We start from the raw sequence: 288358 nt of genomic DNA on the forward strand, positions 1-288358 counted from the left end.
ACCATGATGTGAAAAAGATGTTGAGACTCTAGAAAGAGTGCAGAGAAGAGCAACAAAGATGATTAGGGGACTGGAGGATAAAACATATGAAGAACGGTTGCAGGAACTGGGTATGTCTAGTTTAATGAAAAGAAGGACTAGGGGAGACATGATAGCAGTGTTCCAATATTTCAGGGGTTGCCACAAAGAAGAGGGAGTCAAACTATTCTCCAAAGCACCTGAGGGTAGAACAAGAAGCAATGGGTGGAAACTGATCAAAGAAAGAAGCAACTTAGAACTAAGGAGAAATTTCCTGACAGTTAGAACAATCAATAAGTGGAACAACTTGCCTTCAGAAGTTGTAAATGCCCCAACACTGGAAATTTTTAAGAAAATGTTGGATCTGTCTGAAATGGTGTAGGGTTTCCTGCCTGGGCAAGGGGGTGGACTAGAAGGCCTCCAGGGTCCCTTCCAACTCTGTTGTTGTTGTTGTTGTTGTTGTTGTTGTTGTTGTTGTTGTTGTTGTTATTATTATTATTATTATTATTATAAAATTTGGATTTAGGCATCTCTTTGTTTCTAAGTTGAATCTCTCCTAGATCAATTTTTTTTTTTTTTACATTTATATCCCGCCCTTCTCTGAAGACTCAGGGCGGCTTACATTGTGTAAGGCATTAGTCTCATTCTATTTGTATATTTATATACAAAGTCAACTTATTGCCCCCCCAACAATCTGGGTCCTCATTTTACCTACCTTATAAAGGATGGAAGGCTGAGTCAACCTTGGATTTCCATTTCCATCCATTATTCCTTCTCTTACCTTTGGGTGCCTTGGCAAATAGTTTGACCCCTTCCTCTCTGTGGCAGCCGCTCAAATATTGGAAGACTGCTATCATGTCTCCCCTGATCCTTCTCTTCACTAGACTAGCCATGCCCAGTTCCTGTAACTGTTCTTTATATATTCTAGTTTCCAGTCCCCTAATCATCCTGGTTCTTCTTCTCTGCACTTTTTCTAGAGTCTCAACATCCTTTTCATAGTGCAGTATAGTATAGATGCAATTAATAACTGCCTTACTTAGCAACAAGAAATTCTGATCCCACTTAAGCAGAGGATCACCTGTATTCAATACTGAGAACCTATCTTGATCTCCAAGGCCTCTGGGAGATGTATAAGCTCCAATAACAACAACAGCAAGAAGACAAAACATGGGGGTAATAAATACCGGTAGCTAAAATCAGAACAACTTCAAAACCAAAAGCAAGCATAGAAATCAGAGTTAAAACCCACAGAGAGCTGACCAGTAAGCAGGGATTGGAAATATATTGATAGCAGTTTGTCTTCTTTTGGAGTTGTTGCAAGGTGGGGCAGGGGTGGGGTCTACTTACTTTTACTACCAGTTTGCAACGGGCATGCACTTCTGCGCCTGCGCAGATCATCCAATATGACGTTTGGGTGGGTGGGCCTCCCGCCACTTTTACTACTGGTTCACAAGAACTGGACAGAACCAGGAGCAACCCACCACTGAGGTGGGGCCTGTGAGTATTTTGGGAAGGATGTACTCTCTGGGGCAGAGGCTATTATTTTACAGCCGATTATTTCCATGGTGTTTGTTTGAAACAATCTGTGTGGCCTTTCCCTCTACCTCAGGGGTCTCCAACCTTGGTCCCTTTAAGACTTGTGGACTTCAACTCCCAGAGTCCCTCAGCCAGCAAAGCTTAAAGACCAATTCTTGAATACAGCTCGCCTGTCTGGAACCCATACCACATTTCAGACATCAATACAATTGAACATGTCCAGAAATATTTTACAAGAAGAGTTCTCCATTCCTCTGAACACAACAAAATACCTTATGCCACCAGACTTGAAATCTTGGGTTTAGAAAACTTAGAATTCTGCCGCCTTCGACAGGACCTGTGTTTAACTCATAGAATCATCTATTGCAATGTCCTTCCTGTTAAAGACTACTTCAGCTTCAATCACAACAATACAAGAACAAACAATAGATTTAAATTTAATGTTAACCGCTTCAATCTTGATTGCAGAAAATATGACTTCTGTAACAGAGTTGCTAATGCTTGGAACACACTACCTGACTCTGTGGTCTCTTCTCAAAATCCCCAAAGCTTTAATCAAAAACTGTCTACTATTCACCTCATCCCATTCCTAAGAGGTCCATAAGGGGCATGCATAAGAGCACAAACGTGCCTACCGTCCCTGTCCTATTGTTTTCTTTCATTATATCCAGTTAATATAGTTATTACATGCTTATGCTTATGCTTATATGCTTATATATTATATAGTTACTTTCATGCTTATGCTTATATACACTGTTGTGACAAAATAAATAAATAAAAATAAAATAAATAAATAAAGGGACCAAGGTTGGAGACCCCTGCTCTACCTCCAGCTCTTACTGAGTTTGAATACCCTTGTAAGGGGAGGAGGGCAGGGAAGAATTGCATTGTTTGAACATAGAGAGAGATCAGGTGTAAAAGTTGGCTGCTTTCCAGGAGCAGCAGGCCCTGAGAATGGTTCAGTGTTCTTTGGAGAGGGGAAAAAAAAATAAAAGTTTCATATTATATCCTTGAATGGAGAAGAATTAGCTGTCACACAGGAGGAAAATGCCCGACAAAATTAACACCAGTTGTCAAAAAAGGAGATATGTTTTCTCTCCAATTAAATGAGAAATAATTTGGTTTGTCAGCCTGGTTTTGCAAGGGCTATCTGCTCTAATAGTGTAGTACTATCATATTTACCTGAAATAATATAATCCTAAATTTAAAATTTTCTCCACCCCCCCCAAAGAAAAACAACAATTCGACACCTAAGCAACAATCTCATGCTGTCCCCAGATTCTTCATCTTGTCAGACAAGCCTTGATACCTTCAGTTAAAACCAGTCTTGGAGAACACCTACTTTCAGAGGTGAGCTTCACATAATTTAACAGCCGCTTCGCCTCAGCACTGAAAATGGGAGTGTACCTATGCGCACGCTCTCTTTGCTCGAGCACATGCCTTCTGCACATGTGCTTTGCTTGCGTGCGTGCTTGGATGCGTGCGTGTGGTTTAAAAAATGCAGCTAAATAGGACAGCATAGCGCTGGGGCAGGTGGGCAGGTGGGCAGGTGAATTCCACCCCTGCCTACTTTCCATTTATGTGTGCAAGTGACAAACAAATATGGCTAGCTCTGTGTGCCTATATTATATATACACATCAGTGGTGAAATCTAAATTTCTTTCCTACCGGTTCTGTGGGCGTGGCTTGGTGGGCATGGCTTGGTGGTGGTGGGTCATGTGCCTGGGTGGGCGTGGCTGTATAACCATGTGACTTGGGGCTCAAAAGACAGAAACTCACTAACAATGTCCTGCTGGAGCAGGGTTGGACTAGATGACCTCCAGGTCTCTTCAAACCCTGGATTATCCTCTGAAGCTGCGTCTAGTTTGTAGTAATTCCTTCTTCTCCTTTTTCTTTCCTTCCTTCGCTCGCTCCTTCCTTCCTTCCTTCCTTCCTTCCTTCCTTCCTTCCTTCCTTCCTTCCTTCCTTCCTTCCTTCCTTCCTTCCTTCTTTCCTTCCTTCTCTCCCTCTCCCTCTCTCTCCCTCTCTCCCTCTCCCTCCCTCAAAAATGAACCCCCCTCCTTTTTTTGCTTAGCAGGCTTCAGGGACGCCTGCTGGGAGCAAAAACGGACTCCCCCCCACCCCCACCCCCGTAAAAAAAAGGCTCTGATGATCACAGCTGTGGTACATCGTCGGAGCCTTTTTTTAACCTTTTAAAGCAGGAAGTAACGACACCCGGGTGGGTGGACGGAGCCTTGCACCACCATCGCTACGAGTTCTTCAAACCACCTGCCACAATCGCTACCTGATCGCTCGATCTGGTCCGAACTGGGAGCATTTCATCCCTGATGCACATACAGAGAAGCTGAACTTCTCTGTAGGCTAAGGGCAAGGTAAATTTATGGTCTGTAAAAGGAGATGCTTTGTAAAATAAAAAGAAATCTGGAAGACAACTAGTCAATTTTGCAATGATACCTTCTTGCACATTAACAGAAAATACATTAGATGAGAAAGATCCCTTCATTTTGTAGTTGTTAGATCTTATTTATTATGAAATCAAGTTTTACAGTACAGTCAACACTTGGGAAAATATGTGGCATGGATACTTCTGGGGATGAAGACCTAACCCTCATTTCCCTTCAGCCTCCAATCCTGCTGTCAATACTTCACTTGTTTTTCCTTCCTTTTTAAGAAATCTGAGCCGATTAAAGTTGTTATGGAAAATTCAGGAACCTTGTGAAAGTAAGCAATTCCCCCACCCCCCCATTTGAAACTGTCTTAACATGTCAGAAAATGAAATGCCCAAAACTCAACATTCTGGGAATGGCTTACATGATGGAAGAAAATGAAGATACCTCAGTATAACGTGACAAAACAGAAACATCACAAAAACTTTGGCTTTGTATGCATGTGGGTATTGTGTGTATGTGGCTACATGCATGAGGGGAGGACAACGAAGGTCCTTGAAGGTCTGGTGCAAAATGAAATGGGCCAAAAAGTCGCTCACTCCTGACATCTACAGAATATGTAGAAAGGTGCCTAAGATTTGATTGATGACCTTCTGTCGAGATCTGCTGACTCTCCCAGCTCTCTCCCGAGCTTATTGTAATTCCGCTGCTCCACAGTGCAAACACCACACATTAATGAGGCCTGATCAAAATGGATGGCATTTCAAAATGCCAGCGTGATTATGGAGTGACTTCCTGAAAAAGCTAGGCCTTGTCTTTTGATAGGTTCATTAGACCAAAGAGGGCACTAATTGTGCTTAATCTTTATGCAGCACATTATATCCTAGACAGCTACCTTGTCAGCAACTAGAGTTCCTTCAGGATGGAATCACTGCTGAGGAAGGGCTTCATCGGCCTATATCTTGCTGCTGGATTTGAGATGGCGGATCAAAGATCACCCATAAATTGGGGTTGGTTCCTGTAGAGTTCGATTTACGGCCTCCTTTTGAGTGTCTTCAAATTGCAGTGCTTGGGATTGAAGGAAGGTGCTATTTGAAGCTTTTTCCTAAATAGAAGTTGAGGTTTAGATTTGACTAAACCTTGACTGACCCTTGTAGCTTATTTTCCTAACTATTACATAGCCCATGCTTTATCACATTAGGTAGTGTGATGAAGTATACCACAAAAAAACAACAATGAAGAGGAATCCTGATCTCAACATGGAGACCAATATTTCAGAAGATGTGGGCTTTGTGTGAAAATGACTCTGGAGCATTTTTCCTAGAGCCAAAAAGGTCAGAAACATCTGCAGAAGCTGATGCTTTTTGTCCAAATGAAGACAGCTGTGGTGCAATGTCAGCTCTGCTTTGGGTGAGTGTTCATTTGGCATCACAATACAATGGACGAAAGGGACAAAGTTTGCGTTGTGCTGTTGCATTCATTATTGCTGTCTTCCAATTCCTGCTTCCCCATGGATGCCTCTAGAGTAGGGGTCCCCAATCTTTCGGACCCCAGGGACCACTAAATTCATAATTTTAAATCCTGTGGACCACTAATATGATCTGCTTAATGACCGGCTGGGTGAGTGTGGCTAGGTGAGCATGACCAACTTAATGTCACTCACACTGAAGGGCGCCTCACCGGCCTCTACTTGCCCCATCCCTCCTAGTCACTCCTTGCTCCCTGCCCGGGCTCCAGCTTCATCTTACCTTTAGCCTTACTTTCTGCAAGGGTGGATTCAGAGCCTGCTTCTTTTGAAAGATACAAGGATTGTTCTTAGAATCTTTCTTTCAGTTCCATTTTGGTGCTTTGATATTGTCTGTCTGGCTTTTCTCAGAGCTGGAGATCCAAAATGGACTTTGTCTTTAGATAAGACTTCTGTTGCTGAAGAGACAATTGCTATTTTTGACCTGATCATCAAGAACCATGTTTTAAAGCTGGGACATTTGCATAATTATAGCCACTTCCCAAGATCTGCAGGGCTGACGGAGCACTGGTTCGACTTAAATGTCCTCATCTTTAAATTTACTTTATGATAGAAAGCAAATGGGGATTAAAGGCATTGGCTAAGCAAAAACAAGAGCAGCAGTCATGAATGAGAACACGACCCTTCCTTCCTTCCTTCCTTCCTTCCTTCCTTCCTTCCTTCCTTCCTTCCTTCCTTCCTTCCTTCCTTCCTTCCTCCCTCCCTCCCTCCCTCCCTCCCTCCCTCCCTCCCTCCCTCCCTCCCTCATACGGGAAGGATCATTTTCAGCACTTCTTGCATCTGCTGTGGAAAAACAGGAGTCCGTGGCATTAGTTTTCTCCAGAAAACTACTGTGGTGGGGGTACTGAGGCATATTTTCCTCAACCTCTTCCACACTCCCTTTTTGTTTCCTGTATGGTGTCCTTTTAGATTTTAAGTGTGGAACCAGTACAACTTTTGTCTGCGGAAATTTTCAGTCATCCAGGTCATGATTGTCTCAAATGTGCTTCCCCAGACCTCCCCCACCCCCACAAAAAAGCAACTGGACTGTTTTTTGGGAAAGAAGAAGAAGTTTCACTTCTCATCCAAAAAGCTTCATCAGTTGGGATTAAGTACGGCTTCTGTAGCCACAACATAATTGCGTATAATGACTGACAGGATCTCATGCTTCCTTCTCTGCTGTGTAGCAGCCTATTGGTAGCAGCAATGAAGCAGAAAGCACAATTCAAGCCGGCCAAGGGAATTTCACTTGATATGCTGTAGCAAAATGGAGGGAGCTCCTTTTACTCTTCAAGGAAGTTCTGATGGAGATGAACTGGTCTTAGGTCTGCTAAAGCCATGCTCACATCATGCAGCAGAACATCTTTTAAAAACGTAGCATGGTTTGCAAGATTTGTGACATACAACCATAAGGGGAGAGACGTTACCGACCGGTTGCTGGGCACTCAAGCTAGTAATATTTATAGTGCTTAATAGGAAATTTATGTTCTAGATCAAGGGTAGTCAACCTTTTTATACCTACCACCCTCTTTTGTATCTCTGTTAGTAGTAAAATTTTCTAATCGCCCACCGGTTCCTCAGTAATGCACCATGTATCATCGTCTGCGCATGCCTCTCGCGCATCGTGGATTGGGTTTGGGGGTGGGGGTGCCGGCTACCAGCTCTGCTTGTCTGTTACAGCTGGGTAGTGTGGGGGGAGATGCGCGAGCTATTCTGGGACGAGGCTCTTTTGTTTGCGGTCGCACTATAGCGCCATTTAGTTTCACTTACATAACGTGAAACTTATGCGCGGGTAATAACATAACATAACATAACATAACATAACATAACATAACATCAGAGTTGGAAGGGACCTTGGAGGCCTTCTAGTCCAACCCCCTGCCCAGGCAGGAAACCCTACACCATCTCAGTCAGATGGTTATCCAACATTTTCTTAAAAATTTCCAGTGTTGGAGCATTCACAACTTCTGAAGGCAAGACGTTCCACTTATTAATTGTTCTAACTGTCAGGAAATTTCTCCTTAGTTCTAAGTTGCTTCTTTCTTTGACCAGTTTCCACCCATTGCTTCTTGTTCTACCCTCAGGTGCTTTGGTGAACAGCCTGACTCCCTCTTCTTTGTGGCAGCCCCTAAGATATTGGAACACAGCTATCATGTCTCCCCTAGTCCTTCTTTTTGTTAAACTAGACATACCCAGTTCCTGCAACCGTTCTTCATATGTTTTATCCTCCAGTCCCCTAATCATCTTTGTTGCTCTTCTCTGCACTCTTTCTAGAGTCTCAACATCTTTTTACATCGTGGCGACCAAAACTGGATGCAATATTCCAAGTGTGGCCTTACCAAGGCATTATAAAGTGGTACTAACACTTCACGTGATCTTGATTCTATCCTCTGTTTATGCAGCCCAGAACTGTGTTGGCTTTTTAACAGCTGCTGCACACTGCTGGCTCATATCTAAATGGTTATCCACTAGGACTCCAAGATCCCTCTCACAGGTACTACTATTGAGCAAGGTACCACATATACGGTACTGGTGCATTTTGTTTTTGGCCTAAATGTAGAACCTTACTTTTTCACTGTTGAATTTCATTTTGTTAGATAGCGCCCAATGTTCAAGTCTGTCAAGATCTTTCTGTAACTTGAGCCTATCTTCTGGAGTGTTGGCTATTCCTGCCAGCTTGGTGTCATCTGCAAATTTGATGAGTTCCCCATCTATCCCCTCGTCCAAGTCATTGATGAAGATGTTGAAGAGTACTGGGCCTAAAACAGAGCCTTGGGGTACTCCACTGCATACTTCCCTCAATGTGGATGTAGTTCCGTTGAGGACTACACGTTGAGTGCGGTTGGTCAGCCAGTTACGAATCCATCTGGTGGTGGTGCTGTCTAACCCACATTTTTCTACTTTATCTAGTAGTAGCTTATGGTCTACTTTATCAAATGCTTTACTGAAGTCCAAGTAAATTATATACACAGCATTCCTCTGGTCTACTAATTTTGTCATTTTGTCAAAGAATGCGATAAGATTAGTCTGGCATGATCTGTTTCTGACAAACCCATGTTGGCTTTTGGTTATTACTTTGTTTGCTTCTAGGTGTTCGGTGATTCGTTGTTTGATTATCTTTTCCAGAATCTTCCCCGGTATTGAGGTCAGACTGATAGGTCTGTAGTTTCCTGGATCTGTTTTTTTTCCTTTTTTGAAGATGGGAACTACATCAGCTCTTTTCCAGTCCTCTGGCAGCTCCCCTGTGCTCCAGGATCTTTGAAAGATATAGTTCAGGGAAAATACAAATAGTATATTTTCAGAAATTTAAATTGTCACAGGGAATTTTATGAAAACCTAATGAAAACCCCTACCGCCCACCATGAAAGCTGGAACGCCCACTAATGGGCGGTAGGGACCAGGTTGACTACCACTGGTCTAGAAGTTCTAAATGAATATGGCTCTTTCTTACATTACGTTAACATGGACATAACACAAAGCCCTCTCAAATGCCCTTTTAGTGATGGTGTGGTTGGTAGGTGGTGGCATTTTACTCCTGGCTTGGTTTCAGAGGTATGGATTGTTTTCCCATTTGGAGTAAACTCCGCCGATTTCTTGTTGATTTGAGACTGCAATCTAAATGAATGTGTTACATTGTTACAAAGCCTCAAAATATCACCCAGAGGGGAGATGCTTATTGCCATTAAAAAAACAATAACCCCTCAACAACCCAGTTTGAATAACTAATCAAAAAGCACAGCTGTTTAAGGAAAAAAGCAATTACAAAATGGACAGAAACGTAAAGTTAACCCATCTGCCACTTATTCCCATTTGCAGGAAACAAGAGTTCATGGGTTTTCCCCCCTGCCTTTTAGAGCCATCCTTTGATTTCAGAATGAACCTAAAAAAATAGAACAGTGAGATCTATTAGTACCATGTTGGTATTTATTTAAAAAAAAAAATGGGGAAAAAATGGGCTAGCTGGGAAAGCCAGCCTTTTTAACCATAATCCCATTTCTTCAAGGCATCTCTCTAAGGATTTTATTAAACTTCTGCTCTTCCTGCTTCCTTCTCCTTCCAAAACATTTAATCCAGTCCTTCAAATATTCATCTGTATCTTTTAAAAAGATTAGTACAGTACTTTTTTGTTGTTGTTGTTTCCTTCTTTCTGTTAGCCATGACCGTTATTTCTCAGAGGAGAAAAACTCCTCCATGGTGTATTTGCATTTGCATTTGATTGCATTTTAAAAAGGTTCCAAGAGAAGCAGGGAGATCGCCAGAGCGACTTCTCATGCTTATTGTTACAAACCACCAGTTCCAGAAGGTTTGCAGACACACAAAATCCACCATCAAACTCTCTCCCTTGTCATTTTTCAGATGCCATATGCCAAGTGAGCCATGGCGCCCAGTATCCAGTCGCAGCTGGTGTGACATCCTGTAAGGGAAACTGTCACAAAGTTTGAGAGTTTGTCAGATGAGATCATATGTTCGGAAGCGATGCTGCACTTGCCTTGTTGAGAAATCGGCTCTAGGTAAGAATAGAATAGAATAGAATAGAATAGAATAGAATAGAATAGAATAGAATAGAATAGAATAGAATAGAATTAAGGCCAAGTATCTGGTGACTGAAGCCATCTGTTGAAGTCCTTGAGACCACATGGAGTTCAGCGAGCGTTAAAAATCAAGTGTGGGAAAATAAGGCAATCTAAATGATGGGAAGATTTGATCAACTTGCAAGCACTCAAAATTCAGCGGTGGTGGAATTTTAGCTTTAATTTTTCTATTGCAGTTTGGAAATATTGCTATTTTTGATCACATGAGTTTTTGGAAGCCAAGTTGAGTCTGTCATCTGCATCTCTATAACTGTCTGGTTTGGTTCTGCAACCCAACAAGACAGACACAGACTTCAGAGGATAATTAGAACTGCAGAAAAAACAATGGCTACCAACCTGCCTTCCATTGAGGACCTGTATACTGCACGAGTCGAAAAGAGGGCTGGGAAAATATTTACAGACCTCTCGCATCCTGGACATAAACTGTTTCAACTCCTACCCTCAAAATGACGCTATTGAGCACTGCACACCAGAACAACTAGACACAAGAACAGTTTTTCCCCGAATGGCATCACTCTGCTAAACAAATAATTCCCTCAACACTATCAAACTATTTACTAAATCTGCACTATTAATCTTCTCATCATTCCCATCATCCATCTCTTCCCACTTATGACTGTATAACTGTAACTTTGTTGCTTGTATCCTTACGATTTATATTGATTGTTTCCTGATTGCTTATTTGTACCCTATGACTATCATTAAGTGTTGTATCATAAGTGTTAAATCTGTACCCCATGACTATCATTAAGTGTTGTAAGTGTTATACCTTGATTAAGGTATCTTTTATCTACACTCAGCATATGCACCAAGACAAATTCCTTGTGTGTCCAATCACACTTGGCCAATAAAAAATGCTATTCTATTCTATTCTATTCTATTCTATTCTATTCTATTCTATTCTATTCTATTCTATTCTATTCTATTCTATTCTATTCTATTCTATTCTAGAATTGGACAAGATTCAGGTGAGAATTCAAACACGGTTAATTTAACCATGCATTTACTTTTGATAAAAATCACAATCATATAATGAGATTATTCTGCGTTTATGTATTCCATAATGTTCTATAACATTAAAAAAAATGACCATTGTTTTAGATATCTGGAGTCATATCTGAGGGAATCAAGGGCTGCACGTGGCTTGGGACCTCAGATTGTGCCCTTGTGTTGTGAGGGTGATCAGATAAAGAGGTTGCTCATCCTTCCACTTTTAGTACCGTTTTCTACCTTTCACCTCAACATTGGCATCTTTTGGTGTTAACGCAGAAATTAATCTCGTATGGCTTTAATAAGTAGGACTGGATAGTGTACCATTTTCTGTCTCTAGTTAGCATGTGGGAGAGCCAGTCTGGTATAGTGATGATGGCATTGGGCTAGAAATCAGACGACCATAGCTTCTGGTCCTGCCTTAGTCTCTCTCAGCCCCAGGAAAAAGGCAATGGCAAATGGCTTCGGAAAATCTTGCCAAGAAAACTCCAAGCTTTCCTAGTCCGGTAGTCACCAGGACTCCACACTGATTAGAAGGTTAAAAAAAAAAAGAGATAAATTAAGTATGTGCAGGAATCCACTACAACAGTATTCCCAGAGAGTATCTACTACACCCTGAAGCAATCTGTCCTATCGCTGAACAGATCTCCCCTTAGAAAATTCTGATGTTCAATCAGAATTCACTTTTTAAAAATAATTTAAACCCGTTCTTTCTTGTCCTGTTTTCTGAAACAAGTCTAAAAGACATCCCAGAGGTGCTTTTTCAAGGAGGCAACTTGTTTTTTCTTTGAAGATGTTTTGCTTCTCATCCAAGAAGCTTCTTCAGCTCTGACTGGATGGTGGGGAATGGAAGGATTTATTGTATATTCCTTGCAGACAGCGGTCATTTGCATCTTTTTAGAGCAGGGGTCTCCAACCTTGGTCCCCTTAAGACTTGTGGATTTCAATGCCCAGAGTCCCAGAGCTTTGCTGGCTGAGGAACTCTGGGAGTTGAAGTCCACAAGTCTTAAAGGGACCAAGGTTGGAGACCCTTGTTTTAGAGAGCCATTGAGGTACTTGGAGGTTTATCTGTGTCCTCAGGGTCACCTGAGTAGTGCAAATGTTCCTGTAGTCTACAAATTTTTCTCTGGAAATCTGTTCATACTCCCACACAGTGGTGGGATTCAAGTAATTGAACAACCGGTTCTCTGCCCTAATGATTTCTTCCAACAACCAGTTTGCCAAACTGCTCAGAAAGTTAACCGGTTCTCCCGAAGTGGTGCGAACTGGCTGAATCCCACCACTGCTCCCACACCATTTGAAAGATGTTCATCCCAAAATGCATGGCTAAAAGTCCACAGAGATTCTGTTATCCAGGTCATGGTTGTCCCAAAGGTGCTGTTTCAGGAGGCATGTGGATTTTTCTTGTTCTTTCTTTGAAGACGTTTTGCTTCTCATCCAAGAAGCTTCCATTCCCCACCATCCAGTCAGAGCTGAAGAAGCTTCTTGATTGAGAAGTGAAACATCTTCAAAGAAAAGACAAGAAAAGTCCAGTTGCCTTCTGAAACAGCACCTTTGGGACAACCATGACCTGGATGATTGAGAATCTCCATAGACTTTAAGTCTAAAAGATCTGGTCTCTCTTCTACGATAGCCATTCAGATTCTCAAGACAACCATTATGTCCCCACTCCCAATGTTTTTTCCTTCCCAGGCTAAACATGTCCATACTCCAACCATTCCTCATTAGACTTTTTTCCTTTATCTCTTTCGAACATGCTCCTGGTTGTCACTAGCTTTCCTAAAGTGCTCCACACAGACCTGAATATAGTATTCTGGGTGTGAGTTAGCCAAAATACAAGAGAAAGGAATGAGGATAACTTCTCTTGATCCTGACTCTATAATTCTTTTGAAGCAATTTAAGATTACATTTGTTTTTCTTTGCAGTTGCATCCCACTGCTGGCTCATTTCAACTTGGCATCCACTAATACAGGGGTCTCCAACCTTGGTCCCCTTAAGACTTGTGGATTACAATGCCCAGAGTCCCAGAGCTTTGCTGGCTGAGGAACTCTGGGAGTTGAAGTCCACAAGTCTTAAAGGGACCAAGGTTGGAGACCCTTGTTTTAGAGAGCCATTGAGGTACTTGGAGGTTTATCTGTGTCCTCAGGGTCACCTGAGTAGTGCAAATGTTCCTGTAGTCTACAAATTTTTCTCTGGAAATCTGTTCATACTCCCACACAGTGGTGGGATTCAAGTAATTGAACAACCGGTTCTCTGCCCTAATGATTTCTTCCAACAACCAGTTTGCCAAACTGCTCAGAAAGTTAACCGGTTCTCCCGAAGTGGTGCGAACTGGCTGAATCCCACCACTGCTCCCACACCATTTGAAAGATGTTCATCCCAAAATGCATGGCTAAAAGTCCACAGAGATTCTGTTATCCAGGTCATGGTTGTCCCAAAGGTGCTGTTTCAGGAGGCATGTGGATTTTTCTTGTTCTTTCTTTGAAGACGTTTTGCTTCTCATCCAAGAAGCTTCCATTCCCCACCATCCAGTCAGAGCTGAAGAAGCTTCTTGATTGAGAAGTGAAACATCTTCAAAGAAAAGACAAGAAAAGTCCAGTTGCCTTCTGAAACAGCACCTTTGGGACAACCATGACCTGGATGATTGAGAATCTCCATAGACTTTAAGTCTAAAAGATCTGGTCTCTCTTCTACACGATAGCCATTCAGATTCTCGAAGACAACCATTATGTCCCCACTCCCAATGTTTTTTCCTTCCCAGGCTAAACATGTCCATACTCCAACCATTCCTCATTAGACTTTTTTCCTTTATCTCTTTCGAACATGCTCCTGGTTGTCACTAGCTTTCCTAAAGTGCTCCACACAGACCTGAATATAGTATTCTGGGTGTGAGTTAGCCAAAATACAAGAGAAAGGAATGAGGATAACTTCTCTTGATCCTGACTCTATAATTCTTTTGAAGCAATTTAAGATTACATTTGTTTTTTCTTTGCAGTTGCATCCCACTGCTGGCTCATTTCAACTTGGCATCCACTAATACAGGGGTCTCCAACCTTGGCAACTTTAAGCCTGGTGGACTTCAACTCCCAGAATTCCCTGCACTAATACACCCAAATTAGACCCCTGCACTAATACACCCAAATCACATAATAGGTTCCCTTAGTCTTATATACAGGTAGTCTACCACTTATGACCATATTTGAGACTGGAATTCCGGTCGTAAGTTGTGCCGGTTGTTAAGTGGGTCACCAGGACCGATTTTACGATCTTTTTACCGCAGCTGTTAAGTGAATCACCATTGTGGTTAAGTGACTCAATTATCTGCACACATGCATTTTTTTTTTTTGCCAGAAAATGGAAGTAAAACTGGTTTCTTGAAATAAATGTCATAATTGTGGTCATGTGACTGCAAAGACCTGTAAATGTGGGCCCCAAATGCAATCATGTGACCACGGGGTTGGGGAAGGCTTGGCTGTTGAAATTTTGAATCTGGGTTGTAAGTAGCCCCATTGCAGCTCTGAATGGTTGCTAAGCAACTGGCCTTAAATCAAGGGGTTACTGGTACTCATAGCTTTGACTTTTCCTATTCAGACGTAGGACTCTGCATTTGTTTTTGTTGAAATTCATTGCCCTGTATTCTTCCTGTTGTTTTATTTTGTCAAAATCCTCTTGAATCTTGACATTATCCTCTAAGGTGTTTGCTATCCCCTAATTTTTTTTTAAAAGGAATGCTGTTTTAACAAATAAAAAAGAAAAGACAATTGATGGAGGAACTTCTTTTTGAACCTTGTATTTTTAAAGTACAAAGATGCAATATATTTCTTGAAACGACTGGGGATAAAAAAAACACGACTAGGTGAAAAAAAAATATGTAAGCAATTACAGATTAAATCCAGGACATAGCTTTGATTTGGTGTAATTCAGTTCACATGTAGGAATCTTTCACATTGCAAATAATAGGAACAAATTAAAGGTGTACGAAAGTCAGAAAAGCTTTCTACGCACTCTGGTAAAAATAGCAGAAATGGAAAAAAAGAAACAAAATATGAAATAGTCTTTTCAAGTGTTGCTCCGTTTTTCTTTGGAGCAGGGAGAACAGTATTTGCCAAGGCTCTCAAGTGCCGCAGAGTTTGTGTTCTTTGTGGCGTTCTGTATCTCTTCATGTATCTATGCCAACTCGTAATATTTTCCAGTCTCAGGATCAAAGTAGCAGTTTAGGCATGGGTCATATAAGAGAGTCAGAACTTCATCTTCTTCCATCCCTTCACGTTCACCTAAAGGGAAAGGCAAAACAACACATGATGTTTGAAAGATTTGCTTTATTTGCAACAAGAAAGAAAGAGAAAGAAAAGAAAAGAAAGGAAAGGAAGGAAGGAAGGAAGGAAGGAGGGAGGGAGGGAGGGAGGAACCCAAGTAGAATGTTTTAAAGTGAGACAATATGCTGCCTCACTTTAAAGCATTCTACTTATTGAGGACTACCTGTACTCTATACCAGGGGTCTCCAACCTTGGCAATTTTAAGACTTATGGACTTCAACTCCCAGAATTCCTCAGGCAGTGAAGCAGGAGTCTCCAACCTTTGCAACTTTAAGACTTGTGGACTTCAACTCCCAGAATTCCTCAGCCAGCAAAGCTGGCTGAGGAATTCTGGGAGTTGAAGTCCACAAGTCTTAAAGTTGCTAAGGTTGGAGACCCCTGCTCTATACCACAGGTCTATTGAATACAGTAGATATTCTCTTAGAAGGTCAGAGCAGATGGTCTGGGAAACTTACAAGCAAGCAGGAAATTGAAATATTAGAAGAAATTTCCTGAGTACAAGAAATGCCTGCCAGTGGAATTGTTCTTCACAAAATAGTATCTTTTGCTTCATTGGAAGAGTTTAAACAAAGATTAGATAGCCATCTGAGGTGAACTGGGACGAGAAAGAGTGACTGGCTCAAAGTCACCGAGCTGGTTTCTGTGCCTAAGACGGGACTAGAACTCATGGTCATCTTATTTCTATCTGGGGCTTTAAGCCCACTAGGCCAAACTGTTCTCAAGGGTGTTGCCATTTGGTAAAAAGAGCACTGGCTTTTTGTCATGCCGTTGTTCACAGTTATACTTGTTTTACTTAAAAGATAACTTCAAAATAAATCCCTTAAAAAACTAAGATAAACCAATGCTGCCAGGTATTTTTCATATCAGAGAGTTCCAACCGTGCTGCAGTTCCTGCTTTAATTTATTTGGATTGGATTTTAAACCCCAATTAATCTTGAAAGCTTGAGATGGTTTCCAGAGCTGAAAAGTCTAGTGCGGTAAAGGCTAATGTAAAAGCATCTTTCTGATACCTCATAAATTGGAAAGCCATGCCTCCTCCAAATGTACAAGGAAAAACAGCAACATTATAAGTGGAATTGTCCAAAAACCAACCACCCGATTTCTATTGGCTTTGGAGCCACTATCATCTTCTATCCACTCTTCTTGATCATCATCGACAGTCAAAGGGAAGCAACTGACAGGTGGCCTGGGGATTACAACATGTGTAGAACTCTGTTGTGTCTCGTCCGATCTCACCACAGCCAGGGCCTTCTTATCTGCTTCCGAACACGGAGGAATGTCCTAGTATGCCTCCCAGCCCCAGCCCTGGCTCCATGCCCAGACAGGCTGAAGAGGAGGAAGTATCTCCAGCCCCCAGCTCTGGCTCCATGCCCAGGCAAACGGAGCAACTAGACCCCTCCCCCTCCTCCACAGCATGTGAGCCTGAGGGAGGTCAATTGCCAACAGCTGCAGACTGGAGTGACCCTCGCGTCAGAAGACTTGATAGACGGAGGCAACAGAAGGAAGGGAGGGGCAGGCCTGAATAAGTGCTGAGTCATGGAACCACACCCCATGGCCTATATAAAGGACCTGCTTTCTGGCATTCTCTGAGTCAGGCAAAGTCTAAACATATCTTGCTGAAGTCACTTTCTGGTCTCCTGCCTGCCCTGAGGACTTTGCTAGGACTTTGGCAGAGCTGCAGAGGCACGCCTGATTCGGATTTCCCTGACCCGGCCGTCAGCGGAGGAGTGGGACACGACAAACTCCAGCACAGAGGTTGCTATGTAAACTGTGTATGCATATTGGAGCACCATCATATTTGTATATATTGACTATGTGCCATTAAGCAGTGGTGGGATCCATCAATTAATTTAACAACCGGTTCGCCCAGGGTCAGGTTGGTTGTCGTGGGAGGTGGGGCCCATCCCCATCTTCCAGCTCCGCTACACATGCAGGATGAGTCTCCTGCGATGGCCAACCTGGCCCTGGGCGAACCAGTTGTTAAAATTACCCTCCCACACACTATCAAAGTAGATCCTGGGTGCTGTACTGCAGTGGAGAAATGGGAAATGAAGCAGCTGGCTTGAAGGAAAGAGGAGGAGCAGGGGGAGGAAAGAGGGAAAGCGGCCTTCTTCTTCCCTTGCGCTGGCCACTCCGTTTCCCACTTCTCCATTGCAGCACAGTGCCCAGGATCCACTTGGATAGCGGGTGGTGGTAATTTATCAACTGGTTTGCCCGAATTGATGCGAACCGGCTGAATCCCACCACTGCCTTTAAGTCATTTTCATTTCCCAGTGACCACATAGTTGTTCTCCATGATGATCTATCCCTAGCCTGTTCTTTGCCACTGGAACTGAGTCTGTCCATTTTGCTGCTGATCGTCCTCTCCTTTCCTTTCCTTCCATCTTTCTGTCATGGCTGACTCGCCACGTATCCCTGCTCGCAACCAAACAACAGAAACAGGGAGGAGGGAAGGAAAGTACTGGAATGCAAGGGACGCTTGGGAGAAGGGAGCCGATGCAGCCTGGGACAAAGCCCCAAGATCATACAAGCAAATGAAACTCCTGGGACGTTATTTTACCAAGAACACTCCGAGCTGCTCAGAATGTCCCCAAAACAAAATGAATACAATTGATTGGTGGACAGTGAATTGTGGGGAGGTCCAGGGGAAAAAGGAGATTTTACCTATGCTCATTTTCACGCAAAAACTTTAGAACTGGCTTTGCTACTTCTGTGCCCATGTGGAATTATCAGGAAAGTTACACTCTTGGTAAACTAATGTCCCATGAGTTTCTTTTGCTGCCTTTACCAATGGGATGGTTGACACTTCCCCAGCATTAGAGCATTTTCCAAAGAGCTGGATCTTTATATAATGTGCCCCAAATAGGATACTTAGAGCCTGGCCATTTGCACCTCAGATGAGAACGCTGGATTGAGTTGTTCAATCATCCATTGGTTTGTTTTCTTGGCTGCCCACGGCACTTTCAGGAGTCTTCTCCAATGACACAGTTCAAGGGAACTTCTTTCATTTCCATACAGGAGACCAGGGCATTTTACAGTCCTTGGGACACATTTGGTTTATGGGCAGTCCCAGTCCCGCCTGCTGTGCTGGCAACGGGGTGGGGAGGGAGGGTGTTGGCGGTGTCAGGGGTGGGGCAGCAGTCGTGGGCAGTCAGTGCAACGTCAGCGTGTTGGGTGGAGGGTGTGCAACAGCAGTGTTGGGAGCAGGGTGGCAGCAGCACTGGGGGCGGGGCAGCAGTGGTGGCACTCCACAACAGTCCCAATTTCTCATCTGGCCCCTTGCCATAGAGTGTCACAGGAACCCCATGGCTTGCATGATTCTTTTTTTTAAAGTTTTTTTAAATTAAATATACAGTTCAAAACATTGGGACATAGTACGACTTCTCTGGTTCCAACATTTCCATCAATTTTTTCCTTACAACAACTACAATTCATGTTCAATATATACACCTTTGTACAATCTATCAAAATTCATTTTCAAGTTCATTTTCTTGAGATTTAATCATATTTTTAACTAACGTTTTAGTTTTTTCCTTGTTTACCCTCAAACTCAAATTAGGGGCCGTGGTAGCTCAGGCTGTAAGAAGCCTGTTATTAGAACACAGCAGCCTGCAATTACTGCAGGTTCAAGCCCGGCCCAAGGTTGACTCAGCCTTCCATCCTTTATAAGGTAGGTAAAATGAGGACCCAGATTGTTGGGGGGGCAATAAGTTGACTTTGTAAATATACAAATAGAATGAGACTATTGCCTTATACACTGTAAGCCGCCCTGAGTCTTCGGAGAAGGGCGGGATATAAATGTAAATAAAAAAAAAACTAAAAAAAAACTTGCTACTTCACCATATTCTCCCAGTACTCCCATTAGCCTCACACCAGACTGTAATGGTTCTTCTATAATAAACACCAAGTCATCTGCAAAAGCTTGTACTTTAAAAATGTCTTTCTTAATAAGAGGAGACCAGGGCATTTTACAGTCCTAGGGATACATTTGGTTTATGGGCAGTCCCAGTCCTGCCAGCTGCGCTGGCAATGGGGAGGGGGAAGAGTGTTGGCAGTGTTGGGGGGTCATCAGTAGTGGGAGGTCAGTGCAGCATCGGCAGAGGCGGCAAGGCGTGTTGGGTGGAAGGTGTGCAACAGCAGCATTGGGAAGCAGTGGTGGCACTCCACAACAGTCCCAATTTCTCATCTGGCCCCTTAATTGCTCATCCCTGCCATAGAGTGTCACAGGAACACCATGGCTTGCATGAGTCTGATCTTGTAGGTAGAGGTACATCATGGCATTTGAATATCTTTTCCAAGGTCTTCATGGCTGCTTTACTGAGTGCTGGTCTGCGGTGTATTGTTTTGACTGTTTGTTCCTTTACTGCTGATAGGAAAGGATCAACAGTAAAGGCAGAAGTTATCCAACTCTTCAATATCTTCATTGTCAATTCTAAGATTGTTTGTTCTACCTTCTGTCAGGAGTTTGGTCTTCTTTAAGAGCTGCAGTGGTTAGAATGCAGTAGTGCAGGCTACTTCTGCCGGCTGCCTACAATTTGGCAGTTCAAATCTCACCAGGCTCAAGGTTGACTCAGCCTTCCATCCTTCTGAGGTTGGTAAAATGAAGACCCATTGTTAGGGTCAATATGCTGACTCTGTAAACCGCTTAGAGAGGCTGTAAAAGCACTGTGAAGCGCTATCTAAGTCTAAGTGCGGTTGCTATTTATATTTAGTCCCATTTCTTCACTGTTCTCTTCACTGTAATATTTGTAAATATACTGTGTCCCAACACACGCATGTGCAATTATAAAAATATTAAAATGAGAGCAGCAACGTGGCAATGTTAGCCACTGGATGAACAGAAAGTAGATTAAAAAAAGGGAAGAAAAAGAGCCTTAGTAGAGAAGATGACAAGCCTTCGTCCTTGGACCAGATCTGTCCGTTCCATTATTCAGTTCCCATCTGCAGCCAACCAGATGTTTCCAAAAATTTACAAGGTGACAACCCTCTTGCATTCTTTTATCCCCATTAGTGGGGTGTTCATTAGTATATTGATGTTGCAGGTGGTGATTTCATTAAACTATCATGGTTAAAGACTGTTGATAGACCCATCTATACTTTTCAAGGACATTAGTTTTTCAAAAAGTTGTGTTGCTTTGCTATTAAATTACTCAATACCCTTTCTGCACTCTGCATTCAACAGCATATTGTCTAGCAAGGGCTCCCTGCTCCCTGCCGAATTGTAATCTCCAACACTGATCCAAGAATCAAAAGAGTAAATAAATGGGAGGTCTGTGTGTGTGTGTGTGTGTGTGTGTGTGTATGTATGTGTGTATACACACACACACAGTATATGGTGGGTGATAAGCTTCTCATCACTCTGCTCTAACTTCTATTCTGTATTGTATCATCAAGGCACGTAGAGAAACTAGACTAGGAAATTCTTCACTCACTTTGTGTCTAGTGGTTCTCAGCATTTTCTAATGGAACAAATTCGTTAAAGTGATGGCAAAGAGCTATGGGCTTACTTGACAAGAGTCTTTTTATAAGAGCTAAAAAATAATGTGAATGATACCAAGCCACGATTCACAGTTGCATGTGAACAGTTTTCTACATTTCATCCTTTCCTTTCAGCGAGTACAGAGTAACAATATTGTATGCTTAGCTTCTTCAAAGTAATGGCCTGTTATGCTAACAACAATGGCTTTACAATGTTTGAAATGTATTATTTAGTTGGGAACCTAAAAGCTATGGGTGATGTTAGATAAAGAATGCAGATGGTGCATAGATAACCCTACGCTACACATTCCATTGTTTCCTTCCTCTGGAAAAATCTTTCCTCTTTCCTTTCCTTTAAGGGGCTACACTTTGTTTCATAACCTATCTTTCATACAATCTCATTTTTTAAAAAGGAGATGGAAACTGCCAAAAGACATTCCGCTATATATCCTTGGCACATAAAGATGGCATTGCAAAGTGGCAGGTGACCAGTAACTTTTCTGGTCATCTAGCTTTTTTTTTTAACAACCCATACAACCAGACTAATATGGATTTTAGCCCATGCATTTTCTGTTAAGTGGCTCTGTGGGTCAAGCTCTAAGAGTGAAAGGGAGGATTGATGAGGTTCTTAGACCACTGCTGTTTTCGTAGCAAAAACCAGCCACCTGCTTAGGAATATTAAATGCAAAAAACTGCTCAAAGGAGACTTATAAGACTTGTATTTGGGGGCTATGAGTGGTTCATATAGGTGTCTATAACTTTTTAGACTGGACAACCATTTGTCTGAAATAGTATAGGGTCTCCAGGTTGAGCAGGGGAGTTTGACTAGAAGACCTCCAAGGTCCCTTCCAACTCTGTTAGTCTATTATAACAAGGCAGCTCAAGCTTGACTGGCTCCAAAACAACATTCTTATTTGCGGTACGGCTATTCTAAATACCAATTTATTTCTCTGTGAGATAGAAAGTGCTGATCATGATGAAGCTACTTAAAGCCTACTGCTTGGGCCTATATGACTTTGGGAGCGTGCTAGAACCCTTTCTTCTCTATGATTAACCCATTAACACAACTTTGTTTCTTAAAGAGAAATGTCTTATTATGGGAGTGTTGTTAGGGAACTCTGCACATTAAAACGGCTATATAGGAAAGGTAAGTGATCTGATATTCTCCAGATGCTGTGGACATCAGTTCTTATCTGCCCCTGTCATACAGCCAATGGCAAGAGATTATTAGAACTGTAATTCCAGCCATCTGGAGATGCTCAATTGCCAGCTGTAATACATTAAGAGCCATCTTCTTTTCTCAATTTTTTTTGTTTTGGGCGGTGGGGCGTTTATTTTATTCATTGATCAGAGAGAAATGGAGCATTTGTCAAAATTATGTGTCAATCTGAAACGCCTTTTGAAAGCACAAACTGATGTGATTGTTCTGGGGTTTGCATGCAAACTCTAATTCCTAAATAAATACCTTGCTTATTTTTACATTGGATGTCTTTGTAACACAAATTATATGTAATTATATTGCTTTGATAACTGGATGATGATATTGGCCAAATTGTCATCATCGTGCTTTCCTTCCTCCTCCTCCTCGTAAGTAAATGACAACACATAAAACTGACTTCTCAGGGACAGCACAACCCCTCCTCTTACACTCCCCTATTGCATATTACTGAATTAAGTATGGGAGTTGATCCAAGGCTACTTTCCATCATACTTTTATCAATGTCTGAGTAATCTATCACCTAGCATGAATCCACCAAGCCACCATTGTATTACACTGTATAATAAAGGCAACTGTCAGACTACCATTACTTTTGCTTAGGGGCTAATTGAAAGGGTGCAAAGGATTTACAGAATCAAGTCATTGTCACTGGGTGTTAAGAAACACTGAATCAGAAAATGGTACCAACCATCTGACAATTTCCCAAACGCCATCACTTTGCTAAACAAATAATTCCCTCAACACTGTCAAACTATTTACTAAATCTGCACTACTACTAATCTTCTCATCGTTCCCATCACCCATCTCCTCCCACTTATGACTGTATGATTGTAACTTTGTTGTATCCTTACGATCTATATTGATATTGTTTCCTGATTGCTTATTTGTACCCTATGACTATCATTAAATGTTGTACCTTATGATTTTTGATGAAGGTATCTTTTCTTTTATGTACTCTGAGAGCGTATGCACCAAGACAAATTCCTTGTGTGTCCAATCACACTTGGCCAATAAAAATTCTATTCTATTCTATTCTATTCTATTCTATTCTATTCTATTCTATTCTATTCTATTCTATTCTATTCTATTCTATTGATACAGAGAGTTCTAATTCAACAGGAAAGGACTGAGGGAACTGCAGCCTAAGGAATAAAACAGAATTATCTTACAAAGCCAAGCTGCATTTGGCTACTGCATTACAGGAGCAAATGGCAGGATAAGGAAATCACTACTTATTCCATTGATGCAAGCTCAGAAGTATTAAAGTGGACTTTGCTTCAGGAATAAACCTGACTACATGGATTTGGGATTCTGTTTGAGAAAAACGGCTCCTTGGTATGAAATAAAACTAAAGAAACATGACACACATTTGAAAAGGGGATTGGTTTTTAAAAAGAACGTTATTCATTCCTTCTCCCATGAGTGCATTCCTTCAAGGCCTAAAAAAAACCCATTTTGGAAGAAACAAATACTTCACAAACAGCCAAGAAACTATAAAAGGGAGGAAAAAAAACCCCTCGGTCTTTTGTATATTCACAATGAATTACATTTCAAATAAAAGATACCACAGAATTCTTTTACTAGCAGTAAATGAAACTGGTTGTTTTAGGATTTCATTAGAGTAGCATATAAAAATCGACAGGGATAGTCTGTCCAGTAGTAAATAATCATGGGTTTTTATGGCTGATTTCGTTATTTTCAAACTTATCTTTCTGTGATTCAGGAAGTACTGCACTTTCAGGTAACAACTGTTGTTCAAAGCACTGATTCTCCTATGGCTATAAAGATAAAGGTAAAGGTTCCCCTCGCACATAGGTGCTAGTCATTCCCGACTCTAGGGGGCAGTGCTCATCTCCGTTTCAAAGCCAAAGAGCCAGTGCTGTCCGAAGACGTCTCCGTGGTCATGTGGCCGGCATAATTAAACACCAAAGGCGCACAGAACGCTGTCACCTTCCCACCAAAGGTGGTCCCTATTTTTCTACTTGCATTTTTTATGCGCTTTCAAACTGCTAAGTTGGCAGAAGCTGGGACAAGTAACGGGAGCTCACCCCGTTATGCGGCACTAGGGATTCGAACTGCTGAACTGTCAACCTTTCGATCAACAAGCTCATCGTCTTAGCCACCACGTCCCTATGGCTATAATCCCCAATAATTCCTGGAAAGCATTATTGGTCCAGGTAAAAATACAATCTTCTTGTTAGGAGACACAGAATTGGTTTGTACTAAAAGATCATAGTGTTTCATATAAAAATCTGCTCTTTGCTCCTTGCCCCTCATATACAAGTAGTCCTTGAGTTACAACCATTTGTTTAGTGACCGTTCTAAGTTACAATAGCACTTTTCAGGCTTATTTTTAAAAATTTTTTAAAATGTTTTAAAATTTTTTAAAATTTTTAATTTGATTTTATGGGTTTTAAATTTTTGTCAATTTTATAGGGTGTTATTGTATTTTAAATTTGGCCATTTGAATAAGTTTTTTAAGGGTTGTTCTTAGTATTGTATGTATTGTTTCTTTTGTATTTTATTTTGGCTGTTCACCACCCTGAGTCCTTCGGGAGAAGGGCGGTATACAAATTAAAATATTATTATTATTATTATTATTATTATGACTGGTTTTTACACTTACAACCATTGTAGCACCTCCATAATCACATGATCAAAATTCAGGCGCTTGACAACTGGCATGTATTGATGACAGTTGCAGTCATGCTCTCGTGACATCTCGTCTGGACTACTGCAATGCTCTCTACATGGGGCTCCCCTTGAGGAGCACCCGGAGACTCCAGGTAGTTCAGAATGCGGCTGCGCGGGTGATAGAGGGAGCCCCTCGTGGCTCCCATGTAACACCTCTCCTGCGCAGACTGCACTGGCTACCTGTGGTTTTCCGGGTGCGCTTCAAGGTTTTGGTAATGATCTTTAAAGCGCTCCATGGCATAGGGCCTGGTTACTTATGGGACCGTCTGCTGCCACCGAATGCCTCCCACCGACCCGTGCGCTCCCACAGGGAGGGACTCCTCAGGGTGCCGTCAGCTAGGCAGTGCCGACTGGCGACGCCCAGGGGAAGGGCCTTTTCTGTGGGGGCTCCCACCCTCTGGAACGAGCTTCCCCCAGGACTTCGTCAACTTCCTGATCTTCGGACCTTCCGCCGCGAGCTTAAGACACATCTATTTATTTGCGCAGGACTGGACTAGATTTTTAAATTTTAATTCTTTAAATTTTAGATTTGGTTTTAACTTGGGGTTTTATTATTTATATCTATTTTAAATATTCGGCCTATTTAATAAGTTTTTTAGATTAATGTTTTATTGTGTATATTTATGTTGTTTTTAGATGGCTGTACACCGCCCTGAGTCCCTAGGGAGATAGGGCGGTATAAAAATATGAATAAATAAATAAATAAATAAATAAATGTCATGTGATCACTATTTGTAACCTTCCCAACTGACTTTGGGCATGCAAAGTCAAGGGGGTGGTGGTGGAGAAATCCAGATCTGCTTAACAACCACGTTTCACTTAATAACTGCAGTGATTTGCTTAACGACGATGGTACTATGTAATAAAATGAGGCATAATTCACTTAACAACTGTCTTGCTTAGCACCAGAAATTTTGGGTTCAATTGCAGTAGTACATTGCTGTATTTCTGCTGCATTATTCAGGGTGGAAGAAAGTCAATCGACTGTCAGAAATTCTTGCTGATTTATTTCTTGTATGCCTTTATTTTTTCATTTGTTGCTGTTTTTGTCCTCGGGTTTTATGATACTAACTCATAGAGAACCCCTATATAATATGGAAGCCACCACGAGTCATTAAGACTATGGCAGGGCAGAACTCTAATCAATTAATAAATTCAGGAAACTCCTCTGGATAGAATTGCAAATCACTTTTTAATATGAAATAGTTGAATAGGATCTTCCATGCAATTTTCTTGGCTTTTAAGATTTCTGAGGACTGCAACAGAGCTTCAGAAGAAATGGAATTTTCATTAGATTGATATTAAATGTTTTCTCAGTTCCTCATCTGAAATAATTATTTACTATATGTTTGAATAAAAAAATTACAATGATAATTAAAGTGGTATATTTAGCATCTTTAACATTATGTAGTCAGACCTCTGAAATTAATGCCTGATCTTGACAGTTATTCTGCTATCATAACGTATTGTAAATTTACATCTTTCTGGAAAAAACTCCCTGTTTTAGCATGATCTGTGTTAAGGAATCCATTACTAAATTGCCTTCACTCCTATAATAACTATAAAGTACAGTTAAATCTTGATTTTACGGAGTCCTCTTCAGCAAACATCTGATTTAATGGAAAAAAGTGACTTCAGTCTTTGCCCCCGCCCCCCAAAGTAATGTGGCCAAAGTAATGTGGACAACTCTCATAAATATTAAAACATTCATGTTTTCATAAATAATATATTAATTGCATGTAAATTACATTAATTTTGTGAATTTTGTAATTGTGAATTGGGTTTAATGGACAATTAGATTTAACGGACAGCTCTTCCTCCACGTATTTGCTGCTTGAAAATACACAGTAAGTTCTCATAGGAACCATGAAAATGATAGGAATTCTTGGTAGGTTGTAGGGTGGAAAAGGTGAGGAAGGAGAACAGAAGTGGAATCCTTAGGCAAACGCCAGCAGTTTAAGATTTCATTCACGGCAGAATTGCTTCATTAACCCCTTTGCTAAGAAACAGGCAGCACAGCTCTTTCTCATTAGATATAATATGCAAGAACAGAACAACGGGGTGTTGGTGGGTTCCTGTGTAGGAACGCTTAAAGAAGGATTATCTGAGGTATTTGGGAAGGCACAACTTATATACTACTAGAAGACAAGATATGTAACTCAGGGATGAACTGTGGAGTCCTTTGTGCTCGTTGAGGTTAGGTTTTTTTTCCCCCTGCAGGAGTTTCATTACCCAACTAGGTAACATCATCAGTGCTATAAGGAATGGGATTTTCTTAATTTCATAATACATGGACAGGTTTAACCATAGTTTTAATTGGGAAACTTGAGCATCCTAGATCAAGCTAAGTCCAAAAATGCCTGGAATTCCTGGAAGCCTGGCACTTAGGCAAATCAGCCAACAACAGGCACATAGAGATAAAGAACATTTATGTAACCTTTAAAAGAGACAATAGAAAAGTTAGAAAGGGAAAAGTCTAGAACCTCTCTGGCCAGTAATCAACACTCAGACAAGCAGAGATTTATACCTGGATTAACACCAGACAATCGAGCAATAAACAACAGTTCTATTAAGGAACTATCAATAATAAAACTTCACACCCATCAACACCGACAGGATAAGCTCCTACGTATAAATAGAGAGCAAAGTCTTTTCCCTTTTAGCATTGAAGATGTCGCCTAGCTGCGTAATGAAATGTCTGCACAAAAATAGCCAAGCTCAGAGAGCACCAAGGACTTCACAATTTGTATACTACCTGGCAAGAATTGGTCTAGCAAACATTTGCTAGACCAATTCTTGAATACAGCTCGCCTGTCTGGAACCCATACTTCATTTCGGACATTAATACAATTGAGCATGTCCAGAAATATTTTACAGGAAGAGTTCTCCACTCCTCTGATTACAACAAAAATACCTTATGCTACCAGACTTGAAATCCTGGGTTTAGAAAATTTAGAACTCCGCTGCCTTTGACATGATCTGAGTTTAACTCATAGAATCATCTGTTACAATGTCCTTCCTGTTGAAGACTACTTCAGCTTCAATCACAACAATACACGAACACACAATTGATTTAAGCTTAATGTGAACCGCTCCAATCTTGATTGCAGAAAATATGACTTCAGTAACAGAATTGTTAATGCCTGGAATGCACTACCAGACTCTGTTGTCTCTTCCCAAAATCCCCAAAGCTTTAACCAAAAACTATCTACTATTGACCTCACCCCATTCCTAAGAGGTCTGTAAGGGCGTAAGAGCATAAGAGCACCAGCGTGCCTACCATTCCTGTCCTAATGTTCCCTTTGATTGTATCCAATTTCATATAATTATTACATACTTATGATTATATTTATGCTTATATATCGTATAGTTATTTCATGCTTATGCTTATCTATACTGTTGTGACAAATAAATAAATAAATAAATAAAAAAGTAGAGGAGTTAATGTCATATTGTTGCAGTTTCTAATATTCTTTTGATCTCTCTTCAATTCAGTGGCAATTTTTCCACTCATTCTTACCTTGGGCATTTATGTTTGCTGAAGCTTTGGTATATTCTGCCACCTGTTGGCTAGGAGGAATGATAGGAGGGCTGAAGACTTGTAGCCAATCCCTGAAAAACACGATTTAAAGCATCATATTTCTGAGGAAAACACAGAAATGTTTATGAATTATTCAATGCAAGTTGGCACAACGTAACAGGTCTTTCTCTCCTTCTTTTCCCCTATGACTTCTGACACACACACACACGCGCACACACACACACACACACGCACACACACACACACACTGTCTCCCTTTATTTCTTTATCAGCAAATATATATTACACATACACACACACACACACACACACACACACACCATTTTGTAGCTTTCTCATCATGGCCAGGCAAGGGTGGCCTGCTGTAAATCTGCTTTATATTTGGCAGACTAGCAATTTATAATCCTGTATTGTGAAAAACATCATAATCAATAAATTATATTAGGTGCACTGCATTACCTGTTGTAATATATGGAAGGATGGGCTGGGTCTTATGGTGAGATGCATAAATACACATTTATGAGACTTATGAGTACTCCATAAAAATGTTCTTAGCAGGGCATATTTAAAAACATCTGTAAACAAGTAAGACCTTTATGCATATGTGTACACATGAATTCAAATTAACGCCAAGAGTGATATATAAAAAGTCGAAAGTCCACACAACAGCTCAGTTCATAAAATACAACACATATGGAAGGAATTACAATACGATGCTAAAGCATACGGCACTATAAAGTGTTGTTCTATCATTTGTTTCTAACTCATTATGAAAAGGATGAAAGAAGAATGATAGAAACTAAGGTACAATGATAGTCACGGAGTAAAAATGTGACAGTAAGGGTTCAGGTCTCAAAGGAGGAAACCCAACTGAGATGTCCCAAACCTTGATATTTCCGGAAGAATACTATTCGAAATTGTGATAAAAAAATCATTTATCAAGAAAACCATCAAGTTGGAGCAAATTCAAATGATTGTTTTATTACTCCAAAGCTAGCAAGGTCATCACGTCATTAGTCTCTTCCCGGAAGTGCCAAGAACAAGAATCAAGGTCACCTAAATGTCATGTAGTAAGACTGAACATTTGTATACACTAGAAGAGCGCAAAGAAAGAAGGAATTGTTTTACAACCAACGAAGAAAAACATACCCACGAGTATGAGGTATCTTTATCTTGTAAGCATTTACTCGTAGATATTAGAAGAGGTGAGCTGTGTTAGCTGATGTCTTTTAATAGACATTCATTTGTTGGAAAGGGTACAACCAGGCTCTTCTGACACCACTGAGGGTGCAACATAGCAGCTTTGATGTATAAGTGCAAACTTTAATTCTAAAAATCTGACCCTTATTTACAGCAGAAAGAGACAAGAAGCTATGGCAGTTCTGCCTCCTCTAAAGGTATTTGATGATTGATTGGAACACACACAAACACAAAAACCTGTAAAAGCACAGAGAGAAGTGGCTTGATAACACTATCACACTCAACCTCTTAAGAAACCACCTAAGCAACCTTGAGAGCTTGCAAGCATTTTTAAAAAAAATGAAACCTAAGTCATTCTCCTCTCCCTGTAAAACAAGAAAAACAATTGCCAGTTCACTACATGATGGTGGCATTGGAAAGAATTAGGAGTCTCTACTACTGGATCAATCCATCAATAAAAGAGCATTATAACATCCTCTCAGCACTTTGGGGCAGTGTCTGACCTAATCCATCTAAAAAGACAACTTGAAGAAAGTGGCTGTTTGAAAAAAGAGTGACCTTTCCTGTAGAAAAAATATATATAATACTGACATTGGCTCTGTAGAACGTACAGTATGTAGAACGTACAGTAAGATTGATTCACCAAATAATGAGGCCAAGTGCTTTCAGAACTGAATCTTGGCTCATTATTGAAGAATCAGATTCTTAATCATAAAAATATATACAGACCTGTTTTGCCAACCTTGGAAAGAGGAGAAGCATCAAATGATGCAGCAAGGAAGCATCAAGTAAACAAATACCTGGCACATAATGGACCTCACCCCATTCCTAAGAGCTCTGTAAGGGGTGTGCATAAGTGCACCCGCGTGCCTACCGTCCCTGTCCTAATATTCCTTTTTTACTTACTCTTTTCATGTATCCAAATTATGTTTATACTTTTACCTGTTATCTTATATATGATTGACAAAAATAAATAAAAATAAATAAAACCTATTACCACATGTGGTGGACCTGTATAAAGGCAAGGAAATTTTGGATATAAATTCATATATGGTTAGAAAAAAAAATGACCAGACAACATATAGAGTTTAAGCCAGAATTATTTTTATTAGGCATTATATCAGATGGTTGATAAAGGGACAATATACCTAATATTGCACATCCTGACCGCAGCAAGAATTGAGTATGCGCAGCAGTGGAAGAGCGAAAACACCCCTTCAGAGGAGGAGACGATAAGGAAGATATTAGTTTGTGCAGAAATGGACAGACTAACGCTAAAAATAAAAGATAAAGGAGATACAGAATACTATGCTACATGGAATAGATTCTATCAACGGTTAGAAACATGAGGTAGAAGTTGGAATGCGAAAGAATCAGGTTAAGTGGACATGGAAAGAGATACTATGTATGTATTAGAATGTAGGTATTAGAATGATAGATAAGTTGACATTCTAGAATATGATGGTCAGAAATAACTGTACAACACTAGCACTGTATAGTATATACGTTATTTTGTTTTTACCTTTGTTTCATGGCAAGTGGAATGCCAGGCCAATTACACTGTATTCAATATATTTATATGCCATATATATATAAAATAACAAAGTTGGAGATAAGAAACTTGATGCTTCCTCTCCAACTTCGTTATTTTATGAAACATTTTACTTTATGAAACACCTTTCACTTCAAAATGTGGGGTGAGGTAACAAAGGAAGACACCGCAAATTGTATAGAAGCTGAAATTAGTACTAAATGCGTAGTCAAGAAAAGACATAATGTTAATAATAGGGGACTGGAATGTATAAATTAGAGCAGTTTTCCAAGCATGGCAAATTGAAGGTGAGTGGACTTCAAATCTCAAAATTCCCAGCAATGGCTATGCTGGCTGTGGAATTCTGGGAGTTGAAGTCCATATAATTGGAAATTGACCAGATTGGGAAATCCTGAATTAGCAAAACAGACAATAGTATTGGAGATAGGTCAACAGAATTTTCTGAAAGGGTATTTTTTTGTTCAATTGCAACATCTCTCTGGAGCAACATAGCAGATATTGTAGAAGAAGAGCCATGCTAGCCTATGGTGGCCCAAAAGTTATGCCTTTTAATAAAAGTTGTTAGTTGGAAAAGGTGATACCAGACTCATTCTGTTTTTAATAACATAAACAGAACTACATCTGGATATTGGATGGACAGCATTAGAATCAAATTTACATAAAAAACAGAAGAAGGAAAAGCCCAATTCAGTAACTCATAATTATTCACTGCAAATTGTGGAACAGAACATGAATTATTTGTTATATATTTGTTAAACTTGGAAGTATAAGAATTTTTTTAAAAAATAAATAGATGGGCCAGAAAGATTTGACCTAGACAACATGTAGCCCCAATATAAAAGGGTCTAGGAGTAGATTTAGTATACTTAATATAGATTTCACTATAGGAAGAGATATGAGACATTGCAAAAAACGAAGTGGGAAAAAAAGTCCCCAAATATTAAAATTCTATCATCATAGCCAAAGTTGGTTGTAGATAGAAGATGAAAGATTTGAGCAATAAAAATGCATAATGATTGAATGCCACCTTACAGCCCCAAGCAAAGAAAGGCAAGTTAACTCAATTGTGTCAACAAATATAAGAAAATAACAAGAAAAGGAAAATGATAGATTTCTTTTATAGCATCAGAGAATTTGCATAACTATTTATAACAAAGTAGAAATACTTAAGAGTAAATATGGGCAAGAATATAATAGAGACAGATTAAGGTGAAGGTGAAAGGGCTATGGGCTTACAGAAACGCTTGCAAAACTTGTTTGCCTATTTATCTATACATATCTATACATATTGAACCTATCAGTGGTGGGTTTCAAATTTTTTTACTACTGGTTCTGTGAGTGTGATTTGGTGGGCATGGCATGGCTTGGTGGGCGTGGCAGGGGAAGGATACTGTAAAATCTCCATTCCCTCCCCACTCCAGGAGAAAGATACTCTAAAATTCCCATTTCCTCCCGATCAGCTGGGACTTGGGAGGCAGAGAACAGATGGGGGCGGGGCCAGTCAGAATTTTTACTACCAGTTCTCCAAACTACTCAAAATTTCCGCTACTGGTTCTCCAGAACTGGTCAGAACCTGCTGAAACCCACCTCTGGAACTTACTTAATTAGAAAATGAAGACGAACCAGAATAGAACAGCAAACACAGATTAAACCCTCACTGAACTAAAGCTGCAGGAGAAGAGGCAGCTGAATTACTAACAATTATGCCAATCAGTACAGAAAATTGTGTGGTGTAGACCAGGGGTGTCAAACTCGCAGCCTCACATTGTCATCACATGACATCTCATGACTCCCCCCCTTCGCTAAACTGGGGGTGGCTGTGGCCAGTGAGTGATGCATCTGGCCCCCGGGCCGTGAGTTTTACACCCCTAATGTAGGCTCACCCTTTCTCACACCATTGTCATTCTGGTTTCTGACATGCCTATTGGAAAGCTCTCTGAAGAGTATTCCTTCCGTTTCTACAATCCTGGGGTTCACAGTTTACCACCCGAGGATACCCAAACTGCTTGCAGAACTTTCTGATGTGCCTCCCAGCCTCCCTATTCCATCTCACTTATATTAAAAATGTTGTTTTAACAATTTTTAGCAAGTTGGAATGCTGCAAAGCAAGTTATCTGTCTCCATTGTTGTTTTGATGTCAAAGAATATTTGTTGGCTTCAAATGGGCCTCTGAGCTTCCTTAAATAATAATAATAATAATAATAATAATAATAATAATAATAATAATAATAATAATAATAATAATGCTCTACCATGTAATTGAGATAATGTTCTAGCCCTTAACTCACTGCCAGACCATGGATGGGATTAAAAATATGAGTGCTTAGCAGTAAGGGAAAAGTAGAATAAATCTGAAGCCAAGTTCAGGTTGTCAGGAAGAGGAAGTCTTCTCATGCAGACTTCTCCTCCTCCAGGGCTGAGGATAATGACAATTCTAAGTTAAATTGAATGGAGGGAGCTGGGACAGTGTTTAAAAATTGTTAAGAATTGTTTTAGTGGATGATGCGAGGTGGGAGGAGGTTCTTGCCTATTCTCTTTGCCGGAATTTGTTTATTTATATTTATTTGCTAAATTTATATGCCACCCATCTCACCATCCAAAGTGACTTCCATTCATGGTCAATACGGTGGCTGCAAACTGTTTGAAATAGACATTGAAGCTGGGCTGTCGGAAACCAAATCAAGAGATATTCCGTTTTTTCTTATAATAAAATCAAACGGCACAATTTATTGCATAATTTCTCATATTCCCTTCTTTAAAACAAAATCAAAAATCCAAAAAATAGCTTCTGAGGCTGCGTTCTTTGATGTGTGTCCAATGTGAGCGCCTTAGTCTTTTTTCTCCTTCATTTCCCATATTCAGATTGGGTGCCTTTAAGCTTTTACAGTCCCATGAGTGGAATAAGAAGAGTAAAGCATTTGAGACAGGCAATATAGAGGATGAAAACAAAACACATGGAAGGTTTAATGAATTCTCACCCAATCCTTCCCCACACACTTAAGTACTCAAAGGAAGATGATAACTTGGATTTTAGGTTACCCCCCAATCTCCAATAATGTTAGCAGAATTTGGCTTAAACTTCTTGTCACCACCGCAGGAATAAAGTAATCCAGCCTCATTTTCATGATTGCACAGAGAAAATTACAGAACACCATGGATAATGGCTCCTCTAGGAAATAGAGGAAGTGTTTTGCTCCAGTAAATAACACAATTTGTTGGGGAATCCTATAATTAAGAAGGGAATTTGGGTTGGCTAATCCATGATTCTTCATACTGCTTACTTATTACCTTATTCAACCTGATCTACTTCTTGAAACCTGTATGCAAAAGGTTTTGAATAAATGTTTGAAAAAATATTAAAACCACGTTCATGAGGCACTTCAGAGAATGACAAAGTTATGTTGCTAAACGTCAGCACTGTATTGATGGCACAGAATGGGCCAGTCAATGTATTGTGGAATAGGGGAATTTAACTTCAATGAGACACAAGTAGAAATATATTTATATATTTATTTATTTTGAAATGTTTGTTGACAGAGTAGAGCACGTAACATTTCTACGAAGAATAAGAACTTAAAGAAAAATGCCACTTGCTACTACTCTAATATTAATATTCCTAAACTGGTGACATATATAGGTGAACTTAGCTGATCTCAAAAACTAAAAGGAGTTAGACCTAATTAGTGCCTGGCTGGAAAGCCACCAGGGTATTCTAGGACTTTAGATTAGATTGAATAGTTGAAAAATGTTCTGGAAGAAGGCAATAGCAAATTTTCAAGTGGTCACCAAGAAAACATGGACGTTATTTATGAAATACGTTCATGTTTTACACCCAACAGCCCTTTGAGGTAGACCACACTAGGAAACCAACATCATGGAAGCTAATATGACTTCTGGCACTCTTGGTGCTCTCCGATGTTGTTTCTTTGCCTGTGAATGTTTCATTAACCTACTTAAAAACACCATCATGCAAGTAGTAAGGGGCTTGCTGCCTGTTTATATGCTACTCTTTTAATTATAAGGTTATATTAACAGGATCTTGCAAGTCTGAATGTCTTAATAGCGGCTTTTCCTACTGTTCCTCACAGTCATTCCTTCTATCCATTACATCATCAGTCAAAAGCATCTCAAAGAAGACTTGATTCCCACCCCCTTTTCTAGATTATTCTCAACAACCTGTGCTTTCCACTGCTGTGTTAAATTCTTCTGAGTTGTCAGAAAACTGTTAAGAGCATGACATTTGCTGCCCTGTCTCTGTGGATCCTTATCCTGCCTAGCAAATAATGCTCTCCTGATTGCACACATGGAATGGCTGATCGGTAAAATGATTTGCTGAGAACTCTGCTGTGTTGTCTTTTTCAGCTGATCACCGGGTGGTAGAAGAATTTCAGTTACAAAGTGATGCTATCATTAAGCGAGTCATCACATGACCGGTTTCTGATTTTACTTCCATTTTTACCATGATTAAGTGAATCACCTGGTTGTTTTTTCTTTTCTTTTTTTTAATGGGCCGTGGTGGCTCAGGCTGTAAGATAGCCTGTTATTAAAACACAGCTGCCTGCAATTACTGCAGGCTCGAGGCCCACCAGGCCCAAGGTTGACTCAGCCTTCCATCCTTTATAAGGTAGGTAAAATGAGGACCCAGATTGTTGGCGGGGGCAATAAGTTGACTATGTAAATATACAAATAGAATGAGACTATTGCCTTACACACTGTAAGCCGCCCTGAGTCTTCGGAGAAGGGCGGGATATAAATGTAAATAATAATAATAATAAAAAAGTTGCAATCATATGACTGTGTCGATGATGTGACAGTTGTAACTTTGAGGAGAGATGGTAAATCACTTTTCTTGAAACCACTGTAACTTTGAACTACCATTAAATGAACAATCGTAAGCTGAAGACTACTAAGTCAATCATTCCACTGAGCAGAAATGAGGATGACTGCAGAATATTATCCACCTTCTCTAAACTTATATTTTGCTCCTCATCTTCCATCACATTCTGCCAAAACTCAAGAAGAATACCAATAGCAGCTAGACTTATATACCACTTCACAGTGCTTTACAGCCCTCTCTAAGTGGTTTACAGAGTCAGCATATTGTCCCCAACAATCCTCATTTTACCCACTTCAGAAGGAAGAAAGGCTGAATCAACCTTGAGCCTGGTGAGAATCGAACTGCTGAACTGCTGGCAGTTGGTAGTCAGCACAATTAGCCTGCAATACCCCATTCTAACAACTGTGCCGCCCTGGCTCTTAAAATAAAATTAGAAAAACAAAAGAGAAAGGGACACATGATGGAGCACTATGGGCACAAGGGAAGCCAATCTACTTAGGAGAAAGAAGTCTAAAACCAAACCCAGAAAAATGCTGCGTAACATCGATAGAAGAGAGTCTTTGTAGTTCAGGGTTGAACTCTGGGGTCCTTGCTGCTCTCTGGGCTTAGTTGTTTTCTCGCAGATATTTATTACCTTACTAGATAACATCTACCTCTAGCTGGGTAATGAAATACTCGCAAGAAAACAATCAAGCCTAGAGAACACCCAGGACTCCAAAGCTATGTAAGCTACTTCTATATGATTGCCAAGAAAATGTGAGCACATCTATACCCTCATATGGACTCAACTTGAAAGAATGATTACACTTTTACAATATGATTACCGTTCTCACTGTTCCATCTGTTACCTGTTGGTTGTGACAGAGGTCAGCACCCGAAAGACAGCAGCTACCATAGGCACGCACCATGTGACAAAGATTTACAGAAGTTGTACTTGAGAAAAGCTCCTGGAGATCAATAAGACTTACGGATAAGACCTCTGCTTAAAGCCCAGCCGTGCAGAGTTACATCTACGGTTGACTGACAGTAAGATCCTAAATGGTCCACTGGGTAGTATCAAAATAAAGCGCATAAGTTGTTTGTCCTTTGAAAAATAAGATGCTTGGGCTGCTTTTAGAAAAGCTGTGCTGATTCAAGACAAGATTTGCTCTCCATGAACAATCTTGGCATGCCCTGAGAAGTGTTGAGGCAGATAAAACTTTCTCTGGCTTGTTTTTCTCCGTTGGCGCTTCTGCTGCTGATGGATGGGATGTTCGAACTTCCACACAGACAATCTGGGGTGAATCAAGGGACAAACACCTGTTCTTTGTCAGCCCAGATAGCGGAAGGGGAAAACAACTTTAATTTTCTGCTTCGCTACATAATGCCGCTGATGTGGAAATGCCTCTGTGTGGAGTTCATTGTGGAATTTGGGAAAAAAATGTTTATGAAAAATCCAATAAGTTCCGTAAGAGCAAAAATAAATACAAACCGCGTCCTTTTCCTTCCCCCTATTACTGACAACTAGCTATGAGAATTAAGAAAGCAAAGAAAACATTTCCATCAAGTATTCCCTGCAGTGATAGGTTTCAAAATGCCAGTCAACCTCTAGATCAGCGTTTCTCAACCTTGGTAGCTTTAAGGTGGGTAGATGCTGGCTGGGGAATCCTGGGAATTGAAGTCCATCCACCTTAAAGTCACCATGGTTGAGAAAAACTGACCTAGAGGTGCAACTGAAGTATCAATAATGAAAGGGGTACCACAGGGAGGATCAATGCTATATAACTAGCCGTTATATAAATACAATGACATCCCAGTGAAGCTTTACCAGGACCTCTATGTGAGGTATAAGACCCAAATATTTTAATCCTCACAATTCATAAACAAGTCTGGTTCACAAAATCAAAGGTTTATTGGAGATAAAATGAAGAAAAATAAAAAGCGGTTGCAAGTGCAGCCTCTTAGACCCTTCCCAAATGCATTGAGTTCAAAGAGCGCAAGAAGCAGTTTTCAAGCTACACATTTTATACTCCTACACAATGCACGCCACGCCTAAGAAACACCCCACAAGCACCCTTATTCTACTAAGTCATTTCTTTAAGTCATTTCGTCTTCTAAAGAATCATCATGACAATTTCTCTGGAGGAACAGATATTTTATTGTGTTTACTAGTAGCTTCATCCTGGGCGGATGTTCCTATCTAACTGAATTGTGGCCTTGCCTTGGATGTATGTTCCTGTCTTCCAAGAAAGATTTTTAGCAAGTCATCACGTACTGTTTCACTAAATACAATTTGTGCTCATTTTAAGATAGCTTTTTAATACATTACACTTTATAAAAGAGTAACCTATTATTCATTTCCTTCATCTACGTAGCAGCCCAGGTTACACCCTCCATAACCCAAATGATGGAAGAGTCTGAGTTAGATAATGTACCATCAAGTCCCTTCTTGGGATGGGCCAACCAGATGATCTAGTGAACCCTACAATCAAGGCAGGAAGTCACCCTCTTCCTGTTTTTCGCTTCCCCCCTAGCAGGTTTGAATGAGATGACATCTCATCATCCCCCACTGATTTTAACTAACTTCTTTTAAAGACATGTAAGCATGTGCTATCGCTACTGTACTAAAGGATTGGCAATCCAAGGCCCATAGGTTCCATGCTGCTCCCAGTTTTATACTGTGAGTCTCTAGAGCATCTACACATTATAGATACAGTAGTCCTTGTGTTACGACCATAGCAGAGCCTTCCCATTCTGGCTGTAAATCATAATGGTTGTAAAAACTGGTTGGCCATTTGACAAATCCGGTTCTGTGACTTTTTTTGCAATAGTTGTTAGGCAAATCACCATGGTTGTTAAATGAATCCCTGACTGTTAAACAAATGCCGTGGCATTAAGCAAACCAATGATTCACGATGGGCATGTTTTTGCCAAAAAACCAGAAGTAGTTGCTAGGTTTTGGTAAAAGCACCACAAAATAAGGTCATGTGATCACAGGATGCTGCAAACGGACATATATGTGGCCATGTTGTCAAGCACCTGAAATAATTGGCCATAAGTCAAGGACTACCTGTACTCTGCAAGAATAACACCGATTTTCAGCAGCATACTTTTACTATTTTGCCACACGTGTAGCTTTAGATTGTTTTCCCCAATAAAGAAATGAACAAGTATGATGTCCATATGTTTGGTTTTAGGACTTATGCTGAGAAGAGATAATGTATATGTCATATTTGTACAAAAATATTGAAAATTCAAAAAGGTTCACAGATTTTTAAGCACCACTGGACACCCCGCAGGGTATCCGAGTGACAGGTGGTTTCCTGAAACCAGTGTCTTTTGTGCTTTCATGCTCTACTAAACCACTGGCATTAACTATAATCGTACATTGCTTTTCTCGCAGAGAAAACTAAACGATCCACTTGGATAAGCAATCTGAAGCCTTAAGTTACAAGGGGCCATTGGCTTAATTCCATGCAGTGTTCTGCAAACCATCAATCCAAGCTTCTCCCAAGAGCAAACTGTCCAAGCCTGCCATGAAAGGCAAGGAAAAGTAGAAAGGGTGGTTGGTGATTTTTGACATTTATTTTTTCTTCTTCTGACATGTTCACTACCATAGTGAACAGTGAGCACCACCACAGTGAGGAAAAAAAAAAGAAATGTCAAAAAGGCAGACAATGGATGATCCTATAAAAGTTTAGCTCCATTGTTGTTAGTTGTGAAGTCATGTCTGACCCATCGCGACTCCATGGACAACGTTCCTCCAGGCCTTCCTGTCCTCTACCATCCCCCGGAGGCCATTTAATCTCACGCCGACTGCTTCAGTGACTCCATCCAGCCACCTCATTCTCTGTCGTCCCGTTCTTCTTTTGCCCTCAATCTTTCCCAGCATTAGACTCTTCTCCAGTGAATCCTTCCTTTTCATTAGGTGGCCAAAGTATTTCAGTTTCATCTTCAGGATCTGGTCTTCTAAGGAGCAGTCAGGATTGATCTCTTCTAGGACTGACTGGTTTGATCGCCTTGCAGTCCAAGGCACTCGCAGGAGTCTTCTCCAGCATCATACCACATTTCTGACATCAATACAATTGAACGTGTCCAGAAATATTTTACAAGAAGAGTTCTCCACTCCTCTGAATACAACAAAATACCTTATGCCACCAGACTTGAAATCCTGGGTTTAGAAAATTTAGAACTACGCCGCCTTTGACATGACCTGAGTTTAACTCATAGAATCATCTATTACAATGTCCTTCCTGTCAAAGACTACTTCAGCTTCAATTGCAACAATACACGAGCACACAATAGATTTAAGCTTAATGTTAACCGCTCCAATCTTGATTGCAGAAAATATGACTTCAGTAGCAGAATTGTTAATACTTGGAATACACTACCTGACTCTGTGGTCTCTTCCCAAAATCCCCAAAGCTTCAACCAAAAACTGTCTACTATTGACCTCATCCCATTCCTAAGAGGTCTGTAAGGGGCGTGCATAAGAGCACAAGTGTGCCTACTGTTCCTATCCTATTGTTTCCTTTCATTATATCCAATTAATATAGTTATTATATACTCATGCTTATATATATGCTTATGTATTGTTTAGTTATTTCATGCTTATGCTTATATATACTGTGTGACAAAATAAATAAATAAATAAAATAAAATAAATAAATAAATAAATTCAAAGGCCTCAATTCTTTGGCACTCTTAGCTCCATTGATTTGAACTAAAGCGACACACATCCCAGAAAACATAACCCATACCTTAAAATCCCTCTCCCTGGTAATCCTACTTGATAATACTGGTAGTCCTCGACTTACAAGTTTATTTAATTAACATTCAAAGTTACAATAGCACTGAAAAAAAATGACTTATGACTTGTTTTTCATAGTTACAGCCATTGCATCATCCCCATGGTCACATGATCAAAATTCAGAAGTGTGGCAAATCTCATATATATATATATATATTTGTTTTCTGAGGTTTTCACGGGTGTTTCTATGTAGGTCTTTGGTTGTTCGGGTTTTCTCCCGAAACGTTGCCAAGACATTTCCAATTTTACACGGGAGAAAACCCGAACAACCAAAGAATTGTTCTGGGGTTAAGCGATCACCATTTATGGCAAGCAAAGTCAATAGAGTATCCAGATTCATTTAACAATCGTGTTACTAACAACAACTATGGCAAGAAAGGTTGTAAAATGGGGCAAAATTCATTTAAGAAATGTCTCACTTAGCAACCAGAAATTTTGGGCTCAATTATAGTTGTAAGTCGAGGACTACCTGTACTGATTTGAAGGTGCACATACCCTTTTAAGCAACCTAAACTAGAGAAACAGGAATTTTTCCTGTTGCGGGGAAAAGTTATGTATTTATTTATTAAATTTATATGCCACTCATCTACTATTGAAGTGACTCTTGGTGGCTTCTGAAAATATCTTCAGAAGTGTATTTCAGAAGTGGATGCTTTGCTAATCAAGTCAAAGACTCCTTCAGAAATATTTTAACCAAGGTGAGCATAGTTTAACTGCATGACTGGTGAATAATCATCATACTGTGTGCATCTTAAATTTAAATACCAAAACACCCAAAGGTAGTTTTTGCTTTTAGTTTCAATCCCTCTGTGTTAGTTATGGCAATATTTGCTCTGGGAATAGTCATGCATCTCTATCCCCAAAGGAAATGGGTTTGGGTTTTTTTTCCCCCCTTGGATAACTGATAGATTATAAGTTCTCTTTCAATTTATTATCCTTTCTTTTTCTCTAAAATTGTTACCTTGATGAGAATGAAAGCAGCTCCAAGAAGATAAGGTAGATCTGCAGAGTTATGAATGAGGGATGTTATATAGATAGTGAAAGTAGTCATTATTCACTAAAACACTGATCACATGAGGTTAATATTCATAATCAAAACAGTATTGTCATATTCTACATTTAAATACAACAGTTCAGACATGATAAAGGACTATAAAGCAGAGCCACTGCTTGTATATTTTAAATATTGTATATTAACGTCAATGAAGTAGGTACCCTGTATTAATCAAAAGAGGAGACCTAGCTGGTAAAAACAAGTAACTTTAAAGCAAACCTAACTATTTGATATTTGCTTTCTTCTTTTAAAAAAAATCAGTTTTCTTATGTGTCTGCCAACTGCCTCTGTAATGTTTGCCGAGCTATTTTTGCCATCTTACTTTTTGTAAATACAAGGATTAAACATGCAATCCATGTCTTGGAAAAATCAATAGAAATGATATCAATATAGCTCAGCTACAGTTTTATTTCTCAGACCAGAGCAAATTGCCAGAGGTATTAATTCTCCAGGATCTATAAAGAGCTGTGGTGCCTGCATGTTCCCTCTATTCAGTGTAAAAGAGGTTGCAGTTTTACGTGTCTTCCTTTGCATAACCAGTATTGTCCTTGCCACTGAGAAATCATACTGATCATGAAAGGAAAATAAATATTAGTAAAATTAAATTAAATTCTACAGGCACACTGGGGCTCAGCCACATCTCTGGAGAAGGATATTGATGTTTAAATTTTGCATATATTAACAATCTATATGCCTGAAATCTAATATTAGAAATGAATGGGGGAGAAAGATTCAGGGATATTAGTGCTCTGACAAATTAAGCTGAGCATAGAATTATAATTAACACATCATTGGGGAATACTATATTTTTTTCTATAAAAAATCATGGGAAAAGTCCAGATGGATGACCGTGATGTGATTTCCTCAAAATCAGACTGAATAAGGTCTAATAATTCCCCAGTAAAAGTTCCATCTTGACGTAGCATCTCATTTCAGAACTGTGCTGCTCCTCTGGACTAATAGCAGCCCGGAACTATTGGAGGTGCGTGTTTAGAGATTGGCTCCTGGATTTGCATGAACAGTGGGACTTTTTGGGGAAAGTTGGAACAATAAAAGGGAGTTAAGCCTTTGTTCCAGCTGTGTTGCTTCCATGCCCAGCCCAGGGTCATCACAAGTATATATTATTTTGATCAAAAAGCCATGCGTTCTAGAATTCGGTACAGCTTTCTATATGAATATAACATCATTCAGAAAGCTTATGACACTTCCAAGGTGAAAAAAGATTGCGACATAATCTTCTGTGGATCGCTTCATTAAATTTTGGATTGCCTACAGCAACTGATACTTTTAACAACTGCAGACATTATTTCATATGTTAAAGGTGAAAAATAAAATCTTCACCAGGTTGAGTTTTAGTGCTTCTGACCATATGGCTAAGCCCATGTAGTTTTCTTGGTAACATTCCACTAGTGATTTTCTATTGACTGTTGTGCTAATTAATGACTGCAATAAAGTTAAGTAAGTACTACTGCCTGTGTCTGGTTTTATTTATTTATTTAATCTTCCCAGTCTAAGTCAACCTTGGGATTAACCAGGTTGCTTAGATTTTTAAATTTCAGTCAAGGTCAACTAAGTCTTCCCACTTGTGATGATCAAGCTTTGAAGGGGGCAGGGAGAAGTTTGAAACTGAGGTCATATTCCACGAAAAACCATCTCTTAAATATTATTTCCGTAGCCCTAAGAGAAAGAAATGTATATATTGAAAATAAAGAAAAAAGATTAATTATTATAAACTAGGCTGCAAGCATTTCTTCTGGGACTGTATGCAACCAAAACATCCAGAACTGAATGTACACAATGATAAATTCTCTTATGTTTAAACTGGTATGAAGTGGAATTAGAGAATAATTTTCTAATCCAGATAATTATATAGTTCCATTCAATTCCTGATCAAAACTAATGGGATCAGGTTACGGAATGGATAAATAAATAAATAAATTCAAAGGCCTCAATTCTTTGGCACTCTTAGCTCCATTGATTTGAACTAAAGCAGTTATTTGGATCAAGAGTAGTAAATTTGCATAAATAAATTAAGAAAGTATTACTACCCTGAGTCCCTTGGGAGATAGGGCGGTATATAAATATGATTAAATAAAATAAATAAATAATAAATGATTAAATACTACCAAACTATGATTTCTTTATAGTTTTAAAATGCAGCAGTCATATATGATGTTTTGGAAGAGAGCGACAAATACTGTTTAAAATTATTTTAAGATAAAACCGGAGACCTTTGAGGATTTAAAAATGCAATGCAAGTATGACAATATATTACTCTTTACTCTTCTGTAGTGCTATTGTAGTGTTAAAATATCATTAAATCAGCACAAACCAACACTTAACATTTCCTGCACATTTTTCACAGTAAACTGCATTCTGACTATGAGTAATCTGTTAATCTGTTCCTTGCCTTACAATCCATCAAATTGAGAGATTCTTTCTATTCCTAATACATAATATCCTCATTTACTGTATATGCCCCTTTCTTTCTTTCTTTCTTTCTTTCTTTCTTTCTTTCTTTCTTTCTTTCTTTCTTTCTTTCTTTCTTTCTTTCTTTCTTTCTTTCTCTCTCTTTCCTTCCTTCCTTTCTTCCTTTCTTTTTCTTTCTTTTCTCTTCTCTCTCTTTCTCTCCCTCCCTCCCTCCATTCCTTCCTTCCTACCCTTCCTTTTCTTTCTCTCTCTTTCTCCCTTTCCGTCTCTTCCCTCCCCTGGAAATACAACATTACAATCCTTATTCTTGCACCTTCCCACAGCCTTTCAAATATCCAGACAACTCAATTCAAAGTGCAGTTACCTAGCTGAGATTTGCTTATGTGGCACTTTTTTAATCACTTACTCCACAATCCCCAAACCACTTGTTCTAAAATTTTTCAGAATTCACAATGGGGCTGATTTGCACTTTGAAGGGGTTTGATAAGTGCAGCCTGAATAACTGGAGGCAGCAAAACAACCCTCTGTGGGACCACTCTAAATGCACACTGCCAGACTGTCCCAATTTGAAGAGATCTCCTGCATGTATAACCACAGCGAACTGAGATGAACAGAGCTTGCTTATCATCTGAAATCAGCTCCGACACAATCAAAAACAGCCTTTTAAATTATTGTATATAAATACATCCATTAGCCAATAAGGGATGAATTCACAGGGGCTAATTAAACTGATAGGGAAATGACAATTAATATTTTTCTTTTTTGAGACAGAAGTCTGTCTCGAAGAACCAGCATTCAGAGTGGGGCAGCCTTCCCAAGGGCAGCTTAGCTAAGCCCCCAACTTTTAGAAAAGTTTCCAGTACAAGTTAATGTGGTACCACAATATGAGAAATTGTCTTAACTTCAGTGATTATTCCCCAAGTTCCTAATTTGAGATTTTGAAGATCTTAGATGGCACACATTAATTATGAGCCACAGTGGCGCAGTGGTTAGAATGCAGTACTGCAAGGTACTTCTGCTGACTGCTTGCAATTTGGCAGTTCAAATCTCACCAGGCTCAAGGTTGACTCAGCCTTCCATCCTCTTCCAAGGTGGGTAAAATGAGGACCCAGATTGTTGGGGGCAATAGGCTGACTCTGTAAACCGCTTAGAGAGGGCTGTAAAGCACTGCGAAGCAGTATGTAAGTCTAAGTACTGTTGCTATTGCTATGCAATTCAGTTTCCAAAAGCAAATGGCCATTTCATCCTTTTGTAAATTCCATTTATTCCAGAATACCTCCAAGTCTCTGTTATAGATTCTGTAGGTAGAGTACATATTATGGAAAACAGAGGAAAAAAACAAATATTGCGTAAGCTTAAGCCAGCTCATGAAATATTGATTTTGAATGAAGGATTCATTGCTATGTGTAGCTCCCATGTAACACCGCTCCTGCGCAGACTGCACTGGCTGCCTGTGGCCTTTCGAGTGCACTTTAAGGTGTTGGTTACGACCTTTAAAGCGCTCCATGGCTTAGGACCTAGGTACTTACGGGACCGCCTGCTGTTACCACATGCCTCCCACCGACCCGTACGCTCCCATAGAGAGGGACTTCTCAGGGTGCCGTCCGCCAAACAATGTCGGCTGGCGGCCCCCAGGGGAAGGGCCTTCTCTGTGGGGGCTCCTACTCTCTGGAACGAGCTTCCCCCGGGTTTACGTCAAATACCTGACCTTCGGACATTCCGTCGCGAACTGAAGACACATCTTTTTATTCGCGCGGGGCTGGCTTAATTGGATTTTAAAAGTGAATTTTACCAATTTTAAATGGGGTTTTAATTGACGATGATTTTTAACATCAGGCTAATTTTGAATAAGTTTTTTAAGGGTATTTAAATTGTGTTATATTTGTATTGTTGGTTTTATTTTGCCTGTACACCGCCCTGAGTCCTTCGGGAGAAGGGCGGTATAAAAATCAAATAAAATAAATAAATAAAATAAATAAATAAATGCTAAGGTAAAATCGGGGTAGCACATTACTATTTAAATCATACATTTAAATTTCACCTTTCTTTCTTCACGCATGGAACTCAAGCTCTCATACATGGAGTCTCCATGTAATTCCCCCTCAGACACTGATCAGACCTGGTCAGACTTTCTTTCTACAAATTAGAGAATCAGACTTTCTTAGACCAAACGTGGAACTATATCTAGCAGGGCTTGCACTTGTGACTTGGTCTAACATGGTATTTTAATATCCAGTAAGCAGCAGAAATGTCTGAGATTGCTATGACAAACTTCAATTGCTAAGCTACCTCACAAGCCCTTAGATCTACTTACGAAACCTGCCCATGATTTAATGCTGACAGAGGGGAGCAGATGAGACTTTGCCATTTTATTACCAGAAGAATTTTCCGTCTTTCTCTTCTGTGAGTGCTAATAACAGAAGAATGTTATTTGTAAAATCCTTGAAAACAAATATATTTCAGGTCATAAAGGCACCATTCATAGCACAGTGTTGGAGGGGAGGAGAATCCGCGTACCTGTCTGCCCATGCAAGAAACAATTCTTTTTAAAAAATGGTCACATACAATTCTCAGTGCCTTGTAGTTATATTTTACTGCAACACCTACACTACAGATTGACAAACAGTAATTTGGAGAAGTGCCTCGATGAGGTTAGGGATCGCCCACAGCGATTTCTTTGACAACGAAATCAGAGTTTCTTTATCATACTGAAATTTCTCTGAATCTTTGCAAGAAATCTGTCTTACATGTAACCTGTATCTGAATAGCCCACCTATCTCACTCTCCTTTCCCCCCTCACATTTCCTCTTACACCTCACCCCAATTTAAATCCTGTATGAGTCTAGCCGCTCTGTGCATCTGATGAAGTGAGCTGCTTACAAAAGTACATGCCTATTACTGAGGGGGCCTCTGAAAAGCTGACAGCCCAGGTTCGAGACCCTAGCACTGCGCGAGATGGGGTGAGCTCCCATTACCTGCTCCAGCTCCTGCCCATTTAACAGTTTAAAAGCATGTAAATGTGAATAGATAAATAGGTACCACTTTGGTGGGAAGGTAACAGCGTTCCATATTCCTTGGGGTATACTCATGCTGGACACATGATCACAGAAGCATCTACGGATAATGCTGGCTCCCTTGGCTAAGAAACAGAGATGAGAACTGCCCATTGGAACTGGACATGACTGGACAGGGGAAACCTTTACTTTTATTAGTAACATTTAGTAACATAAATATGTAACATATATTCATCAGAAAAGGTGCTCTGAGATTCCTGATCTTATGCCACCCAAGACTAATATAGCTTTTCTCCTATGAGAATTACTTAGCTGCCACTTAACTTTCAGTGATCACCTGTGAATCCACATGTAGGGATATCGAAGTAAACCCTGCTTCTTTCCTTTGCTTCTGTGATTCACACTTGAGTGAGTGGCAAGCTTCTATCTAGAGGAGGGTCTGGTGGTCACAAAATGATGAAGGAGAGGAGAAGTTTCCAGAGCTTATACTGAGAGTGCTAGTCCAATTCATCTGGCTGAATTAAAGTGGAAGGATGAGACTACGTTGGCTCCCAGGCACAACTCTGCCAGGCAATTATGGCAGAGGAGAGCTGCCAATCCCGCTGTTGTTCTCATGGTGTGAGAACAAATTGGATGGGGCATTGCTTGATTGATGCTTGCCATTATCTATTTGGAGAAACTCCCTTAAATGAGCATGGAAGGCCAGGAATAAATGCTCCTCGGGAGAGCAACTGCTGTGAGTTGAATAATCTGTGAGTGCTGAAAGGAAGATATCTTATAAATGATATGAAGGCTCCTTCTGTAGAAGCAGCAGGATTGGCACAGGGATGTGCAACCTGAAGCCAGTTCTCTAAATAAAGAAATGAAATGATATCTTGGAGGCTTAGGAGTTCAGCCAATGTTACCATGTTATTTTAGAAAAACTCTCAAGGCTGTGCATGCAAACTTGAGAAACTGATATATCTACTATAAAACATAGGAAGGATAACTAATACACGTACAATACATGAAAGTATATGCTCCATACATCTAGATGCAAGCAGTGTTCTTTTCTGCAAGGATGAAAGCAACTGATATCCTGAACGAAAGCATCTTAAAAAATACTTGAGGCAGCAGAGGTTTCTTATAAATCTAAGCCTGGTATCCTTCTTAGTAACAAGAAGGATCAAGATGGATTCTATTTTTTTTATTTATTTTTTGTCTTATCAGTATATATAGGCATTAACATGAAATGAAATAGGTACATAATATATAAGCATATATATGAGCATAAGTATGTAATAACTATATTAATTGGATATAATGAAAGGGAACAATAGGACAGGAACGGTAGACACTTTTGTGCTCTTATGCATGCCCCTTATAGTCCTCTTAGGAATGGTGTGGGGTCAATAGTAGACAGTTTTTGGTTGAAGATTTTGGGATTTTGAGAAGAGACCACAGAGTCAGGTAGTGTGTTCCAAGTGTTAATGACTCTGTTACAGAAATCATATTTTCTGCAATCAAGCTTGAAGTGGTTAACATTAAGTTTAAATCTATTGTTTGCTCTTGTATTGTTGCGACTGAAGCTGAAGTAGTTTTCAACAGGAAGAACATTGCAATAGATGATTCTATGAGTTAAACTTAGGTCCTGTCGGAGGCAGCGGAGTTCTAAGTTTTCTAAACCTAGGATTTAAAGTCTGGTGGCATAAGGTATTTTGTTGTTTTCAGAGGAATGGAGAACTCTTCTTGTAAAATATTTCTGGACATGTTCAATTGTGTTGATGTCAGAAATGTGGTATGGGTGCCAGACAGGCGAGCTGTATTCAAGAATTGGTCTAGCATATGTTTTATATGCTCTGGTTAGTAGTGTAGTGTTTTTGGAAAAGAAGCTATGTAAGATTAGGTTTACAACTCTTAGAGCCTTTTTTGCTATGTAGTTGCAGTGGGCTTTGGCACTTAAATCATTTGATATTAAAACTCCAAGGTCTTTAACAGGGTGGGGGTCATCTGTAAGGTAATGTCCATCAAGCTTGTACTTAGTGTTTGGGTTCTTTTTTCCAATATGTAAGACTGAGTATTTGCTGGTTGAGATTTGGAGTTGCCAAGTTTTAGACCATTCTAGTCTCCCAGAGAAACACCCTATCAATCCTTTTTGCAGGAGAGAGGAGCATTTCCTGGTATAACTCTGGACATGTCTTAGAAACAATGTGATAGTTTAGTTTAGAACAGGGGTGTTAAACCCAAGGCCCACGGGCCACATCCGGCCTATGGGGCCACCCTGGAAACAGCGAAGGACTGGCCCGTGGTGCTTCTGCCAGCGAAAACGGAGCTCAGCAGGGCCATGCACGCCTCCCGGCTCCATTTTCACTGTAAGAGGCCTGCAGGAGGCCGTCACAACCAAAAAGGAAGTCTGGGTGGGCCGCGCACAAGCACTGTTTTTGCTAGCAGTGTGCTAGCAAAACAAATTACTCATGAAAGTGGATCCCCCCACCCAGCCCTGCCTGGGCCACCACAGGTGCCCCTAACATGAGTGATGTTGAGCTGGCCATGCCTCCCCTGCCCCTCCAGCCCCTTTGAGGTCAAACACAACCCTGATGCAGCCCTCAATGAGATTGAGTTTGACATCCCTGGCTTAGAGTATTATATAGTACATCCACAAAACAACCGACAAGATATTAAGGTTGTTATGGAAGCCCACAAATCTTCAATGTGAGCCATATGGTCTCCATAAAAACTGGCAAGGGAGAACATCAAGACCAAAGACTTGGAATTTGGAGATTGATTCCGTTAAGTGCGTAGGGTGGGGTCAATCTCCACCATAATTCCTGGAACAAGGAATTGTAAACATTTTTTATTTGAAAGACTGGTGACCTTTTAGTTGAGAAGTGAGAGTACTGTAACAAGAAAGGTGAAAAGGGTTGCAACAGGTCCCATTTTCATGCAGTCATGTGAAAATTTTGAATCCTATCTATATGTCATATTTATATTATTTATATTTATATTTATTTGATTTTTATACCGCCCTTCTCCCGAAGGACTCAGGGCGGTGTACAGGCAGAATAAAACCAACAAAGAACAATATACAATATACAAAATTAAAATCAGTTAAAAACTTATTAAATGAGCCTGAAAAATTTAAGAAATTTACCATAAAACCAATAACCCCATTAAAATTGCTAAAAATTTAAGTTTAAAATTTCATTCAAGCCAGCCCCGCGCGAATAAAAAGATATGTTTTCAGTTCGCGACGGAATGTCCGAAGGTCAGATATCTGGCGAAGCCCGGGGAGTTCGTTCCAGAGTGTGGGGCCCCACAGAGAAGGCCCGTCCTGGGCCACCAGCCGACACTGTTTGGCGGAGGGCACCCTGAGGAGTCCCTCTCTGTGAGAGCGTACGGGTCGGTGGGAGGCATGTGGTAGCAGTAGGCGGTCCCGTAAGTACCCAGGTCCTAAGCCATGGGCGCCTTAAAGGTCGTGACTAACACCTTAAAGTGCACCCGAGAGGCCACAGGTAGCCAGTGCAGCCTGCGCAGGAGAGGTGTTACATGGGAGCTGCGTGCAGCTCCTCTATCACCGCGCTGCCGCGCTCTGACTAACTGAAGCCTCCGGACGCACTTCAAGGGAGCCCCATGTAGAGAGCATTACAATAATCCAAGCGAGAGGTAACGAGCGCATGAGTGACCGTGCATAAGGCATCCCGATCAAGGAAGGCGCAACTGCGAACCAGGCGAACCTGGTGGAAGGCCCTCCTGGAGCGGCCGTCAAATGATCTTCAAACGACAGCCGGTCATCCAGGAGGACACCCAAGTTGCGCACCCTATCCTTTGGGGCCAATAACTGCTCAACAGCCAGCCGCGGTTGCAGCTGGCTGAATCGGGATGCCGCATCCACAGCCACTCCGTCTTGGAGGATTAAGCTTGAGCCTGTTTCTCCCCATCCAGACCCGTCGGCCTCCAAACACCGGGACAGCACTTCAACAGCTTCATTGGGGTGGCCCGGGGTGGAAAAGTACAGCTGGGTGTCGTCAGCGTACTGCTGGTATCTCACCCCAAAGCCACTGATGATCTCACCCAGCGGCTTCATATAGATGTTGAACAGCAGGCGAGAGGATCGACCCCTGCGGGACCCCACAAGTGAGGCCCTCGCGGTCGACCTCTGCCCCCGTCAACACCGTCTGCGACGGTCAGAGAGATAGGAGGAGAACCACCGATATACGGTGCCTCCCACTCCCAATCCCTCCAACCGGCGCAGCAGGATACCATGGTCGATGGTATCAAAAGCCGCTGAGAGGTCTAACAGGACCAGAGCAGAGGAATAACCCCTGTCCCTGGCCCTCCAGAGATCATCCACCAATGCGACCAAAGCCGTCTCTGTGCTGTATCCGGTCGGAAACCGGACTGGAACGGGTCCAGATAGACATCTTCATCCAGGTACTGGGGTAGCTGTCGAGCCACAGCACTCTCTACAACCTTCGCAACAAAGCGAAGATTGGAGATCGGACGATAGTTACTTAAAATAGCTGGGTCCAGAGAAGGCTTCTTGAGGGGGGGTCTCACCACCGCCTCTTTCAAGGCGGCGGGGAAAACTCCCTCCAACAAAGAAGCATTGATAATCCTCTGGAGCCAGCCTCGTGTCACTTCCTGAGTAGCCAGTACCAGCCAGGAAGGGCACGGGTCCAGTAAACATGTCGTGGCATGGAGCCTCCCCAATAACCTGTCCACGTCCTCGGGAGCCACAGGATCAAACTGATCCCAAACAGACTCAACAAGACGTGCCTCCTCTCCCCCGCTTGGATCATCCCAAATTCGGTCCAGATCGTCCCGGAGCTGAGCGATTTTATCGTATAGATAACCACTAAACTCCTCGGCACGTCCCTGCAAGGTCATCCCGCACCTCCTGATGAAGGAGGAGCGGGTCACCAAACAGGGCGGCCGGGCGGTTATCTGCCGGCGCAATGAGGGTGGAGGCGAGATACGCCTCGCCTCCCCCATTGCCACTAGGTAGGTCCTAGTATAGGACCTAACTAGTGTCCGATCAGCTTCGGAGCGACTGGACCTCCAAGTGCTCTCTAGGCGTCTTCGCCGGCGTTTCATCTCCCTCAGCCCCTCGGAGAACCAAGGGGCCAGACGAGACCTACGCCGGGTCAGAGGCCGCAAAGGCACGACACGGTCCAAGGCCCCCGCCGCGGCCTGTTCCCAGGCCGCGACGAGTTCCTCAGTCGTGCCGTGGGCCAGATCCTCAGGGAAAGGCCCAAGCTCCGTCAGGAACCTCTCAGGGTCCATCAGGCGCCTGGGACGGAACCAACGTATAGGTTCCGTCTCCCTGCGATGGAGAATGGCGGTTCGAAAGTCAAGGCGAAGGAGAAAATGATCGGACCATGACATTGGTTCTGTTACTAAATCATCTTATCATCAATCTTAGTGCAGAACAATCCACCCATATCAAAGGGAAGGCTCTCAGTTCAGCGTCAATTCAGTGGAGCAAAGTCAGGCATCACAATGGAGGGCAACCAAAGATACCCTGCCTGATAAGATACTATATTTAATTCCTGTTCCATAGCAACTGCTGCTTCTATTTGAAAAAAAATGGTACAGTTGCTTCTTGTCCTTTGCCAAATGAGATAGGAATGGGCATATCTTTTTCCACAAGAAATTAGGGCATTTTGTCATACATATTGATACTTGGCTATGCAGACAGAGAGCACTTATAGCAAATGCACTAAAAACAGCGTTGCTATCCTGTCTGGGTAGATGAGGCCCTAGAACCATGATGGTGAACCTATGGCACGTGGAGCCATATTGGTAGGCACAGGAGCTCAGCTCTGGCACCATGTGTGCACCGGCCAGCTGATTTTTGGGCCTTCTCGGCCCACTGGAAGTCAGGAAATATGCTGTTTCCGGCCTCTGGGAGGTGGGGAAGGCCATTTTCGCCCTCCCCAGGCTCCTAGAAAGGCTCTGGAGCCTGGGGAGAGCAAAAAACGGGCGTTCTGGTCCCACCAGAAGTCAGCAAATGGGCCGTTTCCGGCTTCCAGGGGGATGGAGGCCTCCCCAGGCTCCTAGAAAGGCTCTGGAGCATGGGGAGAGCAAAAAATGGGCCTACTGGGCCCTCCGTGCCATCACGTGCCAAGCAGGGGGAGTGCACCGGCATGCGCATACCTGGTGGGTGGGGTACACAGAAGTATGGGTGTGGGCACATGCATGCACGACCCCCCCGCGCTCCCCCGCTTTTGGCACAAGATGGCAAAAAGGTTAGCCATCGCTGCCTAGAGTGTGGTTTGCAGGGTTCTTATCCAGAGCATGTATACTTGTACATGAATGACATAGGCACCCAGAGCTGGATCACTATCACAGTTTGATCCTGATCTATCTTGACAGCTTGGCAGTTGGGTTCAGATTTTCCTGCAGAGAGCATATGTGAATTCAAAGTGAGGGTAGGACAGTGATGAAAATGGTTCTTTTGAAATTAAGGGAAAAAATGGGGGAATCAAGCCAAAGACAATAGGTTCAAGGTTAAACAGGCTACTGTTATGGTAGCTAAAAGTCACAGAGGGAGCTACAGCTCACAAGGTGCACTCAAAGGTGGGTCTTCCACCAATTTTCTAAGTTCTACAATAAGTGTTTTTTCACAGTGAAACCGGTCTGTCAGGGAAACCTGGTCTTCCCAATTATGGGGCAGAGGATACTGCTTCCGCTTTCGCCTTTCAGCCCCAATCCAAGAGCCTTCGCAGGCAGTCGCTTCTGTGACAAACTATTTTTGTGTTGAATTATTTTTTTGTCGGTAAACATAAATTCAATACAAAAATAAGTTCGGGAATGTACTAAATATGCATAAGCACAGAACTGGGATGTGTCATTGACAAACTGACCTCTGTAGCAGGGTGGTGAAGGGGCTTCACAGGGACGAAAGAGGCATCACAAGCACATTTAAGAAGGGTGGGAGCTTTGAGTTATGGATGGTTACAGTAGAGTGAGACTTAAGCACAATTGCTCTGCTACCAGCTACACAAGATAAGGATGCCTTGCAGACTCCCAGATGTTTCTGTATAGCGTCTCTCATGTTTGTTAGGGAAGATCTGGAAGGTTTTAAAATAATAATTCTACAACTATCTTACATCTTTTACAATAACCATATTGTACTCAATGACTCCAGCAGAAATGTCTGAACTAAGGAAATACATTGACACTAACCTAGCCAGAGGGTTCATTGAACCAGCAAAATCACCTGTAGCTGCGCCTGTGCTATTTAAACAAAAAAGATGGTTCACTCAGATTATGTATTGACTTCAAAAATATCAATGCGATTTGCATACAAAACACTTACCCGTTACCACTTATGCACGACCTGTTGAACCACCTATCAAAAGGAAAAATTTTCACCAGATTGGATTTAAGGGAAGCCTATTACCGTGTCCGTATCAAGGAGGGTGATGAATGGAAGACAGCTTTCAATTGCCCCTTGGGTAGTTTCCAATACCGTGTCATGCCCTTTGGTCTCCAAGGGGCCCCAGCTGTCTTTATGCAACTGATTAATGAAACCCTGCACCCCATCTCTACAATGGGGTTCTTGTCTACTTAGATGATATTCTTATCTACTCAGACAATATGCAACAACACATCAAATTGGTCAGACAAGTTCTTAAAAACTCCTAGCCAAGCTATATGTCAAACTTTCCAAATGCGAATTCCATAAGGAATCCCTCGACTACCTAGGTTACGGATATCAAACAAAGGTATCGAAATGGACCCAGGTAAAGTGAAAGCAGTATTGGATTGGCAACCGCCACGCACACGTAAGCAACTTCAAAGTTTCTTGGGTTTCGCAAATTTTACCGCAAATTCATTCCTTCTTTCGCGAAGTAGCTCTACCATTAACGGACTTACTACAAACTGGCCCATCACCCACCAAACCCAAACCTCACCAACCCCTACCTTGGACAATGGACTGCCAACGTTCCTTTGAACACCTGAAACGCCTCTTCTCAATGGAACCCACTCTTCAACACCCGAATCCAAATAAACCTTTTGTGGTCCAAGCTGATGCAAGTGATGTAGCAATAGCCGCTGTCTTATTACAACGGAATACGAAAACAACCTTATGCCCTGCGCGTACATATCTAAAAACTGACCGACGCTGAACGCAGATGGGCAGTTTGGGAAAAAAGCCTTTGCAGTCGTTGGGCACTCCTCTCCTGGAGACACTTCCTTGAAGGGGCAAAGAACCTTCGAGGTATGGACGGACCACAAAACCTCGAATACTTGAAAAACCCCAGCTTCCTCCCAACCAAGTCCGATGGCCCCAGTTTTTCAAGCGCTTCCATTTCACCCTCAAATACATCCCAGGCGACCAAAACCTGCTGGCTGACGCCCTATCTAGGAAACCACAATTTGACAGCAAACGCGAAGAGGTGATACATGCAATGATCCCCGATAGCGAACCGGTCAACCAAGCACTTACTCGACCGCGATCACACCGCAGTACCAACATCCCACCAAATAAACTACTAGCGGACTTAAAATCAGCACTCACTAATGATGCTTGGTTTAAAGAAAACTCGCAAGACCTCACCTTAAGGGATGGGATACCCTGGAAGGGACCAAAATTTATGTACCCGTCGCTATCGGTTGCCAATACTACAGAGAAGCCACGACTCTCGCCTAGGAGGCCACTTTGGATTTTTAAAAACTCTCCACTTGGCTAGAAGACAATTCTGGTGGCCAAAAATGAAATCAGATGTCGAAGACTATGTCAGGAGCTGTGCTACCTGTGCCACCATGAAGTCCAGACCAGGGAAACCCCCTGGACTCCTGCAACCCGTAGCCGAACCGACCAGACCCTGGGAAGAGATTGCCATGGATTTTATTGTTGAACTCCCACCTAGTGGAGGAAATACAGTGATATGGACCGTAGTGGACTTGTTCTCTAAACAAGCCCACTTCACTGCGTGCAGCGGATTACCATCGGCTAGAAAATTAGCAAAGCTCTTCCTCAAACACATCTACAGACTGCATGGAGTCCCTAAAAGGATAATTTCCGACAGGGGTGTTCAATTCACAGCCAAGTTCTGGAGAGAGTTCCTACGGTCCATTGGGTCGTCTCAAGGACTTAGTTCTGGATTCCATCCGGAGACTAACGGAGCGGCTGAAAAATTAAATTTGATGGTGGAACAATACATACGGTGTTACGTAAATTACCAACAAGAAAACTGGTCCGACTTGTTACCATTTGCAGAGGTTGCATATAATAATGCCGTACACAGCAGCACGGGATTAACCCCTTTTCAAATAACCAGCGGCATGGACTTCGTTCCAATGCCTGAACTCCCCGTGCAACCCCCCACTTCGGTTTCCCTAATGGACTGGATGAATTCCTTGAAGAAAGGTTGGGAAAACACAAAAAAGGCCTTAGCTGTCACAGCTCGGAATTACAAAGCCCAAGCTGACAAACACCGTTCCCTTCAACCCCCTTTTCGCATTGGAGATAAAGTCTTTTTGTCTACTAAATATCTAAGATTAAGAATACCCAGCAGGAAACTCGGTCCAAAATTTTTGGGCCCTTTCCCCATTGTAAAAATTATTAATCCCGTTACCGTCCAACTTAAGCTCCCTCGAATATTGGGAAAAATACACCCGGTATTCCATACCAGCTTATTAAAACCTGCTAGACAGTCTGGTCTGAGACCTCAACCTGCTGCTCCCCCACCACCCTTGATAATCCAAGGTGAAACCCACTATGAAATCAACAAAATCCTTGACTCTAGACTATATAGAGGTCAGTTACAATATTTAGTCCACTGGAAAGGATATCCATTATCTGAATCTACTTGGGTCAAAAGTTGGAAAGTACATGCGGACACTTTGATTAAACATTTTCACGACACTTTCCCTGACAAACCTAGGAAACCTCTTGGAGGGGGGAGGGGGGGGTAGAAGGGAAGTGTGGACCACTGACACTCTTCTTTATCGACTTTTTGTTTTCTTTCCTAGGATATAGCTTCTTTTCCAAGGGGGGACGCCTGTCAGGCCTGGGAACCATATTGAACTTTCGGTTTCCAGACGCTGCCACATTTTTATCTTAAGGGGAGAAGGGGGGGTGTTGAGGGGCAGGGTAACATTCTTCCGGTGGTCAAGGTCGGATAGCGTTCACGTCTGCACGAGGAGTGGCAAGAAGTTACTCGAATGAACTGGAAGGACGTGGGACCGTGTGATCATCAGAGGGGTCAGGGGGGTGGGACTACTGGGGTTTGTATAACTGGGGAAACGAATCCGGAACTTCAGTTTTGGGAATTGCACTCATCGTGTGCCAGTCTCCTCATGCTAGTAAAGGACTTTGAGAAAAGGAACGGATGCCTCCGAGTCTTTTTTTACGCAGAAGAGGTATTTCTGGAACCTTGACACCTATGGCACGTGGAGCCATATTGGTAGGCACAGGAGCTCAGCTCTGGCGCCATGTGTGCACCGGCCAGCTGATTTTTGGGCTTCTCGGCCCACTGGAAGTCAGGAAATATGCTGTTTCCGGCCTCTGGGAGGTGGGGAAGGCCATTTTCGCCCTCCCCAGGCTCCTAGAAAGGCTCTGGAGCCTGGGGAGAGCAAAAAACGGGCGTTCTGGTCCCACCAGAAGTCAGCAAATGGGCCGTTTCCGGCCTTCAGGGGGATGGAGGCCTCCCCAGGCTCCTAGAAAGGCTCTGGAGCATGGGGAGAGCAAAAAATGGGCCTACTGGGCCCTCCGTGCCATCACGTGCCAAGCAGGGGGAGCGCACCGGCATGCGCATACCTGGTGGGTGGGGTACACAGAAGTATGGGTGTGGGCACATGCATGCACGACCGCCCCGCGCTCCCCCGCTTTTGGCACAAGATGGCAAAAAGGTTAGCCATCGCTGCCTAGAGTGTGGTTTGCAGGGTTCTTATCCAGAGCATGTATACTTGTACATGAATGACATAGGCACCCACTATCACAGTTTGATCCTGATCTATCTTGACAGCTTGGCAGTTGGGTTCAGATTTTCCTGCAGAGAGCATATGTGGATTCAAAGTGAGGGTAGGACAGTGGTGAAAATGGTTGTTTTCAAATTAAGGGAAAAAATGGGGGAATCAAGCCAAAGACAATAGGTTCAAGGTTAAACAGGCTACTGTTATGGTAGCTAAAAGTCACAGAGGGAGCTACAGCTCACAAGGTGCACTCAAAGGTGGGTCTTCCACCAATTTTCTAAGTTCTAGAATAAGTGTTTTTTCACAGTGAAACCGGTCTGTCAGGGAAACCTGGTCTTCCCAATTATGGGGCAGAGGATACTGCTTCCGCTTTCGCCTTTCAGCCCCAATCCAAGAGCCTTCGCAGGCAGTCGCTTCTGTGACAAACTATTTTTGTGTTGAATTATTTCTTTGTCGGTAAACATAAATTCAATACAAAAATAAGTTCGGGAATGTACTAAATATGCATAAGCACAGAACTGGGATGTGTCATTGACAAACTGACCTCTGTAGCAGGGTGGTGAAGGGGCTTCACAGGGACGAAAGAGGCATCACAAGCACATTTAAGAAGGGTGGGAGCTTTGAGTTATGGATGGTTACAGGAGAGTGAGACTTAAGCACAATTGCTCTGCTACCAGCTACACAAGATAAGGATGCCTTGCAGACTCCCAGATGTTTCTGTATAGCGTCTCTCATGTTTGTTAGGGAAGATCTGGAAGGTTTTAAAATAATAATTCTACAACTATCTTACATCTTTTACAATAACCATATTGTGGCATTGACTGGATGACAATATAAAAGGTGTCAGTGGAGGAAAAGTAACGTATTGTTTTATTACTAACAGCGGCAGCCAAAAAATCCTGCGCTGCCCTTTTTGCTAACTTTGATTCATGTGTTTATCAGCCTATTAGCTACATACAAATTGCAATAAGAGACCCGCACAGGGGAAAGCAGCTACTCGGCAAGTTCCCAGCATATTCTCATTTCATCTCAGTCCAACAGGCAATAATGAAGCCTATCAGTTACGAGCTGTCAGGACTTGGATGTGCTTCTCTGCAGTTTCATATTCCCATGCATTTAACCAAGTGTCAATTAGCTGTTTTCTTATTTCTTTTTCTTTTTTTTTTTTAAAAAACCCACATGAAAAGCTGAGCACAAGCAAACCATTCATTATAGGAATTATGTTTTAATGCTTCAGCAATTCATAAAACACCTGAAGCTGACTTCCAATAACTGGCTGTCTCGCATTTAATAACGCTTGCCTTCTTTCTTGCAGACGGCTGCTGAAAGCTTTCTCTTATTGCGTGCTACAGATTGCCATCCATTTATTCTTAATGGATGACTCGTGAACAAGGGCTTTAAAGAACACAAACAGACTAAATCAATGGACAAGAGTCAATAATAGTATCTTAGAGTGGCATAATCAGATCTGTGGAAGGTACTGTCCAGTAATACAATTAAAAAAGTCCTATATTTTGCAGAATTATGGGCATCCAAGCTCACATTTGTTTAGGGCTTCAATTGCTGAAGCTGGTTCTACTTTTATGGCATACCTTTTGGGGAGCTTGAAGCTGTGTTTGGATTTCATTTAGGGAGATCAGGAAGGAGATTAGACAATCCAGGTAAATCTTCAGTATACTTACAGTTAAAGAAATCTAAGTGGGATGGAATGCAATTTAGGATGCTTCCATATGGTTACTCTCCTTTCAAAGATTTTTGGAGAGGTGGAGGACTGAACTTAGAACTTTTTGGGTGGCTATGGAACATTCATGGTGGGGTGCTGATGGGAATGTACAGGGCTTAGATTCAAGCAGTGTTCCCCCCCCGCCCCCGTGGGGGGTTTTGCAATTTGAAAATATTCTGATGATGTTAGTACAACGATGTTGTTTTGAAGTGCTATTCTACCGCACTAACCACATGGCCACTCACGTTGGTTCTAGATTTTCAAATGATATGAAGCTGCTTTGACGGCTAATTTCAGCTACTTTTGATTGCAAAACAGGGGAAACCCATGCTGCTGGTTTGAAACAACTGAGATCGGAATTGGCTCCAGGAGCTGACAAAATAGAGTCCAGAATTTCCCTAGTGCCTTGAGGTGGTGATGATGAATTGTTCAATTGTGTCCTATGTTCTCTTCATTGTAATGATATAGTAAGGCCAGCGATTGTGGGGAAGACAAGCGAGTGTTGCACATGACATTCTGGGAGTATAAGATGATGAGTATAAGATGATTGCACCCATAGGCAAATAAGTGTGGTGACTGCACCTATCTGCAGTATTAGTGACGGGATAGTTTCTTCCTTTCACAGGTAAGGATAACAGATAAAAGTATCATCTTCCAACAGAGAGCCGCTCAAAAGTGTGTATTGCTGTGTGCTCTTCCTTCATCTCCTCATTTCCAATTGTATTTATATTTTAATTTTGAAGAGAAAAAAAATCCAAATAATCGTAATGCTTGTAACATTAGTACCCTAAATTGCAACTAGTATTGATGGAATATCTACTTTCCCCTTTTTCTTCTCTGTATGCATTCCTCCAAAAGTGCCTAAATAACAGAATATTAAGAATTTAAATATATTATATAAATATCATTGTACTGTAATAATGTATTGTATCATAATTTATACTAACATAACAAAAAGAAAAAAAAATGTATTGCTCACTTTTACAAGCACAGTGGGATGGGAGGGTGGTGGCAAACAGAGGTGGTAGGTTCCTGACCAGTTCTGGAGAACCGGTAGCGGAGATTTTGAGTAGTTCAGAGAACCGGCCACTTCTGACTGGCCCTCATCTATTCTCTGCCTCCCGAGTCCCAGCTGATTGGGAGGAAATGGGGAGGAAATGGGGATTTTGCAGTAACCTTCCCCTGGAGTGGGGTGGGAATGGAGATTTTACAGTATCTTTCCCCTGCCACACCCACCAAGTCACGGCAACAGAACTGGTAGTAAAAAAATTTGAATCCCACCACTGGTGGCAAAGAATTATTGGCAAATATTTTGGAGTCAAAAACTATTGACTGCATTTCACTCAGAAATCTCTCAGGAAATTCTAGTGTACTTTTTGTTGATTTAAAAATAAGACTTTTGAATGTCTGCACTCTGCAACTGAAACCTGACACAAAAGGACTGAGGCATGGCTCATTTCTGGTTCTGTCAGATAAGTTTTCAAATTATATTTGAAAAAAAAACCCCACATGTAATGGATGTTGGGACAAGAAACACAACTGTTGAAGAGCCTACTTCCCAGGGAAATGTGAATAAGGATTGGGGGCCGGTAGTTTTATATTTAAAATTGGCTTAAAAACCTATTTTGAAGCGGTACTTCTTTTGTCCACATCATGTTTATATTCCTGACAGCAAACAGGTGAGGAAGCAGTATACAAAACCTGTTTTGAAGAATTTTATTCAGAACGTCTATCCTTATAGAAAAAATGGGGACATTCACTTGGACCTTGCTCCTGGGTCATTAGAACTGATTTTTGCTCAACATCCTTTGGGGAATGAGGAACCCTTGTTCATACTAATCACTGTGTTTTTCATCTCCCTTGATAAGATGGGGAAAATGGAGAATCTGAATTCTCAAACAGGGCTACAGACAGAGCTATGTTGCTGAATTCCATTAAATTGCATATATCAACATGGAAATCATGTCGTTCTTATTTTTTTTCTAAGATCATGAGGAGAGAATCCAGAGTCAACACACACCTGTAGAACAGCAAACAACTCTCTGGGGTATCCCACATTTTCTGCACCATTGGATTTTAATTTCTGTTTAAAATGTTCTTTTTAATCTAAAAAGCAACAACAAAAAAGACGTGTATCTACTGCAAAGCAAAGCACCTGCCTCCACCATCAACTTTATATTCCTGGATGAATAATTGCTGCCAAGTCCTCTGTTTGGAAATTTATTTATTATTACTTATTCAATGGGTAAGCTGCCTGAAGGACCCATGTAACTTTATGTCAGTGTACAATATATTAAAACAATAATAGAAAACACACACACAAACACACAGAGACAACTTATAATGAGAAAAAGAAACATAAAAATCAAGGGATATAATCCCAGTATCAGTGTGGGATCACAAATTATCCTGGCCCAGGTCCTGCTAAAAGAACCATGTGTTAAGGGCTTTCCTATACGCAGACTTTGGAGCAGATGTGACAACCTGCCCCCACGCCCCCAAAAGCAAGTTTCTGAGGTCTGACAAGCTGACGTAATTTTCACAATGAATGAAATTTAAATGGTGGGTGATGTTGTTCACTGTACTAGATCTCTAGGATGGGCACATATAACTAGAGTAAGGCAGTTCCATAGATAACCAGACCCTGACCGATGAAGGATTTCATAGACAATGATCAGCATCTTGAATTCTACTCCAAAGCTAAAATGCATCACTTTAGGGGGGGAGGGGAAGGGAGGAGAAAATGTAAGCTTGGGTGCAAGGGATAGTGCAAGGGTAAGCCACCTTTTTATACCTACCGCCCACTTTTGTATCTCTGTTAGTAGTAAGATTTTCTAACTGCCCACTGGTTCCACAGTAATGCGCGGTGTATTGTCGTCTGCGCATGCCTCTCGCGCATCATGGATTGGGTTTGGGGGGGTGCCGGCTACCAGCTCTGCTTGACTGTTACAGCTGGGTGGTGTGCGGGGAGATGCGCGAGCTATTCTGGGACGAGGCTCTCTTGTTTGCGGTCGCACTATAGAGCCATTTAGTTTCACTTACGTAACATGAATTAAACTTATGCGCGGGCGATACAAATAGTATATTTTCAGAAATTTAAATTGTCACAGGGAATTTTATGAAAATCTAATGAAATTTTTTTTAAATAATGCTATGAATTTTTTTAAAAAAGTCAATTCAATTAAAAAAAAGGAAAGCGCTTCAGTATCGGACAAAACCCCTACTGCCCACCATAAAAGTTGGAACGCCCACTAGTGGGCGGTAGGGACCAGGCTGACTACCACTGGGATAGTAGGAAGTGCTCCAAACCTCATGTTAGCCATTTTATGATTGCATCAACAACACGCCTTCCAAATTCCAAATGTGCCAGTAGAATGTGCCCACCAGTGTCAAGAGGCTGCCTATTAGGCTATCTTGAGTGTGAATCATAAAAAACAAAATTCAGTGTGATGCTATAACTCTTTTCCTCCAGCAATATGGTCAATAGAATGAAGATTGGTTTTGCAATTCCAAACGAATAAATAAGGAAAACATGCAGTAACAAGCAGCTGCATTTCCCCCCCTTATGGACAAAGATAGGCTGTCTTGTCTGCAAAGGACATGAGCGATTGGATGTGACAGATGAAAAATAATGGAAATATCAGTGTTTAACAATATAGATGTTACTTGGAGGGAAATCAAGAAAATTACTGAGGCTGTCAACATATATGTTAAAGACACTCAAGAATGAAGTGAAGCTAAATGTTCCATTGCACAAATGTTCACTTGAGGATGAAGAGATTGACCTTCCCTCTGGTCTGTTTCTAGTCATAAATGGGAATGATTGAGTTTACTGGGATTTATTCCCAGGTATAGAGAGTCATGTTGCTGCAAATCAATGGAAATGATGGACTTGAATTATTTCAAGAAAATTATGGTAAATATTTTTTTGCTGCCAGATTCATGTGCAGAGCACAACGTTTTAGTGTGAGATATTTTTAACCTTTAAAGGCCTATATGACACAGAGCCAAGTCATTTGTGGGACCGCCTTTCTCTATGGACATGTATCTATCCTATCAGGTCAGAAAAGGTGGCCGTACTCCTTGTCCCTTCCCCTAAATATTGCCATTGGATGGGAGCCAGGAAGCATGCCTTTTTAATGGCAGCCCTGCCCTATGGAATCCTCTGCCCACTGAAGATCAGCAGGCGTTTCATAAAACTTTGATGACCCCAAAATCACCATCCTGCCAGCTGGTAAAGGAAGATGCACAGTCATCCTGAACACAAGATGACTACAAGGCCCAGGTGAACAATCTTCTGAAGGACACTATGAGACTCTGAAGAGAGATCCCACCAACAGTTACAAGAAAAAGGACATTGATTTCTTGCAACAATCAGAGCTGAAGAAGCTTCTTGGATGAGAAGCGAAACATCTTCAAAGAAGAACAAGAAAACCCAGCTGCCTCTTGAAAAAAAAAGCACCTTTGGGACAACTATGACCTGGATGACTGAGAATCTCCATAGACACTTCAAAGACTCAGGAATTTTCCCCAAATGCTGGGATAAGATTAGATAACTACACATTAGAAGTTTGTCTTGGTGCCAGTTTTTTGTTGTTTTTAATGTTTTAAAGTGTTTAGTTTAGTAATTTTAATATGGTTTTTTTTGTTGTTTTTAACTTTTAACTGGGAGCCGCCCAGAGTTGGCTATAAGATGGATGGCTATAAAAAATGTTTTAAACAACCAACAAATAAATAAATTCTGCTTTTTCTGATCTGTAGTAGCTAATCTGATCTAAATGGTATAGTGAAGGAGAGGGTTTATTCCTTTCTAGTTTCTAGAAAGAAACTTCTGCTAACCTAAAAAAAAAGTTCATACCTTCTGCATTTTTATTCTAAATTAATTACATTTAGAAGCACTGTAATTCTTAAAGTTGGGAGGAGGGCTCTCTCAATCATTACAGTAATTTAAGATTGCAAAAGTGGGAACCTTCTACTTCAAAGTTATTGAGAGAGTGACTTCTTCTCCTAATTATTAGAGACAATTCTCATTTACTATCCCCTTTATCCTTTTATTTTCTTTTGATGCAAGAGCAAGGCTGATGAATAATGAATAATGTGTAACAGAACTAATTTTGATTAAGTAGAATGTAAGTCCCTTGGAAATTTACTGAATTCCATGAAGTAGTCAATAAATCCAAATAAAAATCAAAGTACCGTCATCAATGTTGCTCACTTAGTTTCGCACTGACAAGATAGTTCTATACTTCTTAACGTTGTGCTGTCAACTGGGTATGATCAGTGAAGTGGTGTGATCTTGTTCTTCTAATTAATCAGAAAAATAAGTCTTTCCTGAACATGCTTTGAACAGGCTTTATTCATTTCTTTTTTTAAAAAGTACTTATTTAAGTTATTTTGGAGTTAACCTCTCTCCCCACACCCTTAGGTTGATGAACATGCAGATGAACATGTGCCAGTCCTTTGAAGCAAGCCAGGTCCAGAACAGAACACAACCTCTCCTGGAACTCTACTATAATAAGGTATAAGATCAGAACCTTGAAAGTCTACCATAATTTCTCCTCTGCCCTAACCCTAACTTTGCATTTCTTTCTCATGCCTTCTTCTTCTGAGATGTCTTGCATTCCTTCATTAAGGTCCTTTCTCTACTTCTCTATAATATGTGATGGCATGTATCTGCAATGTAGAGCCACACTCTGAAATATGGGGTACCTCTACTGCACATACAGGATAGGCACATTCCAAAACAGGTAGTCCTTGTGTTATGCCAAGTCAATGAAGAAGCTGGCAGGGCAAGTTGCAAGTTGCTCTTGCTGCTTTTCCTCCTAAGGATCATTTCTACGAAATACGAGATCTCTCTACCTGCCTGCACTCCATAGAGTCTCCGTGACTGAGACACCCATCTCTTCCTGCTTAATGACTAGAGTAGTCCTGGGTTATGATGACAATTGGGACTATTGGGATAGCCATTGCAAAGTGATGTGGTCTCATGACATCAAACTTAATGAGCACATCACTTAGTAATGATAATCCTGACAGTCCTAATTGCTCTCATAATCCCAGGGCTACCTGCAACTGGATATTACTCTTATATAGTCCTTCATGGAAGGACTCAAATTATCTGAAGAAGGAGCTAATCTCTTTACAATATGCAGAGAATATTTAAGAATCTATTAGTGAATATTATTTAGGTTGCAGAAGAGTTTTTTTCCTTGCAGCATAAATTCAAGTTCTCTTCCTATCAGCCCTTAAATCCAGGCAAGAAGCATAATCTATGAGTACTAACACTATTGTAAGATTACAGCAACAGATTCTTAATTGTTTGAAACTTAGTTGTTTGAAAGCACTTCTTTAATTTTACTTTCTTGCAAATTAGGGAGGATCCTTCCTAGATGATACCTATGTCTCTTTTTCAAATATGGGCTGGGAGAAGGACAGAATAACAGAGTTGGAATGGACATTGGAGGTCGTCTATCTAACCTGATGCTCAAGTGGGATATCCTATACCATTTCAGATAAATGGTTGTCCATTCTCTTCTTGAAAACTTCCAGTGCTGGAGCATTCACAACTTATGGAGGCAAGCTGTTCCACTGATCAATTGTTCTAACTGTCAGGATATTTCTCCTTAGTTCTAGGTTGGTTCTCTCCTTGATTAGTTTCCATCCATTGCTTCTTGTCCTGCCTTCAGGTGCTTTGGAGAATAGTTTGATCTCTTCTTTGTCACAAAACCTTAGATATTGAAACCCTCCTATCTTGTCGCGCCTAGTCCTTCTTTTCACTAGACTAGACATAACCAATTCCCAACCATTCTTATGTTTTAGCCTTCAGTCCCTTAATTACCTCTGTTCCTTATGCATGAGAGTTGACTCTTCCTCCTGTCTCCCACTGTCATTCCCATATACCATTATAATTTGCAAGTGGTCTACATGGCTTTCTCTATCTTGAAAACTGATGATCTACTGAGCATGTGGAATACTGGCTGTTGACTATAATAAAGGACGGACTGACTGACTCTTTAGTATGTTTTAGTCTTAGAGGCCCTGAAGCCTATGAGGACGAAGAATAATAATAGCTTCTGCCTTAAAATATGTGGCTCCTATTTCTAAAAAAAATTATGCTATTATCATTTAAGACTTTGAATAAATAGTTTTGTGTTGGTCTAGGCCAGCGGTGTCAAACTCAAGTCTAGGAGCTGGAGCTGGCTGGCAGGGTATTTAGATCTGGCCTGTGGGGCCAGCCTGGAAATAGCAAAGGACTGCCCCGAGGTGCTTCTGTCAGCGAGCTCCATTTTCACTGGCAGATGGTTGCAGGAGGCTGTCCCAGCCAAAAATAGAGCTTGGGAGCCTGTTTTCACTGGCAGAGCACTCGGGCCACCACAGGCGCCCCCGACAGAAGTGATGTTGAGCTGGCCATGCCCATCCTGGTCACGCCCACCCCGGCCCCCCAAGGTCAAACACAACCCTGATGCGGCCCTCAATGCAATCGAGTTTGACACCCCTTGTGTAGGGTTGTGTAGGGTTTTGCGACTGCAAAAGCAGGATGAACTCAAATTCTCAAGGTTAGTAATCTCACCTCTCACGTTGTCAAGAGATGACTCCATCAAACAAGTGATCCTCAGCCCATATTCAAGTTCATTTAATAATTTAGGAATGAGATGGATATGTTCTAATACAGTACCATAAATAAACTGAGCAGTAAAGATCTGAAGAAGTCTGTGCAGTAGCAAGCTTTCTTGTGCTGCTTTTTAAAGTGCAGCTATAAAAAAGCAACTGCAAACAACTTGCCTGACAAACCCAAGGGACAGCTGGATATCCCTATTAGCAGTAATAAGGTCAACTACTCATGGCTATGTTCACTTGCCTCTAACCATCTGCTTTTGCCCTACACCTATGTAGGCAATAAATTCAGCTACAAGGAAAACAATGAAATATTGAGTTATGTAATGTTTGCTGTTGAGGTTTCTTATACATTTCTACTCTAATTCAATATTGAATTATACTAGCAGAAATGGAAGTTGGGATGATATATAAATCCTTTTCTGTCCCCTCCCTCCTATTTAAAATGATTCTAGCAAACACATTCTGACCTTATTTTGAGGCCATTAATGTATTTATAACAGGAAGTGTTGCAACTATAACAGGTTATCATATTGAAAAACAAATGGCACAGACTCTTTGTCATAAATATAAAATGGATGCTTGTCAGTGATTCATAAATGCATATCAGGCAGCTTTTGTTCTGTTTCATATTTTTATGACAGGTTTTTACCTTTTTTTGACTTGTATTCAGCTGAAATTCAGTCTTATTTAAACAGATTGTACACTTTCCCATAATACCTGGGTCAGATAACATTTACTAACTTTCTAAATAAAAAGAATGGAACAATTTGAACTGTTGAACAAAAGCAGGATATACATTTAACATTTAACGGTGTCATCTGTACGCTGATGATACACAGCTGTACATTTTCACCCCTAACCACCCCAGTGAAGCCATTGAAGTGATGTCCCGGTGTCTGGAGGCCGTGCGGGTCTGGATGGGGAAAAACAGGCTCCGACTCAACCCCGCCAAGACCGAGTGGCTGTGGATGCTGGAATCCCGGTATAATTAGCTGAGGCCATCGCTGACTGTGGGGGACGAGTCATCAGCCCCCACAGAGAGGGTCCGCAATCTGGGCGTCCTTCTGGATGCACGGCTGTCGTTGGAAGAGCATTTGACGGCCGTCGCCAGAGGAGCTTTTTATCAGGTTTGCCTGATACGCCAGTTGCGTCCCTTCTCAGACCGGGATTCCTTATGCACAGTCACTCACGCCCTCGTCACCTCCTGTCTGGACTACTGCAATGCTCTCTACATGGGGCTCCCCTTGAAGAGCACCCAAAGGCTCCAACTGGTTCAGAATGCGGCCGCGTGGGTGATAGAGGGAGCGACTCGTTGCTCCCATATAACACCTCTCCTGCGCAGGCTGCACTGGCTGCCGGTGGTCTTTCGGGTGCAATTCAAGGTGTTGGTTACCACCTTTAAAGCGCTCCATGGCATAGGACCGGGCTATTTACAGGACCGCCTGCTGCTACCGGCGACCTCCCATCGACCAGTGCGCTCCCATAGGGAGGGTCTCCTCAGGGTGCCATTGGTCAGACAATGTCGGCTGGCAACACCCAGGGGGAGGGCCTTCTCTGTGGGGGCACCAACCCTCTGGAACGAGCTACCACCAGGTATCCGCCAACTCCCTGATCTCCGGACCTTCAACACGAGCTGAAAACATTTCTGTTTCAGCGCGCAGGACTGGTCTAATGGTTTTTAAATGGGGTTTTTATTGGTTTTATAGTGTCCAGCCAACTTTGAATTTTCTCTTTTTAAACTGGTTTTAATTTTTGTAACAATTGTTTTATTCTGGCTGTAAACCGCCCTGAGTCCTTTGGGAGAAGGGCGGTATAGAAATTTAAACAATAAATAAATAAATAAATAAACAAACAAATACATTTTAAAATGTATTGTAAACTGCCCAGAGTCACGTAGCTGAGCTGGCCAGTGTAAAATTGTGATGAGTGAATGAATAAATAATAAATAATAAAACTGTATTTTGTCTTATTCATGTAAATAAAATATTATAACAGGTGATTGCTCAAATAGAATAGTCTTTCCTTTGACAGAGTGACAAAATCTTCCCGGTTACATCTACCCATCCCATCAGACCTGGCAAAAGGGATATATAGCAGGTGCAGTTTGAAAGGCAGTTCCATTTGATGAGACCTTGAAGAGGAGTCTTTTTTGCTGGGGCATCTGCCCTCTGGAACATCCGCCCATCCGAAAGAAGGTTAGACCCAACCCTTGTGACTTTCAAGAGAGCCCTTCAACCTGGTTACCTGGAGATCGCCCTAATAAAAAAAATCCTCTGTTTGCCTTATATGTAATATCTTCCCTCTTGTGATCTTATTTATGTTTGTTGTATTTAACTGGACTTAGAGAATTATACACACACATATTTTTTTAAAAAAATATAAAACGTGTGTGTGTGTAAAATATTTTTAAAAAGAAAATTAAAAAAAACTAATACAAATTAATGTAGGAAAAAAGGAAAGAAGATTTTTAAAGACTTAATAGTGCAAGAAAGAAAAAATAAAAATAATTGCAAGTAAACAAAAAGTACAATTTTAAGTTTACCTTTTATTCTATGGTTACCACACATCTCTTTCTATAATCCAATCATCAAAATCATAAATTATAAATTTGATGAATACATTGCATACATACATACATACAGGCTTAGACTGTATACAGGAGGCATGCTAGGCATTGAACCACTTCCACACGACCTGCCTCCATAGAATTCTGAGGATCCAGTGGCAGGACAAGGTGCCAGGCACAGAAGTCCTCTCCAGAGTAGCCTGCTATCAGTACACACCCTGCTGATGAAAGCCCAGACACGCTGGGCAGGCCATGTTGCAAGGATGTCAGACCATCGCATCCCTAAACAGCTCCTCTATGGTGAGCTGTCTCAAGGAAAGCAATCACACGGGGAACAAAGGAAGTGATACAAAGACATGTTGAAAGCCCCCTTCAAGTCCCTGGATATCGATAACACCTCCTGGGAAACCCGGCAGAAGATCGATCGACATGGCGCACGCTGATCCACCAAGGCTGTCCGACATCAGAGGACAGAAAAACAACTATAGCACAAGAGAAGTGAGCACTCCACAAAGCCAGAGTTGCAAATGCTGCCACAATGGTGCCCACAGGTCTGCCCAACATGTGGCAGAACATTTTGTGCTCGTATAGACCTTACCAACTACCTCCGGACACATCATGGACAGCTCACAACCTGTTAGATGTCAAGGTCCTCTTCGAACATGATGGACTAACACAGGGGTGTCCAAACTTGGTCCCTTTAAGACTTGTGGACTTCAACTCCCAGAGTTCCTCAGCCAGCTTTGCTGGCTGAGGGACTCTGGGAGTTGAAGTCCACAAGTCTTAAAGGGACCAAGTTTGGACACCCCTGGACTAACATCATCAATATACATACATACATACATACTTACAATATGCACTGAAATACTGAGGTTATATATATTAATACTGAGGATATTGACTAAAATATCTGAGCTGCAGATATTTTAGTCAATATCTTGGGATGTGCTTGGAAAGATAGTATTCAGTTGTGGGATATCTGGTGAGATGTACACAGAAACAAGTTTTAAAAATACATGTTTCTAAATTACACTGTTTTGACAAACATACTGCAGGGTTCTCTTCAACTGTTCCCTGTGCTGCATCTTTTAATAAAAGAGGGGTAACTACAGGTAGTCCTCGACTTACAACCACAACGGAGTCCAAAATTTCCAAGACAGTTGTTAAGTGAATTTTGTCCCATTTTATGACCTTTCTTGCCATAGATGTTAGGTGAATCACTACAATTGTTAAGTTAGTAACACAGTTGCTAAGTGATTCTGGCTTCCCCATTTACTTTGATTGTCAAAAATTTGCAAAAGGCGATCATGGCATGCCAGAACACTGCAATCGTCATAAATACATGCCAAATGTCCGAATTTTGGTCACATAGGAATGCTGTAATGGTTGTAAATGTGAAAAGCAGTTTGTTGTTGTTAGTCACGAAGTTGTGTAAGACCTACTGTGACCCCATGGACAACATTCCTCCAGGCCTTCCTGTATTCTACCATTCCCCGGAGTCCATTTAAGCTCACACTGACTGCTTCAGTGACGCCATCCAGCCACCTTGTTCTCTGTCGTCCCTTTCTTCTTTTGCCCTCAATCTTTCCCAGCATTAGGCTCTTCTCCAATGAGTCCTTCCTTCTCATTAGGTGGCCAAAGTATTTGAGTTTCATCTACAGGATCTGGCCTTCTAAAGAGCAGTCAGGGTTGATCTCTAGGACTGACTTGTTTGTTTGCCTTTCAGTCCAAGGGACTCGCAGGAGTCTTCTCTAGCACCAGAGTTCAAAAGCCTCGATTCTTTGGTGCTCCGCCTTCCTTATGGTCCAACTTTCACAGCCATACATTGCAACTGGGAAAACTGTAGCCTTGACTATACGCACTTTTGTTGGCAAGGTGATGTCTCTGCTTTTTAGTATGCTGTCTAGATTTACCATAGCTTTTCTCTCCAGGAGCGACGTCTTTTAATTTCTTGGCTGTAGTCCCATCTGCGGTGATCTTGGAGCCCAGGAAAATAAAATCTGTCACTACCTCCATTTCCCCCCCCCCCATCTATTAGCTATGAATTGAGAGGGCCGGATGCCATGATCTTAGTTTTCTTAAAGTTGAGTTTCAAGCCAACTTTTGTATTCTCCTCCTTCACCCGCATCAAGAGGCTTTTTAGTTCCTCTTTGCTTTCTGCCATTAGAGTGGTATCATCTGCATATCTGAGGTTGTTGATATTTCTCCCCGCAATCTTAATTTCAACTCGTGATTCATCTAGCCCTGCCTTTCTCATGATGTATTCTGCATATAAGTTAAATAGGCAGGGTGACAGTATACAGCCTTGCCGAACTCCTTTCTCAATTTTGAACCGATCAGTGGTTCCGTGTCCAGTTCTCACTGTTGATTCTTGATGTGCATATAGGTTTCTCAAGAGACAAATAAGATGGTCTGGTAGTCCCATCTCTTTAAGAAATTGCTACAATTGTTGTGATCCACACAATCAAAGGTTTTAGCATTGTCAATGAAGCAGAAGTAGATGTTTTTCTGGAATTCCCTACTTTTCTCCATGATCCAGCGTATGTTGGCAATTTTTATCTCTACAGGAAAAACAGTTACAAGTCACCTTTTCAGTGCAATTGTAACTTTGAACAGTCTCTGTAATCAACTAACCATAGTCATGTTATATTTGTGAATCAACTTGATGATCTTGGAAATAGCAACTGCTTGCCTCAAACTCCACTTCCATGGCATACCTCAAGTGTGTGGTAAGAAGGAAAGACAGTAGGTTAAAGAAGGGTGAATAGAAGTTGAGGTAAATTTATTTCAAGGGCAAGCATGCTTAACTTGGGAAATCTTTTTTACAGTTAACAAGATACCAAGGAGAGTGGCAAGTACAAGGCCTTATGCCACAGTGATTCAGATTAAGCAAGGTTATAATTCCTCTGAGAACCCTGAGGACAATTAGAGCAGCGTCTCTCAACCTTAGCAACTTTGAGGTGCGTGGACTTCAACTCCCAGAATTCCCCAGCCAGCATGCTTTTGGGCAATTCTGGAAGTTGAAATCCATGCATTTTAAAAGTTACCAAGGTTTAGAAACATTGAATTAGAGCATGGAAGAAGAAGAAAAATAATTTGCCTTTTTAATCCCCCCTCCCTCCCCCCAGTAGGCTCTTTTATATAATGATATGTGACATTAACATGGCTTCTTTTAGCAAGCTACATTGGTGGTCAGAATTATTTCTTTAAAACTAACCCATGTTGGACATTGTCAGCTTTGGAGACACAGAAATGAAAACAGCTGGCTTTTGATCATAAAAAGTAATGTATTGCTATTCCAGAAAGTTTTATTCCAAACATTTTGCTCCTAACTTAATCTCCTGTTTGAAACTCTCCGAAATTGTTAGAGTCTCTAAATTGTTGTCACAGTATTTGTAAATTATATTAAAATCTTGACACCAGTTTCTATTAATATATAGGCATAAGCCTCCTCGCATCCTGGACATAAACTGTTTCAACTCCTACCCTCAAAACGACGCTATAGAGCACTGCACACCAGAACATCTAGACACAAGAACAGTTTTTTCCCGAAGGCCATCACTCTGCTAAACAAATAATTCCCTCAACACTGTCAGACTATTTACTGAATCTGCACTACTATTAATCGTTTCATAGTTCCCATCACCAATCTCTTTCCACTTATGACTGTATGACTATAACTTGTTGCTGGCAATCCTTATGATTTATATTGATATATTGACCATCAATTGTGTTGTAAATGTTGTACCTTGATGAACGTATCTTTTCTTTTATGTACACTGAGAGCATATGCACCAAGACAAATTCCTTGTGTGTCCAATCACACTTGGCCAATAAAATTCTATTCTATTCTATTCTATTCTATTCTATTCTATTCTATTCTATTCTATTCTATTCTATTCTATTCTATTCTATTCTAAATGGGCAAAGTTGAGAAAGAGAAGGATCAGAGAAAAGGAAATAGGTTGATGTACGATCACATTCACATTCCTCCTGGAAAAGAAATCCAGAAGACAGAAAGAGTATTATGCTGAGTAACTGTCTTCTACAAGATTAGAAATCTAGCATGTATCCATCTTGTTTAAACTTAGTTAGACAGAGAACTTCCATAATAACTGTCTCTATTTCATTCCACTTGTCTTTCTGAAGCCATGAAGAGACAGAGCGTACTGTATATTTTATAATCTGGAGCACCTCTGGCTCATTTTATTGTCCATATGGCTTCCACTAAATCTTGCCTTTTTTAGTATTACAAATTGGTAAGTTCATATTATTATCCTTCTGGAAGCAAGCATGCTTTATTATTCTGACAGGATTTTAGAATGTCAGATTTTTAGCTGCTGTTTGGAATACAATTGGGTGCTATCTGTTTTATCAATGTGCTTTTAATGGTATTTTAATTAAGTTTTTAATTCAGATTTTTATTAATATGTTTACTATTTCATTTTTATTGCAAGTGTTGAGGCTGGTGAGGCGGGAATGATTAGTTTAGCTTGATAGAGATGTTATGCAAAACTTAGCTTAGCTCTCCTCTAAGACCATCAAACCCGCCAGGTATCTGTTAATTTGGAAGGATAAAGGAAAAGAAGTCTAGAGTTTAAATTCTGGAAACTGGACCCACATATCTATGACTCCTTTGTTCTGCAATGGACAATTGTCCTCTGTGTTTTGCATTCATTCTAGACTACACTTCCAATCTTGCCAAGCAATGTCTAGGGATCTAGGGATTAAGTGTCAGGAGACCTACAATTTACTGCTGTAGCCTAGTAGAAGCCAGTGTATCTTAGAATAATAATTTGTGTTCAAATATATGATCTAGAGGGAGATTCTTTGTTTTCTCTCGGCCCTCTTTTCGGAGAAGAAGGAGAATTGCATCACATTATCCAGTTGTATGCTGTCCCTTCCTTGAAGAAATATAAGTTGCAGCCTGTGATGTAGCCAGCCAGCTGGGCGTTTCACTATGTGTTTAAAATGAAACATCCTCTTCTATGTGATTTAAACAGATGTCAGGACCTATGTTTCTTCACAGCCCACTTGTTGCGATTCTAGTCCTCCGACCAGCAAACCGTCTGAATTGTTGTGTCTCCTCTCTTCCCTACAGGAGCCTTGGGAAGCAGTTTCCTTGAATTTTTTTCAATGACTTAGTACATGTCAAGAGCCCGGAGGCCATTTTAGTAGCAATTGATTTATTTTTTCAGATGGTCTATTTCATGGATGAGAATCTCTCTCTCTCTCTCTCGGTTTGTTTTTCCATTCTTCCTTTCCTTCTTTTTTCATTTCAGTTATTTATTTTCCCATTTTGTTTTGATAAATAAATAAATAAATAAATACCCATTTCCTTTCCTGCCATGGCTTCCCATGCATCCTGAGATGTCTTGTCTTTCCGTTCAATACATAATCCAGAGCCACAATTTACTCAAAGCCTACAATTTATGATCCATTTTTTAAAAGCCCTATGTTCTACTGCATATAATGTTCAGCATGTCCTCTATTGGATTGCAAAATGGAGAAGATAGATCTCATGTTAAAGGAACACCCTTGCTGCTTTGTAAACTAAAAGCAACAATTGGTCTGACTTCTACCTCTGCCCAGGTTCACTGAGAATGACTCATTTCCTATTTCCACTAAGATGTTACTAGAGCTCACCTAATACCTGAGCCTATTACTTTCCAGCCTTTCAAGCATTTTCCCAATCAAAAGCCTCCTAGTTTCTTCAAAAAGAAAGAGAATGGGATAGCATAAAAGCTACGGCTTGCAAAGTTGCTAACTAGTAGTTCCTAAAGACTGCCATTATGTTAAACCTATTTCATTTGATCAATGCATCAAGTGATCCACCAGTCTTTTTGCTATCCATTTCATATCTACTTATTTAGAAGGTGCGAGAAAGAGAAACAATGAAAAGGAGGGTACATGTGTATATGTAGTTTCCTTTGCAACAGGCAATTGACTTATGTATGTGTGGTATTATTCTTGTCTGCAATAAAGTTTCTAACCTAATCCTGGTATCTGCTGTCAAATCAAGCTGAGAATCAAGCTAAGGGTTAATTGTCTGGAGACTTACATTTTATTGCCAAGCCTGACTCTTATTAGAGTCAGTTAGCCTTGAGTGCCATCCTTCTGCAGAAAGGCAAGTTACTAATTCAGTAAATACATTAAGAAATCAATCAATCACATCTATAGACGAGTCTTCCTTAACTTGGCATTCTCTATAACTGTAACTTTGTTGCTTGTATCCTTATGATTTATATTGTTTCCTGATTGCTTATTTGTACTCTATGACTATCATTAAGTGTTGTACCTTATGATTCTTGATGAACGTATCTTTTCTTTTATGTACACTGAGAGCACATGCACCAAGACAAATTTCCTGTGTGTCCAATCCTACTTGGCCAATATTCTATTCTATTCTATTCTATTCTATTCTATTCTATTCTATTCTATTCTATTCTATTCTATTCTATTCTATTCTATTCTATATAAGTTAAATTACCACTTCTATCCTTCCAGTGCTTTCTGCGGATGATGGAACTGTACCTGGAAGGCACCAGGTATGGAAAGGAGGTTTAAATGAAATAGCATAAATGTTGTCATACCTCACAGGGAAAAGGGAGAGATTGTGCAATTGGGTTAAGGAAATAAAATGGCAGGATGATCGTGGTATCAAGAAAAGTTAACATTGATGAGAAGAATACATCACCTTGGAAGTGTATTTCTATACTGCAGGATTAGAATTAATGGAAATGTATATGGGGACTACATCTGCACAGCAATGAAGTAGGGTAAATTTTTCAAAATTAGAAGAAAGGCCCAATAACTTCATGGTTGGGCATTTTAAATCAAAGTTTCTTATGTCTCTTCTACCTTCAATATTGTACTGACTTTATAAGGGGAGCAAGCAGAAACAAAGGTAACAGCCAAAGAAGTTACCCCTGCTTTAATTATGATTAGGTGTATGATCTCTGCCAATTATTTTTCTATTGGTTAAATTATACTGTCTCCTCTTAAGAGGTTCATTTCCATTTAGGAAAGGAAATGGGTGGCACTGCATTTTTCCCAAGCTTTAAGCTGCACCTGATTACTCTCCCAGGAGTTATTTGTATATCTGGTCAACTCACTTATAACAGAGATCCCTGGTCCCCAACTCCCAACCCCTGGGCCATGCACCCATCCCGCCACGTGGTCAATTAGGAACTAGGCTTCACAGCTGTAGGTGAGTGGCGGGTGAGCGAGCGAGTGAAGTTTCATTGGAATTTGCAGCTGCTGCTCAGCTCTAGCGTCACTGCCTCGGCTCCACCTCAGTTCATCAGGCATTAAATTGTCATAGGACCATGACACCTGTTGTAATCTGCACATTCAAAGGATCCAGGTTGCATGCTCCTCCTTCCCTCCCCCCCGCAGTCTGTTGAAAAATTGTCTTTCACAAAACTGGTCCCTGGTGCCCAAAAGGTTAAGGACCATTGATTTATAATACATCTTGTTAGGCTTTTTCTTTAAAGAAAGGCACTGTTTAGCCCATGTTTGTAACTTTGCTTTGGATATCATTAGAAATAAGTGGCTGCTATTAAATTCTGTAGCTTCTGAATGCAATGCTAATGTTACATATTATTTAAAAATCTCCACTGTCTCTTCCAAAGTTGGAAATCCTATTCTTATGCTTCTTTTTCTAAATAGGCATATTTCATAATGATGAACATGTTTCAATGTCTCCTGCTAATTCATATAAATTATACTGAATTCCCAAATGCTATCTTACTTGATGAGCTTAAATGGATTCCAGTGGATGGTAGAAGACAAGGAAACCTGGAGGAACATTGTCCATGGAGTTGCGATGGGTCATACACAACTTCGCAACCAACAACAACCAAATCTTACCTGATTTTTTCTGAATTAGGTTTATTTTTGTAAGAGGTATAGTATTTATTAAGCAATCAAATTTTGGTTTCTTTCTTAAAGGAAGCAAGTTGGTGAGTTTATATATTAAAGAATACTTCCAAATAATACTAGAGAAATGATTCATATTTTCTTCTTTACTTTACTTTTGTTTTTGTTTTTTGTTAGAATTTCTTCATGTTATCCACTCTCTTACAATTTGTCGATCTTTTTAAAAGATCAACAAGATGGGCCAATCTTTCTTAGGCTATATATTGCACTTTACTACATCTACCAGTATTTGTTATAATGCTGTAGGTTGATCTCATAATCACATCTTTCTATATTTATAGCTTAGTAACACCTTTTTGGCAGGCTGCTGAATTCATTGAGGAAATAGCAAGTGACATATTTTATAAATTGCTTGTGCATCTTAAAATGAAATTAAGACTTTAAAGTGTGTGGATCTTGGTGTTTGTATTTTCATTAAGATAAATTTTAATTTTCCTTAAACAAATAAGAATCTATTAATTAAATTGAAGATAATGTCTTATCTTCATCAATGACTTGGACGAGGGGATAGATGGGGAACTCATCAAATTTGCAGATGACACCAAGCTGGCAGGAATAGCCAACACTCCAGAAGATAGGCTCAAGTTACAGAAAGATCTTGACAGACTTGAACATTGGGCGCTATCTAACAAAATGAAATTCAACAGTGAAAAAAGTAAGGTTCTACATTTAGGCCAAAAAAACAAAATGCACCGGTACCGTATATGTGGCACCTTGCTCAATAGTAGTACCTGTGAGAGGGATCTTGGAGTCCTAGTGGATAACCATTTAGATATGAGCCAGCAGTGTGCAGCAGCTGCGAAAAAAGCCAACACAGTTCTGGGCTGCATAAACAGAGGGATAGAATCAAGATCACGTGAAGTGTTAGTACCACTTTATAATGCCTTGGTAAGGCCACACTTGGAATATTGCATCCAGTTTTGGTCGCCACGATGTAAAAAAGATGTTGAGACTCTAGAAAGAGTGCAGAGAAGAGCAACAAAGATGATTAGGGGACTGGAGGTTAAAACATATGAGGAACGGTTGAAGGAACTGGGTATGTCTAATTTAATAAAAAGAAGGACTAGGGGAGACATGATAGCTGTGTTCCAATATCTCAGGGGTTGCCACAAAGAAGAGGGAGTCAGGCTGTTCTCCAAAGCACCTGAGGGTAGAACAAGAAGCAATGGGTGGAAACTGATCAAAGAAAGAAGCAACTTAGAACTAAGGAGAAATTTCCTGACAGTTAGAACAATTAATAAGTGGAACGACTTGCTGCAGAAGTTGTGAATGCTCCAACACTGGAATTTTTAAAGAAAATGTTGGATAACCATCTGACTGAGATGGTGTAGGGTTTCCTGCCTGGGCAGGGGGTTGGACTAGAAGGCCTCCAAGGTCCCTTCCAACTCTGTTGTTATGTTATGTTATGTTATGTTATGTTATGTTATGTTATGTTATGTTATGTTATGTTATGTTATGTTATGTTATGTTATGTTAATGTGTTATTACTAAATAAATATTTGGTCAATTGGTTCTTGCTAGTGAGGGCCAATCCCTTGTCCATAACAGCTTCTGAAAGATATATAAGTGATAAGAGGTTATCAATAGGGGGGAGAGATAATTTTTGGGGATGGATTTTGAGAGAATGGATTTTGGGCAAAATGGCCATGGGTTATAGGAGAAAATAGGCATTGAAAAAAGGGAAAATTTGGCATGGAAGAAAACAAAAGAAATGAAATGAAAGTAGGATGACTGCTAAGAAAGCCTTATATGAAAAAGTATTAGAAATTGGTACCCATGAGAATGAATGTATGTCAAATGCAAGGAACCAGATCCATGTAGGTTCATATAGAGTTCAAGCTAAGTATTTTATTATATTCTGCCTATTTTTTACTATTTAATTTATTAAATTAAATTTATTTACTATTTAATATTATTACAATGTTTTTCCTCTCGAAGACTACTTGAGCTTCAATTGCAACAATATGTGAGCACACAATAGATTCAAGCTTAATGTGAACCGCTCCAATCTTGATTGCAGAAAATATGACTTCACCCCATTTCTAAGAGGTCTGTAATGGGCGTGCATAAGAGCACAAGCGTGCCTATCGTTCCTGTCCTATTGTTTCCTTTCGTTATATCCAATTAATATAGTTATTACATACTCATGCTTATATATATGCTTATATATTGTTTAGTTATTTCATGCTTATGCTTATATATACTGTGTGACAAAATAAATAAATAAATAAAAATAAATAAATATTTTACAGAAATTTCCCCAGATTGCCTGCCTTTTCTTGGCAGCAGACTAATAAAGCTCTCTGGAGTTTGGGGTGGGGGTCAGTCCAGTGGTGAAATCCAATTTTTTTTTTACTACTGGTTCTGTGGGTGTGGTTTGGTGGGCGTGGCAGGGGAAGGATACTGCAAAATCTCCATTCCCACCCCACTCTGGGGTGAGCCAGAGGTGGTATTTGCTGGTTCTCCAAATTATTCAATATTTCCGCTACCGGTTCTCCAGAACTTGTTGGAACCTGCTGGATTTCACCCCTGAGCCAGTCCTGAACCTCTTGTGGCTGCGCAAGGTTGAATTAGAGGACCTTCAAGGTCCCTTCCAACCCTACTATTCTGTTATTCCTCTTCCTTGCCTGGCTGAGTGTTTCCCAATGACAATATAAGAATGCTTATTGTTCTAAATGAAGGACACAATTAATTAATTGGCTTGAATTATGGAATATTTTTATGAGTGTGAAATTGAAGGTTGGTTACTGTATGAATTAAGAAAGGTACAAAGCAAGTGTGAGAATAAATGGATCGACACTGAGCAGACAAGGATAAGATTCTTTTGGTTGCTTTATGTATTTCTAGGCAACAAGGAATGCTTGCCATGACTATAGATGCGTTTTGGGGCTTTTCCCCATAGCAGTGTCAGTATGCTTTTCTTCAGTCCATCTGATGTGGCAGAAATATGTGCTGATATGCTTTGCACTGCCTGCATTGGGAAGTCATATTGTGTTTCAGTAATAAGGTAACAACTGGTGCTGTCCACCCACATATAAAGCGGGACAACTTAAGGACAGTGATTGATGGATTTCCTGCTGGTAGGAAAATCAACTAACAATTGCTCTCCCTATGGAGAGAAAAATGGTTACATCAGTTGTCAAAATGTAGATCTCGGCTAGCTCATCTACATGTGTTCATTTGTGGGCACATCTGTGTGATAAAATAGGCAATGCAACCCTGCTTGTCCAGGTAGAATCTTCATGGATCAAGCACCGTACCAATAAAAATGTGCAACCCATTTTGGAGGGGATCGGTTGTGTATTTTGTCCAATAAAGCAGGTAACTATATAGCTGCTCATATCTCTTAAAGCTTTCTAATTCTGCAGGGAAGAAGCAGTGAAACACCTGATCCATAGGAAGAAGGATGGGCAAGGGGCTCTTTGATGCTACTACACCCCCGCATCCAGCCCTGCCCCACCTATTAAGAACTGCAGCTTTCTTCCATTGGGAGAGCTAAAGAACACCCTCAACTTTCTCTTCTCATGCAGGGTTTGCAGGGCAAGGTGGGGTTGGAGAGAAACAAGTAAGATACTTGTTGACAAAAGTCTTACTTTCTTCTCATTACTTTCTCTTCCCTGCTTCCTGGAAGGCAAGAGAAATGTGAGAATAAGAGTGGCTCTTTAGATAACCACCCCTGCTCTTGTATGGTTCAGATACATGCATAAGGTAAAGGTAAAGGTTCCCCTCGCACATACGTGCTAGTTGTTGCCGACTCTAGGGGGTGGTGCTCATCTCCGTTTCAAAGCCAAAGAGCCAGTGCTGTCCGAAGAAATCTCCGTGGTCATGTGGCCGGCATGACTAAACACCAAAGGCGCACGGAACGCTGTTACCTTCCCACCAAGGTGGTCCCTATTTTTTCTACTTGCATTTTTACGTGCTTTCGAAACTGCTAGGTTGGCAGACCTGGGACAAGTCACGGGAGCTCACGGGAGCTTACACAGCACCACTAGGGATTCAAACCGCCGAGCTGCCAACCTTTCGATCAACAAGCTCAACGTCCTAGCCCCTGAGCCACTGCGTCCTTGCATGTATGTATGGTTCAGATACACGCATAGCATAATATATATATATAAGTAGATTTCCCCTATCCAGTCATGTCCAACACTTGGAGGCAGTTCTCATCTCCGTTTCCTAGCCAAGGGAATCAGTGTTGTCCAAAGATGGTTCCAATATCATGTGACCAGCATGGCTATAATGCCAGAGGTGCATGGAACACTGCTATCTTCCCACTGAAGTGGTACCTATTTATCTACTTGCATTTGCATGCTTTTGAATTGCTAGATTGGCAGGAGCTGGGGAAAGAACGGGAGCTCATCCCTTCATGTGATACTTGAATCTCGAACTGCCAATCTTTTGGTCGACAAGCCCAGGGTCACCATAACCCTATAGCCTAATGCATTGGTGTCCCAAAGGTGCTTTTTTTCCAAGAGGCAACTGGACTTCCTGGATTTTCTTTGAAGACGTTTCACTTCTCATCCAAGAAGCTTCTTCAGCGTCTGTCTTCAAAGAAAAACCAGAAAGCCCAGTTCCCTCTTGGAAAAAAAAAAAGCACCTTTGGGACAAGCATGACCTTCATGACTGAGAATCTGCATAGACTGGTGTGTATTTTCAGGGGTCTAGTGGTTCCAGAGAACCACTAGACATGAGTCAAAAAAGTTATGTGTCATGCATCAGATTCTTTAGTACCACTCGAGGTGGAACGGGTTGGTTTGTAGGGAAGAGTGGTTAGTGAGCCATTTGCCCTACTTTCCTTCCCCTCAACAAATGTATGATTCTACAGATCATCTGCATGGAATCAGATAACGTGTGGCTAAAGATCAAGTTCTTCCCTTTTCTTGTCATTCTTCCAAACACCAAAGGTCAGTAAAGTGCTTCATGTGTAGATTTCTGAATTTGGGAGGTGATGGTGAGGTGACAGTGGGGAGGATGAAGCAAGATTTTCTTATTAGAGTTTGGTAGTTGAGTCCTTTTCCTTGATATCAGTACCTTCTAGTTAGCTAGAATTTATTTAAGAAACTGTCATCAATACCTTCTAGTTAGCTAATCCTAGAATTTAAGAAAGAAACTGTCAGAGATAAAAGAGTTCTACAAGTGCCTAAAAATGCAAAAAGTGACCACTGGAGAGAAATAACTTTTCAGTTGTGATCTGTAATGGTTGTGGTATGTTTGGACTCTTACTACAAAATTAGAAAAAATTAATCACTTCCCTATTGTTGCTAACATTGTGCTCAATTCAAAGAAAATGCTAGCATTTTATACAATTGCCTGAAGAAAAAGCTAGATTGGAGCAATGAGTAGCCACATCTCAGGTGCTGAGAGAAGGAAGTTTATCTAATCAAACAAAGGAGGTTTTTGAGGAAGACCATCAAAAAGAGGTAATGCCAGTGAGTAAGAATGTCCATAAGCAGATTTAGAAGCTATTCTGCAGTAAGGAAATTTAGAAAGATTTAAGAATCTGACAGAACAAAAAAGGGTTTGAGTCTTCAGGGAAAGAAAAATGTACCATGGAACAGGAGACAAGATAGTGGACTCTCAAGGGGAAATGAAATGAAATAAAAAGTAGAACTTTTATAAACTTAGCAGTCTTTGTTGCCTAATGTATAGAGCCGTGATGGCAAACCTATGGCATGCATGCCACAGGTGGCATGTGGAGCCATATCGGCGGGCACGCAAGCTGTTGCCCTAGCTCAGCTCTAGCGCGCATGCGCGCACCAGCCAACTGATTTTTGGCTGTCCCCTCCTATGCCGCCCCTCCCCTCCCCTCCTAGGAGTCTCCACATGGCCTATTTTGGATGCCAGGTAGGTACAGGGCTCATATGAATGTTCTGGGAGGGCGTTTTCGGCTTCCGGAGGGCCTCCAGGGGTGTGGGGGAGGCTGTTTTTGCCCTCCTCAGGCTCCAAGAAAGCCTCTGGAGCCCGGGGAGGGCGAAAAACAGGCCTTCCAGTCCCACAGAAGTCAGGAAATGGGCCGTTTCTGGCCATGGAGGCTTCAGGGACGCCTAATAGGCCCAAAATGGGGTGCAGGTGGTGGTGGTTTGTGTGTGCATGCGCGGGGGGCATGTGTGCACATGCGGGGGGGTGGGGCACGGGGGGCATTGAATTATGAGTGTGGGCACGTGCATGTGTGACCTCTCCCCCCGCTTTTGGCACACGATGGCAAAAAGGCTAGCCATCACTGGTATAGAGTATGGAAAATAGATGCAATATGTCTGAATTGCTATTACAAAAAGGTAACTTTGATTTAATTATGTATGGAAAGCTGGGTCAATCACAGGAGGGCTCTTAAAAAAATCAAGGTGTATTTACCTTCATCTACCCATGGATAAAGAAATTAATTCAGTTGTGGGAATTCTCATAAGGCCACTCTTATCTTCTTAATAATCATGCTTGGAAAGAACTAATTTTAGTTTTAGGCAGCGGCCAACAAACTTTCTACTATGGGACAGCAAAAACTGAGGTCCAGCCAGTACCAAAGCCCACTGAATATGCTGCTGTCTTCAGTAATGCACTGTAAGCTTATCCTCCCCAGTTCTCAGTCCTCCCACAAATTTGGAAAAATTCTTGCAGCAAAGATAAATAAAGGATAAGAATTTTCTTAATTCTGAAGTCTTCGTACAAAGTGCTTTTGGTTCCTAAACTAGGTTTTCCTTGAGCTAGCTTTTTAAAAGAGTTTTCTAATAGCCATAGCAATTGTTTTGTCAAGAGATTATTTGAAGATCTGTCTCTTAGGTAATCTAGAAAAGGGAACACAATGCCCTTGCCCTATGGAAGAAAGCCTGAGTTGTGAGAGTGTCCTGCAGGTAGATAGATATTCCACCTTAGCCTGTGCTTAAGAAAACAATCTCTTTAGTTAAGAAATCAGCTTCAGTTCAGATAGGATGTAAAAAAACAAGTTCAATGTTTTTCAATCTTTGCCTCTTTTCTAAGGGGATTATTACTGAATTCTTGAAACTACTTTCAAGACATAGGAATACAAAAAGATAGTAAAGCACTGTTCTAGGTTCAACACAGCCACTTCTGAATTCCAGGACTTGTGATGATAAATGCTTTCCAATTTATTTGTTTCCAGTCTGTGGATACTGCTGTTTGCGGTTGCTGAAAATGAATGCACCGGTCCAAATACACTCAACTGCTGAGCCACATATCAGCAATCATTTCCATTCCTCAGGTTTCTACTTATGCGTGAGTATAAATGTGGTCAAGGCTGGAAATACACATTTCTTTTTAAGATGGAGAAACTGGCTGTAAGATTTAAGAGTACGCAAAAGAAAAGTTACACTGACTGGTTCTTCCCGTATTCTCAAAACATCTGTTTTGCCTGAGCTGTAAACAGCATCTTACCTTGGGTTGGACTGAGAAAGGGGGTTCATTTCTTTCTGATAGTGACTTCCTTGATTAACAGGCTGTGAAAGATACAAGAAATAAGGAGTCAAATAGTGATTTTGCCTGTGTTCTTTTAATGTACATAAATCTGAACTGTCATTAACTATTTACAAAGTACGGTATATTATGTATATTTAATTCTGACAAAAAATATAAAAAAAATTACTTCCTCGGGTCCAAAAATTCCCCAAAGAGGTTGGTGGAAATGTGGAAGGATAGCAAGGCACACATCTGTATAATACAAACTCACATTGTCAGAAAGATAATATATTTTTGTACTGAATGAAACTGTGACAGGAGGTTGTGATAGGTAAGTATCTCCTTGCATACAGGTTTCACTCTCCAAAACCTCAGAAATACTTCAAATCAGTTCAATGCTCAATTGTCCTTCATACAGCTGATTCAGAAATATGGAGATTCTCCATGTATCAGTTAGTGCAATCTAACTGATCAACAAGAGAGCATAAAAATATCACTCAGACAGCACTTTCCCCCTTCTATGCTTTGTTTACTTGTTTAGTGAGTTGTAATAAATAATAGTGCTGAGTGCACTTGTTAAAAGGATTTAAATGCCATGCCATTATACTTCATGTCCCAAATTTAACAGAACAGTGAAAGGTGAAAGATAGCATTTTCCCCATAGAGGTTCATCATCAGTCTGGCCGAACCGCTGTGGGAAAGGAGGAAAGCCCCAGGGAGAAAATTCCTAGCATATCCCAGAAATGTACTCCTGGACTTCCAGCTGTACCTTTAGACTAGCAAAATACTTAAAAATATGACAGCATCCAAGCTGAGAAGGGCTTTAACATTGGCCTTTTTTAATGGTCCTCCTTTGGCCATTTTGAAAGGCAGATACAAAACAATTTTATTTGCTGCTTTCTTATGTCTATTATGCTACAGGCACCACAGAACCATTTGCCCACATTTTACTGTACTTCTGATCTTATATCAATATTAGAATCTGTTTTATTTCCCCATACCTGGTAAAAGTAGTTTTCTCTGTCACTCTAATCCAGGGGTGAAATGCTCTCAGTTCGGACTGGATCGCCTGATGGATCTCAGTGATGGTGGTGGGTGGTTCGGAGAACCAGTAGCAAAAATCTCTGCCCTCTCCCCACTATGCCCAGCTGAGCCGCACGATCATCAGAGTTGTTTTTTTTTACTCTTAAAAGCATTTTTTCTTCAGCTGAAAAAAATTTTTGAAATTTTTTTTATTTTCAAAATAAAAAAAGCCTGATGATTGCACAGCTCAGCTGGGATCATCAGAACCCTTTAAAAGCATGTTTTCTACAACCTCTTTGGCTGAAGAGGTTGTAAAAAAAAAGCTTTTAAAAGGCTCCTCTGGCGATCCCAGCTGAGTTGCCTGATCTCCAGAACCTTTTAAAAGGATTTTTTTACAACCTCTTCAGCCAAAGAGGTTGTAAAAAAAATGCTTTTAAAAGTTAAAAAAAAAATTTGGTCATGCCCACCCAGTCACATTACCCCACCACACCCACAGAACCGGTAGTAACAGATTTTACATTTCACCCCTGCTCTAATCTCTGATTTCTATATATAAATTTCTGACCAAACAAACTTTAAGCTTCTGGATGTTGCCATATTCTCTTATGCTGCTAGTAAGCAAAGATTAAAGCTGACCAATCTTCATCCCTTCATATAAAATAGCTGGCCTAACTTTTGAACACTATTAAATACGTATACAGACAGCTGTCACATCGCTCTGTTTTACTTTAATCCACTCCTGTTTTAGATTTTTAGATTTTTGCCTTAATTTCAGACAAATAATATTCAGGGTTTTTTGGGGGGGGATGGGGAGGAGGTCCTAGAAACACAGTTTCCAATGGTAAAATAGTGACAGTAATATTTTGTATTATTCTTTTAGTTTGTGTTTTATGTTTGGTCTTCCTCTTTTACTTTTAAAGAGTTTGCTATTTGTTTCATTTGATACTTTTTTTGTTTTTGTTTTTGTTTTTACATTTATACCCCGCCCTTCTCCGAAGACTCAGGGCGGCTTACAGTGTATAAGGCAATACTGGTCTTTGACCAAAATTTAAGTATTAAAAAAAAATCCTATCCTGAAGAGAATGGCTTATCTCCAATGTGTTTGGAACGTCACTGTTTTGTATGTGGAAAATCAGACTTGAAATGCTTCTAGATGCATCACAGCTGGAAATAAATTGATTAGCTCCTGAACGTGTAAGGAGATTACCTCATTCTCTTCTTTCCTCAATTCCCTTCCTTCTTTGCAAATTCCAGGGTTGGATTTGATGCAAAACAGTCACTTTAAAAAAGTGTATTAAACTTGACAGCTAAGCAGAATAATATGTAATTCTCAAAGCTGTTATATCTTTTGGAGCATCTGCTAAACAATTTATATTTCAGTAATATTTCCTGACACACCTAGTTACTACATTTCATTTTTTGGTAAACTATCTTTGACTGCAGAGTACAGCTTTAGTGCATTGTTGTTATTAATGTATGTAAGCATCTGCTCCTGCTTGCTTGCCTATAGGAATTCTGAACCTTTGTAGCTTGAGAGAAATCCCTCTCTTCCATCCAATTTTATTAAAGCTACAACAAAACTAGGAGGACATCATGCCACAGTAGCATATGGTTGAAGCCAGGCTAGTACAGAAGGAAGGTCAAAGTAACTCTGTACATAAATATGAATATTTATATTAAAAATGTGAATATTTAAATCAAAAATGTACAAAGCGTACATTCTAAACAAGAAAGATAAATGATAGACGAAGAACAGCCTTCTGGTGGTGCTGTTGCCCTAGATTAGACCTAGGGATAAAGAGGTTACCTCAAATTCAGCCAACATCTATTCTAGAACAAAAGCATTGCTTTCTAGTGAGAAGTTGACTATAATCTACAAAGCAAAAATTAGCAAAGCTCAGATGAGTAAGTAAGATTGGAAGAAAGTAGGATTGATTGCAACAAGTCTAGATTGTATCATTTCCCACAAGAAATGTTATGTATAACATATACCTTTCTCCCTCAAAGCGAGGGAAACTAAAATTAAGCACCTGTTTTTTAAAAATACAAGCCTTAGGATATTAACATTGCAGAATATTGAAAGAAGAAATAAAGTTGGTCACAGAAGTTTTGTTTCATTCACTATAGAAATGTTCTTATGCAGGGCCTAATTTTTATCAGCCCTGGAGCTTAGATGGTAACATACTTCTGGAAATCTAAAGCAGACCAAGTGAATACATGCCTTGTTTAATGTCAAATTCAACTTCTAATGATAGAGTGGAAGAATTTGACATATAAATTCCTACAAGAGAAAATATACCATAAACTAAGTTAAGAGACCTTCAGACACATAAAGGAATTCTTAATTTACAGTATAACAGATATCACACTCTGAAGGACTATAAATGACCACCGTCTCTCTAACTGATCGTTAGAGAAGACAGTGGTAATATATTACAATGTATTACAATATTCAGTTTACATATGTTGTTTAAGGTTTCATGAGAACCTCACATATTTTTTAAATGGATCAATGGTTTGAACATCATGTATTTGGGGCATTTATAATGTTCACACTCCCAGAGGAACCATCTATTGTGCTTAGCAAACATAAATGGCTTTTTAAAAATAATCAGGAAAATCTATCAATCACAGAAAATACAGAAATAACCAAAAACCTCCATGTAAAAACCATTAGAAACGTGAATATGGTCAGTGCTGCAATAAAAGCCTTCTTCCTGTCTCTGTATTCATAATTGGAGAAATTCTGAGTCAGCAGCACCATTCTCTGAAAAGAGCCCTATTGTATAAATTGACAGCAACCATTTTAGCCTAGCAACTCTGAAGAAGAATAAAGGGAGGCAAGCAAGTCCTTAGATATGGCAGATGACTTTCACTAGACAGCAGATGACTTTTTCACTAGACGAACAGCTGACACTGTTTGACAGGACAGGATTTTTTTTAATAGATTAACAGAGTTGGAAGAGACCTTGTAGGTCATCTAGTCCAACCCCCGTCCAAGCAGGAGACCTTACATCACTTCTGACAAATGGCAGTCCAATCTCTTCTTGAAAGAATCCAGTAATGAAGCTCCCACAACTTCCGAAGGCAAGCTGTTCCATTGGTTGATTGTTCTCACTCTCAGAAAGTTCCTCCTCGTTTCTAGGTTGAATCTCTCCTAGTTCAGTTTCCATCCATTATTCCTTGTCTGGCCTTCAGGTGCCTTAGAAAATAGCTTGACCCCCTCCTCTCTGTGTAAACCCCTCAAATATTGGAAGACTGCTATCATGTCTCCCCTGGTCCTTTTCTTCACTAGACTAGCCGTGCCCAGTTCCTATAACCGTTCTTCATGCTTTAGTCTCCAGTCCTTTAATCATCTTGGTTGCTCTTCTCTGCACTTTTTCTAAAGTCTCAATATCTTTTTTATAATATGATGACCAAAACTGGATGCAGTATTCTAGGTGTGGTCTTACTAAGGCTAGAGTGGTTACTAACCACCAGAGTGGATAAGGCAGCCTGACTTTCAGTTGGGCTTTTTCCAATAGCCTTGAAAACAAATCAAGAATTTCAATTGCCAAAATATCAACTTGACATTGCCTAGAACTTATATTTTTTTTTCAAACTACAGGAAAACACCTCAAAAGTATATACTGTAAGGATCAGAATAGCCAGAGCCAAAATCTACTGAGTGATTACCTCAACAGAAATATAATTCATTGTCTGAAAACATTTATTTTTAAATATCGGTTCCAAAATATAAACAGGGGAATGGGGACTCTAATGAACAAAGATTTCTTCACAGGTTCAGATTTTCAAACAAGAGAAGCAACTAGAAAAGATAGTTGCCCAGCTACTTTTGATAATGCCAACTCATTGTATTTCAGAATAAACAAAAGAGATATGTTAGGCTGCAGTTTTTATAGCAAATATAAAAATGGTATGATTGAAAAAGCTGAGAGCCAGTTTGATGCAGTGGTTAAGGCACCATGCTAGAAACCAGGAGACTATGAGTCCTCCCTCTGCCTTAGGCATGAAGCCAGGTGGGTAACCTTGGGCCAATCTCTTTTTCTCATCTCCTGGAAGGAGGCAATGGCAAACCCCGTCTGAAAAACCTTGCCAAGACTACTGCAGGGATTTGTCCAGGCAGTGACCGAGAATTGGACAGGAATGAACTAAAGAACAAAAAAATGAAGAAGATTGTTGCAATAATCTGTTATTTCTCCCGTATTCATTTTTGGTAATTAATCTCTTATTTGTATTCCCCCCCTCATCCATTTCTTTTATCCAACTGTACATCCTTTTCAGCCTTCTGATTAGCATACTTGCCCATAGTCCCTATGGCACTCTGTGTCACAATTATTTTACTCTGTTCCAGACACCTTCTATACATCACATCTAGTTTATATTCATTTTGCTGCAGGATTAATATATCTTTTAATATTTTTTCATACATGACTCGTACTTTTTCTTCCTGCAATTATTCTACCATCCTTCTCAATTTTCCTCACTTCTTTCTTATCTTTACTTTTGCATGGATTTTTTGCCAAGAACCCCTCTGGACACTATCAGAATATCCTTATATCTTTCACCAATTCTCTAACTCTTTTACCATAAGCAATGAAATCAATCAAACTTTTAGGCTGATATTAATCCCTTTGCCGCATATACCTTTCAATAGACATGCTCAAACAATATATTTGGGGGGAAAACAACAGATTTTTCTCCAAGCAAACAATTGTCATTGCCACTGATTCAAGTCTTCAAATTCTCTAGACTTCCTTGTAGAGTTTCCACTCATCCATTCATGTTACCCGTTTTACTAATTTTTCTCCCAAATCCCATTTATTCAGTATATCAACAGTGAGATGGACAGCATATAAATTTAATAAAAATAAATAAATAATCTCCCCTCCCTCCAAACTCAGCATTCACACAGCAACTGAATAGGAATTCTATGGATGCCTGGTTTCAAATTCACCCACAACAGACAAGATGAAAGCAATTCACACAATACTTTCTGATCTATATCAGATTTTTGGTTCATGTTCTACAATCGGTTATGTCTATGGAGATTCTCAGTCATCCAGGTCATGGTTGCCCCAAAAATGCTTTTTTTCAAGAGGCAACTGGACTTCTGGATTTTCTTTGAAGACATTTCACTTCCCATCCAAGAAGTTTCTTCAGTTCTGACTGGATGGTGGGAAATGGAAGGATTTATGCTCCTTGCAGACAGCTGGTCATTTGCATTTGACCTGCTAAAAGAATGCAAATAATCAGCTGTCTGCAAGAAGTATAAATCCTTCCATTTCCCACCATCCATTCAGAGCTGAAGAAGCTTCTTGGATGAAAAACAAAATATCTTCAAAAAAAACCCAGAAAGTCCAGTTGCCTCTTGAAAAAAGCACCTATAATCGGGTTTCTTTGCTGATTTGAAGATCTGGAATCTTCACTAGAAAGTGAATACTTCCCTTTAGTTCTGAGAATGTTCCCCTTAATCAGTGATGCAGAATGGACAAAATGAATGCCCTTCCAATATTCACAATATTTCCAATAGCAGTATTGTAATATTTGAGGGATATCACAGAGAAGAGAGAGTCAACGTATTCTCCAAAGCACCTGAGGGCAAGACAAGAAGTTTGGTTGAAAGCTTATCAAAGAGAGAGCCAACCTGGAATTAAGAGGACATTTCTTGTCAGTGAGAACAATTAATCAGTGGAATAGCTTGCCTTCAGAAGTTATGGGGTGCTCTATCACTAGAGGTTTTTACGAAGAGATTGGACAGCCATTTGTCTGGGATGGTATAGGCCAGTGTTGGCAAACCTTTTCGGCACCAAGTTGCTCTTCCAGTGTGTGCGAAGACCAGTTGGCGCACCGGAACCTGGAAAAGCAATGGCTGATGGCTGGTGTGCCCAAAGAAATGGCTCTGTACCACTTCTGGCACGCGTGCCATAGGTTCGTCATCACTGGTATGGGGGTCTCCCAAGAATTATTGAATTTTTGAAAAAACAACAATAAAAATCTGTCTTGGAGGAGAAGAACAAACCCCATAGCGAAACATGACCATTGTTTGTTCAGCCACCCAAGGAAAGCCAGTGGTATTGGTAGAACCCGAAAGAATGCAGACAAATCAGCTTTTTATAGAAGCATGGGAACAGCCTTTCAGAGCTTTATGTGCAGATTTCAACATAAAACTGAACAAAGGTGCTCACCGTTTTCTCCTTATGAAGTCACTGGGTAATGATTCTTGTCCTAGCTGAAATAATTAAAATGACCTTAGCTTGCGGGATACATCTTTGTTCACCTTCATCAATCCAATAGGACATATTGTCAAGGATTGGGGATAATAAAAGAGATCTGACTAATTGTGGACCTACCAGCCTTTGCAGTATAATAAGCAAACGATGTGCTAAACACTTAAACTGAACGCTCCAAGACTAGCTAGAGCTTAAAGGTGTAACAGGAGACAAACAAGTGAGATTTAAAGAGGCCTTGGTGTCTAGTGATATTCTTGTACCACTTAATGAACAACCAGAACCATAAAGTGAAGTCTGCCAAAGGCTTTCCTCGATTTAACATTTCCTTTACATTCACAATGATATTGTGGGAAAAGCAAAAAAAATACATTCATTATAAGAGTCTTCTTTTCCGGATTCAAAAGCTGTACTTCCATGCCCCTTTAAGGTGAAATGCAATCCAGAATTGTTGTTCTAAGAAATGGTAAATATATGGAGAGAAGTGAGGCAAGGATGTATTTTAACCCTTTAAATTTTACATTAACTCCATGTAAAAACAAAAACGAGATTTTCATGCTCCCCAAATTGTAAGATGTAATATTCTCCTACTTTTGCTCGTAGATGATGCAACCAGACATCATCTTATATATGCTCACTGTGCTCAGAAGGACAATAAGATCTATAATTCTGCACTTTAAGAAGAACAAGCTGGTTACAAATTAAGCAGAGTAGAGTAGAATAGTGAGTAGAGTAGGGTAGGGTAGGGTAGGGTAGGGTAGAGCAAGGTAGGTAGAATAGTAGGTCCATCTTTTAAAACAGGGCTCTCCAACCTTGGCAACTTTAAGACTTGTGGACTTCAACTCTGGGAGTTGAAGTCCACAAGTCTTAAAATTGTCAAGGTTGGAGACCCCTGTTTTAAAATACCTTAAAATATTTTAGTGTTTTATTCCATGAAGATTTGAAAAACACATGATGAATATGTTACCCAGTTGGCATAAACTTCTTCGCTGGATACTGGAAGCTTCTTTTATTTATCTTTTTTTTTATTTTAACAAAAAGAAAAGAACTAATGGCAGCAGCTTTAATGTTTTTTGATGCCAAACTTTGGTTCCAAATATTATATAGTGCCCATGTGGGAATTTAGACAAAGGAGAGCTAGTGCAAACCAAGTTCTTAAAGGCCATTCTTTCTTTCTGCCCCTAAGGACATATCTATTATATTATTCAGGCTTAAGATTAGGATGCGTAGCATTCAAGTGAGCCTTAGAAGCAGATAAAGTTACTGGTTTAAGACCAGTTTTCCCAAGAGGTTTATTACTCTTAGTTCCGGCAGATGATCAACTATTGAGTTTGAAAACAACAAACGAACTAAAATAAATGTCATGTAGACTGGATATTCTAAATTTATATAAGCTGAGTGTTCTTGCCTGTGTGAGTCTGGGAGATTGAAATAATACAATACTTTAGGCAAAGTATAAAGTGTATTATTATACAGTACTTGGAACAGGGATCTCTATGTCCTTTCTGCACCAATACACAGGCAGAAGGATGAGTTATAATTTCCAATGTGAAAAATTCTATACATGTATAGTAGCCAAGTTTTATGTACGAACAGTGAAAATAAGATAGCAGGTAATGATGATGCAAACATGAACTGAGCAGTGTTTATCAATGTAGTTTTGTAAACTTGCTGATTGTATATTGTAAATGAAGGTTGTCACTTTTTTGGTTGGACTACTAGATTATTGCTAGTTGTGGTACTATGGAAACATTATGATTTTAGCTCTGAACTCTCATTTGAGGCCCTGCTTGGTCTGTTCCAAGAATTGAGATTGGCTTTTGGAAAAAAAATTATATAGGAATCTGTGGTTCAGCCTTAAAAAAAGCAACTGTAGGAAAATGACAGATGACTATTAAATTTGACGGATTTCTAGAGAAAAAACCCGAACTGATAAAGACATAGAATATAAAATGATCTATAAACTGAAAACTCTAGTGCATTGAAATGAATGGAAAAGAAGATGAACCTTGTCTTGTATTATAGGGCCATATTAAACTTTCAAACAAGCTTAGCATCTTAGATGTTACTGCTTTGCTTTGCTTTCCTTCCTTACTAACACTTGCTATAGTGTTCATCCATGTAAATCTACTGCAAGTGTGCATCACTTAGCAATTATGGTATTTATATCTTTTCAATCCTTGTAATGTTTTAAAAAAATTGAAGGATTGGAAGTGGAAATGCAACAGATCTCTCAGTCAAATAAGCATTTAGAAGACAAAATGAAAGGTGTTCAGAAAAAAGTGGATCAAAATGAAGATCAGGTTGTGATATTACAATATAAACTTATGGAAGGAGCTCTTAGAATTCGTGGTATGCAAGAAGAGCGTGAGAAGACTTAAGAAAAATTATATCAGAAGCATTGGCTGAATTTATTGAAGCGGACCCCAAGAGGTAGCTTACCAAATTGATAAAATATATAGAGTTAATTCTTGGATTGCAAGACAGAGAAAGCTTCCTCGGGACATTGTGGTTTATTTTGTGAAAAGGACTATGAGAAATCAAATTCTTGCCAGTCCAGCTTTTTCAATTCAATGGCAAGAGAACATATTAAACAAAAATGTCAAAGAAAAGGAAAAAAATTATATCAGAAGCATTGGCTGAATTTATTGAAGCGGACCCCAAGAGGTAGCTTACCAAATTGATAAAATATATAGAGTTAATTCTTGGATTGCAAGACAGAGAAAGCTTCCTCGGGACATTGTGGTTTATTTTGTGAAAAGGACTATGAGAAATCAAATTCTTGCCAGTCCAGCTTTTTCAATTCAATGGCAAGAGAACATATTAAACAAAAATGTCAAAGAAAAGGAAAAAAATTATATCAGAAGCATTGGCTGAATTTATTGAAGCGGACCCCAAGAGGTAGCTTACCAAATTGATAAAATATATAGAGTTAATTCTTGGATTGCAAGACAGAGAAAGCTTCCTCGGGACATTGTGGTTTATTTTGTGAAAAGGACTATGAGAAATCAAATTCTTGCCAGTCCAGCTTTTTCAATTCAATGGCAAGAGAACATATTAAACAAAAATTTCAAAGAAAAGGAAAAAAATTATATCAGAAGCATTGGCTGAATTTATTGAAGCGGACCCCAAGAGGTAGCTTACCAAATTGATAAAATATATAGAGTTAATTCTTGGATTGCAAGACAGAGAAAGCTTCCTCGGGACATTGTGGTTTATTTTGTGAAAAGGACTATGAGAAATCAAATTCTTGCCAGTCCAGCTTTTTCAATTCAATGGCAAGAGAACATATTAAACAAAAATTTCAAAGAAAAGGAAAAAAATTATATCAGAAGCATTGGCTGAATTTATTGAAGCGGACCCCAAGAGGTAGCTTACCAAATTGATAAAATATATAGAGTTAATTCAGTGAAACAGAAAATAAATCACTGTTCACTGAGCTTAGCATAATCTCTGGGTGAAAGAGGTTATCAGAATTGTGGAAGAGTGGCAGGTCTGACAGGGGGTTTGCTCTCAAGAGCGAATTTTCCTGGATTTATGACCCCACCGAATTCCACTCCTTCCAACTTCAGCACGCCCTGTTTTTATCAGGAAAAGGAGAGGAATGTCGCTTCTGCTCTAGAGGACTTATTAAATTGATTGATATTCCAAGCAGGCAGAATTTCACAAGCGTTCGATCTTTGATGCAGAATCAGCACGGCAAGTACCGACTCCCTTTTGAAACAGAAAATAAATCACTGTTCACTGAGCTTAGCATAATCTCTGGGTGAAAGAGGTTATCAGAATTGTGGAAGAGTGGCAGGTCTGACAGGGGGTTTGCTCTCAAGAGCGAATTTTCCTGGATTTATGACCCCACCGAATTCCACTCCTTCCAACTTCAGCACGCCCTGTTTTTATCAGGAAAAGGAGAGGAATGTCCCTCCTGCTCTAGAGGACTTATTAAATTGATTGATATTCCAAGCAGACGGGAATTTCACAAGCGTTCGATCTTTGATGCAGAATCAGCACGGCAAGTACCGACTCCCTTTTTGAAATTTGAAACCTTTCTTTGTCTTTGATTAATTGACTTTTAAAATGGCGTCTAAAAGTGAAAGTAAAAAATTTTTAGTACGATGAAGCAGCGTTACTTGTGGATTGTTACAAGCGGAGTTTTTATACTGAAAGGAGGAAGGAGAGTTATTAAGTTTGAATTCCTGATTCTTTTGAAGACAGAATGGCAGCTAAACCTTTAAAGCCTTCTGGAAGAAGGGATCTGAACCAAGTCTTGAGGAAATATTGAAAGAACAATTAAAACTTTCTGAAGATAGGCAAAAAAGAGATGATGGAGAATTTTAATGCAAAAATAAGAGAAGATATTCTTATGGCAGTTCAAGGACTGAGTAAAAAAATTGAAGGATTGGAAGTGGAAATGCAACAGATCTCTCAGTCAAATAAGTATTTAGAAGATGAAATGAAAGGTGTTCAAAAAAAGTGGATCAAAATGAAGATCAGGTTGTGATATTACAATATAAACTTATGGAAGGAGCTCTTAGAATTCGTGGTATGCAAGAAGAGCGTGGAAGACTTAAGAAAAATTATATCAGAAGCATTGGCTGAATTTATTGAAGCGGACCCCAAGAGGTAGCTTACCAAATTGATAAAATATATAGAGTTAATTCTTGGATTGCAAGACAGAGAAAGCTTCCTCGGGACATTGTGGTTTATTTTGTGAAAAGGACTATGAGAAATCAAATTCTGCAAGTTTCATATCAGACAACTTTAAAAATTGGAGAACAGGAGTTGAAGGTGTTGAAGAGATTCCTTCAAAGATGTTAAGAGACAGGAAGGAATTTGCTTTTTACACAAGAACTTAAAAAACATCAGATTCAATTCAGATGGGAGGTGCCAGTTGGACTGACACTATTCTATCAAGGAAGGAGATATAGAATTGACACTGTTTTAAAGGCAAAGGATTTTCTTTCTACAGTTTTGAAAGTCGAAATAGAAGTGATAGAAAAACTTCAAGAGACTCAAGAAGGCGTGGTGACCCAAGAGCCTTTATTGCTGCCAGTATTAGAGGAACCACAAGAGCAAAGGGTGACAAGAGGAGCCCTTAAGCGTAAGAAGAGCAACAGTCTCAAAGTAAAGTCAGGATCCCTTTATGGAAGCTGTGGGAGCAGCTAGACGGAAGATACCGGAGGAGGAGCTTCGCTTGTCTCCTTCAAGGCTTCAGGAGGCCAAGAATGACAAATAGAATCTTGTCATGGAATGTTAATGGCTTGAATTCAGCTCAGAAAAGAAGGAAAATATTTCACTACTTGAAACAATTTAAAAATGATGTGATTTGTTTGCAAGAGACACATATAAAATTATCAGACCAAAAATATTTAATTAATTCAAAATTGGGTAACCATTTTGTTGCATCAGCTTTGGAAAAGAAGCATGGAATTGTTGTATATATCAGGAAGGATATACCAGCTAAGCTAATTGAGGCAGATATTCAAGGAAGATTTATTGCTATTGAACTGGTGATAGATGCAAAAAAGACTTTGTTGATAGGTATTTATGCACCTAATCAGCAACAAGAAAAGTTTTACAAAATGTTACATGAGAGGTTGACCCTCTGGGATTATAGTTCGTTTATTTTATTAGGAGACTGGAATGGAGTAATTGATACAAGAAGGGATAAGAGAACCTCCTCCAAGAAGATACCTATACATGCAAAATTACCAAAATCCTTTTTTGAAATGATGGAAGACTTTGAGTTTAGAGATATATGGAGGTTACGGAATCCAGATGAGAGAGATTTTACTTTTTTTTCTGATAGGCATCAATCTTTTTCACGCATTGATTTTATTTTAATTTCTAATGACTTGCTTTCTAGGGTGAAGAAAACGAAGATATTTCGAGGTGTTTAACTGACCATAGCCCAGTATGGATGGAATTATTACAAGGGAAAAAAGGTGGTAGAACATGGAGGTTGAATGAAAATCTGTTTAGATATGAGGATAATGTAACTTATTGTAAGAAACAGTTAAAAGAATTTTTTGATTTTAATATGTACAAAGGGACACCTATAGGAACTGTGTGGGAAGCGAGCAAAGCGTTTATTAGAGGATATTGATTTTATTTGGACAACAGGCAAAGGAATAATAAACAAAGGCAGCGTAGATATTTGGAAGAAGAAATTCAAGGAAGCAACAGTTATTAATTCAAAACCCACAAGATCATAAACTTAAAGAGGCTAGAAAAATATTACAGAGTCAATTTAATATGTTAATGGCAGACCAGGTGGCAACGAATATACAATATGCTAAACATAATACCTTTTGTAATGCAAATAAACCTGGGAGATGGTTGGCATATAATTTAAGGAAGAAACAGAAAGCACGTGTCATACAAAAATAGAATATAAAGGTAAAGAGATATCAACAGGATAAAATTAAAAGGCATTCTCAGAATTTTATACTGCACTATATGCAAAAAGACAAAATATTGGATAGGGACATTTATGATTATTTGAAAGATTATAAGGTGAATATTCTAACATTAGAACAGAGGAGGAGCTGAACCGGCCGATAGCTACTGGAGAAATAGTGGAGCCAATTAATCAATTAAAAAAAGGGAAAACCCCTGGTACAGATGGTCTTACAGCAACTTATTATAAAAAAACACAGGATGAAATATTAGGCCCACTTAAAGAATTATTTAATCAGATACAATTAGGGTGGGAATACCCCGTCATGGAAAACATCTTTTATTTCACTGATACCAAAGAGGAGCAAGACTGCTCTAAACCTGGTAACTATAGGCCGATTTCACTTTTAAATAATGATTATAAGATTTTGTAAAAATAATAGCAAATAGATTAATGTTAGTTTTACAACAAAGAATTCATACTGATCAATCTGGTTTTATAAAAGGGAGGCAGATGAGGAATAATGTTAGACAGATTATTAATATATTGGAATATTTGGAAAGAAGAATACTTCAGCGGCACTTATTTTTTGGATGCAGAGAAAGCCTTTGATCGATTGCATTGGGATTTTTATTTAAATTAATAGAAAATGCAATTTGGAGACTGTTTTATTAGAATAATTAAAGCGATTTATGGAGAGCAAACAGCACAGATTATAGTAAATGGTAGTTTGACAGAAGTTATTAAGATTGCGAAAGGAACAAGACAGGGATGTCCCTTATCACCATTATTGTTTGTTTTGACTCTGGAACCATTATTAGATAAAATACGAGAATTAATGAAAATAGAGGAATTAAGATTAGACAATATGAGTACAAAGTTAGAGCTTTTGCAGATGATGTAGTGGTTACGTTAACGAATCCTATAAATTCAAGTAGATTTTTGTTGGAAGTAATTGATAAATATGGAAAGGTATCAGGATTTAAAATAAATCAGAATAAAACAAAAGTGATAATTAAAAATATGTCTATACAACAGAAACAAAAACTAGAGGAAATGACAGGATTTGAGGTAGTAAAAAAGGTTAAATATTTAGGGGTCTATATTAGCTCATCGAACAAGAAACTTTATAAGAATAATTATGACTTGCTATGGCAAAAAGTTCAGAATGATATGAGTGGCTGGAAGAAATTGCAGTTATCCCTATTGGGAAGGATTGCGGCTATTAAAATGAATGTGTTACCTAGATTTTTGTTTCTGTTCCAGATGATACCTATAATTAAAAGGATAAAAATTTGGAAGATTGGCAGAGTGGGATTAATAAATTTATATGGCAGGGTAAAAGGCGAGGTTAAAATGAAAATAATACAGGATTCACGGGAAAGAGGTGGTTTAAGAATGCCTAACTTTAAACTATATTATGAAGCAGTAACCCTTTCAGTAATAAGTGACTGGTTTAACTTAACAGAGGAAAGAATTTTGAATATAGAAGGTTATGACTTGTTATATGGATGGCATGCGTACTTATTTTATGGAAAAAAGTGGATAGGGCTTTTAAGAATCATGTGTTGAGAAGTGCTCTTTTGCGGGTCTGGAATAAATATTCCTATAAATTAGATTACAAGATTCCTATATGGGCGAGCCCTAGACATGCAATAGAGAATATAAATATAGAACAGAAACAGGAAATGATTACATATAAAGAACTTTTGTATGCTGAAGGAGGTAGATTGCAATTAAAATCATTACAGGTATTAAATGAAGAAGGGAGGAATTATACTTGGTTTCAATATGGGCAAATAAGTGCTAGATGGAAAGAAGATCAAAAAATTGGTATAATGCAGAACGAGGGAAATTTGGTAAAGCAAATTAGAAATCAGACCCAGGAGCATATAAAGAGATTGTATAATGTGTTGCTTGAAATAGATTCGGAAAAGGATTTGGTAAAGGATTGTATGATAAAATGGGCACAGAATATTCAGGAACCAATAATGTTGGAAACATGGGAGAAAATTTGGGTTAGAAATGTTAAGTTTACACAAGCACAGAATTTAAGGAAAATTTTTATAAGATGTTTTATAGATGGCATTTAGATCCCAAAAAATTATCATGTATGTATCCTAATATCCAAGCGAAATGTTGGAGGTGTGATTGTGATGATGCTACATATTTTCATATTTGGTGGACTTGCAAGAAAATTAAGGTCTTTTGGATAAGAATTTGGTGGATTATTCAAAATGTACTGAAGAAGAAGATAAAGTTCCTGCCACAATTTTTCCTTTTGGGAATTATAATGGATTGTACAGGGATTGAGACTAAATTGATTTTGAACTTAGTAACAGCAGCAAGACTGTTGATTGGACAATACTGGAAGAAAGAAGAGATACCTACAATAGAAGAATGGATATTGAAAGTTATTAATTTGGCTGAGATGGCTAAAATCTCAGCGTTTTAAAAGACAATACAGGAAAGATATTTAATTGAATGGAAAAATGGATTGATTATTTACAAAACAGATATCAGATTAAGAAATATCAGATTGCCTTTGAATAATTAGAAAGTTATTTTATGTAATGGGGAGGGGGTTGGGAGACAAAAAGCTTTGGATGTGGTTATTTGGATTGGAAGGGAAAATTTTATTCTATGTTTGGTTTATGTATAACTTTACCTTGTGATTGACCGGGAAGCCGGGGGTGGGGAGGAGGGGTGTTTTGTTTTTTTTTTGGGAGGGAGGGGGAAAAAAGGGGGAAAAATGTTTTTGTTTTTTTAAAACTCTTTCAATAAAAAAAAAAAAAAATCAGATCCTTGGCAAATGGCATATATTTATGACGGTTGCAGTGTGCCAGGATCATGTAATCACCTTTTGCCACCTTCTGACAAGCAAAGTCAATAGGGAAGCCAGATTCACTTAACAACCATGCACTAATTTAACAGCTGTAATGATTCCCTTAACCACTGTGGCAAAAAAGGTCGTAAAATGGGGCAAAACTCACTTAATAACTGTCTTGCTTAGGAACAGAAATTTTGGGCTTGATTGTGGTTGTAAGTCAAGGATTACCTGTGATAGGTGAGCATATATAATTTTAAAGACAAAATATTAATGGATACATTTGCTCCAAATTGTGGATAGTAATTTTCTTTGTCTTAACAGAAAGGAAACTGCAAAAAAAAAAAAAAGTATAGTTATGTACAACACTCTGCGTTTCAAAAGCTTAGCTCTCTCTTCTATAGTTTTATGGAAGTGAAAAAAGCATTAAAAACTGTGATTAGTACTATATAAAAGGAGAGGAAAATTAAAGCTAATTTAAGTAAGCTATCCTACGAACACAGAAAGAATCAGTAATTATAATCCAATGAATTCCACCGAACTAGAGCATCTGTTACAAGGTGGATCTACATAATTTTCATACTAATTTCAGTACTTGGTTATTATCTCTATGGGATAAAGAAGAGAGGTCCCACGGCTTAAATAAAGAAGATGTATTTTATGCATAATGCATAATGCCTGGGTAGGATATGGCTGGAAAAGGCTTCCATCTGAGATCATAAAAGAAACCCCCACTAACAGCGGACATTATTGGTTTATATATGCCAGACCCAATGGTTTGACTCAAAAATTATTAATATTCATAAATTGCTCCTAATTTATTTATTTATTAAGCATTTTAATCTGCTTCGCTGCAGAGGCTATAGGCTCTGGTTATTGCACAGAGCATTAAGAAGCCCTTTAAAACAAAACAAAAAAAACCCTTGATAAGCTTATGGAAAACTAGATTGCTGGTTGAAATCTTAAATCTTTGATCAAAATCCTGCTGGAAGAGGATGTTTTTTAATGCTTTGAAACATTTTATAGAGTATGGGCTATGCATTCTCCTGAGATAAAGTGTTCCACAGTTCAAAAGTGGCTATGAGAAAAATCTGTTGAACACTTACTTCATTTGCAGTTGCCGCTCTCTGCAAGCCTTCCATTGTTGATTGAATCGGATGGGATGGGTTGGGACATTAGCTAGGCAATCTCTGATCTAATTCTATGTGAGATAAAGACTATACAGCCAATATCCAGCACTCAGAGCTGAGCCCAAAAGGCAAGCTAGTGCAGTGACTGCAAACTTTCATAGTTCATAGAACTTTCATAGTTCCCATCACCAATCTCTTTCCACTTATGACTGTATGACTATAACTTGTTGCTGGCAATCCTTATGATTTATATTGATATATTGATCATCAATTGTGTTGTACATGTTGTACCTTGATGAACGTATCTTTTCTTTTATGTACACTGAGAGCATATGCACCAAGACAAATTCCTTGTGTGTCCAATCACACTTGGCCAATAAAAATTCTATTCTATTCTATTCTAAAACGTGCATAACACAACTTAAAATAGATCTCCTGGGTAGGACTAACTGCTACCTTCGATACTAGTTGTAATTTCTGTCTTTGCTTCAAGGATAGGAACCCTTTGCTCTAGGACAGGGGTCTGCAAACTTGGCTCTTTTAAGACTTGTGGACTTTTAACTCCCAGAGTTCCTCAGCCAGCTTTGTTGGCTGAGGAACTCCAACTAGAGTTCCTCAAGTCCACAAATCTTAAAAGAGCCAAGTTTGCAGACCCCTGCTCTAGGACAACTGCATGGCGTGATCCACCAATGAGATGCCAAGGTTTCTCAATCCCAGTAGGGCTGTAACATGGTGTACTGAACAAAACCTCCTGGCTATGGCCTCCATCTGCTGTTTAACAGGTGTTGTGCCTTTAGGTGGATCCTAAGGTCCCAAATCAACCCCTTCAAGGATGTGCTCCTTGTCTGGAGTAATCAACGGGCCTAAACATCTACACTATGGAGATTCTCAATCATCCAGGTCATGGTTGTCCCAAAGGTGCTTTCCAAAAGGCAACTGGACTTCCTTGGATTTTTTTCTTTGAAAATGTTTCGCTTCTCATTGAAGGCGTTTCAGAACTGAAGAAGCTTCTTGGATGAGAAGTGAAGCATTTTCAAGGGGAAAAAAAAACTAAGACAGTCCAGTTGCCTTTTAAAAAGCACTTTTGAGACATCGAACCTAAAGTTAATATATAAACAGCATTCCCATCTTGTTACTTTTGTTTATAGCCTTCAGGCAAAGGTTCAAAGCTCTCACAGAATTGCTGGTCCAACCTGGGCTGGTGACATACAATGAAATATCATCACTATGTTCTAATGGCAGAAAGTGAAGAACTAAAGAGCCTCTTGATGCGGGTGAAGGAGGAGAGTGCAAAAGTTGGCTTGAAACTCAACATTAAGAAAACTAAGATCACGGCATCCGGCCCTCTCAATTCCTGGCAGATAGATGGGGAAGAAATGGAGGTAGTGACAGATTTTATTTTCCTGGGTTCCAAGATCACTGCAGATGGGGACTGCAGCCAAGAAATTAAAAGACACTTGCTCCTGGGGAGGAAAGCTATGGCAAACCTAGACAGCATACTAAAAAGCAGAGACATCACCTTGCCAATAAAAGTGCGTATAGTCAAAGCTATTGTCATGTCCCACTCCTCTGACGGCTGGGTCGGGGAAGTCTGTATCAAGCGTGGCCACAGAGCCTCTGCAGCTTTGCCAAAGTTCTGTCAGAGTTCTCAGGGCAGGTAGGAGTCCAAGATGTAACTTCAGCAATCCAAATTAGACTTTGTCTGACTCAAAGAATGTCAGAAAGCAGATCCTTTATATGGGCCATGGGGTGTGGCTCCATGACTCAGCACTTATCCAGGCCTGCCCCTCCCTTCCTTTTGCTGACGTCGCCTCTTCATTCTCCGGAAGCGTGGATCCATCCACCCTCCAGCTGCCGGCAATTCCAGCTCATGACTGGCTTCATGTTCCTCATGTTCACATGCTGTGGGGGAGGGGTTTATTTGCTCGGTTTGTCCGGGCATGGTGCCAGGACTGGGGGCTGGAGGCATGCCAGGCCATTCGTCTTGCTCTGTCTGTCCGGGCATGGTGCCAGGACTGGGGGCTGGAGGCATGCCAGGCCATTCATCTGCACTATCAGTCCCTGGCTGAGATAACAGGAGATGAGAGGGGCCCGGCTGCGGAGAGGGGGGCGGGCGAGGCACAACAGCTATGGTTTTCCAAGTTGCAATATATGACGGTGAAAGTTGGACCATAAGAAAGGCTGAGCGCCAAAGAATTGAGGCCTTTGAATTATGGTGCTGGAGAAGACTCATGAGAGTCCCTCGGACTACAAGGCAAACAAACAAGTCAGTCCTAGAGGAGATCAACCCTGACTGCTCTTTAGAAGGCCAGATCCTGAAAATGAAATACTTTGGCCACCTAATGAGAAGAAAGGACTCACTGGAGCTTAATGCTAATGCTGGGAAAGATTGGGCCTAATGCTGGGAAAGATTGAGGGCAAAAGAAGAAGGGGATGGCAGCGAACGAGGTGGCTGGATGGCGTCACTGAAGCAGTCGGCGTGAGCTTAAATGGACTCCAGAGGATGGTAGAGGACAGGAGGACCTGGAGGAACGTTGTCCATGGGGTTGTGATGGGTCGGACATGACTTTGCAACTAACAAGAACAACAACAACAATGCTCAACCCATTCAATAGATGAGCCTTCCCAGCAGTTCTTTAAAGATGTTGAATAGCCTGAAAGAACTTCCATTCTTATTTTGCCAAAGAATGGGTGAAGAGCCAAGTGTTCACAGCTCTTCTGAACAAGAACAGAGTGTGGATCATCTGGATTCTAGGGTGGGAGGGGACCAAGATTCTATTATCTAAACCCTTCTTCTCACCTTTAAACTTGGTTAAAGAGACTCTGAGATAAATGTTTCTTCCTTGGTTGGACACTGTTGTTAGGGGCCTGACAATTATTTTAAAGCTATCCTTCTTTAAGCTTGCAACTCTATTGGAAAGACATAGGGTGTGTGTTTGTCTGTGCTTCAGAGTCAGGAGTTATCTGTACAAATGAAGGGGGGAAAAACTTCTTCCAAATTTAATAGTACCACACTAATAGCAGTTAGGTTCTTTACTGTTTACGCTGCTATTTAAGTGAGAATATAGCAATTGCTGTTTTGGAACTTTAAAAAAGGGCAATTTCCTTTTAAGAAAATTGTATTTCATCTTCAAAAATATCGTTTTACTTTTTTTTTTTTAAAGTAGGTGTGTACTAGGCCATTCTCAGTTTTCAGTGACATGTTTTTGGCATTTCAAATAGATCATTTACAGGACCTATATGAATAAAAGCCTCCTTTGTTTCCTCTCCAGCACCATAAAGCAGGCTGTTCTGCACATGAATAGCAACACTGTTTGATCTGTATAGATTTAGAGTCAATAATGGGGTTGCTTTATATTTTTAAAAAGGAATAGGTTGAATGAAGGTGGGGGGGGAGGAGAATGACAAATAATTTAAGAAATTCCCTAAGTGTGCTCTGTTCTTTAGGAAACCAAATGTGAGCTCATATGGCGAGACCCTTTTGTTCATAAATAACAACGTGCACTCAACATGTTTAACCACAATATTGAAACTGAAAATAATACAATGAAAATAGCACATTGGAAAAAATAGGGGAATGTGCCCATTATAAGTTGGCTGGTATTCCCTCTAATGAAATTTGAAGTGCCCAAAAAGTCATTGTGTCATGGATTTGTAAAGCCAAGCAAATGGATTTGACTTTAAGGATCTGCAGATTTCTCTAATGCAGTAATTCTGTTCTGGATTTGCATGGATTCTCTCTCCCCAAAATCTTTATAATCAGGTTTTTCCGGAAAAGTGCTCATCTTTACAAAATCTGAACTTGTGATTGTCAATTTCTATAAAACATGGACTCATACTTTGACAACTTAAATTTGTAGTGGTTCATCAGTTCTGATATTACCATATTCCTTCCACTCAAGGCCTTTCATATATTGTTGAGGAGATAAGACCTGTCAATCAAATTAAGCACTAGGGTATCTGCCTTGTCATTGGCAGGTCTGCTGTCCAAGTTGACATTTTCCCTGACATAGGAAACATTTTTAAGGCAGGCATTCCACACTATATGAAGATGGGTATAGATAGAGATCTATCATTGTTCCCTAAACTCTCAAAGATGCTCAATTAGCTAATCCCATGTTACAGAAGAAAACAACCTACACCCGTTTTCTGCTACCAAATATCCACAGTAATTCAGATCCAAGAATATTACTAATATATAGTGTGTGGTTTGCTGTTCATCTCATCTTTTCACAGGAAATAATTCACTTTTAAGCCGAAGGATGGAGAATTTATATTCAGCTAATGCATAGGCTTGATATGAAAATCAATAATGAATATATGGAAGCAACCTTTATATTTCCAATGTAAAGGAAGGAAGGAAGTCAAAAACACAAACAGAATTATTCCAGCTATTGTGGCCTTATTACTTAGGCTAAATCCTATTCCCGAATGAGTATTTGTTCCTTTTTTTAAATAATACATCTGTAAAAGATTTTTTTTTAAAGTTCCCAGATCTAAACTCTTTTGTGAACATTTTTCTCATTTTTCTTATTTTGATGGCAACATCTAGCTGACCTCATCTGTATTTGGACTATGAAGGTAATTATGTACGGTTAAGACTTAGATATGGGGGGGCATGATCGTTCAGCGGTTAAAGACATTGAGCTTCTCAGCTAGAAAGCTGACAGCCTGGGTTTGAGATCGGGTGAGCTCCTGTGACCTGCGCCAGTTCTTACTCACCTAGGTGTTTGAAAACATGCGAGTAGATAAATAGGTACCATTTCAGTGGGAAGGTAGCTGTCAGCCTCCACTCCAATCTTCATATAGTTTTGAATGATTATATCAGTAGATAGAATGTAAAATGTTTATTTCTGTATTATAAACTGTTAAGGAGATGAGATGTATCATGCCTCCGTCCAGGGTGAGGGAAAGGAGCCTATTATGAGTGTCGGCTGACATAACAGGTGGGAGGGATGATTAATTACTGAGTGTTATCAGCGCGCGCTTTTCTAACCGACACTTCATTCCTAAATTGACTGACATCCAGAGACCTGTGGAAGAAGATTACCACGAGGGGCCGTGAAGGAGTTGGCATTGGACCAGACCAGCCTGACCTCCTGGAGGAGGAGGGACAATTGGGGGGATATGATATGTTAGCCATATTTTGTCTCAGTTCCAGCTTTGCTTGGCTGCCCTCAAGACTGTAAAAGTAAAAGTACTTGTTTTCATTCCAAATGGAGTCAAGGTGATTTCTTTCCTATTTACCGTCGGAGGTAGCCTGACATTAAGCTGGTAGATCTCTATGAACTGTGTCGAGCACGAGCCTCTCCAACTACGCTGTATGGCTGGTACACCCTGGCAGCAGAGATGGAAATCGAGCTAGTGAAGGACCGCGGCAGAAGACAGCGCACTGGAGGGCCATCCCTTGGCCGTTTTCCAGAAGGCACCTATAGGGACATCCCTAGATTAAAGGGAGGAAGACCACGTTCGTCTGCGTGCTACAGATGTGGAAAAGAAGGCCACCGAGCAGCCGACTGTAGGGTTAAGTTGATACCAAGCGCGACCCCTGGTGGTGAAAAGGAACCAGTGAAGCCAGCAGCTAAGGCGCGTAAACCAGCAAAAGTGGGGGAGGGCGTTGCCAAGAAGGGCACGCCCATCAAGGAGGATGGCGAAGTGTCGACTGATACTGACGACAGCAAAACCACGTCAGAGTCCGATGAAGACCTTCTGGTGAGTTGGGCACGGGCCCTTGGACATTCCAGTTAATCTACATGTACCCTCTTCGGGTAATAAGGGGAACTGCTAGCACTACTCGATTCTGGATGCACTAGATGTATGGTCAGTCCCGAACTAGTAGAAAAATGGAACTAAGGTTGAGAACCTAAGTAGGCCCATAGCGTTTGCCCAGTTAGATGGCTCTGTGGCAGGGGGAGGGCCCGCCCATTTCGTAACGGAACCCATAGAAATGATAATAGGAGACCACCGCGAAATTCTGAACTTCATAGTAGCCCCAGGAATGGACCAACCCCTGTTGTTAGGTTTGTCATGGTTGCGGAAATGGAACCCCATATTAACTGGAGAACGGGAGTCCCTCGTTTCCGTTCAAAACCTTAAAAGGGAAAAGGAAACCCAAGAAGGGACCTACCGTGACCTTGCACCAGGATAAGTTAGGGGCAATGATTGAGCGGATAGACGGGAAGAGAGAATACCCAAGGAATACTGGGACTTGCGACAAGCCTTTAGTGAGAAAGCATTACACGTACTTCCTCCCCATAGGCCTATTGTCTGTGCCATAGCCATCCTTCCGGGCGTAAAGCTTCCAAAACCAAAAGCTTATCCCATGACCCAAAAGGAATTGGGAGAACTACGTAAATTCATAGACAAAACCTAGAGCGGGCTTTATCCAACCGGCTAGGCCTCGCGTGGCGCCAGTGATGTTCGAGAAAAGAAAGATGGCTCCTTTCGTCTTATAGTTGACTATAGGAACCTAAACGCAGTGTGCGCCAAAACATATACCCATGCCACTCATGAAAGATATGTTAGCACATTTAGCGAAGGAAAATTCTTCACCAAACTGGACCTCGAGAAGCCTACTACAGAGTTCGTATAAAGAGGGGATGAATGGAAAACCGCTTTCAACTGTCCACTAGGATGTTTCCAGTTTCGAGTACTGCCATTTGGACTGCAGGGGCGCCGCAGTTTTATGCAACTAATAAATGAAATACTCCATCAGCATTTATTCAAAGGAGTTCTTGTCTACCTTGACGACATACTTATCTATACAGAAACAATGGAAGAACATATTAAACTAGTAAGAGCTGTACTCAAAAAGTTATTATCTGCAGAACTATATTGCAAGCTATCCAAATGTGATTTCCATCAAACCAAAATAGACTACTTAGGGTATCGCATTTCGCTGATGGGTTAGAAATGGATCCAGAAAAGTGAAAGCTGTCCTGGAATGGGCCCCCCCACGCACACGCAAGCAACTCCAAAGTTTTTTAGGATTCGCAAATTTCTATCGTCAATTCATCCCCTCCTTTGCTCAAATTGCTTTACCAATCACTAACCTCTTAAAAACTAAAGGAGACACGAAACCCAAACCATCATTACCTCTCGAATGGACAATGGAATGTCAGGCAGCATTTGAAAAATTGAAACGACTCTTTGCCGCTGAACCTATTTTAAAGCACCCTGACATGGATGTTCCTTTTGTAATACAAGCTGATGCAAGTGATGTAGCAGTCGGAGCCGTCCTGCTCCAAAACAATGCTGATGGTAATTTACAACCCTGTGCTTTCACTTCTCGAAAATTGACTGAAACTGAAAGACGATGGGCTATTTGGGAAAAGGAAGCATTTGCAGTTCATTGGGCTCTACGGACATGGAGACAATTCTTAGAAGGTTCAAATCATCCTTTTGAAGTTTGGACTGATCACAAAAATCTAGAAGCTCTAAAGACTCCTAGAAAACTTTCACCTAAACAAGCCCGCTGGGCTCAATATTTTAACCGCTTTAATTTTACTTTACATTATATTCCTGGGGGAAAAAACTTTAGCAGATGCTCTCTCACTCTTACTCCAATACAATTGCACTCGGTCCGAGGTGGTTCAACCAAGACTTCCCTTACAACAGTTGGCGGCCCCAGCAATAACTAGAAGCCACTCCAAAGCTGACCCCTCACTCCCAGATGAACTAACCAAGTCGTTTAAAGAAGCTTTAAACACCGATGACTGGTACTTAACCCATTCCCATGAATGCACACTCCGTGATGGACTAGCTTGGATTGGAACAAAACTATATGTTCCTCTATCACTCAGAGAAACCATCCTACAACGATGCCATGATGCCAAAATGGCAGGGCATTTTGGATTTGTGAAAACTTTGCATCTTCTTAAAAGACAGTTTTGGTGGCCAAGTCTTAAAAAAGACATTCAAGCATATGTAGCAAGTTGCCCTATTTGTGCATCATCCAAAAGGCCTCCAGGAAAACCTCCTGGACTACTTCAAACTGTAGCCAGGCCAGGAACCCCATGGAAAGAAATATCCATGGATTTCATAGTGGAATTACCTGAAAGTTCAGGCAATACTGTTATATGGGTTGTGACTGACCTTTTCTCCAAACAAGTCCATTTTATTCCATGTTCAAAATACCCTCCTCAAAGACTCTAGCAAAGTTGTTTGTACAACACATTTATAGACTTCACGGAGTTCCTGATCGCATCATTTCAGATCGAGGAGTTCAATTCACTTCTCAATTTTGGAAAGAATTTTACGACTCATTGGCTCCGCCAAGGATTAAGCTCCTCCCATCATCCTCAAACTAATGGAAGCTGTGAACGTCAACTCTGTACTAGAACAATATCTGCGATGTTATGTTAACTACCAGCAAGACAATTGGTCTGATCTCTTACCTTTTGCTGAAGTTGCCTACAACAACTCAATTCATAGTAGCACAGGATTTACTCCCTTTAAAATAGCTTCAGGTCAAGATTTTGTTCCTATCTCGGAACTCCCAAAGGAAGAAACTACTGTTTCCTCTTTGTCAGAATGGATAGATCAAATACAAAGCACATGGAAAATGACTCGCAAAGCGATCGACGATGCTCACCGTGCGCATAAAAAACAAGCAGATAAAAAAAGGTCCCCTGAAAACAAATATCAAGTGGGCGATAAGGTTTATCTTTCCACCAAATATCTTCAAACCACTCAGAAATCTAAGAAACTTGGACCCAAATATGTGGGACCTTTCCCCATAGTAAAATCATCAACCCGTGACGGTACAACTAGATTTACCAAAATACTTAGAAGAATCCACCCCGTTTTCCATGTCAGTTTGCTGAAACCTGAACACACGTCTACTTTCCGTCCTAACCGTACACCCCCTCCTATACCAATTCTCATAGAGGGAGAACAACACTTTGAAATAAAAGAAATTTTAGATTCAAGAAAACATAGAAATAAAATTCAATATCTTATTTCCTGGAAACATTTCCCGTTATCCCAAGCTGAATGGGTGAACAAAGAAGATGTTCGTGCATCGGAAAAGATAGCACAATTCTATAAAAAATATCCTGACAAACCCTAACTTCTCTTTTTTCTTTCTAGGACTGACGTCCTTGTTGCAGGAGGGCCGAATGTCAGCCTCCACTCCAATCTTCATATAGTTTTGAATGATTATATCAGTAGATAGAATGTAAAATGTTTATTTCTGTATTATAAACTGTTAAGGAGATGAGATGTATCATGCCTCCGTCCAGGGTGAGGGAAAGGAGCCTATTATGAGTGTCGGCTGACATAACAGGTGGGAGGGATGATTAATTACTGAGTGTTATCAGCGCGCGCTTTTCTAACCGACACTTCATTCCTAAGTTGACTGACATCCAGAGACCTGTGGAAGAAGATTACCACGAGGGGCCGTGAAGGAGTTGGCATTGGACCAGACCAGCCTGACCTCCTGGAGGAGGAGGGACAATTGGGGGGATATGATATGTTAGCCATATTTTGTCTCAGTTCCAGCTTTGCTTGGCTGCCCTCAAGACTGTAAAAGTAAAAGTACTTGTTTTCATTCCAAATGGAGTCAAGGTGATTTCTTTCCTATTTACCGTCGGAGGTAGCCTGACAGTAGCAGCATTCCATGCACTTTGGCGTATAATCATGTTGGCCACATGACCACAGAAGTATCTTTTGGACAACAATGGCTCCCTTGGTAAGGAAAAGGAGATGTGCACCACCACCTAGAATTGGACACAACTGGCAGAGAAACCAATGATGATTAGGGGGCTGGAGGCTAAAACATATAAAGAACAGTTTCTGGAATTGGGTATCTCTAGTTTAATGAAGCAAAGGACTAAGGGTGACATGATAGAAGTGTTCCAATATATAAGGAGTTGCCACAAAGAAGAGAGAGTCAACCTACTCTCCAAAGCACCTGAAGGCAAGACAAGAACTATGGATGGAAACTAATCAAGGACAGAGGCAACCTAGAACTAAGGAGAAATTTCCTGACAGTTGAAACAATTAATCAGTGGAACAACTTGTCTCCAGAAGTTGTGAATGCTCCAACACTGGAAGTTTTTAAGTAGTGACTGGACAATCATTTGTCTGAAATGGTATAGGGTTTCCTGCCTGAGCATGGGGTTGGATTTGAAAACTTCCAGGGTCCTTTCCAACTCTGTTGTTATATTATTCTATCCTGTTATATCTTTTAAGACTTGGTTACTACTAGGATAGGTAATAATTAGGTAATTTTGGGGCTGTTGGCTACCCTGGGAAACTATAAAAACATTTCGTATTGTTGCTAAGAAAATTATATGGTTATATCCAGAAAGTTCCATTTGACAACAAGTTAAAAAAATTTGATTGGAAATATAAAGGTTGCTCCTTGGTTCAGTCTTAAAAGTTACCTTGATACACTGTGAATGATAGTTTTGAGAGCCCTCTTATGAAACCCAGTTTTTTATTTTTATGTTGTGAGATAACATAAATAATATCAAGTAAAAATGGCAAGGTGATGTAGATACGATACATCACTAGGAGCCAAATAACTTTAAACCAGCTCAAGGCAATGTATATGCTTTTGGAGGACAGAATTTGGGCAGATCTTTTAACATTTTTAATGGTTGTACAAAAGTATACAGAGAAAGTGTGAACAGGGAAATGGAACGCCAAGGTCTTAGCTAGAAGAAACAAAGCAACTTCTTTTCCAGAAGAATAGAAACTTTGCCCCACCTAAGATTTGAATGGTAATCTAACAATATTTTTAAGGAAATGTCTTCAATTTCTGAAATGAACAATTTCCTAGAAATGTACCTAACTAATGGTACCTAGAAACAAGATTTCTGATCATTTAAAAAAAATATTCTGGTTTATATTTGCATTGTTTGCGACAACCAAATAGAAATTGGAAATTTAAAAAATAGTTGAACTGAAATCATTTTTAAATTTTTAATGGGGCATTTAATGCAAAATGTAATTCCATGTAGCATTCATGGTTCTTCTGAATGCAATACTTTTAGCTGACAATTAAAAACTTATCATCTCTCTCTCTCCTTATGATAAGCATTTTATTAAGCTCTTAAACATTCAACAGATAGACAAAGCCTGTTATCAAAGATATTTTTTCCAGTTTAGAGATGCACATAATGACATTTGTATTCTCCCATGTTCAAATGATTTATTCAGATTTCTTTAAATTTAGTTGCATGTGCAGGGAAGTTTAATTACCCAGCTATCTACTTGGTTGCAATATTACCCAGAGGACTGCACTTCTTTCTTAATTAAAAATATTTGAACTTAATAATAGAGGCCTCTATTAAAACATGAATAAATCATTGCAAGTATACAAGTCCTTAAATTTTACTAAGTAAGTAAGAGTTGTTTGATCATTTTTGCCAGTCATAATGCAGGAGGGGATTAGGAAGGATTTTTTTTTCTTTTGAAGGTCTTCGTGCATATGAGCTTTGACGAAAAAGCCAATGATGGAAATCTCTCTCTCTCCCCCCGCCCCTCTCTCCACATACATACTCTTCACACTTTACTCTAGTACTAAAAGAGAAGGGAGATAGTAGAGGAGATATAACAATGCTTGTAAACTGCAACTGTTTGTTCAAGCAGGAACTTTTATGAATTAAAGAATTGTATTTTTTTCTGTCTTTTTTTAAAAAAGAATGTTAATACACTAATAATTACTAACAGGTTCATTACTAGATTCTGAGGTCTCAAAACCCATTCATGTTAAAAAGACGAATTTGTTTTGGCTTAAAATATGTGGCTGTCAAACTACTTTGATCCAGGCCATTGTAATCATTTGAAACTAACAGATCGAGGTATAATTGGATAGGTTCAGTCCAGCTTTCTCAAAAAAGATTCCTAACCAAGAGTCAAATGCTTCATTGGAGCTTTCTTTGGATACTGATTGCTTCAAAAAAGATACTAGAGGTCATTCTTGTCCCACAACTGGTCCCTATCTGGTCAATTAGTTTGTCCATTGAAAGAAAAAAAAAAGAATGCTGCAGTTGTGTAATATGTCTGATAATTTCTGCTTTGTCCATTCACAGGGGTGTCAAACTGGCAGCCCGCGGGCAGGATGGGTCACGCGCAGGCCATGCTCACCCCAGCTCCGCAAAGGGGAAAAACATCGCAAAATGTCACATGATGGCAACGTTACACAACAAGTTTGACACCAGTGATTTAAAGGAACAGATTATAGAATAATCTTCCTGGAGCAAGCCTCCTTATAATGTATGATGATACAGAAATACATTTATTTATTCAGAAGTTATTTTACAGTTTTTACGTTTATTTTTATTTGTTCCATATTTTGCATTTTTGAATTGCATTATTATGGAACAGCCTAGAATCACTGATGGAAGGCATCATGGAAGGAAACATGGAAGGCATGTTTATTTTCAAAAATAAATATAAAATAAACATTTGTTAGCTGTAAAGAGTATCACCATATGCAGATGGACTTCGATGACGAATTTCTGTTAAAGACTCAACAAAGAGTAGACATGGATCTAAAGAACAACAGAGACGACTGATACAATTAGGCCTGTATTTGGGATGCTTATAGAATCAAAACTCCAGTGCCTTGACTTCTCGGCACCAAAGTTATGGATGGAATGCACATATAGCCAAATAGAAATGGAACAGGAAAGTCAGGAGCTATTGTAATGATACCGTAAGTTCTAGACAGGAAAATATCATACAAAACTGATAGTTTGTATTATCAGAACGCAAACCATTTAAAAATTCTGTAAAGTTCCTGGTTATTGCAGACTATTTAACCTATCACTTGAGAAAGGGAAATCTAGATATCAGGAAAACCTAGATATTAGGTAAGAAAAATGTAAGACTAGATGAATCAGAATAGAGCTGGAAGGGATCTCGGAGGTTTTCTTATCTAACCTCCTGCTCAAATAGGAGATCCTATACCAGGGGTCTGCAAACTTGGCTCTTTTAAGACTTGTGGACTTCAACTCCAAACTTTGCTGGCTGAGGAACTCTGGGAGTTGAAGTCCATAAATCTTAAAAGAGCCAAGTTTGCAGACCCCCGCCCTATACCATTTCAGACAGGTGGTTGTCCAGTCTTTTCTTAAAAACTCCCGGTGATGAAGCACCTATAACTTCTGAAGGCAAGCTGTTCCATTGGTTAATTTCCATTAGGAAATTTCTCCTTAATTCCAGATTGCTTCTCTCCCTGATTAGTTTCCATCCATTGTTTCTTTTCTTGCCTTCTGGTGCTTTGGAAAATAAGTTGACCCCCTCTTCTTTGTAGCAGTATTCAAATACTGGAATACTGCTATCATGTCACCCCCAGTCCTTCTTTTCTCTAGACTGGCCAAACCCAATTCCTGCAACTGTTTTTCATATGCTTTCTTTTCCAGGCGCTTAACCAGCTTAGTTGTTCTTTCCAAAGTGCACTTTTTCCAAAGTCTCAACATCTTTCTTGTAATGTGGTGACCAAAACCAGACGCAATATTCCAGGTGTGGTCTTTCTAAGGATTTATAAAATGGTACTAATACTTCATGTGATTTTGATTCTGTGTCTCTGTTTATACAACCAAGGATTGTATTAGCTTTTTTGGCTGCTATATGGTGGGTAATAAAACCAGGAGAATAAGAATTAAATTGATGGACATGAATACAATCCCCCACCCAAACGGCTTGGGGATTTGGACTATGACATTTTCTATTATCCTTCAATCACTTCATTTTCTATTTGGGGAGAGGGATGGCTGCAATGATGTTCTGAAGTGCAGAGAGGAATGATCTTCATCCACAGATTACTATTGAAATTCTGTCAATTTTCCTTTCCTTTAAACTGACTTGGTAATGTACCGACCTCAGCAGTTTGCTCTTAAAATTACAATAACCTTGCCTTTTACCTTGTGTAGACGCTTGAACCATTGCTTGATAATGAAACTTAATTTTCTCTCTCTTTTTCCCCCCCAAAGAAATCCAGTTTGATAGCGATTGGAAGAGAAATTAAATACCGACTTAAAAAATCAGAATAAAAGAGCTGAAACTCAACCAGACCTTGGGGATTATCCATGCCAGTAAGTGCTTTCCCTACTTGAGAAGTCTAAGCAGCTGTCTATTATAACTTAGGAGAGAAAGGCTTGTGAAAGCTGCTGTGAAAAGGGCGTGTTTGGCACACTCGTTTTGGTCTTTCCTCTCTCTTTTGCTCAAAAAAGAAAACATTCAAACAAAGGTTTGAACATTTCAGATAAAGGACAACCAACTATGGGGCTGGTATTTTGCTCACCTCTTTATATAGATTATTAACAAGCAGAAGTTGCTTGGAAAATGCTATTCATTCCTGAAAGCCTCATAAGAAAAAAAAATGCTATGAGCCAAGAGTTGAATTACTTGCCCATTTTTTAACGCATGTGGTTGCTAGATTTGCATTTTAGCAGACAGACACTTATTTCCAGTCTCTACTCGCTTAGCTGAAAAACATGCAATCATGCTTGCAGGGCAGACAGCCCCAAGTGCTAGAAACACAAAAACAAAATCTGGTATTTCAGAGAGACAATCAACCTGTCAAATTCCATGCCTGCTATTATTCTAACAATTGGGGGAAAAAGTTCTTCTTATGTGGAATTCAGTCAGAGAGCAAATAGCTTTGCAAAATCTTTTCCAAGGGAACATTACTATGGCATGTAATTATTGATCTGATATCTCAGTTCCGTAAGACTTTAGGGTGGTGCTAAAGGTAAATGTTGATATCTAAGGATTTCAATTAAAAAGAAAAATAGATGAAACAGATCAGGTGGTATGAGAATAAATGTCATACATCACACTAAAGTGCAATCTTTCCCAGCATTTATATTATATTAACCTAATAGCCAGAGAAAATCCATAAGCAGGATACAAGTGTGGAAACATCTTTCATTGTAAAAATGAACAAAATTCTTCAGTGTCTGCAATTGTTCCAAGAAACTTCTTTTCCTCCAGCTGCTAGAAACTTTCTGTAGATATACGAGCCATATTTAAAACTGGTTAATAAAAATTCATTAATTTTTCTGCTCTCTTCTTTCACTCACTATTTTAAGAAATGTCAATTTACAATTGGACAGATTGGAAATAAGTTGTTTTTGTAGAAAATGTTTCATTATCCCAAACAAGACTTTGTCAGCCTCTGACAAATCCTGGCATATAGACTGACAAACCATGGCAGATGAGTAAGTTTTAAGTCTGATTTTCATTAAAAAGTTTTGATATTTGCCTCTCTTTGCTATTAAAAACATATTTTCTATCCAAGGTCTATTTACTTACATTTATCTTCCAACGAGATTTAGTGTGCCTGGGAGACTATGTACTTACATTGCTAACTATTCTTGATCCTAATTAGTAGTCCTATTTTGCCATGAATGTATCTTGTCTTTTTTTAAAATTTATAATTAATTAATCTTTGTATCATGGATCAATCTGGCAGCTTTCCTCCTCTTCCATATGATTGATCTTTGCTTTATCCCTTGGTAACACTTTCTAAAATGCTAATGTTATTAACAGATGCAAAGATGCAAAAGCTTAAATATCCTTTTTATTCCAACAAGATTTATAAAAATACTTACAGGAATTTGGACTATTGGATTTGAGTCCTCCTGCTGGATTTCTTTTAGGGATTTTCTACTTATGGAACTTCTTAGTGCACTGATGGAGAAACCTTTTGAGACCCTAGATATTTCCTTACAGGGTTCAGATGGGTTTCCGATCGGGGATAAACAAGAAGTGGGCAACAAGTTTCTTTGAATGTTATTTGCTTTGTCCATTATCGCAAGAGCATCTTCAGTACATTGTGGAGATACTTCTTCAATCTTTTTTGTACAGAAGTTGTATGTCCTACTTTCAGGACTCTTGGATGCCCTTTTGGGAAGAATCTCCTTGGATATTACTGGCTGAGGTAATCCCGATACGAAATAGTTATTTGGAAGATTATGAGTCTCTTGCACGAGGTCCATGTAACTATCATCCTAGAATAGGAAAACAAGACAAGATGAATTATTTTAAACACTGCTTATTGCCATACATTTTCTAGCCTCCCCAGAATATTAGAAAAACTACAACCCTTCTTCTCTTGCCTGAGAGGTAACTTTTACACTGATATTATCTGGAAGGAAAAAGAAAGGAATATTTATGAAAAATAAAGCAAGCACAACTAATATTCTGAAATTATGAACATCTAGCCTGAAAACAATTATGATCTGAAGGTCTATTTCTATTTTATAATCCAGCCTTATTTCTATTGCAGGAATTGTTACACAATTATTTATTTGTTGATTGGAAAAATCAATTTCAAAATAAAAACTGTTGTTATGCTAAATCAAAAACTGCTCTGAGACTGAAACATTCTGAATAATGAAGAAAAATATTTCTTGTTAATGGGTATTTAAAAAAAGCAAAATGTTTAGAATAGGAAAAGTCTTGGAAGAAATCATTTCTATTTCCAATTATATTATTTAGATTATCATCTCAGTTTAATAAACTCTGATATGAACAAATCCTTTGGCTGTGCTGGAAGCTTCTTAGTAGGTGGAAACCAAACTAGGAAGCTTTTAGTAAACTATGTATAATGTCGTCTATTTTACTTTTTTTCATCTCAGTGAATAATCCAATCCTTCTGGTTTGTAAACCATGTCTTATTATTATATGTGAAGCAGGCCATTAGTTTTGGTCAATACACCATGGTTAAAGCCAGCATACTTTAACGTGATATTGAATTCAACCAATTATCCTCTTCCTCTAACCTAGACAACCATAATTAATGCCTTTTCCAAATTTGTAATGTGTGTTTTTTTTTAATTCAGATTCTTTTTTCAGAGGAAAAAAGGAAAGTATTTTTTCATTAAATTTAATTTCATAACTGCCCACTGTTGCTTCAAAACAAGATGGATAGCAAATAAATTTAATAAATAAACAAATACTTCCTAGTTTATTTGCCAAACTGTGAAAAGATTTAGGATCGACAAAATACTTCATTTATATCTCATTTTATTAAGAATGGCCAAATTCCTCTGTTTAATTATTAATCTATTGAAGTAAAGAGGTTTCCAGTTTTTTTTAAACTGAAGGGTAAAAATATAGCAATTATGTTTATGTGCCATCAAGTAATTTTATAGACTTCTAGTGACTGGATAGATTTTTCCCATGAAGATGTTTCACTAATTCTTTCTTCCAATGGTATATTCATCTACCTTGCTGGTGGTTACCCTCTTCTTCTCTTTCTATCCACCTTTCCTAGCATTAGACTTTCTTTGCCAGTGAGTTGAATCCTCATATAATGTGTCCAAAGTAAAATAATTTAAGCCTGGTCATCTGTGTTTTGAATGAGAACTGTAGGTTGATTTGTTCAATGATTCATCAGTTTGTTTTCATGGCTGTCCACGATATACTTAGAAGTTTTCTCTAATGTCAAAATTCAAACACATCAATATTCTTCCTGTTCTGTTTCTTTAAAGTCCACCTTCCACTTCCATAGAGTATCATGGCTTGCAAAACCTTTTTGTAGGTGGAGACACATCATAGTATTTGACTATCTTTCCAAGGTGTTTGCAAGTTGCTCTACCCAGTGTTAGTCTGTGTCATATTTCTTGACTGTATGTTCCTTTTCAGTGGATGGTTGCTTCTAAAAGGCAGAAGCAGAAGCTAGCTACTGTTTCAATATCTTCATTGTTAATTCTTAGGCTGGTTGTTCTATCTGCTATTGTTAGTTTGGTCATCTTTACATTTAATTTTAGTCGCCTTTTTTTCTCACTGTGTTTTTCGACTTTTAGTATTAGAGCTTGCAGATACTTTGCATTTTTGGTATCAGAGTAGCATCATCAGCATAGTCGGTTGTTGAAATTTCTCCCTCCAATTTTAAAACCATGCTCATTTTCTTCTGACAAAACTTCCCCTAAAATACACTGCTCATATGTAACTAAGTTTTTTTTTCTAGATTGCTTTCTCTTTCCAAGTTCAAATTCCAATATGATACTCTTTTCTTCAGGTTTTGTTCCACAAAACAGCCCTTTGAATAAGATGGGCTAAGAGACTGTGACTGGCCCAAAGCTTTCCAGTTTGCCTTCCAAAACTAATTGTGGACCAGGGCCTTAGTTGCCCTGAACCCAGCCTCCTGGCCTAACCACTACAAAATAATAACTTTTCTAACTGACAATTCAACTTTCTTCTGAAGACTTTTTTTCTACCTCTATCACACACATCACTTTTTAACGTATCCATACATGAGGAGGAATCCCAGGTGTATTGCCAGTGGGAATACAGCAAAATAACAGCAAGCCTTTAAACCTCTGGTGGCTCAGACTGCTAAGACAGTCTGTTATTAACACAGCTGCTTGCAATTACTGCAGGTTCAAGTCCCACCAGGCCCAAGGTTGACTCAGCCTTCCATCCTTTATAAGGTAGGTAAAATGAGGACCCAGATTGTTGGGGGCAATAAGTTGACTTTGTATATAATATACAAATGTAAGCCGCCCTGAGTCTTCGGAGAAGGGCGGGATATAAATGTAAAACAAAACAAAACAAAACAAAAAACCAGATGAAGACTATTGCTTAACATAGTGTAAGCCGCCCTGAGTCTTCGGAGAAGGGCGGGATATAAATGCAAATAAAAAAAACAACCATCATGTTACCTCTCCATTGCTCTCATTTCCATAGAAATCATCTTCCATTTGAGCTCCTCGCCAGTCCTTGCTAATTTCTTCCTTCAAATCCAAAGAAAAAGTGCAATCTTCTGAAGAAAGACTCAAGGGCTTTCCATGAGGTGCTGATCTAGGTTTTGAAGAGTAGGTGAAAATATCCTCAGGGACTTCAGCTGCTTCTTTGTTTTCATATGTCTGGTCGTCACCTGGGGCAGAGCATGAAACATCATGGGATGTTTCATAGGCTATCGGCAGAGGACTGCTGGACCCCAATTGAGAGTTTTCTTTGTCAGGAAATATCCATTCATCTGCAAACGTGAAAAGTTGAACAATGCGTATTAATGATTTCTGTATGTCTCTTCAGGAAAAAGCAACAATTCATACTGCAATATAGATAAGTAGGTAGAAACTGTAAAAAAAATCAAAAATATTTTAAAAAATGGTAGTAATTCATCTGTTGGACAAGAAGTGGGGACCTCCAGGTTCAAATCCACCATTAACTATGGAATTCACTGGGAGACCTTGGGGCAATCAGTAAATTGAAAGTATGTTAATTTTCTTATTCATTTACTTGTTCATCCATCCATCCATCCATCCACTCACTCAACCCACAAGACATGTAAGATCGTTCAACTCAAAACAATATGACTTTGGCTGAAGTATAGCATAAAAATCAAACAATAAATCAAGCACACTCCCACCATTTAACATTAATATACAGTATTTACAATATACAGTATAAACACAAAAACCACCCTATAAAAAGGGTTGTTTTGGTGGGGAATAAAACAAATAGAAATTGCCTTAGACTCCTTGGGGGGAAAAAAACCCCCAGAGAAATAAATCTACTAAGTAAGTAATAATAATTCTAACTTCTCAGAATAGAACAAAATGAAAAGTCTTACATAGACCTTTAATTCATCTGTCTTGCACTATATATTTGGAGCAGTTCTGCTGAACAAGGTCCTGGTTGCATGGACATATTGGGGACTTCAGTATGTAGTATGGTGAGAAACCATAGGACCTATCAATGAGGAATCCTTCCTTACAACGGTACCAGACTATTGCATTTTCTACTTTACTGATCCTGTCTTTAGTGTTATAATTTTTAACCACTCTTCTCAAAAGATTTCCAGATAAATTGTTTATAGCTAGAAACACATATTTTAATTTCAGTATACAGATGATTTTGGAGAAATATTAGGCATGATGTCCTCTCTTAATGTAGCGTTTTGGTGTTTATTTTGCTAGATCACTGCAAGATTGTTGATCCCAACGTTGCAGGTGTTTTCAATAGTATAGAAGTACAAGCTTTTATTGTAATTAATTATCTACCGATGACGTTCCTCCACTTTTGTTCCTCCAGTTTCTACACGCAGTGTGTCTTCCAGTTTATTGCAAGGGCCTAGGCTCTTTATGTTATAAATCTTTTTAAGATGTGGTCACAGAACTACTTTGCACCTGAAACACTAATCGGTGTAGGAGTGGTGGTAAAAACATCCCTAATGAGCAATATTGTTCTCCATTGTACAAGAATGTCAAACATTCTTCTGGATAAAGTACAAAGATGTACCTGGTTATACTACAGTGTGTATCAATAAAGTATAATGTAAACAACGAACAGCAAAATAGTTCCTACAATGTGTATCTTCTGAAATCTTCCCTAAATCCATTTTAGGGGATTCATTGTTACAATAATAATAAAAAATCATTCTTAGAAATGATTCAAGTTTGTTCCTATCTGTTTAATCATATCCCTTCATCTACACATCCCCGCTGTATTCTGTTTCTTAGTTATGCTGGAATGTGACTGAAATAATTATCATCACATTTCTTAAAAAGTGAATTTACCTTTCTTCTCCAAAGAGGATTTCTTAAATATTCCATCTTTTATTTTCAGCTAATGTTTAATTCATACTTGAATCTCAACTCTATAGCTCTGGGCTGGGGTAGGGTGGGGTGGGGAACATGAATATATCCATTTTACCAGCTTCCCTTGTGATCAGGCAATACTAATCTTTTTATTTTAGAACAAACAAAAATCCATATCCACTGATATGGATTTAAATAATGGCTGCCAGATCGGCCAGAAGCAATTTTTTAACCCTTTCATTACTAAATTATATTTTGTTGTTTGAAATGATGCTAGGGAAAATGATAACATGATTAAGGAAAATGTGAAATAACATCAAGATGTGTTCAAATATGCAACATTCAATTATTTTCATTGAAAGTAACACCATATACCTTGCTTGCTAGAACCTGGAACACCTTCAGAAATTAATAATATCACCAACAATTTTTTTTAAAAATTCTTAAGTTTAATCTATTTCATTATTAACAGCAGACAAATATGAAAAGTATAGAAGTTTTATCTCTTTCTATATATTAAACAAAAAAGCATAAAGAAGTCCCTGTAAATTTTATTCTGCTAATCGCTGCCAACTATAGGAGGTGGTACTCAATTCCATTTCAAGGCCATTTATTCAGCATTGTCCAAAGATGTTTCTGCGATCATGTGGCCAGTATGACATTGTGCAGCACTGTTACCTTGCCACTGAAGGGGTACCTGTTTATCTACTCGCATTTGCATGCTTTTGAACTGCTAGGTTGGCAGGAGCTGGGGTGTTGTGCCTCGCCCGCCCCCCTCTCCGCAGCCGGGCCCCTCTCATCTCCTGTTACCTCAGCCAGGGACTGATAGTGCAGATGAACGGCCTGGCATGCCTCCAGCCCCCAGTCCTGGCACCATGCCCAGACAGACGGAACAAGACGAATGGCCTGGCATGCCTCCAGCCCCCAGTCCTGGCACCATGCCCGGACAGACCGAGCAAATAAACCCCTCCCCCACAGCATGTGAACATGAGGAGCAGGAAGCCAGTCACGAGCTGGAATTGCCGGCAGCTGGAGGGTGGATGGATCCACGCTTCTGGAGAATGGAGAGGCGACGTCAGCAAAAGGAAGGGAGGGGCAGGCCTGGATAAGTGCTGAGTCATGGAGCCACACCCCATGGCCTATATAAAGGATCTGCTTTCTGGCATTCTTTGAGTCAGGCAAAGTCTAATTTGGATTGCTGAAGTTACATCTTGGACTCCTACCTGCCCTGAGAACTCTGACAGAACTTTGGCAAAGCTGCAGAGGCTTTGTGGCCATGCTTGATACAGACTTCCCTGACCCGGCCGTCAGAGGAGGAGTGGGACACGACATGGGGTGAGGACAAGAGCTCACCCTGTCACATGGTGCTCAGGTCTTGAACCAGGGCTATCAGCTTTCCAGCTGACAAGCCCAGCATCTTAACCGCTAAGCCATCACCATCCATGTACACACACACACACACATATAATATATACTTATTTTCAATTTCTCACTGAAATTTTGTTGTTCTTTTGCTTCTGACTCATCATGACCTGATGGCCATCATCTTGGTAGGATTTTCATTAACTATTTTTGTAAAATTCTTGTTATGTTTTTTTCATCAGTGATCCAGCCACTGTGCCTTCTGTCCCTTTTTTATTGTCATTTATTTTTCCATGCATCAAAAGTCTTTCCCCAAGATTCTTGCCTCATCCTGGGTGCCCATAATATATAAGCTAGAGCTTCAGTATTAGAGCTTCCAGTGAGCATTATGACTTTACTTGGTCTAATATTGAATAATTTGTTCTTTCTGCCTTCCAAAGTATTCTCAACAGTCTTCTCTAGCACCATTTAGCCACACAAAATTTCCACATTTAGATGGATGGTTCCATTTTCACATTAATATACTACATCTTGGAAAACCTTGACCCAGACAATAGATACCTTTGTCATTGTGATATCTCTGGTCTTTAACGTTTTCTTTAGATTTGCCAAAGTCTGTCTCTCGGGTAGGATCATGTCTATTCCTTTGTGCAGAGAAAAAGGGGTTGTGGTTCGGGGAGTATCTTATTTAAAATGCTTTCTAGGTTCCTTCTAATTTACAGAAAGCCAATTTTTCACTATGTAAGCAAGGTGTTTTTTTGGCCTCATGACATTGAGGATTGGAACTGGGCAACCACTGAACCATTCACAAATGCAATTTAGGAAGGTTTATAACAACACTCTTGGCAATTTATGATGTTGCCCATCCAATAGAAAGTGAAGAACCCCCTTCCTAAACTGAACTTGTGACTGGTTCTATCTTTGCCTGGGGAGGATAGATTTTGTTCAGCTTGATACTTCTGAAGAACTAGATAAAAATTTATAAATTTGACTGAAATATAAACAAGTGGAAAAAGAACCTAGTGAATAGTATTGCAGAGCTGTGTTTCACACCAATTATTGCACAGTTCAAAATTCATGTAAATTGTGACCATGGCAGCATTGATACTTGCTTACAAATTAAAGAGACACATGTTCTAGAGCAAACAAAATTTTATCAGCTCTGAGTCACAAGAAATGATGAAATTCTTCTATGGGGAGTCAGGGGAGGCTATCAAATGTTTCAATATCAATTGTAATGAATAATTTTGTGTAACTTCTTAGGAAAATATGTAAATTACTGTGTAATCATGGTAGTGCAGCAAACATGATAAATACAAGAATGATCAACTAAATGTCTAATTACTTTCACTGCAGAGTCAGATTTATGCTGAAGCCTCTAATTGCAGCCTCACATTTTAATGAAGGTTTTAACACGACATAAAAAAGCTGACAAATGATATACAATATTCATTTGTTTTATTTCTTTCTTCGCCACCAATTTCCCTTTTGTAATGACATTGCGCACCTGCTAGAGAAGATATGTTTATACATTTTCTATGCTGCCAGTATAAAGAATTTCTGTTTGTAACTGGAACAAATCTAACATAAAGCAGTGCATATTATCTTTGGATTATAGATCAATTCACAACGGAGACAAATACATATTCTGCACTTCCCTTGCATTATTCTGTATCTCCACAATTCCCTCCACATCTTTAATGTTAATAGACACAAGGATATTTGTTTTCTTTTTTGCAATATTTCAGCATTTATTTCAATTGCATTTATCTGGGACTAGAATCTTTAGACTACCATATATTCTCCAGGAAGGAGTCAAAAGCTAGTTAAAAAGGAACTAAACAGTTTGGTCTTTTCCCCACTTCCTCCTACCTCTTTTGTATATTTGACTCAGTATTTGTTACAGTCAATTTTGACAAAGAAATTATTATTTACCTTAGCATTAAGTTATATGATCAAATTTTGATTCGCCTCACTATTTTTCCATCTGGTTTGCCCGATTTCTGTGATGGGATAGTGTAATTCTTAGTTAATAAACTCAACATATTAATTTGAGTGACAAATGAGATTTAGCAATCAACACATTCAACCTCTGCTGAGGGAGCAAAATAATTAGTAGTTTTCTTGAGTCTTGATTTTAGATGGGGTGGTGTTGAGGTAATGATTTCACCTCAGGAAACCCCAAGAGGAATTTATTTACAAAAATTGAAAATCAGAAATCCATTTCCTCAGTTTTATTCACCAAAAGAGTTGAAAATATTTTTAAAAGTTTATATTTAATGTCTACTGCTGATGCTTTTATAACCTTGAAGCTGAACTACCATGATGTGCTCACTACTTTGGACTATACTGGTCACCCAATGAAATAAGTATTTTGAGGGCAATGGATTGAACTATATGTTGTAAAATAAACAGTGAATGAAATTCCATATGGTGTAATGGTTAAAGTCTTTATCTGGCAATAGGGAGATCCAAGTCCACTTTTGCCCATGAAAGTTTGCTGGGTAATGTTGGCCCAAATACTTTCTGTAAACTCAACCTACTTCATGGGGTTGTTGCAAAAGAAAAATAAATGGGAGCGGGAAGGCTATGGATGCAGCCTTGAGCTTCTGAATACAATACGGGATATAAGTATAATAAAAGAGAAGATTATAAAGATTGTTGATGGCATACAAGATATAGAGAAATATATGCTACAATGGTCTTACTTGTTGTCTCCACTTTTCACTTTCTTGCTCACCATGTTATGAATAACTGACAGCTTTTTCTAGTATATTTTTTTATTCCCTTAATTGAGTTAGATTATTCTGAGAGTGGTCAGAATGACTATTAGTTAGCCAGTATTTGATTTAACCGAAGTCTAGGAGAACAACTGTTCATTAAGCAACTGTTTCAATATCCAGAATATAAACTGCAGATATAACCACTTGGGTTTTTAATTTTTTTAAAAAAATAATTTGCTCCACAGAAATACTGAATACAGTAACATTTAAAAATTGGCATTGGCAATTAGTTTTGCTGAGTGTCACTCTTCTGTTCACTGGTTTTTTTTAGTATATATAAAGGCTTACAAGGACAATTTCTTCTTAGTTTTTCTCCTTTGTTCTAAAAGCACAAGGAATTCTTTATCTATACACACTTTGTGTAATTCTGCAAAACCCGATTAATGCTCAGAAGGAAATTCCATTCTGAAAATTTTGATTTTCATAATCCCTGTAATATTCCCTGAAACACAAGAGATCTACTATCTTACACCGAAAGAGCTGTGATATTAAAAAAACATAAAATTTACACTGTGCTGCTGACTGTTTCTGGGCCATTGTTGTAAATTTTTTCAATGGCACAGATAGGTAGGTGCCTAGAAGAAAAAAGTTATAAAAATAATATTGGCTGTTTACAATACTAAATTGTAAAGGAATATTTTTCTTTTGAAAATCAACAGGATTTGTTTTTAAATTTGCAAGACGGCTTTAATAGGCAAAAGCTGATCCATACATGTTGATGAAGATTCTCAGCCATCCTTGCAGAGTTGCCTGTAAGTTGAGTCATGGCAACTGGAATACTTTTTCTTTTGGATTTGAAATGTTTTGCTGCTTTGTTTGTTTAGTCTGCAGTGAAGTCTAGTTGCCATGACTCTATACAGGTTTACTCAGTGAATTTTAATTAGGTTATTATACCATAATTACGTCATTACAGGTATGATTTACACTATGATCCCGTTTTTGAATTCCACATTACATTGTTCCTATAGAATGAGCTCATATATTCAATTGCTAGTTATCAAATACACCACAATGAATTTAAATAAACCAAGTGATATACCTGCATATGTAAACCTAAGGTCAATTACAAAGTGATATGGATACATATATGACTAAAACTTTTGCAATAATTTCTAAATATAATATAGTTTTTGAATGATTCTTGGCTCTGGAAATATTCTGAAATCAAATCATGAAGCTCATGGGCTGACATGATATGGCTTCTGTGAACTCAACCTGACTCGCAAGAATATTGGAAAACAATTTAGTAATAAAAGAAAATATCCTCTCCCCAAGTATCTGTTTCCATTGCAATGTCTTATTGCCATCTCTTACATACCACTTGACAGCCTTCCTAATTTTAAAATCAGGTCACTCACCTGTTGTTGAAAACATAGTTGTCTAAGCAGTAAAGCAGAGAAAAGTGTTATTAAATTTACTATATAGTTTCTTGAAGCAATTAATAAAGAACAATTTTAAAATGTTACAGTATCAGTTTTTATAACTATTGTGTCAGAATCTTACCCTTGTCCAGGGAAACTTGATTTGTGTTACAGATATTTTGTATATTTTTTTCATCTAAAGCTGTATCGATAGATGATGGAGACTGTTCAGTCATTATAGTATCTCGTACTGGTTCTGTTCTCTTTTCCAAACTTGGCATTTGGCATGACCTTTTTGTCCTAATGCTTGATTTTGTTATCTTTAAAAAAAGGACATTTTCTGATGTTATATCAATTCAGTATAAAGTACATTAAGAAAAACAGACAGAAAAAACTGAATTGGAAGTTTAATTAAAAGGCTAAATTTGAACCAAGTGATATTTTATCTAGATGTAAGCTTATACTATTGAGTGTCAGTTAGTTTTTTTTCAAAATAAACTGTATTTCTATAATTTAAAAAAAAAAGCTAAATAAATAGTAAATTAGGAAATTTAAATTTCTATTACAAATATTATATTTCATTATCATATATAACAAAAAGAAGAAAATGTGAGCTCAGCAGGACAAGGAGGGCCTGTGTTGTCTTACTATACAAACTATAGCCCTAGCCCCTTGAGTACTTGCGCAACTTAATACAGGTAGTCCTTGACTTACAACAGTTTATTCAGTGACCGTTCAAAGTTACAACAGTACTGAAAAAAGTGACTTATGACCAATTTCACACTTACGACTGTTGCAGCTTCCCTATGGTCACATGACCAGAATTCAGATGCTTGGCAACTGGTTCACGTTTCTGATGGTTGCAACCTTCTGACAAGCAAAGTCAATGGGGAAGCCAGATGCATTTAACAACCATGTTACTAATTTAACAACTGGAATGATTCACTTAACAATGGTGGCAAGAAAGGTTGTAAAATGGGGTCAAAACCTACTTAACTAATGTTTCACTTAGCAACAGAAATGATGGGCTCAATTGTGGTCATAACTCAAAGACTATCTATAGCCGTGATGGTGAACCTATGGCACGTGTGCCACAGGTGGCATGTGTAGCCATATCAGTGGGCACTTGAACTCAGCTCCGGTGCACACATGCTGATTTTCGGGCCTTCTGGGCCCACCAGAAGTAGGGAAACAGGCTGTTTCCTGCCTTCGGAGGGCCTCGGGGTGGTGGTGGGGAAAGGCCCGTTTTTCTCTCTCACCTGACTCCAGAGCCTCTCTAGGAGACTGGGGGGGGGGCGGCAAAAATGGCCTTCCTTCAGAGGCCGAAAATGGCCCATTTACCAACTTCTGGTGGGAATGAAAGGCCCATTTTTTTGCTGTCCCCTGAAAATGGCCTTCCCCACCCCCCCCGGAGGTCCTCCGGAAGCTGAAAACGGCCTGTTTGCCAACTTCCGGTCCCACAAGCTTCCTCCCCCAACAACATCAAAGCTGACATCAGCCAGAGGATAGAACAATTCAAAGATTTAGTGTTAGATCAGAAGACATGGAGAGACCTGGCCATAGAACTGCCAAGAGTGGGACACAACTGGATCACTTCATTACCCCCAGAAACTCTAATCATAATTACAGACAGGAGCCTTGTGATGGCGCAGTGGTTAGAATGCAGTACTGCATGCTAATTCTTCTGCCCACTGCCAGGAATTCGATCCTGACCAGCTCAAGGTTGACTTAGACTTCCATCCTTCTGAAGTTGGTAAAATGGGGACCCAGATTGTTGGGCAATATACTGACCTTGTAAACGGCCCAAAGAATGCTGTAAAGTACTATGGGGCTGTATATAAGTGCTATTGCTATTTGCCGTAACAATGAAGACTATCGTAATGACAGTGATGTGCTCAAAAAAGTGAGAAGTCAGGTGGCTACACAACCAACTATGATGCAATTATACTTCCCAGGCCACTATATATAGAACAAATAACTGACAGCATCCATACTGGAGATGACCAATCTAATAAAGAAGATTCTATTTGCAACCATAGGACAGTTTTAACTCATTTCCCCAATCTGTCTCACCTTTATCTTGGACTAGATACTTGAAGTGTGGAGAATTAGATATGATTGACTACTGACTGACAAGTGATAAATGTTTGTTCATCCTTCAGATTATGTTGACTTAATGATGCATATTTATATATAAACGCATGCATACACAAAGGGATATGTATTGTTATGACTTGGAATAATACACTGTGAAATATTTGGGTATTGGTCTGTTGTGTCTCTCCATTAATCCCAAAGAGCAGGTTATTTAAAAGTTGAATATTTCTTCCTTTCTTCTGTAATAGAATTATATTGTTTGGGGATAAAAATCTCTTTCAGTCATTATTCAATATAGTTCAGTGAAGATAGCATTCCTAATATTAAGAGTTATAAGAGCTATTCATGACTGTGAATTTCTTGACTGTTACCTAATCTGCCTGTCTAAACAGTGGAAAATCTCTACTCTCCCACTATCAGAAAAATGTTAAAACATTTACATCTTACTGAAATCAATAACCAATAAAAGTGATACATAGATGCCCTGTCACACAGGTAGCAAAAAATGTAGCAACATTTTTCACGCTTCAATAATTATTAAGACAAACACTACAAACATGTGAAATTGGATAGAATACTGTTTTTATTAGTATTAAAAACCATAGTACTTTGTACTTTAAATACAACAGTTTTCAGTAAAATATATAAAGTGTGTGTCTGTGTCTACACATATGCAAACACATTTTTGCTTAGCACTATCAACACCCAGCAATAACTTCTATTTTTTTCCAAATGTTGATGGATCTTAATAGAAAGCATTACATTACAAGCACATGTTGCAATCTCTCTGTTGTACTTTTACATGGGTTATAATATGAGAAATTGGAACTGTGCATTTTAAATTTGATCAGAAAAAAACATTGAAGGTTTGAATTCCTTTTTTCATTTCACTACTGTCAAAATAGCCAAATGATATGCTTGGGAGGCTGGAAGGTAGACACAGAAATAAGAATATTCATGAAATGTAATACAGTAGTATGTGGGAAACACCTTGGGAGACAGGATGAAGAGATACTGCCTTGGGTATGGTCAGATAAGAAAAAGCATAGCCCACAGCTGAGTAGTGGGCAGGGCAAAAGGCTTCAAAAGGACTGTCCCTAAGATCTGGGATGTAAAGATGATGGAGTGAGAATTGTATTTGTACACCTGTAAGATTCTGTTAATGTAGCTTTACAATAAAGTAGATTTAGTTTATCTGGTCATGTTCACGTCTGGTCTACGTGGTAAGGTTGACATCTACAGTGAGCTAAATATTTCTTACATAATGAATTCTCCCTGTGAAAATTTGACAAGGTAAGCGAATGTCAGAAAGACAATAGAAGGTAAAGGTAGGAGCTGATCACTGAAGATCAGCTTTATGATGTCACTAATAATAAAATCTGATTGACTGCATAGCCCTGTGACATCACTATCCTGACAATATATGGACAGAACAATACTTTAGTTTAACACACAAGAAAGTTGTCAAAAGGCAGTAAAAAGATATCCCAGATAGTCCCTCTGCAAAATGATAATGAATGGTTCTGATATCATATGTTCCACATCTTTTAGCATCCTACAATCCATTTACTCCTAAATTTCTGCAACTCCTAAACAGTCTCTCTTTGCACATTTGTCTAAGATGCCTGAGAAAATAACAAAAAACAACCCAGCCCTGTTTCTGTTGGTCATTCCTTATCTGAGACTTCCCAAGTTTTTTTAAAATCATTTATTCTATTTGTACAACTGCCCTCTCAACCAAGTGACTCTGAGTGGCTTATGTAAAGCCATAAAAGAATTAAAAACAATAGAACCATCCAAAAAATAAATACATTCAGCAGCCAAAATAGTTAAACGATTGACAGTAAAACCAAGAAACAGGACTCTTTACACATTACAAGGTCTAGGCCTGGGTATATGGCCATGTTTATAAAGCTTTGTGAAAAGTCAACAGGGTTGGGGCCATTCTAATCTCCAAGGGGAAAAACATTCCACTAAGCAGGGGCTACAGCCAAGGAGGCCCTTCTTTTAGTTTCTATCAGTTGACACTGTACTATGCCCAATCTGCTGGACTGAATTGGACAGGTAGAGACTCTAGGCCAGATGCGTCACGTACAGGCCTTGCCCACCCCAGCTCCGTGAAGGGAAAAAACGTTGTGAAACTTCACGTGATGGCAAGATGACGCCACAAGTTTGACACACGTGCTCTAGGCCAAGCATGGTCTAAGACAGGTGGAGTCTCCAAATTTGGTAACTTTAAGACTCGTGTACATCAACTCCCAGAATTCTTCAGCAGCCAGGTCTAAGAGGAAGTACAGACTTCAGCTGATCCTTTCTACACAGGTCTGCCATGTCTTCTCCTATGAGCTGCTGCCAATCAACCAGCTGTTTCCTTTTGCCTTTCAGTTTCATTTACTACCAAAGCTATTAATCTGGACACTCAATGCTACCTAAGGATTTGGGCAAATGCCTCCAAATACCAGTTACAAGGATACTATCACAGGACAGGCGCAGTGAGTAAGGAGGAAGATCTTGAAGGAAACATGGAAGTTCTGTTATCAAGGCAAAGCATACCATATCAGAGAGAAAATAATAGCCAGCTCTCTAATTCAGTATAGAACGTATACTAAGTATAAGAAAGAGGATGAGATCTAACGTAATCAGACTGGCAAGATTTTGTAAGGATAGTCAATTGTAATGAAAATAGTTTTAGGCTTCCTGTGGAGTTGATTTCTTGGTCTACCTAGCAGAAATGACAGGTATATCTTTAACTCCTGCTGTCAAGTACCCAGAGGCATCTGATTCACAAATATAACAACATTTTGAAATAACATAGGCTTCAGCCTGATTTACTTGGGCCATTCCTATGCTCCTTTCTGGAGCTCCAATGACAAACAGCATTAAATTACAGCTGCCCAAGATTTTCATTTTCTAAAAACACTTTTGGGGCTCATTTGGGACCAGAGGCATTTTTTTTTTAAATGAAGCGCTGGTGTTTTGTTTTGCAATATTCGAGCCTCTATTGTTCTTGATCAGATGTTTTTAAGATATATGAAGCCTGATACATGCAGAAAGCAACATCTGGGGACACACTAGCATCTTTGGATGTGGTACTGAGGACTTCAAACTTTATTACACTACCAATTATGATAGATGGCCAAATCATAGACTAAAGATGGGTACCTTGGAGAGATTATGCACCACAAAGCAGCCCTGCCACACTTTTTCCGAGGGAGGGAAGGATGGTATCAATTTTGTTTGTTTTTCTGTTTTAATTTTATTTTCTGGGTAAGTATGGGAGTGGGAGGCCTATGGGAAGAAAACCGCTCCCATTCCTACCATTAATCCCCTATATATTCTGAATTTTTTTTCTGGTTTAGAAAGGCAAGTGACGGTTGGAATAGGAAGGAGTTGTTTTTCACAGGCTTTCTGTTCATGGGTAGTTCTTGAGTTAACAACCATTCCATTCCATTCCATTGAATGGAATAGGGAAAAAATGACTTACAACTAGTCTTCAAACTTCCAACCACATACAATAGTATCAATAGTATCCCTATAGTCACATGATCAACAGGATCCCCATAGTCATGTGATCCCAGCCACTTTACAGCAAGCAAAAGCAATGGGGGAAGTTGGATTGCTTAACAACCACCTGAATCTTTTTACAACTACAATTATTCACTTAATAACCATTGCAAAAAGGTTGTAAAATTGGGCATGACTCAATTAACCACCGCTCTGTTTAACAACAGAAATTCTAGTCCCAAATGTGGTTTTAAGTTTATTTATTTATTTATTTAATTTATTTAATTTGTTAAATACGTATAAGATAACAGAAATAAGTATAAACATGATTATGAATACAGGATAAGGATACAAATAAATGGGGACAGTAGGACAGGGACGGTAGGCATGTTGGTATACTTATGCATACTCTTACAGACCTCTTAGGAATGGGGTGAGGTCAACAGTAGACAGTCTAAGGTTAAAGTTATGGGGGTTTGGGGAAGAAACCCAAACAAAGTTTGACGACTACTGTATTTTAGGTCTTAATTTGGGGGGGGAGCATACAGTATTGCCACCAAAACATTTGTTCTTAAGAATCTTACCTCCCCAGATGCCCTTGTTGTGACCCTTCGGCCTGAGAGAGGAGGTGGCCCAAGGACTTTTGATCCAAATGCAATGTGGGATATATCCTGACTCTTACTGTTACGTATAGTAGCTGATGCTCGGGTTGTTGGAGGATCTACTAAATAGCAAAATAGATAATTTAAAATTAATTACTTTGTACGATGATAAATAGTAGTTAATACATTTTTAACAAGTCAAAACACAAGTACTACCACAAATATTCATTCTAGCTAGATAATGCAAAGAGAAAATGTGCCAATGATCTCTAGTTTACACAATATTCCTACGATTTCCAAATTATTTTATGTGGAATGCTAATATACAAAATTGATTGTAAGATGAATGGCCGTACATATTTGTATAATAAATATGTAAGCAGCTATCCTGAAATCATTCTCATGTAGTTTATATTTGATAGCAATCCTTACAACATGGATGATGCCCCCTCAATATAATAGCAAAGAAACTACTGATAAGTTTATCAGTCAGCAATTTGTATGCTAAATAGAAAAAGTGGCCTTGCCGAATGAATATGTATCTACCTAGTCTATTCAGAACATATTTCTCTGGTAATTCTCTTTATTGCATAAACAAATAAATAGATAACAATAGATACTAAAATTTGTCCCAACTTCCAACTCTGAGACTCATTGTATTTGAAGGAACAAAAAACATTTCACTGAGAATGTGATTTTATTTCATTAACATAGCTGGGGTTGAATTAATAGACCAGATCTTTTTGTAGTGCTGAAAACAAAGAACTTTACACTAGTATGCATTTAAAACTGTCTCGGTTTCATTGCTTGATATGCATTCCTATATTTTTTCAGTTATTAAATATACAGTTTAATAGCATTAGGCTTCTGAATCATCCTGTCGAGCTCAGCTCCGGCTCGACACATGATGCTGCAGGAATCTGGATCATGGAAGCAGCCCCTAATCAAAGATCCAGGGGGATGACATATCAGGGACCTGTACGAGGGGTGCAGGGATCTGCGTTTGGGAAGCATGGGAAGGGAATCAGCACACTGGCGGCTGGGATGTAGGGAGATGAGGGCTGGGCGTTACGAAGAGCTGTTTTAGTTCCGGGATTTGGCAGATGACGTGGCAGCTGGGGCTGTCAGACGAGGAGGTAGAGAACGGCCAGGTGTCCAATCAACGGAGCAGTTCAGCCATGGGGCGGGGCATGAGCAGCGCGGGATGTTTAAAAAGGGGCTGAGAGGCAGAGGCTCTCAGCGCTGACTTTGTACAGAGAGACCTCGACTTTTACTGAGACCTGGTTTGTAGCAGACCCAATAAACGAAGTCACTATCGGAAAGAAAACCAAGTTGGCTTGTTTCTTCTCATGTCGTCTGACACAACTGTGGCTGAGAGAACCAAGACATTCATTTTGCATTTTTTCTAACAAAAATTCTATTTGGTTTAGTTTTGGTTAAATAAGATTTTTTAAGATTATACTTGTCACGTCCCACCTTCATATTGTGCTGAGAATCATGTCCTATTTAGTCAAAACCATTTGCCTAGTTTTTCTTTAAAAGAAAAAGGGAATTGCAAGCTATAATGCAGGATCTCCCTTTGCTCTTTATTGTTGTTAGTTGCGAAGTCGTGTCCGACTCATTGCAACCCCATGGACAACATTCCTCCAGGCCTTCCTATCTTCTACCATCCTCTGGAGTCCATTGAAGCTCACGCCTACTGCTTCAGTGACTCCATCCAGCCACCTCATTCTCTGTCATCCCTTTTTTCTTTTGCCCTCAATCTTTTCCAGCATTAGGCTCTTCTCCAGTGAGTCCTTCCTTCTCATTAGGTGGCCAAAGTATTTCAGTTTCATCTTCAGGATCTGGCCTTCTAAAGAGCAGTCAGGGTTGATCTCCTCTAGGACTGACTTGTTTGTTTGCCTTGCAGTCCAAGGGACTCGGCAGGAGTCTTCTTTAGAACCAAAGTTCAAAGGCCTCAGTTCTTTGGCGCTCAGCCTTTCTTAGGGTCCAACTTTCACAGCCATACATTGCAACTGGGAAAACCATAGCCTTGACTATACACACTTTTGTTGGCAGGGTGCTGTTTCTGCTTTTTAGTACGCTGTCTAGATTTGCCATAGCTTTCCGTCCCAGGAGCAAGCATCTTTTAATTTCTTGGCTGCCGTCCCCATCTATGGTGATCTTGGAGCCCAGGAAAATAAAATCTGTCACTACCTCCATTTCTTCCCCATCTATCTGCCAGGAATTGAGAGGGCCGGATGCCATGATTTTAGTTTTCTTAATGTTGAGTTTCAAGCCATTATTCGGCCATCTGTAATAAGTTTTTTAATGGATGTTTTATTTTGTATTTATATGTATATTTTTATCTGGCTGTGAACCGCCCTGAGTCCCTAGGGAGATAGGGAGGTATAAAAATACGAAAAATAAATAAATAAATAAAATAAATAAGCCAACTTTTGCATTCTCCTCCTTCACCCGCATCAAGAGGCTTTTTAGTTCCTCTTTGCTTTCTGCCATTAGAGTGGTATCGTCTGCATATCTGAGGTTGTTGATATTTCTCCCAGCAATCTCAATTCAAACTTTTGATTCATCCAGCCCTGCCTTTCTTATGATGTGCTCTGCATATAAATAGGCAGGGCGATAGTACACAGCCTTGCTGGACTCTTTTCCCAATTTTGAACCAATCAGTGGTTCCGTGTCCAGTTCTCACTGTTTGTCGTGTCCCACTCCTCCGCTGACGGCCGGGTCAGGGAAATCCGAATCAGGCTTGCCTCTGCAGCTCGGCCCAAAGTCCTAGCAAAGTCCTCAGAGCAGGCAGGAGACCAGTAAGTGACTTCAGCAAGATAAGTTCGACTTTTGCCTGACTCAGAGACTGCCAGAAAGCAGATCCTTTATATAGGCCATGGGGTGTGGCTCCATGACTCAGCACTCATTAAGGCCTGCCCCTCCCTTCCTTCTGTTGCCTCCGCCTATCCAATCTTCTGATGCGAGGGTCACTCCAATCAGCTGTTGTTGGGAGTAAACCCTCCTCAGGCTCACATGCTGTGGAGGAGGGGGAGGGGTCTAGCTGCTCCGTTTGCCTGGGCATGGAGTCAGGGCTGGGGCAGGGAGGTGCTCCTTCTTCTGCAGTTTGTCTGGGCATGGAGCCAGGACTGGGGCCGGGAGGCATACATTCCTCTGTGTTCGGGAGCAGATAAGAAGGCCCCGGCTGCTCTGAGGGCGGGCAAGATACAACACTGTTGCTTCTTGACCCGCATACAGGTTTCCCAAGAGACAAATAAGATAGTCTGGTACATCCATCTCTTTAAGAACTTGCCACAATGTATTGTGATCCACACAATCAAAGGCTTTAGCATAGTCAATGAAGCAGAAGTAAATGTTTTTCTGGAACTCCCTAGCTTTCTCCATGATCCAGCGTATGTTGGCAATTTGGTCGCGTTGGTGGATGATCTCTGGAGGGCCAGGGATAGGGGTTGTTCCTCTGCCCTGGTCCTATTAGACCTCTCAGCGGCTTTCGATACCATCGACCATGGTATCCTGCTGCGCCGGCTGGAGGGATTGGGAGTGGGAGGCACCGTTTATCGGTGGTTCTCCTCCTATCTCTCCGACCGGCCGCAGTCGGTGTTGACAGGGGGGCAGAGGTCGCCCCAGGCGCCTCACTTGTGGGGTGCCGCGGGGTCGATCCTCTCGCCTTCTGTTTAACATCTACATGAAGCCGCTGGGTGAGATCATCAGTGGTTTCGCGTGAGGTATCAGCTGTATGCGGATGACACCCAGCTGTACTTTCCACACCGGACCACCCCAACGGTTATCAAGTGCTGTCCCGGTGTCTGGAGGCTGTACGGGTCTGGATGGGGAGAAACAGGCTCAAGCTCAATCCTCCAAGACAGAGTGGCTGTGGATGCCGGCATCCCGGTACAGTCAGCTAAATCCGGCTGACCATCGGTGGCGAGTCATTGGCCCCGATGGAGGGGTGCGCAACTTAGGCGCCCTCCTGGATGAACGGCTGTCTTTGGAAGATCATTTGACGGCCGTCTCCAGGAGAGCGCTTACCAGGTTCGCCTGGTGCGCCAGTTGCGCCTTTCTGGACCGGGATGCCCTGTGCACAGTCACCCACGCACTCGTGACGCCTCGCCTGGATTACTGCAATGCTCTCTACATGGGGCTCCCTTGAAGGGCATCCGAGGCTGCAGTTAGTCCAGAATGCGGCTGCGGGTGATAGAGGAGCCCTCGTGGCTCCGTATAACACCCATCCTGCGCAGACTGCACTGGCTGCCTGTGGCCTTCCGGGTGCGCTTCAAGGTTTTGGTGACCATCTTTAAAGCGCTCCATGGCATAGGGCCGGGTTATCTACGGGACCGCCTACTGCTACCGAATACCTCTCACCGACCCGTGCGCTCTCACAGAGAGGGACTCCTCAGGGTGCCGTCAGCGAGGCAATGTCGTCTGGCGACGCCCAGGGGAAGGGCCTTCTCTGTGGGGGCTCCCACCCTCTGGAATGAACTGCCCCCAGGACTTCGTCAGCTTCCGGACCTTCGGACCTTCCGCCGCGAGCTTAAAACATATCTATTTAACTGCGCAGGACTGAGTTAGATTTTAGTTTGTGGGTTTTATCTTGGGTTTTAATTTTTATATTTTTAATTATTAGGCTTTTGAATAAGTTTTTTAATTGTTTTTAGAATTGTATTTATTGCTTTTAAATGCCTGTAAACCGCCCTGAGTCCTTTGGGAGATAGGGCGGTATATAAATATAAACAATAAATAAAAAATAAATAAATAAATTTGATCTCTAGTTCCTCTGCCTCTTCGAAATCCTGCCTGTACTTCGGTAGTTCTCGATCCACATACTACTGGAGCCTAGCTTGTAGGATTTTAAGCATAACCTTACTAGCATTACTTTTGCTCTAAGTCTCCATAATATAGCAGTGTATTGTGATGCTTTCCACTGGCTTCTATTGGTTAGCATTTCCTGAACCCTGGGCTGTTTTTCACTGTTGACATTTCTCTCAAAGGAGATTTTCAGAGAAATTCTTGAGGGTGAAATGTGGTATTTTTTCACTCATTTAATTAGAAGGTAACCAAATGCTATACACCATGAATCCTTTACCATGTATTTATGTATTTGAGTCATATTCCATATTTCTGCCCAGGAGGTAAGTATAATCTTTTTTCTAATGGTCTACTTTCTTTGGTTTCAATTTTATCCCAAGAAAAGACTTCAGGAACAGTTTCCATTTTCAGAGTGGAACGTGGCATTCAAAAAGGCTTTAGAATAATCAGCAGTAGCCAGCTCATTCATCTCTAATGATTACATCTAATGAGATTACATCTCTAATGAGAAATTTAAAAGAAATTACTAAGTTCCCTGAAAATAAGGTAGAAAAATAGAAGTATCTTTTCCTGAAAAAGGAAATTTGTGAGAAGCTGAAAGACAGGTTTTGGCACACTATTTTTTCTACCAACTCTGCTTGTATTCTTTATTGTGTGTAAAGAGTGCCACTGTGATTGTGTAAGCACTAGGAACTAGAATTAGAGAACAATTATGTTATAGCAGCATAAATTTGGAATACATTTTGCTGCATTAAAGTACGTTTGTTTTCATTCTGAATCTAGTGAAAATAAGACATATTAGACAAAAATATTATTGTTGTTGTTGTTGTTGTTGTTGTTGTTATTAATAGCTAGAATATTCCCAGGCTTGATCATTTCCTTGCATTTTTTGTTCTTTACCCCAATATCCAGGATTTTTAAGTCTTTATCATACAGATAACAATTAATAACAACAACAACAAAAACAATAATAATATTTTTGTCTAATATGTCTTATTTTCACTAATTCAGAAAATATCAATACATATAAGTCTTTTCTAACAATTATATTTAGGTAAAAATTGGGGGAAATGATAAAAAAATGGTAAATGAGAGCCAGCTTGGTCTAATGATTAGGGCATCAGGCTACAATAGCACAGAGGGGAAAAAAGGAAGCCTTCCCAAAAATAATGAAAAGGTTATGGAGGAGCATCCAAACAATGCAGCAGAAGGAGATAAGAGATAAGATAGAGGGAACATTCAGATTATGTAAAAATGCTAGAAAGAAATATATGATACCAAGAAAGAAATATAAAAGAATTAACAAAAAGTCAATGAATGACAAATTCAAAAAAGGCTGAGAGATGACGGATAGAGATACAATATTTTGTAATACTGGGATGATATTGAAAATTAGTAGAAGAAAATAGAAATATAATTTGGGAAAATAGCAACATATATATAAATATATAATAGAATTTACTATACTCATAAACATACTAAGATTAGGAGGTGGAAGATTGTGATTAAACATATTTAAATGTATTATTATGATTAATAATGAGCAAAATATTTTGGAATTTATAGCTTTAAGCTTTAAGGATTACAAATTCAGGGGATTTAGAGACATAACCTTTGTTATTAATAAATGGTTTTATTGGTGTCTACAGAAAATCGAGATATCAGAATTTGAGTAATATTTAAAATATTTAAATATTAGTGATCTAATAGGGGTCAATAAACACATTGTAAGACATGTAATTAATGTTTAAATATATATTTGGAGAAAGCGATAAAGAATCATTAAGAGAGAATACTACTGTTTAAAGATAAATAGATGAATAGGGAAGAACCCCAATAAGTGGGGAGGGGGGAGAGTATAAATTGGGAAAATAGTATTATACATTTTGATATATAAAAGAATATTTTATAATTATAATGAGTTTATTAAGGTTAAAGGTTGGAAGACAAAAACTATATATGTATAATTGTATTATTATTGTTAGCACTGTGTAAAAATGTATAGACCCAGTCATTACACTGTCCACAAAATATGTTGGTTGTTAAAGGAAAACTGCAAATAAAACATATACAAAAAAAGGCATCAGGCTAGAAACCAGGTGACTGTGAGTTAGGTGACCTTGGGTGCCCCCGCTGCCCCATCCCTCAAATCATTTCACAGGGTGTTGTGGAGGAAATAGGAGGAAGGAGTATTAGATGTGTTTACCACGTTGAGTTATATATTAAAAAGTCTTTAAAAATGTGGGTTTTTGAGTTTAACTGGAGTATTAAAATGGAAAAGATGAAAAATGGAATTTCAAAATAAATTGAAGCTTAAAATTATCAAAGCACTTGTTTCTAGAAAGGTCTGGTTTGGGGTCTCTGAAAGGAAGCGAATGGCATAAGAATTCATCTCTTATTCATACTGCCAGATTAAAAATAAAGATTAAACTCTAAAGCTCAAGGCATTCATTTTCTTTAGTTAACAAGAATTTAAAAAGTGAGCTCAGGGATATAGCCACTAATTATTTTACCACTTTACCAACCAAGCCTAAAGTTGTGCTAATTTAAATGCTGTTAAAAAAGGATTTGTTTTGTTTTGCTTTAACATTCTCATATTATGGGTTTCCAGTGTGAATCATGATTGATTGAAGATGTCTATGCAAATGAGCGGAGATGACTGATGTGCAGAATGCAAGACTGGCAAACAGACCAGTCCCTCAAACTTCTCCAGAGTAGGTGACATCAGGAGATTGTCCAAGAGTGCTTTGAAGCTGCTGCTCATGGGAGCATGTAAAATAATGGTCTCCTGTGGCTTTGAGTGCCAGGAGCCAAGGGAGATGACATCTTTGTTCTCGGCAGAGACGGAGTCCTCTATAAGGGCACTAAGCCAGTCGAACTCTTTTGTTTTAATCCAATCACTTTTGGAAATGTTCAATTTAAGCACTATATTAGAGGCCTTCAAAACAGTAAGTTCAATTTAACACCTAGTGAGTTTTACTTTAAAATAATATAAAATTGGGGAAAAGCATAAAGAGAGCGAGAGTGAGCCAGAGAGAGACGAAGGGAGGGGGGAAGAGAGAGAGAGAGAGAGAGAGAGGGAGGGAGAGAAGATTTTGATTTAAGAGAGTTTTAAACTTTGGGAGACCAGAAAGGTTTGAAATATTGGTTATTTTTATTGCAAGATTTGAAAAATTATACAATTAAACAATATACTCATGGAAAGAAAGTGAAATGGAACTAATTTCATATTTAGGAAGAGGCTTGATGGAAGTATCTGCTTTTTCTGTATTTTGTGAACTTTTTCTTACATTCTTTTAGTTTCTATATTCATTTCCCACAAAAGGCCATATATCCTCCAATATGCCTACATTCAAAAATTTCTTCATTTTTTCATCTTTATTAAACTTTCTATCAAGGTATTTATCTACTTTGATATGGAAATATGGAAATTAGATATATTTGTAGGAGCAACCTTTACTGTGGAAAGCTGTTTCTATAGAATAGAATAGAATAGAATAGAATTTTTAATTGGCCAAGTGTGATTGGACACAAAAGGAATTTGTCTTGGTGCATATGCTCTCAGTGTACATAAAAGAAAAGATACGTTCATCAAGAATCATAAGGTACAACACTTATAGTATTGTTTATACTATAGTATTATTTTACCACTATTCTTCATGTCTCGTGTTTATTCAAAACTCATAAACTCATCATTTCTAACAAGTGAGGAAGCTTTTGAAATCCCTAGAGGATAGACAAGTACAATGAGTGAACCGGGATATGATTTGCAGTAAATTGACAACAGGGAATTAAAAAAGAAAAAAAGAAAAACCTTAAACTTAAGGCAGAAGTGGACCAAGATGCATTTTTAGAGATCAAATCAGTGCAAATTGTATTTTGCATAAGGAGACAAGGTACTTTACACATAAACACATCTATCTGTCCTTAATAATGTAATAGCAAAAAATTGAGGATGCTGCTCCTGTGGAAACAAAAGTATTTGGGCAAGGACTATTAGGGAGGTTTTTTTTAATAAATTACCAATTTTGATTTGTGTTTAGTGGACCACTGCATATTGCTCTTTGCAAGGTGAGCTTTTCAATTTAAATGACCAGACTTGATTCTGTGTTCAATTAAACCACGGTCCCTTTATTGGAGGAGGGAAAAGCTTTCTACATTCCTACATTGACTAACAGTCAGGACTTAATCTGGCCTGGGAATTGAAGGAATTAATAGTGTAAAATGGTAGTCAATTTACATGTATAATGATTAAGTGGATACATGTGGGTTTTATTAATTTTGTTGAAAGCATTCAGAGCAATGAATTGCTCTTTGATAGAACAAAATTACATTTGAAATTCAAGGAAATTAGTTGTAAGCAATGAATTAGGAACTTTCAGTCAAGAAAGGAAAACAAAAATGCATTGAGATAGAAGGTTTACCATGGCCGTAATCTATGGTTTTATGATGACCAATGTATTGCTTTGTCCTTATAAATAATAAAATTGAAAATAGCAAGATATGTGGAAAAACATACACTAATACCTAAACATTTGTGGACCCTTTTGAATTTTCAATATCTCTGCATAAATATGCAGACCAAAACCATGATAGATCATAGGTCATGCTTAAATCATATTTATGTAGCAATACTGCACTGCCATGGCCACTGGAGAGTGATGTTGTGCAGGGCAGCTAAAAGACCAGAGATGGGGTGGGGAGATAGAAAGGTGGGGCAGTCCCTTACCTTACTGAGGCTTAGAGTTGGGAGTTTACAAGCCAGAATGGCTTGGATTCTGTGGGTCCCTACCTAACAACCAGTTGGATTTGATTAATCAGAGTAATGGGGAGTAGCAGGATTTCTGATGCTAAGCAATGTGGTCACATTTACGATCGCATCGCTTAGTGATGAAAATTTGGGTCCCAATTACCCTCATTCACCCAAAATTACTTGTAAACATGTTTTACTTATTACTGAGATAATGAGGACTGGTTAATTAGCTAGGTGGAAGCATCTAACCAACTTTGTGAGATCCCAAAAAAGATAGGCAGGATCGGATCTCAGGAGACCACAAGAAAATTTCAGAGCTGTATACTGGACTTTTTTGCATGTGCACGTTCAGTTAATATTGACTCCTAGTGAAGTCCATGTAGTTTTCTTGCCAATATTTTCAGAAGTGGTTTGCCACTGCCTTCTTCCTAGGAAAGAAGAGCTCTTCTTGAGGAACAGGGAGTGGTTCAACATCATCTAATTAGCTTTGTATCTAAGGCGGGACTAGACCTCAGTCTCTAGGTTTCTGGTTTGATGCCTTAACCACTGCATCAAAAAATTAAATAAAGAAGGTGTTTCATAATATTCTAAATTAAATTATTTCCCCTTTTTAAATTTTGTTGCAATTCTTATTAATATTTTGGTGTATGGTTTCATAGGCAAAGATTTTTTTGGGGGGGGGAATGAAGTATCTTGATGGAAGAGCACACATTTTTCAAATTTTGTTTTGTTTAAAGAAAGCAAAATATAATGTGAAATTATTCAGTTTTTCAAAGGGTAAGAAAATTTGACTTTAATAATCTTATGCTCTGCTGAAACTGTTTCCAAATCAGTCCAACAGCAGCAATTCTCCATTCAGAATTCCCCAATGTCATCTTCAACCTGTTGAATCCCAACAGCAGTCTATGTTGTCATTCCTGACTGCACTTCTCATAAGATTATACATATAGAGCATGTGTGTCAAACTCGTGGTGTCATGTGACATTTTCCCCATTTGTGGAGCTGGGGAGGATGTGGCCTGTCCATGACACATTTGGTCCGTGGGCCACCAATTTGACACCCCTGATTTAGAGGCACATTCTTGCAATAGCCTCATTCTTATAGATGAGCCAGATTTTGCAGTAATACCGTAAGAACATGTTTTATGAAAGAATTTTATTGGCAGGTAATTCTTTGATCACACTCTGATCAAAGGTCATACATCTGTCTCTTTCTCAAAAGCAGTGCCAAACTTCACACTATGCCATTTCCAAGAAATGTATTCTAAATTCAGACTGAAAGATGACACAGTGAGGTCCTGATAATTTGGGAGCCAGATACAAGGACAACTAATAATTCCATCTTCCTATTCACTCTACTAGTGAAGTTGACAAGAGGAAAAGGTTTACAAGTAGTCCTTGTTTAATGATTGCCTTGGACAGAGATCACAAATAAATGGTAATAAAAAATCATTTTCTGTGGGCATTTATGACAACAAAAATCTTCAGTATGAAACTGATTAAGGCCTGGTAAGTTTCAAGGAGCAGCTGTCAGCCAGCCCAAGGGTTCTAATCAATTAAAGAAGCTCACAGAGCTGAGCTTATTAACTTGCAGTTGGACTTTTTAAAGAAGTGCTGTGCTCTGGAGAGAAACAGCTCAGGAGAAGACAGCTTGTTTAGGAAATCTCTCCACCCTATCTGGGAGCAAAAAAAAGGGAAAACTGTCAGTCACAGACTACTCCATGAGGAAACTTTATCTGAATGAGAAGGCAACAGACAATGATCTTCACAGCATTTCTCTCTCACTCACCTGCTTATTTAGTGACCATGTTGTTAAAGACCGAGTTGCCAGAACCAATGGAAGTCACAAAATAAGGTCAACCTGTACTAATTTCTATCAACCCCCTCGTTGCTCATGTATGTGAGTGGCTGTCATTTCTTTACAGAGAGATAGTCCAACAGGCCCTCTTGAAGCCAATGTTCTACACAGGAGGTAGTTTATTAAGTCCATCCATCCACCCACTCCCATTTTAAAAGAGGAATATAGGCCATTTAGGAAAAGAAATATTCCGGCTATTTACAAGTCATTTCTTTATATTGTCCCAAAGGTGCTTTTTAAGGAGGCAACTGGACTTTCTTGGGGATTTTTTTTGAAGACATTTTGCTTCTCATCCATGAAGCTTCTTCAGCTCTTACTGGATGATGGGGAATGGAAGGATTTATATTCGTTGCAGGCAGCTGATCTTACATGAACAGATTTCCAGAGAAAAAAAATTGCAGACTACAGGAACCAGAAGCACTACTCAGCTGACTCTGAGGACACAAATAAACCTCCAAGTGCTTCAACAAACTTCTAAAAGGATGCAAATGACCAACTGTCTGCAAGGAATATAAATCCTTCCATTCCCACCATCCAGTCAGAACTGAAGAAGCTTCTTGGTTGAGAAGTGAAATGTCTGCAAGGAAAAGACAAGAAAGTCCAGTTGCCTCCTGAAAAAGCACCTTTGGTGCAACCATGACCTGGATGATGGAGAATCTCTACAGATAATTTCTTTAGATTGATTTTATTTATACTTACCTTGTAGTGAGCACTTAAGACTACTACAATTTAAAAAAAATCAGATTATAAAAGTTAAAACTACTAATAAAACTAGCAATAAATATTATAGACTCTGAGACCGGACGATATGCATCTCCCTTGAAGAGGATGGATGGGTTAAACACTGTTTTTGTTTCTTGAATAATTCACAGTATCTGGGTTTCTACAAAAGCTATGTGAAAACGAACATGACATTTTATAGCTTAATACTATGAATGAATATAGGTAATGTCATCTGATTAAAAGTCCTTGGCCCAAGTAGATATAATAAAGAAACATTAATCACAAAGAGTACCTAATTCTGGTGAATTTAAAATTCGGCCTCTACATTTTTGTTCCGTTTGGCGCAGCTTCTTCATGTTCAGCAGCTGTGTGACTTGCGGCACATCCGCATTTAACTGACAGGCTCGAGGAATCGTATCTCTTGGCCCATCAGCTGTAACAGAAGATTAATACAATCTGAGTGAACTATAGCAAAGACTTCACCTTCCTATTCTGACTATCTGAACAAAGAATCAAAACTAACAACAGCATCAGTGTGCAGTGGAGATACTAGAACTCTGTTTTAGTTCCTGTATTTATATAATGAGAAGAACCCTTCAGAGGTCTCAAAGATCAAAAAGCAAAGAGAAAAAAAGTCCACACATCTGTTCAATTTCAGTACCTTTTGAAGCCATTATTTCTTCTGGATGAAACTCATTATTTATAGATTAGAAATTAGCAGCACCAGACATCATCTTTACTTTACCTGAACAGAAGGGTTTAGTTGTTAAATAATGTGCCACAACTCCCAACATCAAAAAGGATACGGAGACCATTATATCTGCATCTTAATTCTTTCTTGCCAATAAAAACATTTTGATGTTATTTTTTTAAAAAAATCAGTGAAGTTCATGTGAAGAACCTGATGCGCTAAATAAGTTTTGGGATGAATGCATAGGGATGAGGGTGGGAGGAAACTTTCTGGCTAAAGGGAAATAATTTGTGTGTCTGTCAGTCTGTCTATATCTATCTATCTATCTATCTATCTATCTATCTATCTATCTATCTATCTATCTATCTATCTATCTATCTATCTATCATATTGCATATGAAATTATGATTGCATAATTTTCCAGAACAACCTCCTTTTGTGGCTGAAGAGAAAAGTTTTCAATCAGTGTGTGCTGCCTGCTGTCAACCCTGAAGTAAACCTGGCTGAGGCCATCTTGGAGGCTTCAGGGTGCCACAAAGCAGAAGAAGGGACAGGGAGGGGGAAAATAGCTAGATGGGGGTTTGATAGCTAAAACAATAACGTTTTCCTGTGGGAACCAAGGACATTCTAACAGGTGACTGGCCAGAGAAGGAGTGAAATAACCAAGCAACCAGCCAGGACCTTGGCTGGACAGCGTGACCTGTGACCTGGGGGAAAAGGGGAAACTTTTCTTTTTAATTAGGTGAAAGCCATGGGAACTTTTAGAGTTTTTAGAACTCTTAGAGAACTTTCACCAGTTGTGCCAATATGATGTATCCAATAAATTGTTATTTGAGGAACTTGCCTGCCTCAGAGTTTTTCTTTCTATGGGTGCATTACTTGGAAGGCTGACACCTGCTCTAACATACTGTATACCAGTGAAACATGAACACTAACCTCACAAGTGGCTCTAAGAGCCATGAAACAATACATGCTTGCCATTACAAGACAAGATAAAAAGACCTCAACATGGCTTAGAAAACAAACAAAAGTATACAATATGTTCAAGAGAGTAAAAGAACTGAAATGGAAATGGGCTGGCAAGAAGAACTGATGGCAGGTGGACCAAGGCAGTCATAGAATGGATCCCACTTGATAACTCCTTCAAAACCTGTCTAATATAGCTAACTGTAAGAGAGTAAACAGGATAAAACTGTTGTGGGGGGAACAAGCTGTAGGAGCATAAATAAATAAGGCTATACAAAATTTCAAATTTAAGGCAATTTGATTAAATCATCCTTTCAATCTGAAACTTTCAAGTTATTCAGGGCATCAAATCAAATCAGACTCTTCTGAATCCGTGTTGAGATTAAATTGACTTTTATACCTGCAAACAAACTTTTTAATCAAGTCAAATAAATTATCTGAACTGATGATTCAAACTGAAAATTCAAATAAATTCAACTCACGGAAATGCAAATGCAAATCTGATCTTTAATAATTTACATACTCCAAGTGTTAATATGATTATACTGATACATTAAATTATTTTCCCTTTTTGACAGAATCAAAATTACAGTTCAGCAATGCATTTTAGAGGGCAATGCCCCTGGCTTTGCAAGGTTGCATTGGCTATGATACTGTCCACTGTGGGAACAGATAATTAATTTCTACCTTGTTAGAATGGTTGGTCAAGACAATGATCTTAATTTTTTCAGTTGTACAAACCTACAACTAGTCACCAGCGGTGTCCTTTCCAGAAATCCTAATTGTATATGCATGATTGCTTTTAGCCCCCTCTTAAAATAATTTATGTGTGCAGATAAGAGTTAATTAGATTTCAGGGTAGTAGAATGTCACAATTAAAAATACTCAGCAATTAGCTGGTCTCACAATTTAGATTGTACAGATTGTTCTGTGATCTCTAAAGCAGTTATGCTATCCATAAAGCTCCTCTTGTAAGTAAGTTCAGAGAGGTCAATATATTTGAGTACTCAAATACTTTGGCCTGGTTTTCATCTGCTCTGTGTCGCTAGTATGTTGTTCCATTTATTAAAGTGAAAAACATTCACTGCAGTTCCTTTTAACATCAGAATGAACTTAACACCTTTGGCACTAAAATTATATGACGTCTTTGTTCTTTGCTCACTGAATCTAACCCACACAATTAAACCGTGCAATCTGCTTCCTCTACAAAAAATATTTTTAAGCATATAGGGGTTTGTCCTGACCCTGCAAAACCAGTCTGCTAAACATTCATGGTATTTGATAAGCCCAGAGAAGGCTGATTATCAGTAATGGAGAAGGACATTATTGCAAAAAACAAAGAATTGGTTCATGTTATTGTATACAATTGGTTATATTAGGAAAACAAAACAAAACAAGAGAACCTCTGAATGGAAAAAGGGGAAGACTCTAGGAGTCTGCAATCATTTTGTATCAGAAAGCAAATCAACGTCCTAGTTTAATAAGAAGTGAAAAAGCTAAAACAAAACGTGAGGATACAGCTCAGTCTTCAGAAAAATATTCAAAGAGCTTTACAGTAAGAAATTGACTTATCCATTAGATTCCCAATTCTGTGTCTCACCCCAAGGCTCTGCCCCATTGCTCCAATCCTGATTAAAATGAGTAGAAAGTTTCTGAGTTTCGGGTGAAATAATTAGCCTCTATTTATGAAGGAGACAAATTTCTGTTCATCGCTTTTGTAAAAATAACTAGGCACAATTACAGTTTCCTCTGCAATTCCTCTTCTGTATGAATGCTCAAGACATAACAGGCTAGTTTTTTCACTAAAACTAAGAAATGCCTCCCTAGTTTATATATGCATTTCTCCCGTTTATCCAAAAAGATAAAATCGCATCTTCACCGCTTTGTTTCCTGGAGAAAATGGGTATCAGTTCACAATTCCTGGTCTGAGGGAGAGGCAGTATCGGTACTGTATCGAAAAGAAAACTGAGATACCGCCTTAGATAGCTGAAGACTATTTCATAAAGTGTCTCAGGTAATGGTGCTGGAAGATAAGAGAGAAATACAACTCCTAAAGTGGTCACAGTCCTTATAGCTCATGGACTTGAAATGAAATAGTAATAGCTGTCAAGATGCTCTTTTAAGAAGAAGCATGCAAAAGAGAAGCCGAGCATCCATACTTCCCATAATGTCTCTTTAGAATAGAATAGAATAGAATAGAATAGAATAGAATAGAATAGAATAGAATAGCATAGCATAGAATAGAATTTTTTTATTGGCCAAGTGTGATACAATGACACATATAAGAAGCAGATCAGAATGGCCAAACAAATAGTTAAAAAGGTTCTCTGGATTTGGAGGACTGGTGGAAAACATAGAGGTGGACGGATGGATGTCAAACCTTGCTTAATGGGGCCTGAGATGCTACCCTAAGGAAGCACTCTTGCATAAATCCCAATAAAGCAGGAAATGTTATATTAAAGCAAGGTCATGCTATAGCATTCAATGAGTCTTAGATAATTAGCAATTGATGGGAATAAAGAAAACCAAGTTCATTAGGTCAGGCCAATGCATAACAGTGAATTCTGCTGTATGCAAAAATATGTATTAAACTGCTCATCTCTACAGCAATTCTAGAGCAAAGACCAAGTTAAATAATACTGGCTCAGCTAGACTTCAATTACAGCTGCCTTGTTCCCTTCCATTTTGAAGGGCCATAGAAATTGGAATGGCTTCTTTATACATTGTGTTTGCAATCTACCCAATAATGAAAGTCCTCTGGGAAGATATCTAACTTACTGTCTTAACATAACATTGATTATGAAGTAACTTTGGTAAGATTTTTTAAAAAAGGAATTTCAATGAAATCTAAGGCAGAACATGTGTCACAGGTTATCAAACTCTCAAAGATAGAAAGTCTCATAACTCTTAATGGTTTGTGACCAATCTGGCAGGCAGTCCTTACTTAACCTAACAATAAGAAACATTTATAATTCTATGTCCCATACAGCATATCATCTGCATGATTGGGAGCCACTCAAAGTTTGGTATAAGACAGGCTGCTATATACAGTAAATGTTTTAAATACATAAATAAAAATAAATAAACACAAAGGAAATGCCAACTTCCACGTCAGGCAGGCTGACTAGAAAGCAATGCCACATAATTCAAAATCATTGAAGAGCCGTGGTGGCACAGTGGTTAGAATGCAGTATTGCAGGCTACTGCAGGCTACTTCTGCTGACTGCCAGCTGTCTGCAATTTGGCAGTTTGAATCTCACCAGGCTCAAGGTTGACTTAGCCTTCCATCCTTCTGAGGTTGGTACAATGAGGACCCAGATTGTTGGGGGCAATAGGCTGATGCTGTAAACCGCTTAGAGAGGGCTGTAAAGCACTGCGAAGCAGTATGTAAGTCTAAGTGCTATTGCTATTTGGTTGTCACTCTTGTATAGACCCTTAAATAAACACTTCAATATCACAGATTATTCCAGACTGACACATAACCGATTAAGGAGGTAAGGCTGGCAAAGGTGGCCTGTGTAAAGGCTACAGGTCTGCAAAACAAATTGCCAATCCTTGAAAACCACAGCCATACACATTTAAATCAGACCTAGAGAGAATAAATGCACAATTAAAATGCTATCTCCATGGCAACATATTTTCCTTTAAGAACCGATACTAACATATTTGGATCAGAGTGCAGGAATTTAGCCCAGGAAGAAAAAAACAAGAAATGGGTCCTTGGTGTTCTCTGAGTTTGTTTTTTTCTTGCAACCTTAGCTAGATAACATCAGTGCTTCAAATATTCTCCTTTATCGGAAAAAAGAACAATAATAACAATCTGTTTAGATCATGATAGAATCTTCTAAAACTTTATCTTTTTCCTCTGATAAATTATACGTAGTGCTTGACTTATGACCACAATTGATTTGAGAGTTTATGCTGCTGAGAAATTTGTTAAGTTAGTTTCGCCCCATTTTACAACTTTTCTTGCCACATTTGTTAAATGAATCACTGCAGTTAAATTAGTAACACGCCTGTTAAGTCAATCTCACTTCCCCATTGACTTTGCTTGCTTGAATGTCACTTGAATTTGATTTTGCTTGAATGTCACAAAAAGATGATCACATGACCCCAAGATACTGTAACTGACATAAATATGAACCAGTTATCAAGCATCTGAATGTAAATCATGTGACCATGGGGGATGCTACAACAATCATAAGGGTGATAAATGGTTGCAAGTCACTTTTTTCAGTGCAGTTGTAACTTCAGCAGTCACTAAATGAACTGTTTTAAGTCGAGGACTACCTGTACCGAGTGCCTGTAGCACGTGGGCTGCAACCAAGTGGAACCACATTTCATAACGTTTGTGAATCTAAGTTAACACAATCACAAAACAATTTTCCAACTGTTCCTTCCTTTCTGACACCATTCCTCTTGGAACAGGGGAATTCTTCACTGTCAAAGTGTCTATGTGTTTAAACTAAACACATTTTGAAGTGGAGGACTGGGGTGGAATGTAGTTTGGAGACTCAGAAAGGAGGGCTGCTTCCCAGAGAGCAAAGAGGCAGGGGAGCTTAAAATACCTGGTAGGCAGGAAGAGGGCAAAGATCCTCCTTAATGATTCACAGAATATATCTATAGTTATGTAGAGAGTTGCTTTAGTGTGGCAAGATTCTGTATGTATGAGAACAACAATAAAGAAATTTCTCAGAAATAACTCCACACGTTGTTCTTGGTTTGTGGGGCCTGATAGTTGAACATTAGCTGAATCTATATCAGCAGTACAATAAGCCTACAAAAAAATAAATAAATCCAAATGCACTTTAGGGTTTCAATAAGAGAATTCACTTTCGTGTATTTCAGGAAGTAAAAGTTCTTTTCTGTTCTCTCAAGATCTGATCTAATGTTTTAAAAAGGATTTTGCCAAAATGGAACACGTACAAAAAGAGTAATGAGGATGACAGTGGACTGGAAACTAAGTCCTGAGAAAACGGGGCATCTTTACTTATGAAAAAAGACTCTTGACAAAAGATTTTTTTCCCCACGAATTTGAAGAGACGTTGATAGAAGGCAGCCAGGGTTTGTTCTCTATTGCTGTAGACTACAGATATGAAAAAATAATTATGTTATGTTATTGTTGTTATTAGTTGCGAAGTCGTGTCCGACCCATTGCGACCCCATGGACAATGTTCCTCCAGGCCTTCCTGTCCTCTACCATCCTCTGGAGTCCATTTAAGCTTATGCCTACTGCTTCAGTAACTCCATCCATCCACCTCGTTCTCTGTCGTCCCTTTCTTCTTTTGCCCTCAATCTTTCCCAGCATTAGGCTCTTCTCCAGTGAGTCCTTCCTTAGGTGGCCAAAGTATTTCAGTTTCATCTTCAGGATCTGGCCTTCTAAAGAGCAGTCAGGGTTGATCTCCTCTAGGACTGACTTGTTTGTTTGCCTTGCAGTCCAAGGGACTCGGCAGGAGTCTTCTTTAGAACCAAAGTTCAAACGCCTCAGTTCTTTGATGCTCAGACTTTCTTATGGTCCAACTTTCACAGCCATACATTGCAACTGGGAAAACCATAGCCTTGACTATACACACTTTTGTTGGCAGGGTGATGTCTCTGCTTTTTAGTACGCTGTCTAGATTTGCCATAGCTTTCCTCCCCAGGAGCAAGCGTCTTTTAATTTCTTGGCTGCAGTCCCCATCTGCGGTGATCTTGGAGCTCAGGAAAATAAAATCTGTCATACCGCCATTTCTTTTCCATCTATCTGCCAGGAATTGAGAGGGCCGGATGCCATGATTTTAGTTTTCTTAATGTTGAGTTTCAAGCCAACTTTTGCATTCTCCTCCTTCACCCGCATTAAGAGGCTCTTTAGTTCCTCTTCGCTTTCTGCCATTAGAGTGGTATCATCTGCATATCTGAGGTTGTTGATATTTCTTCCGGCTTTATTTTATAGGAGGATAAATTCCAACTGAATGTGAACAAAATCTTCCTAATGTTAACAGTATTTCATCAATGGAATCAGTGACTAAGGCAGAAGACTGCCTGCATTTTATTGGATGTATTCAAGCAGGAATTGAACAAACGTGATCAAGGATGCTCTAATTTGGATTCCTGCAATAAACAGAGAGGAGATGGACCAAAAAAACTCCTTCTAACTTTACGATTTAACATTTAGTAAAATCCTAAAGCAAGCATCATTTTCCTGCAAAGATTTTCTTCTTTTCTTAAATAATTTTAGCTAGACATCTTGACTGTTCAGCCGTCTTCTTCCCATTTACCCAGCAAGGAAGTGATTGATGAAAAATGGAAATTTGAGGACTGGAGGATCTTCTCACATCCTACACTGGTCCTAAAGGCTATGACCCCCACAAATACCTTGAACTTCATCTCTTGAAGTCCCTGCCTGAAAATAGCATTTCAGGCATCCATGTTACCCAAGATAAACAAATTATAACATTCCAGATGTTGCTGAACTACAACTCCCAACATCTTTCATTAAAGTCTGTTTCTTAAGGATTCTGGGAATCGTATTTCAATGTGGGTCCTTGAGTGGCTCAGACTGCTAAGACAGTCTGTTATTAACAGCAGCTGCTTGCAATTACTGCAGGTTCAAGTCCCACCAGGCCCAAGGTTGACTCAGCCTTCCATCCTTTATAAGGGAGGTAAAATGAGGACCCAGATTGTTGGGGGCAATAAGTTGACTTTGTATATAATATACAAATGGATGAAGACTATTGCTTGACATAGTGTAAGCCGCCCTGAGTCTTCGGAGAAGGGCGGAATATAAATGCAAATAAAAAAAATGTCTACAGTACTACAGGTTGCCTGTTGCTCATTTCTCCGTAATGGCATAGCTGCTCTCAGTTCTGATACAGAAAGGCAGAAGTAGATGGTGGAGACTGTATTTGGGGTTTGGAGGAAGATTAGAAATTCCATCATTCCATCAAAAACATTTGATCTCCATTACAGAGCAGGATTAAAAAACCCGAAAGGTTTCTAAAAAAAAAAAAAAGTTCAGTTTGCCAACCTCAAATCAAACCACTACCATGTTAACATTCTCTTGTATGCTCCATTTGAAGTAAAGTAATTGAAAGACTGTTTGCAAAATTTCTGAGGACAAGTAATCCATAAGGGTGATACATTCAAAAAGGAAAAAGTTACAGGATCAATAAGTTAGAGTTGGCCCCAAAATCTAGTCTCATCTACCTAAATTTTTCCTGAAAATGATCTTGTGCAATCCTGAATATAGGGCAATTAACAGGGAGTAATCACAAATAGCTTTGGATGAACTACACAAGACAACATAAAAAAAGGATAAAAGAAGCAAAGCCAACTACAAACAAGAAAGAAACATTATTATTATATAACACAACAAAAAGAAGCTTTTTAATTATTGTTTCCTGGAACCTTTTATTACTTCCTTTTGTAGAACATATTTGAAGATTGAAATCTCTGGTCTGGGTAGAAAACAATGAAGAAGGGAAAGAATCAACTGGATGATATACAATTCAAATTTTGATAAGTAGAGCTGAAGGATGGAAAAAAATGTTTTTTTTATTGTTTAGTCTAGGAAACGGTGTACAGTTCAAATAAAATATGCAGCTGATGAATAATAGGAATTCATGAATACACTTTATTAGGAAGATACTTAACGTGCAGTTTATCATCAACTCTCTTTTCCTTCCTCAAAAGTCCAATTTCCATAATGGCCAGATTTTACAAGGGAAGTCTTTGCACTTTCATTTTAGAAGCTGCCTTGAGAAAATGACATATCTCAGTAAAAAAAAAACCCCTTTGATAATTGAATAACAAGCTTTCTTTCAAAGTGTTTAATGAAACACTTACCTGAAGGTAGATTATTAGCAGTTTGTATGCTAATTTAAAGTTGAAACAGTATCATCCGTGCAGTTTTAATAAAAGTGCTGTTTTATAAAAATGTAAATGCTGAACCACATTTGTAACCACATTTAGAAAAGGTCACTTACTATCCAACGAGTCAGAAACATGCCTAGGTTGTCTTATGTACCTATTAATTGCCAGGAAACCATCTAAAACCGTTTGGATAATGCATCACAAAGATCAGAAAGATAATCCTGGAATCAGGAAGCACATCTTAGCCATCTGGAATCCCAGGAAGCCAAGCTTAACATACCATCGTCATCTGCGGGGTTCAGGGGGTTTGACTTCAGCGTGAAGATTTTTCGCAGTTTACAGTTGGCTGAAACAATAATGCCATCCAAAGACTGAAAAACAGCACCTTTGAATATCTCACTGGTAAATGCCACCAGGTCAATGCACAAATTGCACCACTAAGGAGAGGGGAAAAAATGTTTAGAGACATATTTGTAAAAACTAATTTTCAATAAAATATATTATTAAAAACCAATTGTATTTATTGCTTGGTTTATATGCCACTCCAGCCTCATCTAAATAGCCCAAAGGCATAGACTTAGTAATGTAACAGGTTTGAGTTCATGCAAGCAAAAAAAGAGAGAATAAGTCATAATTTTGAAAAGTGTCTCTCAAAATTTCCAGAACAATAAAAAAAATTAGCTTCTTCGGTGCTGACATTTTTAATGGAGAATAGACAATCCGTGACTGTTGGGTCACTGTTTTAGAGATATTTCCATACATAAACAGAAAGACCATGTGGACACAAAAGTAGAGGAAGCAGTAGCAGCTTTTTATTGGCTTCCCCACTGGCTTTCCCTGAGGGAAGCTGACAGGGAGTGTTGGAAATGACAATCACGTGACTGTGGCTGACCACACCAGCAGTGCAGAGGCATTGAAGTGGCCACAACTTTGTCAAATTTCAATCCCATAAGAGTCATGGGTCCTTGATTTTGTCCACATTTTTTAAATTATTCCATCTGAGGTAGATTGATTCAAAAATGTTCCCCTATAGCCTCTAGGTCAGGGGTGTCAAACTCAAAGCCCGTGGGCCAGATGCAGCCCGCGGGGTGCTTAGATCTGGCCCACAGGGTCGCCCTGGAAACAGCAAAGGACTAGCCAGTGGGACTTGAAAAGAAAAGGAAGGAAGGCTATAAAGACTGGGAAGGAGGGTCTGAGGGAAGTCCTACCTTGGCACTTGGCAACCACAGGTACCCCAAACACGAGTGATGTTGAACTGGCCATGTCCCCCACCCCCCCAAGGTCAAACACAACCCTGATGTGGCCCTCAATGAAATTGAGTTTGACACACCTGCCCTACAATATACTGTTTTGCCCAACTGAAGGTTACAAACAATCAAACAGACAAGATTTTTAGTATTCTATAGATATTATGCAAAAATCCCAAACGGAAATATCAAATCAAATCATGAGCTATGAGTTATTATAGCTTAATAAAGGCAAGTCAAAATAGCGCAGATTAGACTGTATAGTCAAAAAGTGATAAAACTCAATTCATTGGGATATAAGTAATTAAATTAAATTAAATAATTTATTTTAAGAAGTAATTTAATTTAAGGTTGATGTATCAGATGTTCAGGTACTTTTTAAAAAGCTAATTATTCTGGAACTGATTATTTTTGGTGAAATTTGAGCTCTTTTTCCTATAACTGCTTACTATAAGGCCATTCTGAGATGGCTTACTATCGAGTTCTTAAAATGAACCAAGTTATGTGTGTCAGTTATAATAACTAAAATTCATTTATTCCAAATATGCCACATGTCCTGCTCTGCAAAGTAATGCTAATTGTGGATATAAAGCTGTAGGTTACATAATAATATAGAAATTCCACATCAGTGAAACGTTATTTTAATGATTGGTTTGCCAACCCCTCCAATGAGGTTTAAAGGCAGGGTTGAAATGTAAAATTTGTTACTACCGCCCCCGCCCCCCCGGCTTAGGGAGGGTGTTTAATATGACTGGATGGGCGTGGCCAACTTTTTTTTTTTTAAGCATTTTTCTACAATCTCTTTGGCCGAAGAGCTTATAGAAAACATGCTTTTAAACGGTTCTGGCAATCAATTTAGAAAAAATCTTTTTAAAAGGTTCTGGCAATCAGGCAACTTCAGCTGGGATAGGCAGAACCCAGGTTTTTTTCCTCTGGAGATCCCAGCTGAGTTGCCTGATCATCAGAACCGTTTAAAAGCATGTTTTCTACAAGCTCTTCGGCTGAAGAGGTTGTAGAAAAAATGCGTTTAAAATAAAATAAAATAAAATAAAAGTTTTAAAGGAGCCTTTAAAAGCTTTTAAATGGTTCTGACGATCCCAGCTAAGCCTCGCGATCATCAGAGGTTTTTCTTTTACTTTTAAAAATATTTTTTTGGCCAAAAAAAAAAAATGCTTTTAAAAGTAAAAAAAAAAAAAACCTCTGATGATTGCAGGGCTCAGTTGGGGCAGGGGGTGAGGCCAGGGATTTTTGCTACCAGTTTTCCGAGCCACTCGCCACCATCGCTACCAGATCAGGTGATCCGGTCCAAACCGGGAACATTTCATCCCGTTTTATGGGATCATTTGGGTTCATTAATAATAATCCCCCAGATTACATAAACCTCTGTGTGCCATTGTGCTCTGTTGAAATGCCATTTATTTGACAGAAGAGGCTAATTTTTCTATCGTTTTTTAATAACTGACCAGGCCTAAAAGAATTTGGTGATCGCTTATGTCATGACTCCCAGATGATCCCAATAGATACATAGATGTATCAGTTGTTCCCAATTTTCTTAGTCCTTGACTCAAAGAAAATACAAGGCCATCAGTGCTCTGTCAATGGCTTTAAGGATGGTCTGAATGCATCTTTCCAAAATTTGCCCAAATGATGAGGTTAAGCCAGTAATCAAATATATGAACATATGCATGAACACAATACAATTTTTGGATTATCTCCTTTTTTTTTCTATGCAACATTTCTCCTCAGGATGTAATTAAAACCATTTCTCCTTTGAGGCAAAACTGACTCTTGGTGACTTTATAAATACATATATGTAGTTTTCTTCACACCAATGAACAAATGGCTCACCAATATCTAGGTTTTGGGATTTTCTTTTTCTAATTTCTCAGTTTCACCTACAACTTTAGTTTTTCCTGGAAGTTTTCAAGCTACAAGATTTAGCTGTACTTTGCTTTTAAGAAAGGGAACTATTTGTTTTAAAGTAGATTTAGTTTTAGGTAGTTTTTAGATATTATTCACACTGTGATAGCACTAGCAACAGCACTTAGACTTATATACTACTTCATAGTGCTTTACATCCCTCTCTAAGTGGTTTATAGAGTCAGCATATTGCCACCAACAATCTGGGTCCTCATTTTACTGAAATGAGGATGGAATGATGAGAAGGCTGAGTTATCTTTGAGCCAGTCAGAATTGAACTGCCGGCAGTTGGCAGAATTAACCTGCAATACTGCATTCTAACCACTGCACCACCACAGCTCTTAATGAAGGGTGCATTAAGAGAATAAAGATGTTTTGTCCTTTGGCCATTCCCTACCCACATGTACTGACTTGTTTATGAATTGATACCTTGGCCAGTATCAAATATTATGTTTAACCTCTCATAAATGTGTGTCTATAATTTTAAGTGTTAAAGATGCACGTGGTAAATTGTATGTGGTGCTTTTTGTAGCCAATGATTACTTTTCTTTTTTCTTTTCTTGATCTAAAGTGGAAGACCATCACTGGAATTTGTTGTTGTTAGTTGCAAAGTCATGTCCGACCCATCGTGACCCCATGGACAACGTTCCTCCAGGCCTTCCTGTCCTCTACCATCCTCTGGAGTTCATTTAAAGTCATGCCTATTGTTTCAGTGACTGGAATTACTGGAATTAGAATGCTCTAATTTAGATTTTATATGATCTTTTGGCATGGCACCATTTCCCCCAGAGTCTTAAGTAACATTCCCAAATTGGAATGTTGGACATGGCAGTTCTGCACCTCCATATGGTGATCCAGCTTTATTTGTGCAAACCAGAATTCTGTAAATGATCTGGAGATGAGATGCTAGTTTGCCCAGACTGAGTAGGAAGACGTTTTGAGAACTGATAGCTTGTATGGACAAACCAGTTTTAAAGTCAGAACTCAGTCCCACTCCATTAGGGCAAAACAACAGTGAGTCCAAGTTCTGATAGGGCCCTGGCATGGCATGTATAAAGACAAAAGGCAATGGAATAAGGAACCCATATGATATTAAACTGATACCTGGCACACTAACTAGGACCAACAAGAACCTTATTTCTTCTACTCATAGGAAGGCCACATGTATTCTTTTCAGATAGTCACAGCACCACAAATTTTGAAAACCGCAACATTATATGTTTTTATATTTTAAAAAGCTGGTTTCTGTAGCCAATAAACATACATTATAAGCTGCGGGGATCAAAACTGAAACCATTAATTTAATGTGTTTCAGAAGTACATTCCAATCTATCTTAAGAGAAGTAAAATATAACTCACAGTATGTACAGTATAACTCACTGTATGATGTTTTATTCCACTGAGGATGTTTGCCCCCCATTATTAGTTTAATGAAACCAAAAAGAGTTCCAGTAGCAAAAATCAATACATTTCCTGGAGCATTTTGTTTATTTGTTCATGTCACCTTCCCCCTGGTTTTCAGAAACACAACTGTTAGGAGCATGAAAATTCATCTTCCTAGATCATTATTTATTATTGCCTCAACAGATTTCACTGGCTGGGTCCAAAATCTATCAAAGGCAAGGATTAAGGTCCTTGCTTTTGCTTTTTGAGTACAAAAAGGAAACTGTTGTGAGTGAAATGAAGGGACAAGTTTATATTGTTTAGTAAAATATAACACTAGAAGATAAGATTAATTGAGAACAAATTCTGCAGTAAAAATTAAAACCCACATAGCAAAATTAAAGTTCCTGATTGCTTATTTGTACCCTATGCTTATCATTAAGTGTTGTATCGTTAAGGGTTAAATTTGTACCCTATGACTATCATTGGTGTTGTAAGTGTTGTACCTTAATGAAGGTATCTTTTCTTTTATGTACACTGAGACCATATGCACCAAGACAAATTCCTTGTGTGTCCAATCACACTTGGCCAATAAAAAAAAATTCTATTCTATTCTATCTAATCCCTGACTTCCGACTGTAGACAAGAGATTTAAAAATTAGACATTTTATTAATTTGATAACATTTCTAAGGGATGCCTAAAACATACCAATTTCAATTTTTTTAAAAAACAAAGAACTATTCTTATTCCTGGGTGTTTGGTTTTTTTTCCTTTAATAAGAAGACAGTATCCCCAAATTACCTCTACAAGAAAACATTGCATATGTAAATAGTCTGGGGGATTATATGACACACACATTCATATTTGATTTGCATTTAAGGATATCCGAAAACATGGACATCATCAACAAGGGATATGATAATTAATGACATAATGTACCCAAGAGAAACTGATGACAGTGGAAGTGAAATTATAAGCCTGTTGTGGTCCCATGATGTTTTACTCAGTAACGGTGCTGCTTAGCAACCGAGTTGCTGGTTCCGACTGCAGTCACTAAGTAAGTACTACCTCTTTTTACTACAGACTGCACAAATGAAAGGAAATGCATGTTTTCCAGGATGTCTTAATTTTGTAAATTAAATCTGAAGCTTATTTCCCTATAAACATGAATCTAAGAACTCTCTGTTGTTTTCCTTACCTCCCTCCCCCAAAAAAATTTCAGACAGAAATCTGTAATCATCCTGAGAAACGCACTAGTTCTAGTTATTAATTGCCACTGATGTTATTGCAGAGGTAACAAAATCATCTTATAGTACAGGATCCTTTCTCCTAATTCTCCTAATCTTTGGCATACCATGTTCAGTGTTTTTTATTTAATTTCTATTGTATCTTTTTACTCAAATCAAGCAGTTAAGGTGCTATGCATATAGAATTAATAACATAGTATTATTGGAATGCTTGGCATGAAATTGTGTTTTGGTTTTCATCCACTGAATAGGAATGGGAAGAACAAACAGCACCTGGAAATTGTCAGTATGATTCATGATTGATCTCGTGTTCCACCAATCTACTTAATCTTCATGCCACAGAAGTGCCTAATGATGATCCAGTTTGTATGTTTTTATCTGGTTGTGAACCGCCCTGAGTCCCTAGGGAGATAGGGCGGTATAAAAATATGAAAAATAAATAAATAAATAAATACTACATTGTGTGCATTGCTGTACAATTAATTCTGAAGAAATATGTGAAATTAACCAGAAAAACAATTTCTTGTAATCATGATATGCTGGATCGCTGGTAGGAATGACCAAATATTTAAGCACTGCAATAGAAAGTAGAAGAGAATCACACATGACAGTAATCATTTGAACAAGGAAGGAAATATACTTACAATTTTGCGCTTGATCATAAAGAGAGGGATTTTTGCATGCAGAGGGGTTACAGATAATTCTTTGTGGATCGTTGATAAATACAATCTTCTTTTAATATTTCCTAAATCAGTTATCCTACAAGAGAAAAAAGGTGAGATGATAGAAATTGATCTCCATCAATTCAAAAACCTTTCTCTTTGGGCAGCCACAAAAAACCATCATTCACATGTAAAAGCTTTATATCAAGGACAGCAAATGGAGAAGTTAAATATTATCCTTCTACAAGATAAGTAATGAGATTTCTCTTTCAAATTCATAGTCGCTTCAAGCTGAATACATAAAATCACTTTACATGTTAATTTTATTTCAATGCTATGCACTCTTCACTTGATTTCCATAGCATTTCAAACTTACGAAAGAATTCAATTTACATGAATTGAGAAACCACAAGTCTTCAATAATCATGCTTTTCCCCCAGGCTCCCTTCAGCTTGTGTAATCTTGGAAAATTCTATCACATCTCTAAAAAGGAAAATCGTTGTGTTTTCATTTTCTAAAAATGCATCTGTAATATCGTATGGGCTTTGTTTAAAAATATATGCAAAACATTAACATGTCAGTTTCCTCTTCTGATCGCCTAACTCCAAATATCAAACCCACATGCTTACTGCTATTTAAGCTGTTCTCCAATGATGCCTGAGACACTATAAACATCACTAGTAGGTTAGAGCAGGGGTGCTATTCTGACAGGTTCTGGAGAACTGGTAGCGGAAAGTTTGAGTAGTTCGGAGAACTGGCAAATACCACCTCTGGCTGGCCCCAGAGTGGGGTGGGAATGGAGATTTTGCAATATCCTTCCCCCAGGAGTGGGGAGAGAATTTGCAGTACCCTTCCCTTGCCATGTCCACCAAGCCACGCCCACCAAGCCACACCATGCCCACCAAGCTAGTAGTAAAAAAAAATATGAATTTCACCACTGAGTTAGAGTCACAAACAGTTTGGTCTCCTATATGCTGCTTCCCGTTTCCAAAAATTTCATACTAAGTTTCTAATTTCATAATTGAAAAGTTTTGTTCTAACTGGAATGTAAAGTTTTAGATCTATAGGTTTATTCAGTTTCCTTTTCCATCATTTTTCCCTTTCTGATAAACTATTTTAGACAAGTCTTCAAAATTAGAATATTTCCTTTATTTTGGATACACAAGCTAAAAGGGCTGTTTCTTAGTCTGAATGTCACCAGTTGGTAGGTGGCAATGTTCTTGGGACAGCTTATGGGAAAATTAAAAAAAAAAGTTAGGAAAATAATCCTTTAAATGCATGGCATAACGTAAGAGAACAAACACATCATGGCAAGATTCAGCAGTCCATCTGCATTTCAAAGACAAAGGTTACTCTTTTGAAGACAGCAAAGTCCACATTCTGGACAGAGAAGACCACTGGTTCGAAAGAGGGGTCAAAGAGGCTATCTACATTAAGACTGAATAGCCCTCACTCAATAGAAGGGGGTGTTATGACACCACCTATCCTCTGTTTAGAACATAGTCCTTTCAACAGTTCCAACAGTTCTGCTTTTTCCAGAGCTTTCTTTTGATACCCTCCTATCAGCTTTACTGGCAGGAAGATTTTATGGAAGTCCTTATTTGCACAACATTTGGCCTTGTGGATCCAGGGAGGTAGAAACTCTTGCTCATGTCCTCAGATGGTGTCCTTTTTTGATGCTACAAGACGTTCTTTGATCTCCTCAATCATTTCCAAATATGAGTGTCAATACTAATCAATCGTATTACTTTTTAAAGGATGCTAACCCCACACTCATATATCAGGTGGCCAAAGATCTTCAAGTGCAAAACTTTCAAAAAACTATGATGTTTGCAGGGTCTGTCTCCTAAACTGACCTGCCTTTCAAGGCTAATAAATTCGTATCTTCTGCTCAGTTAGATGGACAAAAGTAAACAACTGCATTATTGATTTTGCGAACTTGTGGCATCAGGAAGATTATCCACCCAGTAAATGGTCAGTTCCATCTAGTTGCCCAGATTCTACCCCAAATTAAGGAATTACAGGGTAGTAAAAAGGGAGTTATTTAAGACAGCTGCATTCTACAGTATCAGGTTCATTCACTTAGATTTCTGAGCAGGTATAGGTATTTCTGACATAAAATGCAACATCTGTTTCCCTTTTATTACTTAATTTATTCCTTGTGAATTATTAAATTATTAAATTATTCCTTCAATTGCTTTATTTTAATCAAGGGAGACATGTGACCAGATTTATTAAATCATATTTGTCTCTCTGAACTTGGAGTTCATGTTAATCTCTTCGTGCTCTGAACATTAGTATATATAATGAAGATAATGGCAAAAGTGTTCCCATTTTTTTCAATGCTTGGCTAAGTAGGCCCATTTTACCAACATACTCACATGTTTCACCTAGATATATTTTCTAAGTCTTTGTGATGCACAGGCCACACCGAACAAGCACTGGATCATCACTGGCTCCAGATGATTACTTAAACTATGACTCTCCCCCCACCCCCCAAAAAAACTAAAACAAATTTCTTCTATCAATTCTGTTTATAATATTTTTCCTTTTCTGGTTTTCTTCCAGGGAGTAGAATGGAAGGACAGAGGGATGGATAAAAACACCTGAGTCTAAAATGCCCTACTACATAAATCTTCAAATCCCATGAAAGCACAGTTGCAGCTGTTGGTTTTTTGTTTTGTTTTGTTTTGCAATGCCATTTGTTTCTACAGTGATGCGTAGAAGTTTGTGAACCCTTTTTAATGTTCAATATTTTTGCATTCACAAAAGGAAACTTTTGTAGAGAACTTTAGTAGTACATCACATTTTATGTCACATTTATTCAGAAATATTGAACAAGTTCCAAAAATTTTTAAGCATCACTGTATATGAGTTAAAAGTAAGAGGTAAATTTTAGTAGACTTGTTATCAACTTAAAAGTTTTGTCAAACTTCTAGACCTCACTCCTGGCAAACTCTAAATTTCATAAGCCAGTAGGTTTGATTGGAACAGATTTATTTGCTTCTTTCTGAATCACAACTATCTTTTTTCTAACCAGACACTGCTAGAAAGGTTTTGTCCTACAGATGTCGACTATTCTGTCTCCCATCCCATAGTGCTGTCAGTCTTCCAAGATAGACTAGAAAACCCAAATCATGATTGCTAATACTACTTTTTTACTACTTTTATGATAAGCTTACCGTAACAGAATCTTTTAAGTCTGAATGAACCTCCCCACTTCCTTCACCTTTATCAGAAGTAGGACTGGTCTCATCTGAGATGCTTACTTGGGTTACATTTTTATATGTTTTTTTTACCTGTTGTCTTGGCTGTGTTACTTCCACTGTTTTTCAATATCACTCCTTCTGTCCCTTATAACTGTCCCTTTATTTTCTTCCCCTTAAGATTGTATAATTTTTTACAAGGGCATGAAAACTGTTTTTGTGTACCAGGGGTGCAAAACAACTCTTGCTTCAGGTATTCATATTCATTCACTGGCCTTCTCCTCCTTCTGGAGAGCTAGTACTTCTAGCAATTTGCTGTACGATATCCTATTTTCCTTCTTTTTCATTGGGGGAAGTGAAGGTTTTTTGAATATCCAATACTTGTATTTGTCAGGATTCCAAGTAATACATCCATAATGAACAAAACTCTGAGGCAAGTAGATTCCTCAAAGGGTAGTTTTAGTGGATATATATTGACACAACTGGTGAAAACCAACTCTAAAGGTTCCCACTTTCTAAAGGTTCCCACAATCCTGTGGCAGTTTACATTCCAATTCCAAAGAAAGGCAATGCCAAAGAATGTTCAAACTATCGCACCATTGCACTCATTTCACATGCTAGTAAGGTTATGCTTAAAATCCTACAAGCTAGGCTCCAGCAATATGTGGATCGAGAACTACCAGAAGTACAGAATAGAATAGAATAGAATAGAATAGAATTTTTTTATTGGCCAAGTGTGATTGGACACACAAGGAATTTGTCTTGGTGCATATGCTCTCAGTGTACATAAAAGAAAAGATACGTTCATCAAGGTACAACATTTACAACACAATTGATGATCAATATATCAATATAAATCATAAGGATTGCCAGCAACAAGTTATAGTCATACAGTCATAAGTGGAAAGAGATTGGTGATGGGAACTATGAAACGATTAATAGTAGTGCAGATTCAGTAAATAGTCTGACAGTGTTGAGGGAATTATTTGTTTAGCAGAGTGATGGCCTTCGGGAAAAAACTGTTCTTGTGTCTAGTTGTTCTGGTGTGCAGTGCTCTATAGCGTCGTTTTGAGGGTAGGAGTTGAAACAGTTTATGTCCAGGATGCGAGGGATCTGCAAATATTTTCACGGCCCTCTTCTTGATTCGTGCAGTATACAGGTCCTCAATGGAAGGCAGGTTGGTAGCAATTATTTTTTCTGCAGTTCTAATTATCCTCTGAAGTCTGTGTTTTTCTTGTTGGGTTGCAGAACCGAACCAGACAGTTATAGAGGTGCAAATGACAGACTCAATAATTCCTCTGTAGAATTGGATCAGCAGCTCCTTGGGCAGTTTGAGCTTACTGAGTTGGCGCAGAAAGAACATTCTTTGTTGTCCTTTTTTAATGATGTTTTTGATGTTAGCTGTCCATTTGAGATCTTGTGATATGATAGAACCCAGAAATTTGAAGGTTTCTACTGTTGATACTGTTGATACAGGCAGGATTTCGTAGAGGCAGAGGAACTAGAGATCAAATTGCCAACATACGCTGGATCATGGAGAAAGCTAGGGAGTTCCAGAAAAACATCTACTTCTGCTTCATTGACTATGCTAAAGCCTTTGATTGTGTGGATCACAACAAATTGTGGCAAGTTCTTAAAGAGATGGGAGTACCAGACCATCTTATTTGTCTCTTGAGAAACCTGTATGCGTGTCAAGAAGCCACAGTGAGAACTGGACACGGAACCACTGATTGGTTCAAAATTGGGAAAGGAGTCCGGCAAGGCTGTATACTATCACCCTTCCTATTTAACTTATATGCAGAACACATCATGAGAAAGGCGGGGCTAGATGAATCAAAAATTGGAATTAAGATTGCCGGAAGAAATATCAACAACCTCAGATATGCAGACGATACCACTCTAATGGCAGAAAGCGAAGAGGAACTAAAGAATCTCTTAATGCGGGTGAAGGAGGAGAGTGCAAAAGTTGGCTTGAAACTCAACATTAAGAAAACTAAAATCATGGCATCCATCCCTTTCAATTCCTGGCAGATAGATGGTGAAGAAATGGAGGTAGTGACAGATTTTATTTTCTTGGGCTCCAAGATCACCGCAGATGGGGACTGCAGCCAAAAAATTAAAAGACGCTTGCTCCTGGGGAGGAAAGCTATGGCAAACCTAGACAGCGTACTAAAAAGCAGAGACATCACCCTGCCAACCAAAGTGCGTATAGTCAAAGCTATGGTTTTCCCAGTTGCAATGTATGGCTGTGAAGGTTGGACCATAAGAAAGGCTGAGTGCCAAAGAATTGAGATCTTTGAACTCTGGTGCTGGAGAAGACTCCTGCGAGTCCCTTGGACTGCAAGGCGAACAAACAAGTCAGTTCTAGAGGAGATCAACCCTGACTGCTCTTTAGAAGGCCAGATCCTGAAGATGAAACTGAAATACTTTGGCCACCTAATGAGAAAGAAGGACTCACTGGAGAAGAGCCTAATGCTAGGAAAGATTGAGGGCAAACAAAGAACGGGACGACAGAGAACGAGGTGGCTGGATGGAGTCACTGAAGCAGTAGGCATGAGTTTAAATGGACTCCAGAGGATGGTAGAGGACAGGAAGGCCTGGAGGAATGTTGTCCATGGGGTCACGATGAGTCGGACATGACTTCGCAACTAACAACAAAGGTTCCCACAGTTTTCACCTAGTTAAAAGTAACAGTTTTTCTCCCTTTCCCAAACAATCAGTCACATGGTCCAATCAAGGTGTCGTCTGGTTCACTCCTCTCTCATAGGACCACCTATGGGAATGTCCTTGATTCCCAGGAGAAAGCATTTTGTTTTGACTATAAAACCCCATCTATCTCTATTCCTCCCTATCCCTCAGCTCCAGTGTGGCAACACTGAAGCCTCAAAATGGCCTCTGTCAGATCAGCTTCAGCCTTACAATATTCTTTTTTTGAAGGACCACTACAATTATGGTTTCTGCAAAGACATGATAACTTGTTTTCAGACAGGATTACACACATGCTACAAAATGGTGAATCATAACTGGCCATCTTTTCTTTTTTTTCTTAAGAACCTTTTTGTCCTTTTTGAGTGCCAGTGGTACAAAATATCTTCGACATCTCTTGTTTCAAGTATTGAAGTTTTGGATTTCATTAGAAACTTTTGCAGCTTATTCAACATTTTGAGATCAGCTGAAGACTTTGATTTTTTTTTCTTTTCCCCCCCAATACCTCAGTTACCATATATACATTTTTCACTTAAACTAGAAATTTATTGGGATCTCCCCCTTCCTATTCCCCTTTAAAATGCTAACCGTTGTCCTGTCCTATTAACTCACTCAAACTTATTCTATAAAATAACACTCTTCTCTTTGATCACTCTTCTCTTTCTGTTCTGTTTTTACTTTCTGTCCTCTCAAAATACTAGAATTACTATAAAAGTTTGGATTTCATTAAAAAACTTTAGGAGCATATTTAACATTCTGGGATTGTATAGTACCGTAGACACTTAAAACCCTATTCATAAAATGCTGTCTCTGTGGACTAGGCTAGTCACACAAAAACAATATTCCCTGCCATCTTTTCTGATAGTGACTATCAGTGTTAGCTTCTATTTACTTTTCCTTTCCTGACAGCAGGCAGATTTTTAAACAATGCTCCAGAATTCAGTTGTATATATTTTTATTTTCTCAAATAAATGTTAAATAAAATCCAAGGTTATGTTTGGAAGAAAAGCACATTATTATCATTTATTGCATTTTGTTTAAAATTAAAATGTTGTAAAACCTTAACACTGAAATTAGCCAAGAAACCTGAAGTAATTCCAGGATTACATTAGTAATACTTTAAGGTTCCATGAGAGCTAACAGTTCCATATTCAATCTGGGAGAAAAAACAAATATATTTTGAGTCTTTTAAAGTTCTCTTTTGAACAGATTATCCTAATGCCAGTTTCCCCAAGTTTAAACTATTTTGTACATTCAGTTTCATGAAAAGATTATCTGTTTAGCCAAGCTTTAGAAAACTGTGCCAGATGATACAGAACCAAATATGTAATCCGCAAAACAGCTTTTAATTTGTCCAATATGGTTAAAGCCCTGTAATGAATATAAATGTGCACAATGTTTATCTAATGAACCTTTTCCAGGAGCAGCTTATTTATAACTAAGATTTAACTATTTATGTTTCTAATTAATTTTGTTGGCTTGTCTTCCTTAATTTATTGGCAGGTGTCCGTTCCATTTTGCTCTTATGTTTATAAGGTGACCTGTTGCAGATTAACAATCTGTTCATTGACTATAAGACTGGCATAAAGTTTCACTGAATGTCGTACTTACTTATACAAGTAAACTAATACACTTTTATAAATGTATTCAAAAATATACTTAGAATACCGACATATATTAGACATACTGAAAATTTAATTTGACAGTAGATGTTTTCTTTATATAGGTAGTCCTTGACTTACGACCACAATTGAGCCTAAAGTTTCCATTGGTAAGCAAGGCATTGTTAACTGAGTTTTCCCCCATTTTATGATCCTTTTTGCCACAGATGTTAAACAAATCTCTGTAGCTTTTAAGTGAATCGTGAGGTCATTAAGTGAATCGTGCTTCCCCCGTTGACTTTGCTTGTCAGAAGTCTGCTGGGAAGATTACAAATGGTGATCACATAACCCCGGGACAGTGCAACTGTCATAAATACATGCCATTTGCCAAGTGCCCAAATTTTGAGAATGTGACCATGGGGATGTTGCAATAGTCATAAATGTGAAAACCGAACATATGTTACTTTTTTCATTATTGTTGTAACTTCAAATGATCACTAAACTAATGGTTGTAAGCCTCATGTTTCTGTCATACTGCCATACCGCGGTAATGACGCAAAATGCGATCCTCAAAATCTCATATAAAATAAATCTGTAGGTCTTTTAAGTGCCACAAAATTCTTTGAAGATTTCAGAAAAAGGCTTGCAGCTAAAAGGCAGGGAGGGCACTGGCATATCTCTTTGAGACAGAGAACACTGTTGTAGTCCGCCAGCACCCTGCAGAGTTGGCAACGGAGTCGGACAGCGATGAGGCTGAGGAAGAGCCAGTCCTGGAGGCTGGGGAAGGCCCAGATGAGGGCTCTGCGTCAGAGGCTGAGGTGGGGCCAGGGCCATTGGGGAATGAGGTGTGGACTCCAGAGCCACCAGAGACTAACAGTAGTGAGGCAGAGGAACAGGAGGAGCCTGTTCCTAATGCATACATGAGAAGAGCTGCCAGAAGGCAAGAGCAGCTCAAGCAAAGAGGACAACTCGGGAGTAGGAGCCAAGAGATGATTGGCCCCTCCCTTAAGGCTTAAAAGACTAGCAACAGCGTTTGAGCTCTTTGCCAGAAAACAACGTTGATCGCTTCATCTTGTTGCATTTATTTTGTATCGGTGTCTTCTGAACTTTTGCCAAGAAAGGCCTTTGGCAGTTTGCCTAATTGGGTGGTGATAGGACTGAGGAATTGTGTTGGGAGGAATTTGCTTTAATTTAGTTGAACTATGTTGAGAATGAAGTAATTCTCAGCTGTTCGAATAAAGTTTGTTTGTTTTTACACTGACTGAGTTTCCTACTACCTACTTGGGCCTGGGTCACAACACACACATTACTCTCTTGTCTTGGAAAAACTTTACTTTCTGTTTCTTTTACCCTCCATGGTCTAATTATGACTTCTTCCTAGTCCACTGAAACTATTGGAAACCAGAATGGGCAATGCTTCAGTTAGCCTCCTGCTTCATTTAAACCAGAAATCAACTGGCTTGCTTAGGCTAGGGGAAAAAAAAATATCACTCCAGACAGGCAGTCTTGCTCATTACCACTTAGTCAAAAGAAGTTTATAAAGAGCAGCTACAGCCTCCAGGCAGGATATGAGTATTGCTTGGCTGAAAAATTTGTGTGGTGGTGGTAGTGGAGGATGGGGAGAAATAAATGAGTGAAAGGATCAGGCAGAACACTCTTTCATCGTTCACTGGATACAGGTAGTCTCAGATTTACAATGGCACTGAAAAAAGTGACATGGCCATTTTTCACACTTAACAACTGTTGCAGCATCCCCCACGGTCACATGATCAAAATTCAGATGCTTGGCAACTGGTTCCTATTTATGATGGTTTCAGTGTCCCGGGGTCATGTGATCACTTTTTGAGACCTTCTGACAAGCAAATTCAATTGGAAACAAGTTTCACTTAACAGTTATGTTATTAACTTAACAATTTGATTCACTTATCAAATGGGATAAGGTCGTAAAATGGGGCAAAACTCACTTAACAAATGTCTTGCTTACCAACAGAAATTTTGGGCTTAATTGTGGTCGTTAAGTCAAGAATTACCCATATTTTTTCTGTGTGTTTCAACCCCTACAGTCCCACTGTTCTCCTGATTTCTATGCTCTTCTTGAAGTTTTCTTTAGGCAGGAGTTTCAGGCAGGAATGTTCTTACTGATTCTGGGGCTGTGAACAAGTAAAATCTTCAAACTGGAGAGGATGGATGGACAAATGATAAAAGGAATGAAAGGCCAGGCCTATGACAAGTTCTGTAGCTAGTGGCTCTAGCGGGAAGGTGCGGAAAGGCATTTCATGTGGCTTGGAAATAACGTTCAGAAATAAAGGAAGAACAGTCTCCACCTACATGTCCCTACTAGTGTCTACTTATAACTATTTGTTGGTTTTGCTTGTATTTTGCCACAAAGCATTCACACTTCATATTGAACAAAGAACCAGTGAGCTCATCCGTTCACTCATTTATTTCCCTTTTCAGCCACCAAGACACCCCCATACTGAGTAAACAAATGAGCAGATAAAACAGCCACCATAAATATAAATTAATAAGCGATTAAGTTGTTAAGTTAAAATCAATTAAAAAGCAGAAAAATAAGAGATTAATTGCATGATGGTATAGAGCAGCGGTCCCTAACTTTTCCAGTTTGGTGGATCAGTGGAAGTGGGAGGTGGGGTGGGGGAAGAGAGGGAATGATTTTGCATGTCACATATGCATGCACCGTTTTCACAAATGCAGCTTTGTGCACACTCGCCTACCACTTCTGCAGTCCGGTTCCGAATGGGCTGTGAACCAGCACCGGGCCGCAGACTGGGGGGGTTAGGGACGCCTGAAAAGAATAGAAACAGTATCAACAAATCATGCCTTCTCACTCAGCAAATGGTTTCTGGAAATTTCAGTTTTCAGCAGCTTCTTAAGAGATCTTCTTAAGGTGGCAAAACTCATCTCTGAGGGAAGCTATCCCAAAGAGTGGACCCACTAACTAAAAGCAGTGCTGCCAAATCTTACTCTTCCTCATCCCTCCGAAGTAGTTACTACCAGAAGCATCTTTCAAAAGAAGTAAATTGAATGGGTCCTTTCTGATTGGACTATGAGTTAACTAGAATGCCAACTGTTAGTCACCCAGACCTCTGCCCCTCCATCATTGGGCATGAATTGTCACTGGTTGATTTGGGGCAATTATTCCTCTGGCAGCTATGTAGAACATCTCAAAAGTCAATTAAAACATTTTGCAGTTTAATATTCAGTAGCTTCTTTGATATTAAAAAACAAACACGTATTTAATTGAGTGTAGAAGTTGAATTTTCTATTTGTTTGACATGAAAACTTCTAGAAACTGAGTGGGCTTCGGTCATGGGCTATTTTTCTAAGCATGTAATTACAATTTTCACCCTTTCCAAACAGCAATTGCTTTGTATAATTATATATCCAAATCGAGTTCACACATTTGCAAAAATCATTGCTGTGATTATTTTTCCAAGCCCTCTTTTTGCAAATTTTCATGTTCTAACCTGACATACTAACATCCTGACAAACCATCTTGATTGCAGCTTTGTTTTCACAACAGTTTGGTACTAAAGTGACAGAATAGAGAACAGTAAAAAGCCAATGGCACCAATGAGTTTCTAATAATTTCAAAGTTACTCTTGGTAATGGTTTGTTACAGTTTTACTTTGTGAACATTTTTTTTGCCAGTTAATAAAGGATAAGGGAAGGCGGCATATTTGCTAAAGTTAGTATTTCCATTTAAAAACATAAGAGCCTTTCTGCTGGATCAGGCCAACAATACTTCTAATCTAGCATTTCTGCCACTTGGTACCCCAAAATCAACAGGGTGCTGATGGTCCTTGGGTAACTATCCAGAAGCCACCTCCAACTCAAGAGGCAATAAACAGTAATTAAAATTAGTTCACTAACTAGCGTTAACAGTTAAATAATTTCCTGACAGTTAGAACAATTAATAAGTGGAACGACTTGCCTGCAGAAGTTGTGAATGCCCCAACACTGGAAATTTTTAAGAAAATGTTGGATAACCATCTGACTGAGATGGTGTAGGGTTTCCTGCCTGGGCAGGGGGTTGGACTAGAAGGCCTCCAAGGTCCCTTCCAACTCTGTTGTTATATTATATTATAATATATAGTTAATTAACATTAGTAGATTGACCAAACTGCCATTAATATGTCCAGTCCCTTTTTGAAAGTATTTAAATTCGGGGCTCCTGTCACACCTGACGCAGCAAATTCCACAGCAATAATAAAATAAGTATTTCTTTCTAACAATATGTATTTGTTTGTTTGTTTGTTTGTTTGTTAAATTTATTTCCCATCTTTCTTGCCGTGGGGCTACTCTGGGCAGCTTACAACAATAAAAGCAGAGAAGTGAAAACATAACAGTACTGTAAACATAACAGCACCAAAGTAATGGAACAATAGAATAAACAATGAAAAAAACCACAAGGATAATACAGCAATATGAGAATAAAAGATGGGTGGGTAGGAAAGCAAGGAGCGAGGGGGGATTTTCTATCAGTCTAGTATAGTAACCATCTCCAATTTATCAACTTAGTTTTAATGGATGATCTTGAATTTCAATACCACGAAGAACAAAATGTTCTTTGTAGTCACATTTTTTTATAATACATGTATATATCTCTACTGTATCTCTCATCTTTTACTCTAGTTACAAAAAGCTGTAGTTTTTCCTCCCTGGGAAGCTGCTTTAATTGGTTTTGTCTCTTTTCTACCACATTCATCAAGCGTGCATGCAGAACCATACAACTACTCTATGTCTGGTTTTCACATTGATTTGATATAAAGTTGTTATTATATGGTTTTTTTTCCTAATACCCTTCCTAACTGTTCGTAACAAGTCATTATGGCACAGCATAACAAGGCATAACAAGGCATAACAAGGCACCACACTGTTTGCTGGCGCAGTGGTTAGAATGCAGTACTGCAGGCTACTTCTCCTGACTGCCCGCTGCCGGGAATTTGGCAGTTCGATCCTGACTGTCTCAATAGTAGTACTTGTGAGAGGGATCTTGGAGTCCTAGTGGACAACCATTTAGATATGAGCCAGCAGTGTGCAGCTGCTGCTAAAAAAGCCAACACAGTTCTGGGCTGCATAAACAGAGGGATAGAATCAAGATCACGTGAAGTGTTAGTGCCATTTTATAATGCCTTGGTAAGGCCACACTTGGAATACTGCATTCAGTTTTGGTCGCCGCGATGTAAAAAAGATGCTGAGACTCTAGAAAGAGTGCAGAAAGATCAACAAAGATGATTAGGGGACTGGAGGCTAAAACATACGAAGAACAGTTGCAGGAACTGGGTATGTCTAGTTTAATAAAAAGAAGGACTAGGGGAGACATGATAGCTGTGTTCCAATATCTCAGGGGTTGCAACAAAGAAGAGGGAGTTGGGTTGTTCTCCAAAGCACCTGAGGGTAGAAGAAGCAATGGGTGGAAACTGATCAAGGAAAGAAGCAGCTTAGAACTAAGGAGAAATTTCCTGACAGTTAGAACAATTAATAAGTGGAACGAGTTGCCTGCAGAAGTTGTGAATGCTCCAACACTGGAAATTTTTAAGAAAATGTTGGATAACCATCTTTCTGAAATGGTGTAGGGTTTCTTGCCTGGGCAGGGGGTTGGACTAGAAGGCCTCCAAGGTCCCTTCCAACTCTGTTGTTGTTGTGTTGTTGTTGTTGTTGTTGTTGTTATTAAGGTTGCCTTTCATCCTTCCAAGGTTGGTAAAATGAGGACCCAGATTGTTGGGGGCAATATGCTAACTCTGTAAACCGCTTAGAGAGGGCTTAAGTCTAAGTACTATTGCTATTTGCCTTTAAAAGAAAAACAAAAACCAGAAGCTGATTATCACGTGGGCATTTTCATGGAGCTATCCACCATGAAAGATCATTTTCCACAATATGAATTCACTGCATAGGTTTTCATAATTAGCATCACCAGTTTGTTACAGATGCTACTGTCCCTTTACCCATCAGTTACTTCCTGTTCATTCCCCCAAAATATGTATAAATATTGGATTTAATTATTGATTTGGTGTCAATATGCATATTACTACACTTAGGAACACGTTCAATCAGTTAAAAACGAATTTTTTGGCAGTTCTTCACAAATTCTTCTTCATTTTATTGATCTTATCAGTTTGGCATTATAGCAAACATGGTCACCATGCTGCTCATCCTGAACTTTGGACTCTTCTGGCATTGATCCTGGGGACCTTTATTTTGAGTTGCAAACTCTTCACTTATTCCTACTCTTCACTTTCTACATTTTATTCTTCAGCAAGGTACTAATCCATAACCCCACCTGTTGCTTTATTTCATGGCTGCTAAGTTTGTTTGAGAGACATTTTGTGAAGAATTCTGTCAGAGTTTTCTTTGAAAACTCAGGAATATGATACCTATCAAAGCACTCATCTAGCCGCCTATTGACACAAAGAAATCTAGGTCAGTGAGACAAGACTTTCCCTTGTAGAAGCCAATTTGTGGAAGCCAAACATTAATACTTTCTGCCTCACTTTGATATTAAGGTTACATGACAAGGACACTGTCATTTCCATCTCAGGAAAAGTGTATCACACCTTGACAGTGCTAAAAGGAAGAAGTTAAATAGCATCAAAACTCAGCCCTGCTTATTAGTGGAGGAGTATATAGAAACTGCTGCAGATATATATCTAAAAAGCTCTCCATGAACTAATTAGGAGATTATCATTTTCAAGCACTTGGCAAAACTGCAGAAAGGAATAACCAAAATGATGATAGAAATTGAACAACTCCCTGTGAAGAAATATGACTGTATCTGTGACTTTGTAACTTGGAAAAAAGGTGAGTAAAATGGAGCATGACAGAGAAAATAAGGCCGTTTTAAGATGGAGCCAGACTGCTCCATTTGCGCAAAAATTGCTGGTTGCCCAAATAATGTCAATAATAGGTAGCCCAACAGTTATCTCCCACCCTTTTCTCCAGTCCTGGTCATGTCCAAGAGGTTTACTCTCAGGGAATTTAGTTTGGTTGTATTTCTGCTCCTTCTATTTTAGGGCTGATTTAGTTTGATTACCTGTAATTTTCAAGTATTTGTTTTGGGTAAATAGGGAAGGGAAAAGAGAAGCAAACATCTAGTAGGTTATTTTGTTTTGTTTCTTATGAACAGAAATGTGGGACACATTATTTAGTAGTACCTTTATTTGGTTTCTGATGAGTACATGAGATAGATTTTTAGCTAGTAAGTTATTTTGTTTCTAATGAGTGAATGATATTAATTTGTGGTTGTTGTTAAACAAGTGAAATGGGAACAGGATCTGCAGATGGACAGCAAGGAAGGTCCTCAATTGGCAGCCATCAGCTCAAGGTTCTTGACCACAAAAGGGTGGAACACTGGAATATGATGACCAGTAACATAATTAAAGATATTGACAATGCAATATTGATTGCAAATATGGGGAAAGGTAAAAGGAGGCACTGCAGATTTTACTCAGCTAGTCATTGCCGATTATAGGGGGCAGTGCTCATCTCCATTTTAAGGCCATTGAGCCAGGGCTGTCTGAAGACATTTCTGCTGTTATATGGGCAGCATGATGTCACGGAGTGCTGTTACCTTTCCATTAAAGTGGTACCTATTTATCTACTTGCATTTGCATGCTTTCGAACTTTTAGACTAGCAGGCAGAGGATGGGGCTCACTCCCTTGTGGGTCTTGAACCTGAGCTGCCAGCTTTCCAGCCAACAAGTCCAGCATCTTAACCACTCAGCCACCACAGTGCCAGATTGCAAATATGAATTACACTAAAAGAGCATAAACTGTTTAATGATATTAACTGGTCATATGATGCTGATCTGTCTGTCTGTCTGTCTGCCTGCCTGCCTGCCTCTCTATCTATCTATCTATCTATCTATCTATCTATCTATCTATCTATCTATCTATCTATCTATCTATCTATCTATCTATCTATCTTTCTATCACATTTGCATACTGCCCTTCTCATGTGCTTCTGAGCAATTTTCAATGATGGGAGGTTCCAAACAAATAAAAGGAATCCACAAGGGTGTTTTCGATCTTGGTACGAGTTTGCCACCCCAATTATAGGTTAATACTCACGAATTTGAGGAAGTCTTTGCAAAATTAAATAATTAAAGGAGAGTAAAGGTATTAGTGGCTACAAGTAGTGGCCGTATCACTTCCATAAGTAACTTGCTTCTGAATAATAGTTGGTAGTCCATGTATAGAAAAATGCTATCGCTCTCTTCACTTCTTATGCCTGTATGTGTCACTATTTTACTATGAAAAAAGCTTCAAGATTTCTATAATACATTAGAAATAAATGGCTAACTCCTAAATTGAAACATACTGTGTTTAAAATAGGTTTCTTATTTCAGTCCACCTGCCATAAATAATCTATTGTTTATGCAAAAAGTACATAACCTGAAGACTCAGGACTGCATATGCCCTCTGAAAGCTTTAGATGCAGCCCCCAGAGATTTTCAAAAGTTATCATATTTTTATTTTTCACCAGGGGACAAATGTTTAATATTTAATATGTGACTGATGAATAATCATTATTAACTATATTTAACATTAATCAAATCAAAATAAATTAACTCTTAGTTTAGCTTTTTCCAGGCCTCGCTGATTTTAAGAATTTAACCTTTCACGTACAGTCCTAGACACACACATACACACAAACACACACACACACACACCATAAAGCCTGCCATACATGAAAGTTTTATCTTAATATGAACATTTTGTTCTTCAAAATATTCCTTACTACTGGGTAAGTATGATCAACTGAAAAACTACTCAGCCAGTTAAAAGCTAATACAGGTAGTTCTTGTTCAGTGACCACAGTTGGGACTGGCAACTTGAACTTAAGTGAAATGGTTGTTAATTGAAACCATGATTGTCTTTATGATCTTACTTTAGCTTTCCTTTATTTTACCCACCTGCAAAGGTCATAAATTTGGACACTAGCCACAAATATGTATTTTTATCACCATTAACTGAATGGTCACTGTCTGAGGCAGTCGCTAAACTAGGACTACCCAAAAGTGCTTTTACAAGAGGACTTTCTTATTTTTCTTTGAAGACATTTTGCTTCTCATCCAAGAAGCTTCTTCAGCTTCCCACCATCCAGTCAGACCTGAAGAAGCTTCTTGGATGTGAAGCAAAACGTCTTCAAAGAAAAACAAAGTCCAGTTGCCTCTTGAAAAAACACCTTTGGGACACTGCAGATCAACGTTGACCTGGATGACTGAGAATCTCCATAGACGTTAAATTTTATTTATTTATTTATTTATTTTGTCACAACAGTATATATAAGCATAAGCATGAAAGTAACTATATAATATATAAGCATATATATAAGCATAAGTACGTAATAACTATATTAATTGGATATAATGAAAGGAAACAATAGGACAGGAACGGTAGGCACGTTTGTGCTCTTATGCACACCCCTATTTGCACAGCACAGCACAGCACAGCACAGCACAGCACAGCATAGAAACTAAACAAGAAGTTTGGAGAACAAACCACCACCTGCATCTACCACCTGAGCTACTTATTTTATTTATTTATTTTGTCGAGTACATATTAGATAATATATATAAGTATAAGCATGAACTGAATACATAAAATGAATACAATTAAAGGGAACATTAGGATAGGGACGGTAGGCATGCTGGTGGTCTTATGCACGCCCCTTACAGACCTCTTAGAAATGGGGTGAGGTCAACAATAGACAGTCTTAGGTTAAAATTAGGTTAATTTTCAACATTTCTAATGATATAAGAAAAATAGAAAACAGACTGCTAATACTCCTTCATGATTTGAAGTATTTGTTCCCACCTTATAAATATCTTACTTCAATGACAATCTTTGCTTTTAAATATATTACCTGACTCTTTTTTTAAACATCCTATGAACATCCAAGATTTTTTCCTTTCTGCCCCTTTCTCTCAAAATATTTACTCTTTCTTCATATATTAATTTACAATGTTATCCTTCATTCATACATATGACCAAATCATGGTCATATACTGGTCACCTATTTACTCTTACCTAAGTCTTATTATTCTATTTTCCCAATTACATTAACAGAGCTAGTTTCTGCTACAAATTCAAGGTATTTATTGCAGCCATAAATTTTTTAACTTAAGTAACAGAAAGCATACAAAGACTTAAATCTTTCTATATAGAAAATGGAGACATAGAAGCTTGCTTTTCCAAAAGTTCAAAAAAACCAGGGCAGAAATTCAGGGAGGATCCAAAAATAATTAAGTTTGAAACTAAAATTAGCTAAGTAATCTAGATTATCCATCACAGCATATAGTCATTGGAAGTGGCAGGTGACAGAATATTATTTGCTACAGAAAGCCAGCAAGTCATCTTTTTAATAGACCTGTCTACCTGCTTGACTAATTTGATAAGACATGTTTCTATTTCTTTTTTGAAGTGGGTGGTTGGATTTTCTTTGCTCTTTCTTTTATAATGTACAACATATTGCTGGGCTTAATACTATGCCAACCTTGGGTTCTGGATCAGCTGAATCATCTGTGTCTCCAAATATCTTTCACACTGAGGCAGGTTGACTCTTAGCTAAGCTCTTCAGCTTCTGAATCTGAATGATTCTGACTGATCCCCAACAACTGTTCTTTTGACTTTTGTTTCTTTTGATACACATTATACAAATAACTTTTTGTCACTCTCATATTTTTGCAGCATTTCTGTCAGGCTCCAGAAAAACCAAGAAAGACATGTTGTGATTCTTCCCGAGCACGTTTCTTTACTATTCCTCACTTATAGACAGAATCTTGCCAAACTAAAGCATGCTATCAACCACATAAGACATATATGCTGGAACTATTAGGGAGGCCCCATCTTCAACCTTTTTTTTTCACTCACAGGAACTATCTGAAGTGAAATGTCTCCTACTCTTCTAAAATGTATTCCCTTCCTCCTGGGAATCTGGATTACTTTCTATCACACATTTCTTTTTCACTTTAACTTTCTAACAGACATCTTTTTTCATACTTTATAAATCTTTTCACACTGTTTAAAGTAGCTTTCAAATCTTATTTCTTCACAACTATTTTTCCATTTCTTATGGTATTCAATAAAAATTTAACAATATATGATTGTAATTTCTCTGAGTTGTGACATTTTAACAGTGATTTCTTCCACATTTTGTTCTCTTTTTCCATGTTCATGCCATTTACCTCACAAGCACAACCAAAACCCAATGTTATGCTCAGGTTATTCTATGCAAGCCAGGATCTCTAAATCCGAGAATGCCCTGCAGGCCAACATATTGTTGCCTGTATTTTACCAAGTAGGAGGAATATGAAGCATATCAATATACATATAACAAACATTTAATGTCAATATACATAAAACAAACATTTAATAAAACAGTAATAATAATAGGAAGCAACAGTTGAAGACATTCGGCCATTTATGACATTACTCAAGTTAAAATGTCTGGAAATATTTTTTAAGGAAACACCTTAATATTTTGTTAGCATGCATCTGCATAACATCGGCACCTCTTCTAGGTGATATTCTTTAAATAATCAGAAAACCTCATCTTTTATTTGTGCACAGCACATTTCCCAAAATTTTACTCCATTTCCTTCCTTCCTTCCTTCCTTCCTTCCTTCCTTCCTTCCTTCCTTCCTTCCTTCCTTCCTTCCTTCCTTCCTTCCCCTTTCATCCTTTTTTTTTCTTTCCCTTTCCTCCATTTTTCCTTTCCCTTTCCTCCTTTTCCTCTCCCTCCCCTCTCCTTTTCTTCTTGGGTGTATCTCACTGCAATCCAACAACTCCCACAACAATCCAAAACAACTCTTAGAAGTTTGTGAGATGTATATGGGAAAATGTTTCAGCAAAACATATTAATTAATTGTAAAACACAGATGTGAATTTGGTTTTCTTTCAACTATTGGGACCCAAGAAATATTGAAGGAAGGATTATCACTTTGAAATTCATCTGAAGGTGAAATGCCAGCTACTGAAACAATTTTATTATTAAAATATAAACACCCTTACAATTTAAACTGTTCTGGCAGACATTTCTGTAGTTATACAAGGTCCTAAGTTGCAATTAAAGAAGAGGAGTTGGTGCAGTAACTCCAAAGCCCTCAACTCTAACCAAAAAGATCATAGAAGTTATTGGGACCCGCAAGAGGACCTTTAAGATTATTTCATATTTGCGGACGTTTGTGGTCTGCAAAGAGCAGAAGTATTCAAGCCAAATTAGCAGGAAAAGAATAGTGAGTATAGACTATAAGAGAAAAGAAGAAGAAAAGAAATATCTAGATTACTGGGAGGGAATTGATACAGATGTTTTTGTGTAGTGGGATTATCAAGAGGACTAGAATATGTTTTTGTATGCATAGTTTCTAAGTCTTATGTAAGCTTCCTTGGTGGCTAAAACAATTGCCCATCTGGACTGCAAACTAATATTGAGAAATACCATATAAAAATAGTATCAACCCAAGAGTTCTTAAAAATAAAACGTGGAATTACTTATTTTTTCATAAAATATGTAACTTGTCCCAAGTGGCAAATGCAACACTAAGTCCTAAGAAGAAATCCAGGAAAAGATCAAGACTAATTAATTTAATAAGTCTGTTCTGATAAGCTCATGGAAAATGCTTATTAAAATTATCAAGTATCTATGACAGGTCTTGTTAAAAAAACAAATGACTTACATAAAATTAAATGTGTCTCTCTAGTCTTTTAAAGTTTTAGAGCGTATCACTAATGTATGGTCTGCAGATAATGACTTGGTAAGCAGTGTTTACCTAAATTTTCAAAAGATGTTCAAGTCTTTCATTAAAGCCTTTTCCATACATTTGGACATCATAGAAATAAAGAACAGTTCCTTTTATGGAACAGTAAATTTTTCTGGCAATGTCTGATTCTCATTAAAAATCTCTGCATAATATCTATTCTTTCTACATTGCCAGATGAAATAATGTTAGATCACCGTCTTTAAACTTATCCTTTCATAAACCTCCAACCACAGGAATTTAGTTTCAATTTCATTACACATCCTGTTTAACTGAGATAATTCATAGGAATACAGTATCTGCTGCTGGTGTATCTTTTATCAAAATGTTTCTAAAGCAATATTTTTATTGTACAGTTTTAAAAGGTTAACAATATTCATGGCAATATTTGCTGTTGGTGTTTCTTTTACCAAAATGTTTCAAACAATATATTTGTTCTGTAGTTTTTAAAAGGTTAACAACATTTATTCTGAAAATCTGAAGTTAGTTGACATGTTATTTTTTACTGATGTTTATTTGGTGCATATACATTTATATTTGTGTATACACTTATATTTTGTGCATGTGTTCAGCTAGATAATAGATCATACAGGCAACGACTGAATAAAATGACTAAAATAAAACTCATTTATGTAACTGTGGAGAGCTATATGCTACAACACAAACCCCTGTGATTACTCTTAGCAACCCCACAGATAGATTTTCTCTAGGACATTTGTCCTGCTTGTTTCCTTCCATCTACCTCAGGATTAGATTTCGGCAGAGAGTACAGTAAGTTTATGCATGTTATGTCCAAAATATGATAATTTGAGCCTCATCTTTTCTGCCAGAAGTGCTGGATGCAGTACCTGTTGTCATTAGTTTGGGCTTTATATTTAATCTTAGCCTCATTTTTCATTACTAGAATTTTTTAGCATCTTCTAAGTAGGGAAAGCCTTTTAAGTTATCTTGGGTACCGATATCTCTGTTGTACAGATTTCAGTGTAGTACTTCACTGTTATTTTGATCTTTTTTGAAACAGTTATTATCTGCTCTCTGGTGTCCTTTAGCATACCAAGTCGAGGTTAGAAATTTCTTTCTGAACTCTGAGACTTGTTAGAAGACTATCCTTGTTTTTTTCAAGCCTGCTGAAAAAATCTTCAATGTCTTTACAGATGTTGCTGTAATATGCTTACTGTCTCTTCTAAAAACTTTCAGAAATTCTTTGTTAAGTTGCTATGTGAGATCTTTGTCTTTCTTCTCTTTGGCTTCTTGTCTCTTTTTGGTGATTTTCACTCTTCTGACACCCAGTTTGTCTTTACCTCTGTTTCTTGATCTTTGGCAGTGTCTTTTCACATCCATCCTTAACAACTTCTTTAAGTTCATCCCATAGTATCGTACTTCTGGTCCCCTATCAATGAGGTGAAGACTTCAAAGTGATTCCAAAGGTACTCAAGTTCATATTCTACAGACTGTTTGTCTTTCTTCTCTCACCTTATCTTAACTTGGAACATGATTATGAGCAGTTTGTGATCTGTTCCGTAGTCAGCCTTGGCCACATTGTCGCTGTTATAATACAACAGAATAGAATAGAATTTGTATTGGCCAAATGTGATTGGACACACAAGGAATTTGTCTTGGTGCATAGGCTCTCAGTGTACATAAAAGAAAAGATACTTTCATCAAGGTACAACAACACTTAATGATAGTCATAGGGTACAAATTTAACTATTAATGATACAACACTTAATGATAGTCATAGGCTACAATTAAGCAATCAGGAAACAATAAATATCAGTATAAATCGTAAGGATACAAGCAATATAGTTACAGTCATAAGTGGGGGGGGAAGATGGGTGATGGGAACAATGAGAAGATTTATAGTGGTGCAGATTTAATAAAAGGTTTGACAGTGTTGAGGGAATTATTTGTTTAGCAGAGTGATGGCATTCAGGAAAAAACTGTTCTTGTGTCTAGTTGTTCTGGTGTGCAATGCTCTATAGCGTCATTTTGAGGGTAGGAGTTGAAACAGTTTATGTCCAGGATGTGAGGGATCTGTAAATATTTTCATGTCCCTCTTCTTGATTCGTGCAGTATACAGGTCCTCAATGGAAGGCAGGTTGGTAGCCATTGTTTTTTTCTGCAGTTCTAATTATCCTCTGAAGTCTGTGTCTGTCTTGTTGGGTTGCAGAGCCAAACCAGAAAGTTATAGAGATGCAGATGACAGACTCAATAATTCCTCTGTAGAACTGGATCAGCAGCTCCTTGGACAGTTTGAGCTTTCTGAGTTGGTGCACAAAGAACATTTTTTGCTGTCCATTTTAGATCTTGCGATATGGTAGAACCTAGAAATTTGAAGGTTTCTACTGTTGATACTGTGCTGTCTAGTATTGTGAGAGGTGGAAGTATGGAAAGGTTTCTCCTAAAGTCTACCACCATTTCTACGGTTTTGAGTGTATTCAGTTCCAGATAGTTCTGGTCGCACCATGAAGCTAGTCATTCAACCTCCCGTCTGTATGCGGATTCAACATTGTCTTGAATGAGATCAATCACTGTTGTGTCATCTGCAAACTTCAATAGTTTAAAAGATGGATCGTTAGAGATGCAGTCATTGGTATACAGAGAGAAGTGGGGAGAGCACACAGCCTTGGGGGGCCCTGTGCTAATTGTACAGGTATCTGATGTGATTCTGCTTAGCTTCACCTGCTGCTTCCTGTTTGTTAGGAAGCTTGTGATCCACTTACAAGTCTGTTCAGGTACCTGTAGCTGGTTTAGCTTAGTTAGAAGAGTGTCTGGAATGATGGTGTTGAATGCTGAACTATAGTCTACAAAGAAGACCTTTGCATAGGTCTTTGGAGATTCAAGATGTTGTAGGATGTAGCGCATAGCCATATTAACAGCATCATCTGTTGGTCTATTTGCTTGGTATGCAAATTGCAAGGGGTCTAACAGTGGATCCGTGATGGTTTTCAAGTGGGACAGCACTAGCCTTTCAAAGGTTTTCATGACTACAGATGTTAGAGCAACTGGTCTGTAATCATTCAGTTCCTTGATGGTGGGCTTATTCGGTACTGGGATAATAGTAGAGTGTTTGAAGCAAGAAGGAACATAGCACATCTCTAGTGATTTATTGAAGATATGGGTGAAGATGGGGGCCAATTGGTCAGCACAGTCTTTTAAGGAAGAAGGAGTTATCTTGTCTGGGCCTGGAGCTTTACCTGGCTTTTGTCTGTGAAATAGGTCTTGCACTTCCTTTTCTGTGATCACTAGGGATTGTGAACCCAATGAAATGGGGTCAGTTGTAGGAGGCTTGGCTGTTGTTGGTGTGTCTGAGATGGGGGTTGTGGAGATAGGTGGCTGTAGTTTCCTTTCAAACCTGCAGTAAAACATGTTCAGGTCATCTGCCAGTTATTGATTTCCTTCAGCCTGGGAAGGAGGTTTGCCATAGCCGGTGATATTCTTAAGAGTTTTCCACATGTTTGCTGGTTCATTTGTTGAGAACTGATTCTTTAGCTTTTCAGAGTAGCTTCTTTTTGCTGCTCTGATCTCCCTTGTTAATACTTTTCTGGCCTGACTGTACAGCATTTATCACCTTTTCTGTAGGCTTCCTCTTTGGAATGACTGCTGCTTAAATTTAGGTGTGAACCAAGGTTTGTTGTTACTGTATATTCACAAGTTCCTTGTCGGTAGACATAGGTTTTCACAGAAGCTGACATATGATGTTACAGTATCTGTGAGTTCATCCAGGTCTGCAGAGATATCTTCAAAAATATTCCAAACAGTGCAGTCAAAGCAATCCTGTAGCTTTAATTTTGCCTCCTCAGTCCAGGTCTTCATTGATTTAATTGTTGGTTTTGTGGTTTTAAGTCTTTGCCTGTCAGCAGGTACAAGGTGAATCATGCAATGATCAGAGTGTCCTACATCTGCTTGTGGTAAAGACCGATAAGCATCTTTTAGTGCTGTGTAGCAATGGTCTAAAATAGTCTTGCCTCTAGTGGGACAATTGACATGCTGAAAGTATTTTGGTAGCTCTTTCCTTAAGTTTGCTTTGTTTGGATCCCCCAAAATAATGGCCAGTGAATCAGGGTATTTGGCTTCAGCCTCCATAATTTAGTCAGCTAGAGTTCATAATACCTTGTTTACACAGGCTTGTGGTGGGACATAAACAGCAATTAGAAGAAATGAGGAAAATTCACGAGGCGAATAGTATGGTTTGCAGTTGATAATTAAAGTCTCTAGGTTTTCGTCACAGAATTTGTATATTCCAGTTATAATATACAATAGAGTTATAATATACAATAATATATAATAGAGTTCTTCCACCTCCTTGTGTCAATAATATAATCAACCTGATTTCTGTGTTCTCTATCTGGTGATCTCCATGTATACAGGTGTCATTTTGATGTTTTCAAGAGTGTGTTAGTAATTAAGAAACCCTCCTAAGAACACTGCCATAATGAGGCAGTATAGCAGGCCTTGAGGAAAACAAACTCTGTACATGCATAATATATCATGGTTTTGTTATTATTTCCAAACTCTAGAAACTAAGCAAGCTCTGCCTTTCTGTTTCTGCAGTGACTGCTGTTATAACAAATAAATACGTTATCTCATTTAGCCAAGACATGTATTCTTTATTTATGATGGCACTCTTGCATGGTAAAATATCTTAAGATCAGACTTATGAGAATTATGGATGCTTTTGCAGATTTTTTTGTTGGTTGATCAAAATCTGCCACAGAACAGAATGCAAAAAAAAGTATGTTTATTTGAAATGAAATGTAAAAAAGAACAAATGCTATATAAAAATACCATATTTTTTGCATAATAATAAAGCAAAATGTACAGCAGAAGCCTGGAAGATTTTTATAGTTTTATCAAATGAAAGGTGGGAGGTGGAACACACACACGTCAGAGTAGTTATACAACTCATATACAGAACTGTATTTATCACAATGAAGGTACTAGCTAAGATAGAGAAATTAATTTCACCAGTACTGCCAAATATTGTCCTCTTCAGCAGATTTATATCCCAGAAAGAAATCATAACCTCAACTTAAGTTGAACAACTTAATGTGTTCAATTATTTTCCAAAACAGTCAACAGCTGTACAAATGAATATTAAAAAGTAATTAATATGTAATATGTCTAAACAGTTGAAAAGGGTCAATATGATATAGGGCCGGAATAGCTCAGGCTGTTAGAGCCTGTTATTAGAACACAGTAGCCTGCAATTACTGCAGGTTCAAGCCCAGCCCAAGGTTGACTCAGCCTTCCATCCTTTATAAGGTAGGTAAAATGAGGACCCAGATTGTTGGGGGGGCAATAAGTTGACTTTGTAAAAATATACAAATAGAATGAGACTATTGCCTTATACACTGTAAGCCGCCCTGAGTCTTCGGAGAAGGGCGGGATATAAATGTAAACAAAAAAATATATATAGGAATTAAGGTGCTGAACTTGTATGAGGAAGAGCTAGTCCACCCTAAGCCATGGAAAAACTCTGGGTGATTCTGGGCCAGTCATTCTCTCTCAGGATTTATCCACCCTACAAGGGGGCTGTTGTTTCGTAAATAGGCGATCTAGAGTGTGGGATTGAAAAAGCAGGATATAAATCTAACAAATTAATAAGTATTAAGGAAAATTGTGGCTCTCTCTTTTTAAATACAGACACACATTGAAATGGTGACACTGCTCCTGGATTATACCATTCAGATTAAAGGGGTAAAATTTACACATCTGAATTCTTCCCATGAAAAAGCTCCCCCCCCCCCAATATTACCTAAAATCAATGTTATTAGGTTAGGCTTTTGAGGCTTTTTGCTTCATTTTAGCTTTTTCTTCATTTTATATTTTAAGGATTCTCTAATTCTCCATCATTATATTTTGTTTCATTTATCATATTATACTGGCCTTACTTTTTTTGCTGATTGCTAACATTTTTTTATGCTGTGCATGAAAGATGTCAGCCCTTCCATGATAACCAGTCAAGAGAGGCAACTAGATGAACTAATTCTATTTAATTGTAAGGCTAGATTAATAGAATTTTGAAAGTCTGAAGGCACAAACTCAGAGAAATATAGCTACCTTCAATAAGACTCTCCCACTAAAATGGATTATAATATATAAATACAGAAATGCTCAACCATCTTGTGGGGTATTAGTCAAGCTAGATTTGAGCAGCAGGGCACAATGGAATATGAAAGGCTTAAACAAATTTTTTATGAGAATGTTTATATATTTGTGGTGATTCATAGACTGTGGACATAGTTTATATATTATTTGAATGCCAACTGTGTAAGAAAGGGAGGTTGATATCTTGGGTCATACATCAGAGAAATGGCTATTGGGATTCATACATTAAAACATCACATTTTATGTGTGGCCAGAAACCAAATATTACATATAGCACAGCCCTTCATCTGAATAGAACAATATAAACGAGAACTGAATATGTGGAACTGATTGGCTAAATTGTAGGGTGATAGAGAAATATTACAAAATATATTTTGTTATACGTAATATATATTGTATCAATAGAAGATAATATTTGTAATTTAGGACTGAAATGAGGAGTCCTTTGTGCTCTCTGAGATTAGTTGTTTTCTGCAGACATTTCATTATCAAACTAGGTAACATCATCAGTGCTACAAGGAGTGGGGTTTTATTTTTATATGCTAGTGCTGTGATGGGGAAACTATGGCACGCATGCCACAGGTGGCACGCAGAGCCCTCTCTGCGGGCACACAACCTGTCACCCTAGCTCAGCTGCACTGTTCATGCGCCTCCAGCTGGCCAGCTGATTTTCGGGTCTCTCTCACGCATGCACGGGTGGTTGGGGTACATGCGCGAGACACATGAACATGTGTGGGGGGCTGGGGGGGTTGCATGCACATGTACAGGGGTCGTGTGTATGTGCACAGGGTAACGCATGCATGCATGGGGGTGGGGGTCAGGCAGGGGTTCGCATGCGCAGGAGTGAGATAGCACAGGGGGAGGTCACGCACACATTGTATTATGGGTGAGGGCGCGCGCTTTCAGCATGCAACGACAGGAAGGTTAGCCATCACTGTGCCCTGTCAGTGTTGGTGGGAGTGGTCTTGGAAGTTCCTTGAATAGGTTGTTTATCGTTAGCTTGTATGTCTGCATTGCTAGTTCTTTGATGGCATATTGTTTACTCCTTGATTGTTGATCGAGTGTCAATCTCTGTCTTTCTTATTGTTCATTTGTACTTTATATTTGGATAGATTCTTATGGCTAATTACTAAGGTATTATTATTATAGGCTTCATCAAAAATTCTAAAAAAGATAATCACAGCTGTCATCTGTCACTTCATTACAATGTAAATGACACATGAAGAGAAAAAAATCACGAATATTAATCTGTCTACACAGGACTTATAATTATAATACTATTAATTCCTATAAAAGAAATTATATAAACTCTTCTACAATGGTGCAGAAATCTGTTGAATACTATGTGGGTGGGGAAATTAATGTTAAATACTATTTTCTGTTATTAGAATTGTAACTTATTATTAAGATACCTACTTCTGAAAATAGGGTTTAATGCATTATTTTCTAGTGTATCGTGTTTCTGTGTAACTGACATGGAGATCATTGATTTTTATAGAATATGAAGTGCTTTAATGACTCCTAAAAGTTGAGGATTTAGGGAATGCTTATGGTATTTATTTATAGGAACACTACAAAACTCTTCAGATACAATAACATGCCTTTTAGCCAAGTAGTTCATTAAGAAATCAATGCAGAACTTTATAAAAATGTCTATAATGCTCTTAGGGAATTATTACCAATACGATAGATGAGATAAATACCTGGTTCAGAGTTCAATAAGCAAAGGGCTAGCTAGGAACCTTTAGGAATCAATCCTCAGATAATAAAGTCACTTTGGCTCTTAAAAAAATGTACAGGCCCACTGCAAGGCAGATTTGAATGAAATACAGTGCAAAGTTGGAAGAGTTCAGAGTTTTCTGCAGTAAGAAAGTCTACCTCATAGAGTTAAAAATATATCTTCAAAATGAAGAACACTTTATAAGAAGACTTGGGCCAGACATTCTCTCTCAGCCCAACTCACCTTACAAGGTTGTTATCGTGAAGAAAAAAGAAGGAGGAAGCAGTATTAGCTATGAGCACTGCCTTGAGTTACTTATAAAATAATAAAGGCAGAATAACAATCTAATTAATAAAAAAAACATATAGCAATAACAAATAGACTTGTATACTGCTTCACTGTGTTTTACAGCACTCTCTGGATGGTTTACAGAGTCAGCATATTGCCCACAACAATCTGGGTCCTCATTTTACTGACCTCAGCAGGATGGAAGGCTGACTCAACCTTGAGTCAGGATTGAAAAGTCAGAAGGGTTAGCCTGCAATACTGCATAGTATGTTCCATTCCACATGATCCAATATCTAAATTAGTGATTTACAAACACTGCGTTTTATCACACACTACAGAAGCCTTCAGCGAGAATATTCAAATGTCATTTTGAAGTGATTTAGTTTGCAAACACAGGTAGATTTCGGCTTACAACCATTTGTTTAATGACCTTTCAAAGTTATGACGGCATTGAAAAAAGTGACTTATGTCCAGTTTTCACACACTTACGACCACTACAGTATCCCACTGTCACGTGATCAAACTTTGGGTGCTTGGCAACTGACATGTATATACAATGGTTGCAGAGTTCCAGGCTCCTGGGATTGTCATTTCAACCTTCTTAGGGAGATTCTGGCAAGTCAATGGGGGAAGTCAGATTCTGTTAATGACCACAGGATTCACTGAACAACCATAGCAAAGAAGGTCATAATATTGGGTCTGATTCTTTTAACAACCACCTTGCTTAACAACAGAAATTCTAGTCTCCATTGTGGCTTTATGTCTAGGACTGCTTGTTAAGAGTTTCTAATATATAAGCCTTGGAACATGAAACTAAGTGGACTTCTGGTACACTTCAAACAGAAAATAGAAAAATAAGTAACTTTTAGTAGACAGAAGTCCTTGGAGACGTTCATGAAATGAAGCTCACAACTGAATTTACATTCTCTTTTTACAATGGAGAATTAGCAATAGCACTTGGACTGATATGGTGCTTCACAGTACTTTACAGCCCTCCCTAAGCCGTTTACAGAGTCAGCATTGCCCCCAACAATTTGGGTCCTCATTTTACCCACCTCAGAAGGATGGAAGGCTGAGTCAACCTTGAGCCTGGTGAGATTTGACCTGCCAAATTGCAGGCAGCTGGCAGTCAGCAGAAATAGCTTGCAGTACTGCACTCTAACCACTGCACCAATTTAAATACTTAAATTATTTTAATGATGTTATGGGGTAATAGTTAAGATGCTGGATCAGAGCAAGGTGGCCTTAGCTTCTAATCTTCCTTTAGTCAAGGAAAACAGCTGGATACTGTTGATACCAGTCACTCTTTCTCAGTTCTATTCACCATCAGGCTCAGAACAGAATGGAATAACAGAGTTGGAAGGGATCTTGTAGGTCATCTAGTCCAAGCAGGAGATCCTACACCATTTCTGAAAGATGGCAGTCCAGTCTCCTCTTGAAAGCTTCCAATGTTGAGACTCTGTGACAAGCTTGTTGAGAAACAAAACTCTTCACTGCTTCATGGATGCATCACATTTCTATGTGAATTGCAGCAAGTAGAGGACAAAGTATAGGACCTTCCAACCAAGCAGGACAAATGCTAGGAACAACATGTGAATTCTTTCCAGTTATTTCCTCTATAGCAATAATATGCTGGGACAAGATCACAGTTTACACTATATAAATAAATGAGATTTAAGAACACAAAACACTTGAGTGTAGGTGCACAAGATTAAAAGCACCCAAATGCAATTTTTAACATTTTATCAATAATGGATTAGACTTTTTCTTTTATAACAACACTTTACAACTGCATTATTTCAGTATTACAAAATCCTTTCAATATCAGTTTACTTGGTGGCAGAAATATGTGGTTATTTTTATGTTTTATGTTCAGTATTCTAAGCAGACATAAGGGAAGAAAAAAGAGGGAGAAATATACCCCATTAAATGTTACTGTAGAGTCTCTGAGTTTCTATAGAAGCAGTTGAAAATATTTATTTAAAATGCATCTCACTGCCTTTCCCTGAAAAAGCTCAAGGCTAATAAAATGAATAAAACGTCAAACTCATAATCTAAAACAAGGTTTATATAAGCAATAAAAAAATCATAACAATGAAACATGATTTTACTTGTGTCTTTCACCAACCAAATTGTAGAGGAACAGGACCATAAGTTACCTTAACATAAGATGGGTGGCCTTTAAAATAGATAGATAGATAGATAGGGCTGAAGCATTTTAAGCCCCCCATTTCCTGAACTATGAGGAGGAAGAGGTGGTACAGCACAACCAAATTTGCAAAATTCTGTTATGATAGCCAATCACAATAAAAATAGTTTTAGTCATCTGGGGAGTTCATTTTCTGGTCTGGTCTACCTAGTGGAGATGACATAAATAATCTACAGGTCCTCAATTTATGGCCACAATTGGAGCCCAAAATTTCTGTTGCTAAGACAGTTGTTAAGTGATCCTTTCCTCATTTTATGACCTTTCTTGCCACAGTTGTTAAATGAACCACTGCAGTTGTCAATTTAGGAACATGGTTGTTAAATTAATCTGGCTTCCCTATTGATTTTGCTTATCAGATCACAAGACCCTGCAACTGTCATAAATATGAGCCAGTTTCCAAAAGGCTAAATTTTGATCATGTGACCATAGGGATGCTGCAACGGTTGCAAATGTGAAAAATGTCCATGTCACTTTTTTCAATGCTGCCCTAACAGTTACTAAGTGAAGGGTTGTAAGTCAAGGACTACCATGGCAGTGTAGTGGTTAGAATGCAGTATTGCAAAGCTAATTCTGCCAATTGCCAGGAGTTCAATCCTGACTGGTTTAAGAGTGACTCAGTCTTCCATCCTTCTGAGGTGGGTAAAATGAGGATCCAGATTGTTGGGGGCAATATGCTGACTCTGTAAACTGCTTAGAGGGCTGTAAAAGCACTATGGAGCGGTATATAAGTCTAAGTGCTGTTGCTATTGTGTTGGCACTGGATTTTCCAGGCACTGTCAAACCAAAACAAATGAATAAATAAATCAAGGCCGAAGAAGAATAAATTTATTTCACCCTTTTAAAGTGTCAAAAGTAATTATTTAAAGTCTGTTCCTAAAATCAGGAATTAGTCATCGGATTACTATTTATAATAATAATAAATTTATTAATATACTGTATTTTCATTATGACAAATATGCTTAAATTTTCTAAAAGATTTAAAATGCTTAAAATCATCAAAAAACAACCAAATAAACAATTATTCTATATCAGTTTGATTATATATTACTATTTAACCTAAAAGCTGTTACATATAATTAAAAGAAGCCAGTATTAACTCATTTGCTTAGTATCTACAGCACATCAAACATGATAATGAAGTTCTATATTATCTTACAGTAACTCGGCTGAGAAATCTTGTCCCAGTGGAATGTAAATTTGAAGTACCAAAAATTGCTGGATCAGTCCAACTACAGCAAAATAAAAGAAATAAATTAAGAATAACATGAAGATTCATGTATTTCTTTCATATTTCTCAAAATGAAAATACTATGAAAATAAAATTAAATTATAAAATAGAATTTAATTATTTTTAAGATAAAAAATTAATAATGTTCTTAAAAAAAAATTGTACTCCAAGTAGAACTAGAACAAAACATGGAATCTAATTATTTTATTTAGTTTTCCACTATGCTGACAGAGTGCATATTCAAAATATATTTTACAAGGACACAAAATTAATTAATGCCTTAACATTGCGACACAAATTCTTGCAAAAATGCATAATAATTGAACCTACAGATGACCAACATAAACTTTAGTTGAACCACTTAAAGCAATTAATACCCCAGCAGAATCGAGTTTAGAAAAACTGTAGACAAGTAAGGGTTTAATTTAATCTGAATGTTCAAAATGAAATGGATAATTTAAATTGGAAATTTAACAGCAAAGGTTCTTGTAAAATCAAAACCCACTCACAAGCGAAAATGGCTTTCAGGAATAAAGCTTGAACAAAATCTGAATGTATTGCCCTTGAGGCTGCTTTAATACTCTATGAAATCTAAATAGAAGCTGCCAATTCTGAAAAAAAATCCTCTTAATTTTCTAAGACCACCTCATTGTGAACCTTAATGGAACTGACACTCTAGATACTTACCTTCTGCCTGCCTGGGTTAGTCAATGGGCTAGTAAGTCTCCCAAAAGATCTTTCTATTCACCACTTTAAGCTGAATGTTGGACCTTAAACTGATTGTACTGGGCCTTTCCTATATTCTTTTGAAAAATAACCGCATTTTGTGAATCACAGGAATCAGGGAACTATAGCATAGAATCTCAACTTATACAGTTTCAATTAACAATATTTAGTACGAGAACAGCAGCGAAAAAAATGTGTTCTTTTTTTCCCCAAGATTTTTTTTTTTTACGTATAGACATCAATGCATGGACAGTGTGTGGCACCTGGGTATCGTACATTTTGGTGCAAATAAGAATAATAACATTAATCACATTTGTTACATCCTCAAACTTATAGAATTCTAATGTTAATACACCTATTTGTATTAAATTATAGTCCTTCATTAATTATTCAATGTTTAACCTAAAAGCTGTTACCAACACGGTTAGTTACTAACACAATTGTTAAGTGAATCTGGCTTCCCTATTGACTTTGTTTGTCAGAAGGTCACAAAAGAAAATCATGTGACTTTAGGACACTGCAACTGTCATAAATATGATTCAGCTGCCAAGCATCTAAATTTTGATCACATGACCATGGGGATATTGAAATGGTTGTTGAGTGTGAAAAATGGTAATAAGTTATTTTATTTTTCAGTTCCATTGTACTTTGAACAGTCACTAAATGAACTGTTGTAAATCGAGGACTACCTATATTGGATATACGGTGGAATTATAGCCTGAGGGTTTTTTTTCTTCACACTCACTTATAGCACCTATAAGCAATTTTAAAATATAGTTCAGGCGGAATGGAGGCATTGCTGCTGGCAGTACTCAAAATTTTATGTATAGATTGCAGAACATCCCAGGTTTAATTTCTTGTATCTCCAGATAAAGGAAGGAAATTCTGGGGAATCCCTCTCAGTCAATTAATCCAGAGCAAGGTGGACATGGTATATCTCATTTTAGAAAACTTTCCTTTATTCTCTACGTTGCTGTAAAAATGTTGTAAACTCTTTAATCCAGGGATGAAATGCTACTGGTTCGGGCCAGTTCGCCCAAACCGGTAGTAAAAACTGCTACTGGTTCACCGAACCGATAGTAAAAAAAGTTAAAAAAAAAAAAGTTCCGAAAATCATCTGAGCGACGTACAATCATCAGGACTATTTTTTTTTTACTTTTTAAGCATTTTTACTACCAGTTGTCTGGAACTGGTAGTAAAAAATGCTTTAAAAAGGAAAAAAAAATCACTTTCACAGCTGTGGCGCGTGAGCCTGGGAACCTTTTTTTAAAAACATTTTAAAAGCATTTTTAACTACCTGTTCTCCGGAACCGGTATTTAAAAATGCTTTAAAAAAGTAAAAAAAAAAAAAAAAGGTTCTGAAGATCGTGTACCACAGCTGTGCTCATCGGAACCTTTTTTTTTCCTTTTTAAAGCATTTTTTACTACTGGTTCCGGAGAACCGATAGAAAAAAATGCTTTAAAAAAGGTGGAAAAAAGTTCCCAAACTCGCATGCCACAGCTGATTCCCCCCCTCGCTGTTCTACTTACCTACCAAAGCCTCCTTTTTGTGTGTATTGTGCATGTATGCGCACAGTGTGCATTTGGTGCACAGTGCGCACGCACAGCATGTACTTTGCGCACATGCGAGCCAGCAAACCGGTGGCAAACTGGTTCAGATTTTACCACTGCTTTAATCTACATCACAAATCATCTTTGAAGAACAATGAATAGAGTGAGAGGCTCATGTAAATATTAAGAAATATCAATTTCACCTGTTTTTAGTCCTTGTACAATTTTTAAACCTGCAAATGTTCTTTTAATGTCTTGATTTTAAACATGCAGAATAAAAATGGAAATAAATACAAAACAGGAAGAGGCAGATTGTAATCTCCATTTCAACCAAGAAAAAAAATGACAATTCATAAACATCACAATAAAGCCTTAGGTAAATAAGAATTCTCAAATTAAAATTAAGCATGTTGTCCCAAAATGCGTCAATAATTTATATTTTCATTTTTCATTACAGATACATTAATTTTTTTTCTAAATAGAAAACTGTAATATTAATTGAAAAACGTAAGTTATACAATACTTTTAAAGTAGGATGCCATTAAAACATCCAAATTGAAAGGTTTAAACTTGGCTCCAAAAATAGTAAAATTTATTTCTAGAGGGAGAGAATTCACAAACACAGAAAGGCATTAGCAGCATATGATCTGAAAATCACATTTCAGCAGAAGTGAGTCCAAGCTGCTTAGTCCTACCATTGAAAAGTGAGGTCTTTAAGGGCACACTCCTTGCACATGTTTTGCTGGTGATTGATCTCCAGGTTACTTCAAGATATAGCAGAGACATGTAATTCTCTTGCATGGCAACTTATATCGTCAGATGTCATTGCCAAGGAAGTCTTCAAGGAAGACTCCAGTACTTGTGCAACACACACATATAAAATTTGCTAGTTTGTATGCGGGCCTAGTAAAACTCTACTAGGGTATACTGCAGTATACCCAAATTCTCTGCGGCAGAAGAATTTCCAAACTTTCGCAATGAAGGAGTCAAAAAACTATGTGCAGTTTAGAAAATGTTGAGGAAACCCCATGGTCAGGTATCTAGTAATTTATGGAAAATTTATCCAAATTGAGTAAATTATATCAGCCCTTAGAGGTGGATTTTTTTAACCCTTTGCCTAGCATTTTTAGAGGAGACCAAAATTATAGTTAGTCCTTGAATTACAAACACAACTCAGACTCAAATTTCTGTTGCTCAGTGAAACATTTGTTACAAACTGTGTTGCCACAGTTGTTAAGGGAATCTGGCTTATCCACCGATTTTGCTTATAGGAAGGTGATCACATGACCCCAGGATAGTGCAACCATTATAAATATGAGTCAGCTGTCAAGCATCTGAATTTTGATCATTTGACCATAGGGATGCAACAGTTGTAAGTGTGAAAAATCATCATACGTTATTTTTTTCCAGTGCTGTCGTAACTTTGAACTGCCACTAAATGAACTGTTGTAAGTTGAGGATGACCTCTATTTTTATGGCAGCAACAGTGTTAGAGCCTTCTTGTGTGAAAGAATTACAGCAAGACTTGACCATGTTTTTAAATATCTCTAAATTTTTGTTTTCAGAAGTATAATTATTTCTAAATGAATTTAAATGGCCCATTTCCTAGATCATTTGCAAAATGCAATCTGACATAGGGTTAGGGTTATTTTTAAAGACTGTTCCGTACAGGAAGAAAAGACTGTATTTACTGAAAACTTGTATGCGAAGTTACTTATTGACTTACTGTTGCAACAAAAATAGTGGTGTTAAAGCAAACAATGATATGACTATCCGATAGAAATATTTCTTTCATCTAAATTCCTAGAATTCTCTCAGTTTACTTATTAATCTGGATTTGAACTCCATTCCTGCAATCCCATGAAGGATTTTCTTTCCCTGCAAAGGAGGAGAGGGGAAACCCTTCAGTGGGCTGTAAAAACATTTGAGAAGATAAGGGATGCTTGCTGGGAAGACTTTACCTCTGTACAGAGCTAAAACCATATGGCAGCCAGCCTTTTCACTCTCAAAGAGCTGCCTGCTGGAAGGATTTCAAGCTGAGCTGAAATCCTCTAGCAGATAGGTCTTTTGCTGTATCTGTTTAATAACCTGGGAGATTGATTAATGACTGCTACTGGGAGTGCTGGAATTGGAGTTGTTGAGTGAAGCACGTGGGCATCTTGCTTAATGACCGCTTTGCTCAACAACTGAGATCCCAGTCCCAATTATGGTTGTTAAGTGATGATTACCTGTACAGGAAGGGATATTTCATTCTTAAAGGCAGATCATGTGCATGCCTAAACTATCCTTTTTTAAAATGGCCCACTTTTCTTCTAAAGCAAGGAATTTACTGTTTGACTGGGAATGCAGCTCAATGTTTTGTTCAGAAAAGTAGCCAAGAAAGACAAAAATAGTTAGGAAGAAGCCTGGGAGCTGAAGTCCTAACTAGGAACTAAAGTCCTAATAGGAAACAACTGTCTTGTGATCGGTCATGCCCCTTATGAAACCAATCTTGAAAAGAAGCAAAAGTCTCCCAGGGCAGCCATTTTTCTGCAAATGTCCAAAGAGGATGGGTTGTTTTTTTTGTAAGTATGCTGTATTGTGCCTTTAACAAAAATTTGACACTCCATGAGTGTGGAGTAGCTTTTGTATTTCCTTCTACCACTTTTGCTTGCTCTTCAACCTTTCTTGTATTGTTTTTGTATAACCTGGTAATAAGTATTTCTTTGCTCCAGGACTTATTTGAGTTTAAGTAGGTGGCCAGCACTTACAGAGTATCAGAAGCTTGTCTGGATTCTAATGGAGAATTAGTGAAGCAGTCCCTATGAGTATAGATACTTCAAGGCCTTATTTTCCATTTGTAATTCAAGGGAATTTATCCCAGAATGGGAAATGCTGGGAACAGAAGCTTCATTTGCATTTGGCTGCAAGTAGGATAGTGGATTTCTCAAAGAAATTGTACACTCAAGCAATATTTCTTGTTACACTGTGTGGGGAGGAAGCCTTAACAATATATAATTATTCTGAAGTTTTTTTTTAAAGACACTGCAGTTCCAAATTACATTGTAGTTTTTTTTTGTTTTTTTTTGTGGAAGACTAGAATATACTGCACACCTTGCAGGAATGCTGCGATTCATTTTGAAAACATATGCAAATTTTGGTAGACATTGTCATATAACTCAAAAGGTCATCAGCAGTGAATTTTAGTCAATACCTTTTGACACAATGACAGGTTTATAATCAATATAGAAGGCAGAAAAATAAAGGAAAGCCTTTTGAAGATCGAATGGGTGTGTGTGTGTGTGTGTGTAGGAATTAATATATCCTACGCAGTTGAAATAACCAAAAGCCATTTCAAGATAAGTACAATTAGATTAACATCCACCAAGAAATGGCAGACAGTAGCAATCACTGGAAAGAAATGGAAAAAGGCTCCTCTAAATGTTTTTAGATCTGAGAAATTACATGCTAAAAGCAGCAGTAATCAAAACGGAATAAGTCTGTGTCTCTGTAGTGGGACAGTAAATTAGCTTTGGAATTGTTTTGCATTTGAGAAAATCTTGTCATAAATAGGGCACAAAAAGTCATAAAGGACGTAAGTCAGGTCACTGCATAGTAATGAAAAACAATATAGAATAGAATGGAATAGAATAGAATAAAGTTCTTTATTGGCCAAGTGTGACTGAAGACACAAAGAATTTGTCTTGGTGCATACGCTCTCAGAGTAAATAAAAGAAAAGATACATTTGTCAAGAATCATATGGTGTTTGTGATTAGATATAAGCAACTTGTTTAATGGAGAGTTATTAGATTCTACATCTATTTATCATATAACTTAAAAAGCTTTTCCTTTTTGGTTTACTGATGGTTTACTGATTTAGTGTAAAAGGAGATTGAAGTAAAATTTAAATTTGATACAGGAGCTCAAGCAAATGCTTTGCTACGGAGAACATTTTGGGAGTTGTGTAGTAAGAACAGCCTTTTTAAGAATGACCTAATCCTTATAATTTATGGAGAAATCTTTATGCACAATGGTTGCTGAGTGTCAAGCCTTAAAAACTATGTTGTTGTTTTGTGATGAAAATTTTTTCTCTTCTAGTATTTGGAAGGACAGTATACGAACCTTTGGCTTCAGTGTATTTGCGCTTTTAACATAAGAATAAGTGTTTGCTTTCTAATGTTTTATGGCCTTGGTGAACTTCAAGGTCCTCAACATATACATACTGATTTAGCAGCAGGCTTCCATCATATATGGATATAAAAGGTAGGTAATGCTTGATAGATTATATGGCAAATGGAAATACCAAGGGTGGCTCCTAAAGAGTTTAGTTATTGCATTTAGTTGAGAATGCAAGTTTATGAAATGTAATGTAGCATTAGAATATCCCTACAATTGAAGCAATCCGGGTCATCTTATTGGTATAAAATATTTTTTGATTCTTGCTGATGAAAACAATAGATATTGTTAGGTGGAATTGTAAGAATATACAGCACGTTTAACTACATCTTTGGGATGATATTACTTCATTGTTTGCTCTATCAACTTAGAAATCCCTGAAAAAGTATTCGAAGAAAAAAAAATGAAAAACTCTTTGACAATATAAAAGTGATATATATTAAAACATTCCAAAGAAACTGGAAATTGCCAAACCACCCCTAAAATTCAGGGAAGATTCAACATGGTCTAGAAGTTGTTGTTGTTGTTGTTGTTGTTCAACATGGTCTAGAAGTTGTTGTTGTTGCTGTTGTTGTTGTTATTATTATTATTATTTGTTTTTACTTTAGTGCTGAAGAAATAGCTAAAACTGTAACTAGCCAGCTATTATTCCGCTAATCCAATGCTAACTTAATTAACAGCTAGGGCTGTGCATAGCACTAGACACAGCTGCTTCACAAAAACCTTAATGGAATTAAAATATCTCTGCAAGAAGCATATTACACAACTACAACCTTTGGAATGATTGTGTAGCTGCTCCGAAAGCACTTTCCAGCTATCTTCCTGTTTGTGTGCTTGAACAGTCAATTCATTTAGTGCAGGGGTCTCCAACCTTAGTAACTTTGAGAGTAACTTAGTAACTCTCTGGGAGTTGAAGTCCACAAGCCTTAAAGTTATTAAGGTTGGAGACCCCTGATTTAGTGAAACATACAACTGGGGAACTACCTGATGAGTCTTCGGAAGGCAAGGCTGCTTAGAATAGTGGTCTCCATCCTTGGCAACTTTAAGACTTGTGGACTTTAACTCCCAGAATTCCTCAGCCAACTCTGGGAACTGAAGTCCACAAGTCTTAAAGTTGTCAAGGTTGGAGACCCTGGCTTAGAAGCGTCATAAAGGGATGTTTTGTTCCCATTAATATACTTTGCACACCACTTGCTCTGTAAATATCATACTGTCTAATATGTTCTATGACATTTTATAATACTTTTACACTTACGAGTTTGCTTAGTTTCTTTTGGAAGCTGCATCTTGTTGGTTTGACCGCTTCCTTCCAGCACAAAGACGAAACCTTTCACTTCCTTATCATATTCCTAACAAACAAATAAAAAGTATGTCATCATCAAAATATCTCATGCAGCCGAATAAATACATAATCTGCATGTTTTATTAATCATCATGCCTATTTGCCTATGACAGAAATGGTTAGCCACACTCATACTTTGTAACTGTTAAGGTGAGTGATGTTTGGTTTAGGTCAGGAATTGCCACTACGCTTAAATGGTATTTTATAAGTCTAATACAAGAGGAAAGCTGGAGTATTAAAATGGAATGGATGCAAAGCCTGTACTCTCATGTCAGGAGATAATATATGTTAAATTCACTACCCAGTGTAGCATACTTCTGAAAATTAGCACACAGGATCCAATAAAAATAACCCTTTCTTGTGAAAAATGGCTTTGCAGTAAGGATGTCAGGGCCATCTTCCGCTTAGTATGTCAAAACATCATCCTTCATTTCACTAAGATTTACCATATTTATTTTATTGGTTTTTCTGTCTTGACAGCAACCTGCCATATTAAAACAGTTGCTTGCTTCACCATTTTATCCACATCAAGAAAAGCCTGAGCAGTTTCATGCAATTAGTTTAAGCAATGAAACTAAAACTTAAATTATATTTAGGAGTGAATAATCTTTTTAAGATGCTAACCATGTAGGCTTCATGAGGATATCAGTAACCACCTTCTTTCCATCCTCCTTCTCTGTATCTCTTATTTTGTGAAAAAGCCTGGAAATTACCAGATATCTTGAAAACATGCCCCAAACTTGTGTGTTTTATTTAGTCTTAATAAATATATTTCCTGAATAGAGATGTTCATTTTCTTAATAGACTAAAAGTTTGTTTTATTAAATAGAAAACATAAACAAACAAACAAATAAATATCTTTATCTTGTATGCTGCACAGTGTTATATGCTGTCTATGACATGGGTGGCTATATAAATTGACCAAATAAAAATAAATATTTACACACACACCCCGCCAAAATATATTCGAAACTTACAGAAACACAAAACATTGGAGATCTTAAATACACAAAAACCTAGCAAGTTTTATCTGCTTGTAGGCATCAAATAGTAAATCCTGTTCTCAGTTATTCTGCTGTAATGAAAGGAATAGTTACTCAAAGCTTTCATGTTTTTTTTTAAGAAAAAAAAATTAAGCTCTATACTTTATAATCAAGCTTTTACCATTTCTTTCCAAAACATACTTTCCCTATAACTGAAGGATTGCCAGAAATTTTCCATTTGGTCCCAGTGTTCTTGCCTTGAGCACTGAAGATTTCAACAAATGGGCCACCCTGCAATTAAAAAAAACCCAATCTGTTCCATTGTCATAAGAAATCAACAAGTGTAATACTTAATTCATAAGTACACCCATTCCATGTTCATTCTTACAGTGAATATGAAGTGTCATTATAAGCTTATTTCATCTGGATGCTCAACTGGTAACAGAAATTAGAAGTACATTTCAGTAGTTTAAATTACCAAAGTAGATGTACTCTTTTCTGGAGAAAATGGATCATGTTACAGTAATTTTGCAGTAATTTTCCTTGTACTGTAATGAAGTTGCCTTTGGAAAGTGTCCAAAAACTTCACCTAGTCTGAATTAATTGGGGCTCTCTAAATAGAACATATTATTTTAAGGTGATGGGGTTACCTACAAATCTATACACCTAAAGTTCTGCATGATACAGGACCTGGTTATTTGCAGAACTGCCTATACCCCACTGTGTCAGTCCATGGCACCAGATCTAACAGTGTCCCATGGTCCAGGTCCCTTCTGTGAAACAGTGCCATCTAGTGGGCAAAGATATGGAAAAGAAAAGAAGGCCAAATAATGACTTACTGATTGTTTATAATGAAAGACTGAGCGATACAGGACATAAGGACAATAAGAGGTACAGAATGTAGGGCGGATCATTATTTGGAAGTTTTAACTGGTCAAATTGTGGAAAGAAAGAAAGAAAGAGAGAGAAAGAAAGGAAGGAAGGAAGGAAGAGAGAAAGAAAGAAAGAGAAGGAAGGAAAAAATAGTGCAGACAGGACAAGTAAGAAAAAAAGAATAAAAATAATATGGCAACAGTAATGTAATGAAAGGTGATACTGAAATTGCTTTTAATAGAAAAGAATTATGCCATAGAAATGTGAAATTATGCTAATAGGGAGCATTAAAAAGACACCTGGTAGAATGATGAACTGAAAGAGGCTGCAGATGAGAAAAATACGTATACCGAATGGCAACAGCAAAAATGAGGACGAGAAAAAGACATACTATATATACAAAGAGAAAAAGACAACTGCAGAGAATTTATTGAGAGGAATGGTTATGCTTAGAAGGGTGAGAAAATGCAGAATTTTGATGGAAATGATAAAGAGTTTAGAGAGTGAAAAGGGTTGAACAAGGAGCATCCAAGAGAATGAACAAAATCGAAAATTAAAATGATGAAATCACTGGTGATGATATTGAAGTGAGGGAATGTTGGAAGCAACATTTTAGAGGTTAGCATGGCACTGATATACATCAAAGACTGGAACTTAAATGAATGCTGTAAATGCTAGTATCCAAGACAAAAGAAGATGAAAGTCATAAGACGTAAGAATATTGAAAAGTAATAAGGCTGCAGGGGTGGATAATATAATGTTAAATATGGATATGATTTGCTTATAGAGTAGCAGTGTAACTTGTTTAACATTTGCATGAAGTCTGACAGTTGGAGGAATGCATTACTGTTCCTCAATGTAAAAAGAAAAATAGTAGAAGTGAATGAAAAAAATACAGATTTATATGGTGCCCATCTGGTATTGTGACTTGGGTAACTAATCTCTCATTCAATTCAATACACCAAAAAAGATGAAAATAGAAAGGAAAAAAGGCATAATGTCTCACTCAGGCCACTCTGCGCAATTAAACCCTTTAAAAAAACAGGTTCATCTAATGCCCAGCCCAAAGCACAAGGAAATAATAAATCTTCAAGAGCATTATTTGATAAGAAGTTGTTATGGGAATAAATGGCATGCTTAATAAACATTTTCGATTTGTGAAGGGAGTAAGACTAGGATTTCTGATGGCCACTTGATGGTTTAATATAATTATGTTTAATGTTTAAGGAACTGTAGGGACATTAGAGCTGTGTTGTTGTAGCTGTGAATGCAAATGATGCTTTATCGTTGGATGAGAGCCGCAATAACTTTCAGCAAATGTTGGAAAGATTGTATGCAGTGTGGAATATGAATCTAAAAATTAAGTTAACAAAGAAGGCCGAGAGTGGCTGATAAATGAACGTGGTTTGAATATGAATCTGAGTGATCAATATGAAAGACGTTTGTTGGTGTGGGTTAGGCATGCAGACAAAATGACTGAGCATCAAATTGCAAAAACTGGTTATGTGAAGGATGAGTTTCTTCAAAGCAAGGAGAAGAAAAACCCTGTGGAGGGTGGCATACAATTGATGAGCTCCTCAAAGAGAAAGAAGTGAGCATTTTAAAGAAGAAAGTGTATGAAGCTGTGGTAGAAGCAAGTAAGGTTGGTAAGAATAGAGCCATATAGCGATAAAGCAAACCGTGTTGGTATAAATTAGATTCTGCTCTGTTTCCTTTCCTCTTATCTCATGTGTTTACGATTTCCTTCTCATTTTCCATGCTGTGCAAGAAACTGCTTATCTTGAAAAGGAGTAGCAATCAGAGCTATAGTATGTATTGTATGGAGGGTTTGTGACTTTCGTTGCTGTTTTGTTAGACTTTATTATATGCACACCTGAATAAAAGTGTTGATCATTATTTGGGACTGATAACTGTATGTTAGGATTATTTTTTGCAATATATTTTGTTATAAAGGTATAACTAATGATGTGCAAAGCTCACTCATTTGGGAACAGACTATTCCAGAAAAGTCCCGAACATTATTTTCCCCTTCTGGACATTCTTAGGTTGGTTCTGCAATTTACAGATGTAAATCATTTGTAAAGTAAACCGAGATATCCTGAGATAATTCAAACCCTGAAATAAACTGTGTTGTCCAGAATTCCATATCTAGAACACATTGAATATTTTAAAATTCTACAGAATACAACATTTCTGAGTTGGTTATATTGTTCTATACTTTATGTTGGTTTTTAATATTAACTCTTAAACTCTTTATATGTAGAAAATTGAGTATTTAGTTTTACAATTTGTGATACCAACACTTTGCATTGAGTTTTGAAAAAAAATGAGAATGAATACATTTGGCACTTATTATTTAATCACTATATAACTCTTCATGTTGAGAAAAAATAACTTGGGATAATACGTTCTATATACCAAGTCCCAGTAACTGTAGCTTTTTAGATGAACTAAATATTCTTCAGTGCAAACTCATTACCATAATCTAATCTGAAGGCTATCAACTATGATCAATCTCATTTAATAAAAAAGCTAGGATAAACCAGTACTGCTATTTCTACCACTCTAATATATAAAGTGGGATTCAATCTGAAATACAAATAAAATCACAACCACTGCCAATTATCAGTGTCAGATTGGATTTTACCTGCAATTCATATGGTAGGAGGTTGAAATATTTTTGAACCCACTTCAAACTCACATAAAGTGACAAAAAGGGATAAAATGTCTCCTCAAAACAAGCTGTGTACTCTAAAGGTTTTGGAGTTCAGTGCAGAAATTCCTTTGCAGCAACTTTGATACGGGAAAAGTTTATTTTTATTTATTTAGCTATTAAATATATAAGTTCCCTAAATGTTTGTATTCTGTAAAGTTGGAAGAGACCATTTAGGCCACTGAGTCCATCCTTTGAGCCCAAAAAGTCCAAATTAAAGAATTCCAGCTTTCTCGCACTGCCATGTCTATCCAGCCACATCAGTTATCTAGAATAGAATAGAATAGAATAGAATAGAATTTTATTGGCCAAGTGTGATTGGACACACAAGGAATTTGTCTTGGTGCATATGCTCTCAGTGTACATAAAAGAAAAGATACGTTCATCAAGGTACAACATTTACAACACAATTGATGATCAATATATCAATATAAATCATAAGGATTGCCAGCAACAAGTTATAGTCATACAGTCATCTATCTATCATATGTGGCTGTGTCATTTTTTGGACCCTCCAGAAAATATTTCTATTAGCTTTTACCATATTAAAATTCAACCTAAAAATATGCTGCCAAACCTATATCCACAAATTTTATAATTCAAGCAGATAAATAATACATTGGAAAAATATTATTTGTTTTTTTTCTAGTAATTTTATTTAAAAAATACAATTACAAAGATAAAACTAATATAAACTAAAACAGAAAAGAATGAAAAAAAATCAAAAGTTCAGAAAAAATGGAAAGCCTTCTGATTTGTTATTTGTATATCCCTTTTTAATTATTAAGACATCAGCTGATTTCTTTTACATGTCCTGTGTGGTTCTTTTTCCATGTCATTCTTGCAGCCTGTCATTTTAAATCCACTTTCAGGTCAGTTACAGTCTTGTCGAGTAAAACTTGTTGCTCTTTCTTAACAGTTTGTAAATTCTATTTATATACTCTTAAATTTAATTTCTGAACCTATTATTCAAAAATATCATTTGATATGTTGGAATGTTAAAATCTTTTCTTCTATTCTGTAAGTCAAATTTAAATGTTTGTCTCCTTTAATTGTTATCTTCAGTTCCTTCTGGTTTCCTCCAGTGTCCAAACTTCAAAGTCTTATTCTGTTTCTTTAAGACAGGAGTGTCCAAATTGGGCAACTTTTAAGACTTGTAGACTTCAATTCCCAGAATTCCTCAGCCAGCAATTCTGGGAGTTGAAGTCCACAAGTCTTAAAGTTGTCAAGTTTGGACAACCCTGCTTTAAGAGATTTCAAAACAAAAACATTTTCCCATGGTAAGGATTATTATAATGTATTCCAGAACCTTATTTCAAATCCATCTGAGCCCTTAATCTGTTTTCAAAAATCAAACTTTTATTCAACCTTTTGCTGTTTATTCCAAAATAATTTTAAGTCCTTACATTTGTATTTAAAACTTCTTTCACTAAAGACTGAAGGAAGTTCACCCAGTGCTATTGAACATGGCAATACAAAGGTTCCTAATAGCAGAAAACTCTTAACAAGCAATTTCCAAAAGTGATTAGAAAACGAAGTATGTGAACCCAGTATCCTTTTGAAGGTGCCAATCATAGTTTGAGAGAAAAGATGGCTATTCTGTCTTCTCTCATAACTCTAAACCCACTGGAGATGGCTATCCTGCAGTTTCTATGTGAGGAGCTACTGTCTGGAGTGCTTATGGGTAATCTCAAATCCTCTTCTTGTCCAGAGGGGAATTATGAAGAGCCAATCTACTTCAAGCTACAGAAGGATCTTGACAGACTTGAACATTGGGCGCTATCTAACAAAATGAAATTCAACAGTGAAAAAAGTAAGGTTCTACATTTAGGCAAAAAAAAAAAAAACCACAACAAAATGCACAGGTACCGTATATGTGGTACCTTGCTCAATAGTAGTAACTGTGAGAGGGATCTTGGAGTCCTAGTGGACAACCATTTAGATATGAGCCAGCAGTGTGCAGCAGCTGCCAAAAAAGCCAACACAGTTGTGGGCTGCGTTGGGATAGAATCAAGATCACGTGAAGTGTTAGTGCCACTTTATAATGCCTTGGTAAGGCCACACTTCGAATACTGCATTCAGTTTTGGTCGCCGCGATGTAAAAAAGATGCTGAGACTCTAGAAAGAGTGCAGAGAAGAGCAACAAAGATGATTAGGGGACTGGAGACTAAAACATATGAAGAACGGTTGCAGGAACTGGGTATGTCTAGTTTAATGAAAAGAAGGACTAGGGGAGACATGATAGCAGTGTTCCAATATCTCAGGGTTGCCACAAAGAAGAGGGAGTCAAACTATTCTATTCTATTCTATTCTCCAAAGCACCTGAGGGTAGAACAAGAAGCAATGGGTGGAAACTGATCAAGGAGAGAAGCAACTTTGAACTAAGGAGAAATTTCCTGACAGTTAGAACAACTAAGTGGAATGACTTGCCTGCAGAAGTTGTGAATGCTCCAACACTGGAATTTTTTAAGAAAATGTTGGATAACTATCTGTCTGAGATGGTGTAGGGTTTCCTGCCTAGGCAGGGGGTTGGACTAGAAAGCCTCCAAGGTCCCTTCCAACTCTGTTGTTGTTGTTGTTACTATTGTTATTATTATTATTTGCCAGTTAAAAGCTATTTAGCAGACCACTATTTCCTCTTACTTCCGCAAGGCAATATATAGTACCTTTGAAGACACCCTTTCTTCCATATTTATAACAACGCCGTAAGATTGATTACACTAATAGAGAATGACCGACTCAAAGTCATACATTGGTTTTTGTGATCAAGTAGATTTTGAATCTACCATTCTATTCACTACCCTATGGTGGTTATTGTCATTATCTTTAATTCTTCTAAGACAAGGGAAAGAAATAATATCTTATAAATATGCAGTTTATATACAATGTGTACTAAGAGTGTTAAGCATATAATTTTTATTAAATGAATAGTTGAAAAGTAATAGGAATTCTGCCTGGAAAGCACTGTCAAAGATTTTATATCTGCAATTGTCATCTATAATGTTAATTACTTCCTGATTGTACTCTTGTCTTTTTTCCCCCCAAGTTTTCAGATCAGATAAAAAAGTAGAAAAGGTCAAGAGTGACAAAAACCAATTATAAGCAGTTAAAAATTTGGAGACACCTATTCAAGTTTTCAAAGAAAAGACAAATAGAGAATATTTAAATATCTAAGGACTTTTCACTCAATATTATATACTATTGCAATGGTAGTATCTTTTTTTTCATTTCTTTCTAAATAAGGACAAAATAACAGAAATATTTCTCCCTTACCTGATATTCATTTTTGAACATTTTAGCAACTGATCAAATGATTTCAAAGCATCAGCAAGCAATTTGGTTCTTCTAAAAGTTAGGAGAAAAATATTATGTCAGATTTCACACATGGTTTAACTAAAAGCAAAAAAAAAGGAATATATTTCAAGTGTTGATTAATACTACTACTATTCTCTAACATAAAGTAAAAGAATGTTTTTTTTTATTTTGAACCTGCTGTATTCTGGTTGTTTTTGCTAATATGTTCACCTGATTTTGTATACAGCCCATCTCCGATCACTCTACAGTATGTAAGTACTAAACAATTTAGACTATAATGAGTTAAATAGCAATATATGTAATGTTTTTATTGTATATGAATAGAATAGAATTTTTTATTGGCCAAGTGTGACTGGACACACAAGGAATTTGTCTCGGTGCATATGGTCTCAGTGTACATAAAAGAAAAGATACCTTCATCAAAGTACAACACTTACAACACTTAATGATAGTCATAGGGTACAAATTTAACACTTAATGATACAACACTTAATGATAGTCATATGTAAATGGTAAATTCTAAGATACATTAAAAACATAACATGACTGAAAAGTACTAAATCACTTTAATTAAATCATATTAAAGAATGTTATGAACATTTGAACAGAAGTATTTTTATAGGGTTCCTGCTTCTTTGATTCTAGTCAATCATATTTCTTTCTACTACTTACTACACCATTTTATTTATGGAAAAATACACTTTCAGAATCGGAATACACGAGCATTCATTTTACAAAGAAGGTGATTTAAAGAAAAAGCCAAGGAACTTCAAAGAATTTATGACTATCACATTATCTCATTTGATTCCCAAAATAAATATCTTTCTTTCTCTAGGGACAGGGGATGAAGAAGATCAAGCCTGAATGCAAATTCCTTAAAGGCACCACTTCACTTGCCGATATAAAACATTCGTGCATATGTAGAGCAATATGCAACCCATCTACTCCTTATCATAATCTTTGCCTGGAAGTTAAATATAGGAAAATTCATTATATTCACGTAAAAGCTACAACTTGATTTATATTTATTAATGCACACTTATAAATTCATAAAAATGTAGCTTGAAGTGATGACCGGAATGCATGAATATATTACCACGAAAGGCTACAAAAAGCCATACCCCATAGCCAATCCTGTATCTTTTATGAGTACTTTTTTCTTTTGCAATCACTCAACCACATTACATATTTGAAATCATACCATCCATGTGCTGTACCTGGCTCCACCTACATTTTAACTTTCATTGTCTCCAAAATATGGTAACTTTGGTCACAAATGCCTGCCTGAACTGAAATATTCAGTGTAAAAAACCAACAAAACCAGAACAAACGAACAAAAACCCAGATTACACCCATCCAACACAGGTAGAAAAAAAAATTAAAAACCAAGAAACTTTTAATTAACAATTATCTTGTAATGGTTCTGTTTTAGAACTATTTTAGATTCAGTTTCAGATTGGACTAGGCCACATTAACTCAAATTATTAATATAATGAAGTCATCCTTCTAATCTGAAGGAACGGACTGAGAGAGATATACAGAAAGGATGAGGATGACTATCTATACAGTGGTAAAGCTTGTTATCATGACAGACAGAAGGAAGGAAGGAAGGAAGGAAGGAAGGAAGGAAGGAAGGAAGGAAGGAAGGAAGGAAGGAAGGAAGGAAGGAAGGAAGGAAGATTTCTGATGCTCCTTGTCAGCTTTCTACAAAGAAATTCAATAAGAAAGTTGGCAGGAAGTTGGAGATCATTCCCATGTTTTTGTTTCTCTATTTATGTATGGAAATATGTCTGGAATGATGACTTAAAGGGGCGCAGGTTGGTATGCGTATGGATAGTTCTTGACTTACGGCTACAACTGAGCTCAAAATGTCCATTGCTAAGCAAGACAGTTGTTACAGGAATTTTGCCCCTTTTTACAACCTTTCCTGCCAGAGTCGTTAAGTCAATCACTGTAGTTGTTAAGTAACTGCAGTAACATGTTTGTTAAATTAATCTGGCATCTCCACTGACTTTGCTTGTCAGAAAGTTGAAAAAGGTGATTTACATGACTCCAGAACAATCTAATCTTCAAAAATATATGCTAGTTCCCATCACGTGACCATGGGGATGCTTCAATGGTCGTAAGTGTGAAAAATGTTCATTCCACTTTTTTCAATGCCATTGTAACTTTGAACGGTCGCTAAACAAATGCTTGTAAGTTATGAACTTCCTGTAGGCCAATAAATGGCAGAATCATATCTATAAAATTTATGGAAACCCAGTAAACATCAACATTATGAAAGTATATGCATGTAGAACAAATGTCAGCCACTGAGCAGTGGTTCCCTGTCCATTCTCAAGCATGACCAGGGTTTGTTCCTTCGCTCGTTCCTTCCTTTTAAAAGGTCACAATAACTTAAGTTTTAGTACTATATAGTTAGCCATCCTCATCTTTTTTGAGTATCACTGCTTTCTTGACAAGAAGTGTAATGCTTATTTTTTATCCTGCCTTTATTATTTTCATAAATAACTCAAGGTGGTGAGCATACCGAATACACTTTTCTTCTCCTATTTTCCCTACAACAACATTGTGAGATGGGTTGGCCTGAGAGAGTGTGACCGGTCCAAAGTTACCCAGCCGGCTTTCATGCCTAAGGTGGGACTAGAACTCATAGTCCTCTGGTTTCTAGCCTGTTGCCTTAACCACTAGGCCAAACTGGCTCTCTTTTGGTATGTTGATATGATAGCTTACGATAAAAGTAAAAAAAAAAATCCTTTGATGATGTTACCTGGTTTTCCATTTCAGAAATATTATAGAACCCATAAATTAAAAACTTAATATACAGATAGGTTGGACTATGAATCATGTCTGGGAGTAGAAATCTGAATTTCAGAAAATAAAAATGTCTTTCAGTGGGACACGGTTTTAAACACTGTCCCGTTAATTTTATATTAACTACAGTATGGCAGATTCTATATTCCCAGTTAGGCTCATGTGCTATATTAAAAGTACATGCTTTTTAGGGCAATAAAATTGTATGTTTTTTTTTTCAGCCTTAGTTGAAAAATGAGTAAATGGCTACTTTATAGCATCCTATAAAGATGTCAAAAGCTGCCGATTTATTTGAAAAATATGCTAAAAACTAGAAGCATTTAAAATTCAAGGTGACATAACTTCACCGTGTTCTTCTGGATCAGAAGCACTTTTTACCAAAATAAAAGTCCTGAAATGTTAGGTATCAGGGAGTCTGCAAATCAATTTTGTATACACGTTTATACAACTATATACTAATAAATATAAGCATGTATGTGCTTTAACGAAAAAAAATCAACACCAGCTTTAATCAAGTACTTGAGAGGGAACTGCTTTGTTTATTCATAGGATTTACAGAGCTCCCCAAAACAATATGGTTCTGACAGTGTTCAACAACAAAAAAAGACAATAAACCATATACATAAACACAAAAACCCGAATGTTAAAACAATGCAGTACATAAAATAGCAACCAAACATGATAACTAAACAACTAAAATTACTAGGACCCAAATGCCTAGAGATAAAGCTAGGTCTGACGGGCTCAGGGTTGACTCAGCCTTCCATCCTTCCGAGGTCAGTCGTTGGGGGCAATATGCCAAAATTATAAACTGCTTAGAGGGTGCTGTAAAGCAGTATTGCTTTACAGCAATACTCTCTAGAAAGAGTGCAGAGAAGAGCAACAAAGATGATTAGGGGACTGGAGGCTAAAACATATGAAGAACGGTTGCAGGAACTCGGTATGTCTAGTTTAATAAAAAGAAGGACTAGGGGAAACGAGTCCCTAACACGAGGAATGACACCAGACCCACACTCACGAGGTCCACACAGGATGTCACCACCGCACATCCACCCAGAAAGCAGACCCAAACCCACACTGATCATGAAGCACGACTAAGGACCAGAAGCCAGACCGCAGCTGCAACATTAGCCATTTCAAACCCCTCCAATCCATACATGCAGCAGACTGACACCCACTATGAAGATGTAGCACGACCACAAAGCCAAACAACAGCTATGCAGCTCACCAGCTCAAATCCCCCTGCAACACAGACTAAACTGAGCACAAACAAGCCCCCACCAACACAGGACACACCCCCAGCCAATCAGAGCACAAACCCCCCCCATCCAATCAGAGCACAGCCAAGCTCCCACCCAATCAGTTCAAATCCCCACTAGCAGTTAAAAGGAAGAAACAGCTGCGATCACACATTGCTCCCAGAAGCACGGTTGAAGCCTGAAGATGACGAATGAGACTTCGAAACGTCGCCAAGACACTTCCAATTTTACACGGAGAAAACCCGAACAACCAAAGACATATATATATATATATATATATATATATATATATATATATATATATATATATATATATATATATATATATATATCTCACACCATAATTTTCTTAACGTAGGTCTTTTTACTACATATCAACTTAGTATATATATATAATTATAAGGATATGAAATGCAATAGATAGCCAACTTTGAACTCTTAAAATCCACAAAATCTAGTACTTTTAACTGCAGTTATGCAGAAAGTGTTACTGTTCAGTTTCATTGTTAACACTATATATTTACATCCAATAAAGCAATGACAACTTTATGTCACAGCAATAGTACAGTAGAAATGAAGTTGACAATTTTATAGCACATCAATATGTCATAATGCAGGAAAGATAATATGCGGTGTATAAGCTAGGTTTTAATATGGCTATTCCACTGCTTTTTAATGTAAAATAGCTGCATAAAGACATCAGTGCACAATGGGGAGTAGGGAAAGAATAATTTCTGCAGTTATTTTAGCTAGGATTGGTGTCTTAGGTAACTTAGAAGAAATTTGACTGAAGTAAACACAACTTTTTCTCTGGAAAAAATGTATTATAAAAATTTGACAAGACAAAAGTCATTGAACTTTGATTTTGCTTTGCTTATTTGATTGTAGTTGGTTTGGTTTGGACACAGCATATTAATCCAGTGCAATCGTATATGCTATTACTTGTACATGCCCCTATATTTTGAGGCATCCTCTCATATAACTGTACATAAATATCTACCCATTAGCTCACCAGGGAATAATAATGATGATGATGATGCTAATAATAAAAAACAAAATAGGATTTGTATAACAGTACTTATATGATGAGCTTAACTGTGGAGAGATCCACTGTATGTGAATTAAGAGTTGTGCACATTTTGAAATTATTGAGAATAAATGTTCATGCAAGGCCAGTACTTCCCTGCTCCTTAAGAGGCCTAACTTCCTCTTGAACCTGAGAAAAAGTTATTGCTACTTCTAAATTTATATTCAGTTTAATCAGTGAAAGGCCTTGTGCATGAAGCCTGAAAAAAGCCTTGAAAGCTTTGTGCACGAAGCCTTGTGCACGAAACTTGCTTAAATGAATTGTAAAGAGTTGCTATACTTGGAGACCAGAAGCATTTCTTCTCAATAAATATCAAATGTGCACACTCTTAAAGTATTTCTGTGCACACCCACAACTAAGCAGGTGTTTGAATAAATAAGTTATACATTATACTATAAATTGGAATTGCTCCGTACTGAACATTCTAAGGTTTACTTAGGGTAATTAGTACTGCTGCACTTTTAAAAATTTAATTAGGTTGATCAACAAATATTGGTAGGTAACTGTTCTTCTCTCCCTCTGTCTTTATAAAAACTTCAATGTTGATTTATTTAATTGCTATTATGTCAGAGAAAGTCAAGATTTTAGGGTTTTTCTTTCTGGTCAATAAGAAACATTGCTGGAAGCTAAACCTTATTGAACTCAATTAAATCCAATTAATTTCAAGATAAAATGTGCAAGATCAGGTGACATGGCTGTCATGCACATTTTGCTTCAAGAAAACCTTAATTCCAGTAAAAAAAGGCACTGGGTCATGCTGGAAGGTTACAAAGCATTCGATAGGAGTTCTTCAATTTCAATGAAGATGCTGAGCAGCCCATACTTCTGCATAATCTACACTGACTTTCCTCCCTGACAGTGTGTGAATAATCTTTGTTGCTTTTCCTGGAAGGGTGAAAGTTGTCCTAAGATGAAAACAATGAATATCAGTCTTATTCACATAATAATTTTATTTCCCCTCTCCTCTCCAAATGGCTTGTGCCATAAAATGCTATTACTCTTTACACATAAAACATGGCAGTCAGCAACTAGGAATAAGATCACTTTTTTTTATAAAAAAGAATCCTTACGTCATATTTGCAAGACTGTAATGTAACATAGGTAGTTCTTGACGTATGACTACAACTGAGCCCAACATTTCTGTTGCTAAGTGAGACAGTTGTGAAGTGAATTTTGCCCCGTTTTAGGACCTTTCTTGCCACAGTTTTTAAGTGAATCATTGCAGTTGTTAAGTTAGTAGCACTTTGTGTTGTCTGTGTTGTGAATCTGGCTTCCCCACTGATTTAAGCTTGTTAGACGGTTGCAAAAGGTGATCACATGAACCCGGGACACTGCAATTGTCATAAATAGGAGTCAGTTGCTAAACTGAATTTTGATCATATGACCATGGGCATGCTGCAACAGTCGTAAGTATGAAAAATAGTTTTAAATCACTTTTTTTTAGTGCTGCTGTAACTTTGAATAGTCACTGAATGGTTGTAAATTGAGAACTACTTGTACTTAGTCCTGACCGGCAAAGAGAAGAGGTAACTGGACTTTCTGGTTTTTCTTTGAAGACATTTCACTTCTCATCCAAGAAGCTTTTTCAGCTCCCCACCATCTAGTCAGAGCCGAAGAAGCTTCTTGGATTAGAAGCGAAACGTCTTTTTAAAAAATCCGAAGTCTAGTTGCCTCTTGAAAAAGCACCTTTGGGACTTCTAGCAAGAATTGTGCATTTCAACTCCCAGAACTCCCCAGCCACTTTGCTTCCCCAGCTTGCTGGCTGAGGAATTCTGGGAGCCAAAATCCACAAGTTTTAAATTTGCCAAGTTTGAGAAACACTGCAGTTTATGTTTGCAGGTTTTTTTCATTGGTTGGTGGTTCTGAGCATTTCCCTAAAATATTAATTTTGCATTATAAATTAGGTGGTGGTGGTTAGTGGTGGTGGTGGATATTACCAATCCTTTTTCACCAGAGGTAGAGGTAGGTAGATGATAAATAGATAGATAAAAAAATCAGCAACTTCAGTTAGTTTGGCTGAGAAGTTGGCCCTCCAGAATGATTTCTGAAATAGCCTTTTCTCAAGTTTGCAGGAGAGGTGGGTTTTATTTTTATTTTTAGCCTTTTATATCATTAAGGCCTACTAGTCTTTGTAACTGCTGTACTAAGTTCGGCTTGATCAGTTGCAAAGTAGGCCATTTCGTCTCGTTCTGGATGGTTTGGGGCTGTTAAAAGCCGCAAACCAAAGCGTTTAAAAAACCAAACAGGCTCATTTCATGGTGACGCACCTGTCGTTTTCTAGCGCTGAGTTTTATTTCTTAAGGGCCTCTCCCAGCATTTACACTTACGGCATCTTTTCATTGCGTATTTGATCTTAAAAAGACTTTCCAGTGCCCCGCCGCCTCAAGCTGAGCCGGCCTTGTCCCTCCATCTCAGGCGGCTGCGCCCCGGGGAAGCTGCACCGGCAAGCGAGAAAAACCCCAAGGCGCCTTTTTGCGCCAAGAAGACCGAAGAAAGAGCAACTTCTTCGAGCTTTTACATCCTTTTCATCCATCATGTCACGGTCGTCCCCAACGATAAAAAAGACGCCACTTTTCCTCTGCATCGGCCCCTTCCTATTCGACTGGGCTTAAGAAGGGCTGTCGGGCAGGTAAGCGTGCCCAAAGTTGCGCCCTGGAGGAGAGACGAGAGAGCGACCCAGAGGGCCTTACCTTCGCGGCGGCGAGGGAAGAGGCCAAGGCCGCGGGTGAAACTTGAGCTTGTTTAACCAGCCTAGCTGGCCTCAAGGCCTCCCCGCAGGTAGGACGGCGGACCAGAGTCCGGCGGAGACGTGCGCGCCCATCCGCCGGCGCTCTCCAAAGATACCCCCGGGCGCTGCACCCTGCGGGTCAAGATGGCGGGAGCCGCCTTGGAAAGAGGCCCTGAAGCAGCGAGGGAAGGAATCCGCGGCGACCCTCTTCCCTCCCCGGGCACTGCTATGGCTGCGCTCCGCTCCCCGGCTTCGGCATCTGCCGCCCGAGTGCCGCCAGGAGACGCGCGAGAAGCCGCTTGCCTTGTGTTTGGGCTGCCATGGTGACACTGTCCTGCAAGCGGTGAGGGAGGAAAGCTGCGCCTCTGCTTCGGAGCCGAGGCTCCTGAGCATCTCTGAGTGCGGGGAAAGGCCCGCAGTAGAGTTTATTAGAGTTGCAGGCCAAGGAGAGGGCACCCAGTTGGGGAAGGTTGCTCTTTGCCCTCCCCCAGATAGGTAGGATAGATAGATGGATGGATAGGATGGGATGGATTGGATAGATAGGTAGATAGATAAAGTAGATAGATAGGTTAGGTAGGTAGGTAGATAGGATAGTATGATAGGATAGATAGATAGGATAGATAGATAGATAGATGATGGATAGATAGGATAGGATAGGTAAGGTAGATAGGATAGGTAGGTAGGATAGGTAGTTAGGTAGGATTTATAAGATAGATTGATAAAATAGACAGACAGATAGATAGATAGGATAGTATGATAGGATAGTTAAGATAGATAGGATAGTATGATAGGATAGATAGATAGGATAGATAGATAGATAGATGATGGATAGATAGGATAGGTAAGGTAGATAGGATAGGCAAGGTAGATAGGATAGATAGGTAGGATTGATAAGATAAAATAGATTAGATAGATACTCTCTCTATACAGGTAGTCCTCAACTTATTACCACAATTCAGCCCAAAATTTCTGTTGCTAAGCGAAACATTTGTTAAGTGATTTATAATTATAATTGGATCTTACCAATTCTAAGTTAAACATATTTAAATAAATTCTAAAGAACCCTGGGAATAAAGTCAACCAGCTTTTTTGGATAAATATATTATGAAGAAAATTCACTAAGTATGTATTCTTCTACTAGGGCTAGGCTATCATTGGCTAAGTATTTATATCATACAGACAGTCCCTGGGTTCAGAATGAGTTCCCTTCATATGTCTGTCTTTAAAACTAATTTGTATGTAGCCCTCAACCTACGAGCACAATTGAGCCCAAAATTTTGTTGCTAAGCAAGACAGTTGCTAGTGAACTTTGCCCCATTTTACAACCTTTCTTGCCACAGTTGTTAAGTAGATCACTGCACTTGTTAAGTTATTACCATAGTTATTAAGTTAATCTGGCTTTCCCATTGACTTTGCTTGTGAGAAGGTCGCAAAAATTGATCACATGACCCTGGGACATTGCAAACATCATAAATGTAAATGAGTTGCCAAGCATCCAAGCATCATGATCACATGACCATGTGCTCAACAGTCATAAGTGTGAAAATAGTCATGTCCCTTTTTTCCAATGTGATTGTAACTTTGGTCATTAAATGAACTGTTGTAAGTCGAAGACTACCTGTATATAGAATCTCTCCAGCTTCCTGGCAGGTAGCAGGGTTGCTGTTATGGGGATGGAAGGGAGAGGAGACAGCTTTAGGCATGTTGCTTTGAGCTTCTGTGCATAAAGCAGGATAAAACTTTCATAATACTGTAAGCATCTTGATGGATCTTGTCTTAAAAGGTGTCCCAGGCATCACTGAGCCCCAACTTGGTCTAGAAAAAAGGGAAGAGAGGTTGGTAGCATTGAGATGGAAGAGTGCAAAAACCCAAACAAAAAACAACAACTCAGCATTATGGATTTGGTTGAGAGGTAGAAAACTTTGGAATAAAGGCAGAGTCGCATTTCAGAATAAGATGGGTTGCATATAAATTTAATAAATGAATAAAGGGTAAGCCACTTACTAGCCGTTGCCAAGCGAAGTTGAGACCTCCAAGTATAAATTAAGCCTCTATACATACAAAGGTATAGGTAAATCTATATTTCTTCTTCATGCCATAGTTTAAGGTGTTGTATTTATCCCACAAATTGATGTGTATCTGTTTATTGTACCAATTTTGCTCTAAACATTATTCTGTATTTCTGGTATGAGAAGGGAAAACAAACGCTTTTTCTTGTTAATACATAGAATACTTTCACATTTTATTTTCATGTTATCTACGATTGGTGGGATAAGAAGACCTCATTCCCATGTCCATCTTCTTAGCCTGTTCTTTTTGCATAGTTGTTAAATTTGAATGTGCATAGCTTTAAAATTCTAATTGCTTTCTATTTATCTTTTTATGTTCTGCAAGGCATGCAGAGTTGCCCTATCAGGGATTTGGATGGCATATAAATTTAATTAATAAATTACACATGTGTTGTGGCAATATAACTGAAGGGAATGTGACCTTGGGCTCTTCAGATTAAGGTTGGGATGGACTTAACAGAACAAATGCTGGATAGAAATTGTGATGTCTGGTTTGAACACCCATGTCATTCTGAAGTGACTCTACCTTTATTCCAAAGATACACAGAATATGATATTTTAAGAAAAAGAGAAGCGGTTTAAAAAGAATTTTAAAAATCCAAATAGAAATGAGCAATAATATTTTTTTTCAAAAAAAGGGAAGTTACTAAAATGTTTTTCCTATAATGCTTTTGTTTTGCCTTTTTTGAATTTTATTTGTTATAGTTATTAGTTCAAATTTCACTTCAGTATAAAATTTATGTATATTCCTTTTTGTTTTTGCTTTTTTTGTTTATTTAATAAAAATAAATGAAAAAGGGAAAGAAGAAAATACTATGAATCATAATTCCTGAAGTCCTTTTCCGCTGGCCATGCTTGCTGGGGCAGGTGGAGTTAGATTTTAAAATAAAACCCTTTTTGCTCAAGTAATAGTCTTTTCATATATCCTGCTCAGCTAAAATTCTGTCTGTGTTTGGCTCAGTAAACATGATTGTGGCTTATATTCCCAAGGCTGCCTGTCATTAAAAAATTGTACTTTATTTGAAGAAACAATTTTTTAATCATGCTGATGCCTCATAATTAATGTGAATTTACCGTATATACTCGAATATAAGCCGATCCAAGTATAAGCCGAGGTCCCCAATTTTACCCCAAAAACTGGGGTAAACTGGGGACTCGAGTATAAGCCGAGGGTGGGAAATGAGGCACCTACCGGTTGGGGAAACCCTCCCTCCCTCAGCTGAGAAGGCTGGCGGCCCCCGCCCGCCTCTCACTGCACCGGCAGGGCTTCCCGCCGTCCGGTAAAATGTGAAAAAGAAAAAAAACTCGAGTATAAGCCGTATATACTCGAGTATGTCGAGGGCTTAAAAAACAAACAAACTCGAGTATAAGCCGTATATACTCGAGTATAAGCCGTATAGACCCGAGTATAAGCCGAGGGGACGTTTTTCAGCACAAAAAACGTGCTGAAAAACTCGGCTTATACTCGAGTATATACGGTACTAGAATTTCTTGAGTTCACATGCAACAAGGAATCCTGTTTTCCAAATTTCTCAGCATGAGTGGTAAAAGGGATATACCCAAAATTCACTGTGTCTAGTGTACCTAATTTTGAACTATAGGTTCAAGTTATGCTCAAATTAACTAGGGATTAAGAGAGAACATGTAATCTCTGGCAAGTGTTGGGTTCTGATTTTGAGAACTAAAAAGGAGAAATAAGGCCATATCAAATGCCCATCCCAAACATTTTCAAAACGTTAAGACGGTGACCACCATGATATTTTTTTTTACTAATTTATAATCGCACGAATGATGATGAAAATGCTTGCAAACACCACCATTCTTTAAGGCTGAAAATGGTAGAGTTTGCCAGGGTTTTCCCCTCCAGAAGACCCCAGCAATTCTGCCCTTCTGGAGGAAAAATCCCTAGTGAACCTAAGTGTTCTGAAAGGCTCAGATGCTGGCATTCACTAGCATTTTACCAGATATGAGATCCATTCTGTAACATGCAAGAGAATTTCTCTTCTCTGCCTGGAGGGAAGGGGAAATCCTTGGTGTGCAGGGGGAACAGACCTCAAATCCAAAACCTTGTCCTCTTGACTTTTGAGGGAAGCCAATAGAGAAAATTGCAAATGGCAATCGCATGATTACAGGGCACTTGGTGACCAGTCATAAATGTGAATGGGTAGTCAAGTGCTCAAAATGTGGTCACGTGACCAGAGGAGCATCTGGCATGATATTTGACAACAGCCCAGAAGTGCTTTACAAAGCACCTGTTCTGAAGCTATTGTGACTGCAAATGGTCATTAAATGATTGGTAATAAGTAGAGGACTATCTGTACATGAGTAAATGAAGTACATTCATCATTTTCTTATTTTCTCATATCGAAGAGAATGGATAAAAGTCAGCTTTTTCTTATATCTAAGTAAATGCAATTTAAAGCTCCTTCAAACTGTCTTTGAACTGATACGGGATTATCAAAGATTGAGAAGTTGAGAATGTTGATAATAGACCGAAAGCCTTCACAGAATATCAATGTATTATATAATTAGACTATTTAAAAAGGAAAAAATCTTGAAAAATAAGATGTATAAATAATAAACTTTATAGATCAGAGGCATATGCTCTTGTTCCAGGTTTAAATTGATGCAATGGTAATAATATTTCATAGTTTTAAATATTCTTTTCCATTACCTCAAACTAAAATATGGTTATATATTCTTAACTACAGGGCCAGCTGTTACAATTCTGAAATTCATGCATTCATAGGAACAATTCTGATCTGTCAAAATAGGACTCTAATCATGTCTGTTGTCAAAAATGATCTGACAGAGATAAGCAATATCAAGCATGCTTTTGTTCAGAATTAAAAATGAGCTTGGATTTGGCATTTTTCCTTAGATATATTTTTTTCCAAAATAGAAATATGTTTTTAGTTTAACCTCTCTATCAGTGATGTGCAAATGGTTTGTGGTTGCTTCAAAAACATTTTTGAAGAAAACAAGAAAAGGTCACAGGGAAAAAAAATTAGAAACCACATTTTCATTAAAGGAAATCTTTCCAAGTAATGACTAGATTTCCTGCTGCCAAAGCTACATTTCATATCGGTGCATTGTATAGTTTAGAAGATAAGAATAGCTCAGCTAGATCAGACAAGGCCTATCTCGTACAGCATCCTATTTCTCACAATGCCAAATATTTATCAGCAGAAAGCCCATAAGCTAGGCTCACTTTTCTTCCAATTCCTGTGATATAATCTATATACTACTAAAACTCTCATTGTGTTTATCTGTTTGTCTGCTTGTTACCCTCCAGTTAGCCCAAACAGTGAATTACACTGCAATAATTTTTGAATCAAGGTACATAAAATCTGTTAACTTAAAAAAATCTGTAAAACAAAATCTGAGATGGAGTATTCCTATGGAACTGAAATTTTCATGATGTACAGTTTTGTTTAAAAGGGTGTGGTTAGTTCATCATGTCCGCAGTCATGTGATCATAATTTCCGATACTCCCTGCCAGCTTCTTACAAGCCAAGTCAGTGGAGAAGCCGGCAAGAAGTTGGAGGTTTCTCCCATTCCCACTGCATTTTCGTCCCCATGGTCTTTTTGTTTATCTGTTTAGATAAGACCTATTACTGAAGTTCATTTGTGACTACAATTATTTTTCTATTTCACAGGACCATTCAGCATTGGGGTAAAAAAAAGAAAAGGTCAGCCTAAAATTTAATGTTCATTCTGGTCACATTATTACTACTACTACCTTCTCTCAAAAGGGAGCCCAACAGTTACGGGATTGTTTAGTTTTTTTCCCTAAAGTAACCATAGTACTTGGGCAGCAAACAAATAAACAAGCAAAACAAAAGTTCCCTCAAAAGTTTAGTATTGTATATGTTTGGGGAAAGAAGAAAACACTTAAAATTACTTGGTAAGTTATATATTAAGGCAGCTTGCAGCTTCAGTTACATTCATATTTACAAAGGAGCTGAGTCTACTGAATACACAATAGTTTAGGCTATAATCCATTATTTGCTCGCCTGGAGATAAACTCCACTGAAAACAATGAATTTAGTAATAAATTAGAGTAGAAACCACCTCAGTGTTTGACCTCCCTGGGAGGAAAGAGCTAATCTAGAGCTGAAAATAATACAGGTTCTTAATTCTTACCTTAGAAAAACAAGAAAATTTCCCTCTTGGTGCCAAGGAAGTTTATGAAAAAGTCTCTTTATGTCAATGTTTCTCAATATTGGCAACTTTAAGGTGTGTGGACTGTTGAATCTACAGGAGGGTTACTAAGTGTTGCTTGATTGCCATTGCTATGTAAAGGTTTAGCTCTGTTACAGTTACTCTGAAAGATATTTGTGCTCTTTGGGTATGGATTGGCTTGTTCATTAATTCTTTGAATAACTTTGTTGTTTTCCTGCCATATTTTATGCATATTGTATTGTACAAATAAAGTACATATTCATAGTCATATAAAGCTTGATGTCATTTTCATGAAATCTTTTAACAGAGAGAGTTGGAAGGGACCTTGCAGGTCATCTAGTCCAATCCCCTACCCAAGCAGGAGACCCTACATCTGCCTCTACCTAGGACTGAACTCACAACCTCCTGATTGTGAGGTAAGAGCTCCACCTCTAGGCTACAGCAGCTTACTGTGGGAGAAAAATCCCTTGGGAGAAAAATCCATCAGCCAGTGGAGTCTCAATAGAATAGAATAGAATAGAATAGAATAGAATAGAATAGAATTTTTTTTTTTTTTTTTATTGGCCAAGTGTGATGGGACACACAAGGAATTTGTCTTGGTGCATATGCTCTCAGTGTACATAAAAGAAAAGATACGTTCATCAAGAATTCTAAGGTACAACACTTAATGATAGTTACAGGGTGCAAATAAGCAATCAGGAAACAATATCAATATAAATTGTAAGGATACAAGCAACAAAGATACAGTCTACAGCCATAAGTGGAAGGAGATGGGTGATGGGAACGATGAGAAGATTAACAGTGGTGCAGACTTAGTAAATAGTTTGACAGTGATGAGGGAATTATTTGTTTAGCAAAGTGATGGTGTTTGGGAAAAAACTCTTCTTGTATCTAGTTGTTTGGTGTGCAGTGCTCTGTAGCATCGTTTTGAGAGTAGGAGTTGAAACAGTTTATGTCCAGGATGTGAGGGGTCTTTAAATATTTTCACAGCCCTCTTTTTGACACGTTCAGTATACAGGTCCTCAATGGAAGGCAAGTTGGTAGCAATTATTTTTTGGTAGCAAGCCAGAAATTGGTAGCAAGCCAGGAAGGGGGGGGGAAATGGTGTGTTGCTTTGGAGGTTTGTTTGTTTGTATTTCATGGTTCTAAACCATCCATCTCCTTCGAAGAGAGGCTCTTATGAAAGCCAGTCTGATTAGCCACCTTAAATATTGTTATCATATTTCAACTTTCGGAAAAGATGACACCCTGAAGAAGATGGCTAGTTAGGCAATAAATACCAATAAGCAGAGATTAACTCCCAAGATTAACATCAGACCAACAATCAAGTAAACAATATTCCAATCAAGGAACTGCCAGACAAGCCAATAGTAAATGGCTCAATCAAAGAACCTCTAAGACCTCCCCCATTAACACTGACAGGGCAAGGCACTAGAATATAAACTGAGAGCAAATCCTACTCCTTATTAACACTGATGATGTTACCTAGTTCGGGTAATGAAACGTCTGCAAGAAAACAACCAAGCTCAGAGAGCACCAAGGATACAATATAATGAGTTTCCCATAGCATAAACTTCATTTTTGCCCCTCTGTGGCAAGTAGCTCATTTAATCAATTATGATTTATTTGATCACTTGCACTAGAATTAACTGGGTCTAAAAAACCAGTATTCACACAATCTCTTTAACAAATCTTGTTCTCAGTCAAAAATCCCAGGGATGAAATGCTCCCGGTTCGGACCGGATCGCCTGATCTGGTAGAGATGGCGGTGGGTGGTTCGGAGAACTGGTAGCAAAAATCGCTGCCTCCCCGCCCATGCCCAGCTGAGCCGCGCAATCATTTTTTTTTTTTACTTTCAAAAGCATTTTTTCTTCGGCCGAAAAAATGCTTTTAAAAGACTCCTCTGGCGATCCCAGCTGAGTTGCCTGATCACCAGAGGCTTTTAAAAGCATTTTTTTTACAACATCTTCAGCGGAAATGCTTTAAAATGCTTTTAAAAGTAGAAGAAAAAAAATTGGCCACGCCCACCCAGTCACATTACCCTCCCCACACCAAGCCACCCCCACAGAACTGGTAGTAACAAATTTTATATTTCACTGAAAAAAAGTTCCCAAGTATCCCTTCTGGTCCTTACTTTTAGTGGCACTGGCCATTCTTCTTCTATGTATCAATCTGAAGGCAGCAGAATTGGACCTATTTCTATTTTCTCCTGTGTACACAACTACCTAATCTGGTTGCTACACCTGGGCCCATTTCCCACCATTGCTTCTTTCCCAGATTTCTGGAATTAAAAGGTTCCACTCTTGAAATATATTTGCTTTTTTCAGAATGTGTGGTTGGGGTTGAAAGAGGAGGTATTTGTTTGGGAAAATCTAGGGAGATAAACCCATGAAATAAATTGAAAGGAGAAAAATGTGTCACTGCATTTTAGAAAACAGAACAATTTTTTCTCAAGCCAGGCTAAACTGAAAATGGTTTTTGCTCCTTTAATGTAACATTCAAGACCCAAAATAATTAAAAGTCCACCACACTTTTAGATAGGAAGCTCAGCAAAAGAATGTGCAAAGGCCTTGGATGAACAAATCCATCACATAAGAAATTACTATAAACAGAGACGATCATGTGTTCGCCAAAGGTCAGTGCAATGCACCAAAGCCAATAGATTAATGCATGAATAACATAAGTAATGAAATGCAGAATGGGTAGAAATCTGAAAGTCATCCACTAAATGTAGGCACACAAGCCAACATTGCTTGAAATGCAGGATGCTAAGAAGGAGCAGAGGACAAGGTTACCAAAGAAAAGAACAGACTTCTCACAGCTTAGCCTTTATAGAATCAATAGCTTTAAAAGCCAACATTAAAGTTCCATTGACATTCAATTAAGATCCAATTACTAGGTTTGAATTCCTTTGCCTTCGTTATCCCCTGAGGCCCCTAAACCAACTAAAATGCCTGCAGTAGTTGATTGTTCAAGATGAGAGAGTGAAATAGCCAGCCTAATATTCCATTTTGCGTAGTGTAGTGTACGTAATCATTCGCACGATTGGGATGTGCAGCCCTTTCCGATCCTAAAGATAGGAATTGCACAAAATTATCCACATGCTTTTACATAATCTTTGAGCTTACATGACAAAAAAATAAAAAATGGGCTCCTTGTCACCCAGTACTGATTCCACAGATTACATTAGGGCTGATAAAGTAATGGAGATTCTGCGATGTGAGGATAGAAGAAACAAAAATGGTACACGTTTTCCCATTTCTAGGGCTCCAACTATAAAGCAAAAGCAGAACATAAAATAACAGAGTTATATGCTGTCTGGGGAATTCTGGGAGTTGAAATCCATGCATCTTAAAGTTGCCAAAGTTGGGCAACCTTGACCTAGAGCAGGGGTGTCAAACTCAATTTCGTTGTGGGCCGAATCAGGGTTGCATTTGATCTTGGGGGGCCGGGATGGGCATGGCCAGGGTGGATATGGCCAGCTCAACATCACTCATGTCAGGGGCATCTCTGGTGGTCTGAGCACTCTGCCAGTGAAAATGGGCTCCCGAGCTCCGTTTTCGGCTGTGACGGCCTCCTGCAACCCTCACTGGCAGAGGCACCGCGGGCCAGTCCTTTGCTGTTTCCAGGGCAGCCCCACAGGCCAGATCTAAACACCCCATGGGCCAGTTCCAGCCTGCGGGCCTTTGAATTTGACATCCCTGACGTAGAGGCTTTCTTTTCTTTGCTGGAACTCGACATAGCCAGCAGAAGCACGGGCAATGACAGGCTGATCCCCCTACAATTTCATTCCAAACCACAACAGTTGGGCACAGTGTGAGACGTAGTTTAGTGCCTTTGAGAGTACTGGAAGAAGGAATGACATATTTTCCTACTGTTTACATAACAGAACCAATTACCTCCGTAATGCAATGCGGGTTGTGAGGAAGACAATAATAGCTGCTAAGAAAAAGGAGCTTTTAATTTGGCTGCCAAACCTAAGGATAGGTAGCCCCAACAGAGCACTAAGCTATGATGAACTGTCAGTTTGGTTGGCTGTTCTCATTATTATCACATATAGTAACGAAAGACTCTGAAGGGAAACAATTGCACAAAACGGCTTCATCTTTTCAACTAATGGCCAAAAATAAGTTATATTGCCCTCTTTCAGTAAGTTCAAGATTTTTTCCAAGTCCAAAGAATGTCTAGTTTGTATGGATAATGCTAGATGCTTCATATAGGTTGATCTACCAATGCTTTAAAGCAGCCTGCCCAGATTAGCATCTTCCAGTTGTGTTGGACTACAATTCTCATCCTATCCACATACAGAAAATAATGGGAGCTGTACATTTGAAGGATGCCAATTGGAGACAGTTGCTCAAGATTCTGCTTTGCCTTGGCGCTTAGAAAATGAGGGAGAAAAATTTGCCATGTTAGAATCAGGAAAAGTGCGGACTGAAAGATGAAGGGAAGTCAGGAGGAAAAAAATCATAGTAGACAAATAAGCCCCTAAGGTGGAAGGCCCGAGATCTCCAATTTTCTTTTTAATTTTGCATTTATTCAGCCTATAGTGATAAACAGAACTAATGCCTATGATGAGCTGTGCAATTTTGGGTCACTCTATCTCAGGGGTGTCAAACCAGGGGTGAAATCTCCTGGATTGGACCAGATCGCATGATCCAGTAGTGATCGTGGCCAGTGGTTTGGCGATCTGGTAGCAATGGCAGAGCAAAGCTCCACCCACCCGGGTGTCATTACTTCCTGGTTTTAATCAGGAAGTAATGTGTTTTTTTACCGTGGTGCACACGCGAGCGAAGCAATAACGCACGCATGGCGTGTGCACTTCTGAACCGGTAAGGAAGGTAAGTAGATTTCACCTCTGTGTCAAACTCAATTTCACTGAGGGCCGCATCAGGTCTGTGGTTGACCTTGGGGGGCCAGGCAGGCATAGCTAACTGGGTGGGCATGATCAGCTTGGCATGGGCGTGGTGAACTTGATGCCACTCCACAAACTGCTGGCCTGTTTCCTCTTTGCACTGAGTAGACCGGGCCGAAGCCATGCTGGTGTTCTGTCCTCTCTCGCCTCCGTCCGAATGATGGCTTAATTAGCCGTCACTATCAGCTCTGGCAGCAGAATAGCCAGCGTCTGCCAAGAGCCTCCGTTATCTTCCACGATGCTGGTGAGTCACCTAAAAACAAACTTCAGCTCTTAATCAGTGGATTTGCCTGTTACAAAGAGATACAGCAGCTCTGGCTGCCTTTTATATCCTGTGGGGTGTGCCTCCATGACTCAGCACTTCCTATGCCTGCCCCACCTTTGCTTCTGTTGTTCCCTTCTCTCCTGCCTACGAAACCAAGCCTGATTGCCATCTGCTGGGTCTGCAGGCGTGGCCTGGGGGGGGGGAAGAGTCAGGGGATGGAGGCCTCGTTATCTCTTCCACCTGGCCTGCTTCTGGCTCCTGGAGCTGAGCCAGGCAAGCTGGTGCTCCCGAGGTAAGTCCTGACGGCCCTTCCCCCTCACTGTCCAAGTCACTTTCTGGCAGCAGGCCCGGCTCGGGGGGTGCAGACACAACAGCTGGCCCGATGTTTGCTCTTCATATTTGGTAGACCAGGCTGAAGCTGCATTGGGTAGACTGGGCTGAAGCAACGCAGGCCCCTTACATTTTCCAGGATGTCCCAGTGGGCCAAATCCGACCATACCATGAGCCGGATCCCAGGCTGCAGGCCTTGAGTTTGACACCCCTGTTCTACCTCAAAATGGATATTTCAGAACTGAAACCCTACAGAAAGCTGCTGCCATGATGATGATGATGATGATGATGATGATTTGCATTTATATCCCGCCCTTCTCCGAAGACTCAGGGCGGCTTACACTATGTTAGCAATAGTCTTCATTCTATTTGTATATTTATATACAAAGTCAACTTATTGCCCCCAACAATCTGGGTCCTCATTTTACCTACCTTATAAAGGATGGAAGGCTGAGTCAACCTTGGGCCTGATGGGACTAGAACCTGCAGTAATTGCAGGCAGCTGCTGTTAATAACAGACTGCATTAGCAGTCTGAGCCACAGAGGCCCCTATCATCCTTCCCCTTTAAGAAAGTTTACAACGTTTGGACTGGCAAAAAAGATGAGGAAAGAGAGAGAGTGGCTAGGCATTCTGGAAATTATAAAAAAGTCAGAGCCAATGAACTTTATTTTGGTCATTGATCAGAGTTTTGTAATCTTAGAATACAGGTAATCCACAAGTTACTATCATTTGTTTAGCAACCATTCAAATTTAAAATAGCACTGGAAAAACCTATGATTCTCCTCACACTTAGGGGCTGTCAGAACATCCCCACTGTCATATGATCAGAATCCAGTTGCTTGACAACCAGCATGTATTTATGATGGTTGCAGTGTCCTGGGGTCATGCGATCACCATTCACAACCTTCTGAGGCAGCTTGCTCTAAGCAGTCAATGGAGTAAGCTGAATTTGCTTAATAACTGCATGATTTATTTAACAAATGCAGTGCTTTGTTTAACAATAATGGCAAAAAAGGTCATAAAAATGAACTCATAACCGATGATCCACTTAACAACTGCCTTGCTTAGCAACAGAAATTCTGGTCTCATGTCTGGTCATAAATCAAGGACTACCTATGTCTGGCTTAAGGTTACCATATCTTAGCTGCAAAAATCTGGGCCATCAAAAGATGGGTAGCCAAGAATCGCCTATCCTATTTCCTTATCTTCTTATGACTATAACTTTGTTGCTTGTATCTTACGATTTGTTTTATTTAGTATCCTAGTATGATTTATGTTGCTTGCTTATTTAGTATCCTATGACTATCACAAAGTGTTATATCTTATGATTTATGATGAATGTATTTTATGATGATTATAATCATGATTTATTACTTGTTGTTTGTATGTACACTGAAAGCTGATGCACCAGAGACAAAATCCTTGTGTGTCCAATCATACTTTGCCAGTAAAGAATTCTATCTATCTATCTATCTATCTATCTATCTATCTATCTATCTATCTATCTATCTATCTATCTACCTACCTACCTACCTACCTACCTACCTACCTACCTACCTACCTACCTACCTACCTACCTACCTATCTTTTAGATGGTTATGGCCAGTTGTTCACTTCAGACTTTCTGTTGGGATTATAGCTAAGAGTCCTAAAGTCAAGATTTATCCCCTTCTCTTTGTTTCAAGGAGACAAAATCAAGAAGTATGTTATTATTGTTTATTAATGAAAACTAATTAAATGTGGGATACCCAGAGGTGGGTTTCAGCAGGTTCTGACCAATTCTGGAGAACCAGTAGTGGAAATTTTGAGTAGTTCGGAGAACTGGTAGTAAAAATTCTGACTGGCCCCGCCCCCATCTATTCTCTGCCTCTCAAGTCCTAGTTGATCGGGAGGAAATGGGGATTTTGCAGTAACCTTCCCCTGGAGTGGGGTGGGAATGGAGATTTTACAGTATCCTTCCCCTGCCACACCCACCAAGCCACGCCCACCAAGCCATGCCACACACACCAAGCCACACCCACAGAACAGGTAGTAAAAAATTTTGAAACCCACCACTGGGGACACCATAGTTAAGAGTGCAATGCTTGAGAGAGAATGAAGAAGTAATTTCATGCTTTCAGTACAGTTATTGTATTGAAAGCATGGGACCAGATATTGGCCTAACAAGTAATTATAATTTGTAAACAATAGATGCCATTAGCTGATCACAAACGGGAAAGAACTGTGACTATGGAAAGTTGCCAGATGCCCTGAGTTGTTACATACATGAACACTGACAAAAAAAAAAGAAGTACTGTAGCAGCCCTAAATTATGGAGCTCTGAATGGTTACTTCCATTCTGCAAGTAACTCACTGTGACATAATGAGTAAAACATTACCACTCTACTTTTACCATGTTGCTGCTAATTAGCAAGCGAAATACACAAGTCCTAATTCCTCCTGGCTCTTGTTCCACTAAAACCCAAATGAAAATGTACATCAGGAGAAGGAAGATCGTTTGTATTCTAATTAAGTGTTCATCCAAAGAGTGGAATTGAGAATGATGAAAAAGATTTTGAGAGCGTTCTAAATATACGCCCCCACATAAATCATCATAACAATAGTACTCCAAACTACAATTTTAAAAAAGCCAACTATGACCTTATAAACAATGATCTCTCATTTCTTAACTGGCAAAATTTATTCTCAACCTGTATTACTGCAGAAGACCACTATAAAGTATTCCTACTTGAAATCAATAAAATCATCAAACTATATGTACCACAAATCACCACCAAAATCAAAAAAACAAACAAACGAAAAACAAATTACCCATATCAATAAAAAAGCTTCAATCCAAAAAAAAATCCCTCTGGAGAAGAAACAAAAAGGGCTATGTAGCAAACTTCAAAAACCGCTACAGAAATATTTGCAACCAAATAAAAACTGAATGTAACATTTACCACACCAAACAAGAAGAAGACCTTCTACTCACTAATTCCAATCGTGCTTTTTATAATTTTGTAAACAATAAACTTAAAGAAACAAGATCCATTCCACCACTAAAAGAATCAAACGGCAAAGAATGTACTGATGAAACAGTTAAAGCAAACCTCTTTAACACATTCTTCGGCTCAGTCTTTGTAAACAGCGATGGCTCATATCCGACATTCCTCAATCGTACAAAAAATGTTAACAATGACTTAACACATATAGACTTCACAGAAGATAATGTTGAAAAAGCTCTTCGCAACCTGAAACCATCATTATCTATTGGACCTGATGGACTATGTGCATACTTTTTAAAAAAAACTTTCAATTAATATAGCAGAACCCCTAAGCATAATCTTTAATAAAGCTTTCATGACTAGTTCCCTTCCCAAACACTGGTCTCTAGCCACAGTCATCCCTATCTTCAAAAAAGGAGATCCCAGCCTAGTTGAAAATTACAGACCTATCTCTCTATGCTGTGTCTCATGCAAAGTAATGGAATCTATCATAAACCAATCCATTACACTCCACCTTGAAACAAACAATCTACTCTCTAATAAACAATTTGGATTCAGAAAAAAATTATCATGTAACTTACAACTTCTCCACTGCAAAAACATATGGACTACTAACCTTGATCAAGGAAAAGCAATAGATGCAATTTACATAGACTTCTGTGAAGCTTTTGATTCAGTAGTACATGATAAACTTCTCCTAAAAATAAAATCCTACAGCATTTTAGGACCTCTTCACAATTGGATAAATGCCTTCCTGTCAAACAGACAACAAGTGATCAAAATTGGTAACGCTTTATCAAATCCTGTTCCTGTCAAAAGTGACGTTCCCCAAGATAGTGTTCTTGGACCAATGCTCTTCATACTATACATAAATGATCTCTGTGACCTTATCTCAAGTTATTGTGTTCTCTTTGCTGATGATGTCAAACTATTTAATACCACTAACAATACTTTTACCCTCAAGAAGACCTTGACTTTGTATCCGATTGGTCTAAAACTTGGCAACTCCAAATCTCAACCAGCAAATGCTCGGTCTTACATATTGGAAAAAAGAACCCAAACAACAATTACAAGCTTGATGGACATTACCTTACTGACGACCCCCACTCTGTCAAAGACCTTGGAGTTTTCATATCAAATGACCTAAATGCCAAAGCCCACTGCAACTACATAGCAATAAAGGCTCTAAGAGTTGTAAACCTAATCTTACACAGCTTCTTTTCCAAAAACTCTACACTACTAACCAGAGCGTATTTGCCAGACCTATTCTTGAATACAGCTCATCTGTCTGGAACCCATACCACATCTCTGACATTAATACAATCGAACGCGTCCAGAAATATTTTACTAGAAGAGTTCTTCGCTCCTCCAAAAACAACAAAATAACTTTTGCCACCAGATTTGAAATCCTGGGATTAGAAAACTTAGAACTCCGCCGACTTCGACATGATCTGTGTTTAACACACAGAATCATCTATTGCAATATCCTTCCTGTAAAAGACTACCTCAGCTTCAATCGCAATAATACAAGAGCAAACAATAGATTCAAACTTAATGTCAACCGCTTCAAACTTGATTGCAGAAAATATGATTTTTGTAACAGAGTTGTTAACGCTTGGAACTCATTACCAGACTCTATAGTCTCTACTCAAAATCCTAAAATCTTCAACCAAAAACTGTCTACTATTGACCTCACCACATTCCTAAGAGGGGCGTGCATAAGAGCACAAATGTGCCTACCGTTCCTGTCCTATTGTTCCCTTTCATTATAACAAATTAACATAGTTGTTGCATACTTTTGCTTATATATATATTTTTCTTTTATAATGTGTTGATTTTCTTATGTTGATGTTTGTGTATACTGTTGTGACAAAATGAAATAATAAAAAAAGGAATGCTATGAAATTAGAGGAGGAGAATGCAATTCAGGTTGCACAAGGTCTGATGGCTCTATTAAAAGCCACTCTGTTGTGGATTTTCCTCCTTCTAGTGCCTTCCAGGTATGTGGGCCACAATGGCTGGAGGCTTCTGGGACTGTTACTCTACCCAAAGAATACCAGATTGTAGAAGATTGTTCTACTTGGAGAGTGCCATTGCTAGTGAAAACAATATTTTCAATTATGTTTATACTTGGGAGGATCCATTGTTCAGTAGCATAGCAATAGCAACAGCATTTAGACTTATATACTGCTTCACAGTGCTTTATAGCCCTCTCTAAGTGATTTATAGAGTCAGCCTATTGCCCGCAACAGTCTGGGTCCTCATTTTATCTACCTCGGAAGGAGGGAAGGCTGAGTCAGCCTTGAGCCTGATGAGATTCGAAATTGCAAATTGCAGGCAGCCGGCAGGCAGCAGAAATAGCCTGCAGTACTGCATTCTAACCACCGTGTAGTAAGCATAGCTTACTTTGTACCAATACTCCACATCCAGTGTGCATGAAAAAAAGACCTTTTATTGTGCAGACACAGCTGCTGCCTTGACTTTTAATCTGCCCGGTTGACATCTCATATTGCTATCCAAAGAAATGACAGAAAGCAAGACTCAGAAAGACTTTTACCCTACTACATCTGATTGAGAACCAGTTTGGTGCAGTGGTTAAGGCAGGGGGTTGTGCATTCAAGTCTAACCTGAGGCACAAAGCCAGCTGGGTGACTTTGGTTGTGTCATTCTCTCAGCCTTTGGAAGGAGACAATAGCAAACTGGAGTCCCATAGATAGCGAGTTGGGTGGCATGCAATTTAATAAATAATTAAAAAATACTTGCAAAAATCTTACCAATAGTGACTTCTCCAGGTAGTGTCCATGCGTCAAAACCTGGCTCAAAGGCAGAAAGTAAATAAATAAAAAGATTGCAAAAATGAGTCAAAAGTTGCCGTAACAGCTTTGTTCTAATTCCTGCTTGAGTGGGGCAGTTTTTAGGCTCAGCAGGTGTACGCAAACACACATGCACACACTCAAGCACAGAGAAAGAATGTCACTGTGTGACACTGGTTCCATCACATTGACAGTCCAGGAAGTGCTGGATAACAGAAGATGCCTCTATGCAAAGATTCTGGCATTATTCTAAACGTATCAGCCTTTTTCAAGGTTAAACAAAGTTGGGAGAAATTTCTCAGTCACCTCATGATTGATTGATTGATTGATTGATTATGTGCCATCAAGTCATTGTCACCTCTTAGAAATTACAAGGATAGGTTTTCTTCAAGGTTGATCTGTCTCCTCACCTGGTCCTTCACCTCTTCCAAAGGGTGCAATCATCCCACATACACATTTTTTTTTAAAAAACAAACCTTTGTGTACAATACAAGTACCATTTGTATTGTACAGCTTCTACAGAGAGAGAGAAAAGGATGGTGACCAGCCACACTGCTTCTGGACAGTGTTTCACTATCAAAATTTTGAAAATCCACTTCCAGAGGTATACCTGGCAAAGTCATTTCACATTTCTGGTTGCAAGGACTTAGACTGGATGGGTGAATTTAAATGAATGGTTTGATAGAACAAAATGTATACTGCTTTTCCAGTCCACTATTGTTCCAGTCAGTGAAAAATAAAATGGTGCTTCGGTGGACTGATGTTTTAAAAACCCAGCAGAAAAATAAATAGGGCAGGGGGAGAAAAATAGTAATTAAAACAGCAACAGTTCTGCCGGGCTTTGAACAAGCGAAGGTCGGCATGTCAAGTAAGTGTTATATCCATTATCCATTGAAACACCATTGATAACAGCAACTGCAGCAGAGATTAGAGGGCAACGGGGTGGTGACCACTGACCCAGGTGAGGGGGCGTTCTTGCTCGGTACAATACCAATTAAACTGCAAAGCTTTGCCTGGAAGAAAGCAGAGCACAACAGACAAATTGGACAGCAACCCTTGAGCTGGCACAAGCTGGGAAACACGACTTTCAATTTGGAGCAGGAAAACATGGAGAGGGTTTGAATTATTAGAGGACTGGTGGTGAGTAGAAGATAGCCCTGCTCTCAGAAAATAGATGGTGGTTGATATTCATGATGGGGCAGCTTGCCAGAGCATGGGTGTCAAACTTGCTGAGTCATGTTGCCGTCATGTGACGTATCACGATGTTTTTTTCCCCTTTGCGGAGTTGGGGTGGGTGTGGCCTGCACGTGATGCATCCATTCTGTAGGCCACCAGTTTGATACCCCTGCTTTAGAGTGTTTGTTAATTTTGCATGTTGCCTAACAAAAGCATAGCCTGTTTAGGTTGTGATCCTGTCCCGGCTTCCCATCCCTTTTTTGACACACAGTGAATCTGAGAGTTTGTGTCCTTAGGTCAGTATTTGTCGTGTCCCACTCCTCCTCTGACGGCCGGGTCGGGGAAGTCCATATCAAGCGTGGCTGTAAAGCCTCTGCAGCTTTGCCAAAGTTCTGTCAGAGTTCTCAGGGCAGGCAGGAGACCAGGATGTGACTTCAGCAATCCAAGTTAGACTTTGCCTGACTCAGAGAATGCCAGAAAGCAGATCCTTTATATAGGCCATGGGGTGTGGCTCCATGACTCAGCACTTATCCAGGCCTGCCCCTCCCTTTCTTTTGCTGACGTCGCCTCTCTATTCTCCGGAAGCGAGGATCTCTTCAGCCTCCAGCTGTTGGTAATCTTAGCTCATGACTGGCTTCACATTCTTCAGGCTCACATGCTGTGGGGAAGGGGTTTAGTTGCTCCATTTGTCTGGGCATGGTGCCAGGACTGGGGGCTGGAGGCACGTCAGGCCATTCGTCTTGCTTGGCCTGTCCAGGCATGGTGCCAGGGCTGGGGGCTGGAGGCATGCCAGGACATTCTTCCGCACTATCAGCGTCCGGCAGGAGATAAGAGGGGCCCGGCTGCGGCGGGGGGAGCAAACGAGGCACAACAGTATTTCCCAACTTTGGCCATTTTAAGATGAGTCAACTTCAACTCCCAGGACATTGTAGCCAGCATTGCTGGCTGGGATATTCTGGGAGTTGAAGTCCTCACGTCTTAAAATGGTTAAGCTTGGGGAACACTGCCTTAGATAACATATTACCTAACTTGGCTGGAGACGTGTCTTGTATTGGGCTTCCAGTCAACATTGGGGAGCTATTATGGGGAAATAGAATGCTGGTCTAAAGAAATCATTGTCTTAATTTAGCATGGCTTTTCTTGCACTCTTGCAAACTGGGGGCAGATGTCACTGATTGCATTTGGTCAAAGTTGGCACGCAACCTCGCTGGGATTAATAATTACAGCACTTTAGGCAGTGGATATCTGTTTGTCATTGAGTCATTGGAAATTATTTTTCTGTCCTTTAAAACTTGGATGATTCTAGGTGCAAACTTCTATTTTTCCAGAATCTCTCACAATCTTTCCAAAGTGAAGACACTTCACTAAGTGATGGCAGAAGATGAAATATCAACAACGGACACAACTTCCCTTGGAACGGTGTTTCCTTTTGAGAGGCCTTTTAACCTACATATCTACAGAATTCATTACAGGTTTTCAAATGGACAAAAAGATTGGATAACAGCTGAACACCCCGCTTTCTTTTCTATAACATTTTTTCACTTAAATGGTAGCCAGCCTGAGAAATATATGTCCGGGAATGTTTTTTTTAAAGATGTGGAAAAAGACTGTTTGATGCATTCTAAAGCTTTGACAAGTCTTTTAAGTGTATTTTTCCAGCCAGAAAAAATAGACTTGCAGGAGGGAGCAAGATTTGTGATTGCTGAGATCCCAGTCTTAACTATAAAGCAGATATTGATGACTCTGTGCTATATTGCCCTGACACCATGATATGTCACTTGGCAGAAATATTTCCCAATGGCCTAGTTGGCAACAGAAGTTCTGATTTGTACCTCTACTGTTTAACCTTTTCTTTTGGAGGTTTTATGATAGAAAGGGATAGATCCAGTATTTTTGTTTGCATTTTGATTATGCCAAAGCAAGATTCGGTAGTAATAGTCTTGATCTGAAGTGTGAAGGTTAGGGCACAATTTTTTTTTCTTTCTGCTCCCATTAGTAATTCTAAACAAACTTCTCTGTGTCACATTCATTATCCCTCATTAGCACTCTCATTAGTACTATAATTATTTGGGGCCTTTTTGTGTGTGTGTGTGTGTGCCCATGAACATAATTCAACTGCCAAATAAAGGTAATAGCAAGAACAAAAATATTTTGGACTGTGAATGAGGCACTGGCTTGACCTTTGCATGCTCCAGTGACCCAAGCTTAGAAATTGAATAAAAAGGGAGACCTTTGCCAAATACCACAATCTGAGTTTAAGCAACACATACTTGGATGAAAAGGTAAATAACAAAAGCTAAATAACAAAATAGGAAGAAATGCAGCTCCAGCAAAGGCGGAAATTGAAGAGAGGAGATTACAATTATTATTAATCAACAGCTTTAGTGTGGTCTGTATGTGTTGTGCTTTCCTTTAAATGGTTATTAGATGAGCCAAGGCCTGAAAAGAACTAAAAGAAAAACAAATCTCCAGAAATCGGAATTACAGAATAACAGAGCTGGAAGGGACCTTGGAGGTCTTCTAGTCCAAATCAACAGGAAACCCTATACCATTTCAGACAAACTGTTGTCCAATCTCTTCTTAAAAACCTCCAGCATTGGAACATCCACAACTTCTGGAGGAAAGTTATTCCACTGATTGTTTCAACTATCAGGAAATTCCTCCTTAGTTCTAGGTTGCTTCTCTCCTTGATTAGTTTCCATCCATCGCTTCTTGACCTGCCTTCAGGTGCATGGAAGAATAGGTTGACCTCTCTTCTTTATGGCAGCTGCTTAGCAATTGGAACACTGCTATTATATCATCCCTAATCCTTCTTTTCATTAAACGAGACATACCCAGTTCCTGCAATCATTCTTTGTATGTTTTAGCCTCTAGCTTCCTAATCATCTTTGTTGCTCTTTTCTGCACTCTTTCTAGAGTCTCAATATCTTTTTTTAAAATATCCTGGTGATCAAAACTGGATGCAATATTCCAACATCTATTCTTTAGATCTTTGTGTGATCTAAAAAGGATGCAGAATGTGGGGAATGCTTAAAAAGACTTCATTTTTATCCCTATAATAATCTGAGAATTCCTTTGTCTCCTATTGTTCTTTTGTACATTCTTTTTTACCATTCGTGTTTGATAAAAGCAAAAAAGTGAACATGCAATGGGGGCCAAGGAAGGAAAGGAAATTCTTTTACATTTTGCTTTTATTTTGTTGGCATAGTGCCTAGCCTTATTGGGATGAACATGAGCAAGGATCCATGAATATATGAGATAGAGGAGTACCATTTTATAAAACCTTTGCAAGAGCATACCTGGAAGACAGCATCTAATTTTGGTCACCACATTACACAAAAGAAGTTGAAACTTTGGAAAAAATGCAGAGCAACTAGGATGATTAAAGGCCTGGAGATTAAAACATATGAAGAACAGTTGCAGGAATTGGGTATGGCTAGTCTACAGAAAAGAAGGACTAGGAATGACACGATAGCAGTTATTCTAGTATTTGAGGAGCTGCCTCAACGAAGAGGGGGTCAACTTATTTTCCAAAGCACCAGAAAGCAAGACAAGAAACAATGGATGGAAACCAATCAAGGAGAGAAGCAGGATCCTGAATGACTGGTTAAATGCATTCCTTGAGACCTCAATCATTCATTTTCATCTGGTAGACTTGTGATCAGAGAAAAGCCAGGAAGTGCTGTATACCACTACAAGGAATTGAAGGGGAACAAGTGTTAGGAAACTCAAACCTCTCAAATCGATTTTCCTTTTTAAAGGCATTGTGCATTGATTTCATCTAATTTATTATGGATGTCCTTCATTAACCTCTGAGGATAGTGGTGCCAAGCAACCAACATTTTAGCCCAGAAGGGAAAATACCCCATGCAGATCTTCTCACTGAGCTGGGAACTTTGTATGCAGTTGTATCCACCATGGGGTAAAGCTGCATTTCTCTAAGCTATCTCAGATTAATTTTAATGTGTTTCTTCCCACTGAGCTTTTTTATCTATCAATTATTCAAGACAAGTCATGCTCAAACTATGTGCATCTGATTTTTCATTTCTGCCTTATAAGAAATACTAGACGGTACTTTGCTCCTTGAGGATGACAAGCTAGGATGACTCAACTGAGGGGAAAAATAAGTTATACATGGCTGCAAGGAGAGGTTAATGGATTCTTGGGAAAGTCAGAGGATCAAATATCTCTTTGCTTAGGAAATTAAATATGGAACACTAAGAGAAGGAAGTACAGCACAATAACCCAGAGGAAACTTTCTTAGCAACTGCTTCTACTCTCTACATAGCATTTTGATGTCCTCCAGAGCAGATATTTTAACATTACATTGACCTGGAATGAAACTTCAGCCATTGTTTTTTTAATGAGTTGAATTAAACATCCATTCGTTTCAACTTCACAATCCCTCCAGAGTTTCATCGGTCCGTCTCAAGAAACCACATACAACTATATATATATATATATATATATATATATATATATATATATATATATATGTGTGTGTGTGTGTGTGTGTGTGTGTGTGTGTGTGTGTGTGTGTGTGTGTGTGTGTGTTTTCTGAGGTTTTCGCGGGTGTTTGTATGTAGGTCTTTGGTTATTCGGGTTTTCTCCCGCGTAAAATTGGAAGTGTCTTGGCGACGTTTCGACGAAGTCTCATTCGTCATCTTCAGGCTTCAGCTTCATGCTTCTGGGAGCAATGTGTGATTGCAGCTGTTTCTTCCTTTTTAACTGCTAGTGGGGGTTTGAACTGATTGGGTGGGAGCTTGGCTGTGCTCTGATTGGATGGGGTTTTTTTGTGCTCTGATTGGCTGGGGGTGTGTCCTGTTTGGGTGGGGGCTTGGTTGTGCTCAGATTAGTCTGAGTTGCAGGGGGATTTGAGCTGGTGAGCTGCACTGGTGCTGTTTGGCTTCGTGTTCGTGGTCGTGCTACATCTTCGTAGTGGGTGTCAGTCTGCTGCATGTATGGATTGGAGGGGTTTGAAATGGCTAATGTTGCAGCTGCGGTCTGGCTTCTGGTCCTTGGTTGTGCTTCCTGATCAGTGTGGGTTTGGGTCTGCTTTCTGGGTGGTTGTGTGGTGGTGACATCCTGTGTGGACCTCGTGAGTGTGGGTCTGGTGTCATTCCTCGTGTTAAGGACTCGTTTGTCAATAAGGGCGGGTTTCCAAATGGCTGGTAGGCGGGAAGTATCATCTCGTTTGTTCATGCTGTGTGGGCGTTTTTCTATCTCGATGGCTTCTCTGATTATTCTGTTGTTAAAGTGTTCAGTTTTGGCGATAGTTCTGGTCTTTTTAAAGTCAATATCATGTCCTGTGGCTTCCCTGGTCCAACACCTTAAAGCCAATATATAAAATTAAAAAGGCTTAAAAGTTAAAAGAAGAACATTTTAGAGAAATTCTCAGTGGGCTAGCACTTACCTTGAATGTGGGGTAAGTGAGGGATGCACTTAGATCTTCTATCTTTTACTACCCAGTCATTCCTCTAGCGGATTGTAGCCCTTTGGGCTTCTCACATTCGGATTAAATCATGAGGTCTTTTCTTCCATGCCGATTAGTTAGAAATTGTGCAAGTTGGAAAGATGTATAGCAAAATAAAGGCTCCTACCAATTATAAGTTAAACATCTCTAAATAATTTATAAAGAACCCTGGGAATAAGAAAATTTCACCAACTAAGTATTCTTCCAATCTTTGGAAGAATCATTGGCTAAGAATTTATATAATACAGGCAGTCCATGGTTTAAGAATGAATTCCTTCCTAAGTCTGTCTTTAATACAAATTTGTATGTAAGTTGGAACTGTTGGCTAGCTGACAGGAACTCATACTTATGACTGGGCTTTCTATTACAGGTAGTCCTCAATTTACGACTGCAGTTGAGCCTAAAAATTATGTTGCTAAGTGAGGCAGTTGTTAAATGAATTTTGACCAACAGTTGTTAAGTGAAATTCTGCTGTTGTTAAATTAGTAACACAGTTGTTAAGTGAATCTGGCTTTCCCATTGACTTTGCTTGTCAGAAGGTCACAAAAGCTGATGACATGACCCTGGGACACTGCAACTGTCATAAATATGAATCAGTTGCTAAGCATTTGAATTGTGATCATGTGACTATGGGGCTGCTTCAATGGCCATGTGTGAAAAATGTTCACTTTTTCAGTGCTTTTGTAACTTCATATGGTCATATATGGCTCAGAGGCTAGGACATTGAGCTTGTTGATCAAAAGATCGGCAGCTCAGCGGTTTGAATCCCTAGTGCTGCTGTGTAACGGGGTGAGCTCCTGTTACTTGTCCCAGCTTCTGCCAACCTAGCAGTTTTGAAAGCATGTAAAAATGCAAATAGAAAAAATAGGGACCACTTTTGATGGGAAGGTAACAGTGTTCCGTGTGCCTTTGGCGTTGAGTCATGCCGGCCACATGACCATGGAGACGTCTTCGGACAGCACTGGCTCTTCGGCTTTGAAACGGAGATGAGCACCGCCCCCTAGAGTCGGCAACGACTAGCACGTATGTGCGAGGGGAACCTTTACCTTTACCTATGGTCAATAAATGAACTGTTGTAAATTGAGCATGACCAGTACAGATAATGGCGGATGGCATTTGCTCTCTTCAACCTGACAGTCTGCTGAAGCCATGCAGAATTCTCATGAACTGCTCAAAACAAACTTTACGTTAAAAACATGCAACTTTGGTGATTCATGAAAACATTGTGCAGCTTCAGCCCATTTGTAGGTAAGATTTGTCCGTAAATCAGATGTTCTTAATCCAGGGGTTGCTTAGAATTGTAGAGTGATGTCCTTAGAATATCAGCTGAACTATAATTCTCTGATGTTTTATGTAACAGCTGGTCAATTACTGAAGCCAAGAAGCTGCATTTCAGTAAAGATAGGTTTGAATAGGGAGATATATTTATCTCAAGACAGTCACAGTTATATTATTAGACCATTCTACAGATATATGTAAAATTATTGCTATGCCGTGTTTCATATTAAGCCACAGTTACTACAAGCAAAACGTCTAAGTATCATAGATTAAAAAGAATAAGTGAAAAGAGGGAGAAAATCTATTTAAAAATCTAACATTAAAACTGTGTCCTAACATGAAAATGATTTATGGTGATGATGATGATGGTAACTGCTCAATTGATTCTTGGTGGTTTTATGGACCAGTTCTCTCCACGTTTTCCAATCTTGTACAACTTCTTTCATTTGTTTTATGCTCTGGCTGGTGTTGATGGAGTCCAGCCACTTGGTGGCCTTGTTTCTTTTCACTGCTGATCATTCTCAGCATAATTGCCTTTTCCATTGAATTTGATCACATGACACAGCCAAAATAAGGAAGGTGAAATTTTGTGATTTTTTTTTTCCTTCCGGCGATATGTCTGGTTTTATATGCTCCAGTACTTGCTTATTTGTCATCTTAGCTATCCAGGAGCCTTTTCCAACACTACAACTTGAATGATTCAATTTTTCTCCTGTCTCATTTTTTTCATGGTCCAACAAAACTTTAGTGGTCTATAAATACACGTAAAGCCTTACAGATGACTTAAAATTTGCAAGATCGATTTTAAAAAATAAAATAAAATCCATATTCAGTGTTTCTAATACAGTATTCTGTTCAGTCACCCTCAAGTCTTCCTAGGCTGTCTCACCATGGCAAGGAGAGGGGTGGGGAGGAAAACATACCTACGAGAGATAAATTAAGAACACTGAGAATGTATGGCAAGGATATGCATTGTGTTTTAAGGTGGGTGATCACATAAATCTTCAAAATAAACAAATACATTACATTTCCCAGCAAGATTCCTGAAGACCTTCCCTGCTAAAGCTAGCTGGCCCATATATCAGGCAACACGGATATAAAAAGATGCTGGAAGTATCTTTAGTGACACATTAGTGACAACAGCAAAGGCATTATTTCATATGGTGTGGGAGAAGGTAATGGCAAATCACATGGATAAAAATAGCCCTTAGGATCATCTAACACAGCTTAGGTCATGGGTAACATTCAGCAGGTTCTGACAGGTTCTGGAGAACTGGTAGCGGAAATTTTGAGTAGTTCGGAGAACTGGCAAATACCACCTCTGGCTGGCCCCAGAGTGGGGTGGGAATGGAGATTTTGCAATATCCTTCCCCCAGGAGTGAGGAGGGAATGGGGATTTTGCAATATCCTTCCCCCAGGAGTGAGGAGGGAATGGGGATTTTGGAGTATCCTTCCCCTCGGAGTCGGGTGGGAATGGAGATTTTGCAATATCCTTCCCCCAGGAGTGGGGAGGGAATGGAGATTTTGCAGTATCTGTCCCCTGGAGTGGGGTGGGAATGGAGATTTTGCAGTATCCTTCCCCTACCATGCCCACCAAGCCATGCCCACCAAGCCACACCCACAGAACCAGTAGTGAAACAAATGGAAGTTCACCACTGGCTTAGGTCCTATATGGAAAGGGACATGATAGGTGTTCAAGCTTGTTTTTGAAAAGCCAGAGGAGCAAAATGAATTATTGTTGATGCATGCTAAATAATTGAGAAAGGTGAAGAAAGTGATCACTAAGAAGATAGAAAGCATTTCGGTACAAAGACTTTCAATGGTTTCACTCATGCCAATCCATGGAATGTGCTTAGAAAAAGGACGATCTCAGAACATCTCATTGTCCTCATCTGAACTTGCTGTACAGAACATGAAGCCATAGTTCACCCAGACCTCAGTGAAACAGGCCGGCTCCAGTTCATTCAAGGAGTGACATGGGATGGTAAATTTTCTTCTTATTTATCCAACCATTAATACTGAAAATATATTGAGAGAGGCTGAATTGGAAAAAGAAGAATGTGATTTTAAACCTGGATCAACTTTGATAGCTGAATATAATCCGCACTTTCTAGCAATGAAAATCAAGAAACACAATGAAAAAAAATGGACTATCGTTAAATATAAAGAAGACCAAACCAATAATGAGAGCTCCAACAGCAACCTTAGAAGTGAAAATGATGATATTAAAATGATGGATAGCTTCAAATCAACAAAGATGATTAGGGAATTCAAGGAACTGGGTATGTCTAGTTTAATGAAAAGAAGGACTAGGGGAGACATGATAGCAGTGTTCCAATATCTCAGGGGCTGCCACAAAGAAGAGGGAGTCAAACTATTCTCCAAAGCACCTGAAGGTAGAACAAGAAGCAATTGGTGGAAACTAATCAAGGAGAGAAGCAATGACTAAGGAGAAATTTCCTGAAGGTTAGAACAATTACCATAGTTTTCAGCGTATAAGATGCACCTACCTTTTTTGGTGAGGAAAACAAGAAAAAGAAATCTGCCTTTGCCTCATAGCAATTTTGCTCATTGCAGCAAACAGAAAACAGCCTGTTTTACTTTCATTTTTGTTTTTAGCATAGCTTGATTAGCACAAGAAAAAAAAAATCTGCTCCCAGCAATTTACCTCCTTGCAGCATGCAGCAATAGGTAGTGGCAATCCCTGCAGCCTGAAACAGCCGAGAGTCGGGAACAATCAGCTTGTGCTAATTAGGCTGTGCTGAAGCTGAAATGAGGTCTTTCTTCTTACTGCTTGCTGCAAGAAGGTAAATTGCTGGGAGGCAGAGGACAAAGGATGGGGGGCAGTGGGTGGGAGGGGCTACATTCAGTGTATAAGATGCACCCAAATTTTTACCCCTTTTAGGTGGGAAAAAGGTACGTCTTATACTCCGAAAAATATGGTAATCCATAGAACAACTTGCTTCCAGAAGTTGTGAATGCTCCAACACTGGAAGTTTTTAAGAAGATGTTGGATAACCATTTGTCTGAAGTGGTGTAGGGTTTCCTGTCTAAGCAGGGGGTTGGACTAGAAGATCTCCAAGATCCCTTCCAACTCTGTTATTCTATTCTATTCTATTCTATTCTATTCTATTCTATTCTATTCTATTCTATTCTATTCTATTTTATTCTGCCTTCTAGGATCAACCATCAACAGTAAAGGAACAAGCAGACCAGCAAGTGGTAGGATACCAATGAACATTTTGGTGAACACTTTGGTGTTGGAGAATACTTTATTTATTTATTTATTTATTTGTCAAACACAACATTATATATAAGTATAAGCATGAAATAACCATACAAATTGGATACAACCAAAGGGAACATTAGGACAGGAACACTAGGCACGCTGGTGCTCTTATGCATGCCCCTTACAGACCTCTTAGGAATGGGGTGAGGTCAACAGTAGATAGTCTTTGGTTAAAGCTTTGGGGATTTTGGGAAGAGACCACAGAGTCAGGTAGTGCATTCCATGCATTAACAACTCTGTTACTGAAGTCATATTTTCTACAATCAAGATTGGAGCGGTTCACTTTAAGTTTAAATCTATTGTGTGCTCGTGTATTGTTGTGCTTGAAACTGAAGTGGTCTTCGACAGGAAGGACATTGTAGCAGATGATTTTATGAGTTATACTCAGGTCATGCCGAAGGTGGCGGAGTTCTAAATTTTCTAAACCCAGGATTTCAAGTCTGGTGGCATAAGGTATTTTGTTGTGATCAGAGGAGTGGAGAACTCTTCTTGTAAAATATTTCTGGACACATTCAATTGTATTAATGTCCAAAATGAGGTGTGGGTTCCAGACAGTATGCTCTGGTTAATAGTGTAATCTTTCTGGAGAAGAAGCTACACAAGATTAGGTTTACAACTCTTAAAGCCTTTTTGGCGATGTAGTTGCAGTGGGCTTTGGCACTTAGATCGTTTGATATGAAAACTCCAAGGTCTTTGACAGAGTGAGGGTCATCTTCAAGGTAACGTCCATCAAGCTTGTATTTAGTGTTCTGATTCTTTTTTCCAATGTGTAAGACATTGCATTTGTTGGTTGAGATTTGGAGTTGCCAAATTTTTGACCATTCTGACACAAAGTCAAGGTCTTTTTGAAGGGTAGCCACATTGTTGGTAGTGTTAAATAGTTTAACATCATTGGTGAAGAGAATTTTTCGGGATAGAATTTTTCTGGATAGCCAGGAAAAGAAACAATAGAACAATCAATCCAATTTTTTCACTACAGGCACAAACAACCAGGCTCAAACATGTTTTAGATACATGTATGTAGCTTTCTGATGTAATCAATAATTGTGTTCTGAAAAGTGGAAGGGAAGAGAACCAAGAGTCAAGTGAATCAGTTTAATTGTACCAACAATGAGTGCACTGCTGGGAGATCTGAAGGATCAAGTTGGAATAAGAGTCTTGTAGGAAAAATCTGTGTGGTCATTAAGAGTTGATATCACCTTGATGGATTCTATTCTATTCTATTCTATTCTATTCTATTCTATTCTATTCTATTCTATTCTATTCTATTCTATTCTATTCTAACCTAACCTAACCTAACCTAACCTAACCTAACCTAACCTAACCTAACCTAACCTAACCTAACCTGAAGAATTTTTTATATCACTACTTAAACGGAAAGTTTTGAAAGGAGATGCTGGGAATGAAACCAGTGTGTTGCCCTAAGTTTCTTACATTCATTTTCTGTATTTACTTAAACATAACATCTAGAGTTTCCACTGATATTCTAGGGGCGTTATTAAAGTCTAGGACTAGCTCAGGATTAGCTAATTGATGACAGGGGATGCTACCTTATTCCAATTTACTTTGATGTATAATGTATATACATTATGAGGTATATTAATGATCTACCCAAGGGATCTGTGATTTGGACAGACATGCTGATGATATGGCTCAGGACCATGTCCATATGGGGGAAGCTAGACGCACTTGAATGACATGGATTGTAGAAATGCTGACATGGTAAATGACTTACCTGTCCTTTGTGTCATATTTAACTCAAGCAAATTCTGAGTTAACTCTCCCAGGAATGTGTTTATATTTAATTAATAGCATGATTTGTTTGAAAGATAAAGTATACAAGTACGGCTGCAAGCATTAAACATTTATTTAATCTCTCAGAGGCATTTTAAACTAAGAGTGTCCAATGTTAGTATGTTTTAATCTTTCTCCCAGTACAATAAAGCCATTTCTACTGGCAGTGTTTCACTTGTATTAAAATTACAGAGTTGCCGACTAGTGAAATCCCTTTTATTCTAGGGCAGTTTTTCAGACTTGGCAAATGTATGGATTTCAACTTCCAGAATTCCCCATGCTGGCTGGAGAATTCCAAGAGTTGAAATCCACACATCATAAAGTTAACAACTTTAAAAACACTATTATTGTCTATCAAATGTTAACAGCAAAAATCCTGACCACTATAAGATGGCAGCAAAATAGTCAAGCTTCCATCTGTTTGTTGTCATCAAGTGCTCAGCTGGATTATCTGTAGCCCAAATCCTTACAGTTCTTCAGTTGGTCTGAAAATGAGTAACTTTTTAAAGAAGACGTAGGAAGAAAGATCCAGTCCAGTTCTAAACTGGGAAAAAGATGCTGGAAATAAAATGGAGGCTGGCAACAAGGAAAGAAGGTCTCTGTTTATAATGGTTTACAGAAACTTCAGTGACAGCAGCATGTTTCTGGGGTGGCTGACAAAATGGCTGAATAAGTGGATTGATTTTTATAGGGTTCTGGGGTTTGGTGATTGAGATGCTCCAGGGAGTTGTGCAATATAGTGAGACTTGTGTCTTTTACTATTTCAATGGTGGCGGGCTAATCCTATTATGTCCTAAAGGTCCTGTCCTTAGAATTTGGGTGGGTGGAATGTAAATTCTTAATCCCATCAGCTCCATCCTTCGGTGGGAGCTGTGGCTGAAGGTGTTTTGTTTATGAATAGATTGGCCCAGTTTTCCTGAATGGATACAAAATTTGCATTCCTAAAGGTCAGCCTCTTCAAGCTTCTTAGTTTGAAGCTCTTTTCCTATGGCGGGAAGACTGGGGCTGCTTTCTGCCTTTGTTATGATTTTTCTCCATTTCTCCTTTGGGGAAATATAATATTTTGCCTCTTTTAATATTCCCCAAAATATTTCATTCTCCAGGAGGGTGGGGGCTTCCCACAGCGGTATATATAAGATAAGTTAGCAATTTAATCAACAAAAGCCATCATTCTATTTTGCAAAGAAAAGCAAAATATGTTGTTTATGGACAATTATTATATTAACACAACACAACAAAAACAGCCTCAGGAAAACAACAAAAATGCCCAAGGATCTACAAAGTACTCATTGTTTTATCTAACAGTGGGCTTGTTGCTTTCAAGCCTTTAAAAAAAAAAGAATTAAACAAAGATGAATGAAATTAAAGTGAAATAAAAGCCTACATTTAAAACACTTAAAATCTAATGAATTTAAACCCAAAATTAAGCGTTAAAGGCTTGCTTGCAAATGCACAAACTTTTTAAAAAGCTGACCCAAAGGTTTGGTCCCTCAATTCAGCAAGCCAGTTTATTGCAAATTATTTTGGGGCAGTGACAGAGAAGGGCCGACCTCTGTTGCAAGAGAAGCAACTGGCCTATATTATCTCAGAGAAGATAGGTTGTTTAAAGACAGAGAGGCTGGTGATCAGACCTTTGGAGAATTGAAGCCACAATGATTACTCATCTTTATGGACTGGAGTCAGAGTTGCTCCCAGAAAAAAAATAGTGGCCAAGGTAAAGCAGTAGGCTAACCCTGAATAACGCCAAATGAAGCAACCCTCTGGGTCTAATGGATTTTGTGTAATAAATCTGAAGTCTGCTAATGTGAGATATGTTAAATGGAGGAATTCTACATTCCCCCCCCCCAAAAGGTGATAAAAGGTTACCTCCTCCTTCTTTCTTCATTAAAATTATATTTATTTATTTATTTTATTTATTTAATCACATTTGTATACCGCCCTATCTCCCAGGGGACTCAGGGGGGTTTACAGCCTAATAAAAACATACATATGAATACAGAATAAAACACCAATTTAAAAAACTTATTAAATAAGGCCAAATATTAAAAATTGCAATAAAAATAATAAAACCCCATTAAAACCAAATTAAAATTTAAAATTCTAGTCCAGTCCTGCGCAAATAAATAGATGTGTCTTAAGCTCGCGGCGAAAGGTTCGAAGGTCGGAAAGTTGACGAAGACCTGGGAGAAGTTCGTTCCAGAGGGTGGGAGCCCCCACAGAAAAGGTTCTCCCTCTGGGTGTCGCCAGTCGGCACTGCCCGGCTGACGGCACCCTAAGGAGTCCCTCCCTGTGAGAGCGCACGGGTTGGTGGGAGGCAATCGGTGGCAGCAGACGGTCCCGTAGATAGCCCGGCCCTGTGCCATGGAGCGCTTTGAAGATAGTTACCAAAACCTTGAAGCGCACCTGAAAGGCCACAGGTAGCCAATGCCATTTTTCCTTCAGGAATTCACAATAACATACCTAGAATTGTTTCATTACAGAAGCATTCTCAGCTTACAAATCCCCATATCTCCATTCAGATTAAGAGATTCACCATTTCTCCAAAATTGTGACATCTGATTCCTCTTAAGATTCAATCAGTTTTTAATCTCTTTTAATGAATAGAAGCGATGACCTGTTACTAACTACGAGCCAAGGCCATTGTAGGCAATCCTCACTTTACAGTGACAATTGGAACTGGCAACTCTGTCACTAAACAACGCAATCATAAACTGCAACTTTTATAGGTCTACCGGTACATAGGTTGTTGGAGAACTACCATTCATCTATGGAGATTCTCATCTACTGTATACTTCATTATTCCCTTCATCATTTTATGAGGAGTAATTCACAATACAAGTAAAGCTTGAGAAAGTTCCTACAAAAAATGTTAATGGTAGACTTTTTCTTTCTCTTCCATTCCATCATGTCTGATTCAGTATTGGTTTTCACTTACCTTCACTACCAGTTCGGAACTGGAGCCTGCAACCGCTGCTACCAGTTTGCCCAAACCAGGGTGAACCGGTAGAAACCCACCACTGGTCTGATTCTCGGAGACTTGCTTGGCCAAGTCCCTGAAGTTTTCTTGGCAATTTTTTTCAGAAGTGGTTTGCCATTGCCTCTTTCCTAGGTTGAGAGAAAGTGATTGTCCCAAGGACACCCAGCTGGCTTCATGCCCAAAGAAGGACTAGAACTCATGGTCTCCTGGTTTCTAGTCTGATGCTATAATTACTACATCCAACTGGCTCTCAAACTTCCTATGTATGGTGGCAAATGCATCAGTTTATAAAAGCAGTTGAGAGGTAAATAAATTTAATTTGGTCCTGGTGCAAATGTGAGAGAGGACTCCCTGGGTCACTTGATTGGGACAGTTCTTCCAATTTTCCCATCCACAAGCTTTGCAATGAAGTCACGTGGATATAATATAATATAACAACAGAGTTGGAAGGGACCTTGGAGGCCTTCTAGTCCAACCCCCTGCCCAGGCAGGAAACCCTACACCATGTCAGTCAGATGGTTATCCAACATTTTCTTTAAAATTTCCAGTGTTGGAGCATTCACAACTTCTGTGAATGATAAAAATCATATAAAAGATGTTATTACCGCACCCTTCACAGAACAGTTTCCAAGAGTCCGCTTTTGATGACTGTGCTGCTTTTTGATTGTCACTAATTACAGTGAAGAATGACATGTCTTGAAGCCAGAGGTCCTATCAATGCAGACAGTTAATCAAATAAGATTGGTATAAGGAAGGGACAGCTTAGCACATTGTTAGTGACTAAAAGAACGTAGGAAGAATTAATAACATGATTATAAAGCGAGAATGGTTGCTTCTACTTCAAAGCATCATTAAATCTAAACAATTTGAAGGATTGAACAATGTTCAGGAAGACGTGCAAAAAAGACGGTGACCTCATCTTGACTTATAACTTGAGTAGACATGTTCAAATAAACTCACAAGGCAGAAGATGTTATGTCAGTTGCAGGGCCATAGTTGATCACTGCAAAGGAGCTGAATGTAAAAAAGTCCCACATTGTCGGCCCATCAAAGTAGACCAGACCAGAATAGTGACTCCAATCCAAGTCTAGATCTGTATTTTTTTTTTGTGATCAGATATAATAACAGAATCAGGCAAACATGTCTTTACTTGATCTCTTTTTCTTTTTATATCCCAGTGAATCAGAGAAGAGTTTGCCTGATTCGATCATATTTTCCAGAACCTAAGGTATATTTCAGCTCTCTTTGCTAATGTTATGGTTCTTGCCAATTTCCTTTGAGGTCATCTCCCTGATTCATCACTCAAGTTCAGCCTCTACCATATTGAAACAGAACTAAGAAAATTTTTTGCTAGAATTTCTGGATACTTATGGCTCTAGCTTGGAGGTTATATGAGGACCCAACCTCCTTCTAACAGCCTTACAAGACCACACAGAATGTGCCATGAGGATTCATTGGCAAGCAAATAACAGCAAATAACAATGATGTAGTTTTCTATAGAATTCAGAATCACATATCTAGAAAATATAATTCTTCTGTAATACATTAAAAGGAAAAACGGGTTGAAAAAATCTGGGTCCCCCCCCTCAGCTGATGTCACAGTGATCTGCTCTGCGCCCAGTGGTGAGATCTAAATTTCTTTCCTACTGGTTCTGTGGGCGTGGCTTGGTGGGTGTGGCTTGGTGTGGGTCAAGTGACTGCGTGGGCGTGGCTATGTAACTATGTGACTGGGGGATCAAAAGACAGAAACACATTAACAATGTCCTGCTGGAGCAGGGTTGGACTAGATGACCTCCAGGTCCCTTCCAGCCCTGGATTATAGTCTGATGCTGTGTCTAGGTTGGTAGTCCTTCCTTCCTCTCCTTTTTTCTTCCTTCCTTCCTTCCTTCCTTCCTTCCTTCCTTCCTTCCTTCCTTCCTTCCTTCCTTCCTTCCTTCCTTCCTCCCTCCCTCCCTCCCTCCCTCCTTCCTTCTCTCTCTTTCTCTCTCTCTCTCTCTCTCCATTTTTTGCCTACACTCCCCATTTTTTGCCTAGCAGGCTTCAGCTGTGATCATCAAAGCCTTCTTTTTTACCTTTTAAAAGCATTTTTTTACAACCTATTCAGCTGAAGAGGTTGTAAAAAATGCTTTTAAAAGTTAAAAAAAAGGCTCTGATGATCATGCGGCTCAGCTGGGCGGTGGGGGGGGAGGGCAGGGATTTTTGCTACTGGTTCTCCAAACCACCCACCACCATTGCTACCGGATCGGCTGATCCGGTCCGAACCGGGAGCATTTCACCCCTGTCTGTGCCCTGCATTCTTTGACAGGCTTACGAAGGCCACACTGCTTGGATATACACTTATACCAGGGGTGTCAAACTGGATTTCTTCGAGGGCCAGATCAGCATTGTAGTTCTTTTCTACAGGCTGGCCGGGGGTGGTGGTGGGGAACAGGATGGGATGGATGCCTCCTGAAGCACCCTGCTGGCCAAAACAGGGTGCAGGGGGGTCACAAACACACCCACGTCCCATTTTGGCTGGCAAAGTACTGCAGGAGGCTGTCTCATTTTGGCTGCCAGTGGCACTACTGGCCGGTCCTTTGCTATTTCCAGGTCAGATCTGTGGGCCAGATTTAAGCTTCCTGTAGGCCGGATCTGGCCTGCGAGCCTTGAGTTTGACACACCTGACTTATACCATGCCACAATACCTAGTTTATTTCTTCGTTTATGCACATTCCCAGAATTAATCAGAGTCGGGCAGTTTATAATTTATATTCAATTAATCAAAGGGGGCTACTAGTTCCCCATCTTTGTTTTAGACGAATGACATTTATAATTAAAATTTGAAGCAAAATTTGAAGTTCCCGCCTGGGAAGAAAACATCATTTAAATATTCTTCCTAGGGAATGTAAAGGGTGAACACTCCAAGACAACAAAGGTGGTAGTGATTGCTGAAATTAAAAAAAAATGTCTGAAGACGTCTCCGTGGTCATGTGGAGAGTTTCCTGCCTGGGCAGGGGGTTGGACTAGAAGACCTCCAAGGTCCCTTCCAACTCTGTTATTATGTTATGTTATGTTATGTCATATGGCAAACATAAAGCCCCCCCAGGTAAAACTTAAAGTACATCCACATTAGCTCATGGTGTCAGCTTTGGAAGCCATATTAGGCCGGAAGCTTCCGTGCTGCTACTTTTTCATGTATGGGAAAGTAGGAGTGGGGGATTTACTAGAGGGGTTGTCTTTAGACATAATAGCATTCTTCCTGTCGGTCAAGGTCAGGCCGATCTTGCATCTGGAGAAGGAGTGGTCGGAGTGCTGTCTCGAAATGAGATGGATGGTGATTGGAGCATGTGATCGACTGAGGAGTGAGGGGATTGTTTTGGGGATTTTGACTTACTGGGGGAAAACCCAGACCACTCAGATTCGGGTTTTCCCAGATGTACCAGTTTACCTATTCTAGTAAATAGAACTTTGAAAAATGCTTGCTTCGGAGTTTTTACTTGAAGTGGGGTTTTTTTCTGGAACGCTGACACACGGGTTATAGTAATTCAGAGTCTCAGGAAACACAAATGAGCACACAGCTTCCAACAATGCCTCCCTCTGCCTGTCATGCTAAATAGCTCCTGGTGCAGCCTATCAACAGGAGTGGGACTTTTTCCTGAGCAATCTGGCAGAGCTCCGCTTCTCCACCTTGTGTGCTCTGAGATCCACTATAGCAGGCAGCTCCTCCCCCTCTTTTTCACTGCCCTGCAAGCTGTCCTCAGCCAAAGTCTGTTCTGCTGGCAGTTCAGGGTCAGTAATTACTGACGTGCCAGGAATGATCTCATTCCCCCTTGAGCCGGCCTCTGAGGAAGCATCGGAGGAGTTCTCCAAAGGAGACATCACAAAACCTCATACTTTCCTACCTGTGTTACAGAACCTTAAATAATTCAAATTGGCTTATTTCCTAGTAACCTATCACCTACTAGTGCCAAATCACAAAAGCCTATGGATACCTATATTCCTATAACCTCACCCAATGATATAAAGAATAATGACCACCTCAGCTACTGTTACTGCTAATTTTATTTTGTAAAATTGTTCATGGTGACTTAACATTCAAATCCAATTCAGCACACATCATATAATACATAAAAATTACCAATGGGAAAACTGTTTTAAAAGCAAAACACAAAGCTAATGCCTTTCAAATCATTTGGAAGTAGAGATAGGGGAGAAATTAATATGAACTCATCTAGTTTTGTGTTTGGAACTAAAATGCAAATTAAAAATCAGCCACCCTATAAAATTCATGCCTCTCCAAATTTGGCAGTTCACTTTTCCAATAGAAAATGTGTTAAATTTCACATCATAGAAAAATAACATAAATGTATTTTGTTAGAGAAAACTGCCTGTAGTAATGTATATTAGATTAGACAAAATTTCATATGCAAATTGTGAATGTTTATGCAAATGTTTTCCCCATAAATCTTAACATGAGAAAGAAAAAAGGTGAACTGAATTTAAGACTCAACGGATAAGGGACTGAGAAAAACCAAAACTAACAGATTTATCCATCCTTACTTGAACTCATGCAGAACAAAACAAAACAATTTCCCTAAAACTAACCAAAGATGAGTCAATTTTATCTACTTAGCCGTGGTTCCAAATTTAGGATAATCATATAGAAAAGCATTTCAAATGCCTGCATATTCATTTTTTGGTATTGCAGTGTAACATAGTTTGGTTTGGGTTTAATTAAATATATGACCTTAGTCTTAATGGCCTACAAACCATGGCTGTGTGTGTCTTAGCTTTATATGAACATAGTAAACTGTATATTATGTAACAAACCATATAGTAAAGATAAACCTGGTTTTATCTGTTGTACAAAACCAGCTATTTTCTCATTAATTCTTAGGAACCTAATTAGTGGGTATTGACTGGGTTTATACATGAGTTATAATACCACCTATCTGTTGGATTTTATGTGTTCTGTAAATCAAGTCAATGTGATCTGTAAATCTTGATACATGGTTTGAACTGGGAAAAGTGGAAGGACAACCAGCAGCAAAATTGATGGACTAAGTTATAGTGGTGAACATGCTTCATTATAAATATTAGGTTGGGGACAGACCCTCTTGAAGAAAATATATGTTGTCACTAAGAGCTGATGCTGATGATGGCACAGAATGAATGAATGAATGAATGAATGAATGAATGAACAAATCAATCAGTCAATCACAGTTAATTCAGGACCTAGATTCTAATGCTAAGAAAGATGGAAGGAAAGAGAAGAGGACAACCAGCAGCAAAGTCAATGGACTTTGTTTCAGTGGCAATGGATCCACAATTAGAAGACTGAAAGACCAGGTTGGGGGCAGATCATCTTGTAGAAAATCTACGTGGTCAGTGAGAGTTGATGCTGGTGCTGATGGCACATAATCAATCAATCAATTACACTTAATTCAGTACTTCTAATGTTAAGAAAGGTGGAAGGAAAAAGAAGATGTTGACCAGCAGCAAAGTTGATGGATTCTATGAGATTATGAGACTCTAGAAAGAGTGTAGAGAAGAGCAACAAAGATGATTAGGGGACTGGAGGCTAAAACATATGAAGAACAGTTGCAGGAACTGGGTATGTTTAGTTTAATAAAAAGAAGGACTAGGGGAGACATGATAGCTGTGTTCCAATATCTCAGGGGTTGCCACAAAGAAGAGGGAGTCGGGCTGTTCTCCAAAGCACCTGAGGGTAGAACAAGAAGCAATGGGTGGAAACTAATCAAGGAAAGAAGCAACCTAGAACTAAGGAGAAATTTCCTGACAGTAAGAACAATTAATAAGTGGAACGACTTGCCTGCAGAAGTTGTGAATGCTCCAACACTGGAAATTTTTAAGAAAATGTTGGATAACCATCTGACTGAGATGGTGTAGGGTTTCCTGCCTGGGCAGGGGGTTGGACTAGAAGGCCTCCAAGGTCCCTTCCAACTCTGTTGTTATATATATATATTAGCATGCTTAAAAAGAAGATTGCCTTCCAAGTTGTTTAAGGAAACAACAAGATGTCCCTCAAGGACAGCTTAAGCTACTTCATGAGCTGGCATAACCCCAAGATCAGCAAAGCAAGCAGTTGCGCTCCCTTAATATTTCTCATCCTTTTGCTTCTCACTCACCTGAAACTGGAATTTGGGGGGGCAAAGTATCCAAAAAGACATGCAATTCTGCGATTCATTCAAATATAAATGTCCTGAATTTCTCAACGTTTTTTTGGATGTATTATTTAAAACCTGAACTAATTTTTTTTAACCCATCTCTTGTACTAAGTGGCTATTTTTCTTTAATTGGCTTGGTAAATTAATAGCTTTGTTACACGGATGATTTTTTTTTTTTTTTTTGCTAAGGCCAGCATTCTACACCTGTAAAAAGCTCGCAATTCATGGATTTCTACTTTGTAAGTCTTAACTTCTGCCAAGTGATAACTTGAAAACTGCTCAGTAAGCATTGGAGGGAAAGTGAAATATTCACCATTTCTGCCAAGAAAACTTGCCTTTTATGCTTTAGAGTTGCAAAATCCATTGGGTGGGTGGGGGGCAATAAGCATGCAGTCCTCAAGAATCTTACCTAGGAAACTTTTCTGACCTAGGATAATATTCATAGCAAAGGAAGCTCTTCTTTTTTTTTTTTTTTTGATGGAAATGAATTCCTCACCTGGAAACTTGGGCTTCCTTTTAAACAATTAGTTGCAGGATATGCTTCAGCTTCCATTCTAAGAGCTGTGGTGGCGCAGTGGTTAGAGTGCAGTATCGCAGGCTACTTCTACTGACTGCCGGCTACCTGCATTTTGGCAGATCGAATCTCACCAGGCTCAAGGTTGATTCAGCCTTCCATCCTTCCAAGGTGGGTAAAATGAGGACCCAGATTGTTGGGGTCAATATTCTGACTCTGTAAACTGCTTAGAGAGGGCTGTAAAAGCACTGAGAAGCGGTATATACTCTAAGTCTAAGTGCTATTGCTATTGCTATGTTTAGATGGTTCTGTCACTTAATGTCTCTTTTACACCAATGTGGCAGAAATAAGCTGTCATAGAACTAATATGAGACTTACTATCCTTACTAGCTTAATTTTTATTTTGTCATAGCAGAATAAACAAACAAACAAACAAACAAACAAATGGCCATCATATCAAAAGAGGTATCTGAAGAGTCCCCCAAATCAATTACTATATTTCCTCTGAAGAAAAAGAGAAGAAACTATTTTTTCCTCCTGCCTTTTACACTTAAGGCCACTCTGCCCTTATTATGAGGCCTTTAAACACTGGTGCTGGAGAAGACTCCTGCGAGTCCCTTGAACTGCAAGGTGATCAAACCGGTCAGTCTTAGAGGAGATCAACCCTTTCTGCTCTTTAGAAGGCCAGATCCTGAAGATGAAACTGAAATAATTTGGCCACCTAATGAGAAGGAAAGACTCACTGGAGAAGAGCCTAATGCTGGGAAAGATTGAGGGCAAAAGAAGAAGGGGACGACAGAGAACGAGGTGGCTGGATGGAGTCTCTGAAGCAGTAGGTGTGAGCTTAAATGGACTCCAGAAGATGGTAGAAGACAGAAAGGTCTGGAGGAATGTTGTCTATGGGGTTGTGATGGGTTGGACACAACTTTGCAACTAACAACAACAACAACAACAACAACACCCTTATTTTGGGCTCTAAAGAGTCTGGAAGCCTCTTAATGATGGCCCTGGGGCACAGGAGAGTTCTTATGTGTAGGAAGAAGTATTAAAGGACAGTGAACTGCACATTTTCACATGCTGGTTGCTATCTTGTGAATTTTTATAATGGTTCAGGGTCCAGAAAGCAACATTAAAAAGTTATAATGTGAAGATCTCGGACATCATCATTGATGTATTGGCCAGTGTGGCAGTTCCTTGCTTTGGTGACATCAATATCAAATGGATGAGACTATTGCTTAACACAATGTAAGCCGCCCTGAGTCTTCGGAGAAGGGCGGGATATAAATTCAAATAAAATATATATATATAAGAAACGAGACTCACAGAGGAACATTCCTCACTGACCAATCAACTGACAGATCTTCCCTGCCCCTTCTCTTCCCTGCCTCTCCTGTTTCTCTTCAGTTGCTGCTGATCTATGCACACATTGCTACCAAGAAAACCACTCAACCACAACTTTTTTCTGCCTTCCAAACCACGTCTATCTGGAACAACTGGGTTTTGCTCCATTTTTTCCCCTAGAATAAGTGTATGTCAGTCCTTATTTGGATCACAACAGCTTCATTTTGTTCCATATACAAGCCAAACAACCCCAAAAATACCTTTTTCAGTTTGGCCATGGTTCACCAAGCCCAGCTGTTTCATGCATACAGAGTTTTGCACATCCCTATTTGTCTCCCTCCTTACCACAATGATTTAAACTAGCTTTCCTCAAACAGATGTACTCCAGATGTTTTGGTTTATAACCTCCACGATCCAATGATCATAGTGATCAAAGGGTTACACATGGTTTAGACCCACAAATCTGGAAAAGACCATGTTTGGGTAAATTATCTCAAAGCTACAGCTAGCTTAGAATTGTTGCTGAGCGATGTTCCCAATTTTCCTGCTTGTGGTTGCCATGCATTCAGCTGCATCTTGTCATTTTTGTAGTTCCTCTGTGGTTCAGATGATTCTTCTTCTTCTTCTCTCTCTCTCTCTCTCTCTCTTTTTGCATTGGGCAGGTTTTGACCAGAATTAGAAGGCATTGTCAGTAATCTTCCAATTTGACCTTGAGATCCTGGAGAACAATCACCAATGATGCAGAAACTAAATCAGAATCATTTTGCTTTTCTTGAAGGACACCATCCTGGCAGCACATTTGTTCCTCTCTGCTCCCATGTGAATCTTAGGTTCTTGGAGTGAAAACACCCAGCCCAGGATTGTGCTCTTTCCTTTGTACTTCTTATCTCTGCTCTGCAGTCGGCTAAGCAGCCTGCATTTTTTCTCAATCTGCTGCCCCCAAATGCAGCCCTGTGTCCAATTAAGAACTGCCCTTTCATACCATCCCAGCTTAGCTTCTCTTGCTATCTTCACAGTGCTGGTACAAAAGCTTCCTTGAAGTTCAACTACATTGAATTTCCAGACCTTGTTCCTCAGAGAGTTCTTGATTGTTGCTCTGAAAAGAGTTTTCTGAGCATGACCTCCTCATTAGAAATCCTTTGACTAACTCTAACCACTTGCCGGGAGACGTGATCACAGCCTTTGCAAGGATCTGTCACAATAGAGGATGTTCAGGTAGAAGTAGTGTGGCTGCTTCCCACTTTGTTCTTTAATTATGATAATGATATTTTTTTTGATATTTTTTTTTTTAAATCCCCCACAATTTTCCTGACTGACTGAATGTTAACTCTTTCTTAATGGAAGCTCTGTTGCCATGGTTTGAACGGACGATTAGAAAGAGGTTGTTTTCATTTCGGGTGAAGATTTCATCTCCAGCGGGAATTTTACTCCATCAAAAAGAGGTATAATAGAGATCTCATTACTTTTTATTCTTTTGTCTTCAAGGCAGGGGTGGGCTTCAAAAATTTTAGCAAGGGGTTCTTTGCCCGGTTGCTGGGTGGGTGTGGCCTTGGTGATTGTGGCCTAGTCAGCCTCCTACAGCATGGTGGGGGGTGTTAAGTTCGGGAAGTAACGAGACTGGAGACCAGGGTAGTGACAACAGCTCTTTAATATAGGGTGAACCCAGCAGCCTGGCTGGGGAAAAACCTCTCCTTATATACTGTTTAACCGGCGGCTTCAACCAATCAGCAACGTGCTTGTTTCCCGCCAAAACATTTAAAGATACATAACACTCCTCCCCTCCCAGAAAACACTTTACCTATATTTACATATTATTTACATGTTATTTTTCGACGTAGTCACGCAAATAACCTGGGCGTCTCCTGATTCTTTCGGACCTGCGCGGTTCAGTCCTTGGGAGTGGGTTGAGCTGGTCGGAGGGCTGTTGCTCCTCCCAGCTCTTTCTCTAGGCCATCCGGCCCTGGATTACTTGCAGACTCTTTTTCTAGGCCATCCGGCCTTGGATTACTTGCAGAGTCGTCCCTGCTGTTTCCAACGGGAACCTGATGGCGTCGCTGGACCTCCGGGGACTCAGCTAAGTCTTGCGCCTCTCCCGGGTTAAAGTCAGCTGTGGGTTCAAATAATGTGTGGTCATGGTCTGTTTCATTTAGCTCGGATTGTTCGGCTATTCGTTTTCTTATTTGATCTATGTGGCGCCTCCATACTCGGTTGTCTTTTAACTCAACTAAGTATGATTTTGGACCGGTTGCTTTTATGATTTGCCCTGCCAGCCAACTTGGGCCGTCCCCATAGTTGCGTGCCCACACTCGATCGCCTATGTCCATTCCTCTAGTTTTTCCAAGTTCCCCCTGGTAACCCTCTGGTGTGTACTGGGGATTTAAACGGTCTAGTGGGCACCGGAGCTTCCGTCCCATCAATAATTCGGCTGGGCTTCTACCTGTTGCGGTGCTGGGGGTTCTATGCTGGACCGCTAGGAAGAAATCTATCTTTGTTTGCCAGTCGCCTGGCTTGAGTCTTGACAATGCCTCTTTTGCGCTCCGGACGGAACGCTCTGCAAGGCCATTCGACGCAGGGTGGAAAGGCGCAGAGAGGGCATGCCGGATGCCCGCATCTGCCAGGTACTCCTCAAACTGTGTTGCCGTGAATTGCGGGCCGTTATCGGATACTAGCGTGTCGGGCAGCCCGTGGGTTGCAAACAGGTGCCTTAGGGCTGCGATTACAGCCTCGGCTGTCATGGATTTCATGAGAATGATTTCCAGCCATTTAGAGAAGGCGTCGACTACCACTAGGAAGGTTTGGCCGTGGAATGGGCCAGCAAAATCAATGTGGATTCTCGACCAGGGCCCTTGGGGTTTTTCCCATTCCCTGACTGGGGCCGTTGGGGGTAGTGGTCTGGATTCCTGACAGGCCAGGCATTTCCCTACCTTCTCAGCAATTTCTAAGTCCATTAGGGGCCACCACACATAGCTTCTTGCTAACCCCTTCATCCTTACGATCCCTGGGTGGCCCTCGTGGAGGAGGTCCAATACCTTTGCCCTCAATTTCTCCGGGATCACCACTCGATCCCCCCACAGCAGGCACCCCCCTTGAGCCGATAGTTCCCCACGCTTCTTCACAAACTCCTTAAAACGCTCGCCCGGCGCAGCGGGCCACCCTCTTTGTACCCAACCGAGTACAGTTCTCAAGATAACGTCCCGGTAAGATGCCCGAGCCACTTCCTGAGATGTGACTGGGCCAGAGTCCAGAGAGTCGATTAATAGTACGGGCGTCCCGGGTGGGGTCTCGATTGCCCCTGGCAGTGGGCATCTGCTTAATGCGTCTGCATGCCCCAACTCCTTTCCTGGTCGATGCTGCAGTTTGTAGGAGTAGGCGGCCATAAAGATGGTCCATCTGGTCAATCGGGGTGAGAGTGCCACCGGTGTTGGGCGGTCGCCAGCCAATAATCCTAACAGGGGTCTATGGTCTGTGACAATTTCAAAGTTTCTGCCAAAAACGTATTCGTGAAACTTCTTGACCCCTGACACTATAGCTAGGGCTTCTTTGTCCAACTGGCTATAGTTCCTCTCGGTTGAGGACATCGTTCTTGAATAGAATGCTATTGGGGCTTCTGTGCCATTTGTAAAAAAAGTTTTATTTTTACAATCTTATCAAATAATTCATCCAATGTACAGTTATATACAATTAGTCGGGCCTGCCCAGTCACCACCCCCCTTTTTAACCTTCTTCCCTCTTCTACCTTCTTTTACTTTCCAAACCTTCCTCTCCTTCTCTTATCTACCTCCTCTCCTCCCTCCACCCTACACTCTTCTCCCTCTTCTACCCCTCTTCCTTCCTCTTCTCCTCTTTCCTACCTCCTACTCTCTCTTTTTTCCCTCCCCACCATTCTAAAATGGCAACTGGTCAGACCCGACCCTACATTAATTATATTTATACATCTTCAATAATCCCTGTACATTAACCATCACTCCATCACTAACCTCAACCCCCCAATTCCCTTCCCCTTTACCCCCCACCCCCCACCCCGACTTCCCAGAACAAAATGCAGGGTATCAAAACTAACAATCATAATCTAAAATCCTAAATTATAATCTCTAGTCTCTCCACGCTTATTCACACTCTCAATTCCCCTCTCCTTCAAAAATATATCTAATACAAATTATTTCCTAAATTTACTCATATGCTATTTGATATTTTTTTATCTGATACTTATTTTGAATATAATCAATCCACATTTTCCATTCTAAAATATATTTTTCTTGTGTATAGTCTTTCAAGTAAGCAGAGATTTTTGCCATTTCTGCCAGATTTGATACTTTAAGAGTCCATTCTTCAATTGTAGGTAATTCTTCTTTCTTCCAATATTGAGCAATCAAAAGTCTTGCGGCTGTTATTAAGTTCAGAATCAATTTAGTCTCTATAGCTGTACAATCCATAATTATTCCTAGTAAAAAGAACTGCGGGGTAAACTTAATCTTCTTTCACATTTTGCTTTAGGCCTTGCTCCTCCCACTGTTTCCGTTGTAGTAGTTGCCAGTTGTTGTTGTGCCTTCATCTCTTGTTCCTTGCGTTTAGCAGCAGCTCTTGTCAGCCTTTGTTCTTTTGAATCTGGACCCGTCATAGGTATTTCCAACACTTGTAATAAATCTTCTTCCATCGCAATCTGTTCTTGAACCTGCTTCACTTCTCTTTCCTTCACTTCAGTCTCCTTTCTTCTAGCATCCAGTGGAGAAAGACTTCCAACTTTTAATGCCTCAACATAAAATTCTCTCGCTTTTCCAACTGTATTGAGACGATGTACTTTCCCTGCATAATATACTATTATACCAGTTGGAATATCCCATCTATATTCAATCTGACGTTTTTTAAGTTCATTCACCAGGAAGGCAAATTCCTTTCTAGCCCTTAACATTTTTGGTGGAATTTCCTTTAATATTAAAATATCCTGACCAGCAATCTGAATCTTCTCCCCCTTATATGAGGCTTGCAAAATCTGATTTCTCACTGTTCTGTTTGTAAAATAAATAACAACATCCCTTGGCAACTTTTTTTGCCTTGCTATCCAAGAATTCACATGATATATTTTATCAATTTGATAAGCCACATCTGCTGGACGAGCTGCTAATATCTCAGCAAATACTTCAGAAAAAATTTCCCTTAAATCCTCTTCTTTATTCTCTTTCAGACCACGAATTCTTAGAGCAAATTCCAGGGGCTTCTGTGCCATTTGGAAGTCTGTGGCTGAGCACTGCCCCCACTCCGTAAGGGGAAGCGTCACAGACTAGAACCAATGGCAAATTGCTGTGATACTGGATTAGCAAGCTATTGCTCGAGAGTAGGTTTTTTACTGCTTCGAAAGCCTTTGCTTCCGCCTTCCCCCAAGACCATGCAGCATTCTTTCCCAACAATTTATGTAGCGGCTCGGCAATCGTTGCCTTATTTTTTAAAAAGACCGCGTAAAAGTTCACTAAACCCAGGAAAGCCTGTAGCTCTGTTTTGTTTTTGGGCGCTGGAGCCTTTCTTATTGCCTTGACCTTGCTCTCGGTGGGGTGAATTCCCTCTTTGTCAATTCTGTAGCCCAAGAATTCTACGGATTCTACCCCGATTTGGCATTTGTTCACTTTAAGCTTTAGACCGGCTGATCGGAAAATGCCCAAAATTTTTCTCAATCGCTCCCCCAATTCCTCTAAATTTTCTGCCGATACCAAAACATCATCAGTAGGGGACTACTCCGGGGAGCCCTTGCAAAAGTCGCTCCATTAAGTTTTGAAATAGACCTGGTGCCACACTCACCCCAAACTGTAGACGGGTACACTTGAAAGCCCCCCTATGAGTCACAATCGTTTGGGCTTCGGCGGTGGTTTCGTCTACGGGTAGTTGTTGATAGGCTTGTGCTAAATCTAATTTAGCAAAAATCTGCCCTTGTCCCAATGAGTGCAGCAAGTGTTGCACTACGGGAACTGGGTAAGCGCTCTTTTGCAAGGCTTTGTTTAACGTTGCCTTGTAATCAGCGCAGATTCTAACTGACCCATCTGGTTTCACCGGGGTGACGATTGGCGTCTCCCATCTGGCATGGTCGACTGGTACCAGTATCCCTTGCCTTATTAGCTTGTCTATTTCCTTATCAATCTTGGGCTTAAGGGCAAAAGGTACCCTCCTTGCCTTTATTCGGATAGGGGCTACCTGGGGGTCTAGATTAAAAGAAATAGGGGTCCCCTTGTACTTGCCCAGGCAGTCCTTGAACACATCTTCGAATTCACTCATGAGTGCATCTTTAAGGTTAACGTCACTTGGTAGATGCCAGTCACTCCCATGCCCAATGCACGGAACCAGTCTAGTCCCAACAAACTTGGCAGGGTCCCCTTGACGACCGTGATGGGCAGGTTCTTCTTGTGTGGTCCGTCCTCGACTCGGACGGAGGTGGTCCCTCGAACAGGGATGCGATTCCCTTGATAGTCGTGGACTCGTAGCCGTTGTGTTTGCAGGTGTCGTTTTGCTACTGTTGGCAAAGCTTTAAAGTGTCCCAGGACATGATTGTGATCGCTGACCGGTGTCCACTTCTAGTCGGCACGGCACTCCTTCTATTTTGGGTTTGGTGAAGATTTTCTTCTCCACCTTGGTTGCGTGTGACCTATGATCACCGTCGTTTGATTCAAGTTCGCGCCTTTTTGTTTGAGCCAATCACGGGTCGCCTGGCCGATCCCGCTCTGATTGGTTGGTTTGAATTTTCGGCGGGAAGGTTGGGGTGCTCGACAGACTTGAGCCAGGTGCCCCTTCTTCTCGCACCGCCGACATGTAGCGTCCTTGAATTTGCATTGTTGGCGCGGGTGTTGTCCTCCGCAACTTCCGCATTCCTCGGTCTTCTTTGCCACGTTTCTCGGTTGACAAACCCTTCCTCATCCTCGCCGTCTGATTCGGTCTGGATCTCTTCTTGGTGCACGGGGTTGATTTTGTGCTCGCCGGTGTGAGTGGCTTTGCAGGGTCTCCGCGCTTGGGTGGACATTTCATGCGCTCTGGCTTCGTCCAGGCGTTTGCCAGCGTTAGATTGCTTTTGATAGCAGCCGCCTCCATAAGCGCATGTCTCTGACTCCACGGATGAGTTGCTCTAGCAGCGCCTCGTCCAGGTCTCGGTACCCACAGTCTTTGGAGGCTTTCCGTAGGGCGGCCATGTAGTCGCTGATGGATTCGCCCTCTAGCTGTCGGCGCCCTCCGGATTCAAAACGCCGCAAGGATTTGGACGGCGTTGGCGGGGAATGGTTTTAGCAGGGTTTGCAGAGTTTGCCATGATACCGATTGTATCGGCGTTGGCTCTGCCAGGGCTTCCGCGATGTCGATGACCTCGGGACCGCAGTGGCTCAAGAAATATGCCCTTTTGCGGTTGTCTGGAACTCCTTGCAGTTCGTTTGCTTCTAGGAAGCTTTCGAAACGGGTCATGTACGTTCCCCATTTCTCTCTGGCTGGGTCAAACGGCGCGGGCGGAGTGTAACTGGCCATCTCCGCGTTTCTGCCCTGGGTTTGCTGGGTTCGGTTCTTCCGTGCTTCAGCTCGGTTCTGGTGCTCCTTAGCCTCGAGATCCCACCTTCGTCGCCAGTGTTAAGTTCGGGAAGTAACGAGGCTGGAGACCAGGGTAGTGACAACAGCTCTTTAATATAGGGTGAACCCAGCAACCTGGCTGGGGAAAAACCTCTCCTTATATACTGTTTAACCGGCGGCTTCAACCAATCAGCAACGTGCTTGTTTCCCGCCAAAACATTTAAAGATACATAACAGGGGGGTTGTCCTCCCCAGGTTCCGGAGGCTTTCCTTGAGCCTCCGGGAGGGCAAAAATGGCCTCCCAAGGCTCTGGAGGCCCTCTGGAGGCTGAAAACAGCCCCATTTCCGGCCTTACCAAACTTCTGATAGGCCTGTTTTTCATCCTCCCTGAGCCTCCACACGTGCCCTGCACTTACCTGCATCCAAAACAGGCCGCGTGGGGATTCCTGGGAGAGGAGGGATGGGTGGGGCCAGCCAGGAGTGAGATTTGGGGGTTCTCCGAACTACACAGAATCTTAGCTAGAGATTCTCCCGAACCCCTGGGAACCTCCAGCAGCCCATCCCTGCTTCAGGGAGTTCAGATATTGCAGATACTGGATTTGAGAGGAAGGCGCTCTAATCTTCAACTGTTTTCTCTGTTTCTGTTTTCATTCTGTAAATTGGATCCTGGATGGAAAGTTATCCTGCCTTAGAATCCACACAGCTTTTAGTCTCTTTAATCCATCAATGGATGGCTGGGAAATTCTGGGAGTTGAAGTCCATACACATTAAAGTTCCCAAGGTTGAGAAACACGGCTTTAGTCATCTCTCATAAATCTGCTGTGGATAAATGATCTCACTCAGCATAGATCGTTGTACTATATTTAGGGATCCAATGCTTCATCCAGCAACAGATGACACATTTCTAGAGAGGAGAGAGGAATGGGAAACTAACAGGCAATAAATGGGGAGAAGAAACTCTTCGCTCATGTCCCATCACTTCTGTCCAGCCATTTATTCTTTACCTTGCAGTTCTTCAAGGTCATGTGGATCTTCATATCTCTACGGAGGCGCTCACTGATGGCAGCATGGTTTCTTCATGCACAAAAATGAACATTTTCATCCTTCGAGTTGATGGATCATGTTCCTTATTAACTAAAGGAACATGTTGAATTGTGTACAGTGTCTCAAAATGGGGACAGACTACACTGTGTAACACACATTCTTTTAATTCCAGCAGGTTAATTACAGGAGGGTCAATCCTCTAATCATTAGTGATATTGACAGGTTACTTCTCTTCCAGTTTCTTTCCAGGTGCAATTCAAGGTGCTGTGATCACCTTTAATGTTTTATATGTCATGGGGTCAGGTTATCTGTGGGACCGCCTTTCCCTAAAGACATCTAACCGCCCTACCAGATAGGGCATTCGTGATCCTAGTCCCTTCCCTAAATAGTACCATCTGTTGGGATCTAGAAAGTGCCTTTTTCATGGCATCTCCTGCCCAATGGAATCGTCTGCCCCTGGAAGTTCAACAGGCCTCCATCCTTTTAGCCTTCTGGAAAAGCGTTGAAAATCCTATTTCCCCCCCCCCCCCAAGCACTGGGATAAAATTAGAAAACTGCATATTAGAAGATTGACCTGTATTTGGTATTTGCTGTTTTTAATGTTTTAAACTGTTTAGTTTTATAGTTTTCATATGCTTTTATATGTTGTTTTAATTTTTGGTTGGGAGCTGCTTGGAATTAGAAGATGAGCAACTATATAAATGTAATAAATAAATAAATAAACAAACAAACAAACAAATAAATAAATAATATCCCCGTTCCATGTTTGTACCATAGATGGCTGCAGGAAGGAAACCTATTGGGTAACTATTTTTCAGGTTTTAGTCACGTTTTGTTGAATTCAACATCTAGTGTCTGTTGAGAAATATCACATTGGTTTTTTTTACAGCAATGGAGAAGAGTTTTGCCATTGCCTTTGTTATAGCTCCTCAGAGTGAGTGAAAGTATACAACAATTTGTAATATATTACCACAGTAATTCAATGAGAGTCACTTTTGTTAAAGCACCAGGATAAAAGCTGAAAGGCTGGGAGTTGTAGTCCCACTTTAGGCATGAAACTTTCTAGGCCAGGGGTGTCAAACTCAAGGCCGGAGGCCCAGATCCAGCCCACAGGGTGCTTAGATCTGGTCCACAGGACTGCCTTGGAAACAGTGAAGGATCAGCCTGCAATACCTCTGCCAATAAAAACAGAGCTCTGTTTTCACTGGAAGAGGCTTGGAGGAGGCCATCGCAGCTGAAAATGGAGCTCAGGAGCCCGTTTTCACTGGCAAAGCACTCAGGCCACCACAGGCGGCCACCCGACACAAGTGACGTCAAGCTGGCCATACCCACCCTGGCTATGCCCACCCCAGCCCCTTGAGGTCAAACACAACCCTGATGTAGCCCTCAATGAAATCAAAGTTGACACCCCTGTTCTAGGCTAACCTATAGCACTGAGGTTTCCATGTGATCCTCTATTCAGGCCTTAACCAAGCCTGTTTTACAAGATTAGTCAAAGTTGGCTAGGTGTTTTCTGCGGTGATTTACATTCTAGAATCCTTTGCAGTTGAAGTTCTGAGACATAGTGAAAAACTACTTATTGGCCAATCTAAGGGCATCATTTACCACGTTATGAATAGCTATAGTAGTGGAGCAATATTAGATGCAAAGCTTGTTGGTCTCTGTAGTATTAAGGGCAAGGGCAGATGATCCACCTTCTTTCTGTTTCACTAAGTGGAGGTTCTTCATGTACATGCTGCAGGGCCAATTTGGTTAGGCATCCAATATTAAAACTAAACAGAAGGCATGCCATATATATATATATATATATATATATATATATATATATATATATATATATATATATATATATATATATATATATATATATATATATATATATATAGGTCTTTGTTGTTCGGGTTTTCTCCGTGTAAGATTGGAAGTGTCTTGGCGACGTTTTGAAGTCTCATTCGTCATCTTCAGGCTTCAACCGTGCTTCTGGGAGCAATGTGTGATGCAGCTGTTTCTTCCTTTTAACTGCTAGTGGGGTTTGAACTGATTGGGTGGGAGCTTGGCTGTGCTCTGATTGGATGGGGTTTTCTGTGCTCTGATTGGCTGGGGTGTGTCCTGTGTTGGTGGGGGCTTGGTTGTGCTCAGTCTAGTCTGTGCTGCAGGGGATTTGAGCTGGTGAGCTGCATAGCTGTTGTTTGGCTTTGTGGTCGTGCTACATCTTCATAGTGGGTGTCAGTCTGCTGCATGAATGGATTGGAGGGTTTGAAATGGCTAATGTTGCAGCTGCGGTCTGGCTTCTGGTCCTTGGTCGTGCTTCATGATCAGTGTGGGTTTGGGTCTGCTTTCTGGGTGGATGTGGTGGTGACATCCTGTGTGGACCTCGTGAGTGTGGGTCTGGTGTCATTCCTCGTGTTAGGGACTCGTTTGTCAATAAGGCGGGTTTCCAAATGGCTGGTAGGCGGAGGTGTCATCTCGTTTGTTCATGCTGTGTGGGCGTTTTCTATCTCAATGGCTTCTCTGATTATTCTGTTGTTAAAGTGTTCAGTTTTGGCGATAGTTCTGGTCTTTTTAAAGTCAATATCATGTCCTGTGACTTTAAAATGTTGGACCAGGGAAGAAGTTGGTTCCTCTTTTTTGAATGAGTTCTTGTGTTCTTCAATGCGTGCACTTATTCTTCTGTTGGTTTGTCCAATGTATGTGGTGGGGCAGGCGGTGCATGGGATTTCATATACTCCTTGATTTTCTAACTCAATTTTGTCTTTGGGGTTTCTTAGGATGGTGGATATTTTTCTGTTTGTGCAGAATGCTGTCTTGATGTTGTGTTTGTGGAGGATCTTGCTGATTCTGTCTGTGGTGCCTTTTATATATGGGAGGAGGGCTGTGCCGTTTTCTTGTTCTCTGTCTTGGATTTTAGTGGGGGGTTCTTTTTGGATTAGCTTGGTAATCTTATTTCTTTGGAATCCATTGGATGTTAGTCACACATTGCTCCCAGAAGCACGAAGCTGAAGCCTGAAGATGACGAATGAGACTTCGTCGAAACGTCGCCAAGACACTTCCAATCTTACACGGGAGAAAACCCGAACAACCAAAGACCTATATACAAACACCCGTGAAAACCTCAGAAAACAAACATATATATATATATATATGTGTGTGTGTGTGTGTGTGTGTGTGTGTGTGTGTGTGTGTGTGTGTGTTTGTGTTTGTGTGTGTGTGTATGTGTATGTGTATATGTATGTATGTATGTATATATATATATATATATATGTTTTCTGAGGTTTTCGCGGGTGTTTGTATGTAGGTCTTTGTTGTTCGGGTTTTCTCCGTGTAAAATTGGAAGTGTCTTGGCGACGTTTTGAAGTCTCATTCGTCATCTTCAGGCTTCAGCCGTGCTAATTGCTCCCAGAAGCACGAAGCTGAAGCCTGAAGATGACGAATGAGACTTCGTCAAAACGTCACCAAGACACTTCCAATTTTACGCGGGAGAAAACCCGAATAACCAAAGACCTGTATATATATATATATGTGTGTATATATATATATGTATATATATATATATACACATACATACACACACACACCACCCATAAGAATTTCTACAGACAATTGGAAAGGAGGAAAGATACAAACATTTGTTTCAGATGCAATTCTGAAGAGAAAGAACAGCATCTTGACTTCCTCCTCATTTTCCCCATAGCTCCTTTTCCATTGAGACAAAACATTTATCACCATTTCCACAGATGCTGAATGTTTGGCAACAGCCAGATCCAGATGCCAAGGGCTAGAATGCTTCCAGCAGTAGTATCTGGGCCTGATCCTGGCTCTTTCCCTGCTGGTGTTTGCTGACACTAAACAGGTGGCCAAGCAGCTTCTTCAGGGCTAGTTTGGGAATGGATTTTCAAGAAGTGTTAGGATGTGGTCTAGCTGGGGAGAACTGTACCAACTCAGTAAGCTCAAACTGCCCAAGGAGCTGCTGATTCAGTTCTATAGAGGAATTATTGAGTCTGTCATTTGCACTTCTATAACTGTCTGGTTCGGTTCTGCAACCCAACAAGAAAGACACAGACTTCAGAGGATAATTAGAACTGCAGAAAAAATAATTGCTACCAACCTGCCTTCCATTGAGGACCTGTATACTGCACGAATCAAGAAGGGGGCCGTGAAAATATTTACAGACCTCTCGCATCCTGGACATAAACTGTTTCAACTCCTACCCTCAAAATGACGCTATAGAGCACTGCACACCAGAACAACTAGACACAAGAACAGTTTTTCCCCGAAAGCCATCACTCTGCTAAACAAATAATTCCCTCAACAGTGTCAAACTATTTACTGAATCTGCACTACTATTAATCTTCTCATAGTTCCCATCACCAATCTCTTTCCATTTATGACTGTATGACTATAACTTGTTGCTGGCAATCCTTATGATTTATATTGATATATTGACCATCAATTGTGTTGTAAATGTTCTACCTTGATGAACGTATCTTTTCGTTTATGTACACCGAGAGCATATGCACCAAGACAAATTCCTTGTGTGTCCAATCACACTTGGCCAATAAAAATTCTATTCTATTCTATTCTATGTGAACATGCCTACTCACAGCACAAGGGCATGCCCACAGTTTGGGATAACTCTGATGGGGACTTTTCCTTGCTTAATGTACTGGAAAAAAGGTGTGATACTGAGCTGGTGATATCTTTCAGAAGGGAGCTGATGTTGCAGAATCTAGCAGTCTCCTTTGATTATATGAATACAGTAACATGATGGTGAGCCTTTTCTCTTTTCAAAACAAAATGAAGGACCCATGGTTGGTTAATTCAGACGATAATCTGGCCAGCTCATGCCATCTTCCATCATTCAGCCAGAAGGAAACGTGACAAGGATAAAAAGTGAAAACAAAGAAATGGAGTGAAAATAGAAACAAATCTTGCGTTAAGAACATTCTTTTTGGAGAGCTTCTAGGCATGGCTGAACCAGTTTCATCCCAAAATATTACCTGGATGGGGGGGGGAGGGGAGGACATTTCAAGGTCTTTGCATGTTTAACATTGTGTGCTGTTTATTACCTGTTTTCAGTTACTTTCTATGATTTGCAGCTTGAGCTCCAATTCTTTTTTTTAACCAAGATATTCCTATTGAGAGGTTCCAAACACAGATCGTAGTGGCATTGTTATGACACCAGTGTCACAAAACTAAATTTGACTTGATTAGGTCATCACAAAACCAAATCAAAGTAAAGAGTAGAAAAATTGCACAGATCCTGAATTGCCTTCCACATTGCACCAGAAATTTACCTGATATTTCAAAGCTACTATATATGAAAAGGACACACTTTCTTTGTTCTCTTTGAGGAATAAACATTTAGTCATCTTTCACAAGAGCATTCAGAACAACAATGAAAAGAATTCACATCTGTACCGTGAGGCTTGCTATATTTGTGTGGAAAGGCTTATACACTTCTTGGCCACACTGCATGTTTCAGTGAATCTCAACATAAACAGAAGCTAAAACAAGTTCTATATCGGTGTTTTTCAATCTTGGCAATTTGTGTGTCGACAAATAATGTCCACGCAGTCCATGCAACCCGGTCCAGCTAGCCCCATTGGAGCTAAGCAATCAATTTTATATCTACCTTCCTGGAAGAAAGCATGGAGACATCTGGAAAAGGGACTTGTCAAGTGTATAAAGAGTTCTTTATGTAGCCATGCTGGTTTCAACTGAAATCTCTTTTGTTTCTTTCTCAGTGGTATTGTGGTAGACTGGGCATTTATAATCTCATTTTTCAAAGTTTCCCAAGCATCTTGAGTTGGTTTCCCCTTTAAGATTTCAATCCATGGAATCTTTCTTAAACTCTCTCTAAGTTTCTTGAAGTCAGCTCTCTTAAAGTCTAAACCACTTGTCTGGAATGATATAGGGTCTCCTGGTTGTGTAGGGGGTTGGATTAGAGACCCCCAAGCTCCTCTCCAGTAATAGCAAGAGATCTTATACTATTCCAGACAAGTGCTGTCCTGTTTCTTCTTAGAAGCCTCCAGTGATGGAGCACCCACAACTTCTGAAGGCGAGCTGTTCCACTCTTTAATTGTTCTCACTGTTAGGAAATTTCTCTTTAGTTCTAAATTGCTTCTCTCCTTGATTAGTTTTCATCCATTGCTTTTTGTTTTGCCTTCTGGTGCTTGGAAAAAAGGTTGACCCCCTCTTCTTTGTGGCAACCCCTCAAATATTTGAACACTACTATCATGTCAAATCACTACTATCATGTCAAATATTTGAACACTACTATCATGTGTAGTCCTCAACGGAACTACATCCACATGGAGGGAACTATGCAGTGGAGTACCCCAAGGCTCTGTTTTAGGCCCAGTACTCTTCAACATCTTCATCAATGACTTGGACGAGGGGATAGATGGGGAACTCATCAAATTTGCAGATGACACCAAGCTGGCAGGAATAGCCAACACTCCAGAAGATAGGCTCAAGTTACAGAAAGATCTTGACAGACTTGAACATTGGGCGCTATCTAACAAAATGAAATTCAACAGTGAAAAAAGTAAGGTTCTACATTTAGGCAAAAAAAAAATGCACAGGTACCGTATATGTGGTACCTTGCTCAATAGTAGTACCTGTGAGAGGGATCTTGGAGTCCTAGTGGATAACCATTTAGATATGAGCCAGCAGTGTGCAGCAGCTGCTAAAAAAGCCAACACAGTTCTGGGCTGCATAAACAGAGGGATAGAATCAAGATCACGTGAAGTGTTAGTGCCACTTTATAATGCCTTGGTAAGGCCACACTTGGAATATTGCATCCAGTTTTGGTCACCACGATGTAAAAAAGATGTTGAGACTCTAGAAAGAGTGCAGAGAAGAGCAACAAAGATGATTAGGGGACTGGAGGCTAAAATATATGAAGAACGGTTGAAGGAACTGGGTATGTCTAATTTAATCAAAAGAAGGACTGGGGAGACATGATAGCTGTGTTCCAATATCTCAGGGGTTGCCACAAAGAAGAGGGAGTCAGGCTGTTCTCCAAAGCACCTGAGGGTAGAACAAGAAGCAATGGGTGGAAACTGATCAAAGAAAGAAGCAACTTAGAACTAAGGAGAAATTTCCTGACAGTTAGAACAATTAATAAGTGGAACGACTTGCCTGCAGAAGTTGTGAATGCTCCAACACTGGAAATTTTTAAGAAAATGTTGGATAACCATCTGACTGAGAGGGTGTAGGGTTTCCTGCCTGGGCAAGGGGTTGGACTAGAAGGCCTCCAAGGTCCCTTCCAACTCTGTTGTTATATTATATATGTCACCGCTAGATCTTCTTTTCACTAGACTAGACACATCCAATTCCTGCAATAGTGCTTCGTATGTTTAAGACTCCAGTCCTCTAATCATATTTGTTGCTCTTTTTTGCATTCTTTCAAGGGTCTCTATATCTATTTTATAATATGATGACAAAAAATGGATGCAGTATTCTAGATGTGGTCTTACTAAGGTTTTATAAAGCAATACTAATACTTCACGTGATTTTGATTCTGTGATCTTTTTGTAATCTTGATTCTCTGTACCTTGGGTACAAATCAAACTGGAAATCACCCAGAGTATTTTTTTTTACCCAAGTCTCTTCTTTCAAAACGGTTCTGGGTGACTTGTCCAGGTTTAAACTCTACTCATTAACAACTTTTGGATTTTACCTACAGAATGGCTTAAAAGCTGTCATAAAAGAGGCTATTCTATCACTTCTTAGACACAGCAGGGCCAGCTGCTCTCTTCCAACTCTTGTCATCTCCTTAATTCCTTTTTAATAATGCCTCTTTTACCTTTATGAAGTGCAGCGGAGCCTTTAGAAGCAACATTTTTCTTTATATCAATCATGGGGTCTCCGTGTTTTGTGGGTGGGTGACTTCTATTTTACTTAAAGGATGTAGATGTATAGCCATTCCCCAAATTGTCAAACAATAATTTAAAAATGCTCCCTGTTTTCCCTTTTCTCTTTCTCAGTGAGCTAGATGACAAGAAATGTTCTCCTGCAACTGGCCCACAGCTTTAAAATGAGATTTAGCATGTGTGTATGTGTGTGTGTGTGTGTGTGTGTGTGTGTGTGTATGTAGGTCTTTGGTTATTCGGATTTTCTCCTGCGTAAAATTGGAAGTGTCTTGGCGATGTATCAATGAAGTCTCATTCGTCATCTTCAGGCTGGTGTTTACAGCTTCGTGTTTCTAGGAGCAATGTGTGATCAATGTGTGACCTAGAAGCACAAAGCTGTAAACACCAGCCTGAAGATGACGAATGAGACTTTGTCGAAACGTCGCCAAGACACTTCCAATTTTACGTGGGAGAAAACCCGAATAACCAAAGACCTACATACAAACACCCGTGAAAACCTCAGAATACACACACACACACACACACACACACACACACACACATGTAGGTCTTGGCATTTTCGGGTCTCTTCCCTTGTAAGGTTGAGAGTATCTTGATGACGTTTTGACGAGGTCTCACTCATCATCTTCACGCTGGTGTCTTCGGCTTCGTGCTTCTTGATATACTCCTTGATTTTCTAACTCTATATGAAATCCCAGGCACCACCTGCAGCATCACATACATCGGACAAACCAACAGAAGAATAAGTGCACACATTGAAGAACATAAAAACTCAGTCAGAAAAGAGGAACCAACCTTTTCCCTGGTCCAACACCTTAAAGCCACAGGACATAAAATTGACTTTAAAAAGACCAGAACTATCGCCAAAACTGAACACTTTAACAACAGAATAATCAGAGAAGCCATCGAGATAGAAAAACGCCCACACAGCATGAATAAACGAGATGATACCTCCCGCCTACCAGCCATTTGGAAACCCGCCCTTATCGACAAATGAGTCTCTAACATGAAGAATGATGCAAGACCCACACTCACGAGTGCCACACAGCATGTTACCATCACACATCCATGCGGAAAGCAAACTCAAACCCACACTGATGATAAAGCATGACCTCGGACCAGAAGCAAGACCACAGCTGCATCATTAGCCATTTCAAACCCCTCCAATCCATACATGCAGCAGACTGACACCCACCATGAAGATGTAGCACGACCACGAACGCGAAGCCAAACAACAGCAATGCAGCTCACCAACTCAAATCCCCCTGCAACTCAGACTAACCTGAGCACAACCAAGCCCCCCCAAACAGAACACACCCCCATCCAATCAGAACACAGCCAAGCTCCCAACCAATCAGTTCAAACCCACACTAATAGTTAAAAGGAAGAAACAGCTGCGATCACACATTGCTCCTAGAAGCACGAAGCTGTAAACACCAGCCTGAAGATGAGGAATGAGACTTCGTTGAAACGTCGCCAAGACACTTCCAATTTTACGCGGGAGAAAACCCGAATAACCAAAGACCTACACACACACACACACACACACACACACACACACACACACACACACATATATATATATATATATATATATATATGTAGGTCTTGGCATATCCGGATCTTTACCTGTGTAAGGTTTATATATAAATATATGTGTGTGTATGTGTGTGTGTGTGTGTATGTATATGTATATGTATATGTATATGTATATGTATATGTATATGTATATGTATATGTATATGTATATGTATATATATTGCAGTGAACTTTTAAATATAAATCAGCCCCCTCCTTCTGGTTGTCTCTTAACCACATACCTTCAAAGAAATTATATTTTTACTCTGAGCAAATTACCTAGGAGAAAAAAAATGACAAGAGTAATCTATTTTTTCCACAGCTGGTCGGTTGGCCAGAGTTTCTCATCAAGGCGTACATGCTATTTGCTTCCCAGATGGACAGCCTGGATGAGTAACAAATCCTCAGAGCCCCGGACACAAGATAGAAATTATGCTGCTAGTGCTTCTCATTTTACACAGGTCTTGCACATTGATAATTGCAAATGGCCTTCTTCCAACAAAGACCTACCGGGATAGGATCCTCTGTCTTGTCAGAATGGCTCCCATTAAAATATCAGCTGGAACTAAAATGAGAGATTTGGAATAATTACAGGAAACTTCTCTCTCTCTCTCTTTTTTAAAAAAAACCCAATAAGGAAAGGAAATCAAATCATGTAACTCCAAGGAATGAAAACCATTTCACCTCTAATGGGAAGATGTGGTAGATCAGAAATTGTCCATGTAGTTGCTGGGAGGGGGGAAAATCTAATTTGTGAAAGGGTATGAAAGGATATGGATTTATTTTATTTTTTAAAAAAAGGGGATAGGATATTTTTAAAATGTACGGGTGAGGATGAAATTGCAATTGCTTTTATTTTCCTTCTACCTTTGTTACAGTTAGGGGTTTACACTTCTGAGAGAGGTAAAAGTAAAGCAGTCCCTGTGGATTTTCCTCCGCTACTCATTGCAGACAATATGAGGCAGTGTTCATCTCCATTTCAGCTTGACGTCACAAAAATGCTGTTACCTTTGGGAGAGGAGTGGGCACAATTTGAATAAAGAAGCGAGGTGTGGATTAATCGGCCCGAATGCCAGCCTTGCAGCTCAATTGAAGGACGTTTATTTCATTAACGTTCCAAGGATCTGTTTCAGGCAGTTGCAATTTGTGCAGCTGTTTGTGACTGATTTTGTTACTAATGATTTGTTTTTTTGAGGAGGGGTATTCTATCTTACTCACTGTATTATGGCTTCAGAGATACCAGACAACAAAGTGTTATTAGACGCAGAGCAGTCATAACTGCACAGATCTAAGCGTCCGTTGCATTTTCAAGGAAAAACTTCCAGAAGTTTCCAGCCGTGATGTCAGAACCTGCTCTTTGGTCGATTCTTGACTGTGCCCTGATTACTTTACAGTCCTAATGAGGGATGGTATTCCCTTGTTATCAGTTGAATGTCTATGGTTATTGTTATGTCTATTGCTATCAGTTGTTACCTCCCCCTCCAGCCCCCTTTCATGCCTTTTACCTGTCAACTGGTACAATTTCTGAACATGAATTTAGCACTTGTTCAGAGGAATGCATATCTGTGTTAAGAAACAGTCCGATTGATCACAGATCACAGGTCACAGATACAAATGAAAAATTGCACCAAGCAGGGCTATAGCAAGAGGTCTCTCTATTTTCACTTTGTTGTTGTTAGTTGCGACGTCGTGTCCGACCCATTGCGACCCCATGGACAATGTTCCTCCAGGCCTTCCTGTCCTCTACTATCCCCCGGAATTCATTTAAGCTCACACCAACTGCTTCAGTGACTCCAGCCATCTCATTCTCTGTCATCCCCTTCTTCTTTTGCCCTCATTTTCACTACATTTCACTACATTTTCACTTTATGTCTACCTTAATAGTATCATCTGTTAAGTCATCTGACAAGTGGCTAAACCCTCTCCTCCATATCACCTTAAGGAAAGTTTTTTTTTTAAATTTACATTTATATCCCGCCCTTCTCCGAAGACTCAGGGCGGCTTACAGTGTATAAGGCAATAGTCTCATTCTATTTGTATATTTACAAAGTCAACTTATTGCCCCCCCAACAATCTGGGTCCTCATTTTACTTACCTTATAAAGGATGGAAGGCTGAGTCAACCTCGGGCCGGGCTTGAACCTGCAGTAATTGCAGGCTACTGTGTTCTAATAACAGGCTACTAACAGCCTGAGCTATTATGGCCCTTCATTGATCATTGTTTTCCCACTGGGAGGAAAATAGGTATAAGAATTAGATAAATGTAGATTGTAGATGTAGAGATATGGATAGATGTACAAAGATAGACAGACAGACAGACAGACGTGAAATGAGATGAGATGAAATAGTTATAGAGGTATATAGGTGTAAAAAGATAGATAGATAGATAGATAGATAGATAGATAGATAGATAGATAGATAGATAGATAGACAGACAGACAGACAGACAGACAGACATAGAGTCATAGAGAGATACAACAGAGAGACAGAATATAGAATATGGATAGTAAAGGTGAAATCTACTGAAATCAGATCATTGCTTAGATCAGTGTTTCTCAACCGTGACTACTTTTAAGATATGTGGATTTCAGCTTCCAGAGTTATCCAGCCAGCATGCTGAATAGGGTATTCTGGAAGTTGAAGTCCACACTTCTTAAAGTTGTTGAAGTTAGAAACATTGACCTAGATTGTATATTATTAGTGTTGGGTTGAAACACTCAGCCATAAATTTTGGGCTGGAAGGACTTGGACCTGGGAAGAAATGGATATTCCCAAAGTACAAGACTCTTAGAACTTCTGATTTACAAGATTTATTAGGAAGAAAGTTTAAAAGTGTAAAAATTCTGACAAGTATTATTCTTTCAAATGAGAATTCTATATATAGGCACCTTAAAATGGCAAGATTCTATTTGTTTGCCTTTTCTTGTGTTCCTTTGATGCCTCTTTGGTGAAAGTGCGGCTGTCTGTAGAATATTTTTGAAACGGCTACCAGTCTTCTTATTAATATGAGAACCAGTGCTCACACTACAAGGACAAAAATATCCCTGTAGATTGGATGAATCGTGTGGTGGAACTTCAGAACCTTAAGCTTAACAAATAACAGATTTCACTGCTAATATGATTTTCGAAATCAGAGTAAAGGGAGTGTAACCTGGCATAGTGGCATAGTAACAATGAAGAGAAGTATTTTCCTTTTCTCAGGATAGGTGAGAGAAAGAATGACCTAACTGACATGGCTACAGAAAGTGAAGGAATAAATAGGTTGCCCATTTGTTATGAATCGTTCCCTCTGTGTGGGGCGCCAAATACACTGCTACAGTTACTTATAAACTATTATTATTGCTTAATGAGGTGGCTGCTAATTTACAGCAGATGACATGATCATCATCACAGTCAAAGCATGATCAACAATCACTAGCCTGGGACATTATTAACACAAGAAAAAAAAAAGTCCATATTTTGTTGCTTCTTTGCTACTATTAGCACAAATGGCTCTGGGATAATTAAGAGAAAAATGTTAACGAGCCTGCATGTTTTGATTTTGTGGTGGGATTTCTATGAACACTGAGAGAATTAATTGGTCTCACCATTCAAATCTATTAGCAGAGTCCCTTGTAGGATAAATAATCTTGGTTTTTAATTGAGAATGAAGAGAAAGAGATGTCTGGGTTATACTCACTTCTCCCCACCAAAGACTTTGGTCAAAGAAACAGATTTTGAAGAACTAATTATGGTTTTTCATATCATAATTCAGGAAGGAGTACAAACTTCAGGTTTTTAAGTCCCTGCCCTCGAAACCTCATTGTTTACTCCATACAAATACAACAAGCTATCTAATGCTGTGTGACATTTATCTTTCCATTTCACAGATATTTTCTGCACCTGCAAAAGAGGTTTCTGTTTTTTCCACTATTTAGCTTCCAAGAGATCCAATCTAGAATTAAGGATAAATTTCCTGTTATGAAGAATCATTAATCATCTGAATGACTTGCCTCCAGATGTTGTGGGGGCGCCATCATTGGAGGTTTTTAAGAAGAGACTGGGCAGCCACTTATCTGAAATGGTATAATAAAGTCTCCTGCTTGAGCAGGAGGATGGACTAGAAGACCTCCAAGATCCCTTCCAATTTTGTTATTCAGTACAGGTAGTCCTTGACTTACGGCCAACATTTCTGTTGCTAAGTTAGATGTTTGTTAAGTGAGTTTCACCCCGTTTTATGAGCTTTCTTGCCACAGTTAAGTGAATCGCTGCAGTTGTTAAGTTATGGTTGTTAAGTGAATCTAAACTAAACAAAAAAAAAACCACATAGAAAAATAGTAAAGAAATTCACAAATCTTCAGATAAAGCAGAAAAAGAGAATCTTCTTCTGAAAATATTGGCAAGCATCAAGTGTCAGTAAGTGAATGGCTTTAACCAAACAAAACACAAATGTTTTGTGTTTTGGGCAACAGACTGAAGGTCAGAGTTAAGACTGAAGATCAGAGTTAAGATTGTCTCCCTCCACAAAGAGGATTGGAGCCAAAGCTGGAACGGACATCGAGTTGTGTGCACTTTTAGCACACTTCGAAAAGACAAACTTCCTTTTTAAAGTAATAAAATATATGAATAGAAATCTGCAAATAACCAGTAGTCGTTGCATTTCATTTTAAACGATTCAAAGTTTGGTTTTTTTATTCCAGCACATCTGAGTATCCCTATCTTAGTGGGACATTTTATTATCCCCAAAAGCCCAGAAGTCTTTTCTGACTGTAAACCCAGCGGGCTGAATGGGTGCTCTGTCAATGTGCCCTAACAAATTATCTCTGGTGTTATTAGTTATGGGACGAACTGAAGCCAATATCATCCTTGCCAGACATAACAGCATTTGGCTCTCCAGGTTACAGCAATCTTTGGGTTTTCATGTGCTGTGAACTAAGGTCTCTGCTGCTGACTTTAATGGCCTTCAATTGACTTGAATCTGAACAACTTCACTTAATTGCTTTGTGGAAATGGTCGTTAGTCACCTTCTATTTAACCACATTATATAACTCTGTACCTGCAAGTCATGTTTATGGGCTTTTAAAATCTAGTCCCTGAAAGAACCACTGTGTTTTTTCCAATACTTGCAGCTATAATGAATGGTTTTGAGGCAGAAAGAAAAATATGTCTTTGAGTGAGTTTCCTTGCCCAGGACTATAGATATACGCTGAACACACATTGCACTTAAACCATATAATTAACAAACCATATAATTACAGTTCTGTGCCGCAACCGAAAAAGGCAACATCTTATCCCAGCTTTCTTTAGCTATCCCTGAGTATCTTGTATTGATTTAAGTGGCAACAAAAAGAGATTACTACAATATGTACGTACGTATGTATGTATGTATGTATGTATAGTGAAAACTGGTAAATGGGCTAGGTTGCAATATTCTCCTGCTTTTATTTGCAGATTATTGTACATTTTCAAATGTAGCCACAATAAAAGATGGAGCCACAGGAATTTTGCCACAAAAGGAAAAGCTGTGATTATTAACCCATTCCTGTCACCATCAGAGCTTTAATTATGCATTTCCATCTGGATAGCTCAAACAAAAACAATTAAGACTTGATAATTTAAGAAATCTCCAGGCTTTCTTTTAAAAGCAGGTCAAAGATTTCCCTTCTTTTCATTCACCTGGTAAATAAAAAGTTACTCCATAGAGTTTCCCTAAATATTTACCACTCCTTTTTGGTGGTAGTTGCCTTCCTCATTTTTTCCAAGACTTTTTTTTTTTTTTTTGTTTACATTTATACCCCGCCCTTCTCCGAAGACTCAGGGCGGCTTACAGTGTATAAGGCAATAGTCTCATTCTATTTGTATATTTTTACAAAGTCAACTTATTGCCTCCCCAACAATCTGGGTCCTCATTTTACCTACCTTATAAAGGATGGAAGGCTGAGTCAACCTTGGGCCGGGCTCGAACCTGCAGTAATTGCAGGCTTTGTGTTCTTAATAACAGGCTGTTCTTAATAACAGGCCTTACCAGCCTGCGCCATTCACCTGCCCATCTTCATAACAATATCAGTGTCAACACCAGGGAAATCAGAAGATCCAGGCATTTCAAATGTGTATAAAGATTTATTCTAAATATAAGCTCTCTACAAGAATCTGAACTACTAATGGTTAAGGGAAATTAGCAGGAGTTAAGAATAGAAAGGAATTCAAGGGGGGCTGGACTCTTGTGGATGCCCAGGAACTCATGACTGATGATGCATTTGACCCCTCCCTCAGTCTCAGCCTAGTCATCTCCAACAATCAAGTCCTGTGGAGGATAGTAAGGCCTATCTAGGATGCCAATACTATTGTATTGCTAATTGTTCATCCTTTCAACCTATTTGATTTACATTCCATTTCTTCCTCCAGCTATTCTGCTTTGTTGACAAAATAGTAACACTAAAAATATATATGGCCAATAATATACATTCATGTATATTACATGAATATACAAGCAAATAAATAAAATAAAATACCCCTATGTCTCTGTTGTGACCCAGGCCTGAGTAGTAGAAGACACAATCAGTTCAAAAACAAATAGACTTTATTAGAAGAGCTGAGAATTAACTCATTCTCAGCATAGTCCAAACTAAATCAAAACAAATTCTTCATAATACAACTCTTCAGTCTTATCACCAAACTTGGTCTAATTAGGCAAACTGCCAAAGGCCTTTCTTGTCAAAAGTTCAAAAGCAGAAGACGCCAACAAGAAATAAATGCAGCAAGACAAAGAGCAATTCTGTCAATGTTGTTTTCCGACAAAGAGGCCAAATGCCGTTGCTGGTCTTTTAAGCCTTATGGGAGGGGCCAATCATCTCTTGACCCTACTCCTGTGTTGTCCTCTTTGCTTTAGCTGCTCTTGTCTTCTGGCAGCTCTTCTCATGCTTGCATTAGGAATAGGCTCCTCCTGATTCTCTGCCTCACTACTGTCAGCCTCTGGAGGCTCTGGAGTCTGCACATTACTCCCAGATGGCCCTGGCCCCATCTCTGCCTCCAACGCAGAGCACTCATCCGGGCCTTTCCCAGCCTTCAGGACTGGCCCGTGTTCTTCCTCAGCCTCATCACTGTCTGACTCCGCTGCCAGCTCTGCAGGCTGCTGGCGAACCACAACAGTCTCTGACTTCTAGTCCTAGCTTAGATTCAGAAGCCATTTGTGTGGTCTTTGGGCCTCTCTCTCTCAGCCCCTAAAAGAAGGCAACTGTGAACCATTACAAGGACATTACCTTGTAGATGATCCTCACCCCATCAAAGACCTTGGAGTTTTCATATCAAACGATCTAAGTGCCAAAGCCCACTGCAACTACATCTCCAAAAAGGCTTTAAGAGATATAAACTTAATCTTGCGTAGCTTCTTCTCCAGAAAGATTACACTACTAACCAGAGCATACAAAACATTTGCTAGACCAATTCTCGAGTACAGCTCGCCTTTCTGGAACCCACACCTCATTTTGGACATTAATACAATTGAGCGTGTCCAGAAATATTTTACAAGAAGAGTTCTCCGTTCTTCTGATCACAACAAAATACCTTATGCCACCAGACTTGAAATCCTGGGCTTAGAAAATTTAGAACTCCGCTGCCTTTGGCATGACCTGAGTATAACTCATAAAGTCATCTGCTACAATGTTCTTCCTGTCGAAGACTACTTCAGTTTCAATCGCAACAATACACAAGCACACAATAAATTTAAACTTAATGTGAACCACTCCAATCTTGATTGTAGAAAATATGACTTCAGTAACAGAATTGTTAATGCCTGGAATGCACTACCTGACTCTGTGGTCTCTTCCCAAAATCCTCAAAGCTTTAACCAAAGACTATCTACTATTGACCTCACCCCATTCGTAAGAGGTCTGTAAGGGGCGTGCATAAGAGCACCAGCGTGCCTACCGTTCCTGTCCTAATGTTCCCTTTGATTTTATCCAATTCGTATAGTTATTTCATGCTTATACTTATATAAACTGTTGTGTTTGACAAAATAAATAAACAAATAAAAATAAAATTTCTGAAAACGATGGCAAGAAAACTGCATGGATTTTTCCCCGTTGCCAGAGTCGAGGCTGACTCAAAAGCACACATAAACCTTTACCTCTGCATTTCCACATTTGTCCTTCACAATGCACAGAGGCGGATCACTCTTTCTGCATTAGAACCTGCTTACTCAGATAGTTTAAAAAGGGAGGGAGGTATGAGGCTGATTCTCCATAGATTCTGGAAAACAACTGTTACCATCCCAAGGATGCAGTAAAGACTAAAGCAGAATCGTTATGCAAGCATGGCCGGATTAGCCCTGCTTTTATCCTGTTCTAGTGCTGCTGGGAAATCATGATGCTTTAAATCAGTTTGCTCACAAAGTGCATCTTTCCTGTGCTGTCAAAGCGGATTTGCTTTGCTATGCTGTCCACTCAGCTTTCCTGTGCTGGAGTCCAAAGTCTGAATTTGGATCTCCAAATCGGTCATACAAACTGCTGTATACAAAACCATTGGTTTGTTTGTTTATTTATTTAAATATAATTAAATTAATTAATTAATTTATATTGCCGCCTATTCGCACATAGCGACTCAAGGCAGCTTACAAAATATAAAACCTCATTTAAAACAATAAAACTAATAAAAAAGAATCAAATAAATTAATATAATAAAATAAAATCACCCTCCACTCCCCATCCCCCACCCCGGCAACAGCAAGTCACACGATCCTTTTAATAGGCTGCATCCCCCTCTGGGTTCCCCAGGCCCACTGGCAGAACCAGGTCTTCAGGATCTTCCGGAAGAGTGTTAGAGTGCGGGCCATTCTAACCTCTGGGGGACTATTGTTCTAAAGAGAGGGAGCCACCATGGAGAAGACATTTCTTCTGGGTTCCACAGGTGTATCTCCCTAGGAGATGGAACCCGCAACATTCCCTGCTTCCCCACTCTGATGGGTCAGGTAGATGTGACTGGCAAGAGACGGTCTCTCAGATAATCTGGTCCCAAGCCGTGAAGGGCTTTAAAGATGACAACCAGCACCTTGAATTGCACCCGGAAGCAAACTGATAGCCAATGCAGCTCCCGCAGGAGAGGTGATACATGTGCATACCGGGATCTGCACAAAAAGATGTGGGTCGCTGCATTTTGGTTGTGATACTACAGGCACTATTTTTTTCTCCATAGTAATATTTATGGTCCTATTCATTGGACTGGGAATTGTCTAGCATAGTTTAGCTTGCAAACCTTTACTCCCTTTTGTATAGCCCAGTGAATTCAAAGGGACTTCTTTTTGAGTAAATATGTATAGAGTTGTTAGAAGGGTTGATCACCCAATTTAAAAGATTTAAGAGACTTCTATGTAAACAATCACCTGTAAACACCCCCATTATAGCAATAGTGCTTAGTTTTATATACCGCTTCACAGTGCTTTACAGCCCTCTCTAAGCGGTTTACAGAGTCAGTATATTGCCCCCCAACAATCTGGGTCCTCATTTTACCGACCTCAGAAGGATGGAAGGCTGAGTCAACCTTGAGCCTTGTGAGATTCAAACTGCCAAACTGCAGGCAGCTGGCAGTCAGCAGAAGTAGCCTGCAGTACTGTATTTTAACCACTGTGCCACCACAGCTCATTATCAGTGAAAAGACCTGCAACTTGCTAGAACCTAAGTATGGTATTAAAAAGAAAATCAGAAAGATGTCGCCTAATATATCTAGGATTATATTGGCTCTACATTGAGAATAGCCTATTTGCTGGAATCCTTTCAGCTTAATAAACCTTGCTAAAGAGAATCTTTTTGAAGTTGAAGTCCAGACATCTTAAAATTACCATGATCTAGTGCTAATCTAGTGGGTTCTCCGTTGTCTCATTGGGATCAAGAAGTTAACTGATTCATTATCTTCATCATCATCAAAATAAAAGGAGAAAATCCATTCTCGGAAGTGTTGAAGTGTGAACAAATGATGGTCGGAAACTGAAATAACTGAGAAAAAAAGTGAACAAATTATTTCTCATGTTAAGAACTATTAAAGGATAATCTCAATTTCCTGGAACAGAGTGGCTCCATCATTCTTATAGAATGCTGACTTGTCTAATATGTTTCACCTAATTGAGCCTAATTTATTGAGTTCTAATC

At 39.2% G+C, this 288358-nt stretch overlaps 1 protein-coding gene across 1 annotated transcript; it reads right to left on the reverse strand.

The window, feature by feature from the left end:
* Positions 1-14927: 14927 nt before the first annotated feature.
* On the reverse strand, positions 14928-218771 carry CFAP20DC (CFAP20 domain containing). Its single transcript, XM_058167803.1, has 16 exons — positions 218601-218771; positions 210709-210780; positions 204051-204140; positions 202780-202873; positions 195020-195092; positions 163223-163337; positions 157061-157217; positions 147565-147705; positions 135110-135249; positions 129067-129244; positions 121538-121854; positions 118481-118879; positions 85287-85348; positions 28245-28346; positions 27349-27356; positions 14928-15289 (listed from the first exon to the last, which is right to left on the reverse strand). Exons 2-16 carry the CDS (start codon positions 210727-210729, stop codon positions 15195-15197), a joined length of 1992 nt encoding a protein of 663 aa, XP_058023786.1. The 5' UTR covers positions 210730-210780; positions 218601-218771; the 3' UTR covers positions 14928-15194.
* Positions 218772-288358: the final 69587 nt, after the last annotated feature.

The sequence above is a fragment of the Ahaetulla prasina genome, chromosome 2 (genome assembly GCF_028640845.1).
Source record: "Ahaetulla prasina isolate Xishuangbanna chromosome 2, ASM2864084v1, whole genome shotgun sequence".
Classification (NCBI taxonomy): domain Eukaryota; kingdom Metazoa; phylum Chordata; class Lepidosauria; order Squamata; family Colubridae; genus Ahaetulla; species Ahaetulla prasina.

What these genes read in the sequence shown, in the direction of transcription:
- CFAP20DC (XM_058167803.1), bottom strand. Translation starts at nt 210,729, where the DNA reads ATGTTCAAAAATGAATATCAG. An exon ending in TGTTCAAAAATGAATATCAG is followed by an intron (nt 204,141 to 210,708) that starts GTAAGGGAGAAA and finishes TTTTAATTGCAG; the next exon opens with GGTGGCCCATTTGTTGAAAT. An exon ending in TCAAGTTTCCCTGGACAAGG is followed by an intron (nt 121,855 to 129,066) that starts GTAAGATTCTGA and finishes TCACGTTTGCAG; the next exon opens with ATGAATGGATATTTCCTGAC.